At 37.7% G+C, this 252,172-nt stretch overlaps 3 protein-coding genes across 9 annotated transcripts in view; 1 reads left to right on the top strand and 2 right to left on the bottom strand.

Moving 5' to 3' along the window:
- Positions 1-10,959: 10,959 nt before the first annotated feature.
- LOC122351927 (ephrin type-A receptor 3-like) lies at positions 10,960-113,908 on the bottom strand. The gene is given in 18 exon segments (XM_043249347.1): positions 10,960-11,152; positions 14,583-14,738; positions 18,846-19,039; positions 20,818-20,967; positions 24,278-24,487; positions 28,381-28,444; positions 32,419-32,608; positions 34,563-34,688; positions 36,733-36,797; positions 37,268-37,316; positions 37,319-37,369; positions 39,086-39,248; positions 46,416-46,540; positions 53,655-53,990; positions 59,647-59,802; positions 97,339-97,996; positions 105,436-105,500; positions 113,729-113,908. Coding segments are annotated over 18 exon segments (2,949 nt in total). The 5' UTR covers positions 113,814-113,908; the 3' UTR covers positions 10,960-11,046.
- A 101,526-nt stretch (positions 113,909-215,434) lies between these two features.
- Positions 215,435-219,470, bottom strand: c9h3orf38 (chromosome 9 C3orf38 homolog). Its single transcript, XM_043249342.1, has 3 exons — positions 219,235-219,470; positions 218,908-219,083; positions 215,435-217,725 (listed from the first exon to the last, which is right to left on the bottom strand). Exons 1-3 carry the CDS (start codon positions 219,359-219,361, stop codon positions 217,171-217,173), a joined length of 858 nt encoding a protein of 285 aa, XP_043105277.1. The 5' UTR covers positions 219,362-219,470; the 3' UTR covers positions 215,435-217,170.
- A 2,273-nt stretch (positions 219,471-221,743) lies between these two features.
- myo1b (myosin IB) overlaps positions 221,744-252,172 on the top strand; it is a 57,973-nt gene continuing 27,544 nt past the window's right edge. For 2 of the 7 annotated variants that reach the window (XM_043249316.1, XM_043249317.1), the window contains exons 1-6: positions 221,745-221,974; positions 229,357-229,497; positions 233,640-233,755; positions 247,833-247,927; positions 249,898-250,002; positions 251,420-251,466. In XM_043249316.1, coding sequence (XP_043105251.1) covers positions 229,372-229,497; positions 233,640-233,755; positions 247,833-247,927; positions 249,898-250,002; positions 251,420-251,466 — 489 coding nt within the window. In that variant the 5' untranslated portion in view covers positions 221,745-221,974; positions 229,357-229,371. Of the gene's footprint in view, positions 221,975-229,356; positions 229,498-233,639; positions 233,756-247,832; positions 247,928-249,897; positions 250,003-251,419; positions 251,467-252,172 lie in introns of all 7 variants that reach the window. The other 5 variants (XM_043249319.1, XM_043249320.1, XM_043249315.1 and 2 more) reach the window with 4 other exon arrangements.

Here is a 252,172-nt window from a genome sequence, read left to right as displayed (position 1 = left end):
CTACCTAAATTATTTTTATGCTTAATCTTAACCTAGCTTAATGTTCTTTCACAAGTGATGCTAGTCATGGTTTGGCCTTACCTGCAAAACATTAAGCATCCCAGACAATTCATCAACATTTTTTAGAGCTGGCCTGTTAATCATTCTCGGGTCAGCCAACAGCGAGAGTTTGGGTGGGCGTGGCTACTGTAGCAGGCCTGAGGCTCTTGTAGACAGACAAAGGTGCTGGCGGCTTTAATAATAATAGATGAAGAAGTTTTGATGGATTTCCAATTGCTGGAGCTTTTTATTAATGCGTTTTGATTCCAGTTTTTACTACATTAGTTCTTATAAGACATTGTAAGGTATGAATAATTGTGAGAACATTAGTAATTGCAAAGGTTTTTGAAAATCTGGTTTATTTTTGTAATCTACTTTCGTTACACTATATAAATTGCACTACAGAAACTGCTTATTATCTTTAATAGAGACTTTCCTGAGCTCTTAACCCCAATACTACATTCAAAATTAACATCGGCACTACATTACTGGAGCTTTATCATTTTTCAGACTAAAACCATATTAATATCTGATCAGTAATGTCTCATTAATGAGTGAATACGTTTTAATACATTTCTAAGTGTTATTATCATGTTATTACTATATCTTCCAATTTCTACATTCTTTGAAATAAAAAAAAGCAAATAATTAAATAATAATAATAATAATAGGTAATCTTGAGAATGAACAAATTGACTCTTCTGAAGTGAAAGGATTTGAACTCAAAATCAAAACAGCATACAATTATTACACAGGTGTATTATGCAAACGATGTTAACATATAATATATATATATATATATATATATATATATATATATATATATATATATATATATATATACAAACATATTTGTCATGTATTTAGCTTATTTATCTATTACTTGGCTTCACATTGGCTACTTTTAGGTAGACATCAATTGAGAGAGAAATCAAACGATGTATTTGGTTAGCAGTTACCGACACAGAGGCTAACTGGGCCATGATAACCAGCCAAACAGCATATAATATTCTGCATTCTGATCCTTTGATTTCATCTCCTGATTCTAATTTTTGCTGTGTACTGAAAAAATAAGCCATCAGAGTGATTAATATGTTTCCCAAAGATGCAATATTAATTATGCAGAATGTCACAGGCTAATATTTAATGCCTTGAGATTTGTATGAAATAGAGATGGAGAGAAAAGATTCTTTCTCGGCTGTAAGTGGAAAACCCTCATTGTGGAGCATTTGTGATGATAATTTCCCCAAGATCTGACAGATCATTTGTTACAGACAAGAACAGAGAAGCGTGTTTAATCCCCGACCTGTTTCCTACTTGGAGTGACATTGACTTTTCCCTTGGTTCCGGTGAGATTGACGAGCCCGTCCAGTCTCGGTACTACAGAGACCCCTCCTCAATGTATGTCTCAGCCGCTATCCTTTCTGGCACACACAGCACACATCTCCTCAGCTCATGCCGTGTGTGTGATAAAACACAGTTAGGCTGGTGAACTCCGCCCCGAGGCCCTGCTTTCCAGTCAATCACACCACCAACCGACTCTTTTAATTGTTTTTTTTTTTTTCAGTCACTATTTGCATGTTGCTGTAGGAATTTTTGAACGGCTATTTAATAATCAGTGTTTTTGTCTTCTGTAGATTTTTTTTTCTCCGTTATAGAAAGCTCCTCCTTCCGTGAGCCTGCTCTGCTCTGATTGGTCAGACGGCCCGCTTGTTGTGATTGGTCTGCTGTGTACGGCAGTGAAATGCCGTGTTTGTGGGCGGGTCAGAGTTGTTGGCGGCCTGCAACTGAACGTGTAGGCGTAAAAGAAATGGGATTCAAATTAGCAACGACTCGTTTAGGCTGTATAGAGTTGATTCTTTTTACTTTGGAAAGAACAATAACTTTATTCAATGAGCACTTTTGTATTGGATCAATAACATTCACAAACAGCCATGTTATACACTGCATGAAATATTTAATAATAAAAACATTGCAAGTGAGGTCTCAAAATATTTGTCCATTTGCTTCGCAGTTAACATTGGATATCGCGAACAATACTTTTTTCAGCGTTGTCTAAACAGAAACCGAGGTTGTGGCGCCGATCCATTTCTACATTTTTCTTCTGAATCCGAAAGTGTCTTTGAGGACAGAAAAACAAGTAAATGATAAACACATGACATGCCAGCTTTATCGGTGACCCAGGACTCTTCCAGGAAGTGACCTGGGCAAGGACGACGTCATTTCAGCCCTGAGACTGCCAAAAGAAAGGCTGCTTATGGCTTTGCAAGGTGCTGTTCTGCTTTATGCTACAGCTGCAAACAGCTGGAGGCTTTTGAAAGCGCTGGAGTTTTTTCAAGAAAACTCAGCTGTCTTGTTTGTCATTCTGGTCATCTGATCCGCTGCACATGAGTGGAAGTTCAGGGGTTGTTTGACTTCAAAGTCTTGCCACCTACTTTGTCTCGGAGGAACTGCCCTAATCTCTCTGCTTGTAGCCACACCGTTGAGGACGGTGGACTTTTTAGCGATTTCTTTCTGAAATTCGTGACAAAGACTACACGAAAGCTTCTAAAATTTCAGCACTTTGAACCGTGAACTTACCATAGCATGAGATTACTATGACCTACTCCACACAACCCCGCTGGAATGAAGCCAGCTATGAAATCAGACTGGAATCATTACACTTGAACTCTGCGACATGTCCAAACTGCTCTGAGGCCGTGCTGGAAATCTACTTTTATAATGCATTTTATAAAGGATTTAAATATATTTATATATACATCCTTTATATATAAAGGGATGTATTGTACATAAACGATTTGAGTAAAGTGTTAATATTCATATTGCATAGTACATCACATATTTAGATATTAGTAAGCAGTTTTATTAAAATGTTTGTTTTGAATATACCAATAATGTTAAGTTTGAAATACTAATAAAATGACTAATTAAATATTTTTCCAAAACTACTTCAACCCTGATTAGGCTTTTTTTCTTCATTATGATATCAGAATATTTTTTATTTTAATTTTATTTTAATAGTGTTATCGAGTTACTGTAGGCTTCATTAATGCGTTAATTAGTTTTTTGATATTTGATATCAGGCTAGATACTGTTAATATACTTTTTAAGGGAATCTTTGATAAATGAAAAGTTAAAAAGAAGATCCTTTATTCAAAATAAACAAAATTACACAACACTAACATTCAAAGTGTGGGTCAGTACATGTTTATTCTTTCTTTTTGAAAGGATGTGCAAATTGGTAAGAAGTGATATGATATTGTTAAAATATTTCAATTGTCATAATAATAATATTTTCACTAAATGCTGTTCTTTTTAGCTCTTAATCTGTCATAGAATCCTGAAAAAAGTATAGCAGTTTTCTAAAAAAACAAAACAAAACATTGTTTCCAACATTGATAATTCTAATAATAAATCAGCATATTACAACGATTTCTGAGGGATCGTTTGACACTTTAGATGGTGGTAATAACTGATGGAAATTCTACACACACACACACACACACATATATATATATACAACATATATATACACACACACACACACACACACACACACACACACCTGTAAATAGAATCATGATCATTTATTCAGATCCTTATGTATTGTGTCCCTCGGATCCTTATTTTGCAATATTGCATCTTATAATACATCAATTAATGTATCATCTGGACAAAAGGGAACGTCATAATAAATGCAATTCATTTTCACTCAAAGTTAAACTAAATGATAAAAAAAACTAAAATGTTTCCTAGACACCCCCCCAGCATCTCAGATGCCTGCACTAGGTGTTTGCTAACAGTCCTCATAAGAAATCCCAGCTCGGGTGCCCGAAGAGCACATAAAAGCGGCCATCTCACATGACTAATGTAGAGCACCCCGTCGGACCGCATTATCACACACAGCACTCCTGTGGCCTTGTTACACTTATGTGGGAAAGATACAGCGAGTCAAAGGCGTTGACTCTACGCTTATACCTGCCTGTCTGCTTTACGTTTCATTTCATTATCCCCAGCCCACACGAGTCCTCCTGGAGCGGAGCGGCAGTAGATCACCCGCTGAACAAATTGAGCAGCATCCCACATACTGAACTCATTGCCTCCGGCGAGGAGCAGCGGCTCTTCCCGCGAACATCAGGCACATCTGCAGCGGCACATCTGCTCCTTCTCAAGCTTCTCAGGTAGAGCCGAGCGGCATCATTCATCCTGCTGGGATCAGCTATGTTTGACTGCCTCGGCATTCTAAAGATAGTGCGCGCTCAGATCTCGCAATAAATTACGCGCCTAACTATATCTGTAAGGCTATGAAAAGTTTTATCGATAGCATGGCCTTCTCAGACGATCCATAATGTTCTGTGAACAGAAGCCTGCAAGCTAGTGGAGCTGCTAGCCACACGTGCAGTGCTAAACCTGAAGCCACTGCCAGAAAAGCCTTGTCGCTTTTTCCCAAACACTCATTTTCATTGTTAGATTTAGCGTGGCAATATTCGACCTCCTTTTTATGTTCCTTACTGCACGTTTCTGCACGTCACTTACTGCGCTAAAACACACAATACGTGAACCCTGGCACGTTTTTTATTACGCTGATATAGGCGCCTAAAGGGGTGTTTTACGGCCTCTGCCGTTCAATTCAATTGTTATTTAGAGTGCACTAAGGCACGTTTCTTCCATGAGACCAGGTAGTCCAAAAATGCCACTCTCATGCTGCCTAAACAATGCCTGTTTTGTTCAAACGGGCCTCCGCTCCAACAAATAGCCAATGAGTGGAAGACTGTGATGTTAATGGAAAGGGAAGGAAAATATATAGGGTTTTTTTTCAATTGCGCACCAAAACTACAGGAGTCTTAGACTTACCGCTGATGGATGGCAAAATTACATCCTCTAATTAAAACCTTTCTTTGTGGCTGTCGATGGGTACGGTGCGTGCAAATATCTCGGTGATTTGCAGGTTATTTTAGTTTGTTTGGAGTGGAACAGCGGTAAGACAGAAAACTTACAGAGCAGTTAAACTCCCACTAATTAGATAGTGCCTACGCCTGCTGAACGTTAATAATCATCCCGCGCCTGGAAATAAAGATTTATTAAAAAAATAGACTAAAATAGAGGCGGAGAACGTATGAACGGAAAATTAAATGTAATAGATATGGGCCAGTGACAAATAAGGATAGAAAAAGTAGAAACCTTACAAAATCTATTTTAAAATGCACGTGGCGAAGTTATTAATTCAGTCTTATAAATGGATTCGTGTTTCATATGTAATCATTCAAAAGTTGAACTGGCTGAAACGCTTGAACACGATCCTTCACAAATTACTTATTATTATGTGTTAAAAAGCTGCTTAATATTTTGTTTTTCAGAATTCTTTAAGCAATTTATTTGAAGTAAAGATTATTTAATTTTCTGGAATGGAACATTTTGGAAAATTTATATATATATATATATATATATATATATATATATATATATATATATATATATTCAAAAAAAAATATTCCATTCCAGAAAGTTAAATAATCTTTAATTAAATAATATATTAACTTAATTTTATATATATATATATATATATATATATATATATATATATATATATATATATATATATATATTAACTCACTCATCAATGCATACAGAATTTTAATAAATGTAGAACACAGAGTTGCCAGATATGTAAGATATAAACACAGACTTGTGAGATATGTAGTTTATCTATGTTATTGACGTTACACCATTTGACATTTTAAACGTAAACATTTTTTTGTGCATGTGCATGCATGTGTGTGAGAAACCAACATTAATATAAAGATCACATCACATCATAAACTAGATTTTTTTCACTCTTATTCATCATCTGAGGGATCCTTTTTTATCATCGGACCTTTAATAGTTGTTTATCCAGGGTGGGTGGTGCATCAGCAGGTGTTCATTTACAGTCCATGCACCACAGAGATGACCTTAATAAATCTATTAGCCACCCACTGTATAGAGCATGTGTCCAGAGCGGCGTCTAAAGAGCAGCCGTGTGGGGCTCCCTGAGGCCTAAACATAATAGTGTGTTTCAGTCTTATCTGAGTCTGGCAGAATCTGTGACCCAGATCAGACTGCCTCGGAGCGTCCTCCTTCACACCTTCTGAGAGCCCTGATATTCACACCCAAGAGGTGCTGATCAAGAGCTTGCACTAATTCATCTGTTTATTCTGATACGCTTAGAAGAACTAGGAAGTACTGGATACTGTGTGACTATGACTTGCCAGTGTTATTTCTATACTAAGTCATTAAAACTATTATAAATATAATGATTAATACAGACAAGAATTATGGGGAAGAAAACATATTTTTAGCAAAATTAGAAAAATATATATATATATATATATATATATATATATATATATATATATATATATATATATATATATAAATGTATATATATATATATATTATGTGAAACTTTATTTGTGATTAATCACATCCAAAATAAACGTTTCTGTTTACATTATAAATGTAAGTGTTCTGTGTATAATTATTCTATATGAATATAAAAACACAATATATTTGCAACTAAATATTTATATATTCATATTATTATATCTTATATATAAATGTATTTAAATATATAAATAATATTTAAACTAAACGCTTTCTGAAATAAATACACGCATGTGTTTGTATTTATATTCATAATTACAATATACACAACACACATAAATATTTATCGGTATATATAAATATCGCAATTTTAAGGACATTCATTTTAAGGACTTTTTACTTATTTATTAATTATTTCATTTATTTATATATTCATTTTTAATCACAAGTTAAGCAATAACTAATAATTGATATTCTGTAAGGAACAAGCAGTGTGTTTTATATATACAAAACAGAAAATTATTATATAATTGTCTATTATTATATCATTGAATTATACATAAATACTTTACTAGCTTGACATTTTATAGTCATTAAACTTTTACAATATATAACAATTTGTATTTATTACGATCTCCAGACAGTTACAGCTGCATTTTTTGTCATTCATTCTTTCATTCATTTTCAAAATTTATTTCAATTAAATCAATTACCAATCTTAATAATAAAAAGTGAGGCTTCGGTAACCTACAAGAATATTGTTACTTTATTGACTATAATGTATGTTTTACTAGAAACGTTGTGTGTGTGTGTGTGTGTGTAAAAACATCAAAGCGACACTTTTTTCTTAGCATTCATTCTTTAGAAAATATTTTGAGAATGTTTATTATAAAAATATAAATGTTTCCACTACAAATCATTTTACATTAGTAGACAAGGCCATCTACACACGCGCACACACACGCGCACACACACACACACACACACACACACACACACACACACACACACACACTCACATTAATCTAAAGAAGGGGAACAGGACGCAAAACAGTATTGCTCTTCAAAACATCATCTTAAACAAAGTAAAATATAAAAACACTGATAGGGTTGAAACGTGAACCATGTCATAACTTACTGAATGCTACTTAAAAAAAACAAAAAAAACAACGGCACTGTGTATTGTGGTTTGTTGTTAAGAAATAAATAATAAGTCATTATAATTGTTTTTATGTAAAGAAAAATATAATACAAAATAACATAAAATATCATACAAATGAGTTTTGTAAAGGTTGCACAGATATTTTGTTCATTCTTTTATACATACATACAGAGACATTTGTACAAAGCGATGGCCCGGGTAAATACCTCTACAGTCACCACTGCTATCATCACAGGTCCGCTTCACGTATGTACATACTAACAGCAGGAGAAAGCAACATTTACAGGCAGAATGGGGGAAATAATGGACTGTTCCTTCACAAGGTAGTGCAGTACGTGATCAGACTCTTTTTGGATTTCATGATCAGGCTGTCTTAAGAAAATATTCGGATAATGCTACTAAGCCCATATTCAGTCTCAAAATAATAAATGACGAAGAACCTTGTATTTTGAAAACTGCTGATACTTCAGAACACGGCTGTCCTTTCTGAATAAACCCTCCACATGAAAGTGAAGATTTCATATTCTTCATCGCAAAGTGAGCCATACTACTCTGAAGTGATATATAATATACTTTATATTAGTGTAGTCAAACGATTAATCGCGATTAATTCAATTTCCAAAATAAAGTATTTAATATTATATATATATATATATATATATATATATATATATATATATATATATATTATAAACAAACACATTTTTTTAAATACATGTATATACATTTATATATTTATATTATTATATTATATTATATATATTTAATATATAAGCAACATATATTTTTCTTAAATATATCCATACATGTTTGTATTTAAATATACATAGTAAATATACGCAACAGCATACTTATATAATGTAAACTAAAACTTTTTGGGGTGTGATTAAACGCGATTAATCGCTTGACAGGACTAGCTTTTATATTGCACACATTATGCAAATATTCTGAATATAATCTCCAGGCAAAATGTGCAGTATTCAACAGAGCCAAACAGAACATTGTATCCCACAATGCAACATGTTTGATTTGATCTTCCATTTCCAGCATAACTAAATACAGTAAATAGCTGTAATAGTTGAGTTATTTTTTTCACAAAGCAGTTCAGAGCAAACCCCGCCCTGCGGATTTCATTGGTCCAATGACTCCAAACCTCTTTTGACAGGTGATCGACAAATTGAGTCGAAACCAATGAAATCGACTGTGAGGCGGGGTTGCGCTTAAAGGAATAGTTCACCCAAAAAAGTTCCAACACTGGATGAATTTCTCTTGCTTGTGGAAGACAAAAGATATTTGAATAACAGTTTTGGTGCACATTGAATTCTTTTGCTCATTGCACAATAATAATAATAATAAAAAAAAAACTTATGTTCTGCATAAGAAATAAAGCCAGGTCTAGATTGAAGTGACTGAGTAAATGAAGACCAAATGTTCATTTCTGGGGTGAACTAGTTTTTTAAAAAAGATCAAAATTCAGAAGTGATGCTTAATTTTTTTTGTTGACTCAGTATTTGATTTGTTGCCAAATGTTAAACTCAACACGGCGACATTCACAATTTATATTCTTTCCGTAATCTGATTTCCAGGACATTCAACAAGAAAAAGGCGAGGGTGGGACTTTGTTATTTAATCATTTGGGAACTGATCTGGATTGAGAAAAGTTGGTGTTGCCAGAAATGTAATCAGGTGATTGGAATGGAGAGCATCTGTAGGGACAAACGAAAAGTGAAGCCATATCTGAGGTTGATCAAGTCAAATTGAAATCAAGTCAGTATGATTTTTACACATTTGGATTAAAAATGCAAAGGAACCCGATTTATTTTAAATTTGATAATTGGATGTCATTGACTTAACTAAGATGAGGTTTCATGACATTTCATGACTTCTGAAGGATGACATATATTTGCAGGTCAAAACAATTCACATTTTAACACTTCTGCTTCCATCACAATGGATTTTGTCAACCTGGTCTCATAAAAATGCATACCTCTGTGCACTTTTAGTGCAACATCATTTTATGTACCTTACTGCACGTTTTCGAGAAATATCCACTGAGTGGCGCTAAAACACAGGTTCAATATGTAAACCCCTGGCACATTTTATTACGTTATTTTAGATATGCATTGTTGTGTTTTATTACGTTAAATATCAGGGACTGTTGCTAAAAGTTAACGCTCTCTATGTTGAAAATATGCCCTACACCAAATCCAACCCCTAAACCTGCAGCTAGTCATCTCTACCAAATAAACCTACCATCTATGAAAATACATAGATATGAAGCTGGATATGTGTGATGCTAGCATTTAATCCTGGGATATTACTATTGTTTTGAAGTCATAACAACGATATTCATCAAGTAATTGTGGAAAAATTACACTTTATTAATCGAAACTCAATTTGTGTGAAAAAGAATAAAGTTAGTGTCATTTCTTTTGGAAAACTGTAGTGATATGTATTTAGTATTCTCAATAAAATACTAAATACATAAATAAATACATACTAAATGTAGTCTCGCTAAAACGTGCACCAAGGCACGCTTATGGCATGAGACCAGATAGGAATTTTGTAAATGGACTTTTGCTCAAATGCGAAAATAAGCTCTAGAAGTCTAAGAGACTATTTTCTGCAATAATCCAAAAAACCAACGGCAAAATCCTATGGGAGATACTAACTTTGGTTTGACCTGCAGCAACGCATCAGGACTCTATTCTGTTTTTCTTATGTGATTTATTTTGACTGCTGCTGATTCTAGTAAACAGTTTATTTTCTTTATATTTTACTGTTTTTATTTGATAATGAATTCATATATCATCCAAACACAGCGGTGCAAACAAACACGTGTCCTGGGTGATTTATAACAAATAAACCTTTAAAATGGCATGTTTACTTCCAAGGTCTCCGCTTCTCCATCCCTGATTCTGTAGAATGGCTCTCTGCACTTGCAGATTAATGCTTAATTATCAAATATATAGCCAAAGGTGCCAGATCCTAAGAAGCTTCACCAGATTGCTCAAACAGTAACCAGCTGTATTTCTCCTGCCGCCATTTCTTCAGAAGAATTAAAGGGCTTTTCTACAAGAAACCACCAAAAACTCTGGGGTGCAAGTTATTGCCTCTCTGAAGTGCTACCTTCCAAAAGGAAGAGACGGATGCTTATGCAAAAGTTTTTTCCTGAAGGCTTTTAATGCTCCCTGCCACATGTGAAGAGCTCTTCATTAAATCCGCTCGGACCGGCTTCCTTCCTCTATGACCGTAGACTCTCAAACAACGCAGATAATCGCTGGGAGACGCTCATCGTCTTTGCACCTCGCGCCCGGAAGACGTGATCTTTCTCGAGGAAGGTTGTTCTGCTTCGCACATGTGTTCAAGAATTGTAGTTCCACTTCCTCTTTCGTTGAATATCTATTTCCTGTCTGTTAAAGCCAAAGCAGCATCAATCTGGTTCAGGTGTCTTTCATTTCCGTCGCTCGATTTTTTAAATTTTACACAGGAACTGGACCGTTCTTTGAGTGTGTTTCAAGCGTTGTTAGGCTGCTCACGATCTTCTTCTGAGGTCCAACGATCGTCACACCGACTTTCTTGAAGTCCCTGCGTGCCAGAGAGGAGAAGGAGACAGTGAAGACGGGTAATATAGTGCTCATATTTTGACATACGGTGACATTAATGATACAAGCCGGCAGGGCGCTCAGCCTCAGACCGCTCGTGGTCAGTCATGTAGGCCGGGTATTCCAGGAGGACGCCATGCTGCCATACGCATACAATAAGCCGAGAAGCTGGACTCGTGACAGACTTTGTGTTATAACTTAAACACTGGGCTGATTTACAGCTTCCTGTGATGAGAAATCGGAGTAGCTGCTTCATTTTCTTAGTCGGTTATTTCTACTGTAATTTGAAAGGAATGGCACTGTCAGTATAGCCCGGAGGGAAAAAGAACGACATTTTTCATTTAATGAGATCCATGCAACAGCTGACAGACAGGAGCTTGCATTATTTACAGTCGTGGATAGACTCTCCAGACTTACCATATGGATGAGTTCATCCCGTGTGCACATATCCGACTTGGTCTCATAGGAAAAACGTGATTCTACATGCGTTTTTGCACGCGAAAATGTGCGCTGCAGGTACTGTCGCAGTAAGTTTGCAGGTGAAACAAACAGTGAAACGGCGGTGAACACTTTCACTGTCACACGGTTTTTAACCTATTAGTTGCTTCTTAACATGCATATTACTATAATATTAGCCATTTTTTTTGCACCCACTCTCAGAAGCAAATGCTATGTTGTATATCTATTTCAAGTCCTACTGATAGAGGCTGTGTTTTGGGTTTGACTCTGCTCTCTGGAAATTTAATGAGGTTAAAAATATTATTCCTGTATGTGGTATGTAAGTCACTATACTATTATTTGGTGACATGTTTGGCTTGTTTAGCCTTGTTAAGGCCTTCAATTCAACTCAATGGACAATTCTAGTGGAAACTGCAGCAATTTGCAGGTTTTACAAAAACTTAATTCACGTTTTTCCCATTAGATCCGTTGCAAAAATGTGGCCAACCAATCACTTTAACGTACACCTCAAATACAGAAGCATTTGCAAAAACAAAAACAAGACATTTTTTCTTGGCATTGTCATATCAACGGATGCAAAAGCTGTGCAGTGAAGATCATTATAGCATATTAGTGCAAGCAGGTTTAAGTTTCAATCTAAGTTACAGTCTAAGCACACCTCAGGTACGAATTTTGTTAGAAACACTTCTAATTAGTGAAGCAGCGATTTAGTCCTGATCTGGACATGAGCGCAAGCAAGAGCTTGAGGAGCAGCCGGTAACAGAAAAGCCCACGATCAGAACCCACCATCCAGTCTATAAGCCTTAAAGTGTAGTAATTCCCATGGACGGCTCCCACTCAGGGGCGCGTGGCTGCTGGTCTGACTTCAGTCAGACAGATTCTATGGGCAGAATACAGCTTTAGATCCACTGACACAGGCTGCTTATCGCCAATGCACCGCTAACGCACTGACATCAGCCAAACAAACGCTCACAACGTCAATCAAGACAGGCCTGCAACATTTCTGTGTGACAAAACCTGTTTGATCTACTACAGAGTCGAATTCAAGCTTCACAAAGTGGATTTAACCAATTCAGGGGCATGCTGTATGTAATGCTAATGAAAAAATGTTTATGAAATGTTGGTATATTAGGTATGTTTTAAAGGATGGTAGCTGGTTTGAGCTGGTCCCTGTGTTGGTCATGAGCTGGTTTAAGCTGGTCTCGACTCAACTAGCTCCTTCTCAAGACCAGCTTCCATGCTTCAAAATATACCTTACCAGCGTATGCAGTTATTTTTAACAGGCTAGGCAGAAAAGTTGAGTTCAGTTAGTGTAGAACACAATATATAATGTAGATCTCTGTCTTTTCAGCAGCTAAAACATATAAATCAATATATTTGCCACAAAACTAATTGTTTCCAACTCTGTGGTGGCGCCCACTCACTACCAAGGGCCAAACGCTGAGAAACGAAATGCATGTTAAATAACTCAATCTGGGTCATGGATGAGGGCCGCTTATTTGCATGTGATTATTTAGGCTGACATCTGAATAAAATACAACCACAAGCAGCCTTAATTACAGAGCGCTGAGTGTTTAGATGTTTAGTCCGGAGGGTAACATGCAGCTCAGCACTGCCACTGTTCCCAGACCGGCCTTTTGATCATTCCCAACTTATGAATGTCAAATTATTTACATTGTCAAATACCTCGTCATTGGAATTGTAAAGCGGCTTCAGGAGATGCTAACCAGGCAAGGCATGGTTCCTAATCAACATCTACAAAGCATTTCCCATAAATGCAGATCCATACTGTGAAGCGGAATAGAGTCTTTATTATTAGAAATTTGACTCAGGGAATGTGCCCAACTCCAGCCGTTAGATCGCCTTCAAGACTGGGGATTATGGGAGGACAGCACTTTTATTTTTGCAAAAGGTTTTGTTTTTTTTTTCTTTCTTCCATTTATTGGATTACAATAGAAGAAAACATTACTAGAGCACTGTCACTGGAGATTAATAACAAATGTAATGGCCACCTTTAAAGGATTTACTAAAGCTGGGCTTCATTTACTGAAAAATGATCTGTAAATAAATTTGTCATCGTCTTCTGCATCGGTTTTAAACTTTTATGCCAACAAACTTAAATTATATCGCTTGTCTTTGCCTTGGACTGAAAAGTACAGAATCCTAACCCTAAGCACGGGGACAATTATAATAGAAGAATGACCGAATAAGGGGAAAAACTATCCCTTTTTGTTTCACTGAAGAAAGAATATCATTTGTGTCTAAATAACAAGCAAGTGGGAAAAAATGACAGAATTTTCATGTTTGACTATTCATTCATTATATGCACTGTATGCAAACGTATGTTTGCAATTATGATTATTAAGACAAATACACTACCATTAAAAAAGGAACAATCAAGATGTTTTAATGTTTTTGAAAGAGTGCTTACTAAGGCTGCATATAACTACAAATGGTACTATCATGAAATATTGTTACAATTTAAAATGACTGCTTTCTAATATATTTAAAAATGTAATTCATTTAAAATAAATTGTTTTATTCAGCAAGGATGCACTAATGCGATCAAATAAAGACATGTATAATGTAAATGTATAACATAACTTTTTTTATTTTATTTTATTTTTTAATATCTAAGCAACAAATCATCATATTTTAATTATTTCCGAAGGATCATGTGACATTGAATGCTGGAGTAATGATGCTGAAAATTCAGCTTTGCATCACAGAAATATTATTTTTTATAATATCATTTTAATGCATATTAATATAGAAAATTGTTTTTTTTTTCAACTGTAACTATAACTGTAAATAACTGTATTTTATTCAAATAAATGCAGCATTAGTGGACATATACTTGGATATATACAAAAAAAATTATTTTGTCCGGTAGTGTAGATTTTTAGTTTTATAATACAAAAAAGAAGAAAAGCCGTCCAGTAAAATGCTCTTACTCTGCTGAGGTTTTGGCCAGTGTATCACAGGAGCTGTAGCTGACTCCACTGAATGCATCTTTACAGGGCAACGTCCTCGCACTCTCCAGCCAATCACCCATCGTGTGAAAGGAAGTGATGTCAGTGCTGGTCCTGTCCAGAAGCAGATTCACCGGTCTGAGAAGAGATGAAAATCGTAGAAAGCACTTTTAGCACTGTCAATAGCAAATTATTTGTTTGTGCAAAAAACGAAACAAGTAACTTTCATTCGCATAGTACTTCGGTAAAACCAATACGCAACAGCTTTTTAAGAGAAACACAACTGCGCTGGCTGACGCTGAAAAAAATACGACACTGAAGTTGTGGCGTCCTGCGATTCCCATCACGTTCGACAAATGTCATTTACGGAGAAAACAAGCTTATGAAAGTGCAGGCATAGGCTAAACACAAAGGCCTTCAAACCCGATGTGCAAGCTTGCATCCAAGGTCTCCGTACGGAAATACCTGCAGAGAAGTGGGACTGATTCTCTCCATCTGTGTTATGGCAAGCATTCCGTAGGAAGAAAGCAATACATTTAGGAATGTTTATTTGAATACACAGACATCTCTGTTTCTGATGACTTCCCATTGTTCGCATTCCAATGCTAGTTTCCGTTGTTTATTGCGTGGGTAAAAGGCTAACATGTTAACCAAAGCCTTCGCACAAAAAATACAGTATATTTAAGATATGGATACAGCGTGGAGATGTTTATATGTCATCCTTTATGGGCAAGTATAGTAAAATGACATTCAGTTGCCCTCTAAAAACAGCATCACGAAATTCAACATCTATTCCAGATTGTGAAAGTGTAAAACAAAACACTGTAATAATGCATCTAAAATATAATAAGTAATAATAAAAAAATACATTAAACAAAACTAAAAAACTGAATTTAAAAATAGCATAAAAAAATATTTTAAATGTACCAGTTTAAAATCATCCTTATACTTCATCAAATGAGAACTTATTCCCTTGTTTCACAGACAAGGCATAAGCCTAGTCCTAGACTAAAATGTAAATTTGAGCTTTTTCAACTGGAAGAAACTTGCACTGACTGATCTTAAAACATGTCAGTGCCTTTATTCTGTCTTAAGATTCACAACAGTAAAGCACTTTTCTAATGCAAGCTTCTAAAATTACTTAAAAGTCCTAAATGAACTACGGCCTAATTCTGACTTAGCCCTGTCTATGAAACCGGGCCAATATTATACAGATATTTAGGTAGCTACTGATAATCGGAGGTCTTCCTTTTTGCGTTTCGGACAATGTACGGACATGCTAGATAAAAGAGTTATGTTCTAAATATAAGTGATCCTGTCACAGCATCTGAAATCCACAGTTCAGGTCCAATAACACCTGATTGGAACCAGGGCAACAGACGGAAATCAGATTACAATTCCTTTGGGGACTGCTATTTATATTCATGTAAATAAACAAATTAAGATAGCAGGAAGTCCACTCAGATCCACATGTTCCCAGTGTTCCATTACTGTGTGATGAAAATAAAAGAATAATGTACGCTGAGTTGACTGGAAAAGAATGCTGAATGGATCCAAGTTGCTTGGCAAAGAGGATCGGTAAGTGCTGACACAGCTCATTGAATAGAGCTGTCTGCAAGTACTGCACCAATGCACTCAGGATCTTTAGAAATCCTTTCCTAGTGTCAGGAGAGAGTGGTTGAACTTTATTTTTAACAATGTCTTTGATCGGTTTAGCATAACCTTCACAGTTTGAGCAGCCATTTATGTGCCGGTTGTTTTGTGAACCTTTCTAAATGTGATGCAGAGTTGTTAAAAGACTTATATATTCATATTATAGTTATATTTAAGGGAGGGACAGCAAAGATCGCATTGGACTTAACTTCAAACCTGCAGCTTGTAACTACGTGCATCATAGCTGTATCTAATTCCATGCACGCTTACGTTTGGCCTTAAAGGTACAGCGAGCACATTCAAATCGTACACCCCAATATTTAGTAGTGGGCCTATTTTTTTGTATTATTTCAGCTTTTATTCAATGGGACTGACACATTTATTATCGTGTTAAATGCTGAAAAAGTTAACTGACCTACTCAGCTACTTAAATTATGTGAGTCTACACTGTGGCAATATGCAAATAATTTGTATTTGTAATTATAACGGTCTAAATAGGAAAAAAAAGCAGAGAGGAAAACCAAGAGATGTCCAGTCCTCTTTTGTTTGTTGTGATGTGCAGCTGCATCCTTATCAAAAACTCACAATGTGAAAAAGAAATTCTTTGTTGTTGAGTATAGAAGCGATAGCTTAAACTCTGGTGTATACACCCTGCCTTTGACTGCATCAGCTGCTGGCGTCAGAGATCTGAGGCATCAGTCGACAGGAGCACACCAGGCCAGAGGGAGAGGAAGAAGAGAGGTAAACACTCGGCCTCTCTGCTGGTTCCCTCTCTTTTCTTTTGCTTTCCTCTCTCCCCTCTGGTGTAGTGACCTCTAAATAACCGAGGCTGCTTAGTATCATGTTTTTAAAGTTCTCTAGGGATGGGAAAGGAGGGAGGACGTTCCTCACGGAGAAACATCTGGGTAGCTTCACACGGACAAGAATGCATCTCTTGCTGCGAGGAGACTCTGGGATCATGCACCTACTTTCGTCCCCGAGAGTGCCGACATTTTACTTCCGAGCATCTGCACGCCATCTCTCCGGGTCTGGCCTTTAGGCCCAGGGTCCATCCATGAGAATGGCTGGGATGCCGCCCATTAGCATGCGGGGTATGTAGATAAATGAGGTGCAAGGGCTTGGACGCAGCTGTGACTGCAGACCGGCGGCAGTGGAACCTCAGAGTGTGTCTCGCCCGGAGAGCCATAAATCACCTGGGCTCAGCGCTGGACCCCGATCGGCCATGTTAAAAGCCAATCAGGAAAATTACATGCTAACTCCCTGGGACCCATTTTCACTTTCTTAAGAAGCCATTAGTCACTGTTACATACTTCATAATAATAGAGCTACTGGTTATACCATTTTCATCCACACCACCCGGGCAACCAGTAACGGACAAAACCCTAGTGAATTGAGTCTTATTGCAGCTGAGGAAAGTAAAGTAGGAATTTATTTTGGGAAAAATTATTTTGAGATTAAATATATATTGATATATAATGAATTCCCACATGCTCACCACTGAACACCAGCAGAACCTGATTTTACTAAGTGCGACATGTTTCATGTTTTTGGAAGAACATCACATTCGCAAACCTAGTTTATAGTTTTTGTGACATTTAGTTTCGCAATCAATGTTTGGTGCTTGTGTATCAGTGTTATCCATCTATCCTTTCCTCTGATTTCAGGGATTGCTCATGGGGTTAGGTTTAAGTTTAGAGATATGGTTGACTACATTTCTGTTAAAATGTCATTCCAGGGTCAACAAAATATATATATAACTCAGCAAAATCAGGACATGCTAGAACACCCTGTTCTCACTCTAAGTTGGGAGAAAGATTGTGCGGTCTGGTAAAATCAGGATGCATATAATCCTTGCAACACAAATAAACAATATGGTCAAAAGTGCATAAAGTGAGGTCACTGGGTGATACTGTTGGCTCACAATCATCAATCCAATTCATCGAAAAGGTGTTCAGTGGAACTTTGTGCAGGATTGTGCGAGTTTATTACACACCACAAAGTGTCAACTCATTTCAAAACAGACCTTGCACAAGGGTACTGTCATGCTGTAACAAGAACAGAACTTTCCCAAACTGTTACCACAAAGTACACAAAACTAGAATGTCATGAGTAAGACTTCGCTGGAATCAAGGGTAAATCTTGGCAACTCCGTTAACCAGAAGGGTGTTAACTTTTGACCACGTTGTGTATAATGCCTTGAATAACATTAGTACTACATCCTGTATACTGGAGAAACAGGATGTCAGCAAATGTTTATCACAAATACTGCCTGTCTGACTGAGGACTGTTTCTGCAAACTGGCTCCGAAAATAAACCGATTTTGTCTAGAAAAATAATCTGCAGAAAACAACGCGGCCTCAAGAACAACTCAGTCATAACTGTATGTGACCAGCTGTAGGAGCGTGTGATTAATCTAGACCTGAGGGGAAGATAGAATTAGAGTTCGGGAGGAAGACAGAGCATTTCCTCTCATTAGGGAGCATGAGAAGATGATCTGAACGTGACATGAATTAAAGAAACAGAAGAAGGCAATTTGGGATCAGAACAGGCATCTAGGGCTCGGTCCAGAGCCAGTCCTTCTGGGTGACGTACCTGGACGTGGTGCTGGCCGTGATTTTGAGACTGCTGGGGTTGCGGATGAGCTTGTCCAGGATGCTGACAATCTGCTCAAATTTCGGCCGGTTGTTTCGGTCCTTCTGCCAGCAGTCCAGCATCAGCTGGTAAAGCGTGGCAGGGCACTCCATGGGTGGCGGAAGACGATAGCCCTCATCCACCGCTTTTATCACCTGAGGCACACAGGAAATTATGGTTAAGCTGAAGTTCTGTCATTCTGTCTAAAAGTGAGATCAAATTAGCAAAGCTTTCCAGGCAAAAATGATTCATTGTTCATTGCCCAATGCTGCAACGATGTATGAAGCACAACTCACACAGAAGTCACTTCCAAACCAAGCAGCTTTCAATATGAATCTGTTGCGAATTTCTTTTGTGTTGGGAAATTTTTCACCCTCACTCATTAATTCCTATTTAAATGACTGCATTTTGCCTGTGAAAACTGGCAAACAACCATTAATGTGATCGCACCTTCTGATCTCTTTTGTGTTTCTCAGAAAATATAAAAAAGAGTAAATTCTGTCAAAACTTCCAACATTTCCTGCTCCTCTGGATGTATTTTTTCCACGCATGCCAACTGTCACCATCCAATAGGATGAAACAAAAATAAAGCACTTCCGTTCATGCAACAACATAAAATCAATTGCCTCATAAGTGCTCCAGATTTGTAACTCCCTTTTGCTTTTCATCACTCGATCATCAGCTCTGCCATAAACCAGTTCAAATAAACTTTCAGGGCCTTATTTGCTCAGGGTGAAGTTACTGAACTGCAGCAACGAGGCCACTGCTCAGGTCAGTGCTAAAGAACTAATAACACTATCAACACAAGAAGATCTCATAACAAACCACTACACATTTACCACAATCCCAAACATTGGCTCTTATTCTTATCTTTCTATAAGGTTTATAGCATAATAGTTTCTTTTGGCCTGTGAATTGAAAAAGCAAATTTTCGCAATTGGGTGCTCATTGTGTGTCTTCCCTGTTGAAACAACCAGCATAAGCTGGTTTGGTAGGTTTAGGATGCTGGTTTAAGCTGGTTTATAATGGTCCTTTGCTGGTTTAAACTGGTCCTGTTGTTGGTTTATGCTGGTCACATGCTGGTAAAACACCAGCATAAAACAGCAAATGGACCAGCTTAAACCTGCATAAACCAGCAAAAAGAACCAGCAAAGGAACAGCATCCCAGTTTCAAAATATACCTAACCAGCGTTTTTTCAGCAGGGTTTGTAAAAGCTAGCCTTAGCTAACTAACTTTTTTATTAATTAAAAGCAGCTTGAATACAAGCTTGGTAGCTTGGTTGATCATGGAAAATCTTGCTAATTTAATTATTGTTTGCCAAGAAAGCACGATTTTCCCATGTTGTTTACACAGAATGTGTTTTTCCATTCTGCTGTGCTACTTTTCCATTGTTTTTTGTGTGAACACATGCTGTTTTGCTTTGAAAACTTGTGTCTCTCAGTTTTAAATGCAAAAATGTTTGGAATTGCCTCCACATATTATCAATGGTTTAGTTTACCTTTTTTGGTGTATTGATTACCATTCATATACATTTGTGTATATACTTGTGTAACAAACCCATGGTTAATTTGTAGTTACCATGGTTTAACCTTGTTTTTGTTTAATTTGTAGTGAAACCGTGGTTAACTGAAAATTGTGAGATGCTTTTAAAAGTTGAATGTTTACATTTTTAATTCTGCGGTTTTAGAATGCTGCGTAATGAGTTAGACACCAGGGCTACGCTCAAACTCATTCATCTAGCACATTTACATTAAAAATACTATAGAAAAATAGTGCAGTAGAATGGGAAAAACAGGTTCTGTGTAAACGGCCCTTAAGATGTAATTTGTCTTGTGGAATACAAAAGACTCTTCAAATCAAATCAAACATATGTCACACTGATCTATTTTGGCAGGAAAGACGTTGGATTATTCTGACAGCCGCTCTACTCACGTCCTGATTGGACATCTCCCAATAAGGTCTTTCTCCGTAAGACATGACCTCCCATAGGACAATCCCGTAGCTCCATACGTCACTGGCCGAGGTGAACTTGCGGTAGGCGATGGCCTCCGGCGCAGTCCATCGGATTGGAATCTTGCCACCCTGCGAAAACACAAAATCCATCTGTCAAGGAAACATTTTGCCATCTGTGACAATATCCACTAACATATTTCTACTATTAGTTGAATAACAAACATGTATTCTAACTTCCATGTGCCAAATCATGTCATTTGTATGCATTGGCGTCTAAAACAGGCCATATGTAAGGTGTCAGAGCGGGTGAATGGTGGGTGGGGAGGTGGATTCTGAGAAGACCATGTATCCAGTGAATGAAATTCAAAGTTTGAAACAAGCTCTGAGATGCCATTAGGATTTGTTTGTTAGTGGAAGTGACTGTACAGCACCAGTATTAATGTGATTTAGACACAGCCTCTAGCTGAAGTGCAAGGGACCCTGGCTCTATACAGGTCCTCTATACGGGTCCCACACAGCATTATGAGCAAATTATGGTTAGATTTGCCAATCTGGTATGCTCTTTGCACTGCCAAGAAAAGACAGCATGTGAAGTATGGTTGAGTTTTCATTTAAAATATTTGATGGACCCTACACTTATAAGAATAAAAGTTGTTTGGCCTTTAACAACAACTGAACCTTTCTGTTTCTGTTTCAGCTATTTACGGTGAAACAAAGGTATTTTAAATTTTTTAAATGTTCTGCATATTAACTTAAAAAAGGTTCCTTTGAAGTGCTACTCTTATGGATAATGAAAGGTTCATGTTTCATATGTTTCCAAACTCCTCCTTTTCGTGACTCTAATATACTGTAATTGGTCTCATTTTCATCTCATGTCTGTAATGTCTGATAAAGCAGTGTTTGTGAGTGCAGTGCTGCTTCGTGTACAGCGATACCCGGGAAACAAAAGCAAAAAGCAGCACCTAGCGGTAAGGAATGAATTGAAAAAGCTTGGGAATCGCTTTAAAATGATTTTCTTTTGAGAATTTTTTTTATACATGGTGCACTTTCAGTTTTAAAACTTTGCAGCTCATTTTTATTCATGTAGAGCTGTGTTAAAGATCATTTTTAAAATTCTAATTTTGAAAAATCTTTGGGGAAACAAAAATGGTTCTTCTATGCAATAACCCGACACTACATAACCCCCGTTCGGAGAGTATGTATATGCATTAATCAGTGTTTAAATGTGAAGAAGCACCTACATTCAATGTGTTCATCATATAAAGTGATGTATTTCTTCAGAAGACACGGATTGAACCACTTAGATTACTTTCATGGTGTCTTTACAAACTTTTGAAGCTTCAACGTTCTGGTTACTCAGACTTGAGGGAGGGACCGAAATTTCTCAGGATTAATTAAACCACAATGGGAGAGTAACAGGGGACAGAGTTTAAATTTTTGGTTGAACTATCCCTTAAAAACAACTGAAAGAGTTATTTGGCGTCTTTAACTCAAAGACAGGACTTCCTAAAACCACCATTGATTTTTAATTCATTTTTTCTACAAGTGGTCCGATCCTTCCAGCTATCCTATCTTAGCTCTTGGTTTGTGGTATGCCACCGCATTCATCGATCCGTCCTCATGTCTGAAATCTGGCTGGGCTTGTTTCATAGGCTCAGGTCCTGTCTCTTTCTCTCTCTGAGGATCAGTGTTGTATTTACCCAGCTCGGCTGCTGGGGTAACTCTACACTCAACCGTCATGAAGGAGGTAGACTGAGAGAGAACAGGGTAGAGCCAAAGCCAACCAGCAACCTGGCCAAGTCACACAATTCCTACCCCACATTCTCCAAACACAAGACCTTTAAAAAATAAACCCACTTGTGCGCGGGCCTCCCCATTGAGCGAGTACAAACAGTCCCTGCGAGATCACTGCTAATGAATGTAAAATGTGACACAATGTATCCTTTTGGTTTAATAAAGGAAGGCGAAAGTTGCCAGCATTCTTGTGGGTTCGAGGCTCTCGAGCTGCCCAATGATGCGGTGGGGGTCTAGTTGTAACGGTAAAAACATACATTACGTTGGCTGTCAGACACAAGTAAAACCCAACAAATTTAGGTTTATCTAACTAATAACATGCCAAAGCACCCTCCCAGCATATGCCATATATCAGTGTAACACTTATGTTAGGTGACACTTGTATTGGTAATTTAAGCAGCAATATCTCTTATAGCCTCGCATGTTGTGGATTTATGCCCGACTCTAAGTGTATTTAGGCATTAGTTATCTCTCCCGATAATGGATGTTGCTTTTAAGAATGGGATTGAAGAATATGGTTATTAATGCCAGGGAATGAAGATCAGACATCGTGGCTGAGGGGAGACAGTGAGCTTGTCAATCATGCTTTGGCCCATATGGAATTAGCTCTGTAGGTTTCTGCCGAAGTGGGAAGCTGGTCATTCGCACAGCCTGACCCCACTGTGTCGATTCTGATGTTTTTGGCTGCTTCAAGAGTCTAGGCCTCTCAATTCTGTTTAATACATTTTACCATGTTTCGAATCATTCCACAGATTCAGCAGAGATTGCGTCTGGGTCTAATCATGGCATGGGAGAAAACCTTCAGTTTGAGGCTTGCTAATAAAGCAATAAAACATGTTCTAAGTGAAGACAGTTACTCATTCCACAAATCTAAACCTTGTGAAGCAATTTTGTTTGCTATGCAAACACAGAAACGTCTGTCTGTCTATCTATCCATCTATCTGTCACCATTCAAAGATTTGTGTGTCAGTAAGTTTTTTTTACTTGCTTTTTGTAACACTTACAGTGTTGCAAAAGATTCCTGCCTGAAATAAACGCTCAAACAATCCCGAAAAAAGGTCCCACTTAGGAGTCTTTAACTACTACTACTTACGTGAAAAGCAAACATGAATTAAATACAATTAAATAAAATGTAATTATAGTAAGTACACATAATGTATTTAGTATTATTTAATTTAATGTTAAAGACATGCAGTATAAAGTGGGTCCAAATATATAAAGCTATTTATTTTTTCAAGTATGAAACTGAAATACATATCAAATCTATTAATAGAAAATTAAATATAATATTTTAATTCTACATTATTATTATAAATTCAAAATTAATATATAACTGCTTTTATTTAAATTGTTTTAATATTTCACAATGTTACTGTTCTTAAAAATTATATAAATACTGACATGTATTTATAGTCATATAATTTATATTATATAAACACAACATATTTTTCTTAAATACATACATGCATATAGTATACACACATATATTATGTACACAACAACTTTTATTTTTGAGGTTATTCATCATAATTAATCGTTTCCCGGCATTAGAAAAATTACTTTTGATAGCGCTTTCTTTCAAGTTCCTCTGACCTAATCAAGCTCATGACAAGTCAGCACAGACTTATATACTCAATATGCTTACTCTTGTGGTGTAGGCTGCTTCGGGGTCGTCCTCCAGCACTCTGGACAAGCCGAAGTCTGACACTTTACACACCAGGTTGCTGTTGACCAGGATGTTCCTAGCAGCCAAATCTCTGTGCACGTAACCCATATCCGACAGATACTTCATACCAGATGCGATGCCACGTAGCATGCCGACCAGCTGGATCACTGTGAACTGGGCGTCGTGTTTCTGACAGAGACGGGAAGAAGGGAAAAGTCAAATACGCTGTTTTATATCTGCAGGAGTATAAACATAAGTCACGCAACGGGTTATAAAACACAATGGAACATCGGTGACTCATATCTCAAAACACTGCCTGACATTTCCAAAGTCATCTGTCACGAGCTAACTCAAAACCACTCATGAAATGGCTTTGCTGAGAGCAGCAGATCTTTGATTTAATAAATAGGAGCGCTTGACTGGTTTTTTTTTTTTTCTGGTTCAATCCACGGTGTGAGGCAACTTGTTGAAGAATATAAATAGGATGTACGCAAGAACACATCTGAAGCGGAGCCCACTGGCAGACTCACAGTGTTTACACTGGTGCGCGTGAATGGGCCTTTTATACCAAGAATGATATGCTCAGGACTTGGAGATAAACGCCAGGGGAGGAAGCGCTTCGGGAGAAGAGGGAGAGACTGGCCGGATGAGTGAGATAGCATTGATTTGTCAGGAGCTCTGGAGAAATGGCTTTCTATACCGAAAACAGGCAAACTGCAGTCCTAAAGCAAAAAAAAAGCTTTGAGTCGTCTTCATGCATAACGGCTCCAAATTGGTTTGACTTTATTTCTTCCGTAAAAACATAAAAGATGAAGTTGTGAAGAATGTGCTGGTTACCCTGTCCCTGCTGTTTCACTGATTCACTGAAATGATAGTTGGCAATATGTTTTGAGGCTATTATTTTTGTAATTTAATACAATATTTAGTAGGTTAGCTATGCTTTTATCTAAGGTCTATATGAGTTTTTATTCGTTTTATAATTAGTTATTTTAGTACACACAAATTTGAGAGAACAGAACAAATTTGAGTTTTTGAACAGTACGATTTTTATTTTTTTCTCTTCTGCTCACCAAACATGCATTTATTTAATCAAAAATACATTGAAAGCAGTAATATTGTGAAATATTTGTACTATTTAAAATAACTGCTTTCTAAATTAATAGAAATTCACACGATTCACATGAAGTGTCACACGATCCTTCAGAAATCATTCTAATATACTGATTTACTGCACAAACAACATTTTTATTATTATTATTACAACAGTTTGAGTTTTTTTTCTCCCCAGGAATTTTTGATGAATAAAAAGATTCAAAGATCAACATTTATCTGAAATAAAAAGTAATTTTTATACACTATACCAATTGGTGATTTTATAATATTTTGTTTTCAACAATTTTACTATTTTCAGCTGTGTACTTTGCTCTGATCAGAATGATTTATATTTTACATGAAAAAAGCATTTTAAATGTTCAATTTTAATTTTGTTTTTGATCAGATGAAAACATGAAAAATCTTACTGTTAAAAAAGTTTTGATATTTTTTTTTCTATTTTTAATGAAATGTAATGTTTTATATCAGTTTGTTTTAGTTAAAGTTAATAACTAGCATAATAAATAATGCAAACTGGATCATTCGTATTTTTAAAAAGGATGTTATAAAATATTATGTAAGATTTTCCTTCTTTCCTTTTCTTTTTTTCCTTTTCTATTTTTTTGAAATGAATCGTTTGATCCACTTTTAGAAATCTGGTCTGAATGCCTCATTCAAGAAATCCACTTCTCTCATAAACTTTCCCGAACCCACCGAGAAAAGCTCGGGCAGATGTCAAGACGCTTCCAGCGAATCACGTGTTTCAGTCTGTTTCTCACAAAATACCATCTTATCATCTCAAAAGACTTGGCATGGTTTATTTGCACAACTTTCACGATGCTCGGTTGTTCCGAACTTGACACCTCCGGTTCCCATTCAGTCCAATCCAGTGCGTCCTCCAAAACCGTCTGCTTCCACGGAACAAAGAAAATCAAACAGGTCTGGAGCGACGTGAGACGTAAACAACGCCAAGATGCTTATTATCGTTTGAACTCTTCTTCTAGATGTTCAACGCGAGCGTCCCCTCTCGTCCCGTGCCTCTGTCCACCCTATTTTCACTTTCTTTCTACGCGACTGTTTATGTACTGCATACAAACTAAGTTTGGATGAAAATAAACCCTGGACCACCTGGAAGAGAAAGGAGCTCGGAGAGGTTCAAAGGCTTGCTAATAATAGTGACATGAGCAGCGGCGAGGAAACGTGTCGGAGGGAGGATGACAGATCTCTTTGATAGAGAGCAGGCCGGGCTGCAGGGCGCAGGAAATTGCTGCAGAACACTGCAACTTTTCTCTGGTTTGGGAGTGAGATCCTGTGCAGAACCACGCACAGGTCCTGTTCACTCGTGCCCTGTTTGCTCAGGCTGTTTTAATAATCTGCCTCTGCATGCTCATTTCAATAGAGCTGTTAGTATTCACTTTTTTGTTGGCCTTGATTCTGATTTTTTTTTTTTTTTTCACTGAATGGGCATAAATGTACACTGAAAAAAATGCTACTACTTTTTTTAGACTTATTTATTTTAGCTACATTTAAATAAACCAAAAATGTTGTTTATTTAAATATGGCTCAAATAAACTGATTGTAGTCACTTACCTTATTTTTTTGTAAATTCAATGAATATTTTTTGAATGCATTCAAAATCTAGAAATTATATGTTGCTAAATTATTAGCAATTATAAGACTTTCGAATATAATATGCATTTAAAGTTTACCATAAAATATTATTTATATACTAACAATCAGAACCTTTTTGATTCAGCAAGGATGCGTTAAATTGATCACAAAATGACAGTATAATTTTAAATATCGCAAAGCATGTCTATTTCAAATAAATGTTGCTCTTTTGAACTTTCTATTCATTAAAGAAAAAAATATTAAGCAGTTTATACAAACACTATGCTATTTTCTCTGGTAACACTGACTTCTCTGATTGGTGGATTTCTATTTAGGATTACAGATTATTTTATTTTACATTTTTTTTAAACACATCAACTTGTAGCTTAAGGTCAGAGGCCTATATTAAAAAATATAAATGAATTACTCGATTGAGAATATAACACCCAAAAGTTGCAGACTCCAATTGCTGTATATTTATCAGTCTAAAGATACCGCCCGTATCTAAATCACTGGACGTTTAGAAACCCTACGTCGGACAAAAAAATCACTACAGTGCGAAAATGAATTTGTTCCAATTTTTCAGATATGTTTACGAGCGCGAGGTCCATCCAACGCACCAAAGCCTGTTGTGTTCGTTTCTGTTCTCCAAATAGCAGATTGCCTGGCAAGCGCCGGGGTTGGTAAACTGTTGAAAAATGAAACGAGGCTGATAAATTCATATGTCAGGTGTATCAGAGCCAAGGCAGGATGGCCGCAGCCAAAGGTTAAGCTGACCCATTTAATGAGCTCATTAGCGCATTTATCAGCACTTTTCAGATGGGCCGTCCCACAGCCTGTTGTTTGCTTGTTTATTTTCGCACTGTGAGCGGCGGGCAAAGAGGAAGTCATCTGAAGGACAGAGCATGCCCAGTCTGTTTCACTGGCACGGCCGGGCTGGCAGACAGCGCTCTCTCTTCTGAAGACAAGCCTGGTCTGTTCTGCCTGAGAGAACGAGGCCATTGTGGATATAAGCTCAAGCGAAATCCTGACACTACAAAGCGTTTGAAACACAGGTAGCGTCGGCGTCTATTAAAAGAGGCCTCGGATATGAATCTGGGCGTCGCGAACACAAAGGCGCCGTTTTAAAAAAATCGAATCTTACCGCAGCAAAGAGAGACACCGGTGAGAGCAATTTGTGTCTATTTGTATAAACGAGAATGAAACGTTCAGAGAGCTCGGGAGAATGTCAGGCATGCCGTGATAAGCAGGTACCGTGAGAGGAAGCAAGAGGAGCTAAGACGCAGATGGGTTTTTAAATGATTTTAAGATGAGCCCTCTGCGCTTTTCCTCTGATCATACATAATGGAGTCTCATTAAATGCGCTCAGTGTGTCACACTCACTGCAGGAAGCCGTCCAAAGAGCCGTTCTCCATGTACTCGGTCACTATCATCACGGTTTACCTGAGGAGAGAAAATGCAGACGTGTCTCAGTCTAATCCAGAAATGATGTGCCAAAATTGAGCCGTGCTTTGCTGCAGCGGTGTCATTTCTGCTGGAAGGTTGAATTACCCAATTTGCAAACTAATGAGCTTACGTTGGACAAAAATAAACATCTTCAAAGAAATATATAATACATTCAAAGGCATGGATAAGTTTGACCCGGGAGTTTATGTGCTCAGCATGACCACTTCAAAGTTATTTCAATGACGAGGCCGAGTCTGTCAGGAAGAGTTTTATGAGCTGAACGGGTCACGAAACCTGTCAAAAATTATTTTCTTAAGTTTCTTAAATAATTTGTTTTAGTAACTTTTTTTTTAGTAAGGTTTTTTTTTGTGTTTGTTTTTGAAATGCAAAGAGTGCATTTATTTAATAAATATTCAGTAAAGTATTGTGAAAAATTAAAGTATTTGAATCTATTCAGATTTTTCAGTGACACTGGGTCCTTTAGATTTTAGATTTTTAATTTATATATAAATATATTTACATTTTAAATATAAGTCTTTTTAACATTATAAATGTATTGAAATGTCTTAAAGTGTCCTTTTTGATCGATTAAAAAGGGTAAAATTGGTTGAATGAGTGTGTGTGTGTGTGTGTGTCCATAACCCTACATAATGTGTACAGTTCTAATCCCAAACTTTTGAGCGGCAAATAATAAAATAAAATAAAATAAAATAATACTAAATATTAATAAAATAAGATAGGTTAAGTGTAACTGGTAATGGTTCATTTTTTATGTGTATATTCTTTTATTATTTCATTACCCAAATCGACTTTCTTAACATGCTTAATGTGGCTGGTAATATCTGGTGTGCTGCCTTTAATTTGGGCTGATTAATAAAACATAATGTATCACAGTATTTTTATTACAGGAATGAAAATTGAATGAGCATCAGTATTGATAATGAGAATTACAAAAGGGAAAGGGAATATGCTTAATTGCCATGAAACAGTCACGAGGCGTCATTACTTCAAGCAGAATATAATTTAAAACACAATTTGTTTCCAGGCTGAAATGTGATCTGAGTTCCTGACAGGTTTGGTGGGATTCACTCTCATAGTGCTCAGCGTTGCCACATGTGTGTTATAAAAGGCTCTGGGTTAAGCAGCTGATTTGATTTTTTTTTTTTATAGAGTTTGAGAAGGTGAAGAGATCAGGTTGATGGCTACACACCAGGTTTTCAGCACATCACAGACATTATCTGAAGCCTATAACAAGAGCAGAGGTGCAGCTCTTCACATGACACCTCTGACACAGCGCCTCAGAAATCATAACCATGACTTACTGAGACTTCACCTAAATGAGAGTTCCCTGCAGGATGAAAAGAGTCTCGGCCTGAACTTGGACGGTCCACAAGGTCAACTGTCACTGTCTGACAGCTTTATTTTCTCCATCCTGCCGCTCATAAATCACCGGTTTTATCATCTGCGCTTTTTCTGTGCCTTATTTCAAAACCTGTACGTAAAACGACTTTATATCAATAATAGCCCGATGACCGGTCCGTGCTGTCACGATATGTATGTGCAGTAGCCATAATTTAGTATTTTCTTTCTATTTTTTCTTCCTGACGGCACGGCACTGTGATGAATGAGGTTTATGAAACATGTGCAATTAAAATAAGTGGAGAAGAGCAGCAGCGTACAACTCAAGAATGTGCTGTAACAACAGTTTATTGTAAATTCTGCAAAATATATTTTTGGTCAGTATTTGCATCTTAAAAAGAGACCAGAGAAGCAAAATTGCATACAATAATGAGAATAAACTAAAACAAATACATTAAGTGCTGTTCAGAGATGTATATGTAATGAATAAATAAATATCTGTTTTAATGATTCCTGAATATTTTTACTGGGATGCAAGCCAGAGATGCGGGTTTTTGTAGTTGAGCAACTACAATGTTTTACTCTGCCCAGTTAAATCATTACCCAGACTGTAATGGACCGGCCTTTAGATTTCAGTTGAGTTGTTTTATGGTTTCTGATAGCAAAAAAATCCCTCCTCCTCAAACCACACAAACTTTTGATCCTGAAATCCTGCTCGTAATCAGTATCCTGGCCCCTTCATCTCTGTGAAGCAGCAATCGCCGCTCCACAAATATTTTGCCTAACGCAGGGCCAAAAGCAGTAGGTTAAATGGGGTGTGAAAGTCTCTGGATTATTAAGAATTAACAGGGCAGAGTTAATAAATCATGTCGCGTCAGAGGCTACAGGAGACACATGCCAACCTCCCCTGGCCCCACGGCCCAAACTCTGCACCCCACACTTACTTTCAATCACACGCAAAGTGCAGCACCTCTCCACACACACACACACACACACACACACACACACACACACACACACACACACACACACACACACACACACACACACACACACACACACACACACACACACACACACACACACACTAAACCGAGCTGTTCTTTCCCAGCAACAGCCTCAAATGATAGCCATTTATAATGAAGTTTTCCCATTATTTACAGTCAGGAACTCTGAAGCGTGAGCAGAGTAAGATTTACTCAGCCAACGTAATCCTCATTTTATGAGGAATTATGGACATGAAAGGAAACTGTTACATTCCTTTCCGAATTCTACTTAAAGCAAAATGAAGCAAAACTTGGCCAGCAACACAGTTTTTCACTACTGAAGCCTCAAGGAATCACAAAATGTAGGTAAAATTATAATATTAAAAAAAAAAAAAATTAAAAGCTGCACTATCGCAATTTGCAAAAATATAAAAAAATGTATTCATGGCACATTTTGATGTTACAGTTTTTTTTCAGCTGCTTACACTGTTTTTTTCCTTAAAGCTATTCACACAAGTGTTATGTTTAATCATAAAATCAAAAGCCCAACATATTATTATTATTATTACATTTTTATTGTATAATAGTATGCTATGTTATTGTTTACTTAAACATACTGTATGTGTTTGAACAATACACTACCAGTCACAAGTTTGGAATAATTTCTTGAATGTTTTTGAAGCATTAAGTCTTCTAAGCTCACCAAGGTTGCATTTATTTATCGATTTTGAGCATACTAGAATGAGCATACTAGAATGACACATGAAGTTTTGATGCTGAATATTACATTGTATTCCATCCATTGCATTGTATCCCCTGAATACATTGCAAATGAAAACGCATTATAATAATAAATTATAATAATATCATATTTTTTAATTTTTACTTAAAAAAATAAAATAAAAATAAAATAAAATGAATAATTATTCCAAATTGTTGGCTGGTACTGTATGCATTGTAAAATGTGACATGCACACAAAAATCATCAAAAGCCAGATGCGAGCGGTTGAACATTCAAATATCAACTCGATTGTGTTCACTTGGTAATGTGCACACACTGAACATGTCCATCTGTGCTGTGTGCTGTGCTTTCAAGGCAAAATTAAATACACCTAATACTAGCAGTCTGTTCAAAGTCAGATAAGGTAAAGTGTGAACATTTTTTACATTTTCGCCTATATCATTAAGAAAACCCAGCCCCACAAAGCCCTCGAGGAGAATTGTGGAACGGATTAAAGAATCTCGCTTTGATCATGCCACATAATAGAGACTTATCTAGGGAGATTTACAAGCATACGTGATTTACAGCCCTATGTGAATTGTCTCTCATGCTGGACATTGGCCCAACTTTACAAGAAAGAGGTCAATAAAACAGTGGCTTTTTGTGCTTCATGACATCCACTAATATTCCGTAACTGGAAACAGCTAATGCTTTATATGAGATACTCCCAAAAGGACAGGCTCTGAACTAACAAATCTAAACATGATAAATGAATCTTGTGAGCAGACTCAACTCACCGTATGCTTTTCAAACACATGCAGCAAAACCCCACATCATTCATCTTTCTACTTTTAACGTGGGATAATAAAATGGTATCAGAAGTAAATTGTGAACAGGTGTGTAACTTACTGCGAGTGACCACGCCCTCCAGCCTGATGATGTTGGGGTGGTCGAACTGTCCCATGATGCTCGCTTCGCTGAGGAAGTCCCGCCTTTGCTTCTCTGTGTATCCGGCTTTGAGTGTCTTGATGGCCACGCAGATCTCCTTCTTAGACGGCAGCTTCAGTCGGCCGCTGCACACCTCTCCAAACTCCCCTGATGAGAGAAAGTGTTTTAATGAAACTGTATCCATGTTAATTAGCTCTCCTCGCAGGAGTTGTTGGATTTAAGAATTACATCTAGCTTTGTCTAAGAAACACAACATAATCCGACAGGAATCAGATTTATGTGAACATTTTTGGTAAAATGTGATTATAGAGTAGCAAAAATATATTAAAAGTCATTCTTTGTGTGGTATGGAATGAAATTTGACACTGTTATGCATTTTGCCATGCATCGTTATGCATCTTCTGCCATTTTTCTTTTCAGTTATTAAATAATGCAGTAACGCGATTATAAACTGTAAAGACTGCAACTCAGACTGGAGGCAAATGCTTCTCATATTTGAAAATGACAGTATATTAGCATCTGCTCGTCTGATAAAATGATAAAAAATGGACAGGTAGTATGGGTCAGTAACATTTCGAGGTGGAACTTAATGAAAGGTCAATCGCAACATAATGGTGAATGGTTACTCCACCCCAAAATTAAAATTTTGTCATTCATCTCCTTCCTCCATGTCGTTCCAAACCAGTAAAAGCTTTGTTTGTCTTCGGAACACAATTTTCGGAAAAGGCTTGTAACTGTCCCATTGACTGCCAAGTAATAAACACTGTCAAGGTCCAGAAAAGTATGAAAGACGTTGTCAAATTAGTCCATCTGCCATCAACCGTAATGTTATAAAGCTACAAGAAGGAGTGAATTGTTGAATGAATACAAAAAGCATTCTCGTCGCTTCATAACATTATGGTTGAAAAACTGAAGACAGATGGAGCTTTCAGATGATTTCTTTCATACTTTTCTGGAACTTGACAGTGTTTATTATTTGGCAGTCAATAGGACAGTCGCAAGCCTCCCGGTTTTCATCTAAAATATCTTAAATTGTGTACTAAAGACGACCAAAGCTTTTTCGGGTTTGGAATGAAATGGAGGAAAGTGATCAATGACAACATTTTCATTTTGGGATGGAGTAACCCTTCAAACTGATTTCTAGGGCTTGCACGCAGGTGTAAGAGCACATATCAAACGGCTCAGCAGGAGATCGGATCTCCACAACGGACGATGCTGACAGAGACTTGGATGGACATTTGGGTAAAGATGATGTCACCACCCAGACATCCAAGCCAGGGCCGTGTCCTGTTTGCGTAATTCGACGTGCAATTACTTTATTTCCCATGCAAGTTTAGAGGGATGGGTGAAATCCAGGCTTGCTGTCTGGAAAAGTTAGCGGAATAATTGCAAGCTGTCTAAACAGCCGCCATGCTGGACTTGGCCAGCGTTCAGATGATGTTGAGCATCTTAAATATCAACCTGGCCTAATCCTCAGCAGTGATCGCTCTGATAAGCTATGCAGACAAATGAAGGTCTACCGAACCCGTGCTAATAGATCATTTTCCAAGCTGTATAAAAAACAACCCCCTTTTTGCACTTTTGCATCGCTTGCCAAAGCATAAGAAAGCCGTAAAATGCAGATTTACAAAAGAAGTGACATCCGAAGCAGGGAATGTGCTTATTTGCAGTGCGTGAGCTCTGATGTTTGTATGCCGACCTTACGGTGGTACATCAAAAGTGAGCGGTTCCTTTATTTGCTGCATTGTCTACAGAGCCATGAATCACAAGGCATTATCTTGATATGTGCTTGGCTGTTTAAGACATCAGGGATGCGGGGAGAGAGAGAGCTGTGGGGGGTGAAATATAATATCCCAGCCGGAGGTGTGCTCTGCTTACCCATGCTCCTCTGCTCCGGCAGCAGGCAGTCTATTAAAGGCATTGAGGCAGTGAGGATGAGCACTGGGAGGGACCATTTCCCCATCTCAAAGCCACACACCTCCAGCTGAGGTGCTAAATGATTCTCATTTACACCACCTGCCATGTTTGTTACAAGTGTATTTTGGTCCCGGGCAGGTAACTTTGTTTCATTGCACCTGAGAGAGCGAATGTTGCCGCATACCTGCCCCAACCACTTTGTCGATGGCGATACAGGACGCTTCCAGTTCCTTGGCGAATTCATGCACGGCTTGACTCGGGTCTTCGTAAGTGTGCGGGTCCACGTAGGTCTTGATTCCAGGCAGTCGCACTGAGAAAAAACAACAAAATAAACTAGTTTGAAGGAAACACCAATGCTTGCGAAGCAGGGAATTTTGCAGAATATGTACCTCTGTGCACTTTTTGTGCAACACCCTTTTTACGTTCCTTACTGCACGTTTCACAGTTTCAAAGAGAAATGTCCACTGAGTGGTGCTATAACACAGATTCAATATGTGAACCCTGGCACATTTTAATATGTTGATATTAATGTTTTATTGCATTAAATATCCATGGACTATTGCTAAACAGTAATGCTCTATCATGCTGGAAATATGTCCTGCAACAAACCCAACCCTAAACCTACAAAATAGTGTTATATAAAAATGCATTTGTTGAAGCAACCATGTCATTTCAATTTCCTTTTATGAGGATTTGAACAGTTTTGAACTGCTTCTCATCTCTCAAGTACAACCTACCGTCTATGAAAACACATAGATATGAAGCTGGATATGTGCTCAAAAGCATCAGTTTTCAAATATCCCAACATAATAATATTGTTTTGAAGCCATAACATGATAAACTTCAAGTAATTGTGTAAAAATCTAAACTCTGTAAATACGTAGTGAAATGTAATGCTTGCTAAAAGTGCGCCCAGTATGCGCCTTGAGACCAATAGGTCAGTCACAAGCCTTCCTGTTTCATCTAAAATATCTTAAATTGTGTTTTATAGACGATCAAAGCTTTTTGGGGTTTGGAATGACATGGAGGAAAACGATCAATGACAACATTTTCATTTTGGGATAGAGTTTGCGTGCTCATTTGGTGCATGCTGTAATTTCTTTTGTAATTGCATCTCTGGTGTTTTTTATAGCATGGGTAATGTGTTTAACAGTGGAATCCCTGGTGGAAAACTACAACTGATATAATGCAAACTGATGGCTTCATTAAAAGCGTGATCGATTAACAACCTTTCTTAAAAATTACGCTTATCATTAAAAATCAACTTCCCTATGGAGAATATGAAAGGCATTTTTATTTCTCGAACCCAACTGTTTCGCTCTGTATGGTTGACTAGGTGCCAAAAACAAACAACTAATCAAGTAGAGTTTAGTATTTGAATTGATTCAGAAGAGAAGATCATTGATGTTGAGCATTCTGTTCATTTAAAGGGAGATTTTTGGCTTGGTTTTTAAGTTATGAATCTCTTCCCACGCAGTAGTGTCTAAAATTTCTTTTTCTACCGGATGTCAATCAGGCTGATTATTGATTTTTTTTAACAAAATTTGACAGAACAAAGCTAAATTGTGATCGCACAATCAACATGAAAAGGAATCGTGACATAATTTACTATAATTTATCATTTGTACATTAATTAAAGCAATTATGGATGTTTTTTATATTTTATTTCATTACTTAAATTGCAAATAAATTTTTTCGTGTTGCATTTCACCCTCTATTGTGTAATTCCTATGTATGTCTGCACGTATCATGTATTCTGGGGTGACATATTAGAAAAAAAACTGTAATTAGAATGTGAGGACTATTAATAGGGTGCTATCTCACAAAAAAAGCCTTGCACTGTAAAAATACTGATGCTTGTGAGCAGCATTTGCTGTGCTTGGGAGGTCCAGTGGAAAAAAAAAAACATATTCCATCGTTGAGGTTGTTGATTTGAATCTTAACGATAGGAAGCTAAGGGTGTCAAGAAATGCAATTTGCTGGGTTTGAAGATGGATAGGTCTATTATGGATGACCTAATCAGTTAGCTAAGCTATAGTCCTACAGGGCACCTCATGCAGGTTAATCTAAGAAAAATTGTGTGGGCCTCCATTAAATTTCCTTCCTGATACCTCTGCCAGTGTGAAAAATGGCAGCATACGGACAATTGGCTTGCTGTAACTCTGGAGCAAAGGGATATTATAAAAACCTCCGCCGTTCCCGGGTTCTTGTGGGGCTGTATGACATTAAAAAATAAATACTAGAGCAAAACTTTGTTTTGATTCTTACTACTTGTGAGGAATGAGAATGAAACTCCTGGAAAGAACCTGAACACTCATAAGACTGAAGAATTATTGAGGTATTCATATACTCACAGTGGCCGTTGCCAAAGGGCAGCCTCTTCTCATCTGGATGTTTGGACTTGCTATATCTACAGAGCCTGTCAAATAAAGTGACGAAAAGCGTTAATTATTCTTAACGGCTTTAATTGGAACTTTTTTTTTCTTCTCTAAACGATGTACAAAGTGACTAAAACCTGAACAGACAAAACTCAGAGCCAGGAACAACTCGACTGTTTTGCTTCTCTATGAGGCATGACAGCTTTCTGGGGTCTTATAATAAGCCATAGATTCATGCACTCTTTTCGATGGTGCCGTCTGCCAAAATCAGCCCCTCTGCATGACACGACACTCCGGTGCCCGTTACATTCGGCAGGAAAAATAACACAGCTTCTGCCAAAGGGAATCGTCTACGACTATATATAGGCGGCAGACATGAAGGGCACACGTTTTCATACTTCATATCTGAAGGGTGGGAGATCAAGGGTCCTGGGGAGGAACTTGAGACAGCGAAGTGACAGCTTCAAGATGGGCACACTTAAACCTCTGTGTGTGTGACTGACAGACAGACCTGCTTATCACAATGTAGAGCACTACAGTGAGGAGGATGATGGCCACCATGAGGAGACAGCGATCAGCACCACCTGACTGTTCTCACTGGAGATGGAAAAGGCTGTAGAGAGAGACAGAATAAGAGACGTGTTAAAAACACATTGGACAGATATGTAGCTGTTGAAGGTTAATTAACGAAAATGTACAGTTTTCTAAAAGTAAAGGAATTGAACTTATGTTAATGTAAAAATATGGCATGCGGTTGCTTCCAACGATGGTATAAACATCTTTCAGTGTAAGTCGTCCAATTCTTACTTAATAAATGCAATTGCATTTTCAAGGGAATCATCGTCGTAATGGTGCAGCCCTAGTGTATATGTGTGTGTGTATTGCAGATAAAGTACACTTTTGTAACTATTAGGTTTAAATATGTACACTTTAAGCACTAATATGTAGCAATAATAATAAGTAAGACAGTACTAAGGTACCAAAATGGACCCTTTAGGTACAAACATAAGCATTTGCAGTAATTAGTAATTAGGAAATTACATATAAATATGCACAAAAAAGCACTCCAGTCACTTCAGCATTTAATTTAAAGTGCAGTTCTTTTTAACAAGAGTCCTGATGTCTTTTAGTCGTTTTATATTCACCCACTAAGAGTTTGATAAGGTCACAAAGACTGATGTGAATTTAAGTGTAAATTCTAAGTAATTGTACGCATATTTTCTGTCACAACAATGCGTCAACTCAAAAACAGCATTTGTAATTTTTGGATAATATCCCACATTCAAAGCATTTGCCATTTGTAGTCAAAAAGCCAGAAAAATAAAATCGCAGCTGCTTTTAAATACACGTGTGATGTGAAAAGTTCACTTTGTCACTCCATCAACACGTCTGTTTTTCTTCAGTAGATGGAGCTGACAGTAAGTTTGAAACAATCTTGAATTCTCAATCCATTCTTAATCAAAGCTGAATGCTAGTTTTTAAATATTTAACGTGAATATGCGACATGACAGCGCAGGGTCCTTTTTCTATCAGATGGCGTTGACACATATTGAGTGATGGCAAAGAAAACATATTCTGTGAAGAAATGGAAGCAGCAGGAGACTGGGCGCCGCTGTAAATTAATACAGCAGATTATACTGATGAGATTTGTTCTTTCTTGGATCTGTAGCTTTTCATCCCAGTACTCAATAATCAAGCCATTAGATGAATTAATACAAGAAAAAATCAATGTTGAGAAATAAACCTTTAACAATAACGTAGATTACCATTATTTCCCACAGATTAATACACAGTTCTTACGCTATCCTACATATATCCATAACACATTTTCTTTCATTATAGAATATCTGAAACATAACTCCATTTTATGCATAAATTATGCGCCTTGGTGTACATTTCACACCAGATATACACTCAGAGGCGCCTATGGATCACCGATCGTGCTCAGAAACCAGCGGAGAGCCACTCGCGGTATCTTTTCATTACATGAGTGTGCATTGATTTCCTATAAATGTTTCATTAGATAAAAAGGCCTTCAGCAATGCTGCGACACAATACAGGGTTTACGAAATACTCGATCTAAGTGCTTAACGGCGCTGCAGACAACAGCTGCCAGCGTGGGACAAAAGATGCGGCACGTATCGTTTTAACCAAGTGGTTTATACTGTGTGAATGACTTGTGCGACAGTGTATCGGATCAGAAAGCAGGGGAATTGTGAGCCTTTGTCTGTATTGTTCATTGGGCTACACAGCTGCGAATGGGTTGCGACTGCAAGGGAATGTGACTGTAAATAGAGAACAGAATGAAAGGAAGTACGCTGATGCTTACAGTCTGGACTGGTCTCGAACTCAAACTTGCGACTGCTGCCGCCGTATCCGGCCGCGGTGCGCGCTCTGATCTGTAACAGGTAGGTCGTGTCGGGTTTTAGCCCGTTTAGTGTAACGTTTGTGCCCTTTGACCTCAGGATGGTGTAGCTCGTCTCTTGCTCCTGCTGTAAGATAGAAAGCAATAAGAGGAAAACAAGAGGTAAGTTAGTTTTAGCATAACATAAACATCTTTCGCCAGTTTAAAAATCTGATCGATGTCGAGTCAAATACACCTTTTATAGATAGAAATAAATACTGTTGAATGAATAATTGTCATGAATCAGATCCAAAATAAAAGTTTGTGTTTACATATGAGTTCGTACTGCGTATACTTTATATAAATACAAACACATGCATGTATATTTAAGAAAAATGTGATGTTTACATACAATAAATAAACACAGCACAAATATGTATTGTATGTAAACAAAAACTTTTATTTTGGATGTGATCAATCGTTTTTAATTGTTTGAAAACGCGAATAGAATATAGAACAACAAAGATAAAAGTCAACATGAAGAGCTTTTCACCACATAATGTAATTAATAATCTCAAGTACAAACAACATCAAATATTTAAATTATTCACACATTTTACTGAAATAATTAATATTCCAAAATATCCTGCAGAAATAATTCATATGCTGATTTCATATTATAATCAGTGCTCAAAATGGTTGAGCAGCTTAATATAGCTTTATAAATATATGTATATATATATATATATATATATATATATATATATATATATATATATATATATATATATATATATATATAAGATTGTCTGATTAATACAAATGTTAAGAGAACAGCGTTTATTTGAAAAATAAACATTTTGACATTACAGATGTCTGCATAAATTTTCATCAATTTAATTTTTACACTATTAAAACTGACCCCAAGCTTGCTAGTACATTTCTGAGCAGAGCAGGATTTTCAACAAGAAAATGTGCCATAAATGTGAGGCTTGTTTTATTCTTTTTTTTTTTTTTATAAAAAGTGGGTGTAATTTAAAAAGTCCTGCTCCAGCAGATGTGTGTTTGCCACCTACATAGAAAACATCTTCCCGGGACTCTAATATGCACTGAACCGCCTTAAAGAGACTTCAGAGCAACCTAAGGCCACTTACGCAGAGCCTTGTCTCAAAGAGGAATAACGAGCATTTGAAGTGAATCATATCTCATTAGAGGCACACAGAGACATCCGTCTGTCTGACATGTGAGCGTCAGAGCGGACAGGAGAGGGATGTCTCACCGGATGTGAAATTGCGTGCTCGTCAGGAGCATACAAGGATGCCTGGGACAGTGCAAGCTCATCTTAATATACTGCCACCTTCTCCTCACATGTTTATGGCTTTCCTAAAGATTTCTGTGGTACGTTGATCCTCTCTACAAGCGAAAAAACCGAACTGATTTATGGGGCGTCTTTGCTTTCAAACCATTGTTTCAGATGTTTCTCTGACTGGAAAAAGAGAGGCAGGGGTGGAAGAAGAGAGAACCGAGGTTTCTGTTGTTTATTGTAGGAGTCCAGAAACGAGGGAAAACATCCCACAAACAGAGGGATCACTCATTTGCCGGTATTATCCAGCACATTCATCCATGTAACGTATCAGTCTTCGGCCAGGGCTAGTGTTATGGCAAACCTTCAAAAGTTCATTTGCATTTTGCTCCATCGTTGACCTCTAAGAATAGCTCACTTGTCCACACTGTAGATATCGAATTTCCCCACTCTGAAGTAATTAATGGCAAATGAGATTTGAGAGTATCTTTCGAGGGTCGGCAAACACGTAACAGATTAAAGCTCTATTGGGTTTCATGTCTAGACTACAAATGCTAATAGGATTTTTGATGCGCGCTGGTATGGACCGCAATTGTCAGACGCCACTGGATGAGAGAAGAGGGTACAGTTACATACGCTGGATTTCTTTGAATATCCTTTGCTTATCCACTAATCAGAAACAAATAAAACAGCAATGTTAGCGCAGCCACATTTAGAACAATGCTGCGCGAGGCGACTGCAAGTACACAAGAAACAAAGCTTTTAAAACGCTAAAACGCTGCTTTTGTTTTTTGGATTTTCAGAAAAAGCTTGAAAGTTTGGCACACGGAACTATGGAAAAACAGATTCAACGTCAAAAGTTAAAGCTTTGGGTGAGAAAAAGAGGAAAAGAAGAAAATGTTTTAAATTGAGTCTTTGGACCGTTCTATTCATCACCAAATGTAGGACAGTTTTCACCGAAAATATTAAACGCCACAAGTATGACAACTTTTTATTTATTTCCACAAAACCAGCACGATGTTTGTGGCACTGAAGAGTGCAGTAATGGAGCTGAAATTCTGTTTTGCCATTATTTGAAAAAAAAAAAAAAAAAAAAATATATATATATATATATATATATATATATATATATATATATATATATATATATATATATAGAAAACAAAAACATTATCAAAATGGCAGTAATATTTTACTATATATTTTTACTGTATCAAATTAATGGAGCCTTAATGAGCAGAAAGAGATTCTTACTGATTCCAAACTTTAGAAATGTAGAGTATATGCTTTATTTGAGTGTTTCTTGTTTAAGTGATAATTGTAGCATATTTTACTCACCCCCAAGCCATCCTTGGTGTATATTAATTTCTTCTTTCAGACAAACTTTCAGAGAGTAAAATATGCAGTAGTTTAAATTTTTGGGTGAACTATTACTTTAATGGAATGTTGGTATATTAGAATTTATAGAATTCTGATTGAATAACATAGCAATAATAGCAAAAACTATATGATGCATAGTGTTTTTTGTTTCAGTTGTAAGTGTATCCAAATGTTGAATAAATGACCTCACATGGATTTGCTAAATCCTGTGGAAGACGTGGAATACAAGCAAAAAATAAAAGCAACAAACATGCACAGGCAATATGCGTCTTCACTGCTTAAATACACATTTCACCACATAAGTAATAATATTTGACATTGACCAGACTTATACAATCAAAAGCAGACCGCTGGTTTAGACCGAACGCGTTACTTAAAGCATTCAAAATAAATGAAAAGCCATATTTTATCAGCATTGCATGGTTTTTATTCACAAAGAGCCAGTACGTACTGCGATGATGGCAAAACAAGGCTTTCTGTTAGATGGTCTTTTGGGCCTTACATCTGTTAATGCATCTGAGCTTTGGAAGTTTTGTTAAAATGTCCAAGATGTATTAGAGAAACTTTTGAATCAACTCTGAATCTGATCTATTGAGTAACCGAGGCCATTTCAACCTTTAAAGATCTTGCGTCGAGAAATCAGATCGAAAGTTTCTGTAATACATCCCCAGAAGCCTAAATTGGAAGCGATATTTTGGAAACACTGTGTTCCTGCTCCTCTCACAGCACTTTTCAAATGAAAAACTAATCCAGAACAGCTTTTTCCGGGGTGCCCAAAGAGCCTGTAAGTGTCACCAGCGAGCCTCTGTTCGCAAAAATCTGTAGATCTGTATATCTAGCAGTTTTATAAATGCGGTAGGACGTCGACTGACAAAACCCATCACGGAAAGAAACGAACACATGACTCCAGTGGAAACCCAGTGACTAATGCAAACATCACATTTGATCTGGATCTGACGACAATCATTTCTACTCCTTTCCCAAACGCAGCACACAAACCATTTCAAACCTCCAGACTTGAATGTAAAGCCACAAATGGAGCGCATCAGGTTTTATGGTTCGAGGAGGCCCCGAATATAAAAATTCGCTCTTCCACGGAAGACGAAACCAATACCTCGCGTCGTATTGTACGCGTCTCCGTTCGAGTCATAAATCTTTTCACAGGTTGTCACCGTTCACCGCTCACGACATCATGTGATCAGCTGGAAATCACATACAGGTGTGTGGAAATTTTCGCTGCAAAAAACTATATCCTTACCATATGTCCTAGGTCCGCATCAGCCACCTCCCAGCTCCGGGGTTTGACAAGGCGTGCAATTGTTACTTTTCGACAAGTGCGCTATTGGTGGAATTTAATATGCTTGTCATGTTCTACTTTGACAGTCTAAATATTGCAATCTGGGCTTACAGCCTTCCACTCCGCTAAAGAAGAAATTCTGTAAATACGAAATGGCTTTTCCAAAGCATTCCAAGCTGGAGGAGAAGTAAACATACCCGAATACGCTCCGAGATCAATACGATAAACGGACAAAATCAGCAACGTTTCCAGAACGCTAAAAAGCTTAATTTTAGAGCGTTTCCAAAAAGACGAGCGCGTTCGGGGTGCTGTAACGTCAGGGAAACATGAACCAGAGCGCTCAAGTATTTAGAGATGCTTGAATTGTAAGGCCCTTTTCCTCTTTCGTAGCATTGTTAATTTGATATATACACACAAAGAGCAGAGCATTCCCCCTGGCGTATAATCAAAAAGAGATTTACATTAAGCGAAGCAACATGGATCTCTTGGACCTCTGGGATTGGACGGCGCTTTCTCACAGGAGCCGCATCACTCGGGTTACCGTGCATCTCGATGCCCTTTTGGGAATCCATTAAGAGCAGTTTGTTTGATTTTGCGCTCTACAACATTATGCAGTGTAAACATCATGGTGTTTTTGAACTCGGCCTGTTGATGCCACAGAGTCACTTAGCGGATCTGGCTCTCTTTTATGAGGTTTATATGTTCGAGTCTGCGGCCTGTGCGTCAGTGAATCCGGTAAGAAGATTTGGGGCCCCCTTTCCTTCCCTGTGTGTGTTTTGTGAGGGTGAAGGTGGCTTGTTATCCTCTGCCAGCCTAGATCAAGGGGCACCGAGGGTCTTACCGAGGGTGTCCCTGGCTTTTCCACATGGCAGCACCGCTTGTGTGGGATTTGGGCGACTCCAGCTATGCCTGATGAGGCAGTGCCTCGCAAGGTTGTGTAATTAACAGGAATCAATGGAGAGACGGACTAGATTTCATTGTGAAGGGGGAACACTGTGCCACCCAGGGTCAAATGAGACATGGGGGATTTCAGGAGCCCCCGAGTGTACCTGTGCCAGACGGTGAAAATAGCCCGCGATGAGCTGCCTTTTGCTTGCAAATAAGGGGATTACGGCCGAGCAAAAGCATTTCCACTGGCTGAGATTTGGGCCTCACTGATCTCACAGAAAGACGCTTCACAAAGGTCCTCTGTAGGAAGCAGATGGAAAAGCGCTATCAGCATATTTGGACTGAATGTAAATGTTGAAGGCATTCTGAGCGTAACTCGGCTCGAGAGAGTTGAGCTGCTATCCTCAAAAGGTCAACTAATAAAGTTTGCTCGTTCAAGAACGATTCAGAAGAAACATTTAGGCTTAACTTTTTACAGCGATTCTATGGTTAACTTATTAGCTCATTCTGCAGAAGCTTAGGTTATATAATGGCTGTTTTTGTGTTCAGTGCGGTAAAAATGAAGCACAATTATGATGGTATTAAACCATGTTTGGAAATAAATCTGTTAACTCCAAAAGCAACGTCAAAGTTACTTAACAGATAATGCTTACTTTAAGATAACTCATTACAGATTAATTGTGTGATAAATATTCGCCAAATAGTACTATCTATCTATCTATCCATCTTTTTAAGCTGCATCACTCAGCCTTAGCATTTGGAGAATGAAAAGTACAGGATAAAATAAGCTGCCGGTCTAAAGCATTGGCACAAGCTTTCGATTTTGAACTTAAGACCTTTTTGTCATGATGAAGATGAACCATGTCTCAGAGGCAACCGAATCCTGTCTACAATTTCAATATGCCTGTCTCTGTGTGGTCATACAGTCAAGAAATTTAGCCACTAAAGCAAAGGAATGTTTTTGCTGCGGGAAGAATTCTGGACGGTTGCCACTGGAGACTGTTCTTGGGCTTTCTTTCACACCCTCAGATCCCCTGCCAGTTCGGGAGAGGAGACTCCCACAATGTCAGGGCCCAGTTAAGTTCCAAACCGAGAGACGTGCTTGCTTCGGCGAGGAGGGAGACGTTACCCACTTCACCTAGAGCAGAAGACATCACAGGATCTGACAGCATGAAAGAGCCCTCTGAAAACTGACCCTAAAAGAGCAGCGCCGATGTAGCACAACAATACTGACCCTCAATCAAGACCCAGTCCCTGCACGGCTCATTAATCATACGGCATCTGTAGGAAAGCAGCCGAGGGGCGACCGACTGGGTCCAGACTACAGAGATTGTGAGGTTGTTTTAGATGGGCGAGCATGGGCTTGTGAGGCCGCAAGCTTTAATGGGCAGGTGGTGTTTAGATCAGTGCCTCTGAGTTCATCTGGCACTTTCACAGATTGTTAAGAAGGCTTAAAACGAACAGACCTGGTCAGTGAGCACTAAGCAATGTTTCCTCTAAGCTGCCTGATGCACTTCCTACACACAGGGACAGAAATCTGTGCAGTAGGCAGTCTCAGAAGTGACAGAGAGCTCTCCAAACAAAACTAGATGATTAGACACAATACTGAAACCCAAGTCCATTTCATGCATTGCGTGTCCATTGATTCTGAATGGACCGGATCCATGATGGAACTGGATCTGTGAGAAATCGTGCATAAATATGCTAATTTGTTTTCTTTCTTTACTTTGCTTTCTGTTTACGCATTTTTTGTGTACTGTTTTAATGTACTGGCTTTTATATGAAATGCCACTATATATAAACTAGAAATGGTCAGTTTGTAATAAATAAAGTCAATAATTAGCCAATCGAATCAAAGTAGGTGAGTTTTACTGTTCACAGCAGCGGAGAATGATTTTCTGCACAAATCATCTATTTAATGTTGAAAGAGAATGATGCAAGTTGCAGGGAAGTTGCAGATAATTTAATATTAGTCAACTGTTTAATGATATGAATGTTTAATGGCCGACAGCTATCCAATGATGCAAACTACTTGACTTTTTATCTCAAATGCGGCTGGTTTTTATATAGTTCTAAAGCATTTAACTGTTAAAAAATAGGAGGATATCAGACACAGTGAAGACTGGAATGATTCTGTTCAGGAGTCTAAAGGGTCTGTCCAACAGAAATAGGTTTTGCTGAATGAAAGCTAAATTGAAGGAAACATTGAAACCGGGTTAAAATTTTCATTTGAGGCAAACATCCTTCGGCAGAGCAGACAGAATCAGTTTCACCCCCTATAGTCAAATTAAGCCAACATCGACTAATAACTTGAAATGCTCCCAGGTACATAGATGTGCACTCTGGACCACGATTCCTAACGATGCCAAATAAAAGGACAAAGTGATTCAAATGGAAATGTTAATGCAGTGAATGCCCACAGCGAATCAAAATTAAACTGCCCCCACCTTCTCATAATATTTGACCTCGTAGTCCAAAATGATCCCATTGGGTCTCTCAGGCTCCATCCATGACAGTGAGATGCTGTTTCTGGATGTTCGGTCCTTCCTGATGACAGCCACTGCAGATGGAGCTGCGTAGAGAAAGAGAGAAACACATAAATGGAAAAAAAGCGGATTAGCTGTTTCCACTCTGGCTGTGACGGTATTACAAGCACATAAAGCCTAAGGTCACAGGAAGTTCAGCTGACATTTTCATTCAACAATTTGCATCCTGTGAACTGGTTCCTGTTGACCTAATCGAGTTTGCTCTCCACTGGGGGCCAGTTTCAAAGTTGGGAAAGTTGGGACTGAAAGACAAATTGATGCAATCAGGCAACGGCTGGTTCCTGCAAACAGTGGCCACTTTCATGTCAAGTCAATACCTCTACATTTAGAGCACGGCTCATTAATTCAGGGCTTTTTTGATGCTAAGGACCCCCAATTATGAAGTAATCCATTCATGAGTAACCCAGTTTCTAGGTAATGAAAACACCTTTCAAAACAACTGAGGTTGCTAAGATTTTTAAAAAATCTATCTAAAAAGTCTGCCTTTATTTGACGAAAATACAGTAACCGAAAACACAACTTAGTCATGTGATGTAAATATCATGATAAATATATCTTCTAATCATTATTAACTGTTATAATAAATAATTACGTATTAATAAAAATACAAACTATATAATAATAAATATATTATTATAAATATTTTGAATCGTTATAAATGTCTGTACTCTCCTTTTGCATGTGTCCTCATACTAATTATACATATTAAATTCATGTATTTATATACATCTGTTCTATTCTATTGTGTTCTGTTCTATTCCTTCTTAAGCTCTCATGATTTAATTCTATTCTATTCTATTCTATTCTATTATTCATCTTTAAATTTTTGCGATTTGATCCAATTTAATTCCTTCCTCTCCTAAGATTCTATTCTATTCTATTCTATTCTATTCTATTCTATTCTATTCTATTCTATTCTATTCTATTCTATCCTTTCTCCTTAAGGTCCTACGATTCTAGTGTGCCAAAATGCTGATTTAATCTTTGCTTTCTTTCTTTACAGCCTACAAGATAACTGTAAATTTTACACATGTGTCTCAAAACCTTTCCATCAGTGATCAAGGTCTGGTGACCCAGATTATTCCAGGTATCCTAGAGATTTACAATCTAGTCATTTACATAACCCTCCAACTAGTTAACTATTTAAAAAAGTGTATGCAGTTTTGTATATGCACATCTCTAAGTGTGCTACAGGCAGCTCAAAGTCTCGCTCCGCTCTGGCACTTCACATGGTCACAATCTGTGAGTGTAATTCAAGTCAGAGCCAGTCTCGCTCTCATTCTGCTTGGCGCTCGTGTTCTTTTTCAACTTTACAGCTCTGTAATTGCAAGGCAGCAATGAGGCCATGGATGCATCTGACTTGCCTGTGTTTTAATTTTATTAGACCACAGGAAAAAACATGTTGTTCTTTCAAATGTTCAAGCTTTTCTTGATTGTGATTATACAGCCTTGAAATGCTTCTTTTCCCCTGGAACCCTTTGGGTTTTTTCTTCGTCTATTTCTCTTTGTTAATGAATCCAGATGGGCTCAGTCTGTTTGAGTTTGCAGCCCCGCTGCACAGGCTCCTTCCCTACGGCACTCTGATAGGGAGGAATTATTGAAGTTTTATAGTGGCCGCAGTTTATGGAAGCTATGATTTATAATGTCTGGACAGCAGGCTCATTTGACACTGTGTATCTTTCTCAGTGTTCACAGCGTGAATAGATCAACTTTGTCTTAAAATCAAATAAAAAAGCACTGGTTTATACAAACCTAAAGGAATGTGCAGCAAAGAGCAAAGTGAGAGATTATGATTATGTGTCTGAAACCAACTGAACAGCCTTATTAGGAGCATTTAATGTCATATAGCTACACTACTGGATTTTGAAAATAAATAAATAAACAAATAATTTTTACATTTTATATTTACTTTTTGTTTCACTTCTCTTTTTTTGCCATTTTTATCTTTTATTTTCATTTATTCAATTAATCTTTACAATTGCATTTAATTTTATTGATTCATATTAGCATTTAGTTATTTTAGCACTTCGACTTAATCTAAATGAGAAATATCGTCTTGGCAGCTAGCTGAAATTCAATAATTTTAATTAACCAAATGAGTAAAAAAAATAATCAAAAGTGACAAAAATGTTATTTATAGTATAATATTTAGCATATAATTTATTACAACAGCCCCCAAATTGCCCCTGTACCCTTATTTAGTGCACTATTTCAGGAGACAAATGTGAAGTGATGTCCGCAGCCGTAGTAGATATTGTCAAGTGCACTCATTCCCATAATGCATCTCAATTAGTAGGTTACAACCAATGAATTAATTCCACAGTCTTGCCAGAAAATGGTGCACGCAGCACTTCTTGTGTCCTTGACGTCTGAATTTTCTCACTTATTGTCACTCACTCGTTCAGTGGACTGTATTAGTGGGGAATAGTGAGTGAGAGTAAGCAGGAGTAAGAGCGATTTCAGATACAGCCTCAATGTTAAGGATCCAAAAGGACTAAGATACTGTATGTACCCTTCAGTGAGGAGCAAATCAAAGAATTAGCGCCAATTAGCAACAAGCTGAGGTAAAAAACTGGCAAACAATTGGTGAATAAAGTAAAAGAAATGTGACTTATTATATGATTATGTTTTCGAAACTAAGTGAGCATTTTATGGCAACATAGGTTCACTATTGGGATGCATCCAAATAGTTCTTGATGATATTTAGATTTAATTTCATGCTTTTTTCTTCTAACATAGTATCCTTCACAGAGTATCAAATCACAGAATTAGTGACAGGTAAAACAAACAAACAAATAGAGTTACAAGAGTTTGGTTGACAGTTTTACTTGCTATTTCGATGAATTTTGAATTGTTGGCTTAGCAACACGCTAATGCCAAACTCTACCAGAAACAATCGTGAGTCAAGGCTTTCATAATTGTGTGGCGGCGCATCTTTCAACAGGATGTTCTCTCGGTTTTGGAGCTGCGTACATTTCTCAGCTTTCTCCCTGTGAACAGATCACCTCTGTTACAAAGCCAAGAGAAATCCCACAAACCTCCTAGAAGAAAGCACCGGCAAAGAGAACCGCATGATTGTATGTGGGATGCTGCAAGAATATTCGGTTACGGAAAGCGCAGAAGGGAGGGAACTCGCTGTTCTTGAGCCGCAAGCTCAGAAGAGGAGTGAAATCGGAGCGCTGTGTTTACAGGTGTGCCTGACAATTATTATACTTGCTAGTGCGCTGCAGTGTGGACGTTAGCGTTCGGGATTATGACATTCTGCAGAACATGGTCTCAAAATGTCCTCCACATGGCTCTGCGGATGTGGGACAGAGACGTGGCATTAATGTGGGTGCAGACCTTTCTCCCCCAAAAAACTCCAGACGCCAAACAGAAGAGGCAAACCGCAACAACGTATTTCAGGAATGCATGGGTGAGTCATGGAAAACCTTCTGTAATGCCGTGATCCAGCTAAACACTTCCACGCAGATCGGGGGCCAAAATTAACACTCGCCGAGTGCCAAACGCAAGTCAGAATTGGCTCCGGCTGTTGACTGGTAACATTATAAGGAACTGCAACATTTCATGGTTTGAATCCAACTGAAAGAATGTTATCTGACCTTAACTGATGTAATGTGAGCGATTCTACAAAGCATTTTTTTTATACTACTTGATATTGCAACATACACTACTCTGTCTTATTTTGCAGCTTTTATAAAATATAGTAAAATTGTTAAATATGTTAAATATTTAAAATAGCTGTTCTCTATTTGAATACACACCAAAATGTAATTTTTTTCAGCATCATTACTCCAGTCTTCAGCGTCAGAAATCATCCTAATGATGATTTGCTGTTTTTAAATAAATAGAAAAAAAATATAACAACAACAATAAATAAATAAAAAAAACAGCAGTCGACCAATATTTTTGTAGAAAACTATTATACTTTTTTTAAAGATTCTGGTTTAAATAAAGTGTATTTAAAATTTAAATAAATGCTGTTATTCAGAAATGGCATTCAATTCTTCAGTCACTTTTGAAGACTTTTGAAATGTGACCGGCTCCAATAGGTCACAAAACTGCAATTCACAGCTTATCAACTATCATTTAAAGAGGATGATACAGAACAAACGCAGTGAAAGTGATAGAAATATTTCAAACACGGTACTTTTTTTTCAATTCGCTCCTCATTCCCAGTTGTGCCAAAACATTCCCAGCACAGCAGTATGAGACTTGGAATTACTGAAAGCTAGGCCACACGCTTTTCCGGCTTTGCCGGGCTCTCTGCCCTGCCCCGAATCAGCCGGTTATAACGGCAGAAGCGTCGGGTCTCAACGCAAACGTTTTACAGCTCCGACGAGGTCGAGAGCCGAGCAGAGACCGAGGGCAGCTTGAGTGTGTTGTCTCCCTTGGGCTGCGGAGCACATGCTGGCTCTGTTTAGATGGATGACAGCCCTCGGAGCCCCTCGTAAATGTGCTCTCTGCAGGCCCGACTCACTAGATCCATCTCCTTGTTCTGGCTGTGTTTTATAGGACAGTAAAGGAAGCCGGATTATTTGTCTAAGAGCGAAAAGTAGAAAAGAACAGAGAGAGAGGTCAGGATCTTCCTGGTTTCGCTTTCTGAAACAGCCTGTACTGAAAAACTCGATCGAAAAGACAGAGAATGAGGGTGTAGCGCTGTCTCTGTGCGAGGAAATGAATACCAGCGCGGCGCAATAAACCGGAGAGCTTTAGCCAAAGCATGCTTCTTTGTACTGTGTGCTTTGAAAGCAAGTAAGAATTGCGAGTGGGAGTGTGCATGTCTAAAGGGATTAATAAATTGTTTAGAGGGTAATAAGGCTATGGAAATCAACAGCCAATGATTAAAAACAAATGGCCTTCATATTCTAGAAAAAAATAAATGCATTGAAAGGACTAGAGAAGAGAAGCGTTAAATCCATATTTACTGCCCATCGGTCTGAGGGGCCACAAATCTGTCCCCTCAAGGTATCCTCCTCTGACAAAAACACCTTCAACAGCGAAGCTGTGACCCATCAACACTAAAAAACCTTAAACCCGCAACAAACTCTGGTGCTTGTAGCCAGGGTCACTCTATGTCATACAGTACGCTTTTATGACCCCATCTATATGTTGTAGTATATTGGAAAACTCGGAAATCTAAATGAACGTTCATTCAGGCACCATTAAATTCAGAATAATAATAAGAAGAAGAATAAGAAAGCTCAATTACAAATAAAATTCTGTTTAAATTTTAATGAATTAATATTATTACTTTAGTAATTATTGTTTACCCTCTCTAATTAAATATGGAATATTCTAGCTAAATATTGTGTTTATTTAATACTGTGTTTATTTAATATAATTTCATACTTTTTTCTCGTTTCCTCAATATCACTTGTTGTTAAATCATTTTAATCTAAGATGATATTACCCAAGAATAATGAAAATATTGTTGAAAACATGAATGTTGAGTGACTCAGACAGGGAAGACAACATAGAGCCCGAAGCACCCTGAAAGAAGATGCCTTCTTCACAGATAAATCAGCATCTGTTCTACGACAGAAGATGAAAGATCTGCTGAGTGAAAATGCAGTCCTCTTGCAATGACAGTAAGGATTTTATGAGGTCCCAGGCAAAGTCAACTGCTCCCTGTGGTAAAAGGGTGCAAAACTATCAATCCCTAGCCTTTGAACCTCTAGTAGTCCAAGTAGTCTTTGCCTACTATTTCATGACACCAGACCCCAAAGCCTGTAATCTGCGGACCAAAGCCTACTCTAAATCATCTGACAGGACCTGTACCTATCACTCCACAGCCGGCACTGAACCGACAGAGGCCTGAGCCCCACAGGGCCGGAGAACAGAAACACGAGTCTTCACAAAGGAAGCCCACATGGAATGAGAGGCAGATGGCCTGCCGTTCAGCATCCCTCAGCTTTAGTAACCCGAGGAGTCGTGACCTTCAGGCAGCCAAACTAGAGGCCAGCACCTGCAGGAGGATACGTCCACAGACAGCTGTGATGAGCAATAAGCTTTTGCATTAAACGGTTCCTTTCTTCCTTCCGACTGGAATGCTGAGCTTTGTCGCACATCGCCGAGTGGAAATTGAATCGTCTTCGTGAATACGTCTCAATCTATCTCGGGGGGACCATTAAAACCTTTCACTCAATCAATGGAAATCCGTGATGACAATTTTCCTGTTAAGACGTGGCTTTGAATGAAGTGTCATTTTTGGGAATATTGTGTTAATGTCCCATTAGAAGACCCGGGAGAATTAAATAGAGAGTTCACACATTGTTCTGAACCTCTGTGATGTAACACAAAAGGTGAATGTCTGAAGATAATCCTAGCTGATCTATTCCTTAATGAATGGGCCTGCCATGCCGCAAAATTGCAAAAAGAGCACAATGAAATGATCAGAAATGTTAAGACGTGTGCTTTATTACAATATTCCATGCTATATTCAACCCAGACTCTTCTGAAAAACGTGCCTGTGGCAACTAAATGTTATTCTTATTTACTTCTTATTCGTTTTTGCTTCTTATTCGTTAAATGAACGTAAACCTGCAAACGTTGTATTTTATTAGTTGTACATATTAATATCTGGTTTAATGGTGCTAAAAAATGTACCACCAACCCTAAACCAAGGTATTTTTAAATTGATAATAAATACATTGATCTGCCCCTGTAATACGTGTGAAAAGGAACAAAAGTAGTTTGTATTTACTGCCTCTAGAGGAATAAAATGCGCATATTGGTAGGTTTTCTACAAAAGTGTAGGCAGAGGCATTGCATTGAGGTTTATGCACGGAGCATAGGATGGCTATATAATGGCACTAAAGCCATTTGATAAACAGATTCAGATTTTTTTTTTTTTATTTCATTCATTTTCTCAGATAAAGCTTTGTATGGCTTTGAGTACATTGCTTGAATCATATTTACCTCTTCCATAATACATTTAGGGCTTTTTATCACGAATTTGGAGCTTGATAGTTTAATTTAAGAAAAAAAGATTCAAGATATTCTTCAAAAATTCACCTTTTTTTGTTTCATGGCTGAAAGAACAGCCATGACCTATATCTTTCCCCCCTGATTATTATTGTTTTTTTGGTTATTTTTGGAAAGGGTGGTGAAATCTTTCTTCTGAGGTGGGAGACTCACCTGCTTGGTTGGTGGTGATGGTGACCGCAGCATACTGTCGGATCGTGGGGGCCAGGGAGGACACTCCATTTTGGGCTTCGATCTCAAAGGTGTAGTTAGTGTGCGCCAGGAGGTCCACCACAGTCACTGTGGTGTTAGTGAGGCCGGTGGCACGGGGCAGGAAGCGCACGGCCCCTCGACAGGGTTCACACTGCCTGGGACCCGGCCAACAACGCTTACAGACCACGTTAAATATCACGTCCTTCCTCCCTCCGCTGTCAGCCGGCCAGGTCCAGTCCAGAATCACTGACGTCTCATTAATGGCAGAGATCACATTCCGTGGGGCAGATGGAGGCCCTGAGGAAAGAAGATATGTGATATAATATTTATTCATAATTTTTAAATCAAGCTATAAAAATACAGCATAACATGATGAAAATCAATTTCAGCTGTACCGAAATGCATATTCAACGCTGAAGAGGTGAACCAATACTGACCCAGGAAACCCATCATTTCTTCTACACTCTTTAAAATAAATGTTCTTTATTGAGATTCATGGTTCCAAGAAGAACCTTTAACATTCACAAAACCGCAAAAGGTTCTTTATAGTCACCTCAGTCCTTTAGATTATTAAAATATTGTTCACATGACGAACTGTTCACTAAAACGTTCTTTGAGGAACCCAAAACGTTTCTCCTGCCAAAACCCATTTTGGAACCTTATTTTCCGGCAATGAGATTAAATGGAGATACTTTTGGAACTCAAACATTTCTCATTGATTACACCAAGCTCAAACTATTTATTGATTTATTCATTCATTTTGCGAGAAACTCGTTTGTGTTTTTTTAAAGTCCGGTTCACAAAGGGATGACAGGAGAAACATCTGGGACAAAGTTTATACTTAAAAGAAACACAACTGAGAACTCCATTAAATCTCATGAGCTATGAAAGAGCAATAAAATGTCCCTCTGGGGAAGTACATTTACTTTAAAAAGTGTGGGTTTAATCGTTAAAGTCATCAGTTATGGATGGATACGGAATTTAGGCAGGCATGTCCTTCCCCTTGTTAAAATGTTGGCTAAGCCTCTAGAATTTCTCCAGAGTTCGCAAGTGTCCTCTCTGTATTGTTTTATTAACTTTAAAAGATTGTCCCGGTAAAAAAATAGGGAAAGAAGTGTGGCCAGGGTGCTCTATTGATTGGAAAAGCAGTCCTGCAAAGCAAGCTGTTATTTGAATAAGTGACAGACTTCTGCGTATATATGAACAAGAGTGAAATCTCAGTAAGATCAGAGTAAGGAGACGGACAGCAGTTCAAAGCCAGTAAATAATTTTGGAATATTTAATATCTGACCCCTGGGTATGATTATACTAAAACTACATTCCTGGCTTACAAATGGTGGTGAATGAAGAAATCAGGAGTGCGGTGTTGGGTTGGTTTGATTTGACCTGAGAACAGACATTGACAGACATTTCGTCTAAGAAAGAAAGCGGAGGAGACATAGGATTTGATCCTACATTAAGAAATAGAACATTACACAAAGGAATCTCCTCCACAAACTCACTCTGGAACATTCCAGAACACTCCCTGTTGCTTTCCCTTGATTCTGACACGACCATAAATCAGACGTTTAGCTTCAAGGTCAAATACAGAATTCACCACACTGGCCTTTTCAAAAGCACTTACAGAAAGAAGAGCAACAATCCTTGAGGAATAATTCACTCAAAATGTAATTTTATAATCACATTTACCAGCTCTTAAGGAGGGGCAGACTGAAAGTCTTAAATATTGGTCTGGTCCTCACATGACAATGGTACGACTTTAGAATAGATATAGAATACAGCACATAACCGTATATATATATTTTATACCAGACCTTCTCAAACTTTTATACCGTTTTATGCTATGACTTTTTTTCACATTTTTATCAACAGAAACTAGAAGAACTATTTTTTAAGTAATACTAATTAATAAAAATTAGTAGAAAACAAACAAAAAAATCTGCATAGTAGTGAATTGGAAACATTTCAATCATAATCATCATCATCATCATGTACCTGTAACAATATTACTAAAACCTAAGCTTAATAATATGAAACATGAAAATGAAAACTAAATAAATAACAACAAACTGCAGTGGACTTTCTTTTTAACATTTCATTTAGTGTATCATGAAAGAAAGAAAACATTACGCGTTTGAAATTACATGAAGGTGAGGATTTTAATATTTGACCGAACAACCTTCCTTATTATTTTAACGTATAGTGGATTTTCTGTTTTACAACACCTTAATCTTTCCTTTTTATAAAAAAAAAAGAGGATATCATAAAAAGGAGGCTGTCTGTGTCAGCGCAGATAAAAAATGCATTAATGTGGCTCAGTCTGCAGTGGCAACAGCATAAACCAAAGTCTCTTTTTATAGGATGGAGGAAAAAGTCATTATATGTCACAAGGTAACATCTTTGCCAGAGCATGGCGTCCTTTGATCCTGACATATAATAGAAATCACAGTGAGCAGGTAATGTTAACAGACTCGCTGGCCTGTTAGCGGGAGGATGTGGGGTGTGTCAGGGTGAGCCATCCATTATTCGGACAGGCAGTCCACAAAAGTGTGACTACAGCCTTTGTTATTACCGCAGTCCTGAACGATGATGAACCCATAAAATTATCCCTGTGACATATGGAAGATCTGGTATTGATAAAAGATATGATCAGGACAGTGTAGACGTACAGACATGATGAAAACTGTAGAAAATAACACAATCTAAGTTACCCATTTTAGGTAATGCTATCTGACTGCTTTTTAGATCACTTTTAGATTTTTTTTTTTAATCAAACTAGTTTTAAGCTTTATATCCAATGCACTGGATGAAGACACAAACTTCACAGCTTTACATCAATAATCTGCATAATTTGCTTCATACTCGACCTGATTGCTTGAGAGGTAGTTGTTAAGTTTAGGTTGTTGGTAGGATAAGGTCGTGTAGAATGAGGCATTAATATGTGCTAATTAGCAATAATAAATGGCTAATATTCTAGTAATATGCATGCTAATAGGTGTAACCGTAAAATAGTTACATAAATTATTTATAGGATTTTTAGAAATGAAATAAATATGTTAAATGGATGAATTTATTCTACTTAGTGTCTAAGTAGAATAAATTCATTATTATTATAAATAATTTTAGACCAATCTACACTATTTTCATGTTTCTGTGTGACACATCATTTAATATATTACTGTAAATATAAACTCTGAGCATAGCTTCACTATAATATTTTCAATAGCATTATAATATGATATCGTATAGAGTTAGTAGTAAAATATTCAATTATTCAAATATACAATTTAAGATATTTTGGCAATTGAAAGATACGCTGTTTGTACAAATCGGAGCGTAAATACACATACAAGACATATCTTTCCATTGCTAACTGCGTACGATAATTCTGTGTACCAGATGATCTCCAAAATGGCGCTACGGTGACTTTTTACGTTGCCGAATTGCTAAATAAACTCTTTACTTTGGTTTTCTTCCTGTGCAAAGAGTATTCTCATAGCTTCATAATATTATGGCTGAACCCCTGATGGTAGGTTGGAGATGCAAGCCTCATGGTTTACATACAAAATACCTTAAACTGTGAAGCTTGTACGTGGTTAATGGCAAAAATTTTCATTTTGGGGTGGAGTACCCCTTTAAAACAATAGAGGACCCTGCACATCAAAAATAATTGCAAAACAGGACCCTGTGCATCAAAAAGGGACACCAAAGGGTCCAAGAGTTGGGAGTTAGAACAGGCGAATTGTGTGAATAATATGTAATCATGTAATCCGTAATCTGATTATGAACAAGTTCAAATGTAGCATGCTCCAATTACATGCACTTAGCTTTGAAATCTGCTTGCCTAATCCAGATGTACATTACATGTAATCAGTTACCCAGCATTGGGTCCAATTATATACCGTGTCTGCCGTTGACATTTTCCTCACGTCATAGATTCACGCAGCAGAACATCGCCTTTATGAGCTCATAAAAAGGAGGCCGCCAGAAATAAACAGGTCCATTTATACGTACTAAAAACAGGCATAAATATGTATCCCTTTGAAACATTCGCCGGTGATTAAATGCCGACCTCCGCTGACACAACGCAGCTCGCAACATAAACTGTAAGTTTTACAAAGCTGTAACTCACGGAGCAACTGCCCGTATAATACAGCCATGGCCTGAATTATATTCACATGCAAAAAAAAAAAAAACACATTTCCAAAGAACTCCGAATGACCTTCCACAATTATTGCAGATAATATCGTACGTCGTCTTCTTTTAATTGCAGTTCCGCTCTCAGAGCTGCACTTAAAGCGTATCCGTTCCGCTGCCTGCATCCGAGCAGATTCTATCAAGATAAATGTACGAACTCGAGGGCTATGACAGTATGAAGTGGAGAAATTAAAGTCGTACACTCCGTTCAAGCGCTTTTCCGCTCACTGTACCCATCAAAGTCTTAAGCTAACATTGGCAATGAGCGCTTAAGTGGAAACGAAGACTCGCTATTGCTTCCGACAGCCAAAATAAAAAAAAAAGCGAGTCGCATGTGCGTGGCGTGATCCGACGCGCTGACTACTTCGGATGTCACGTAAGATACACCCTATTAAACTTGGCCGCAGAATTCAATAAGGCTCTTGGTGGTTTTATGTGATATGAATCAGCACTGATAGCAATGCGGTGATTTATGGATAACGTGTTTTGGAATGCTTGGCAGTCGCTGCATGCATCTGTCTACCATCTGCGTGCTTCTCCATAAAAGAGAATGGGTTAGCTCGCTCCGCCGGGCGAAGCCGAGGAGGCCCGTCGGGCTGAAACGGTTAAAAATAAGCAAACACGGGCTATTCTCGATGGGACGGCTTGAAGGCCGCTGAGGGGGTATCGGAAGCTTTGTCAGAATGAGCTAACACAAATTCATCAATCCTTGAACAAACACCATCCTTCAAAAAGCTCTGGCGCTTCTGAGGGCTGCGCGGCGAAGAGGAACGCTGCGTTTCAAGTAACATAAATAATTATCCGTACTACAACATCACTTCTGAACGCTTGTGGAGATTTCGCCGTACTGCACTGTTGTGTTGAACATCTGCGTACGCTTTTGAGTTGCGGGTCACACAGACACTAACTGGTTTCTATGCAGATCGACAAAAAGAAGAAAAAAAAATCATAAAAAACAAAAAAACACTACTTTTGTGTGACTACGATACCACGATAATTTTATTAATATTTTGATATTGTTTTTATGCTCGTTTTTTCAATTTTCATTAAAATTTTATTTACATTTTTATTTTATTTCATTTTATTTAGTTTTCTTGTGTTTTTGGTAAATACCATTATATTGTTATTTTCCGTTTTTAGTTATTTTTGAAACTGAGAAATTATGTGTTGGCGACTAGCTGAATTTAAAAACATATTTATTTTTAAATAATTTATATTATTTTAAAACAAACAGTTTGGCCTTTTTCTGTTAGGGGTCGATTTGAGCCAAATATTTGTAGGTTCAAAATTAGCTTTACATTTCCTTTATTTTCACTTCTTTGCACGCTAAGGTGCATTTAACTACAACTAAAATAAAATAAAATAAAATATATATTTGTCTGCAACAGATTAGTTAGTGATACGCAAAAAACATAATTTCCCAGTTTTGTACTTTTTTGACTATGAAACCTAAATGCATGAGAAAATGGTAAATTATGATTGGATGATTAAGAAGACAACTCTTCGATTTCAAGTTAACGTACGGTCTTCAATTTTTTAAATTGTCAATTTTTTTTTATTTTTAGAGTTTTTACGACCTTTCCAAAACACACCTACAGCATCCGCTGAAACTTTGACGGCCCTAAATGAGAAAAGCTCATGCATTTTGAAGCAGATATCAGCAGTTTAACCAGCGTTTCAAGCAGTTAAAAAATCAAGAGTGGGTCAAACCGAGTCCTAAACCTGAAGAATGTGAATAAAATGCGGTTCTACATACGTGAGCAGGCCATGGAGACGGGGTCCTCCTCTGCACGGAAGTAGTTTTTCTCGCAGCTGCAGTGTACGGCTCCCTCCTGGTGTGTGTAGCTGTGCGGAGGACACTTGGAGCACTTGACGTTCCCCGAAGAGGCCTTATAGAAGCCGGGCCGGCAGGCTGAGGAGACAACAAAAAGAGGAAAGACAAATTAGGATGCTGGGAGTCTCTAGCCAACAGGGCCATTCATTACCCCATTACTATGCTGCCACTTTTAATGGAGCGAATCATTTCACATGACCATATGCATCGGCAGACACAATGGAAAGACATTTAATCATCCGCACGCACTTAAACAAACTAATAGCTGTACCCACAGCGCTGAGATGTGCGTACGGCCGGCCACACGCACATCCGAGCGGATCTTATGACCTCATAGCGAAGAAATATACTTTCTAGACAGCAGAGTTTCTGAAAAGACTTCAACAGTGTCTTCAGCTGTCAAGTCAACCGCCAAAATATCAAAGTTTGAAGCGTCAGTACGAACTCGTCGAATGCCAGAAGTTAGCCAGAGTTTATATTCAAAAACGTTGACGTGGAAAGGGTGACGGAAACGAAGAATTTGCACGGAGAAAAGGCCATTAAAAAAGCTTAAAAATACCTAGATAAGAAAAACAGGAAATGCTATCATAGAAAGAAACTCTGTAGAACAGTATTACTGAACACTACAGTAATATAAAAAAAATTAAATAATCTGCTCACCAATGGTGCATTTATTTATTTAAAATGTCAATAAAAATATGTGTTAAGTGTTGTTACAATTTGAAATAACTGTGTTCCATATGAATACATTTTAGTAAAATGCGTGCATGCTGGGACACAAAGATGAACTGAACAATGCCGAAAACAAACTTTTCAATATATTTTCACATATAGTTTGATTTTTTTCCACTTTGGATCAATTTAGTAAATCATTCTACATAAACAATAATTAAGTCCTCTACCAAATGTTTATCTGTTATAAAACATACCTTTGTAATGACAGCAAAATTTGTAAAAAAGTAGTAAAAATTGTATTTGGTGTGTAAGCAAAAAAGTTGCACCACAATAAATTTTAAGCATTATTTTTTTAAATTAGCAGAAACTTTTTTTGAAACCGTGTGAAAACAACACGACTACAAAGCGTGGCTCTTACCTGAGGAATTTTAGGAGAAACATCTGAAAAAAGTTTGTTTGGCTGAAACATAATTGAGTCTCTTGAGCTATGGGAGCGCAAACCTGCGCTATGAGCGATAATTTTTCCTCCGGGAAATGAAAATTTGGGAAGCCGAAGTCAGAGCTATGTGATGAAGTGTGTTTAAAAATACTCTTAAAGTCTCCTTTAATGTCATATTCAGTGGCGGCTGCATGAATTATGCAAATACACCTCTTAAAATGGAAAAAAAATATATATCTCTGCTATTAAAGTGTACTCATCAGCTCATCCTTCCCTATTCATGAGAATCCCATTCCATTACCCGTAATGAAGAGGGAAAATCATGATGAGCTAATTACTGTGCCTCACACACATCTGTATTCCACTCCCTTCTTGTTGAAGGTTCAATACCTGATACAGTTGGTGAACCAAAGCTTCAAGTCAGCGCCATCCTCCTACAATCAATTGAAGTCTGCTTCATGGCAAGAAAACCGAAGGGGCTTTATTATTATAAATGCAGTGAGGTCAGGTTCCTCTTTCCTGGGAATCCAGCAGAAGACCTTCATTCGCTTTAATAAAGGTATTTTGGGGCAACCGCTTCCAACATATCATTAATGTTTATCACCTATCTCACAATCTGCATGACATTCCCACCAGTGCACTCGCACCTACGTGCCTGATGTTACTCCTGAGAGCTGTTCTTAAGCGTAGAAGACGGCGTTGAGAGTTGCTGTGATGCATGGGAATGCAGGTTTACATTAACCCGTTTCTCCTCCGAGGCTCTCCGTGGGGGACTTGCACAAATTGAGGATGAAGAAAAAAATGCAGGTGCTCTTAATAGCATTTGTTACAGGAAATCTAATCTGACTGTTACCTTTGCGAATCAGAGTCCCAAATGTGATAAACACACACCTATGTGGCCAGAGTGTGTTTCGAAGAGCCCAGAGGAGCATTTGAAAGCTCAGAGGTGGAGACGCGCTGAAGGTCTTAGTTACATGTGCTCTTTTGTGTTTGTTTATCTTGAAAATGCTCGGGGGGTTGTCTCAGCGTTGTTAAAGGAATAGTTCATCCAAAAATTAAAAGGTTGTCATTATTTACTTTTCTGAGTGAGCATATTTTTTCCAGAATAATGACAGAAAAGCTTAACAATGTGTAAAAGTAAAATTATATAAAAACATTTAATTGCCATTTTAAATAAATAAAGCTGAATAATATAATATATAATATTATAAATAAATGATAAATGGATTTAATGAAAATAATACTCATGGGGGTATTTGAATTAAAATAAAATAATATTAATCGGTAAGGATAGGAGGAAAAGAAAATATAAGAAATTAATTATTTAAAAGTTAAAAACAAAGAACAAACCTTACATTTAAATGAAAAATGTTGCCTTTCAAAATAACTGAAATAAACAAAAGTTAGTTAAAAATTGCTAAAAATAAAACTTGAAAAGCCCTAATAGAAATATATAATGTAATACAAAAGCAAATAACATAACTGCTAAACCTTTCAAATCCAAAAGAAAACAATTAAAACAAGAAAACATTTGCTCTATAGAAGAACCGAGACCTCATTTGAATGTGCTGAAAAATCAGATTTCCTTGATCATCCTTGATTTCACGACGCCCTTGACACGCGATGACCGATATTATAAATAGAAATAAATTACGAAAGGCCAAAAATAAACAAAGGAGACGCGAGAAGAAGAGCGGCGCGGGTCAGTGAAGCGGGCGATGACGGAGAGAAAGGTGTCCCAGTTTCCGTCACGCGAGCGCTCGGTCTTGACAGCTCTTTAATAGAAGCCTGAGAAGTCAAGGGCCGTGGACGGCGTCTCTCCGAACCCTCTGACTGCAGCGAAGGGCTATGAATGACATTACCCAAAGCTGCGCCTGCTCTTCCTCCGCCGGCCCCCGACGCCTCAGATCTTCACGAAGCGCTGAGTGCGGCATGATGTATACGTTTGTGTGTCTAACGCGACGTGCTGAGGTGTGCGTGCGTGCGGTGGGCTGTTATTGATTACACGTGCGCTGCGAGGAGACGCTGGGGCTCAGTCCCGGGCTAACAGGCGCAGGAAGGGAGCGAGAGCGCTGCAGAGGGGCGCTGAGGTGATTTCTCATCCAGGCCTCCAGCACTCGCTCTTAACAAGAACACACACACGCGCTCTCCCGGGAGCCACCCTTAATAAGGATATGAGAGATGATCTTATTACTTTGTCGATCTTTTCTTCGCTGTACTGACGACGTTCGATGGAGGGGAGGTCGAGGAACAACGCGGAGCCGTGAAAGGAATCTTCCCGTAGGAATGAAAAATCTGTCGCTTCTGGACAGCAACGAGGTGAAGAGCAAATGGGGCAAAAGTTTGGGAAGAAATCTCAGGAGCGTCTCAAAGTGCGCAAAACAAACAGCGCGAGAAAAATAAATCCCGTAAATGAATTGTTTCTTGACAATAACATAATGAAGATATATGAATGAAATTCATACCTAAATTGAATTACATATATAGTGCAAAATTGGTAACATTTTGCAATGAGGTGTCATTTATTAATGCATTAATTAACACGAGCAAATACATTGCATTATTTCTTAATCTTTCTTAATCTTAGTTAATAAAAATTCAATCGTTCAATGCATTAGTAAAGTCTTCAATAAATGCTTTAGAGGTATAGTTAATTTTTAGTTTGATGTTAACTAATGTAGTTAACTAATGTTGTTTTCCTGCGCAAATATCAATTCTTACTGAAGTTGAGTGTAAATAAATAAAATTTCCCTTATGTTTTAAGAAACGAATGAAGGAAAGACAGAAAGAAAGAAGAAAAAATGATTGAATGAATGAATGAACTGATCTCTGTATTAAATCATCTGAACATGAAAGAACCTCAGAGAAATAAAAATGTCCTATGGGAAGATGTAGCTACGTGATAAAATACGATTAAAAAAAAATAAAACGTTCCTCTGGGCTACAGAACGGAAAGCTAAAAGGAGTCTTGTGTGATCGGTAACTGCTGATATGATATGAGAGCAGACCTCCCTGCGATAAACAGGATCCTATCAATCAATAGGAGCATAATGTGACGACATGACGGTAAGTGCTGGCTAGATTCACTTACGGTACGCTCTTTATACAGTAGCTGGCAGAGAGGGAGAGGATACAAGGAACAAATGCATTCATTCAGCACCTCCTGTTCAAACTAATTGCCTGTGAAACTGTATCTGACTCGCTGGCTCTCCAAAGAAAAGCCCACAGTGGATGTCCTTCCTCAGGGGAGACGAGAGCAAAGTCCACAAAGGTCAGGCTCTCATTCCCATTATCAATCGTGCACTGTCTGATGTCGACGTCTGAAATTAAGGGTGTCTGAGATCATGAAAAAAGGGAGATATTTTATATTTTATTAAAACATGCCTTATTAAACCATTAATAATAATGATAATAATAATAATAATAAAATTTTCAAGGTAAAAAGGGAAAAAGCTACTTGCTGTTAGTTTTTCAAACAATAATAATAATATTTTGGGGGGATTTTTGCAGTAAAAATAACAATAGTAATTCTTCTTGTTGCCAAAATCCCACCCAAAAATATTCCATTCTATTCTATTCTATTCTATTCTATTCTATTCTATTCTATTCTATTCTATTCTATTCTATTCTGAAATATTTTTTCATTAAAGAGGTGTTTTAAATTCCTTGGTGTATTTGAGACCAATAGAATAGAATAGAATAGAATAGAATAGAATAGAATAGAATAGAATAGAAATAACAAGTTTGTAATTTCAGCTAAATGTAGTGACACATTCATGCACCTTATTTTATTTTAATGGTAATAAATGGATTCATTATATATAAGATTTAAATATAAAACTTAAGATTAAACAGATTTATTTATTAGATGGAATCAATTATGAATAATCAAGTAGCGCATTCATAACAATCATGTATAATTAAAGTGCAATCCAGATCAGGGGATGTTTTGTCTCGGATGTCTTGGATAGCAGAGACGGGTTGATTTTCAGAGGAGTTTGAAGCCCAAAGTTTAAAATGAAGGTTATCACTAGATGCTAAGTTGAGGACCACTAAGCGAGCATCATGGGAAAAAGCCCAAACCCAATTAAAGCGCATGCATGGGTTTCACTTCCACTGCTAATTCAATCACTGCCAACACTGACACCTCAAGAGCTCCCCGCTCGAATGACCTCTGACCTTGATCAATGACAGCCTGGCAGCGCTGCGCAGCCGGAGACCCGACAGAGCCTCTCCGAGCATATTCGCATCGCATGACAAATCCAGTTTGTGGTCTGAGAGTTTCAAGCCGCAGCGAACTAAATAAAGTTTCCGAGTTTATACATCTTCTAAACACGCTAACAAGCTGCATGTGATCATGTGTTGAGGATAAACAAACAGAGGAATACGCAAACAGATTCCTCGGCACTGATGCACAATTAAACACACATTGATGAATCGCGGATTCACATACGTGTCCGAACGGGGTCGGCGTAAGCAGGCTCTCCTCAGTCAGTGGTCCATTTGTAACCGTGGGCACTTAGGAGAGCTCAGCTGTAGCACTCAGAGAGGCCTGAAACGTGATCAGAGCTCCTCTGTTTGTCCTGGAACCTCCACAATGGCGCTCTCAGAGGAGAATGAGGCCACCTCTCCTTGAATCAATACACACTGCCTTGTAAACAACACCAATGACACCACCAAACAGCCCATTTATGGGGCCTTTTTATATGGAAGGCCTCGAGAACACAAATGTGGCCAAGGACATTAATGTCACATCATCGTCCGCATGTTTGTTGTTCAGCTTTTGCATTTAACTATGGTGGTTCTAGACTGATTTTGTTTTATAACCAAGATTTACATGCAAGGCCAATTTCAGCCAAAATCAGTCTCTGCATAAAGAAAATTAAAACAGTATTTGGGATAATTATGATTCTTTTGCACATTAAACACTCATTGCATTACATTGAACTTATTTCATTCCCATTTTTCTCTGTGGTGATTATCATTACTGTAATAGGGCAGGTTTTAAAGAATTTCTGTAAACAAAGACCTTTGTTTATTTTTTAATCAGCAGAAATGAAAGGCATTTGCACAAATATTACTGCACTGTGTTTACACTTTACTATTTAAGTAGTATATTTTCTCTCATTACAGTAATGAAAAAAGGATGTATTAAGATGCATTAAGTTACATAAAATAAAATTATGTAAATAATGTTATAATTAAAAATTGGTTTTGGAAGTTTAAATATAGCTGAAATTAGACTATATAATAATAATATTAAAATCTTAAAACTAAAAAAAAATTATTTAATATTTATTTTGTTCAATATTTAGCATTTGTCAATTGTTTATATATTATTTTGTATTTTTTTTATGAAAGTTTCTGTTTTAATTATAGTACTTCTTCAGCTTAAAAATATATTTATTTCCGTTAACTGTCAAGGAAACATTTCTAATTTTAATTTTTAGAAATGTTTCCTTGACAGTTAACTGAAATAAATATAATTTTAACAAAAACAGTTTTATTAAAAAATACCAAATAAAGAAACAATTATCAAAAGCTAATTAAAAATATTAAACAATACTTTAATATTCCTTTATTTATAATTTATACAAAATACAATTGTGTCAAAAGAGGTCAATAGTAAATTCTTTAGTCATTAGTATATAGAAAATAATAGCAAAATAACCCCAACCTAGACATTCTTAATGACTTTCACTCAAACAGATAAAGCTGACTGTTAAAATCTGAACAATGTACAATATTGTCTGAGCCATCATGGAACCTTAAGGGCAACTTCTACTTCCAAACACTTTTCATGCTTTTCCTGTTTACTAAAAACAACTTCAACAGCTCAGTCCTGGGAACGATCCGAGAACCAAACCCTAACATTCCCAGAACGTTCTGGCAACCAAAACCCGCTCTCTGGAAAGACCGTACGGTTCACAAAGCGGATAAATGTGTTGTGGAGAATGAGCCAGGCCCTCCATCAGCTCTCTCAGGCTGAAAGGAAAGGTCAGTGAAGGTTTCGCTCTACTTCGACGGTGCCAGCGGTAAACAGAGCGAGTAGTCCAGAGTGTTGCCTAAACAAATGATTTCCTGGTTCCACAGACCAGCTCCCACACAAGGTCAGAGGGACTCTCGCCCTCCTCCTCACCCTCCCGTCCCAGCGCCGAGTAAAATTTGATTTGATCAGGCATCCTGCGGGACAGCCATTCTTCTGCGTCCGCTGGATCCCTCCGCGCTGGAGATGGATATTAGCATCGTAATGCGTGCGGGGCTTCTGGGACTGTTTACAGTTCCAAACATGTGTTTCCGCCCCTCTATTGCAGCGCTGCTATAATGCCTCCAGTGTGCCCGCACCTTCCCGATCCGCTCATCAGCGGGCTTTCTAATTCAAATCAGCTCCAGATCAGACCGCTTAATTAGGCCGCACACAACGCGCAGCGCTAATTTCCCAAAGTGAAGCTCCAATGTGACGAGCCTCTTTAAGAGCCTTTTGAAACGAATGAGCCTCCACTCCAGAAACATTACCTTGTCGTTACTAGCGCAAACACCAGCAGAGGCCTGAGAAAGCTGATATGAATTAGCGTCGGCGAACGCGCCAGCTCGGCAGCTCCCTCATGCATCCGCTGGCAGGCTAACAGAGCGAGTTCGTAATTTGTTTTTTGGGGTTCGTTTTGATTAGTTTTGGCTGAGATGAATGCGCCGCATCAAGGGTAACAATAAACATTTTGCTCTAACATTACTGTGTCTTAGTGACAAGTTGCTTTGTCGTTCAGTACGTTCACATAGACAGCAATATTTAGATTTTAACCCAATTAAGACTGATTAAGAATCTAGCATGTCAACAGAGGTTTTTGATTACCTTAATCTTTAGTCAGACTAGTAGTAAACACACATAAAATTAAAGTGCTAGTTCACCCAAAAAATTAAAAAAACTGTTTTTAACTACGTCGTTCCAAACCCGTAAGCCCTTCAGGTAACACTTGTTAACTATTAACTATGATTTTTCCCTCAATAAATTCTTTATTTGCTTATTAATAGTTAGCAAGGTAGTTATTAAGTTGAGCTATTTGGTAGGATTAGCTAATATTCTAGTAATATACTTGCTAATAAGCCACTACTAGGTGAAACTGTAAAATAAAGTGTTGCCGACCTTCATTTATCTATTGGAAAACCAAATTTTTGATGGAATCTGAGAGTTCTCTGACCCTTACATAAACAGCAATGTAATTAACGGTAAAATAAAGTCTATGTGAAATCAGGGGTTCAACCGCAACTTTTTGAAGCTACAAGAATAAAACAATAATAGCATAGATAAGAATTGTTCAATAAATTGATATTTTCTTTGCGCACAAAAGGCACTCTCGTAGCAAGTAGAATTACGGTTGTCGAATGGATTATTCTGTCTCCTTGATACGTTTCTGGACGTTGATCATAGTAATATCTTTGCTGTCAGTGGAGGGTCAGAGAGCTCTCAAAATTCATCAAAAATGAATCATAAGGTGAGTAATTAATGACAGAATATAATTTTTTGGGTGAACTGTCCCTTTAAGACATCCCTTTAAGTCTATTTTAGTCACATTATAGACTTATACATACCTTAATCACGTCTTTTCATTGGATTTTGCAACACGACAGAAATAATCCACTAACACTAAAACACAGTTTCAATACGTGAACCCTGGAATGTTTTTATTCCGTTGATATAGGTATGTATTGCGGCGGTTCAGAATTGAAATATCTGTAGACCTGTTGCTACAAGTTAATGCTCTATCGTGTTGGAAATATGCCCTTCACCAAATCTATCCCAAAACCTACCTGATAGTGTTAACAAATGCAAAACTGAAGGCATTTGTCGACGCAACCGTGTCATTTCTACTTACTTTTACATTGTTTTGTCAAATCTCCTAGTCATAACATGATATTCTTTAAGTAATTGCGTGAAAATGATGCTTTAGTAAACAAAACTCTTTAAATCTGTGCGAAAAGGAATAAAAGGAGTCTGAGTTTAGCTGCCTCTAGAGTTTCTTTTGCAAACTGCAGTGATATGTATTTATTGGTAAGTATCTAGCGTCTTACTAAACACCGCACCAGGTAAGTTTCTGCACCTTAATCATAATATTGTCTTATTTAGAATAAGGTAAATAATTAGATTACTGATGTTCATGTAAACATAGTCATCATAGTCAGCGGCTAATGAATAGCTTTGCTAGCGCTCTGTTAGGAATGAGAAACAGCGACGCCATTTTAATACAATTATCATTGGGTAATGCTTTTGCCTTTAAAGATCCTTATAAATTAATTACAGACCTCTGTGGTTGATTCCTCTTTGTAAATCTGTCAAAGAGAATCATAATATTGCGGCCGCGCTAAATGCGAGCTAATTATGATTCAGTAATGACTCAGAGAAGAGCAGGTCGGTCATTGTGAGGGCCATCTAACTGGCATATTTCATAATTAGAGAGCCAGCAAACGCGTCTGGTCTGTGAAGCTGGATAGAGATGCAGCTCCACCTCATTAAAAGCAGCATTTCATTCCCGTTCAGCGGCATAATCCTGTCGCCACGGACCGCAGCGGTGTGGCTCACCGCTCTATTAGCGGAGAGATAGCTGCATTTTTTACCGGAGTGTCTCGCTGTCTTCGTCTTTTGACATCTTTGTTAGGCGACGGTTCTTATTTGTCCGCAGGATGGACACACAAACGCACACTGATACACAACCTCATCTGAATTAATGCGTGTCTCATGCCAGTCCTTCAGGCCGTCACTGTGAGGCCGACAGCGCTTCCCAAAATTAATCCGAATCCAGTCATCAAAGGCTAATTAGAATATATGCAGAAAAATGTAAAACTCTCGAGTGGGAGAAAACTCTCCTATTACTTGTGAAAAGTGTGTTACATATACAGTACTAATTTGGTAACTCTTTACAATAAGGTCTGCGTTTTTAATACTAGCTAATTCATTAACTAAAATGAACAAATACATACATATTTGGAAAAATAAGTTTGAGTAAGATTTTAAAAATAATAATATTTTTTAATAAGGTTTCATTTCAGTTATTTTATTTACTTCAGATTCACACAGACCTACACTACAGCAGATTACTGATACATAAATAATAATAACAATTACCATTTTTACCATAGCTGTTATTATTATATACAAAAACCATTTAAAATATATATTTTAATGTAGTAACAGTGAATTCTTTCAAGTTATAAAAGAACAAATTAAAATATGAGAATTGTTTAAAATAATATTAATAATAAACAAACATAGAAATAAAAAATGCAATCCTATTTTCTTACTCAAAACAACACCAAGACTTGCATGCTTGACAAAACTTCTCTTTCCCCTCAAAATCAGCCCTAAAAAAAAAAAGCCCAACGATTTGATCTGGGTCTCTTTATGTGGGACTGTTTCGGTGCACTGCTTGTGCAGTATGTTAGAGATGCTATAGGGGTACAGATTTATTGAACTCTTCGTGATGGAGCACCTTTGAACGGACTGTTGTTTCAAGGCTTAACTCTACACTGGTGTTCTTGTCTGTGGTTAAGGTCAGTGTGTGTGTGTGTGTGTGTGTGTGTGTGAAGGAAAGCTTAGCTCTGTGTTCACAGCTGGACGAATGTGTACAGACTATAAACTAAGGCAGGGAACAGCTGGTACCCTCATGACAACTGCGCATGGCAATATAGGGACCGCTAAACAGTTGACGAACAGCTATTCACAAACATAAACAAATACACAGGCATACCGAAACACTATGTTAAAAATAAAGACATGTATTCTTCATGTAAATATATTTTAACATATTATCTCATTATTACGAAAAACAAATCCCTTTAACATAGCATCTTGTCAATACGACAAAATATATTGTTTTTATGAAAAAAAATGACAGCATTATTACGAAAAATATATATTTTAAAGATGACATTAATACGAGGAAATATTTCATTTTTAACAGGATTTTTTGCAACATCTCATTATTATGAGAAAATACTGTTTTCTCAACATAGATGATTTGAAAAAATATATCATTTTAAAGTCATAACATCTCGTTATTACAACATAATTGAGTGGGAAAAAAATAATGTGCCACTGTGCCACTGCTGCATGTGCATGAAGTCTCTTACTCATGGTAGCCATTTTTGGCACGTTGATATCTTTTATCATATTACTGTCTCTGCTGTATGAAAAAGTAAGCCACAAGACATTACTGCTTTAATGTGTTACGTGAATATTGCTCTATGCACGCGCAAACGTATGCAATAATGTTCCTGCATCCCTTTTGCTTAGACGCTAGATGTGGCTGGGTCAGTCGGTAATTTTAGGACATAATTTGGGCGAAATCCCTTGACACGTCTCAATAAGCCACCATGATGCCTGTAGCAAATTGAGTGCAGCAGAAGAAGAAAGAAGCAAGAAAAAGAGAGAAAGTAGCTTTGAAACAACTAAGCCTATTAGCATAATTTTCAAAGCCTCTCAGAATGCGAGTCCTCCTGTCGGAGCCATCCCTCTTCCTTGGTGCCATTGTACTGAATGTACTGCTCTGCTACAGAAGCCGGCACAATGGGAGCCCGGCATCGGCCACCACCTAATCCCCTATTGTGGCAGGTTTATGGCCGCCTCTTTTTCGGGGGCCCCTCAGGACCCTCCATTCCTCCGGAGCTGCTGGACCACACGGAATCGCCTGCCACCGATAAATCTCCAGCGCAGACAAAGAGATCGCAGGTCAGCCAAGGGTTCAGGGATTGTGCTGGCCACTTTTAATGTACGCTGACTGTCAGCCGCAGGCATGACTGATAACAGAGGTATTATTTTCACAGAGGAGCAGTGCCCAACACCAGCTATAAAACCTCCTATTCTAATCCAAATGACCTCCCTCTGGCTATTGTGGAGAGGACGCGCTTCCGTGCAGAGCTCAAGTGCGATAACCGTGGCCAACACAGAGAGAGGAGGGATCCATCCGCCGAAGAATTACTGTCTATCTCTCCATTGTGTCCCTGTGTGGGAGGACTAGCTGCCAACAGCCGACAACAAGGAGGTGCTCCATATGCCCACCTCCGAGACGCTGACAGAACATAAAAATTCAGGTGGCAGAGATTCGCTATCTGCTCAGGTTAGGTCTCTTTCTTCCCCGTCGCGTTTCTCCATCTCTGGTGATAAAAAAAGGCTAGAAATCTAATGGGCCGAAGAAATTATTCAAACGCTTGTGCCGCTACTCCACCCACGTCGTCAATGAATACATGCATATGGGATGCGTGTGAGAGTGTGAAAGCTTTTTGGGTCTGTTCCAAAACTCATACTGTCTACATAGACGTTGGCAGAATCTTTACCTCCCAAGTGGCTGATTTGGAACACTCTACATCGGCAGGAACTAACACTCAATAGACACAATAGAACATAGAGAACGTAACAAATGTTTAAACTAAGAAATGCTGCACTTTTATCCAAGTGTTTTTTTTTGTTTTTGTTATTTTAATGAGCTGATTTTGCGCATAAAACTTCTCAGATTAAACATTTGCTATGTTATCTATGATGTGAATTTAAATTCTTTCAGTTTTCATTTCATTCAAATTTAAAAAATGTCCTAACATTTTTGGAATTCAGGTTGTATTAGCATGTTGCTAAGCTAACAATGAAAGGTTTCAACTTACAGCTCATTCCAATAGAGTTTCATATTTAGGATGCCGACAAACTACCAATGCAAGACTACAACTTACAAAATATTTCAACAGAGTTCCATGTTTAGCATGTTGCTAAGCTAACAATTCAAGACTTCTACTTACAACTCATCCCAATAGAGTTTGTTGGTTATGTTAGTTAGCAATGCAAGACTTCAACTTACAATATTACTTTGATGTTAGTTTCACAAACAGACTAGGCTTAGACTAAACTAGGATTAGGCCATAGTGTGGAGTTAGCCCATTTAGGACAAGTGTTTTTTGTAAACATCCCACACAACAAAACAAACAAACAAACAAACAAAAACATGTTAGCATGTTGCTAAGCTAACAAAGCAAGGTGTCATCTTACAACTGACTCCAACAGAATATGATGTTAGCATGCTGATAATCTAGCAATGTAAGATTACTACTTTGTTCCAAATGAAGAACTTTACACTATGCACCTACGTACTTATGTACCATGTACTGTTAAACTAAGTTTATTTTGTCATTAATAATCTGAGTATGAAATCCCCACCTCCTGTTCAAAATTATTAAAGCTGCAAAAGTTTAGTGTTTGACACTGATAAGTTTGATGTTAGCATGTTGCAAAGCTAACAATGCAAAACTACAATAAGCCTAAAAATGCAAACCATAAACAAATGCGAATGAAATATTGGTTTAAATAAATAAAATGAAACATTTCTCCCACTTCCTCCACCATATTGGATATACTTTTTTACAGAGCTTGAAAGCATTTATAGGACTGCCTTCCTCACAAAGGATCCCAGTGACGATACCTTAGAATTTGGCTAAAATTAGTTATAGTCAGAGGGAGTGTAATTAATGTAATTATTATAATTACCTTTTGGAACAAGTCTTCGCAAATGGGAACTGTTCCTACAACGCCCTAAAATGGTGCCTATGCAGGCAGTTCACTAGGTTTTGGAGCAGAGCGTTGAGTGTGTTTCTTGTGTGTGTGCTAAGTAATGGAGGAGAGAGCACTCTAAACAAAAGCCTGCGCGAATGACCAGCATGTGTGAAGAATAAGTGTCCTCCTTTCAAGAGTGCTGAAATAGGTCATCTCCAACACTTCATAAAAACAACACTGTGCTCCAAGTGAGGACAGCCCACTTCCTCTTTTACCAGCTCCTGACCAAGAATATATTTGCATTCCATGCACAAGAAACAAAATAGCAGGATTCTCTGGAACACTATAGTATACAGAACGATTCTAACTATAAACTAGTTGCTTATTAGCGTGCGTATTATTATAATCTTATATAATAAGCACATTGGGAGTTTATTGAGGAAGTTGATGGTTCGTTAATAGTGGAAAAACGTTGGACTATAAAATAAAGTGTGACCAGAAGATTGTTATTAAGGCACAGTTCACTTAAAAAAGTGACATTTTTTCACTATTTACACACCATCATGTTTTAAACACAAAAAGTGAATGTTTAAGTAATATCCTAGCTGCTCTTTTCCACACAGAAAGATGACTGGAATGACATGCCGTTTAACACAACATGAAACCACATAAACAATGACAGAATTTTCATTTTTGCATGAGCTATTCCTTTGAAAGCCAAAAATGTGTAAATGTGATTTCACAAATCCCAGTTTTACACATCGTAGCCTTGATTAATACCAATTCTTACGAAGAGTGACATGCAATTTTATTTTCGCAGTTTATTTACACAGCTGAAGTCTTGCTTGGCCAGTGTGTGTTCAGTAACTTTATCAAGGGAGCTAAAGTAATGCTCAGCAAGAGGATTTAAACCGCTGTGCTAGAATCTGTTGAATTTTCGAAAAAGCCATTGCCAAACCACAGCTTTTCATTGTAACCATATGGCCAGTCCCCGCAGTCACCTTCCCGCTTACTTCACACCTGCTGTTCCAGCGCAAACATGAAGCTATTCAAACAGAAGATGAGTGATCACTCATTTACTGGAGATCATTATCAAGAACCCATTTAGTTTCCAAATGACCCGGGAACCCTGGTAACCCACGCCCAATGTTCTGACCAAATCATTAATAAAACTATATTTGCATTGCCTGAAAGAAATACAAGTGCTTGCAAGGCGTCAACGGGGAAGTTTTTGGTAACTTTAGGTTTAAAGGGGTATTATTATGCCTTTTCACTTTCTGAATTTTAGCCAGTTTGTAGTGCGTATGTTTGGGTATAAAAAAGTCCGTTCCAAAGGGAGATGTTAAGTTTTTTGTCCCCTTTCAAGAACTACAAAAGACGGAAGTTCGGAACAAGAAAGTTAGCACTCTAATATGTCTTGCAATATACATTTGCGCAAAGGTTCTGCGCGATCCTCTTGTTCAATATTCTTGGGGTCTGAATCTAAATATATATATATGGCAATATCGATGCCATCCTTAACCATACCGGAGCAGACGGAACATGCTGTTTTGGTAAGAGGCGGGGCAGTACTGAAATACCGTCTAAGCTGTTCGCCAATCACAACACACTGGCACAGCCAACCAATCACAGCACATTTAGTTTTTGGAAGGGGGGTGGTAGTGCATCAGAGTTGCTTGTTACAATCAGTCCACAATTTGCAATTTTAAAATTCAATGCTTAAAATGCATAACAAGCTGTAATCGGATAGTTGCCGGGAGTGTATGAACCTCAAGTCTTGCCGAATTTCATAGTTCTTAGAGTGATGCAGATTCTGGCACTGAAGATTTGTCACTTTCCCATAATGAAGCTGTAAGCATGAGGGCCCCTTAGGAGGCCTCGGCTGCCTGAATATAAAATATCCAGAGAAAAGATCAGGTTATTCAGAGATCAGCAGCTCCTGCGAGGGTCAGGAAGGGGTTTGACGCCCACGCCGTTACGGGCAGCTAACAGAGCGAGGATGCTATTTAGATTCCACCGGCAGGTGCCCCGTTCCAGCCCGGGCAGAGGGGCCCACAAATCAATCTTATGTGTCGAGCAACTCCGCAGGGTGTCTGCACATTTGTTAAGGTTTGCCTGCCAGCCAGTCCCCATTCGTCTCTCTGAGGAGGCCACTCTAGGGGAAAGGCTGTCTCACCAGGGGCCGCGCCGTGCAGGCTGGGTACGGGGAGCTGCGTCGCCATAAATCAGAGGGCCCCTGCACGGAGCTGCGTGGCTAGGCTGTCAGGGTCGGAGGAGACACGCCACCGCAGGTGATCCACAGACACTGTGGCAGGACGGCCCCGAAACATCAAGAGTCTCTTTTTACGTGCCCTCAGACAGCTGTTGAGAACGTCCCTCTTTTTCTTCATAAATACCCACGTTCACACTGACAAGCCCTCACGCTAGGCTCTTCTGTTTGTTAACAGCGTGTTACATAAAATGCCCTCCTGCGGCTCGGTTCCTGAGCCACGGATATTTTCTGATGACACAGCAGAGCGGCAGAATTTATGAGACTAGAATAAACCTTTTCTGAAAAGCAAAAGTGCTTGCAAACAACCTCAGGCTTTGTCAGAGATTAAATGTGAATGCGGCGGGTTGTTTGATGCCTGCGCTTTGACAGTGAGAAAAGAGTGGGGGGAAACGAAGGGGTTTTGAAATGAGCCCAACGCCAAGGGACCGTCTCCGAGACGAGCGAGCTCCTCTGGGTACTCCTAAGATATCTTGAGCACACCAAGAAAGGGAATGCTTGAGGAGGGCTGACATTTTACACAAAACCCCCTCTTTATACAAGGAGAGGGGCAATTATCAGACTGTTTGCACCAGTCAGGGGGGCAATTACCTGAGAGAAAGGTCAGAAGCCGTGTTCTGCTCCAGGTCCTCTTCCACAGGATTGATTGCTCACCTGGGTTGATCGCCGGTGCTGACACGCTTGGTCTCACGTGATTTTGTCTCCTTGGACTTACTGAGATTTCCTGAAACAGTTCTCTGACAGACCTTTGTTTTTACCAATTGAGGTCTTTACATGAAGGGCGGTCAGCTGGATGAGTTGAACTTTGTTATGTTGTAAAAGTAATTAAAGTGATTTTATTCTTATAGTCATATTTATATTAGTGCTGTCAAACTACATTTACATTACACATACATTTACATACAGCATATATTTTGAAAATATTTATATATATATGTATATGTACTTATAAATAATATGCTGTCTTTGTTACACTTGTTTACGGTCACAAATGGACAAACATTGCTTACTATTTCTATATTATTACCAAATATTGGATACATTTTTTTACAACTTTCCTGTTGGAACAGACTGATTTAGTGGGCGTCGTGGCTTATGAATAAACTTTCCAAAATTATCTACACGTAATGAGACCTACAAGAAGTCAGTTACAAAACGATAAACAAATAATTAAATAACTGTGCTAATTTAAACAAAACAAGCTGGCAATTGTTTTCTTAAATTTTGTAATAATATAACATAATCTGAGATACAAGCGATTATTAAACCCAATGATTTTCAGACAAGAAAAGCCAACAAATAATTTATGTCATCATATATCACATATATATTAACATACCACTGCTACTACGACTAACTTTTCAATTTTTAATAAGTCTTAAAACAGAAAAAGGGAAACCCACTGTACAGCAGACAAAACCTGAGACTGTAGTGCCAAGTCCACTCTGGGTTTTTAATATAAAGGGGGACATAAGGCCATGCGTCCTATCACAAAAGCCAGTGTTCAGCTTGTTTCTGCTCACCCTTCAATCTAAGCAGAGTACAGTGCTGAGAGAAAACCTCACACCTCAAGACACAAGATACATTCCTCGCTAAATTACTGTTATAGACTCACACATCTCCCAGATTCAATCTCACAAACTGCGTAGACTCAAACTTTCTCTTTCTCTCTCTCTCTCTCTTTCTCTTGCACACTTTTTCTGTATCCTCAGAGTTCCCGCTCCTCGAAGAAATGCTCATACAGCAGAACACAACTTCAGATAAAGAATCATTTTGCGGGAAGTTTTGAGGCGTCGGCATAAATTTGGATCGAGTGGGAAACAATGGCTTAATCTTCGCTGTTACAATACATCATGGCTTTTTCTGTAACGTCTTAAAAGTTCGCTCAAAGCAAAACGAATGCATTGACGCTTTTCAGTTCTTCTCAGCACACTAACAACTGCTTCTATGTTTAATTGGCATCGAACAGCTTGTTAGGGAACAATATTGTGGTTACAATTGTTCTTGTGGAAGAAATAATCACAGAATTGTCCAAAGGTTTCAGCATACACATATTTCTTCACACACGCGTCCTTAGCTGTTTCTTTGATTATTTATAATTTTTTTCTCATTTGTTGATGTATTTTACTTTTTACCTCTCTCTCTCTCTCTCTCTCTCTCTCTCTCTCTATCTCTCTATATATATATATATATATATATATATATATATATATATATATATATGTGTGTGTGTGTGTGTGTGTGTGTGTGTGTGTATATATAGTTTCAAATCACTACTTTTTACATTGATATACAATAAGGAGAATTGCATTACACTGAAAAAAATGATCAATTACAGTAAAACATTTATAATTAAAAAATTTAGATGGATGGATGGATGGATAGATAGATAGATAGATAGATAGATAGATAGATAGATAGATAGATAGATAGATAGATAGATAGATAGACAGACAGATAGATAGATAGATAGATAGATAGATAGATAGATAGATAGATAGATAGATAGTTTTACATTGCAATAACATATTAGTAAAATTTTTACTGCATTTTTGATCAAATATATGCAGCTATAATTATCATTACAACAAACAACTTTGTTTCGATAACGTGTAATATAATATAATATAATTTCGTATAATTTCTTTGCCATATATACTTGTAAATGTAAATGTAGTAATCGGCATCCTGCCATAGATGCTGTCGATAGAGACTGAACGAAGCCCGAAACATTGCTTTACCTCGTCTGACAAGCAGCCATCTGGTGGGAGAGCATGGGGTTTGTAAAGTCGAGAAACGAGGGAGATTTTATAGATGGAGGCCTATCAAGGGAGCAGCCTTGGTCTCTGGCCTTTAGCAACTCACTATTAGTTACACTGATAGATCTCTTAAGACATCAGAGGGGAGATTAGAACACACTTTACTGTGAAAAACAATCCCTTCAGCGGGCCCCTCTACCACAGCCTGATCGATGCACACTCAAACAGGCCTTGTCAGGGCTGGGCCACTTTGATTGGCTGGCGCTGAGGAACAGACAGCAGACAAGCTGACAGCGACCCTCCCCATAAGCCTCCCATCGATCTTGTGAAGGCCCCGCTGCCGCACACACAGAGATGCTGTCTGTCCCCCGCTGCCGAGCGGACACTGAGGAGAGCACACAGCATGTCACCGTGCCGTGACACGGACATGCCAACACACGCTCGCTTACACACTCACACACGCTGTCTTTCCCACATGTGTGTGACGAGGGAAGAAGGGGAGCGAAAGTTTCTTTCATTAAGAAAATTCCTTTTATTTTCACACAGCTGTTTTTTGACTAAAAACAGGGTTAATATGGAAGCCTGTTTTCAAAACAATAAAAATAAAGATAATTGTGGCTTTTTATTTCACAGTTCAATCTCACAATTCTGAGTTTAAATTTCATAATTCTGCGCACATAAATTCAGAATTAAGAGATTTATAACGTTGCAGTTATAAAGAGATATAAACAGAATTGAAAATTGCTAAACCCTGGTTTCACAGACAAAGCTTAAGCTTAGTCCTAGACTAAAATGTAAATCTGAGCTGTTTTAACAGAAAAAAAAACATGCACCAGTAATGCATCTTAAGTGAAATATTCCATTTGCACAAGGACTCACTTGAAGAAGCAACAGATGAGAAACAAGGACACAATTGTCTTATAATTTATCCCAGTACCAGTGAATTATTAAAATAACTACCACATTTTGAATCATTATGAGGGACAGATGAGAAAATGAACGCTAAAAAGATTTTCCCATTATATTAGCTTATTACAACAAGTGTTTGGGAGTCCCAGCGGGATCGGTTTAATTACCTGAAAGTGGACTGCTGGGGCATATGATGGTGTATATCATGTGTAAAATGGGGCAGGCAATAAGAGTTTGCTGTAGGCTACTTTTTATACCACTGTACACACAAAGGTAAGAGTGGATAACGCTGCTTAATGCTATTTACACATGAAAGTGGAGATAAGAAAGTGGAGAAAAGTGTAAATATAGAGTGGGATGTGTCCTACACAAGTCACAAAGTACTGGCACAATATGCCAAATTAGTATTCGATTCATGTGAATTTGAACTCCACTGAAAGTTGAAAAAGTTAAACATATCCAGCCAAATCAATGATGGCAATTCACGATTTTGATGTTTTAGCACTTTTATGCTTACTTTCTTTCTTAATTGCAGTTCGTACAAAATCGCCACTTTGTAAAAATAGTTGCATTTTCCTGTGCCTTGTTTTTTCTTTCCAACTGGCATGAAAATTAAATCACAATAATATTTTTTAATCCGAAAAAATGCATGAATGTGATTGACAGAAAAGTCATCAGAGAAGAAGTTTTCGCTTATTGTGAAGATTACGAGGGCACATGAATAAAAAAAAAAATACACGTGCATAAATCAAACAATAAACACTGTAATATAAAAAAATAAGTTTGATTTTATGCTCTCTTTCTTCACTACATAACATGCTCTCTATCACTATCTGTGGCTTAAACATGCACATGCAAGTTATTTACATAGAAAAGGTTTTCAGTCAGTTCAATCAGTGTTCATGTATTATTCTTTAAGTAACATTAAACAGATATCTTTTGTAGTGCACCTTAAATATTCTGGCTAATTTAATGCTTCCATCTACCAATAAAAGCGTAATGTTTTCCACATTTTAACAATCCATTCTGCAGATTTCCCCCCTGCAGTTTCCATCTGGGTCTGCATATCAGTCATTCCAGAGGTGTTATGCGGAGAGAAATTGTTGATACAGTGATGAACCCACAACACTTCTGTTCTTTCACAATGTTAGACGGGGGCTGGAGTTGACATGCTGCTGATGAGGGGGTTTGTTAGGGGGCTAAAGCCCCGAACAATGCGATTACAGTGGGGCTTCCAGAGGACGAATGTGATGAGGAAATCATAGGATCGGAGGAATGTCCCCCTACTGGGCGCACACATGGTATTTCGCTCTGTTCCACCTCTCCTAGCTCACCACCGTGACTCGGACAATGAGCCCTGCAAAGCCCATGACCACTCTCGCTGGTGCAGGATTGCAAAAACTGTGTCAGAGAGCCAGTGGGCCCCATAACTCCGCCTGGAGAGCCTTTATGCCATGCAGCTATTTGGCGTCCACGCATTCCCTTCAATAGGACAAAGCAACATAGGCTCAGTCCGGATGGTTTTTCAGCCAACCCGAGCTTATATTTAACATGAATAATGAACATGCATGTAAATGGCTTTCACGGCATCATAAATAGACCCTGACGCAGATTCACTGACCCAACGGCTGGACTGGCGTGAGAGTGGGCAATGATGATAAATGGCATCTGTTTATTGGCACGGATGTCGCTCGGCGAAAATATTGGCTTTGGATGAACTCCTCTCCACTCCGTTAATGCATTTCGAGACCTCCTCTGGCATTGATTTATCCTAAATACAGCAGCAATCATAATTAGCCCAATTAAAGTGATGAGTAATAACCATGCCGATTCTTCATACACCTGGAGACAATTTTCTGATGCTCTACACTATGGTGCATTAATTACCATTGATCCACAGCATGCAATTTCCATTTGCACATTGTTCTATAAATCTTGGCTGTAATTTACACTGAGCAAACAATTATACAAGATTAGTATTCCTTTAGTGACGGTAGCACAGAGATAAAACACACTTGCAATGCCGGTGTAGGAAAACAGAAAACGCATCATATGTGTCACATTAAACAAAGTTTCCATAGAGATATTCAAACGTATGAGGCTGCATGTTTTATGTATGATACCGTGATTAACACCTAGCGTTCAACAATCATATGCAGCGTGATCAGATATCACTACTAGGCACTCATTTGCATAATAACTACATGCAAATGACACTTAACAAGCAGTCATATCTATTTAAATGTAAATCAATGTATTCATAAGTCTGTCCTCATTAAACATGGCAGGCTGAATGAAAAATCGATGAAATGCGATCTCATTAATATCTCAATTGTTTCTCCAAGATAGAAGTGAGATTAAAAGGACAGCAAATAGACAATGGCCAAAGTCTTACGATTTTTTTCCCTTTCTAACCCTAAACCCTTATGAAACATAATTTAAAAACCCCATTAAGTCTACCGAAAAACAAAACTTTAAGCAATGTAATTTTTCTCTGGGAAGGTCTGTAATCACAAAATAATATTGCTTTCTAAACTGTGACTGTGCAGGGGTGAAAAAACAGCTTAGTGTCTGAAAATTGTTAATAGTGCTCTGTTTCAGACATACACGACCTCATAATCTGTTTTCCATTTCTTATTAGAGTCATTGTGCACCGCTGTTGTGGTTTCCAGTCATCCATCTGACAGTGCTGTTAAGTCTTAATGCATGGCGAGTGTCAAAACACCGATATAATGTGCAATTAAACATGACTATTACTCGTTTCATAGACATGACTCTCCATAACGCGAGTCGGTTTCAGCTGTGTAAACGCTGCGAGTCTTTTTTAATGGGAAATGAAGAGGTTCTGATGTCATGGTTTTACTGCTCTGCTCTGGGAGTGAGTCTTTTCTTTGGCATCATAATCTCTAAGGAGCACAATAAATGAGCACAGACTTCATGCTTTAATTGTGTAACACCGTCTCAGTAAGTGGCCTTTGGCAACAGAGCTGACGTTCTATTGGCAAGCCCAGAGAATCAAGAGAAGTTAAAGATGGATAACAAATGCATCTCATCAATTCAACAGATTTCAGCTGTGATTAAAGATCCACCCTGTCAGTCAAGAGACTTTTTTTGAAGAAGGAGCCAGCATGAATGTTTTCATGTAAAATTGCTTTTCTGCATCAGAAGAAGAAAATACTGAGTAAAGTCACTGGCTTTGCTGCTAAATGAATCTGCGTTTTGAAAAAATATCAATGATTCACTTTTAAAGACTTGAATGAACTAGCACTTTGAATAAATCGGCACATTGAATAAGTCTATGTGTAATAATAATTTCAATGAATAATTTAGGGATTTGTGTATAAAGACAGTCACTACAATTCCTGAATTAATCAACTCCAATTCTTGAATCAGCATTTCTGAATGAAGGTGTTGAATAAGTGACACACAGTAACACACGCAGTCACTTCAGTAATTGAGTGGTTGAGTAAAGAAGCAACTCACTTCTAACATCACTTATATAATAAACCGGCATTTATGATCAAAATTCTTAAATAGATGATGCAAAGACTTGTTTTTTACTGAATGAATCAGTTGTCTTAAATAAATTGGTTGAGTGAATGATTCAAATTACTCTCTTATAAAGACAGTAACTTTTTTAATTTCTACATAAAAGAAGATTTTCTGAATGACTGTACTGAATAAATGATCTTATTGATTGAGTGAATAATTCAAATGATTCATTCATGATGACAGTCTCATGATAAGTGTTTAATGAATTAACCCTTTGATTAAATACAATGACTTGTTAGTAAAGACAGTCACTTGTTTTGTTCCTCAATGAATCAGCATTTTTAAACAAAACAGCGTGAATGATTCAAATGATTCACTGAGACTGCCACTGATTGCACTGATTGGTCATTTTATATATCCTACAGATCTTTCCTGTGGAAGTGGTCAAATAAGTTGCATTTGCACTGAACTTTACACTTGAGATGGCTAAAACTACCAAGAAGGCTTGGGAATTCAAGAGGTAGATCCTCAACCCTTAAAAACCAATTGGTTTCATTCCATTTGACAAATACCTCAACGGTGGAATCTTAGTGAAAATATGTCAGGAGATTAAAAGGAAAACTGAGGCTGCAAATGTCTGCCGGTCAATTTTCCATGATGAGTATATTAATCTTAGTGGACTGCTCTCTGTGGCATTTGAAGTCTCTCTCCACGGTCCCTAGCACTGGCCGTATGTGTTTAAAGACACGGCTCACAGACAGTGGCTTCCCGAAAGGTCACTGCACATCTCAAAGGCATCCCACAACCTTTAAAGGTCTTCTCTTTTGTCCCCTCTTTAAGTGGCAGATGCATTAAAGAGCGGTCCGCTCTGTTTGGAGCTTTTCCAAACAGATAGATTACAAGTTCAGATGTGCTGGATAAATTAAAGTGCAAAATGACGCCTCGGGGCTGTACTTTACAGCTTTAGCACCTGATAGCATCTCCACTGAACATCCTAAATGAAAAAAAAAGAAGTCTCTCTGTTGAGTCTCGGCTCAGATTCAAGCTCCTGGCTTTCATCATTGTAAGCCAGAGAGCGCAACGTTTTTTCCGGGTAGCTATTGTAGCCTCCATGCACTGCTGCTCTGGAATATCCACTGTTATGCTTGGCATTCAAGGTGGAGAGCAGACTCAAAGGTTGGAGAGCGGTACAAGTGCACTGGAGCTTGAAATGCTTTAATAAGCTGAGGGTGCAGAAATTGTGGTCTCTCCGGAATGATGCATGGACTCACCAGACTGATCCACACCGCTGTGTAAAAGGAAGTGTGTGTGTGTTTGTCTCTCTGATGTCGGCCTCTCTACTTCTCCAGCTGGTGGGGCCGGCGCAAAACCATCCTGTGTGAACTTTGGACCTGGTTTCCTCCTGTATTTCTCATCTTTGTCGTGTTTGTCCTGAAACGTGTGCTTTTCATGGCTGGTGGAGGGCTCTTTGGACAGCTTCACATCATCTGATAGTCTTGTGTCCTTGTGCATTAGAGGAAACTATAATCGGCATACCGAGGATTCAACTGTTATGACCTCTAGACAAGTTTAGAATGATGTGTGAACACCATCTGTGTACATTTCAGAGGGATTTGAAAAAAGCTCTTAACCTAACCTAGGTTTATTTTTTTCCGTCGCTGAGAAATTTTGGGAAAGGTGTTGTAATCTAAACATTTTATTATTATTTACCTATATTTAGGCTAAGTGCATTAAAGTTCCCCTATTATGGGTTTTTGAAAATGATCTGTGTAACACAGCTCTAAGTGAATGAAAATATCCCGCAAAGTTTTAAATCTCAAAGTGCACCGTGTATAAAGTTACTGTCTCTTAAAAGAAAGAGCCGACCCTGAAGACCGGAGTAATGATGCTGAAAAGAAGAATAAATGACATTTTAAAATATACTAAAATAGAAAACAGCTATTCTAAATGGTTAGAATATTTCACAGACTTTTTGATGATCCCAAATAAAATATTTAATAATTGATTTAGCACAAAATGCTATCATTGTCCCAAAAGTTTTACAGCTTTGCAGAGGAAGTATTTTAAGAAACTACGGTTGCCAGATATCTGCCTTCTTCATGCAGGAGAGAGGTGGAGCGCAGCATGCCCACTTCATCACATGGACACCTGAAGCTCTCCCAGGAGGCGGTGGTCTAGAGACCAATATAACTGGAAGGGGACGTGCCCCCCTTAGCTTTTAGGAGATAAATATTACAGTTCAAAGTTTTCATTTTGATTGGCAATTGTTGCAGCCATTGGCAGTCCTTTAAAAAACGTTACAATTAAAACCACTTCATCCAGAAATTTTACAGTTCTGCTAATAATCTATGAAATCCACACAGGCCTACAACACATCATTTATATTCATGCGCAATGCTGATGAGTTTAATACCGTGTCCCTCTGTTTTTCAGACGGTCTCAACGCCCTTGCCAGGATGCCTGAAAAAACAAAAGCGCGTGACCCATGGGACACCGGCGCACAACATGCTGCATGCGCTCATTTACAAAAGCAACAAACAAACATGTGCAGGACAATGCAGGTGTAGTATTAAGCACTTTTTAGTTCCTAAAGCATAAACAATGCATACGAAGTGATTACGGTGCAGGATAATTGCCAGAAACAATTGCGCTGAAAGAACCCTTCTGGGTCAGGATATAAAGAGTGTAATAGTACTGTAAATGTCTGCGGTGTAAATGGAAGTGCACTTTAAGGGCTAATGAGAGACAAAGGTTATGCTGTCATGTGCATTACATCTGGCCGCTTCTCTCTGGTTAACTATAACGATCTGACTGAATCGACAACGCTGCTGAGGCGCCACGCAAATGAATCCCCGGCAGACATGCTGAGGTCTCATTGCCGAGCGCTGTGATTAAGATGAAGCACTCAAACACAAACAAAGCAAACCCACATCTAACTTCAAAGAGAGCGGTCAAGGACTTTGCTGCTCTCGTCCCAGTGCTCCGCTAAGGGAGCTCAGGCGACATGAATGACCGAGCGCACACAAGGTCTGACTTACAAATACCAGCGTGGCTTCGCATTGTTGTAAAATAAACTGTAGCCTCTGGAAAAAGCGTCACAGGATGTGACGGTGTAAGAATTCGGAGAATGGCCTTCTTGTATTTTTGCCCTCAGTATGCGGCCTGTCTATCGCCTAACAAAATTTGAATCTGGTGTTAATTGTATTTCGCATTTAGTGACGTTTATTACATTGCAGTTCTGCTTTTCAAGTAAATGAGTTTTTTAGGGATGTTTATAAACTGCCATTAAAAAGTTTAATAGGATTTGTTCATTTTGCTAAAATTATTTGTTAAAAATGTATTTAAAAGACTCTTACAATTTTAAAGGCTGCATTTATTTGATCAACAATGGAGTAAAATAGTACTTCATATACATACATTTTTATTTTAAAATTATATTTTAATGTGTTTTAAATGTAATTTGTTTATGCGATACAATGCTGAAATATTTATTAAAGTAAATAAAAAAAACTATTCTATTATTATCAATTTTGAAGACTGCTATGCTGTTTAATACATACATAATAATAATTTTGTGGAAACAGATTTTTGTAGTATAAATGTATAATATAATATAATATAATATAATATAATATAATATAATTGGTGCTTTCAAATTATTAATCATGATTAATTGCATCCATTGTTTTGTTTTGTATAAATATATAAAGACACACACATACAGTATATATTTATTTTTTACATATCATTTGTTACATATAAATATAGTTGATATACATTACATTTTTTCTTAGATATATACATGCAAGTGTTTATAGTTATATAAATAATAAATATATACAGTGCACATATATTACGTGATCAAAAACTTTTATTTTGGATGCGATTAATTTCTTCACAGCACCGAATATAATATTAGATAAAATAACACCAAACAGAAGGATTTTTACAGAAAAAAATAAATAAATAATAAACGTTGTCTAAAACATGCGAGAGCAATAAAGGCGTGAGGATCTCGTTAATAACGGTGCTGTCAAATTTCAAGTATGATTTCAGGAAAAACAGACACACTCTCTGAGAGAGGCGTCCATTGTGTTTGCCCTTGTGTTTTGTGTGCTTCCCTGTGTGTGCAGCGAGAGAGACATAGAGAGAGAGAGAGAGAGAGAGAGAGAGAGAGAGAGAGACATAGAGAGAGAGAGAGACAGAGAGAGAGAGAGAGAGAGAGAGAGAGAGAGAGAGAGAGAGAGAGAGGGCGAGCGAGAGACATAGGGAGAGAGAGGCGTCTCAAAACGAAACAGGCCTGGAACAGTGCTTGTCAGAAAGGCCTTGTCCTGCTGTCAGGCCAGCACCACGCTCATCGATCACAGTCACACCCCCTTCCAGCCCCTGTCCCATCCACCATCGGGGGTCCATGCCGCATAAACAGCCCTCTCCGCCGCTCGCATCTGCCGCCCGGGGCCTGCATTCCAGGGCCTGCGGATACCATCTTTGAAGTCAAAGCACTGGGCTGGCTTCAGAAAGAGCACTCTATCCCTCCAGACCGCCTCTTACTCCGGCGCTTTGGAAGGTGAGGCCATAAAGGAACAGTTGGAAAAGCAAACAAGCTTTGACGCCCTGAAAAGACTCATGCGCACGTCTCGCGCATTGAGACGCCTGGCTTTCTCCGCTTTAATTAATTCTCGGGGTCAGGACTTCAGAATGGTGTCTTCAACAGAAGCGCAGCGTCTGTAAACCCACACAGGTTATTTAGACGGCCACTTTCCCACAAGATTCCCGGCGCAGCTGATGTTTTGTGGAAGCGGTATTATTGCTACAGAGATTTAATTAGTTTTTGTTACAGAAAGCGCAATGATGGGATTTTCAAAAGTCAAATATCTCCTTCGGGGGGAAACCGCGGCTGGAAGACTACACAAATAACTTGCCGTCGGATTGATTCGTTTGCAGGATTAATTGACTTTTTGCACTGTAGCAACATCCTTTTGCTTTCAGAAACGGATCGTGCGGACGGCGCTATTGACCCCCGGACAAATAAACAGCTTGTTTCACCGTCAGCAGAACTGCTCTTGACCGTTTGGACGAGTAACCTCTCGCGGTTGTTATGTTGCGAGCACATCCCGGAGTAATCTCGCGCCGTTTGGTTGTGGAAAATGTCAAGACCGAGACTTTATGGGGGGAAAAATGCTTTGGGGTCACATGTTCGTCGGGAAAAACAGCTAGAAAAATACTCAGGGAGCGAGTGTCCCCTCGCCCGAAATTGATAGAAAAACCAAATGCAATGAGTCAGAGGTACAATAATAGCTTCCATCTGGGACCTGACCTTAGTTTATGAAGGATAATTCCAGCATGAAAGGCCCGCAGCAAACCCGAACACGACAGAACAAAGCCTCAGAGAAGCCGCTCCGTCCTGAGAAGGTGTTAAACTATTACCAGACCAGATGAAATCACTACTAACCCAAGGACGAGTTTTATTATTTGTCTTATTTTAAGGGATAAAGCTCTCGGATTCGTTCGGTGATAATGAGCAAGCGCGCATTCCTCACCAATCAGCTCAACAGCCATTTTTTTCCTCAACTAGCTCGTTTAGTGGGTCTGACACTCTGTCGTCGTGAATTACTGCACAAACCACTGCCCTCCTGTTTCAAAAAGAGACAATATCAAGGTCACAATCCCATGAGCTGTGCCTGAAGTGAATACCTGTTACATAATGCACACTGGTACTGCGGGATATCATGAGTAAACATTTTGAATATTGCAAAGCTCTTTTTATTTGGTTTTTGTGATTTATGTATTACGTTTCTATTTATTTAGCAATATTCAGTCAGAAATATTTTAATACTGTCCTGGGAGCAAAATAGTTGCAATAAATTGAAGGGAATCATTCAAGCTATTTTAATTATCTTTTTATTATTATTATTTTATTATTATTATTATTTTGCATTGTTATTCCACTGGATTTTTACAGTATTTCACTTCTTGCATTAAATAATGATTTCTTTCATTATATATATATATATATATATATATATATATATATATATATATATATATATATATATATATATATATATATATATAGGCATTATATTATTACTTCAGAGCAAATATTTGAATACAGAGATATCTAGAGATATTTCAAGACAAATGTTTGAAAATTGTAGATGTAGCACACAAATAAATTAATAAATGATTAATAAAGTATATTATATATAATAAATAAAATGTGGTCTGGTGTTCCTAATCAATCTTATAATTTAGGCATGATAAATAAATAAAAATATATATATACTAATTATATTATTATTATTATTATTATTATTATTATTATTGTTTAAGAGAAATTCAAACATTTGAATTAATAAATGAACTGAAATAAATAACTACAGAGGAAATGTGTGTACATGTGTTGTCAGAGATTACAGTCAGATGTCCTCAAACCTTCTCTCTCTCTCCAATCTCTACATAAATGCGCTCTAACTAAACACATGTGACCCGGTCGATATGAGGCTGATTTCTGGAGCTTTATTATGTCGCAGCCCCAGTGATTTTGTGTAGTGTGCAGTGTATTTTCTGATGCCTGAGCCCTATTTTATCCACTCATTACAGCCAATAGCCCACGACAAAGCATGGACGGCAGACCTAAAAGCAGCGCGCCGAAAAGCAGCGCATTTTGTCAGCTGTGTGTCATTGCAGGTAGGAGAGATTCGGTCAGCGTGACCTACAGTAGCTAATGTGGATGACAAAGTGGTGACTGGAGATCTCAAAAGTACCTGTAACATGGGATAATTATAGGAGTCCTTCTACGATATCAGTCATCCTGAGCGCCGCGGATGGGATCGCCAACCAGTCTTTGATCCGGCAGCCAGAAAAAACAACGGCCTCCCGATACTACCGCGCACTAATTGTGCAGCGAAATGAGAAATGCGCACAGATGACGATCTATTAAAGTCCCATCATCTGCTTGAGCGAGAGAGCACGACCCTTGAAGGAGGCCTCGCCGCCGCATTAAGCTTTTTCAGGAGTGTTTTTAATTGTCCGTCGAGGTGAGCGCAAACTATCCGAACTGACTGAGCGCTCTTCGGGGACTTTCAGTCTCAGCAATCAGTGCATAAAATTAATGAGCTGTCCTGCTGCTGTGATTTGAAACAAAGCCGGGCAAGCGAACGCGTTCCCCATCCGAGCCTCATGCTTTGGGTATTGCAAAACTCAGCCTCATTATCACCACCGGCAACTCAAAGGAAACTCAAGACTCAGAACACACGAACAACACAACCCCTTTCTCAAATCCTGCGCGGAACCGAGCAAACAGTCTATAAATTCGTCTCCTTTAAAGCACCGCTGCTATAGTCATCAAAGACCGGCTTTTCTAACAAATCCACTGTCTTTAAGAGTGCATTTCAAAACGCTTTTGTTGGACTGTCTGCTAAGAGTCTGTCTATATATCCATCAACGATTAATGGGGATTAATCACATCCAAAATAAATGTTTTTGTGATATACATTTATTTGGATCAAAGGTGAAAAAGGGTTTAATCATGAAAACAATAAGCGTTTAAATTGTTGTCGTTTTTCCCCAAACATTTTTTTTTTCTCTTTAAATTGCAATTTTGTTTTAGCCTTTCTAAGAGTAAAATAAATATCATACATTTTTCCCTGATTTACAAAATGTACCCACTAAAATATAATATTCGTATATAAAATATAAGTTTAACAAATCCTGTCAGGCATATTTACAATAAAAATCTATTTATGATACATTAAAGGATATATATATATATATATATATATATATATATATATATATATATATATATATATATATATATATATTTTAAGGAAAAACTAATTCTACATTTTTAAAATTTTCCACTATCCTAGATTTTTTTTACTCATTTTAAACACAATGCAATTAAATATACTTTGATACATATTCTTTATTATTTTAATATGCACAAGTCTGAATAAGCATGCTGTTTAATTCAATTACATTTTTTTCGTAAACATTGCGTTACACTGAATGCCATTTCAACATTATTTCAATCGAATTTAGAAATTTTATCCTCCAAAAACTTTTTTAAAACCCTAAAAGCAGACACTCTACTCACTTTTAAAATGCTTTCTATGGACATAATATGAAATATACCCAGCACTTACGCATATATTATATATATATAAAAAAAAAATGAAGAAAAAAGAAAAGAAAAAAACTGCAGATTTGAACAATTATAAACAGAAGCTCGAAGGATTTTTTAATTTATTATTTATTTTTGTGTGTGTGAGGGACACCAGTAGAACTACACCAGAACAGATGTTGAGCCGCTTTTAGGTGGTGCATCACTAAAATCTGCCTTAAAAACCAAGAATAGCGTCCGTCGGGCTGTATTAAATCCAGCTTTTGGCTCGGAGGTTTCCATCTTGTTAAAATAACCCATTGCACTTTCTGCCGCCGCATTAATAAGATCTGATAACTAATCAGGGATAGCGAGCACAGGGATTGTATATCTTGGTAAATCCAGCCGGAATGTAAACCATTGGCACTCTCAAAGGAGCCCCGTGGCAGCTGCGAACATGGGAAGCTTCGCAAAACAGACAGACATCCGGCTCAAAATACTCCTTTTATTTGCTGTTTTAAGATCAAATTATGGTTAGAAGAATTTCACACAGATTTTGGGTCGTCGACTCGCTCCGTTTCATTACGATAATGGGACGCGATTTTCCAATTTAACCGAACCGCGCAGCCATACGGCAGAACTACACGGCGAAAAAAACAACACAGAGGTTACGATGCGGCGCGATATTTCCCCACTCGTGGAGCTGACAGAGTTACAGTGGAGTTAGCGATAATGAACATGCGAAAATCCACTTAAGGATCACCTCTCGGTCTGCGGCTCTACTGACGCTGATAATTAAAGTCACCTTCGTATCATCTGTGGGAAATATAGCACTTCTCGACACAAGTTCACACATATTAACACACAAGATGGCAGTCATTCCCGCACAGGCGCAGCCCCGCACACGCGTTTTCGTCTTCGCTTCATTTGCATTTAGAGAGCAATCCCTTTAAAAATAATACAGGCACATTAAGCTTCTCACGTTCTTTCAGGGCCAGCCGATATATGCCGTAGTAGTAACACTTCTCTTACATATTCATGAGTTTGATTATGTATTTACTTTAGAACATTTTAATCCGAGCAGCCATGGGAAAAAAAATACAATTAAAATCTAATCTTGTCACGTTTTCTGTGCCGCTTTTCATTAAATAAACACGATGACTTTCATTCATGTAAACCAAAATAGCAATTCATAATAATGTTTACTCACATTATTTTATTGCATTACTAACATGTTTTAATAAATGGAAAATACGGTACTTTAAACAATATATTTGCCCGTCAGTGTAAGTTGCCCCCGCTTTGTGCCTGCTATATTTTATATTATATATTTTTTGGACCAGTTCACGTAAACTGAAAATGTGATCTGAATCTGATACTAGTTTCATTTATTCCTCTTTATGCAAAAATGCACGACAAACTCTGTAGTAAGTTAAATAAATCAAATAAAAACTCAATGAAAATGTTTTTTAAAACCCATCAATTTTTTTTACTATGAATATAAATGCCAAAAAATAAAATAAAATAAAATAAAATAAAATAAAATTATTGCAACTGTTGTTGCGGTGATATATATTTAATTATATTTAATGAAACTGCATATATATATACTTAATTACTTTGTGATTTGATAACCGCACCAAATTGTATTTACTTCGATTTATTCGTATAACCCTAATTGTGCTGATACACATTTTCTTTTTTAATACAAAACCTTAAAACCATCCCGGTCTCATTCTAAATCCTTGTTTTCTTGTTCTTAGACGAACTGCTTCAGATATTGTAACCAAACGCCTAAAAGTGCGTCTCAAATGAAACTTCTCAATCCAAACATTTACAAAGGCATTATCCATGAACCGCATGCAGCAGTTGAACTCCGCAAAGACAAAAGGCCATTAATTATGGAAGAGGCGCTCCCTCAGTGAAGCATCAAAACCCGCTATATGACTCATCCACGCTTGAAGTGTTGAAATGGAGGTCTGCACACCTCAAAATATCTCTGTCAGAGTCACACTCGGGCTCCCTGCCGTAATCAATCCGTTAGCACAGCGGGCCTGCCGAGAGATTTGTGACTTAGACCCCTCTCCTGCACATGAGTGTGCGACGCAGCAGCTGTCACGCTCTGGTAATATAAGCCCTTATTAGTGTCCATTAGGCTGCACTGAAACTAATAAGAGATTGTCAAATACATCCAAACATTCACACAACTCTTCGGAAAACAGAACACGACGGACATGAGGAATCACGCTCTTAATGCAAAGCTCGTTGACGTGATCGGGAGAAGGAGCGATTGACGTGTATTCATGAGATACTAAAATAAAACTAAAACATACTCATTAAGTGAACAAAAATGATGCAGAGAATCATTTATTCATTCACTTTTTCATTTATTCACTCACTGACTCATCGATCAATCAATCTTCAATTAATCAGTCGAACCATCGATCAATTAATCACTAATTATAGCTTCTATTAATGTATTGCTTATTAAATTTGTTTTTTAAGATTATTTTAGTAGGCCATTATGTTATTTTAATATTATTATATTCATATCATATTTTTTTTAGATAATTTAAGTTTATTGTATTTAATTGTTTATATATTTTAATATTACTATTTATGTTTAATGTTTATTTCAGTTATAGTTTTAGGTATTATTTTCATTATTTAGGTTCATTTTAGTACATTTGTTATTTTAGTGCCAATATTTATGTTACTTTGCATTTTACACACACACACACACACACACACACACACACACACACACACACATGTATGTATATATATATATATATATATATATATATATATATATATATATATATATATTTTTTTTTTTTTTTTTTTTTTTTTTGAGTAGTAGTTTTGTTATATGCTTTTGCTATTTCTATTTTATTATATTACTGTTTATGTTTAATGATAGATTCAGTTATAATTTAAGTTATCTTTCAATCGCCATTTTATTTATAATTTTTTAGGTGCATTTTTGGTACTTTTCGTTTTGTGGTTATTTTAATGTTCCTACTGCATTTATGTTTAATATCTTTTCATGTCACATTTATCTCTAGTGTAGTCCAACTTTTTAATTATTTACAATTAGTAGTTTTAGTACTTTAACTTATTTTACTATTGTCCATGATATATTTTTTATTTTTTTATTTTAATTTAATTTAATTTTTTTATTTTATATAACCTTTATTTAAATGTTTTAATAAGTATACTTAACAATAACCCTGACTCACTTCTTCTTTCAGTCAGTAACTCATTCAATATCATTCAAATCCCACACTAATTCACTCATTACTCAGTCACTTATTTACTCGCTCTTTCATTACATCTCTCATCCACTCACTCAGTAACTCGTACATTCACTCACTCATTCACGTACTTATCAAGCCCTCCCGTTGCCCTGTCATTATCAGTTACATCCCAGAGACACACTGAATCACTTGACAGGCGTCTGGTTCTACACGCCACAAATGGGTGTTTGGATTGATAAATTGTATGGAGCAGTCACCTTCAGAGACATCAGTTCTACGCGACTCCTGCCAAACCACAGGCTAGAAAACTAGCCAGCAAAAATGCATGACCATGCACAACTATTTGAAATGTATGGTCAGGTCTCAGACATCAGCATTTGTATTCAGTTTCACCGTGTGTTTGGCTGATTCCACGTTTCATTCCACTCATGGGGTAAAAGGAGAAACGCCAAAATCACATGTGTTTCATATAAATCACATTTGATGCATGAGGAATTAGGAGAGAAACAGTGTCTGCTTTAGCATATTAATGAGCAACTTTAAAAAGAGGAATTTCCTAGAAAAGTTAGTTAAGTCATATAGTATATATATATATATATATATATATATATATATATATATATATATATATAATGTGTTTTACAACTACTAATAAGAGGCAATATTGTAGAAATATGAATGCTAGTTAATACTGAGAATTCGACTTAAGTATTAAATAAAGTATTTTATTATCATACATTTAAATATTACTTATCATTGAGTTAAAAGACTAACTGAACTACTGCACTTAGATAAGATGAGGGAATTTTAAACTATACTACAGTAAATGTTAAAATATACACTGTTGTGTTGGCAGGGATATTATTATGATTTCTGATACTTAATTGTTAAAATGTGGCGCTACATTAGATATATTGTGGAATTGAGGGCATCTGGTGGGCTAGCAGAAGATGTTTAGTCAGTTCTAAGTTTATATACTGTATTATTATTTACCTTTAACAGGTATTATCGAAAATAAATTAAGCAAAAGGTCAAAAAAGTGATAGACCCTCGATGATCGGATTACAAAGACTGCATCACGCAACATTAGAACAAGAGATAAAATCTCAGGAATAACGGCATACACTACTTTTTTAAGAGCTGCAAAAACTGTAGTGTGGTCTTGTTTTTCTCATCACTTTGCCGATGGCATGCAAGTTTCAGATGCATCTTGATGTAAACACCCTCATGACCCATTTTGCAGCTGTTCCACATATAGTGTTCCATAACAGTCACATAAATACACACACAAACACAGACATCCAACTGAACGCATCAAGACGAGTACAGCTGGACAGAAAGCATGGGGAAATTCTTAAACATCTCTGGGTAGTCGAGGATAGACACAGAGCATTTTATGAAGAGCAGAAGTGATTTCTCCAGGGAGACGGCTTAACTCGAATAATACCATGGGCAGGACTGAAGCGCTCAAACCAGCTGCCAGCCAATCTATTATCAGCTCCTCAACCTACAGTACACATTTACACACCAGACAAAATGTTCTCAGAGCGCTTTCACGCTAAAGCCTTTGTGCTTTTTGGGGTGAAAACAGATTTCCAAATTTGCCCTCAAGTCTGTTTGAAAAGGTGGCCTCAAGTGAATACATGAAGTACAGTAGAGTTCACAACTGTTGCAAAATGCAAAACAGTCTAACTTGTGGGACTAAACCGCTATTGATTGCATTCCCATTCCTAAACATGTTCCTGACAGATTCTCATGACTTCTTCCCTCTGAATGCATTTTCTTTGAGAGAAGCTCTGCATTCCTTCAATGAATCGGTGACAGACAAAATGCCAAAGTGGTTTTGTGCTTGTAAATTTGAACGGTGAAAGGGACAAACGCTTAACCCTAAAACTACGGCACTCACATCAGTGATGCAAAAGTTGTACAGTTTTGACCCAAATACGGCCTTATGGGACACTAAGGATGTATTCTTAAACTCAAAAATTAAAACAGAAGCCCAAATGGAGCCAAACGTAAGTTAAAAAATATATAAATTTTGAAGTTACCTTTGGACCATCTAAACAAGGTCTTCCAAACAGAGGCATTGCAGCAAGTTGAAGCAAACTCTGCAGGACCCGGGCAGTCAAGAGCTTTTTTAGAGGTACAACAACTGGTCATTGACCTTAAAAGACAACTTTGTGCCTTATCTACCACTAAAGTAGCATATTAGTACCTTAGAGTAGCACCCAAGGCACAGCTACTATGGGGCAAAAGGGTCCAAAGTGCATAGGACCCAACTAAGGGCCTTTCATCACTGAACGTGATTTTCAGGAGGCCCCAGTGTAAATTCTGCACAAGGGGCCAGAATCCCTAGCAACTACATGGGTATTACCTCAAGATATTCACTGAAGGAATGCACCATAGTACCTTAGCTTACTACTAAGAACTTTTAAAAGGTGTATAGTTAAACCTAAGTAAGAGTACTGACCCAAGGATAAGATGTTGTACATCTAACGGTACAATATTTCCACAGGTATTTTCCTTGCGATTTACACCCAAAACTCTAGCATCACAACTACAATATACTGAAAGCAATGCAAGACAAAGAAAAATTGCAGAAAGTTTCTCTTTTCATCCATTTAAAATGTTTAAATATGAGTCCATATGAGGAGGATCTGTGTTTTTAGACTAAAAATGCCCACAAAGCAGCAAAAGTCTCATATGCTTCACATCAAACACACACACAACGCACACACTTATCCCTCTTCAATGACTATCTTACATCTATTTGTGCGTCTGATGAGGTGATGCAGAGAAGTGTTTCACAAGCTTAACTGCTTCAAGCTGCCCTTTAAGGGGGTCTGCACCACAGATCTCCTCTGTCCTGGCTTACACAAGACTCTCATATTGCTTCCTCCAAAGCACGGCTGACAGATCAGAGGTGCGTCCGTATCTGGGAAGAATCCATTTGCGCTCTGATCGCGGGACAGATACTCAACTCACTATGGAGTTTAGAAACATTACAGACAATGAACAGCATAAACAAATGAACGGTATTCCAGGGACACACTCAGCTGTCCCATTTAGAGCCGCTGTCTGGTGCTAGTACATTACGCTGATGAAAGGAAGAAAATGGGCCGTGAAATGAAAAAGGCACTGTAAGGAGAAAAGTGTGCGTGTGAGAGAAAAGCTCTACCTTGGCAAGCGACTCCCCGTTCTTCGTATCCTATGTTGCAGAGACATTTCCCAATAGGCACCAGCCACTCTCCCTCGGTACTGCAGTACATTTTTGGCGGATCCTCCTCTCTGGAATTGTTGACGCATGAGCCTCTAACCTCCACGAGTGACTGAGAGTCCGTGGGAACCGTATCGGGAAACATAGCCAGGTTCCTCACCGTGAAAGGGCATTTTTTAAAGTAGACCCGCACAGAAACTAGGGCCACGCAGGCTCCCACGTCCTGGAAAGCCAGGTAAAAGCCCTTCTTAGTCATGGGCCCCACTTCACGGACCTCTGTGTTTAACTTCAAGATACGGTCGCCCAGGTCCATCTGAGTAAAGCTCTCATCGGCGGCGATGGTGTCTATTTTGGAGAACTGGTGCTCGCGAAACTTACTTCCCTGGTCTTCATCAGTCTCCAGGTAGTGCAAGTTGAACGTCTCTTTGCAGGTCAGGACCATGGGAATACTGTTGCAGTCTCTCAGGGTAAACTTGAGCTCCACATAGATCTTCTGCGCAGAGTTGCGAGGAATCCAGTTGGTCCTCAACCAGTTGTTCTGGCTGTATTCCATCACGTTGCACACCTGGAAGGTCCGGATGGGTGTGTAGTGTTCATCCACGCCGCTAATTTCCTCCCACTGCAAAAAGAGAAAGAAGTTAATCAAATCTATTCCGAGAGAAACCGACGGCTACTGTACCCTTGCATTTCATCGAAGCCGAGACGAATGTAAAACACCTGAGAGGCGAGGTTATTTATTTCTCAAACACATTTGGAATAATGAATCGTTTCGAATTAATATCTCCCCTGTTCGGATAATTAATGTGGGACATAATTAACGAGGCCCTCCACTCCGCGTTCTCTCTCTTGTAAAGGGAGCCTGACAAATCATTTCGTTTTGTCACTAAGGGTGTCCGAAGCCACAATGCGTCCAGAAGTCTTGAGGTTTAACGTATACAAAGCAAAATAAATGATGAACTGAGAGGCAGTGTTTTCTATTACAATAATGGAGTACTATATGGCTCTCCATCAAGCTGAAGTTTATAAAAGCCCTTGGCTGAGTGAGACAAGGCCTCTGGAGTGGCTGTGAGCTGTTCATTACCCGGCGGAACAAGTGTGCCCTCAGACTGAAGAATTGCCTATTTGTGTTTCAACTGCGAGGGTGCTTAATGAAACAGCCCAAAAGGAGCTTTTTTTCAGCACGTTGTTAAGATCTCAAGCATTTAATATATTGTTTTGCATCTTATTGTTTAGATATACATCCTTTTTGGAAGTAAAGCTAAATTGTTTAACTGACAGCTGGAGTTCCCTTCATATATTTTAACGAACATTTTGGGATATTGCATAATTACACTAGTAAAAAAGTAATTTGTTATTGTTCAAATCTATTAACATATCTGATTACTGATTTATCGCTTGAGACTCACTGATCAAAAAATTATAATCAAACTTTGTCTGAAGTACTACTTGTGTACATCTCACATTTCTTAACATTAAGTCTTAAATGTGTTTTAATGTCACTATTGATGAAGATTGCAATAGTTCCACTTTAGCACAGCCAAATATATTTCAGTCTATATTTGGTTGAGCTTCAGCACCGCTTCCACACAATTAAAGTGCAATAAGTACAACAAAAAGAGTTGTTCCAATTTAGCAGACTTCACATAAATGAGTTTAGTATAATAAAGTTACAATTGCAGGGTATTTTGCATACATTTTTTTGTAGAATACTTACCATGAAAATCAGAATGATTTGGGATCAGAATGATTTTTATTGTTTTTTAAGGTTATTGTTTTTATGTATGTATGTGAATATTGTACATGATTTAAAAAAAAAAAAAAATCAAAGAAGTCATGTGAATTTGTCATCTGGTTTGATATCTCACCCAGATATTTACATTTTTAAGATAAAGGCAGGGCTTTTTTTTAAGGAACTGTAACGTGCATGGATGGATTTTTAATAACATGAATTTATACAATATGTGAATTTTCTTTCAGGCCATTATTTTTATTTCAACACTTTTTCAGCTAGCTCAGTTAAGCAGTAGCTAGTCCAATTAATGTTTTTTTCACATTTAAGCTGATTAAGAGAAAGCCACTGAAATTCTGAAGAATGGATTTAAACGTGATAAAATGTGTTAAACAGACCTGAGGGCAATGGACTTAAACTGCTAGCAGAAAGCATTATTAAATTACCCAACTCGTTTAACAAACAAACAGGAAAAAAGCAGTACAGCATCATATGAATGACATGCTTCCCAAATCTGTATAAATCCGTGGATCTATGAGGTTTTATGATTACGGCACAATAAAATCTGCTTCTGATATTGCGCGTACGAACTCGCAAAGTGAACAAATATGATGCAAATTGGAATAAATCAGTGGAGTTTTCAGCCGGTCATTTGTCTCGGCTGCTTTTTGCGAGTTATTTACTCGGGTTCGCCAGCGTAGCTTCAAATGAAGTCCAGGTGCCTGGGCTGTCCCGCATTATCAAACTGGATCGAGAAAGACTGCACTGAAACCACGGCTGCCAAAGTAAATGAAACGTCATATACGATGTGTAAATCACACACACTTGAGAATAGCGCATTACATGGACCGTCTGCTGCCACGAATGACATCAACGCAGGCCGAGCCAATCTCTTTCAAATAACTTTGCTTTATAACACATACCACCCGGTTATAGAGAGGGAAAAACCGTAAAAGCCCTGTCTGGATATGTCTTTTATACGGACAGCAGCTTCTAAAGGCCGCGTCGATTTCTCCAAGAGCGATTGGACGTCGACCTGTATTTCCTTCTCCACAGCGGGAGACGTCAGCCCTGCGCTTTGCAACTTTACACTCGACGGGCAGACCGAAGATGACTTTAGGTTTCTCCCCGAATATCGCTTTACAATAGTAATCCCCCTCCAGCAAGGAAAGCAGCGGAGAAACCAGGAAATCAGCAGTTGGTACATTTGGCCCAACTCCCTCCTGTGTACACTCAGGCCAACTGCTACTTTAAACTAATAGATTCGCTGGCACTTGTGGACAAAGTGGAGCAGAGCTTACGTTTCAGACAGATATGTAATAAAATCATAATCCTCCTCTCGCTCGTATTACAATGGAATTGCATTAGTTAGCGAAGACTGACGTGTACCGCTGGCTTCGGCTGGCATCAAACGCACATTTCCTGAATCGGGGCACACGGTTTCTCGATCAAACCTCGCTCTTTTCATTATGACGGACGAAATTAGAGCGGATTCTTTTCGCCGGGGCTCCATTAGAGTCTGAACGCCGGGATGCCAGAGAGGGCGCGCATTTTTGTGTACACGGGAGATCTAGTAAGGAAATGGGTATCTGGAGGAGATGGCTGCTCGCTGTCAACTACACATTTGTACTAATTGACACAAACAAAGCTCTGACTGGGTTCAGACGATTGCGCTCCGAGGGCTGGATACCGCTGCGGATACACTTTGTTCGAAGCTCGAGTGGAATAAAAGTACAAGTGACACTTTTGGAAACCATTTAAATGAATTCAACGTTGATTTAACGGACTCGCTAACAGTGTTGGGGAGCCAGTGACTAAAATGGCATCCTAAATACTAAATTAGTATAACAGTAGCTTTCCAGTAGCAGTGGCCAAACACTAGATCGCTGGGTTTGGTGAAAGTGTATTACAAAATGATTTGATACTCAAAGGTACTGTCGATAAAAAATGAAGTTAAATTGAAATCACTTCATGTAAACAAATTTGTTAAGAAAAAAGGTAGCAAAATGCAAGTTAATAAGTACTTTTCTGAAGTACACTTCAGCATACTTTAAAAAAAAAAAAAAAAAAAAAAAAAAAGAGTATGAAAATAATATATTTTAACTTTAATTACTTAACCATAAATTGAATGCAACGTGTTCAGACACATAATTTCACCATTCGCGATTAAATGTAAGCATAATATAGTTTACATTTATATTGAATGTAATTCACCAAATTAAATAGGACTTAAAAGCATCTTAATATTTAATTTCTTAATTATTTATATTGACTTTTAAATATCGTTAAAGTTCACTGTTGACACTGAACAAGCTTTCATGGTAAATATAAAAATATTAATATATATATTTGTATTTATATATTTGTAATTACACATTTATAATGACTACATTGCAGTTTACTAAATGTAAAAATGTATTTTTTCTAAACTTTGTAAAAATGTAAACTTTAAACGCAATATTAAATAGCAAACAACCACAAAATGATAATTAAAAAAGTATAATTAACTAAAGTGGCCTGTTTCCTAAAGTTTACTTTAAAGTGATAAAGAACACTATAAATGCACATTGAGCACAGTCCTTTTTCACATGTGAAAGAAAGAAAGTTTTTTTGTGTATATAGCTCCTTGTTGATTGATTGTTGTGCTGCGAACTACTTAAGTGTAGCTTACTAAGTTAGTTTAATTTATGTGCAGCTTGTATTTTGAGAAGCTACAGTTTCAAATCAGCTTTAACAACACCGTTCAAGAAGCATAAACTCACCCATATTATATTACAAAGAAATACACCTCCCAAATTTAATTGAAGACACAAATCACTCCAAGAAGAGAACCGAAAAAGACTGTTTATACGTGAGCCCGCCCCATTCCCACAATTCGGCAGGAAACGCTAGAAATGACAAGTGCTTCACCATCTAAGATTTCTCGCACTAGGTCACGACGACAACTGTACCCTATCAGTCAATACCTTTTCATCACAGCTTTTACCACAGAAGAACCATAACACACTGTGTGCTGCCCGCTCACCCCGCTGAGGCCATATGACGTGCTAATCCACCTTTATAGAGGGGGTTTCTCTGCACTTTGTACAGCTGGAGACCTTTCACGGTTTCCTTTCAGGGGGGAGAAACTAAATGAGTTTTAGCATCATGTTGGAAATATTGTGTTTCGCTGCAGGCGCTGGCAGAGTGTGACTTCGGAAACGCATAATGAAAATTTTGTGTTTGCTGCCTGGTTTGTCTCAGCTGATTATGCCACGACGCAGCAGATCTTCTGGCTTCTGCTGCACGTTTTTAGAGGCCGAAATATGACAAGGAAGTAGGTTATTAAGAAATACTGATGAAGTCTGAGTCAAAACAGTCTGTTTAATCTATCTATCTATAGTTGAGTGTGTGTGTGTGTGTGTCTATATACTGTATTTATACACACACGCGCACACACAGACACACACAAAACACTATATACAGTTTGCTTAAAATATAGTGTCAGGAAAATTAAATATATACAATTTAAACATATAAAAATATAATATATGCATATTAAAAAAAAAAAAAAAATATATATATATATATATATATATATATATATATATATATTTTAATAAAGTGTCTTTTTTTTCACCAGCTGTTAGATAAGGCAAGATGTATAAACCAGAAGAGTATCATATCAAATTTATAAATTAAAAAATGTATATACATATTCATATTTATTTATTTGTGTTGCATTTCCAACACATTTTCACAGAAAACAAAGAAAACAAAACACTATTTTTAATTGAATATTTATGCAACAATAACTACATACGATGAATCCAAAAACCATGACGTAAGACTCATACCACAATACTTCATTCAAGTCAAACCAATCGATTCAGCATGAACAGACATTCCTACATACTTCAAAAACTAGTTTTGCTACCAAACCAAAGACAATCATTTCAAACCGATAAAAATACTTGCAGCCCAGAATATTTCTGTCCTGTGATCCGGTGCAGCCACAAATGCTCCCAGAGCAACAACTCAACCCGGCTATTCGTTCAACAATCCTAAACCGAAATAAAAACAACGGCAAGCCAATGTTCGACATCCATTAGCACAGTTCCCGAGAAACGAGCAGCAGCTTCAGAGAAACGAGGCCTTCCGACCCCCAAAAACGCCCTCCAATCGAGCTCCCATCGGCATCTCCTCAGCAAAGAGGCTCAGAAAACAACTGCGTGGAGATCGCGGCGGAGTAACCCGACTGCCTTGGGTAATGAATCCCAGGCCGAGGCCTGATGCAATTTGGAGAGGCCGTAATAAACAGCGCTGCGTGTTTAAAGAGCTGTCTGCGCAGGGCCGGTTTATATTTACTGCCCTTATCTGAGCGAGGCCGCACAGGGAGCGTCCGATGGGCTTTAGCTCTTAATTTGCTTTAACCGGGCCGATTTGTGCTTACACTGGCAGAAGGCGGGCGGCCCATCCGTCAGTGTCAGCGCTGCGCCGGCACGTTATTTGAAATCATTTTTGAGGGCATAGCTTTCAGGGCAAACTGCTTATCGCTCCAAACTAGGGAGAAGTCCTGAGTAATTAGAGTTAATTCACCTTCAGAACCCGATCTTCGCCGTAATCGCGACAACGGCTACACAATAAATCCCAGAGCATATCTGCGAGGGATTTCCTTTTTCGTTTTAAATCACCTTTACGGCTATTGTAAAGATTAACGACAGCTTTCTCCGTTGAACTTATGAACGTTTAGAAATTAATCTGGCAAATTAGCGCAATTACTCAGTTTTTTCCGCAAACGCGCTGTATATTAAAAAGCACTTAATGTAGGACGCGAACGGCCTTTTTTGGTTTTTTTCGCTTCGTGTTTTTTTCTTCTCCCTTGCTTCTGAGAAAGGAAAGCGTCGTGTTTTACTGTGCCAACAGTAAAAGAGAACGAGGGGAAACAAGGTTTGGCAGCTATATGGAACAAATTACTGGATTACCTTTAGCAACTGCCAGCAAGTCATTTTAACACATAATAAAGTTTAAAGAACGGTTTGGTCCGAGTAACCCTTGAGACCAATACCTGCGAAAACTCGACAAATAAACATGGTTTTTATCGGAAGTTGCGACCTTGAAGTTTTGACAACAAAAATAAAGCACCTTGACTTGTTCTGCACTGACATGAAAAACATACCTTCGGGCTTAGCATTCTTGTTCTTGTTATTTTTGTTTTTATGATCGTAATATACGTTGTCTGTATTTTTTTATAAAAACAGTTGAAATGCTTTTGGAATAACTAAGATTGTGAAAGAAATCCTTTATGCTTAGCAAGGCTGCAGTTATTTGATAACGTATTATAATAACTTTTTCTACACTGTCATATATTTTCAGTTGTAATTCATTCCTGTGATATAAAGTTGAATTTTCAGCATCATTACCCCGGTCTTCTGTGTCATATCATCCTTCAGAAATCATTCTGATATTCTAATATCTGTAAATGTGCAGTTATCAGCATCAGTTATTACTAGTGCTCAATTATGGTTATTATTATTATTATAAAAATTGCATCACAAGAGTAAATTATTTATATATATATATATATATATATATATATATATATATATATATATATATATATATATATATATATATATATATATATATATATATAATCAGATATTTATTTAAAACTGTAATAATATTACTGTTTTTACTGTTTCTTCTTATTATTATTATTATTATTAAATAACTGCAACTTTGGTGAGTAGAAGAGAGAATTTTACAAATGTATTATTTAAAAATTAAAATGCAATTCTAAGTTTATCCGTTAAACTCCATTAATGTTAATGTATATGCAGTTTTGTCAAACCCCTAAATATTCGTGCTATCAAACGATTAATCGCGATTAATTGCATCCAAAATAAACGTTTTTATCTACATAATACATGTATGTGTACTGTGTATATTTATTACGTGTATATAAATACACACACATACATTTTGAAAATACTGACATTTATTTACATGCACATATTTATATTCCTATCGTTTATTTTATGTATATATATATATATATATATATATATATATATATATATATATATATATATATATATATATATATATATATGTGTGTGTGTATTTATATATATATATATATAGCCTAATAAAAACACAGTACACTCATATATATGTTGTTTTGCATGCGATTCATCACGAAATGACAAAATCGCTGTGAACTCAAAACAAAAAATGCCCTAAATACGGCACACAACATTTCGGCTCCCCAGCAACATCCTCTCAGCACGAAATCTCTCTTCTCTTCTTTTCCGCAAAGAAATATGGATTAGGTCTGCAGCACTCACCCCGTGGGATGGGGATGATATCCAGCCCAGCTCCCCTTGGCTTGCTTTGGAGTCCAACAGGTTAACTGTAGAAAAGAGAGAGAAACAAATAAGCAGTTAGCCCTTTTATGTGGGGTTTCACTCACTGTCAGTGTGGAGCGTCCCCATCAACACAGTATTTACTCAGCTGCGCTGCTTTATGCCACAATCCAATTAAACAAACAATGGAGTCGACCAACTCATCCTTCAAAACCAGTATTTCTCAGTAAGCTTTAACGTCCAGAGGAAAGCAACCCTCGTAACCCCGCGCATGACGGGATCTTCAACGCCTGACCCGGCTCTGCTCTCATGCGTTTTCAAAGTATTATTTCACTGATAGACATCTTTAACGAGGAGAACAAATCACGGTGGTTTCTTTTATCTGACAAGCACCGTCTGAAAGGATTTGATATATTAAAGCGATGCGCTGATAAAAGATTACAGCCAGAACTTGATTGTTTTCTTAAACATTTAACCCCCATTTAAGGTGATGTTGTTACTGTGTAATTACAAAAAATAAACACAAGTTTACAGTTAGGGTTAGTTACTAATTATCGCGTTATTTACTGTTATATCTGTAAACATACACAGAAAATTAAGCGTTTTGTTTGTTTTGTATTTCTTTTGTTTACTATTGTTCTAAAATTACAATAAATATGTGAAACAATAACTATGTCAATATGAAAACTGAAGAATGAACTATATTTAAAAAAACAAATAACTAAAACTATACACACACACACATATATGTGTGTGTGTGTGTGTGTATATATATATATATATATATATATATATATATATATATATATATATATATATATATATATATAATAAAATGTGGTGAACAAAATATTTATAAATATAATATTTTTTCACCACATTTTTTAAAAATATATTTATTTATAAATAATATAAATTGAAAACAAATATATTTATAGGACACATTCTTTAATTCTCCTTCATTCTCCTTATTTTGCTTATTAATGTTTTTTCTAATTTATGCAATATAAATATTTGACCATCCTCAGATGTTATTGCTTTTTTAACTCTGCCTTTGTATTCAGTATTTATTTCTGTTCGTGTAGAAAGTTTCATTTTTATATTAAACGGAAACTCAAAGGCTCGTCCAATCCAACTAAATTCCAACCAAAATGAAGCAAACAACATGAAACCAACAGAAAGCGAAAAGTACAACAATGCGAGAGGACAGCGAGGAAATGCGAGTGCATTATTAAAGCTGGCTGGCTGCGTGGCGTGCTACGGCGGGGAAGGTCGTGACAAGCTCTTGACATCTCAGTGTCTCCTGCTCTCATAACAACGACTCCTGTTTGATTGAGCAAGGCTTCTACGGGCACAAAGAGAGGGAACAAAAGCCTCCGTAGGCGTACAGTAAACGCATAATCCCAGCTGACATGTGGGCCACTCAGCATGGCGTCTATGGCCCCTGCTAATAGCAGTGTCACTCATTCAGCCTACAGCTACGGCCAGAAAACATCCAGACCAACCGCAAACAGACATATGGGGCGTGGATGACATGAACCTTTCTTTTCTAGAAGAGTCTAGAAATGTATACTTTATTACCGGTATTTGTTTTCTTATCACAAGGAGAGACATGATGTCCGAGTCTGGGCCAACACACCTTCTAACTGTAAGAAATTTGTTTCTGGCACCAGTCAGAAATTTGGACACACTTACTGATTCTTCAACGTTCATTAATATTGACTCATTTATTTTTCTGCGGATTTTAGAGCAATTGTAAAGTCATTGAAATGTTAAAATAACACATTTTTAATAATAATAACAACAACAGCAACAACACTGGGCAAATGCAAATATTTTAGTTTTTAAAAAAAAAAAAATAAAAATAAAGAATAAAAAAAAAAATATATATATATATATATACACCCTATTCCCTATGTACATTGTTTAGTTGTATCATTTATCACTTATTCACAATATTTAGTACATTACATTTCAATTTAATTTAATCTAATTTAATCCAAACTATGATAACAAAGCAGATTTTAATGCGATTTTGATGTGAACTTTAAGCCAAAATAATCTATTTAATATTTATTTTATTTTCAATATTTAATTTGTACCTTTTTTTTAATTTGCTTAGCTGCTATGAATACAAAAACCGAAACGCTTAGATGAATGATTTTAGTTATAGCACGTACCAGACTGTATTTAACAAAAATAAATGTCGTTATAACATTTATACTAAATATCATACGATCGGGCACTTTTACTATTCGTTAAATTCGATTCAATTCAAATAAAATTTTCATTTAGTACAAAAAGCGGATTTATTTTCATTTTATTGATGCATTTCTTTCAGTATATGGAGAAGGGCGTTCCAGCAGAAACCGCCGGCTCACCTGAGCGCTAGCCAAACAGCTGGCCGTTCTCAAGCTGTAGATGCTCCCTATTAACTGTAATAAAGCTATCTGCTTATGTCAGATAATGGCAGCTCGCATCCAGCTTTCCAATTTAAATTTCCCAATGATCCGAGCCCGCGTCTCAAATTGAGCCGGCCGGGGGAAATTTGAGACCATAAAATTAGAAAGCTACATGGGTGAGGCCGGTTCTGCGGCTGTAAGAGAAGGAAATCACAGCCGACGTCATCCCGACGTGTAGCATCGAGCGCGAAACAGGGGTCTGATTATGAACAGCTGATCTAACGGCCGTCTCATTCAACCGGACCAAACAGGTAAATCAATAATCTAGGGTTCCAACCGCAGGCCGCTCTGATGTATCATCCCCGCTCTACCAGCCATTGTCTTCCTTTCATCGGCGCATGGCACGTGATCGCACGCATTAACAGCGGTTTCAAAGAGACGGTGGTCGTGTTTCATTCAACATCTCGACGTGGAATGTAAGGGTTAAGTGACTGACGACCAATTACTCGGCTGAAGCAACTTTCAGTATAAGGCAACTGTAATTAGTAACTCGCTAATTATTACAAATCTAGGGTGTAATCACGTACGAGCTCCAAGTGTAACAGCGTCACACGTCTATTTGCATTGAGATCGCGATACTGAACTGAACAAAGACAAGAAATCTGCGTTAAAACTGCCCCATTGCCTTTGTACTGTATCATACTTTCCCATTACATTATGAGCAACTGACATTAAATACCGTATGCATTTAATTTAAATACTATGTATTTTCATAGTATTTCATTTAAAATTAAAATCTTGTATCCAAAGCGACTTACAAATTCAATTCAAATGTATCAGTTTCATTTTTGCATCTTATTGTGAGTAATTAACATAAATACATATATATAAATTTAAACACTATCTATACTATATCAGTTATTCATAATATAACAGAAATGTGAAATTATGATGCCTTTGAATTTAAATGCATATCTCAACTTGATGCATGTATAGTATTTAGCGTCAAAGGCATCACAATTCCACTTTTACATTATATATTAATATAATATAATATAATATAATATAATATAATATAATAGCAGCTTATATTGCATTGCATTTACACAATCTACACTGAATACCACTGATGCTTTTAAAAGTTAATTAATCACAATGCAGGACTATATAAAATTTAAAATAAAGTGAAAACGCAAATAAAATAAAATCCTGTTTTTTTATTTACGATTTTCTTAAAAGAAAAGCAGATGCTGTGTAGCAACAACCCTCACGCTAAACAAATGCACACGAAAAAATGCAGCGTGTTTCAAATCTCCTTGTCACGTCATTCCCAGGCCCTCGCCGTGCTTCAGACGAACAGAAAACAGCCACCGACGTTACACATACCCGCGGTGGCGGCCGTCGATTAAGATCTGAATGAGATTTGCACGGGTTTAGGAGAAGCATATGGCCCGTGAACGGCACGCCGCCTGCTCTCCTCGCCGTCCCCTTCACCTCTCAGGTACTTAATTAAATCAGTCACTGAATTAAGATGAGAGTCAGGTGCCTGAACACCTCAGAACCGCCGGGCTCCTCGGAGAGCAGAGGAGAACCAGATTGAAATCTGACTGTGGCTGCACGAGACGCACTTAGGTCGATTATTTTCAAAGGATTTTCGAGTGAGAACAAGAGGCCGCGATATACACGCGTGTGTCCAAAACATCCCCTGATCCCTTTTCTCGGCCGCTCTAGATCCTCCCCTGCAGCTGGCCTACAGCTTCGCCGAGGGTCGCCCCCCAAAACCGAGAGGTCGGTGCCTGCGAGTTATGATTTATGGCTTCCTTGCGAGTCGAACCGCGTTTTGGGTTTTGGATTCAAGGGCTGTCAGGATTTTGGCGCTCGCCGTTTGCTAATTCCCCCGACCCAACTATACGAAAAACCAAAAAACAAACACGTTGGAATGGAAAAACAATAGCAGCCCGCGGCCCGATCGAAGCTTCCGCCCCGTAATGAAGTATTAACCTCTACGCCATGAATAATTCAGACGAGTCTAGGGGTGTCTGCCTCAGCCCCTCCGAACGCTGGCAGCTTTTCTGCCCACCATCTCCGTCCCAAACCCGTCCGTAAGCACCGCCGCCGATCTAAAAGCACCCTAAGAAGCACCCTTAAGCATCTAAAAAGCTCCCTCGGCCGTCCCGTCTGGAGACGAGAGCGCCGTGACGTCACACCTGACTAAAAGAGATCTACGGCGCCATCTTGGCCACAAGTTAGAAAACGGAAACCCGGTTTGCGTCGCGCGATTCGTTTAACGCCTGCGTTTATGTTTCTGGCAGATGCTGTGTTCTGGAGCCGGGGCCCGATGGGCTTCAGGAAGATTTCCTGAGATGTTTTTACACTGTTGTTTTAGTCGAAATCGGCGCGTAAGGATGTGGTCAAGCGTTCGTGAGAAGCCTATGCGGACGACAGGACAGGCCATACGCATTATATAGGCGGCTAAAAGTTCACCCACCACAAACGTGACTCACATAGGCCCGGGCTAAATGGCAGAGAAATTAATTTGCTTCTTTAAACAGAAGTATGTTTCACTAGGCAGCGCGCCCAGATCCAAAAAAAAGAGAAGATATCAATTACATGTTTTTTTTTTTTTCGCCGCGTGTTGTTTATTAAAAAAATAAAACCCGCTGCCACTGATTAAGAAAATGACCACTGTTTATTAAATAAACTTTTTTATCTGAGGTTTAATTTGTACGTTTTAAGTATGAATCAACCCTATTTGCAATCGGCAGTCTCGACAGAACATCATTTGTATTTCAAAAATGATAAAAGTAATAAATTACCCAAGAGAGAAAAAAACATAAACAAGATTTTTTTTTTTTGTGAGGGAAAAAAGTGATATTTCATGCTGCATACATCTACGGGACAGTGTAAGTAGGCCTTGAGTTACTTTGTTTCAAACACAGCCTATAGGAAAAATGCAGTAAAAATAGTCAAAAATATTTTTAGACTGCTGTGCTACTTGGATATTCAGAAAAGTTTATCTATTTCTTTATATATATATATATATATATATATATATATATATATATATATATATATATATATATATATATATATATATATATATATATATTAGAAGCAGGTGTTGTTTATATATATTGTAAGCTATAGTTAAGTAGAATAGAGTTTTTAGTAGGCTATACTTAAACTGTCCTTTAAAAGAATCCCGCCAGCTGTAGCCTTTGAAACGTATTTCAATAATTTCGGCCAATTAAATTAAAGTAACATATCAAGGGCTTACAGAGGTACACGTTATCATCATTAAACACGCATAATAAGACACGAATAAGGTCGCAAAGAGGTGCGCTGAACACGGATTTGGTTATTAAAATTAATTACATGCAGTAAAGGCTTTACTTTAAAGTTTTGATTATTATTACGACATTTTTACGACCTGATGTTAAGGGTTAAAAGGCATCGGCCCGTTTCAGCCCGAGCAGAAATTAAGAGCCTGGACAGAAAAGTCATTTCTTGCCAGGTCAAGGATGGGGTTTGGTAATATAGTGGAATATTATTACTAATAAATAAATATAAAAATAAAGTTGAATACGCTTCAAATGTCACTTGAGTTTATTGCCTGAAAAGCGGACGCTTCGCATCGATATGCAACTTTTCAGTCGCAAAAAAATCAGAATTAACGCTCGTTGTGTACACGCGTTAATAAAACTGGGTTAATACGAACACGAACTACTGCTTTTTAATCAAATCATGATCCAAACGAGGCAGGGCGCGGGTCTCGCGAGGTCTCCGCGCGGTCCTCCAGAGCTCGTCCGATACCAGCTCACAAAAGAGCGAACCTGCGCGTTTTTATTCATTCAGCTCAAGTCGGGATATCATACCCAGCACGGCCGAGCTGATTAGGAGACTCCAAGCTTCGCTCCGAATGAGATCAATAGCCGCGGCTCTATACTGACACTCTCTGGCGAGAAACACGTCCCGTTACAGACTTTTTCAGCAAAAAAAAGGTGATTCACGGCCCATAAATCACAGTCAGGAAGAAAAGCCGCTCTGAGCATCGGGAAACATCAGAAACATCGCCCACCTTTGTGTCGACGGCATACCTTTCAAAAAAAAGATACACACTTCGAAACTAAAATATCTACCCAATAATAGCAAACTTCATTTCCAACATAAATTCACCAAACGTGAATATATATTTATCGCTGCATAATAAATAGCAGGCCGAGTGATATTAACGAATGCAGGCTATCTTTCTCTTTTTTTTTCTCTAATCGGGTCAAATACAGCGCTTGAAGTTTTGGAAATGCTATATATATATATATATATATATATATATATATATATATATATATATATATATATATATATATATATATATCAATATTGCCAGAAACTTCAAGGGATGAAGCCGGAGAAAAAGTCTTCCCAAGCGACTGTAGAAAAACACTTTCTAGCTCTGAACGGATGCTGATCAATGTGAACAAAACAGGGGTGCTCATAATATGAATATGAAAAACGGAGTGAACGCGCATATATGATCAAATATAAAAATAAATAAAGCGCACGCTTATTCAGGCCTACGCGTTCATCTCGACCCCGCCGCTTTTTAAGTGCTTCACGAAGGACGTTTAGAAGTCAAAACGCGAACAGTGTCCTAGAAATAATAACCGTTTTGTTAAAAAAAATGTATGTAAATATATAAAGCGCATCCGTACCTAACTTTGCTGGCTTGCTAAGGTTGATAAGATTGATTTGAAGATCACTTTATTAGAAATGCCATCGGTTTGTAGGCCTTGTACAGTTTGAGCAGCCCGTACGTGATTGGAAATTAAAATAATAAGTGCATGTGTATTTCATTTAATAACTAAGCGTGCAATTAGCACTAGACCATTGAGATAACTGTAAAAACTTCGGCATCAGTAGGCTCTAATAACTTAATATATTTGGGAAACGTACATAAAATCGAAAGCAGCTGTAAGCAGCTTATTAGCAGTGAAACAAACACTTCTGTGTGTGTGTGTGTGTGTGTGTGTGTGTGTGTGTGTGTGTGTGTGTGTGTTGTGTGTTTAATATAAGTTATCAGCTTTTTAAGTTAAAATAAATAAATACATAAAAATGGCTAATAAATAAGAAGAATGACGGTTGGCCTGTTTGACACCAGATTGCAGGTAAATATCTGAAGGAAAGTTTATCCAATAAGCTTTTCACGCATTGCAACAAAAGCGCAGTGCAACTGAATAAACTCGGCACCCAAACTTGCAGCGCATGTTAGACTCCACACAAGATAACCACGAAGTAATTCAACAGCTTTCTTAATTAAAAACGCACAAACGCACAAAAAGCCTCGGCATATACAGCCCATTCTGCGAGCATGCGGCATGCCCGGCTGATTTTCGGAGCGGGTTCGGCGCTCGGCGGCTGCGCGTCGGCGCTTTCCCGTCCGATCGATCCCTTCGAAACGCGCTTTTATCGCGCAGCTCGAGCAGACGTGACAAACAATAATAAACAGCGCCAAAAGTTGAATCCGCAGCGGCACCTTTCCGTTTATTCCTCGCGCAGAGCAATTCGATGCGTCTCGCGCGGAACCGCGAGGTTATTGATTCGGTTCGTTTCGGAGCGGCGGCTCTGACATAAAGTGAACGAGCGAGCGAGCGTTCAGCCGGCGCCACCGAACTCTCCGCGGCTCCGCAGGTAACCGTTCACCTCGATGCCATTGCCCCTGTCAAAGCCGAGCAGGGTAATCAATTTTTTTATAAATAAATAAAAAAGCCCGTCCGGTCCGAGCCGGCGGTATGGTGAAGACAGGGTCTGTCACGCGCTAACGGTGGAAGCTGAGATGAGGCGCAATGTGTCTCGCGCTCCAGACGTTACCTTACCTTCGTTGGACGGATGGATAACGAATTCTGCGCTGGAAATGAACGCGAAGAGGAAAAGGAAAAGTATTAAGGTTTTGCAATCCATGATAGCAGTTGAGGGGGCAAAGCAATGCGCATAACTCCATGAAGCATGCCACTCATGTGAGGGCTTCTGTTCCGACACAAGTTACCATTCTCGGCTCAGAGGCTGATGTCAAGTTTGACACCGGAGACGAGGAGGAGTCTCTCTCTCTCTCTCTCTCTCTCTCTCTCTCTCCTCAGTCTCAGTTCTCACCGGGAGCTTCCCTTTTTCGCTGGGTCCTACACACCAGACAGCGCCGTTTATTAGACCGGCAGGTTCAACGGAGGTCGTGTCATCTCTCGGAAACTGAAGGGAAGACAAAAACACACGAGAGGCGGCTCGTCAAATCCCGGTTACTGCGTGTCACACGGCGAGATTTATGCGCTTTCCTTGCCTAAAAAACAGTGTTAAGCTCTACACATTCGTCACATCAGGACCGCATGAGCTACAGCTGGAAGAATAAACACATGGTTTAGTTTGGGCCAGTTAACGGTATGGTTACACTTACACCGAACTAAATAATACCAATATAGTATTATTAATACGCTAACTGCCAACAAAAACAAAATGCACACTAATATATAAAAATGCAGTCTGTTAGTCAAAATTATATATATATATATATATATATATATATATATATATATATATATATATATATATATATATATAGTTGGATGTTTTTATGCCACAACGATGAAAGCATTTATCACATTTCATAATAATTATGTATATGAAATATCGCCAACGTTCACTGGATTCCTATGCTTAGTAATTTAACTGTTAAAACTGCAGCGTCGTAGCTCTCAGACATGGACGGCACTCATTTCTCCGTCCGTAGGCTGCTCTCTGTCACATTAGGCCTTTGAAAGCTGTGCAAGCAGCTGCTGGGTGGAGAGCCGGCCTGCAGGGGCTGATCCACAGCGCTCAGAAACCGACTGGAACCACTTTCAAGAGACACTCAGAAAGGAAGTAAACATCACTTAAGCTTCGATAAAAACACTCGCAGGAGATGAATGAAGCGGATTAGAGGGACTTGTCATTTATCGAACCTGTAAAAGGGGGCTATAACCGTTGCAATATGTTTCTTAACATTATAGGTCAATACACGTAATAAAAATTGTATTATTATTATTATTACTTAACAATAAGTTTAAGCAAACTTTAAGTAGTTAATAGTAACAATTAAATAGCGAAGAAAGCGTGTTTATTTTCATAAAAAAAGCTAAAATAAATTATTATACAAATCAGAACAGCTCTATAGGTGCTAGTCCTTTTTACAAAGTCAGCTTTTTACGAAGAAAAAATAAATAAATAAAACAAAACTCCTCGTATGCCATTGCGCATTATGAGATATAAATATTAGACACGGAAGCATTGGTGCCTCTTAGCAAAATTTGTTATACGAAGCAGACACGATGAGCCTCAAAGTCCAAAACTGGCTTTAACATCACGATCAATGCCGAACGTTTTTTTTTTTTACAAGCCTACATTTATATTAAATGTTTTTTTTTCCCCCATCTGAAACACCCACGGAATATGTAATCCCTGTCTGCTCTTACTTGTGGTGAAAAATGTATTTATTACATTTATTTTTCAGAGCAATTTAATACTTTAAAAGGATCAGATTAGAAGACGGAATATTACAGGAACAGCTCTCTCCTTTTGTAAACGTTTATTTGATTATTCCCCCCCCCACTAGTCTCCTTTCCACACTGGATATGATATAAGCTGTCAGGTTTATGTAAACCTTTTTACGCTATAGGCCTCAGCCGCGCTTTTTGAATCTTTTTTGGACAACTCTCTGACGCCGCTATCAAGTCTGAGTATTGATTTAAAGTTCCAGTGCGACTTAAATACTTTCTTTTCTAACACATTCTCCACTTTTTGCGAAAACAGAGAAAGCAGATGTTGAAATAAATATATATGTCCCCGCAAAATACGAATACACGCCATCGTGTTTAATAGCAGTATCCCGTCTGTCGAGGATACACTTTTCATTTTGCTGTTGGTCTGCGTTCGATCATTTCACTCAGTGCTTTTCCCTAGAAGCTTTGTCAAATGACTTGCCAGGATTAAAACCCCCGCGATTTAAAGTCGTTTTCTGCTCGAACTCGACATCAAACCCGAGTTAAAGCTCGGGGAGCCTAAAGGGACCCGTCTCCGCAGCCGAATCATCCGGCGAGTTCAATCCCGTTCCTGCTCCAAAAGCGTCCCGATCCCGAAGCGGATCCCAGTGCGTTTAACGCGTAAACATGTCCGGAGAGTGATTTAGTGAAGAAACGCAAAACAAAGAGACAAATCAGCCGAAGTAGCAATTAAAAAAAAACAGGGAAACAACATTTGGTTTGTTTCCCAGAAGCATTGAGGTCTCGTCTGAGGCCATGTGTGGCCCTTATTATAGTGTGTGAAAGTTAAACGCTGATATCAGCACAGCCAGAAGAACTCAAACAGGAAAACCGACGACCGCTTCACACGATGATGTTCCCTCTACTTTTTTCAAACAAATTAACTCGTACAAATAGGCTGTCAAAACAAGCAGTTAATTCAGCGTTACTGGGTTCATTTAGGACTGAACAATAAATCGCATTTCTAATCGCAATTAGAGAGGCCACAAGTACGTGATCGTTCAAAGCGGCAATTAATCGTTTCAAGTCCACTTATATCATTTTGTGTGCTTAAGATGTTCTTTTCTTTCTGCGTGCTATCTTAAGGGTTTTCGCTCTGCGTTACGTTGTAAAAAATAAGTGTTATTTTAACTGTAAAATAATGTAAAAGCACTACGAGAACAGTCAGCTCCCATTAAAACTGAAAAACGGTAATCAGACATTTCAAGTAACTTTACAGTAAAATGCTTTACAGTTAATTGTATCGTTTTTAGAAGTAAATAGAAAAGTCAAAAACTGTAAACTTATATTACCAGAATTCCCTGCATGGCACTCCATATTTGAAAGTATTTTTTAAGTTATGACATTTTTTGATATGTAGTTTTTTATCAAAGGCTATGTACATTTGGCTTGTGGTGAAGCTTCTCGTGATGGGCTTCGATTCTTCACGTGACTTTCTCTTTTACCAGCTGCATAATTATGGCGGTCTTCAGTACGTTAAAGGTACAAAACAGATTTATTCTTATGCATTTATTCTTAGGCTTATATTCAAATTTTTTTTTTTACAGTTTTATACTGTAAAAACGAAATACATACGTGTTTACTGGTTTTTTTTTGTACGAAATTAATAAAAAATAATTTTGTAATAATTTTCGTTTGGCAACCACAGCTGCCAAATTATTTTTGTAAAAACTACAGAATATATTTTATTTATTTTTTATACAGTGTAGTTTTAGCATAGCATTATAACACTATGCATATTTTTACTTTTTTTTTAGAAGAAACCAATCCGATGCATAGTTCACATTTGAGGCAATCTAATATATTTTATACACAATAAAGCAGCCCGGTGTGTCTCAGCGTTGTGGAGTTTTCCGTGAAGCCTTTCTTTTGTCTTACACTTTAACGGACTTTGCTGTTTTTTGTCGAAGAGCCACGCTGTGTTCTGGGTGCCAGCTTTGGATGCCGTCCCTCCACCATCTGCTCCTGGATCATGCCAATCAGAGTTTGGAATGGCACCTCTGTCTCGTCAGCCAACATAACAGTTGCTTTGCAATTGGTCGGCTGTAGATTTTCCCTCAGGCCACACCTATCTCTCATTTCACAGAGGATGAGTTTCCCTATTATTTGGTCAGTTTGCAGATCATGAATCATCTGTGCCGCATACTTACACCGCTGCATTTAATGAGCAGGATAATGAATCTAAAATGCAAACGCGTGCCTAATATATGGTACCTGCATATGCGTTTATGGCGGCGCGAGGAACGAGGAATATCTGTACCGTTCGTGCTGAAATTGATTTATTATTCATGCGATATGATAGCCGGAGTAGTAACGCTTTGTTTAGCATTCTTTCCACAAATACTATTGGCAAGTCGCAGCCTGCAAATAGCTGAGTACACATTATTCATCAACATTGAACTGCAGGGATTTGGGTCATTGCATCGCTTCAGATGAGTGCACAAATAGTTCAAAAAGTACACGTGAAATGGGTCATCACTTATGAAACGTGCAGCTTCTTCAGCTTCACAAGAGGACACTTGAGTTGAAGGCACGGCGCTAAAAGGAAAAAACGTCGTTTTTTTACGCACTGGTCGATTTTGGCTTTTTATAACGTGTTGTTTCAGGCAAGTGGAAATATAACATCTAAAGTATGCTTTTTAAGGAGTAGCGAACATTTACATTTGATCATTTAGCGGACGCTGTTATCAAAATATACAAGTGGTTCAATGGGAAACCTCAGGCCATCAAAGATGTAAGTAAGTTTGTTTCTTCAATGTAAAATAATTTGATTGGTTTCTTACAAACACACATCTTTTCACTTCATAAGCGGTGTGCGTTAGTTGTGGATTACTGTTCTGTTTCATCAGCTGTTTGGACTCTTCTGACGGCACCCATTCACCGCAGAGGATCTACTGATGATGTAATGCTACATTTCTCCAAATCTGTGCTTAAATAATACATTTAAGTATGGAGTAATATTAAATTGCAAAACTACATGTACTTACTGTATAGCTAGGGTTAGGTTTTGGCTTAGGGTTGCTTGCATGTAATTACACGTAATTTCTTATTATTATAATAGTACAAAAGTACATGTAATGTGTAATAAAAATGTAATTAAAGTGTTAACCGGACTCAACCATTTGCATCTGGAGATTTTATTTACAATAAAGGCCATTTAATTTAATTTAATTTAATTTAATTTAATTTAATTTAATTTAATACTGAGCCACATCTCCAAAACCACCTACATTTTTCTTTACACTATATTCTTTAGCTTTTTAATCTATATTCTGAAAATACTTAATTAGGTTAATTTAAGGCAGAATTTAATTCGATTTGTTGGGAATAATTTGACTGATTTATTGTAAAAACTGACCGTCAACAAAATGCAAAAAAGAGAGTGCATATTTAATTAATTCCTTTAATTAATTTGCATATGTAAACAACATTTTAATAAAAAGTTTGCAATTCTTAATGCAATCAAGCAGCTTAATAAGTATGATGGTATCTGTACCTTATTCACCTGAGGCATCTTGCTGTGCTGTAAATGATCTTTTACTTCACATTTTATACCAAAAATGAATGTTTTATCATCATTTACTCATTTACTCATGTCAGTCTAAACCTCTATGACTTTCTTCTGTGAAACAAGTTATTTTGGCAAATACTGGGAACCAAAGTTTTGGCGACCGCTGGCTTCCGTTGCCCAGCGCAGGGGGAAAAAAGTATATATTCATCTCCAGTAACTGACCAACAATAATGTTTTTTAAAAGCATGGATATTTTCACGTCATACGTCTCAGGAAATCCGCTGACAAATTACCCATCGGGGCCTAATGCAAGCACGACACCGGGAATCATAATGCTGTATTGTGTTTGAAAAATGGCCAAAAATAAAACCCACTGCAGATTAATCACAGCGGGGTATGTGATATAGCGCAGGCCTCATGTGTGCAAACGATGTGTACGAGCACTTTGTCTAATAGCACGTTATTGGTCTCGGGCTTATTAGGGCTCTGTTCGGCGAGCACATTCGTGTCGTCTAGACTGTGTAGCGGGGGGCTCTACCGCAGACCTGGTGTTACCGTAGTGGACGGAGACAAGCCACCCACACGATCTGCCTCTGCTCAAAGTCAGAGAACTGGCCCTCGCGAGTTCATTAATCACGGCCTTTAATTGCGGCAGAACGAATCGCGGCCACGCAGCTGCAACGGAATAAAAAAAGAGATGGGAAAAAGCGATAGAAGCCAGTCTTCGCAGGCGACAGGCTTCAGCTATACTCTACAGCGTTACCGTGATTACTCTTCTGACAATTGCGTTTATTAGCTACAATCCAAACCCGTGGGGGCCGACGAGCAAATTTTGCGCGTGGGCCAATTCGCAAGGAAAAGTCAGTACTCATTGACGCCGTAATATGTATTTTCATTGGAAATAAAATAGGCTAACGCCGGACCACTTTGGAAGGACATTATTAGGAAAACAGAGACCTCTCGGAAGCAATTAGTTGTGTCTACTTCATTTAGAGCTAAGTGTAATGGCTCCCTTAATTAGGCTTACGGCCCCGGCACGGAGTCTAATCTGGCAGGATTCTGACTGGAGGTTACAAGGCTTTCTCAACCCAAATGGCGGGGATCTGCTCTTAAAGCTGGAAAGAAAGGGCGCACGCAAACAAATGCAGGCATGCGTGCACGGTCTCATTACATCACGTTACTGAGAGCACAGTAACATAGACTGCTTTACACAAGCACACTAATGGAAACCAAAAGTTAAACCACACACACACACACACACACACACACACACACACACACATATATATATATATATATATATATATATATATATATATATATATATATATATATATATATATATATATATATATATAAAAGACTAACTTTACAAAAAAAAAATATTTAACAGCCCTTAAATTATTTATTTACACATTCATTTACTTAAAAAGACTTACTTTATATATAAAAAATACTAAAATGCTAAATGCTATATATATATAAAATAACAGTTATATAATTAAATTATAAATGATTACAAATATATAAAATATAATGTATCTGAATCATTACAAATGCAGTTTACATATATATACAAATTAACAAATTAATTAAGCATGCACACACACACACACACACACACACACACACACACACACACATATATATATTAATGAAATAAATATAGCATAATAACAGAAATATAATACAATTAATTAATACAAATTATTATAATGCAAAATATGTCTATATATAATATAGTGCAAAAATAAAATTATCTATCTATCTATCTATCTATATATATATATATATATATATATATATATATATATATATATATATATATATATTTTTTTTTTTTTTTCAAATTGATTTATTGTTTGATTTTATTGTTTTATTCATCCATTAATTAATTTATTCTTTCGTTTGTTTGTTCATTCATTCATTTACAAAAATTGCACAACCAGATTTTACAAATAAAGAATTTATGTCACCCTAAATACTAAATTAAAGGCAATAATCTTTTTTTAATTAATTGGATTCACACTAAGTGTTCCAAAGATGCTTACAAGTGCATGAATTAAACACACACACAGCCTTTTTTTTATTTTTTATTTACTTTGTCATTCATTCATATCAGAGGTACCAGTGTCTAAATACCTTTAGGATGACAATACACACGAATAACTTAACTGAATCTCTCTCCTTATAAATATAGTACAGTATTATCAAAACACCGAACTAAATATACCTGCATTTAATTTTTTTTTTTTTTAAATGCTTTTTTTTCTCCCACTTACGCCAAAATGATTTTCCAAGCAAGCGATAATTTGAGCTGAATTGAAAGTAATCGTATCAACCAATAATGAGTGGCTGTCAGGTGTATGATTATAGGTTGCCAAACTGAAGCCATTTGCATTTATCAAGCTAGACGTGTGGGTGAGAGCAGCACAACACACATTCACTAGACACCTTAAACTTACGCTGATGACAGCAAAACTGAGAGAGAGAGAGAGAGAAAGAGAGAAAGAAACATTCGCGTTCTCTCTAAATATAGCAGAATATGCTCCGCTCGATCAAAGGCCGAGGAAAGAGGAGCCCTTGAAAACCTACAAAGCAGAGTTAATTACAACAGAACGGCATCTGCATATTCAAGGAGACCTCTGCTAAAGATGTGGGTTTCGGGGGGTAATTAACTGAATACAGCATAATTACAGCTGTCTTGCTCTGCTCTTTTGGCTGGGCTTGACTGCACGGGGGGCGTCTTACAGTGGCAGGCCGTTCTCCAGACCCCAACGCCAGTGACAGGGCACTTTAATGAGGCCAACTATGCCAACTATGGGGCTGCCCCAGTCTGAGAAAGCCACTAAAGACATCACCAGTTAGCAGAAGAGACGTCCTGGAGACCCCAGCATTCCTCCAGGGCTCTTCAAGGCTCCTCTGATGGGAAATAAGCGGGCTGAAGCAAACCGGTCGTGTATATATATATATATATATATATATATATATATATATATATATATATATATATATATATATATTTGAGCACTGATGCCTATGAAAGAGGCATGTAACAGGCCACAAGGATCTTTAGCTGTAATATCCAGGGTGACCTAATTTATGGACAGACAGGAAAATCGACGGCATCGAAAAGATACATTTATCACGTATAGTATGTATAATTGTACTTTATAGATGCTGCACTGAACTCAAACGGCAGGTGGTAAGTAAATAAAAAATATTTTAAAAAGTGTTTGAAGTGTTATTGACCCTGCCGTTTATTTAAAGTTCTTTGAACTTTGACTTTTGTTTGAATATCTTCATAAAAGTAAGGTAAACCTAATTTTTTTTTCAGTTTTCAATACCAAAGAAAATGTTCATTTAACTTAATTTGCCTTGTTTCCTATTTGCCTTAATTATAATAGATTATGATAAATAATTAACTGTATGCACATAAGATTCTTAATTTTCAAGTAAGGCAGAAAATGTAAATAAAATGAAAATGAAAATGACGAAGTGTGAAATGATGTTATATTTCAGCGCTGGGAGCATTTCGTTGATGATGTTAATCTCATTTTTTATAAATACAATAAAATTTACGAATAAATTCAATATTCACTGAACCTCAAAAGAATATATATATTTTTTTAATTTGTTAAAAATTAAATTAAAATGTAGTTAAAATTGTTAATTAAGCATGACTAACTGCATCCAAAATAGTTTTTTATGTGTGTCATGTATAGTTATTAAGTATATATAAATACACACATATGCATGTATAAATTTAAGAAAAACGTCATGTTTATATGTTAAATATATTTGCATATAATATAATATAATAATATTCTACTATTTCTAATTCTAACAATTCTAATATTTTCTAAATGTATTCTGTATGTGTGTGTGTGTGTGTCTTTATATATACACATAATAAATATGCATTGCACACACACATATATTACGTAAACAAAAACTTTTATTTTGGAATGCGAATAATCATCCAGCACTATTAACGTGTACGATTTTTGTTAATAATGTTAGCATTAAAGAGGTCGCATATCATTATATCGAACAAACAAACCAAATAATATCATATTGCGTGTCCAAGTTTCTACATCTTCATGAGTTTTGGAGACTGTGGAGAAGCGCAGCTGCTAATAAGCAGACGTGATTGTGTGCTAAATCAGGGTCTCCAGGCGTTGTGGATTTGCTTCCCTGCAGAAGGCCGTTGAGCAAACATTAGAGCACCCTGGCCAGTCAACAGCAATGCATTTCGACAGGGAGGAGATTACTAGTATTTATCTTCACTAGCACATTAGAATACTGGCCCTCGCCTCTGCTCGTGGGAGGCTGAAGTAATCGCCCGGATGACCTGCACAAACAACACAACAAAGATCCAGCAAGTTCTGGAGTCCCAGGGCTTCACCTTGACATTTCTTCTCTTGCAGAGGTGAAGTACTGACATGACTAAAGGCCAGCTGCGAGACCTAGAATTAATTAGTTTCACAGCTGTGAACCACCAATCGTGGTTATGATTACATTTGAGAGTCAAGAGCTGAGACTTGTTATTTCATTGAAATGTTTAATGTTCGTGAGAACTTGAACGTACGCATTTAAAGAAGCAGTGCATAAATGGCAGCTCCACGGTGGCTGATCGCGTTTGTGCCTAATTTGGGCGACAAACTGATTCATTCAATTGATTCTGATATAAAATAATATAATTTTAAATAGGCTGTAAATGGAAAAATAATATTACATTATAATGCATATGAACTTTGAATGGCTGTCAGCCATTAGCTGGAATTAAACTGTGTAGTTACAGCAGCTACCATCTGAACAAATCAGAATAGAATACAATAGAATATTGAATGACTGACAACGAAGATCCAAATATTTCTGTTATAATACAATATAATATAATATAATTTTGAATGTAGTTGCTGTAGAATGTAAGTTGAAGCAGTTACAGCATCTATCATCATGGGCAAGTTGCGTAAAAGATTTAGACTAGCCTTACAAGTTAGTCAGTCTTTTTTTGTTTTCTTTATGGTTATAAATTTTGTAATACAGTTACATAAAAACATAGATATGTCTATATTCCAAAAAATACCCCTTGGATAACTACTAGCTGGCCAGACTACTTTTTTGGATATAGTCTTAACACCCAGGCCAAGTTTAACTGGCCCCAGGACCATCGAACCTCAGCAGAGTGCTGCTGACACCTTTTCTATTTAGATAATGATTTATGAATGTATAGAGAGACCAACACAAATAAAATCTCCAGCTTCCAAGTTCCCGTTTTCTCTAGCCTTAGGGTGGCAGCCTGAATGAGGGTGCGTTATTTTAAGGTGTGTCTGATCAAGCTTGGAGTCTTATCCTGGCTTACAGTATTAAATAGAACAGTCTGGGATGGGACGGTTTAATGATCCATCTCGGTTCTTTTATTCAGAGGAGTCTGGAGCGATTGCACGCGAGCTCTGAAGCACGCCCCTCATGCCCTGTTAGCCTCTAGCACTATCCTCCTCACGCTAAAGACATCTCACGGCGCAAAATGCAGCGCTTGCCAACGACACATAATTAAAAGTGGCCGCGACGCAGGATCTGTTGTATGATTTCCACTCTCTTGTCCCGAGGACGTACGGGATGTGCAGGGGGCAAATGATGCGTGCGTAATGCTAGCTGGCTAGTCAGAATGGATGAAGTGAGAACCTGGGTGTGCCGCCAGTGGCAGACCACCTCTTCCTGCCAAACCGCTTTGCCCAGAATCTGCCGCGGCAGCTCACGCGAGAGTCCAGCGTATATTAGAGCGTATACCTCGGGAAGTTCAAAGCGTCTGCAGCCGTCATGTCCCGTTTCAGCTCTCACACAGTTTTCCCTTCGTCTATTTCAGGACACCTCAGATGCCAGTGACAAGTCTGGCGGCAGCAGTCGCCAAGAGAGTTTGGAAATTAAATTACAGCTAAAATCATGCACGTCGCTCTATGGTGAACTCAGACTGAAGAAAGGCTAAAACAGGAGTTATTTCCTTGATAGTGAAGTTATTAGAACATTAAAAACATTTTGGCCTTTCACAGCAGTGTTACTTTAGTATCGTTGAGATACTTTAGTTTTTATAATATAATATAATATAATATAATAAATTTCAGGCTAATAGTACTTTCATAGCAGTGTTTTATTGTAGTATCTTTGATATACTTTTATAGTTGTTATTAATATTTTAAACCAACTTTTTGTTACGCTTATTTTTAGTTAAAGTTTTAGTCGTTTTATGATTTGCTAATTTTTTGTAATTTTTAATTTTTACATGCATTTTTAATGCTATATATATTCAATTATTACATTTTATTTATATATATATATATATATATATATATATATATATCATATTCAGTTTTACTTATTTCTTATAGCTAAAAAACAGTTTAATAGCAATATTTAATAAATTTTTTAATTAATATAAAAATAGTATTACTAACTAATTTATTAATTGTTTTACATTATATTAAATTTATTACCCGTTTTTTTTATGTTTTATTAAAACATACTTTGGAAATACTGAAATATGATTACAATTTAAAAAACGCTTTAATATGATTATTAATATTTGATAATATTCTCAAATGTGTAGCATAGCTGCACAGCAATGTTTAATATATCCAAAGAAAAAACAAAACACACACACATAAATGTAGTACAAAGTAAACAAATCATATTTGGCCGTTTTTATTTATACATGCTGCCCAGAGAATATTGCTAAGCCTGATCACACGCATGGGGCTTTCCATTAGCGTCTGTCTACGATGGCACTCATCCACCGCTCCTCAACAGCGACGAGAAGCGCACGGGTCCTGTGCCAGAGCCACACACTCCACACACCTCTCACACAGCTGCTGGAGATGAGCAGGAATCAGATTCCTCCGAACAACGGCAGGTCAGAGTTCATCATTATCACTTCAGTGTGTTTGGAGCCTGTGAGACTCCGTGCCGCGTGAAAAGAGCCTCAGAAAGGTACGGTCTGAGTTTACAGTAAAACAAACACAGCCCTTTAGCATTAATCATAATTGGCAGCTCCGCATAACGTGTTTCTCATATACAGATGGAACATGTTAAACAATACAACGCATGTATTTACATTTCAGGCTTGTTTAGTTGTGTGTAGTGCCGCTCGTTCTGAGTGCAGTTATGAATGTAAACCAAACGCGCCGCATAAACCCGAACGAACGAATACAAAGCTGCATTTAGTTGGAGACAGTGACGATCGATTGTTTATTTTATCGTCTCGTTGTGCGATAAAACAAGCTGGATAATATTTCATTCCATCTGTAATGAATTGTTGCTTTAAACCAGTGATGATAGTTGTGCATTGGCTCGAAACACTGTAGTCTCGTTCATACAGCACAAGCCTGGGCCGCTCGCAGTCCATTCGCTGGCTGTCTGAAGCATACGGTGCCAATCTGAATATTGGCAGTTAGAAATCTGTGGTGCATTTCCCAAAAGCAACTACGGTCGCAAGTTTTACCAATAGAGTTCAATGGATCCTACATAGATGGCTAACTATGCACAAAATGACTATAAAAATTTTACGGTAAAAAGCTGGAAAATGGTTAACAGTAATTTTTTATACTATAGACGGTTTCATCGGTCGTGCACGCACCTGGCATGAAGTTAACAAAGTAACAAAGTATTGAACATTTTACGGTAGTACACCGTTTTTTTAAAAGAATGTGTTATTTATAGTGAATAACCATGACATTGACATTTATTTTAAGGTGTTATAATACAGAGTAATTACCTAGTTAGGTACTAGCCGTTGTGCTTGCATGAAATAAAACGTACTTATTGATGTACTTATCATAACTGTAATTATGTAGATGTAACGGTAAGCTACTGTTACACGTAAGTAACAGACCGAGTCTGTAACAGAGCTACTTACACTTAAGTACTAACTTGATACACTTTATTTTAAGCAGCTTACATCTGCGTACTTGAATTTATAATTATGTTGTATGAAGTCTGCAACACATATCTAACAATGTTTTGGTTACATAAGTAGCCGTGTAACTCAGTCTGTTACATATGTGCACCAGTAGCTGCCTGTTATCTATGTAAGTACAAACAGTTTCATAACTTAGCTACATGATAAGTACATTTTGTTTTATGTAACTACAATTATTACTACTAAGTACTAAGTTAAAGCAATATTTATTTCACTTTAAATTTAATAGTGTTTGTGTGAATGACACTGTGCACCTTCTATTATTTAAAAGCTGCTTGTGATGAATTTCAATCAGTGCTTCCCAAAGGTAAAAAATAATTATATTAACATTATATCAGTTAATGAAATTATTGAATATAACTGTAAATTTAAGTTAAAACTAACTAAAAGGTTTTTTTTATGTAAAAAAAATTCGGCAACCACAGCTGCCATTTTTTTTTACTATGAATTTTACAGAAATTCTTTATTTACTTTACTTTTAATTTCAAATCATACAAAAATATTTTTTGCTGAAATATGTTTAACATATTTTTTATGCAAATATATTATGTATTTGATACTTTTCTAAAAAATGAATTTAAAAATATAATTGTAATTAAAATGCATTTAAAAACTTTTTAAATTAAGGAAGAAGTAAAAATAAAAAAAATTAAAAACTCAAAGCCCTTAAATAGTATTATAAACCAATCAAAACTTGAAGATCGCTTGGCACTTCCCTACAGTCACAGAAATGTTATATGCTGAATTCAGCAAATGAGTGGGAAAAAAAATGTAGGGAAAAAGTGTACTTTCTACGGGTTGCACGGCTTTGTAATTGACATGAATTCTTATCACACAAATTTCTGTTAATTTCATGGTGGTCTACTATTGCAGTTTCAACTGCATAGAATAAACACATCACAAAACAGCACACATGTGATTGGTCATTCAGACAGTGGGCGGTTCTTCAGATCTCTGCTATGCTGCATCGCTTCTGTCATGAACGGAGAGGAAAGGCTCGCCTATTCGTTTCAGCATGTAATAACCCTTTTATTGCACTCTAAGCTTAAAGGTTACACAGGGGAGGAGTGACCGCGGAGAGGTCAGAGAAAAGCCTCTTTTTCAACGGGCTGTACCCGGTCAAGAAACAAGTGGAGGTGCCAAGGGCATTTTATCACAAGCCTCCCGTTATAAGGCTTTGACGTCCCGCAGAGCAAATCTCCATCATAACTCAAAGCAAAGGCGCGTGAGCATGCTCCGGACATCTGTGACAGATGCATACAGGGCCTCGAGTGACTGTCACAAAACCCTGCAGCTCTAACCACGTCTCTGTGGCCTTATTAGCCACTCCAAAGTCCAGTCGCCGCAGCACGGCTGTTTACTTATTACAAGGCTCGCAGGAAATTAAGTCTCTCGCTGTGTAAGTGTTGGCTTTTGTGTGACAACATGTTGATCTATGAATTTTTGTAGCAGAGACTTATTTCGTAGCAGGAAGCAGGCATCAGAATTATTTTAGTATCAATGAGACACTATTGTTGTTTTTTTTTATTATTGTGTTTTTGTATTCCTTTTTTATCATTAGCTACCATTTTTTTCGTTTTTGCATTTTAATTATTTTTAATAATTGTTTTTTTTATTTTAATTTTATATGCATACTTTTTTTTTTCAGTTCCAGTTATTTTAGTACATCAAGTTGAGCTAAATGAAAACGATAAATGTTGCTTTGACATCTAGCTTATTGTTTATTACTTTATTTCAGGTAGCATTTATATTGTTTTAACAAAAACAGTATTGAATACAATTATTGGATTCTTTCATTTTTTATGGTTTTAGTTTTAGAAAAGAAAAATAACTCTTGCAGGCATATATTATAAGGTAAATATGATGGAATTTGGTACAAAATATCTAAAATTTTCCAAGTTACAATTTAAGAATTGCAAGATATAAACTTTCAATTGTGATAAAAATGTCAGAATTCACAATTCACAATAATTACCTTTATTATTATTACAATTATTGACTGATTTGTTTTTTAGCATTTAGTTTTATTTAATAGAGGCAAAAAATAAAATTGAATTGTGAGACATACAATAAAATAGCGAGAAATACACTCTTATATAACTGTGAGATAAAAAGTCACAGCTGTCTTTTTTTATTTTTTATTCTGTTGAGGAAGTAAACTCAAATTTCGGATAGAAAATAAAGTCAGAATTGCAACTGCATGAGCAATAATAGTTTATATCTTGCAATTCTGACTTCAAAACTAATCAATAAAAAGTCATAACTTTTTTTTTTCATCCATTGATGGAAACAAGATTTCATAGACACTACAGAACAAAGTATGTCTTAATAGATTTTCCGGGTAAGTGGGGAAAAAAAAAAAACTCTCTATTTTGTTTGATTACAGTCCCGGATTACATCTGATAAATCTGGTTTCCTACCCTGCTAACAACATAATAGCTAGCACATGTCAGCGTTAATTAACTGAGCGCCATACCGAACATATCTGCATGTAATAATACATCATACGGCCCAAATGCTGTGACCTTGCACCTCATTCCTTTTGAAAAATGCATTGCATCATTACAAGAATCATCACCGATCTTGTACAACGTATGAAACCGCAACCACTTTCCAATTAGCCATCGACATCCTAATACCTTAACAAGCGAAAACACGCAAGCCAAGTGTCAGTCATATTGAACTGGGTTAGAATGTAAATTGCAGCAGAGGTAAGAGCAGGGGATTGGGGGGGGGTTAGAGTCGTTAGCCTCCGTCGTTAGTGTGTCGCTCTACATGTTTTCCTTCGGCCGTGAACTGCAGGAGTTCAACTGCCGCCAAATTACTCGCCAATGTTGGGAAAACACTGAACAGATAATTAGTTCAGTCTCTCAGTCCATGCGATTAACCGTGGTCGAAGAGACTTGCAAATGACTAGGCGACCAATATTGCAATTAGTCCAATGTGTGCAGTGAATGGATGATGTCTTTAAGGCAATCTTAGGCCACACCGGTGCACTCAATTGGCTCCAGGCAGACAAACAGCTTTCTCTATTAAATCTGCTGTCAAGCTCACTTAACGGGTGTTAGAAATGGGATATTCTTAAGTTAATTCAGATGGCGTGAACGGGGGGGACGGAGGGACAGAGTTAGGGGGAGTCTAAACAGACGGAAAGGCTTGAACTTAAAGGGATAGTTCACCCAAAAAAGTGATTAAATGCTCACCCTCACGCCGTTCCAAACCTGTGAGGCCTTCATTCATTTTCAGAACAAACATTAAGGTAATGACGAAATCAAACATTTTCTTACCCTATATAGATAGCAATGCAACCGACACATTCGAGACCCAGAAGGGTAAGGACATCATTCAAATAGTCCACGCGACATCAGTGGTTCAGTCGTAACGTACAAAAAGAAAACCAAAATACACTTTATTTAATCATTTCTTCTCTTTTATTTCATCTCAAGCCCCTGTCCCATTAATCACAGTCTCATTTGAACTTAAGCGATGCATAAAAAACACATAAGAGCTAACAGCATTTCATATAATAAGTGACGTGCCACTTCTCCGTGCGGCAATTTTTAATGCATGTAAGATTTGGCCATTACAGTGAATGAAGGCAGAAATTAATTATGGATCTGTTCCTCACACAAATCAGTCTTTGACCTCTGAAAATTCAAATAATTGTAATTTTTGAATCAATTATTGTGTCCCTGGACCCGGACCACAAAACCTTAAGTTGCACGGATATTTGTGGCAATAGCCAAAAATACATTATAGGGTCAAAATTGTAGATTTATTTAGGCCAAAAATCATTAGGGTATTAAGTACAGATGTTCCTTGAAGACATTTTATAAATTTCCTACCATAAATATCTAAAAACTTTATTTTTGATTAGTAATATGCAATGCTAAGGACTTTTTGGACAGCCAACACATACGCCAATTAAAATCCTATTTATTCAAATCCAGGGTCACAAATGGTTAGGTTTAAGGGTAGGAGTTGGATAACTGGAAATCATACATCGATATATATGCTTTGTTAAATTTTAATACATTAATTTATGAATTCCTACTCATTTGTATTGCTCTAAATGTTTCTCGTTACAAGCAAGTTCTTTGTTTGTCCACATAGCAACAGCAGGGCTACATGTACAGCCAGATTTAATAATCTCACGCAGTAAATGCACTGATGGGAATGTAAAATTCTGCTGATGATCTACTGACGATGTGCAAATTAAAGCACACAGACACAGCCAGATCATCAGTGACCAACACAATCCACCGGGAGCGCAAAAAATGGGTTAAGATGTGCTTTATTTGTGTGTTAAAATATGGAACAAATACCGGTAACACTTTATTTCACTTCATGCTTTATTTATTAAGCCTGCTCTAGACACTAACAGTAAGTAACTTTGCAACTATATGTCAACTAGCAGTCATTAGATTATTAGTAGACTCTTAATATCTTCCAACACTTTATTTTGATGGGTCCACGGCATACCACTGCAAAGATATATGATTTATTTAAATGCTCTCCTTGTATAAGTTTTGTCCCTGAAAGGGAATCTCCTACAAATGCATAAGATCAGCCACAAAATTAACCGTTCATGCATTTTCATATCTTTAGTAAATAGTCTTTAGTTAATCCTGACAGTCTTTTTTTCATTCCTGTGACTTTCAAGGAGCCTGACCATGTTTCAGTTTTTAACACCTTGGGAGGAGAACTAGTTGAAAGACGTCACATAAAAGTTGTTCCATGTTTTTATGGAAAAGAGTCATTTCTTATGTTTTACATGGTGCCGTCTTGCAGCTGTAAACAAGAAACATGGATTCTAACAACTCTGAGTCATAATTCATATATTTTGACTGCTAGCAACCAGAGACAAACCATCTGGTGATTTTTAGTAAGCCACCATCAACATTGGCAGCGTGTTGCTGAAGTTGTTCACGCAACATACATTCTGTGCTAATAAGCTCAAAAGCACGCTAAACACATGGCCTAAAAGCAACTAGCTTCAGTGCATCGGTGGCTGTTACGTTATTCTGGCTCTGCATGCAGATTAAATTCGCATGCCTTCATATCCATACATGTTTACAGAATTAATATTCTGAATGGTCAATGTAGATGTCCATGTGTGCATATGATTCCGGGGCATACCAGTTCCAGGTTTTCTTATTTTGGGTTCATTATCCATTATTCATGTAACTTGACTGAAGATAATTGACTTCAGCGTTTCGGCAAAGGACACACTGCCCCTGACACTGCAGAAACTTCACCCTGCTCTCAGGGGAACCGTGTTTGCTCGCTCTATCCCTATAGGAACAAATGGACATTTGTTTCTCATTAGAGTCGCAATGTGCATTTAGAACTAGCATGCCATCATTTCAATACAATTTCAATGAATCAAGTTCAGACGCGCATAATGCAGGGAACCGCATGATAGCTCCAAGCAGACACGGCTATTGTTTATGGAGACTGTGACTTGTGCTACATGGTCTTGTGAACTTTAATGCAATCCGTAAGGACTTTAAGGTTATCCTGCTGAACTCGCATTGGCTTATGCATGCATCTGAAAATTCTGGCATGTCTGAAAGCATTCTTTATGTCATTTGCAGCTTTCTCTGTACTTATCCTTGTTAGAGGAGACGGTGCTAGAGCTTAGGCTGATGAGATTAGCGAATGACAAATATCGTATATGATGCGATCTACAATAACTTAGGATTTCGAAAATACTTTACAATGGGCTCCATTTGCTAACATTAACGGACGATGAAAAACATCTATGTTATATGGTTAGGTTTAACAGTTAGTTATGGTTTAGGTGTAATTATAGCAGTAACTACAGCAATTAATTACATATGTAATTATACTGGAAGGTATTTTTAAATATAAGCTTGAGCTTACTAACTATTAAGAAACAGCAAAAGTTAGTTAATAGGTAATGGTGAAAATCATATTAGTCAATGATCATTTTTGATAATAATATTGTTTATTGTTAATGTTAGTTAATGTGCATTAAATATGAGACCTATTCTAAAGTGTTTCAGTTAATTAAACAATATTCAAAATACTTAAATATTAATTACTGTACTCTTAAGTATGCTTTAAAAATAACTTTATTTAAATTATTTCAAATTATTATTGTTCCCATGTGTCATTAAAGATGTGGGTTTCGCTATTCCTACAGAATTAGTTTTTTTAATTAAATTAAATTATTGCAAAATGAACTTTTTTTGGCATCTCTCATAAAATCACGACTTTACGTCCTTGGCTTGCTTTTATGTAAAGCCTGATAGCTAATTTTGGATCATCACAGATTGTTGGACATATAAGAAGGTAGTCATATAAATTAAACTGATAAAGAGGCATTAGGATTTTAACGTTAAAAAACAAAGAAAGGAGTTGAAATTGATAAGTGAGGATGAGAAGAGACAAGCATTAAATATATGTCAGCTGGGGTCAAGGCACTTGTCACAAAACATTACCAGCACTCCTGTGTTTAACCCTACTGTCATATTCATTCCAGTTTAAAACTGATCATTTAATTCAGGGGCCAGAGTTCAACACTCCACAAGGATTATTTAACTCTTTTCGTGACCTTGATAGATGTGATTTGTTAATGACTGGCAGGAGAAACACAAATGAAAACCGGCATCACAACTTCATAGTGAAGCTAAAGCTAAAATGCGTTAGATTTAGAGAAGGGAACAGAGAAAAGAAAGACACGATGAAGACGATCTGCGTTTGTAAACTAGAAACATCGTAGAGGTTGTCTTCTGTCCTCATAGTAACATTTCTAATACAGGAGCAGAATATTAAGCAAATCAGAATCTGTAGTGACTGGACTTGCTGGTATGTTCAGTCTTCAATTATTTGTTTTGTTCAAAGACATGGCTTCCACTAACTGAAAGTCAGAATTGTGAAATATAAAGTTCTGAGAACACATCAGTCTTTTTTCCACTCGAAATGGGACTTCGTAACTCGCAACTATGAGTTTATATTGAAAAAAGAAGTCATAAAGTCAAAATTCAGAGATATCGTAATTATGAATTTTTTTCTAGTAATTGCAAATTTATATCTCGCAATTCTGACTTGCAATTGCGAGTTCATATATCACAATTCTGAGAAAAAAAGGCAGAATTGTGAGATAATTTTTTGTTCAGTGGCGGAAACAGGTTTCCGTACATTTGTTCTTTATATTGTTATGGTTTTATTTTCAAATTTTCTTGATAAAAAAGCATCAAAATAATTATAATAGTTATAATAACAGTTTAATAGTTTCATCAATTTAATATTTTCATTAGGATTTTTTTTTTCTACCTTTTTTTGGCCGTTTTACCGCTGCAGTCCGGAACTGATGTGGCAGGATCGCTGTCGGTGAACTAAACTCAATCATCTGGTTACAGCGGTTCTTGAGTTTCATATTTTCCATTTGTTTTACAGAAAAAAAAAGAGAACAGCATGCATGCTTGGACAGGGATTTTTTTCTGTGTGAACGATTCCCATCGTACGGTCATTTACTTCTCAGTTTAACGCGAATTTCAAACCCGGTTCACGTTCGTTGTGAACAAAAGAATATTAAACTGACTTCATATGTACACTGTGAACATAACATTCTTTTTTTAGCGTTTTTCTTGCAATAACTGAGCGTGCATTAAAAAGGCTATTGCAATCGATCACTGACCGCGAGATACACATCTTATGGTCATTCGCCTAAATTAGCTCTGCATTATCGACGGATATCTTCTGCACCAATGAACACATAGGATCATGTGTGTCAGCCGCCACGTCTTATCTTCTCCTCCTTTCTTTTTCTAGCTCATCATTCCCTGCATCTGTCGTCCTCTCACCTCTTATTCACACACTTTCGTCTCCGTCGCTCTGCATATTTTTCGCTTTACTTACTAATTTACTCTCTGTCTGTCAGTGCCGTGCCTCTCCTCACCTCACCCTCTTTTTCTCTGTTTATCTCTTTCTCTCTAACACCTCACCAGCACCAACACTTTCTATTAATTAAGTCCTGAGGGGAGGGAAACACTTCCTGTCAGACACTTTGTACATCTGTTTGCCCTACCGAAACCGTCTATGCTTTCACCGCTGAAAATAACCCGAATGCGAAAATATCCAAAGGTGACAAAATAAAGCGCAGCTTCCCCCCAAAAAGCAAAAAAAATATTCTTGTTGGGGAAAGCCTTTATTTTAGGCTTCGCAGAAACACCAACAGTGCGTGCAACATTACGGCGACTGCATCTTAGAATATAGCAGAATATCGAAGAGGGACCAATGAATAATTCAGGCACAGCAAGTACTGGTAAAATAAGAGCTGAAGTATAGCTCTGTAAGTTAATTCGCAGCACCAGTGAACACTTCACAATACAGTCAAGTGCTTTTGGAGAGTCTATTCTAACGTATAAAGCTATATAGCCGTAAAAAGCGTTAACGTCATTGTTGCGTTACTGTTTAACAGCAACTGTTTTGTACTATGGAAAAAAAAAATGTTTTTATTGCATTTCATTATGTTAGTTAGTTAAACTTTCTTAACATAATCAAAATAACCTACCTTCAGTTTGATTGAGATTAACTGGAATGTGTGGGGAAAAAACTTTATATTTATTAACAAAACTACTAAATTGGATCAAAGTGTTAGATCCTGTATTTGTTCACTGATCAAGCATTCGTCATAAAATGTGTACTCAATCATTTTACAGTATGACCGAACGATTTAATAGATCTAGGCAAAAAATGTATATATTTGGACTGCTCCCAGAATGTATTATGCAAATCTCATTGTCCAAACCTGAGACGGGACAAACAGACTTATCTATTGCAGGCGTCTCTTGCTGAAGGCAAAAAGCAAACGGTAAATGATGAACATTTGGGGTGACCATGAACAGGCACCTGCTCAGGACCGGCCGGTGCAGACAATCTCCATCTCCAGACTTCCTCTGACCCCCGAGGAGGGAAAGAAATGCCCTTATCACAGGGCCTGACCCCGGTCCCGGTCACACTCAGATAGGAGCTCCCCAGAGAAAAGCCTCCGTGCTCCTGAGGAAACAAACATGCTGCCTATCACAACAGTGGGGCCAGATGATGGCCCCGGGTCCCCTGATCTCATTTGGCCCGCTGCTGGTGTGACTCTACCCTATATTAGGCTAATAACCTCAAGATGACCTTGCAGTAGGATGCCCCTTAAGGTTCACGCACACATCTTCCCTGCGTGCACCCAGCTGGTCTTGATCTTGCTGACCCACACTCACCTCAGTCAAAACCACTGGCTCATTTACATTCTTCAGTAGAGAGAGAGAGAGAGAGAGAGAGAGAGAGAGAGACGAGGAGCACGGCACAAAGACTACTGCACAAAATCTACTGCCTTTACCTACACAAGCTCATATGTGGCCGTTTCGTCTTTTGACAACTGGTGACTAATTCGGTAACACGTTATTTTAAGGATGAATTTTCCTCACAAACTACTTTATAAAAACAAACAAAACAGATAAATAAACATCAATACTGGAAAAAGTATTATGCATACCTTTTATACATAGTTAACTGATAAGCAAAAGTTTTCACTACGTGCAGATAATTAAAGATAAACAATGTTACATAAACATAAACATATACAATGCATTTTATTAAATATACATACATGATTCAAAACTAACGTAAAATAAAACACACTCCAGCTATTACTTCTATATTTAAACAGTATATTCACAATTATTGATACTGAGTCATATAATTATTTAACACCTTATTTTTATAATTTCTTAAATTTGTAAAGGGAGTTTTAATTTTAATTCCTTATTACATGTTTTAAATAAATTTGACTGTTGAACACCTACTTTATATATATATATATATATATATATATATATATATATTTTTTTTTTTTTTTTTTTTTGTTTGCTATGAATACTATTTAATATTGCAATGGATTTGGACATTTTTAGTTTTTACATAATTAATATGCGGTTTCCAGCACAATTAATGATTAATTCTAACACCAAAAATGTATTTTCGTGCATTTCTATTTCCTCGTTGTTAATCCTTATTTAAATTTATTGTTACTTTGTTGGCTACTAAATGTTATAAACCTTTTACTTAAATTCAGCGAAAGTCTTATCATCAAACAATTTTTAAAAAAAAGCATCAGTTCATATACATTTGCAACGTCATCAAACGAAACCATTTTACAACACTTTAAGTGTTTTACAATTAAAACAAATTTTGTACAGTACAAACATTTTAGGTCCTAGCACCGAACCTTGCAGAACAACACATGTAACCTTCGTTACATTTGATTCAACATTGTTTATTTGTCCAAACTGATATCTGTCGTCGAGAAAGGGCTTTACCTTTTATACCATTTCTTTCCAGTTTCTTCATTAATATCTCCTAAAAACAAGAATAACACCGCAGCTTTTTTTAGCTAAAGTAAAGTCTGCTTTCGGAATGCGCGTCATAGCATTCAGCGTAGTTGTCCACCTAAATAATATCCTTGAGAACCCTTCTGCCAAGTTAATGAATAATTAATTGACAGATAGATAAAAAGTGTCCTGCTGCGCACATGTATGTAGGTGACATTGGCTCTCACTTCGCCCAGTTGTTTAAGCGCTCTGACATTGGGCTGGCTCTGCTGATGTGCAGAGGCTGTGTGGCCGATCTGTTGTTGTTTTTGAGGCCGATGTGGATTGGGAGGGCCGGCTGTCAAGGGAGACGACCCGGCCACACCAAGGGAGCACCTGCTCTGTTGCCGGGGAAACAGCAGGTGCGGGCTGGAAGGCGGTGGGGGTGGTTGAGAGGGGAGGTGCGGTGGAGATCAGAGTCTCCGGAGAGCCTCTCGGAATGTGGAAGTGAGGGACGTGACAAAACTACAAAAGTCCTGACGGCGTTAGTGGCCGGCGGGCCTCCACGTCAGGGCCAGCGGACAGACACTGCTCGAGCACTGCGCCGCTAACGATCAGGCTCGGGCTTACACGCAGTTACAACCATCGAAACTTCAAATGTCCCGCGGATTTACTACAGTATCCAACCTGAATGGTTTCTTTTGGGAAAATTAAACACTTATTTACTTAGTAGACACTTTTATCCGAAGCTAATAAGAAAAGCATACAGGATTACCAACAAATTTTAAAAGAATACTGAAATATCATGTTAAAGTGTGAGTACAAACCAGTAAAAAAGCACACTTTAGTTTAGGGATCAATTCTCACTATTAATTTGTTGCTTATTAGCATGACTATTATTAACATATTGGCTATTTATTATTACTTATAAATTGCATGACTATATTCTACACCCCTAAATTTATTTATTAATATTTTGTTAAAAAATAAAAATGTTTTATGCTGCACTTATGTTTATTTGATAGAATATGATATATATATATATATATATATATATATATATATATATATATATATATAAAAAGTGTATTAATGTTTTGTTGGAAATTCAATCATCATTCCGCAGTTAATTCATAAAAATGATAATTAAAATCAGTTTGCATTCAGCCATTTGAGCGATTTTAAATCCATTTAAAACACACAAATTATGCTGGTAAATATTAGCCGAGTCGCAGAATCATTTTACCACAAGATAACAGATTATATTTCCCTCTTTTTTGTGCGAAAGTCTCTGCTCTGAATCACCGCGTAGACCTTCTTAGCTGCATTTGGACGATTCTCAGTGTGGTTAAATATACCTGACACATACATAAAAGAATCACCTCCGAGTAAAGCAGGGAGAAAATGAATCTATTACACAGCTATATTTAGCACCGATAACACACAGAATAATGGAATCGGGGAGAAGATTCATTACGAAACACATTATGATTTAATCAAACTGCACAAAATTCTATTCATTACTCTCTGACAAAAGGCTCATTTATTCCTACTGTCTCGTTCGCTGGCAGGCACACGGCGTAAGTGCTTCCGCAAGAGAGGTGATCTGACTGAACACCAACTTCCTCCGTGGAGCCGTGAAGGAGAAATTCACCGCTGCATATGATAATGACTTCTGACCAAGACTGTTCATCTTTGACATTATGCAAAAAGGCTCTTTCTTTTTACCTCTGCCGAGTCTAAGCGCTATATCGACCGTTTCTACGATATTCCGGTTTGTGTATTTCGAATAAGCGTTGAGCATTTCGTTGTTCTCATACTGTATATAAATGCAGAATTTCTACCTTCTCGAGTCGTCGGTCTTCACTTGGAGAGAGGATTTCGTTTGAGAAGAAGCACAAATCAGGTGCTAATACTGACAAAGAAAGGAAAGACTCAGTTAAGGGGGTTTAATGTGCTACCTTCGGGCCACGGTTTGGACTCGATCCTGCCCGTCTGCCACAGGTTGTCCAGGAGAGGGCACTGACTGGCACAGTGAGGATCCTGCTCTCATTCCAGTTCTTCTTTCTTACTGGCAGCTTCACACACACCTCACCGAGAGCATAAAAAAAAAACATAAGTAAAACTCTACACTGGTGAGTCAATACGTATCGCACTGAGTAATCTGCCAGAAGTCTTCCAGAGCGTGTCTGTGAAAGAATACCACGGCATGTTACCTCTAGTAGGAACAAATATTGAATAAATAAATAAACACTCACTTGAAATCAAACTGTTTCTCCCTGAAATGATTTTATTGGCTATACTTAATGCTATTGTGTCCTTATTACACTGTAATTACACATTTAACCCTAGTGTTGTGTTTGTCTTGCGTTCATTTTCACATACAAAGGATTTTCAGGATTTGTCCTTGTTATGCATAATTACATGAAAGTAACCCTAAGCCAACTCCTAACCCTAACCATAAATACATAATTAATATGAATCATAAATGTATAATTACACTGTAACAAGGACTTAAAATAAAACAGGATTTTCTTTTAGGTGAAAATGCTTACTTTTACCTTAATACTTAATACTAGTTTTTTGACAATTTTTGTATTTTTTGGGGATTTTTTTGTTAAACTTGTGATGTTCTCAGTCAAAATCTAAATCAGTCAAAAATGCCTCAATGTTACCAAATATCGGACTTGTTGTATTTCATTTAGCACGGGTTTGTACTGATTTTAAGCTTCACTGAGTTTATGCATATCACTTTTTGGATGAACATTGCCACAACCGGTTCATTATTTATTTATTAACTCGTTCATTCATTCAGGTTGCATTCATCCAATATTTGATGATAATAGTGTAAAGGGAAAAGTATTTTTTGTTGTTGTTTGGCCAGGAATACCAAATTAGGGAAAGGAATTCAGAACAGCAAAATGGTCAAGTAGAGGTAATATTAATAAAAATGTACTTACTACAGCGTTATGATTAAGGTTAATTGTAATTATGCATAATTGACCGATGTAATATGTAAAAGGGACACTGCGAAGTACCTAGCTCTCTTCTCTATAGTGACCACATCATTCTCTAGAAATATATTAATATAGTTAGCTTATAGAATATAGTAATGCATGATAGCTTTGGTCAAGATGTACTGTTGCTGTTGATTTGTAAATTTTGGATAAAAATGTTTGCTTTTGTGTTCAAATGGAAAAAAAATAACAGGATATGGACCTAAAAAGACTAAATAAGTAATGGCGAGGTTTTCTTTCCAGAGCAAACCGTTCCTGTAAACTATGAATAAAACTAACCTGGATAATGTTTTCCCATTATCCCGCAATCCGCTGGAAGACACAGTGTAAATGTTCCCATGCATGTTCACTAATAAACTTCTGCAACATCCATTAATTCGCAACTTGAGCTTTAGCCAAAGCAAACTCGCTTTCGCTTCAATATCACGTGCGGGGGAACTTGCGGGAAAGAGTTAAACCAGACAAGCATAAAAGTGATCGTGCCTAACTAGGTTTTAGTTCTGGGCCCCTGCAGTGTGCGCCCAGAACTGCTTCACCTGCTTCCTGCGGTACTCGTACATGGATGGTTATGTCAGGAACCGGACCATTAGGTCGTCAAACTGTGGTAAGCTCCTGTGGGAGCGGTTTTAAGAAAACGGGGGAGGGGATCTTCTAAACTGAAGGTTAACGGGACCCTCGGTGCGATTACCAGACACCCGGGAGCTGCTTCGTTCTGATGCACTCTACGGAAAATAAATAAGATTTAAATAATAATAAATTAGATCATTTAGGAGACTGCCTTCTCCCGTCAACCTGAGAGGCTTGAGGCTAAATAAGAGAACAGTCGTACCTTCTCTTTTATGTTAATGCGGTCTCTGCCTGGCTCAACAGGCCTGGAGAATGGGAAACACATGTCTGGTCCTGAACAGATGGCACAAATTGCTCTTTCATTCGGTGGACATCGGCTCCCTGAGAAACTGCAGCCAGAGCTAGTCCTTACAATAATAGTTTGAGGGGCTTGTCTGCCCCTTAGACACTTAGCAGTAAGGAGCCCAACTCACCTTGGGCCTCTGGATGTAGTGCAGTCAAAGGGGCTGCATTGGTAATCATTCAAATGCTCCGCTGTGAGGGTCTCTGAGACTCAAGGGGCTCGCAGGAACACGGCACAAGTGTCCTTCCTCTACGCCTCAGTCATCGTGAGCCTGGTTTTGCCGTTAATGTCATTTTTCTGTTCCACTTGAGCGTTTGATCAATGCAAACACCCTCGTGGGGTGCAGCGCTTTCTGGGAGTTGCGTGCATGTGTCCACGAACTTCTGAAGTCTGTATCTTTGAATCTGTGAATCTGTCATTTTACAGTGCACTGACTTTTCAAGGAAAATTGTATAAAATAAATAAATATCCCTATACCCCTAACCAAAATGATATAACGATAATCTAGGACTAAATATTTCACATATACATGATATGTAAGGGTAATGCAAGCAAAGTGGGACACTTTTTACATTTTTAAACCTAAATATGCATCTAAAACACAATAGTGTATGGAGTTGAGCAGTTTCACTGAAAATTGTAATATTAGAAGGCACTGTATAGATGTAAAAACTTTATCATGTCAAAATGTGATGAATAATTTAATAATAATTAAAAAAGTACTGTTCTGCTTTAGATGGTTATTGATATTTACAATTCCTTATAAAAGATTTCTCAATGTGTAAATCTGTTTCTACTAATTTTTTTTTACACATTGTTATTTTATTTGATTATTTTATTTTGTATCAGTGCTAGCATTGTCACATCGTGTACAACTGTCTACAAAATGATTGAAAATGCTTAGTTGCTTTAGTGACTTCTTTTACGTCACCAGTCTAATATAAATAAGAGCAGGGATAAAATAAAGCTAATTTGAGAAGAGTTCTACTTTTGTACTAAATCATGAGAACATTTTGGTGCAGTGTGCATCCAAACTCATAAATACTCACGAGAAAGAGCCTGCATGTGAATGCACTGAATAAAAGTGCTTTCACCTAGTGAAGTAATGTGTTTAAATCAGACCCACAAGACTGTCCCATTTGTCTATTGGAATGCTTTATGAGCAGGCTTTTGGAAGTGATTGTGTTAGACACTTCGATTTGCGAGGTACTTGTCTATTACTAACAATCATTCCCAGATGTGTTATTTTAATTAAATATATAGATTAGTTTAATTGTTTCATATACTGCCTGAGCTGCCTGTTATTTATCTTGCCCACCCAGCACAGTTCAATTCACTCACTGTAATTAAAAGATTCCCTGGAAAATATCCAGACGTAAACGGTTGGGTTTGCGGGAGAATGGCAGCTGTGTGGCACTTTCTTAATTCCCGCAATACTTGGGTAATCCATTTTGAGACAATAATTCTTAATTAAAACACTCTTAATGTCTGGAATATTTTGTTTTGTTAAGGTCAAAGTTAATTTATTTGAATCTGCTGACGTTCAAACGGAATTCTAAAATGAATTGGTCTTAAATGCTGATGCGTTGCTGTGCAGTATCTACAAAGACCGACTAACCTTAGATTACATGTCAGTATAGTCCATATCGTCCAGTGGAAATATCACATTCGTTGTATTGAGTTGAATCGCTGAAATATAACTAAGTGCATTACTACACAAATAACACATGGTTTGCCAACAGAGTCTCATGACCAGTTCATACGTATTTTTCGTGGTGGAAATGTACAAATGAGCCACCTTGTAAAATGTTGTATGCTTTGTCTAAAACCCCAGGCGGAGGTCATTCGTACAAATTCATATGAATTGGAAACTAGTAAAATAGTTACGATTTAGCAAAACTTTATGAATTTGTGATGTCGTACGAACTTCGTAAAATATGTATTAACTACCATGAGATCGGGTTGGGTTTGCTAAGGTGTTTAATGTGCATCCAGTTAATCATTAACTACAAATTTATTTATTGCAGATCCTTCAAAATTTCAATACATTGTAAATAGCTAATATGCCCTTATATGTTAATTATTAATTACTAGTGTGTTTATACTTAACTAATGCGTAATTATGTATCCTTAAATACTGATTTTATTATTATTATTTTCATTAATTTATAGTGAAAATGTTTGCCCTTAATATTTTATTGTAGAACAACTATTCAACTACTATAACAACTATAAGTTATGTAAGGGTGTCATTATTTTCATTGTAAATATAGTCATAGCTGAAGAGGTTGAACTATATTAACATTTTCTTCAACCATAGTGTAATAAAATAGGTTTCAGAACAATTTTTGATGTATATATTACTTTTTCCCACCAAGGTGTTTTAAACAGGTAAGACTGCCTATTAACAGTCACCTCAATAGTAATTGATGGGATGATGTAGGACACACTGAAAGCATTTGATTTGAAAATCATTTGAAAAGCTCATGGGTACTCATAGGGGTTTTTGAACCAATCACCTGAAACCTCAGAGTCAACCATTGTGATACCAACTAGTGGTGGCCAATAGAATAACACCAACCAGTGCATCCTTGGTTTCCTCTTTCTGGATTGCAAAGTCAGAGTGGAAGTCAGTACTAAATGACAACTGCAAGGCAGTCACTGAGTATTGTTTACTTAACGCCTGACAGATCTTGAGCTCAGCCTGATCTTTCCTCCAGAGGCTGAAATCATATCTAATTGTGAGAACTGCAGTGGGATACACTATTTAGCTACTACATATGTAACCCATTTCCACCTTAACAAACCCACGATATGGGAAATGCATATCTTATTCTTGGCTCATATTTCCTTTCTAAGCGAAATCATAACAGAATAGCCGAACATGCTAATTGGGTAGTATTTCACCCAGAATACCACCCAGAGCTATTAGATGTTTTGGTTCACAGAAGCAAATCAAGTAAGACGTTTCTCCTGACTTAGTACTCTTCAGAGAATGAAATGTGTACGATGAAGAGTTTGGCCAAAGGCTGAACGGGACAGGGCTTTCGAGAGGTTTAAGGCTCGATTGTATGTCTCATATTCATTTCCTTTCTCTCTTCGAGCCTATGTGTCACACAGGGTATTTTCGGGGAGCCTTGTTAGCAGTAATTAACAGCAGTGGGTTCTATTGTACGCCCAAGTAATTTCCCCTACTAAATACCACTGCGGCTGCCTTGAGCTTTTCATTCCAGCCCATGCCTTCCAAAATCTCCCTTAAGTTGGTGAATTTTCCCATGATAGCTCTGTGGGTTGTGGCAGGATGAGGCTGGGGCAATACACAGCGTGTCAACGTGGGGCCGAACCACAGGGTCAGGCCCAACCAAAGGCTTTCACAAACAGGGGCCTGAACTCTATTACAAATGCAAATCCAAGCTGTAAGTAAGGATTGTTTCAAGGATTCAATAGAGCTAGAGGACTTACCAAGCCCTTATCCAAAGTTCACTCCTCTCTTTCGCTCTTGCTCTCTCTTTCTCACACCTTAGGTTTCCCTCCTTCGCCAACTCATAGGTCTCTTTTTCTAAAAATTCTGCAGCCTGTTTAAACTTCCCCCATTGTTCCGGCACTTTCGCTGATTTCATTCCCTGCCAGCATCCGACAATAGCCTTATATGAACAACTTTGTTACAGCCTTTGTCTGTATATCAGAATAATGTTGCACCATTTTGGTCCTGGTTGGAAGAATTAAACCCTTACGGCACACATTGCCAAATGAATTGTGGGATTTACATCTCATTTTGCTATTTTTTTTTTAAACTTGTGATGCTGAATGCCTTGTGTCACAAAAGCCGCTGTGAAGAATAGGAGCCAATTTAGATGCACAGTAACAGCTTAATATAGCACACCGGATACAGCCATTTCATCCTCAAAAATGGAAGCATTTAGTCCGATGCTCACAGCTTTAATTAGAGGTGGTTCCCTTAGTTATTTAGCATGCACACAAAAGCCCTGCTAGCTGACCTACAAAATGGTGGTCAAGGCATGCTATTATTTGTCTAATGAAAGAAGTGAATGTCCTCTAAAGGAGTGGGTGAAGAGTTCAACAGGCTTGGTAGTCAAGGGCTAAGATAGTTGTGGTTGGACATGTCTCTATTGAACTGCATGGTACGCCTCAGTGCCTATGAATTGGACAGATGCCCATAGATCTCTAGTCTAAACAGGTCACCACCAATGCACCTCCACAAGAGCCTGTTAATTCAATCTCTAGTGCATTTAAAGGCATAAAAGCCAAGCTTTCCAAAAGGTCACCCTCAAGCAATTTTAGAGGAGCTACAAGTGAAGTTCGAGAACATAATGCAGTTCATCGTTATAACCTCTCGATGTGACATCACTAAAGAAAATGTGGAAGCAATTTCATGCCACATAGTTGCGCAATGTCGAAGGGGGCATTACAGCCTCTGGGTTAGATCCTGCTCTCCACACTTTCAGGATTCAATGAATGTGCTCTACAGCTCTCTTTTTTAAGGACTACAAAGCACAGGGGTATCAATGAGCCTGAGCTTTGGGGAGGGCAGGTTTGTTGAGACCCTTACAGGCAGAGCAGGATCAGCCGTGTCTTTTTAATGATCGCGCTTGAGCACACACAAGCCGACCCACTGTCTACTCACTACTGAACTGTCACCTCATGACCTCCATCTTAATTTAACTAACGAACAAGCACCTCAAAACTTAGCACCTCCTTTTCTAGCACACCCCTTTCTACTGCAATCTTCACAAACCTCAAGATCAAGACTCATGGCATCGTTTGTTTTTGTCAAACGCAAATTGGTTTGGGATTCTCTGGGGTCCAGTTTGTGCCACATGCAGCTTTGTTTTTTTCTCTTCTCTTTCCTCACATTGAAAATAGGGCCAGTCTCAAGAGACTGTAGATGGGCTGGGCTGGACTAACTATTGTGCTTAGTCATACCGAGGGTCAGGTTATGGGTCTTAGCGCTTGCTGTTTCTCAAGGAGAATGGTGGCTTCATGAAGCAGGATTTACATAGATTGTGAGTCATTCTCAGCAGTTCTGCTTGTTTTCCGAGACACAGCTGTTTGGCTGCCTAGTGTGCTTCGACAAGAATGATTATTTGCTGCAGAAGCCCTCAGACTCAGACCTTATAAAAACCTCAGAATTTAAGAAGAAAGAGTTGTAGAGTCAACGTTAATTACAATGATTCTTAAGCCCAAAGTACACATACATTTGAATGGTAAAACAGCTGAGATGTAAAAGAAACTATTTGAGATTTGTTTTGTTTTCTGTGGGATTCTTCCTTTTAAAAGGATATATTTTCAGTGAATTAAACACTGGAGAAATGGGAGATATTTTCCAATTATTTTGCACTTACTGTGTTGCACCAGTGACCCTTGATTATGCAAATTGTATGGAGTCGTAAATGTTGGGCAGTTTGTTTAGGCCGTGCACATTCCAGCGTTTAACCCCCATTTAATGGTCTATTATGACTACAGAACTCCACACTAAGAGTCCAGGGTCTTTTTCTGCACGACCAACCCTGTATCCTGATATAAATCTGTTTGTAATTTGGGTCGCCCCAAGCAGCAGAAGTGATTTTGCGTTTTGTGGCCTTTCATTCTATTGAGCAAGAGCTGTAACTAATGGATGACTGCCTCTGTGATTAACACAGTCAAATGTGTGTGGCTTGGATTCTAAACATGTTCAACAGCATTCCTTTAGTTCTGACAAGACTCTTTTGTTAACATAAGTATGAATTAACAGTAAGTGTTAAGATGGTGCCAACAACTTTCTTTTAGAGTTGTGATTTCTTTGCATTGTCGGTAGCTCAATTTGATTAATAACATCTAGATATGGGTGAGCTTCTATCACAGAAAAGAACTGTATTGTTACTTCTTTATAATGATAGTTCATAATAACGTCAAATTTTTGTTCTATAAAGAACAAATACAAATCTGATAGATCGATATCTTATAGATTGCCCGTAAAGTCCTCTTTGGGGTCTAGGTTTTGGGTTTTCAGCCTACTTAATAAAGTAGGAAAGATATTTCCTTCCAGATTAATATTAAATATGCACAGGTTGTATCTTGCACTTCTTATTGACCATCTTGTGCTATTTTTTTAAGATTCTTTTCTTTTAATCTGTATGGTTTGGGGGCATGTATGTTTTTGTCATAAAAAAGGGTCACGTATAATGAGGCCAAGTTAGAGTGTGTCCCTGCAACAATAATATAATGCAGTCATAATATTTGTTTGGGCACATAGGCCTGTAATAGAAGATTTGACTGACAGTTGGAGACCTTAATTTCCTGACAGAAGTCAGTATCTCACGGTTTTTAACAGCTTTTTGAAAAACCTGGATTCTTACAGAGAAGTGAATCCCACAACTCTCAGGACAAAAATTAACAACCAAGATGACTGTGTTGATAAGAGTGCTTGTTTTTGGTCCAATTCAAGGAATCACAAATTAAAACGATATATTATGTCTAAAAAAGAACATTTAAAATGAAAACGTTTTACCCAGTGTTTATATATGTGCTATGTATTTTATGTGCATTCAACAATCATATTATTAGCTTAGTAACATGCCAATGCCAAATCCATTCTCCCTTGCACTTCACGTGAGGAACAGAATTAGTCTACTAAATCAGCACAAACCATATTTTGCACTTTCAGTTAGCACTGAAAAAACGTGGACAGTTGAACTTATTACCTTTTTAGACAAAAATTGTGGGAGGAGAGTTTTAAAATGAACCGCGCAACACAATTTACTAACATTTGTGCTCGTCAAAATGACTGCTATTTGTGCCATTATTTAACACCTCCAAAAACAGTGTTTCTGTGCATTTTCAGTAAATCACCTGCAGAATTCTACCCACCCCTCAGTGCTTTTATGCACTTGCTCTCTAATGCTAATTGGCCTTGTTTAGTAAATCTGGCCCTAAATTGTACGCACAATGACTTGCTGCCATAGAGCATCTAAATCAGTTCCCTTTCTGTTAGGAAGTAGTCTATGTAGACAGCAAAACATTACAGTCTGTTATGGTTTCATTTAATAAAATCATGCTGTTTTGTTTAGTTGAAATTTTTTCACTTCTAAACATATAGTTTTTATGCTTTACTGGGTGAAACTCGACAGAGAAGTTCAGTGCAGTTTCTATGAACTTGCTTGCCCGCTCACTTTGGCTCAACATACGGCTCTTTATGTGTGAAACACTGTCTGCTATTGTTAGCCTCCAGTTCCCACTGTGGTCTCGCCAGATTGGAGCTCCAAGCTCTGCCTGACAACATGGTGTAAAATCCTATTTGCATTGTATTTGTCCGTGGAATCGTCAAGCCTGTGAGCTGTAGAATCACCCACTACTCCCCTGCCAAGCCCTTCATCTTCATCACCTCTCTCTCTCTCCTTCACACACACACACACACACTCTTTCTCACTCTTCCTCTCAGTGAGTGTGTCTGCACCCTCACAGACCACCACCCACAGTCCTTAATCAACACTCTGATACTCTCTTCACAAGTGCTCAAATAAGTAATAAAGAAGGCCAGACATCGCATGTTGACTGCATCACTCAACTTAGTGTGTCAGAAGAGTGCTTCAGTTTGGCTTAGAAGATTTCAGCAGTCTTAATTATATGATAAACTACTAAATAAAAACCTGTAGGATAATATGGCATAGTAGTTGTCAGCTTATTTTACCTAGATTTTATATACAGCAGGACATCAAATGGCGAAAAAGGAACATATAGATTGAGCAGTAGAACACTTTCCATTCTCCAACTCCGCCAGATTTAATAAGTTACTTTTAGCATAGCTTAGCATAGATCATTGAATCCAATTAGACCAGCAGAGTCACGTTCAAAAAAATGACCAAAGAAAAATTGCAACTTTTCATTTCCCGCCAGTACACAATATAAGAAGAGTCAAGTTTTAAATAGGAAACATATCCAACTCTTTGGTCATTTTTGAACACGGTTCTGCTGGTCTAATTGGATTCAATGATTTATGCTAACCTATGCTAGAAGTGCTGTTGCAGACCCAGTGAATAGATACAAAAACGGCAAAACACAGTTTATTAACTCTGGGGGAGTTGGAGAATGAGCCTATTTCCAAAAAAGTGGAGTGTTCTTTTAAACTCTATTTGAAATGTATTAATATAGACACAGAGGGACTGGGATGTTGTTGATTGTTGACTAGATTCAAGAAGAAATTGCTCACCCACAACTCACTAAAGATGTTCATGTCTTTCTTTCTTCAGTTAAAAAGAAATTAAGATTTTTTTGAGGGAAACACTGCAGTTTTTTTCACAATATAGTGGACTTCAACAGGGACCAACAGGTTGAAGATCTAAGTTGCATTTTCAATGCAGCTTCAAAAGGGCGCTGCACATTCCCAGCTGAGGAGGGTCTTATCTAGTGTGTGACGTAGTGTGTGACGTAAGTGTTTAAAAAGCAAACGTGCAAAGAAAGTCAAATGCCCTTTACAAAAAAAGGTAAAACGACAATGTTGGATGATTCTGAAGTTGGAGGACCTGGACGTGGTCCAACGTTTTCTTCTCCTTCTAAAAAACTGTTATACAGTATGGTGAGCTGATTCTATTATTTGCATTTTGCATTGTCTTTAACTCTCAAAGTTGTGTGGCCAACCAGATCTCATCTTTTTTAAAAGGTGCCTATTTCATTTGAAGGGCAGGTTGTACAAAAATGTATAAATGCAAATTTCCCAGCATCCAATTTGCAGAAACGTAAAATAGTTATGAATTGCCATGTGGGTTTGTTGTGTCCACATTGAGAACCACTGACCTCGCAACCAACTCCAATCCCAACAGAAAAGTTACCCTTGAACTCTTGTCTGCTAGCCTGCTGGATTCAAGAAAACTATACCGGAGAAACTGAAACACCCTCTTTGAGGTATCTGACACAGAGGCCAACCTGACGTGATCTTCTTTTATAGTCTCTTGCCTGGGGAAAAGGCTGCATCACAGACAACTCTACAGGGAACCGCGGGCAATCAAGCATCAGCCCTTCCCCTTCACAGCATCCAACGTGCTTTACTGAAGCCGAGCCATCACAAATCACGTTTCCCTTCAAGTTTGTGCCCATCAGTCTCACTTCCGAGTTAAACTTTTCAAATTATTCAGTTTTTAATAATAGCAAACAAGTGGATTAATTGCACAAGGCATGCATTAATATTCATACGCTGGGATACTGGGGAAATAAAAGCTTATTTATTGAGCACTCGGAATCAAAAAACAACCAAGTGGCACCATTTTTTAACTGTCCCTCTAAAGCTCTGACAGCTGTGTGTGCAAGTGTGCTCCATCTCATGTCTTCATCGGAGTCTCTCTGGAGAAAGAGCAGTTGCCCCCCACCCTGGGTTGCCAGTGAAAACAAATCGTCACGGTGATCAGGCTTGCCAGTTCCCCACTGTGGGTGGGGATTGGGATATAATAGGGGTGAGTAATGAAAGGCGACAGAGAATTCGAGTGCTGGGGCCGAGGTGCTCCAGAAACGCCCCGGAGAGCAGGTGCTTGAGGATAATGCTGCTAAAACCCGTGTCCGCAACGCCACGCAAGGCATGGGGAACTAATGAGGGGTCGGGCAGATAATTGAGTTGCCGCATTAGTCGTTGAATATCAACTCGGACGTCAAGGCTGTACGGCGAGCTCAGGTCCCTCATATCCAGATGCGTCTCTGTCAGGAAGAGCCATTTTTCACCCATCTCATTACTCTACGTTTACAGCTCCCCGCTCCGTGTTTTACAGCGTACAGTAAACCTAGGCATAAACGCACGCCAGCCTTTCTATTAGGCTTTATAGAGGGAGGATCACTCCGACAAGAGTCTTTTATTTACTGCTTTACTTCACCACGTCAAGCTCGGGCTCTGGAGATTCGGAGGACTTTGTTTGGGATTGTCGTCAACACACCTCTTTTGTTCCTTCTGCCACCCGATTGTTTTTTCCCTGTTGAATTATGCTTTAATGTTCAGATTACCATCCTCAGATTCATGTTCCCTGTTTGTCTACCAATGACTCATCGTGAGAAGCTGAATCAGGGATAAGGTGTTTAGCTACTAATGGACTGAGACACAAAATCTATACACAATAACAACGGACAAATGGGGCATGCCTTAAAGGAAAAGTGCACCCAAATATATAAAAAAGAGGCGCTTTGGCATACTTTTAAAAATGAAAGGAATTAGCTAAGCTTTAAAGTGACTTTTTGACCTATTAAATACTCACGTAATTGCAATTAATCGCATTAAAAATCTAAGTTTTCGTTTACACAATATATGTGTGCATACTGTGTATATTTATTACCCATATCTAAATACATACATGCGTGTATATGTTTAATACAAATATGTTATGGTTATATATTAAATATTTATAAGTAATATCAATTATATGAATATATACATGTCAATACAATATTTTCAAAATATATACTTGCGTGTGTGTACATTTATAAATGCTTAATAAATATACATAGTGCGCACACATATATTATGTAAACGAAAACTTTTTGGATGCATACATTTTGATAATGTGTAATTACATATATAGTAAGACACTACAGTTAAAATTATGTTATATTTTAGGTGTTCTTGTTACAGTGTAATTATTATTTTAAGTACTGTGTGATGTTAAATTAACATGTACTGACTATGAGCTTAGAGTTACTTGCATGCAATTATGCATATGTTTTGTTATTATAATAGTGAGTATGCATTTGTAACAAGGACACGTTAAAATAAAGTGTCACAAAATTACAATAACGTACTTTGCTTTCATGTGCTTTAGTATATTAGGAAAGCCATCAAATGAGTGTACTTACATTATATCATTACACAATATTATTACAACATAATGATTTAAAATAAAATTCAATGCAACTTTTAATCTGACGCGATTACAAAGTTCTGTTATTTGTTCAACTTCATGTCATTCCAACACCTGTAGAAAAAGAATAAATCTTCTTCACTCCAATCACAGCAGTTAAAAATAAAGATCCCTTTGGGCTTAACTCGCCTCTTTGTCTGCGCCTTATTAGAAAACCACTATAATGGCTTAAGTGGACTTGAAATATAATGCATAAATCAGGTGGACTACTTTTATGACTGTTTTATTATGTTTTTTTTTAGCTTTACAGCACCTGTTCTCATTTTATTATTTGGAAATAAGTGGCCAGGAGAGAGAAACCACAGATCTAAATGGTGCCTAAATGATGCAATATAGTTTTAAAATAATAAGAAAAGTGTTTGAATCTTAAAAAAACGGAATAATGCAATGTTTACTGTGGGATTTAACGCATCCCTCATAAACCTCAGCAAAGATAAGGAGAGACTAAGAAGCAGACACCTGAATCTCAGCAGATCACAGAAGGAACAGATGGATTGCAGCGATGCTGTGAAAGATGAAGAGTGTGTGCCAGATCCTAGCTGAGCACTTTATCAAACTGTAATCCACAGCTTGTAAAAGGAGAACTCACCGATTTTCCCACCTTAGTCAGTACATTTTACACTATATAAGACTAAATGACTGATACACTATATAGACCGATGTATTAAGAGCAGATCCTGGCAGACTTGATCGTCGGAGGTAAGTCCTAAACTGAGAAAGAAACATTTGTTTTTCCAGCTTGATCTCACAGCAGTTCGTACAGATTTTATGAGGTGGCAATTCGTACAAATTCGTATAACCTCACTCATACAAATTCGTAAAATGTTTGCTAATTCGGATATATTTTACCATAAAGTTGCCAATTTGCATGAATTCGTACAAATGACCTACATCTATCTCCCTATAAACCTACCTGCCAGCAGGGTGTAGACAAATTATACTAAATTATTAATTGGTCGTAAGACTGTGTTGGTTTCTTCCAAATGAATGAATGAATGTACTGTAAATTTAAATCTCGCTCATTTAAATGCAACAAAAAATTGACTAGAATTACTAAAAAGATGCACCACCTGACAGTCAAATGTCACATTCCTCACAATTCCTCAACAATTCGAATTTGAAACCTTTATCACGAAGATTACTAATACTCAACTGCATATCAACAAAATGAAAAAGCACCATACCGAAGTGCTCAGTGTGATAAAGCACCGCCATTTATCCAAATTAAGCCATTCTGAACTGCACTGACGACCCCATTAGTGAAGCAGCTAAAAAATTCAACGCTTGAATGATTTTCGTTCCCGCCGAGAAGGTACAACACAAAACAGTGCCACAGGCATTTCCCCCCGAGGTGTTCACCTGAATCGCAAAATGTCAGTTGCTAAGATTCCATTTACCTCCATTCAATGAAAAAGACACATTTAAATGACAATAGATACCGAAATGATACATACATCACCTAAATGCCTCGATGGAATCAGGAATGTTCTCTGCAATAATGCGATTTTCATACTGAAGCGGGGTGACCAGGTTTTGAAAAATATATAAAAACTAATAATAATATTAATAATAATAAAAGGAACAGCCAACGTTAGCAGATTTTTTTAGTATGTAGCCATTACGTTTTAATTAATGAACGCATTTCTTCCATTGACATAAAAGGTGAATTTTTAGGTAAATATCTAAATGAATATTATTAGGTTTTTCATATAATGGAAATGAATGATTTTGGGAGCTTGCAAGCTTAAAATTGACAAAAAGCAGCACCATAAATTCACCATTAAATTGCCCCACTTTCTTATATTCAAGACTGTTAGGATGCCCAACATATTGTACAAACACATTTTTATATTAATAAAAAGGATAACACTTTATTTTCTCTTAACTAGTTGCTTATTAGCATGCATATCACTAGAATATTAGCCAGTTATTTAGTAGCAATTAAGTACCTACTAATGCCTTATTCCACATGACCTTATCCTACATCCCTAATAGATGTTCTTTGAAACCTCTGAAATCTAAAAAATTAAGATGTTCTAGAGTGTTCAAGCTTGAGCTAATACACGTTTTGATCTCCTCATTCTTTCTAAGATTCCATTTTTATACTGAATTTCTATAAAAACACTTTGCAATTTAGAGAAGGTGCAGAATAAGCATAGAATTTAGGTAAACCGTCTTGGATACTAAACATATTCATCTATTTAATATATATTGTTGAACTCTTTAAATATGAAATCATCTTCCAATATTTGCTTAGGCTTTACAGACTTTATAGTGCACAAGCTTTCTTACCTAAACATATTGGCACTATTTTCAGATCTCCTTCCTATTGTATAAATAGTTGATCTCTATGCAAATAATGCAGAATAATCTGCTCTTGAACACATCTATACAACTTCTGAAATATCAGTTTATATTCATTGACTGTTATGTAATGCTTACTTCATTCAGTTACTCGTCTTTCAGTTACTCGTCTTGTCTGGTCCTTCAAGAGCTGTTCAGTCATTTACAGTAAAATTTTAATTAGTTTCAGAGAGCGATTACACTCTTGTCGGCATTCAAGCACGAACCCTGTCTACTGTTAACCATCCACACTAACACTCCCGAGTGCACTCATCTGTATTGCCCTATATTCTCTTGCTAATGCTTATGACACGATTTAGACTTGCGAATGATCCCTAAATATTACTTCAGGTTTCACGTCAGTGGTTTATTTCAGACCAACAGCATGCACGCAAGCGGAGGTCAGCAGCATCAGATGCGAAACGCATCCTTTGTTGACTTTTTCAAAGCGAGTCGCGTTGGACGCGTTCACGCACGAACAAGCGCAATGCCGCCTGAATGAGGACAATGTCTGTCAGAGCCCTGCTCGAGCACGATTGTGTCCTTTTCGTTAAAAGACACACCAATAAAAATGTCTGGTGAGAAAGCCCAACGATCCATCAGCCCATTGGCCAACGCTCCCTCAGGATTCGCAGGCTGCCGGTCTCTCGGCTTCATCAATGAGGGGGTGGTCTGAACAAGCCCAACAATTAGTTCACTTGCTTTCTGAATCCGGCGGGAAGACAATGAGAAAGTGGGTGGTTTTAGGGTCATTCTTGGGGTTTTGTAAAAATAATTGCAAGTACTTATTGACATCTGCTCACATGGAGCACCAATTAGCAACCATGGGAAGAATTTCTCCATAAAAGGAAACTTTAAAAAAAGGAATATTTATTGATTGTTCATATTTTCGGGATGGTTTTGTACGTAAATTTCATGAAAATGTAAAATTTCTTAAGTGTTAATTGATTCATAATACTTATTATTTTAGTGATTCACAAATGTGAGATCCATTAGAGTTACTAAGTTTTATTAATTTTTTGATGAACATTTTATTAACTTTTTTGTTAAGTGTTATTCGTCAGTTAACTTAAAATTAGATTTTTTCTTTTATTTTCATATGAATGTTGCATCATCATCATAAAAAAAAGAATCTTGCAAAATCTATGTGGCATTTTTATTCCTTTAAAATTTATAAAGGTACAAATAAAATTATAAACTAAAATAATTATTCATTTTGTTAATGTAGTAGAAAACTGTGCATTATTTTAACTGGCAAACAACAATGCATATTTAGTGGAAAAAAATATTTAACTGATTTTTATTACATTATGGGCCAATAACTATGAAAATTACATCCCCACAGCCAAGGTACAAGTTTACGAATGTATTGAATATTGCCAAAGGGTTAAAAATATATTATAATAATATAAAAAGATATAATGATAAAATAATATTGCCAAAATATATTGCCAATTTTTAGCTTGACCTTCCTTTCCTGCTTTGTAGTTATTAAGTATTTACAAATCTAAAACAGTTTGCTATTATCACCAAGATGACCAAATCCATTTTAAGAATTATACATAAATTAACATTTTTAAACTAAATGGTCTGTTTCACCTCTGCATAGGTCGTGGTTCTCATTTGAACAGTGTGTTCTTCGCACCTTCATGCCTCCAAATTTATGCAGAACTGCTTCCTCCATTTGTAGACAAGGTCAACATGGTTTGGCGCTGATTAAAACAGGGCAATCACATAGCAAAGACTAATCAAACTTTAAAAGCGCAAAATGATAAATTGAAGAAAATAGGTACACCTTCATAAATAACGCCAAACAATCTGTCTGGTAATGAAAGAGTTCCTCAGAGATCATTAGGATAAAAAAATAAGCCTTTGATAATGTTTGCTAGAGGAGCCCCTCTGCACACACACACACACACACACACACACACACACAATTTTCAGGTCCTTGTCTTTAAGCATCATCTGGGTGGTATAATTTCCCCTGTGCCCTGCATGCTGATAGACTTGCATCTCATCAACAGGACTTGACACCGCCTGAGCCAGGAAGATGAAGAGATAATGGTCTTTCAGTGGCTTTCTGGGATTGGCTCAACCAGGAGGAGGCCCGCTGCAGCTTCTGCCTTTGTTTGTGCTCTTGCTTACAGCAACATCAATTGCGCACCATCGGTGAACCATTGCTAACAGTCCAGGGGCTGGATCTTTAAGTAGGCAAGACTCTTTCAGCTCCTGCTGAGGGAGAGCGAGGTTAGATTGAAAGGTAATGAGCCTATTAATTAAAGTCCTTTCAAAGGGGACGGCCTGGCATCGTGTCCTAACACCAGTCCTGGCCTTCTTACAAGGCTTTGGGAGGGTAACAGAAATGACTTTCTGTCCGCCTAAAACACATACTCGCACGCCATTCTTCTCTTTTTGGCAGATGTTACTTAAATGCTGTATTAATTTCAACTCATCTTAAATGTGCATGAAATCAGAGGACCATCTATAATCACTGATTATTCAAATGCATGCTTATCAGCATTCCCTCAGAGGAGTGTAAAAATTAGACTGACCACCAAAGAAAGAACAGCTCTGATTCTCTCACTGCTTATTTTGAGGTTACATTGTTACAAAAATCCTTAGGAATACTGGATGTTGATAAGATTTGATGACTTTCAAAGCACAAAAATAGGCAGTGTGCTATTAGAACCATATAGTAATCTACTAGGGGTGATTAATTCCACCATAAATCAATGTGCTATCTGCATCTGTTACTGAAAATTTCCTACCTCCTGTTTATAAATTTGTAATTACACATTTGTAATAGTCAAGTGCGTTGCTTTCAGAAAGATGTAAAATGTATAAAAATTATGTAAAAATATAAATGGATAAAATATTTAGCCAATACTCAAATGTACAGTAGTGATCTCTGCAACCATAAAAACATCACTCGCATTACTGTATGCGTTCATAGCTCTATAGACAGATCATGTGACATTATGCTTTTTAGTCAGTGACTATTTTCTGGCGTAGCTGGACACTCATTTTTTACAGTAAACTTTAATTGCAAAATAAGTTTCAAAATGACTCTACAGTGAAAATAACAAGTGTTTTGCATTTATAAAAAAACCCACTGCCAGTTTGAGCATCTAATATGGTTTGATTTCTAGACTAAATGTCAGTGCGACTAGTCAAAACGATTAGTTGTGCAATGATCTAAAGAAGCTTTTGACACAAAAGATGACTTTAGAAGGCACGAAAAAAACCGTGTCATTTTTAAATTAACCTTGAATGCAGTAAATTTGATTTCTGAAGTCAGAATCAGACCCACCTCTTTAAAATTCGCATTGGTCAATAAATCTGCATCATAGTTTTACAACTTTAGGTTTTAGCATTTTCCATGGCTTTCACAACCATTTTACCTCCACCGCATGTCCTTGCCACATACTGAAATCTATGGATATACAGTACTCTCTGATGCAACATGAATTCTACAGCGTGCAGGCGCCCTGAGGCTTTTGCTTGGGATGCTTCAATTTGGATCAAACAGGAAGGCAGTGAAGATCCAGAACATGAGGTAATAAAGGTTAGACAGCCAGGCTCTTGAATCATTGATCAGACAAGGCAACTTGACTTCAGCCAAGTATACAAAAGTGGCTCCATCAATGCCAATCTTCAAGCCGCACACATCATTGATTTTTATTGAACAGCATCGCCGTGTATTTAAAACAGGAGACGCCATGCTACAAATAATCTTTAATGGAGCTTTGACATAGATGGCATCTTATTCGATGCATTGCCAGGAAAACAAAAATGTATTTGAGTTAAAGGTTAATAGTTGGTTTAAAGAGTATTTATGTGAGACCAGCCTTTTTAAAACCCTTACTCTCTATGCAAAAGGCAAGGTAAATTCAAAGTAGATTCAACAGCTTTTGTGCATTGTAGGCTCAAGTACTCATTTTTTTCACTTCTCCGCCCAATATTTTTTACTTGAGCTAAAATGACATGGTTGCTTCAGAATTTATTTTATTTTTTTACACATTTGCCTCAATTAAGCTGTTGGCTAGGTTTAGGGTAGGGTGACCCAGAAGTGCACAACACAACTAAATCTCCACAACACAATGGTAACAAGCTGTAACACATCAAAATTAGCATAACACAAAAAAAACAAGACACAACACAACGGAAGCTGGTCACAACACGACCAAAATAACGCAACACAATGGAGGCAAGCCACAACACAATAAAACGGAAAAACAAGTACAACACAATGAAAATAGCACAATACAATGGAAACAAGGCACAATACAATGGAATAAAGTCACAATACAATGGAAACAAGTCACAATACAATGGAAACAAGTCACAATGGAAACAAGCCACCACACAATGAAATTAGCATAACACACGAAAACAAGTTTGAGATTTCGTTGTGTTGTGCACAACTGGGTTTAGGGTACTTATATTATTCACTGTAGGGTTTAGTGTACTTATATTATTTTCAAAAGCATTAACCTTTTAATGTCTGAGATATGTTTAACAACCAATTTAACACAATGTTGACGGATTTATATTCATCTGCTTCAGATAAAACTGAAGGTACTTTTATACATCGGGCATTTCATTTTGAAAATGTTCCGAAACGCGCAAGAAGCAATGTTATCATTTGCAGAAATGTCGCCACAGGCACTTTTCTCCAATGGGCCTGGGTTGGTTTTGCGTGCTAATGAAATAAATAAATGGGAGCACCTTGTTTTGTTCCTGCAGATGAGTTGTCAGAGAAAACACATATTTTACTGTTTAGTGTCCACCTCTTCTCCCTCCAGCAGAGTGCTGACAGCTGTTCCTAAACTTTGATTTGCCTTTCAGTGTCAGTCAGGAAACAATGTGGTGGAAATTCTAGACATACCCTGGAGTGCCGCCTGAACTTCACTTCCGTTTATTGGTCGCCTTACTTGCTTGACTGGCCAGGCCATCTCCCATAAGGCAACAAGCCATTTTCCTGCCCTACTAAATGTTTCCCAGGTTTGTCATCGAGCCACAGTGTCTGCCCTTTTTGATTTCATATCACTGTGGCTCATTTAAATAAATCTGTGCTGTTCCAGTAGTTTTATTTGCTCGTTTCAGAATGCCACCTCAATGCCAGCCTGCTCAGCAGTGGAATCAATACTTCCTCTCGCACCGCAAAGGCCAGGTTTTGCAAGAGTGATGAATATTAGATAGGACACTAGCTGCCAGCGAGACAGCCCAGAAAAGCTGTTGGCCTCACTTAGCCCGGGCTGCTAAGGTTACGGCAGAGCCGTGTGTCAACATGGGGTGTTTTGAGTGATCCCCTTCAACCCAACTTGATACTGCAATGTCATTTCAGTGCAAGGCCATTTTCATATCATAGCATACTGAAACACATCAGATCCAACTTGTCAGCATCCCACAATGGGGCTTCATCCAAGCTAAAACGGGTTTTGTTATTAAGAGGTCAAAGTGCATCTCACTGTCTTGTCAGAGTGGTTCTCATAGTGTGTGAGAGAGGGCATGAGCCCATATCATATGTCACACATGTACACAAACACATAAATCAGGACCAGGTTGAGGAATTAGATGATTTTACCTTCTATTTACAACTGATGAGTCCTGGGACCATGACAAATAAGTTGAGACCAATAATACTGGGTCCAGATCTTAGCTTTGACCTCATAACATTAAACACAGATGCACATGAGAAGACAGAACAGCAATTACCACCAAAAAACACCAATATTATTCAGGCTTTACAACAGCCTTTGAACAGAAACACACAAATCTTATAGCATCTTCAAACATGTATACAAAAAAAACTAAATGAAAAAAAACGAAATATGATGGCCTACATATCAAACTGATAATTCATTGCATCATGATTTTGGAAATATCACACATGACCTGTGATCACCTTTTAATAGTTAACGGACAAAAAGAAAACCAAAAAATGAAAACACAACAATGCATTTCCATTACAATAAATACTTCCTTGAATTCAAAGTCAAAGTCATATCACTTTAGAAAGAATATGTGTGTAATGGAGCCGACGAGACGTGAGGTGTATGTATCCATGTGTAAGGGTCAAACATCAATAATCAGATCTGTTGAGGACAATACACAAGAGTATTCCGAGAGCATGCGTGGGTCTTAATTCAGAGGGATAGACAAAAGGGTTAATCCAGACACACGAGCAATTATTACAAAAATGAGGCGTAAACAGAGTATCAGGAACCACAAAATATAACTAGACTGGACTAAGACTAGAACAAGAAACTCAAACAAGGAAACAGCTCCACAGAGTGCTATCACTAGGACAGCGATACATGCAGACAACACTCTGACGTGATCGATAGAAAGTCCATGGCTTAAGTATTCTGAGACTGATTGGAAGCAGTGGTATAATCAGGTGAGTGAGTGATTAGTGGAATCAGGAGTGTGTGTGTGGTCAGTGCAATGGTTGATGGGAATTGAAGTCCGGAGTGAAATACAATTGTGGTGTGGTGCAAGAGTCAATGTGCAAAGGAGGTGACAAATGTGCAAATGGCTCAATATTAACAGAAACACCACTGTCGGTACCTACTGGTATAACAATGTAACCTGTAACTAGATTTGTTCACTTGAATCATTGATTTGTTTATTGAATGACTGATTGATTGATACATTCATTCAGTCTATTCTATGATTGTCACTAGGGAGCATCAACTGCTCAGAATATTTTCTTTTATGTTAAAAATGCCAGAATTTTACATTTTTGTTGAAAAAAAAAAATCCTTTGCTGTTAACACAAAATGTGAAAATTTGTCACTGTATAAAAAACAAACCCACCCAAACATGTATTCTGAAATAGTGCTAAATAAAGATGCATTCTTTAAATATTTCATGCATTTATAGCAAATCTTTTTCTACCAATTTCCACACTTATCAGCTTCTTGAGGGTGAAATCTGTTGGGAGGGGGAGGGGATGATTTTCTTTCTATCTCTCTTTCTAAGCTATTTAATATGCTGTTTCAATATTCCGGAGGGTGTTAAATGCAAATTCCGAGGTCACACATAAGTCAATGTAAAAATATAAATTTGAGGACAGAGAGATGTATAGGAAACTGTCAGAGTCTCTTAAATGAAACCGTTTCCCACTTTCAAATTCTGCTGGGTAAGAGAGAGAGAGAGAGAGAGAGAGAGAGAGAGCATTTGAAAGGATCCAGAACATCTGAAGGACATAAGCCCTCCTGATCATACAGTAGTCCATCGAGTAGATTGCGGTGAAGAACTTATCTCTTTCCATCTGCTGTAGAAGCAACAATTTTCTCATTGCGATAAAATCGGAGGATATGACAAACTAATTCTTTGATGACACACAAGGAAACAGCAAAGTGCTGATATAATGCGGATATATTTCCCCTGGAGAAACTTAGGAAGTCATTCAGAGGGGTTCATTAACTGCATGGAGTGAAATTAAAACGAAAAGTCCAATATGAGAGGAAATCTCCAGCGAGAATAATGTCATGGTCCATCTCATTTCTATTATGCTGCAAAATGTTTCTTGTTTTCATTGATATTTTAATTACCACAAAATCAGTTTTGTTTGAGTAGTTTGTGTTGATGCATTTATCGCTCAATCTTTGTCAAGGGGCAAAAAGGCTTCGGAAGCTGCTGGAAAATGATGCGAGTTCTTTTGCGGGGCAAATTCCTCAGACGGACTCGCTGGAGCGATTAGTCCTCTGTAATGATCTTCCTGATTCTTGTCTTAATAGCTGGAAAAGCTTTCGGAAGTTAGATCTACAGGGTTTTAGAGGGAGAGAGACTAAACGGCTTTTCTCCTTGAAGACCGCAGTGGAACTTGAACACTCTGGTTATGACTTTGAGTACTTTTCACCTCAAATTAATTGTCTCCAGATAATTAATTAAAAGTTGCCTCAAAGTTATTAATTAATCTCTCAAAAACTAGGTAATCTTGGTCAGCTAATGTGGTCAGAGAAGTCAACCTCACAACTTGATTAAAGTCGACTGTAAAGTAAACTTATGGCAGCTAATATTTACAGTATATACTGTTTTTGCTGAACCTCATAAGGAACCATACCACCAAACCAAATAGTGTGTGTAATCATATTCTGTTCACATCTAAATATGGAGAAAATCTCATTTAAAGTTGTCCAAATGAAGTCCATGCATTAAGCATGAAGCAATGCATATTAATAATCAATCAATAATAATAATAATAATTCAACCAAAAATCAAAAGGCTTCAGGCCCTCCAAGATATAGATGAGTTTGTTTCTTCATCTGAACAGATTTGGAGAAATGTAGCATTGTTGCACAAATATTCACATCACTACATTAGGCATAAAAAAAACTGCATGTTTGTAATAATACAAGTCAAGAGCAAAAACAAGTATAATCATATTAAAAATATTCAAGTTATAATATTACCAATATTCTACAGTGAAAAAGTCCTCTCATATGAATCATGAGAGAAATAGGCACAGTCCAAGCATTGTTTACAAGTCTTTAAATAGATTGGATAAATGGAGGTATTGTGTATTATGGACTTATTTTATGGAATATGGAATATTTTAGTAAAAAAAACGATGGATTTCAACACACAACACACACTTAAACCAGAGGATGATGTTCTGAAGTGTACTACTTGTGGATTATTGTGATGTTTTTGTCGGTTGTTTTTCTGACGGCACCCATCCACTGCAGAGCATCCCTTAATAAGCAAATAATGAAATGCTGAATTCCTTCAAATCTTTACGGATGAAGAAACAAACTCATCTAAATCTGAAATGGCCCAAGGGTGAATTGTCATTTTTGGGTAAACATTTCCAAGAGCTCAATTTAACGGCATTGTTTTAGGAACCTATCACATCGAGATTTACAGAGTGTTCGTTGAGACTGACTCATTTGATTCCTTTGGCCACAAACAAATTGTTTGCAGATGAAACTGTTCCCATCAAACGAAAAGTGCCAAGGACAGACGAAGACAGCAGAGGAGTGTGAAATCAAAATTATGTGTCTGGGGCAAGTGATGCAAACATTACGCAATTGAAGCGTGGTTCAGTGACAGTGCAACTGTATTTTATGGTCTGCAGTGGAAGGTTTTCAACATTATATTGTCTTCGTATGTCTCAACTCCAGACAGCGGGAAGAGCAAGATGCGACGCAACAGTCAAAAACACAAAACTACTCATTCTTTCTCTATATATGTGATAGCAAGAGCGAGTACTCACGAAAATGAACTCTGTGAACTCCCGAGAACATAAAAGCGGCCAGAAATCACTGGAAAATCCTGGCTTGTTATTATTCATACCCAATAAAGATGTCACTTTTAATCATAACATGCAAATACACACGTGATGTACATGGTGCTGTGATAAGCTCGGGAGGCAGTGCCGTGCTAATTTGGGTTGGTAACGGCAGATTTGCTGTTTGTTGGCAGTGTTTCGCAGCGCAGAGGGATCAGACTGCAGGCGGAGATGGCGACGACTTTGTTTGATCTCTCGCAGGGCTTTAGAACTCAGAGAGAAAGAAAAAAATACCCTGAAACACTGCAACCAACAGGCATTATGGGTAAGTGAAGTGGGACGTCAACATCTCACAGCTAGGTCTTTTTATGAAACGGCCAGCTTTTCCAGTTCAATAAGGGGATTTAAAGTACAATTTTAAACATTCTATTAGACAAATGCCACGTTTATGTGGTAATACGTCGCATTAAACCATGTCTAGCTGAATTAACAAACATTTGATGATGTTAGGATTTAATATATAGGATGCGAGTCTTGTGTTAAAGGTTATGAAACCACAAAGTGCTTAATATCCACTTCAATTATAGTTTTTTTTACTACACAGAATCATTTGACCTCGCAAGGTCATTCCCTTGAAAAAGGAACAGATAGGTGTTTGCTTTCATTTCCATACATTTTTCCCAGACATGAAAATATCCAAAGTAACCCATATAAGTAACCCTTTGAAGTAATCAATCTTTAATTTTTACTCTTTTTTTTTTTTTTGGAAAAGTGTATGAAAAATTGTGTTCCCATTTGTGACGGGTGGGATAAGGTGAGTAATGAAATCACATATTTCTACAGTCATAAAAATTGTTATATAGGCAACTAGCAACTAAAAAAAGTTCACCGTTTGATCACTCTATGACCACACATGACCATATTAATACTAGAGACCCTAAAGATAATGTGTAACAAATCTTTGTCATATATTTATGTTAACATACTTTATTTTCTGTTATAATTTTTTTGGGGTTTTATATTATCCTTTACATTATAATCTTGAGTTAAAGCTTTAGCACTTTTGTTGTTTTTTTTATAATTTTTAATTTTTCAGTTTTAATTGAATGCATTTAATTTTAGCTTATTTATTCATTTGTCTATTATAGTTTTAATTTATATTTGAATTCAGTTTTATTTTTTATAATATTTTAATTTTAAATTAAAGCCAACTTTTTCATTTATTTTAGTATTAGTACACCAAGTTAAACTTTTTAAAGTTTATTTATTAATTTACTTACTTTAAATATTATTTAATGTCAGAAAAAAAAAAAATTTCAATATATAAAAGTTTTATATGGTGTTAATTCCAAACTAACCCTGCTAAACATAATGAATAAGTAACACAGCAAATGTGGCATCAGCTATTCAGTGTTTTGTAGAATGACCCTGCTGTTATTCTTACAATTATGAATCACAAAGAGATGACAATATTATGATCATTTGCTGACTATATAGTGACAAACAGAGGAAAGCCAAACGAGAAATTATTCCAAATATATTCTCGTTAAAAGCCCTTCTGCTCATCAGTCACCTCATTACCTCTTTAAAGAGCATAAACAATCCCGGCTCGCTGGACACGGATCTTCATTAAGTCGTTATATCGGCTCTGCTTTTCTTGAGGTCAGTGTCTCGGGGGAAGAGGCATGAAGTTCATGCCTGAGGAATGTCAGACCCCCCTGATGGAGACCATCGCTCCACCGTCCTTCGTATTAGGTGGCCTGAGAAGGGAAGCACGCAGGATTCATCATGATACGATCCCCTGAGATCTTCCAGGCCCATCTCATCAGCATTCCCTCCGTGTACCAGCAGTCGCTCGCTTAACTGCCCTGATGCTTAGCTGCACATCCTTAGAAATCATTTCAACAGAACAATAATCACAAATCAGAAATGTAAAAAAAAAAAAAAAAAACGTATTAACTAAATACCCGTTCACACGCTTGTTTCTTAAATCCATATCTGGTATTCAGTCAGGCATGCTACATTTGTTAAATATAAAACGTAAATTGTGCATTTGAACATTTTTAAACATAAGAAGCGATGAACATCTTTGAGAAACTAACTAACTGACCATTGTTATTTACGTCATTAAAACCGCTGAATATTTTTTCTAAATAAAAACCAATTCTGAGTAAAAAGAATTTACATACAGTATAATACTTATGTCATACCATTATATTAAAAGTGATAAATTTTAAAAATGGTTTCTGAAAATACCACGTAGGCTTTATATTGATGTATAAATTTTAAATATATGTCAAAATAAAAGTAAAGGTTTAAACGGAAAACCAGTTAATCAGTTAAGAAACTGCTAGATGCATAACAGTTTAATATATCACACAATAGTTAAGTCAAGACACAAATGGCATTGCTCCGGAGGATCACGTTCCAACTGCCAACTGATTGTTGATCCAGGTATTATAAACCCTCTTAAAGTGAATAAGAAAAACAATCTCTATTCTACTATGCCGTAATGAGTAAAGCCAAGTTACTGCAAATACAAAGTCCAGAACTTGGTAAACGCCCAGTGGTCTTTGGCTTCTCGAGTTATTTGAGCCATCATTACAACCATCATAACCTTCCAGCACGGCCTAGCCAAGAGTGTCAGGCCTGAAAATGCAGTTATAATTTCCGATCTGCCGCACTGAGTGCGTACAAATAAGCAGTCTCGGGGTTGAGAGCACACGCTGCAGCACAGCGCATAATGTAGCTCAACTGAACAAATACGGGCTGTGTTGATCCAGTGAGTCAGAGAGAGGAGACGGGGACAGGCAGTGCTTGTACGTAATTGAGGAAATTAGAAACTGCCATGGGACCGGCACGCAGTTAGCAGAGTCAACATGGCCGTGTCTCTCCGTGCTCTGATTGGGGTGTTTATTGGTAACAGGGTGAAATGACTATTGACATTTGTAATGTGATTGAGATGGATGAGGAGCACAGGGGTCTCGGTCCGGAGAATTAAACCCCGCTAATGAAAAATGACCATCTGATGATGAAAGAGCAATGGCCCCTGTAATTTTTGTTCTTAGGGAGCAAAAAGGATTTCTATTTGGTGGACCTCGCAGCCACCTGAGCCGAAAGACCCCACGTACCGACACCGCAGTGCCGTTCATTACAAAGAAAACGGTTACTTTTTATTTAATGGTATTTCAGAAAACTTTGGTAATTTTCTTTTAAGTTTTGTTTGCTTGTCTTATGTATATATTGGAATAAATAACAATAACAATATATGTAAATATATGTGAATCCGATTTTTTTTTTTTAAATGTTAAACAAAATAAAATATTAAAATAAAATCAATATTCCAGTACAAACACCAAGACCATACATTTATTCGAGGGGCTAAATGTATTAAGATATCAAATGAATTACATCCAAAATAAATGTACATAATATACGTGTATTCACACGCATACAGTAAATAGGTTAAAAATGTAATTATATAATACATTCTTTAGAAAACAAGACTTCTGAAGTTAACTGATCTTGATTTAAGAATGTGGGATTTGTAATGGAACACAACACAAAAACATGAAGTGTTTCATTATTTTAATACAATATAGTTGAAATGTATCGCAGCTTTTATTTTCGGCTCATAACTCTCAAGCAGTTTTGATATTTGGCCCTTATTTCGCTTTCGTCACCTACATTAACGCAGACACGAACGCATGAATCTCAAATATGCAATAATATATGTGCGCAACATACCAAATACACGTAAGATGCAACGTGCTCTTGCATTATGTTATAAATTGCATGTTTGACACATTTTGGAACACAAAGATGCATGAAATCATCACTTGCGTAACTAGCAGCAGTTCATGTGTTCTTAATTAGCGCTGTGTATTTCCACACAGAGATTCCTCACATAGTCAATGCCTCGCTGAAAATCATTCGACATGCACATGAATTTAAATTGCTCATTCGCTCTCACACAGTTCGCAGTCTGCCTTCTCTCCTGATACTTCACGAGACTTCACGGACGAACAAGAGGAAGCATCTAGAGCAACGAGGAAACCGATGCAGATTTGATGTTAAACGTGGTCTGACTGTGCCGGAAGCGCTTCTTCTCCTCCCGAACTGAACCGATGGCGAGAGAGGAACAGCTTTTATTCATCAGTTTGTATTTTCCTCTACACTTTCACCGCTAAGCCTCACCACTAAGGCTCGCCGGTACCTTTGAAAATGTTAATCTCAAATAAATTCATTCATTTTGAACCAAAAGCCAAAATCCACAATATCACATTCTTCTTTCCCGAAGCGCTCTTTAATGCTTCCTCTGTGAGATGTTCAAACGCTCCCTTGAAAGGCTCTTCAAACCCACTTCACAACTATGTAACATTCAAAAGGCAGAGCTTCATCAGGCCTGCGAGCACAAAGGGAGTCGAATATGAGAGGGTCTGAGAGCACCTTCAACTGCAAATAAACCCTGGAGGTTATAACACAGCTCCCGCCATCTCAAAGGAATGCAAAGTTACCCGGAGACGCAGCGTTAGATGTGGACGAAGCCGAATGCAAATGATATGCAAGGTGAAAGGAATTAATCACGCTCCGGGCGCATCTCTGCCAGCGGCCTGTGCTTAGCGCTGCAGTTAATTGGTACAAAACGCCGCCTTGTATCTTCATTGCAGGTAATTGAAAGGAAAGCACTTTTACAACGCCGGTGCCTGGAGTCTCGCCGCTTTTCCGATGACAGAACGCATCCTGCTGTGACACATTAGCCGGGTTCTGTCTGCTCTACCTGATTACAGGAGCGCTGTGAAGTCTCTCGTACGTCGTTCCTACTGTAATACAGTGCGGAAACACTCTGAAGACCTATTTGTCTCTTAATCACAGTTAATTGTCACGGGGCCCTGTGAGAGCCGGTGTGAGAAATGCATCGTGTGATTCTAAAACACTGTTCAGATTATAATTGAGACATCTGCAAAATATCATTATGTTGCTGTATGGTTATCGATAATGTAGACAGTTCAGTGCAAGCCTGTATTCATATATATCAAACAACAGTACACAGGCAACACACTAAAAAAGAAAGTATAATTATTACTTCAAAGTCACTTGACAGCCATATTGTATTGCCTAAGCCTCCGGTCAGCTATTTAAGTCATGAAAGACCAACTCCTATGTACTTAAATGTACATAAATGGCTTGCCACTCGGAATTTTCTAACATATTTCAATTCAGAAATAAAATCTGATATTAACAGTCATTACTACTACTACTACTACTACTACTACTACTACTACTACTACTATAATAATAATAATAATAATAATAATAATAATAATAATAATGCACCTTTCTTACATTTAGAGTGTTACAACATGTAAAAAAGACAAATAAATATGAATAACTATAAATAAATAAAGGTTTATTTTTACTGTCAAAAAAATTACAATAAAAATCCAGCGAGTGTCTTATTTTTTACCAAAGAGCTGATTGGCTCTTTTATTTAGATTTTTACTTTTATTAGCATATATCACAACCTGCAAATGGTGAAATGATAGAAACCACCCGAACAAGTATTACACCGCACAACATCACGCAGACCTCCATGCAGATGTCAAAAGGCTGCATTTCTCATCAATAATTAATATGTATAAAACGAGCGCTGGCATTATATTCTATTCTCGCCCTGCGTATTAGTTTGCAGTTTGACCTATTGAACTTTGATGCTTTCAACACTTTCTCCATCGTGCTGTTAATTGCTCCAGACGCCCTTTAAATGAAATGACATAATCCTATTACAACTTCAAATACGATTAATTTCGCATTGCGCCGCTATGAGTGGAGCAATGTGATGTCGCAGAAAATTCGGCGTCTACTTGCTAACCATGTTTTACGGGAGATAGCGGTGTCTGACCAATGGCATGTCTGGGTCAGAAGCCCCTCGGAGAGCTCGTGTTAAGAACTCGGTTACGCTGGTTTCAGCATAGTTTGGGATCCAATGCCATCCAACTGCATGACATGCACAAGTCTCTTAGCGCCAGTGAGATAAAAATAGTTATGACTTCATCCAACTCCCAGCGTGGCAGCTAGAGACTCAAAAGAACTTCCTCTCATGGTATGGTTGACTAAAAAGAAATAGACTCGGATGATTTATTCCAGGGACGATTGAGAAAAAGCTGACAGGGAAAACAGGCATCCTGCTTTGGCCCTCAAAACAGTCTAGTCACGATAACAAATAATTCCCTTTGATGCTCTGCTATCATTAACTAGAAGGAGAGGCACTCGTTCAGAATGTGGCAATGACATATTTTCTCAGTGATAAGCTCTGGTTTGCATTCTTGGTGGCGGTCCTTGACTGGAGCCAGATGATTCAGGGGCTGTCAGTCAGAAGCAGATAGAGTCTGGCCTTGTGGTCAGAGTTCAGAGGGCCTGTCTAATACGTCTCCTTTTCGCCAGGCAGTGAACATACAAGCTGCTGACTCACCAGCTTCTCTCACTTTTAAACAATGACCTTTACATTAACGTCAGCCTGAGAAAGGATAGTGATCGTTTCGGGCCAGTTCTTCTGAAGCGCTAAGTGGAACTAAGTTAAATGCCAAATGCAAAAATAAAATTTTCAAAGACGTTTCCTAAAGACTTTCGCGTCTGTCACAGATTGGTCAAACAAATAGTCCCACTCCAGAATCGGTCGAGTCTGTTTTGCTACATCAGCTTGGTTGGGATGCTTAAGAAAATGCCAAATGACTGGAGCACTGCATGATGGATAAATAAAACATTTATTTAATGCAAACAGCTCAACTTATCGACAAAGACTATGGACACTAGCGCTGCATGGATGAGCCAGACAGAAATAGGCAAGAAACCAAAATAAGAACCAAGGATTTCGCTTTTGACGTGTACAACCATCTGAAAAATGGAAGTAATGTGTGTTTAATAGATCTATAATTGAAACTGAATTTGCTGATCAGGCAGACTGGCGCATTCACAGTCATTCTAGTCAAGAATGGTGTTCAGGCTATACCAACTAAAGGCCTTTCCACACTGAGCGTGAACCGAATGTATGCCTTATGCTAGTTCACGTCTGCATGCAAGGTGTTGCTGACCAGCAAAGTATTTTTCCTCAGATCTAAATATCTAAATTATGATAAACAAAGTTTGGTTTTACATCAAAAAATACAATAGTGCTCACAAGAATAGGCTACATTCTAAAATATATTAGAAGTACAATTAGCATCAAGCTACACTTGAAAATGTATGTAATTATTAATGCATTTGCCCACCTACTGAAAACCACCATGAAGTGCTTGTAATAACTTCCGATTGTGATTTATTGTCGATTTTGAAGTTTTAGGCACATAACATCAGTTAATGGAAAAAATTGCGCAAATCTGAACAATTCCAAGCAGGCTACTTACCTATTTACCATGAAAACGAATTAAGTACATAAATAATTACATCCTAAAGTGAGTTGCAGAGCTCCTTTTTATTAATTATGTCGCTGAGCATTAACATCTGAACTTAAGTCATAATTACTAATTTTAATTATTGTAAAAAAATTACTTTTTACAAAATGTTTGGGAGTATTTTTGTTTTGGGAACCCACTGAGACAGGGCACTTAAGTTTTACTTACCATAAAGTTGAGTGATGATGTCTTGATTATTTCCTGAACCTGAAGTTACATTTTCCCACAGAACAAGTCTCATACTTTTCAGGTTTAACAGAACTCTTGGCCTCGGTCAAAACTCAGGACTATTCTAAATCTTTTATCCATTTGGTTTCTAGAACTGATCCGATTTTAATTACCTTCCCTCAGTAGTGTCCCCACAGAGTCTAAGAGAATGTCTGAGAGTGTGTGCGCTGACAGTCTGAAGTGCAGCGTACAGTACACTTATTAATCTGCCATCCACAGAGGAATCAACAGCAAGAGGATTACACACCAGTTCAGCATCAACAGCAGCTCAGAGGAAGCATGACTCCCAGCGCTATTTTAAAGACACACTTTCCTGTGAGTCATCTGAGACAAAAGTATATTAAACTCAGACGAAAATTACCACCGCAAAGAAAACAAGATGCATTCTTTTTTTTTTGTTTTGAGGGGGATTTTTTGCTGTTAATCAGACAAGAGAGTTGAGAAACAACAGGAAATGAGGAGGTGTTGTCAGAAAACGACCCGTGTCAAAATCAAACTCTTAAATGGGTTTCCAACACATATAAGTGTCATCGTGTAACATGTCAGAGCATGTCCGCTACACCCACTGATTTCTGAGGCTCTGTCCCACATGACATCCTCAGCTGTGGCAGTTCTCTTAGGAATCGATACTTTGTCACATGGACATGTGGGTAATAGTTAGCTGTGAAGGCTCACCAGCCAAACAGAGTTGCTTGTGAGCACCTTTCTGAAACCTAAAATGACAAATGGGACACCCTATGGTCTTGTGGGCTCCGTGGACATAAGCGAGTAAAGGCCATGAGACTGCAGGGCCACTTCAAGATGATTAAGAGGTGTATCACCAAAACACATCTTCTTACGTCCGGAATAGGGAATTCAGTTCAATTCAGTCCAGCTCAATGTCCAGTTTGTGTTTATTAATGGAAAAAATCATTCATATACCTCTTATTTGAAAGAGAAATAATAATAAAAAAGTATTTATTTTAAGGATCAATTGTAGCTGTTAACTATTAACGACGTTTGACCCAATAAACTACACACACACAAAAGCATTCTCATAGATTCGCAAAAATGAATTTGGCGTCACATAGACTGTTTTACTGATGATTTAACGTGTTGTGAAGGATACTGTTTCATAAAGGATTAAATAACTCTCAGATTTCTTTAAAAATATCTTCATTTGTGTTCTGAAGATGAATGAAGGTCTTACGGGTTTGGAACAGCATGAGGGAGACTAAATAATGACAGAGTTTTCATTTTGGGGCAAGCTAACCCTTTAATAGTGTACCATATATTCCACAAAAATATTAAGCAACAATAGTTTTCAATACTGACTATAATTAATTAAAAAAGTAATTAAAGTAATTAATAAAATAATTATAACAAAATCCTTTAATGGGGTGTTGTCAGCAATGCTATTGCTCTCCTTACAACAAAGAAACACTGAATGAACTCAAAACAGTGTTTAATAGTACAAATCACTGGACCACTGATACGTAAAAGACATTTGACAACCAATGAAGGTCACTAGGAACACAGGGTTTAAGAAGGGCAAACAGTGAGGACTTAACGAGATAATTAACACACACACCAGGAACTCAATAAAACACTAATGACAAAACGAGAAAGGGAAAACCAAATATGGTCATACGTGTGGGGAGCAGAACAGGGCAAGGGAACACAAGTCTGACATGTGTAAAGCATGCAAAAATGAAATAAAATAAAGTTGTTGAATAAAAGCATATTAGAATGCATATTACAATAAATTCTGAATGATCATGTGACACTGAAGACTGGATTAATGCCTGTTAAAATTTCCTCTTTGCAATCAGAGGAATAAATTACTAGAAAACTAAAAAACAGTTCTAAACTATTTAACTATGTCACTATGTCACAATACTGTATTGTAACGTTTTTACTCCAATTTTACTATAAAAATGTAGTCTTGGTGATTATAATACACCTCTTTCAAAAACATAAAAACAAAATTGACTTTTAATTGTAGCGTATATTAATTGTTCTGTTAAAACTTGGGTATTATTTAATTACAGAAAGTTTTATTTCTCTCTCTCTCCTTTCTATATATATATATTCATATTGTGGTTATCAACATTAAGCTAGAATTAATGTTTTTGGGCCTACCATGCATTGAACGTTGAATTTAAGTCCAAGCTGGGTTTTACATTTCGATCTAAGAAGTTCTAAATGAATCCTAACTGAAATCACCACGACAACTAAACAGATTCATAGTTGTCATCCCCTGTTCACATTCACGCTTTATTTGAGATCAGCCCTGTCTTTATTCGTAATTATTTCCACCTTTGCGTATTTGTATAGCTCCTTCCCATGAATCCTCCTCACTGCCCCTGATTTCACCTCTGGTTTGTTGTTCTCTCATCCTCGCAGGCTACCTTTAATCCAAGAGACTGTCAGATTTAAGCGATCCTTTCAGCGCGAGGCATTCAACAGTGCCAGGCAGAGTGGGAACTGGCAAGATAACAAGCCACACAGCACCGAGAAACTGCCCGGGTTTGCTCCGCGGATTACAAACACTGTATCTTCATCCTGCTTTAATTAACACGCCGCTTTATCGGGCCGATCGCAAAAGTTTTCCTCTGATAAACAGAGCACGCGGCTGGCAAAGAATGCAGAGCGGCTCTAAACAAGTCACGTTAATTGCCCGAATAACGTTTTCCTGTGTCTTCAGATCATCCCTTCATCAATTTTATGTCTCCGTTTCAGTGGAAACGCTTTTTGACAGGTAGCGGTAGACGGCCGCTCTCATTCTGCCAGGTTTGTTAAAGATGGGCGACAGGGGAACGTGCCACTTCCTCTAAGTAGCTCTTACACTGTTTTATGCACAGCTTGTGATGTCAATCCAATGAGTGTGTTATTATATTTTAATATTGCGGCTGTATGACATTATTGCTCGGCTGTGGAAATGAATAAAAAAGTGATTTGTTGACAGACCCTCCTAAAGGAGACTGCAAATGTGTAATCTGGTTCGCTTTCTTCGTGGCTATTTTAATCTTTCTTATGACTTCGAATTTGTCTAACGGCAGCCCCGCGACACTCGGAATATTAAAATCCGTCACGGTTCTGGCAGATTGAACGTCAGATTGTTGCTAAAACAATCAGGATCATCAATCCGGAGTATTTTGTTCTTTGTTGATTCCAGTTTCTACAGACTCTGTCTGGCCAAACCATCAGCAATACCAATATGCCAAGAGAAAGAACAGATATTGATTATCCAGCGGAGGAATGTTGGCAGAGCCGAATGTGGTGGAGAGCAGGCTCCAGCCTCAGAATTTCAGGGTTTGTTTCCTGAATCCCGTCCAAATCCGTCCTGGATTTTAATTCCGGCGAGAAGCTGCAGCCGCCAAAGTCCAAAAACAGAGTCCAAGTTCTTTTAGTGGGGAAATCTCAAGGAGCATTACGCTGACTTCTGGAGAGGCCAGACATCATCGTTTGGTCTACGTACGTGAAAAGTCGTCAGTCGACCCTTGCCAGGATATTCTGTCTGAGTAATCGAGGCTGTCAGCTCTCAGGGTGGACCGCCGTTGGTAATGAAACCGAGGAGAGCCGAGTATTTGCTGGATTTCGCATCTCTCGCACAGATGCCAGGATACCAGCTGCCTGTTCCGAGAGAATAGTCACACTGAGAAATAAGGAGATGACAGCCAGCTCTGATTTCTCCCGGTAATACACGGCGGCTGATGTGCCGCCCCTCTCCAGAGCTGCCAGATGGGTGCAGTGGAAGTGAGAAAAGGTTGTGGTAGACAGACACTACATTTAGAGACTCTGATGATTACATACTGCCATCTCACACGGAGCCTCGCGAACACATCGACTAGAAACAAAAAAACATCATATTGTGACTCCTCCTTTAGTGCCGAACACCCACAACAACATGACACGCATACTGGGAAGAAACTTAATAGCCTAAAAGATGCAGGATGAATGGGTTTCTTTCTTCAGCTAGGTGAAGAGAATATAATGCAATCTGTTATGTATCTGAGTTCATTTGTTTAAACGTTTTCCAAATCTGTTCAGTATGGCCCAATATTTCTGCTTTCAGAGTTGTCTTTATTTATAGTAAGTAAACGGTTTATAAATATCTAAACCTTATTTGACCTTAATAAATAAATACCTGTTATTTATATATTTATATAACCTATTATTTTCCCTTTCCCCCCCCTGGCAAATAAGAACGTGATAAGTACTTGAAAATGACTTGAAATGTTGATCATTTCTGGAATTAAACACTTCTGAAGTTGCAATGCCCCCCTAACAAGTGCATGACACATAGTTATCCGAATCTATGAGACTGGATTGCCACGTATTTATATATTTGTTATCAACAAATCTAAAATATGAAAATTAATTTTGATAAAACACCACTACAACGGCAATGCACAATACTTGCTGCATTTCAGTGAAACACGTTTACTATTTAAGTGTTTGTTTTTTTGGAATTATTATTATTATTGCATTTAATTTCACCTACCTAGCACTCAAAAAAAAGTATTACATTTTCGCTAGATTCACTACATTTCACAAATAATTACAAACGGCAAGTCGTTCGAGTAGAAAGACTGAAATAGCATTTCCTCGTAGTAGTCTTTGTTTTATTTGCAACTTCATAAAATGCTTTTTTCGTTGCGTGGGAAGGCCTCTGCTCTGAGCTGTTTGAATAGCAATAGAGCCGTCTCAGATCTATCTCTGATACCTTTGCGGGGTGACTTTCTATGAACTATTTATAGCAATTATGATGCAGCGGAATTGCTCAGAAAGGCACTTCAGCACTGGCAGACATCACGCCGAAGCCTTTGATCTGCTGTATACAAAGCCCATTGAAATTCGTATTCGGTCAAACAGTCTCCGCAGCCCCCAGTTCTGGCTGGAGAAAAAGAGACAGGAAAAAGATAAAAGTATACAATGCCTCTAGCTGAAAGCAGCATCTGGAGCCTGTATATGAACCTAAGCACCTCACTGAAAGCTGGCGACTTTCATACGACTCGCCCTGTCAAACAAAACACAACACTAATGCTGCACTGACCTCATCTGGCAGGCGTCACTGCTTAATATTCAGCCAGCGCTATCAAGATTCAAGATGGCACGCTTTACAACAATGTAATTACATAAGTAATTACTGAAGGATACAAAAGAACAACATGTGGTATTACCTTTGTCATAAGGGGAAATGTGGAATCAGCCGGTGGTTATCACGTATTAAACTCTGGAAGGAAGCGTAAGGGTTTTATATCAACCTGAAGCGGTTTGTTTTGTGAAAACGACAGCCTGGCTGTATGTTAACCTTCTTATTACATGACTACTTACCAAATAAATAAACACAACGGACGTGAAATATTTTTGTTATGCTCTGAAGAAAGTGAAACAATTGTGTCATTTCTTGCAAAATGACGGTTTCTGGTTTTGTTCAGCTTTCCGCTTGACAGCAGAGTGTTGATGTGCAAAAAGCACACGGGCTGGCTTTACTGACCGCACAAGCTATTGTGGGTTTTGCTCATTTTCTGCCTCTTTTTGCGCATGGTTCATATTACAAACATGGTGCATATTAAAATAATAATAATAATAATAGTAATAATAACAATTAATTAAATTAAAATAAATTAAAATAAAATAAAATAAAATAAAATAAATAAAAATTATGGTAAGTTCTTTCAAAATGTTATTTTTACAGCAAAAATAAAATGTTGACTAACAAAATGTTTTTGTTTTTTTATCTAAAGTGAAAATTATACCTCCATATTATAGTTAATTTAGCTTTTATTTATGGTGAAATTAAGTTAAATATCATATTAGAAAGAAAAAATGTTTTTGAATACCAAAAATTCTATCAAAAAATTATATCTATCTATCTATCTATCTATCTATCTATCTATCTATATATATATATATATATATATATATATATATATATATATATATATATATATACACATTTGTATATAATTAAAAGAGCTAGCAAGAAGGACAGAAAGGCTGTAACAAATGTGTTTTTATGTTGTGATTTGTGATTTAAGACACATAAATCTAGCTCAGCTCAGTTCAGCTATGCATAATTATACTGCAATTATAAACATATTTGACCCTATACTGTACGTGCTATGATTGACCCAATAAGAATAAAGTGCTGTGTACGTACGCAGAGTCAGGTAATAAGCTTTGTTAGCATTACAATTATTGGATTCAAACGTGCTTGCATATAACGAAACTTGAAAACCATAGTAAAAAAAAGTGCGCATAAATGGCTTAATTCTCTTTGAGCAAAAGTACAGGTACAACGAGGGAGATAAATAGCTTGAGGTCTTGCAGAGTGAAGCACTCCACTTCATGCAGCTGCAATATAATATACAACACACCGTAGACAGCCACATTTATCAATATTACAAAGCAGCATAGTGGTTATACGAGGCAATAACAATAAACAAACGGTGTACATTTGGAAATGAGCTCCTATATGTGACAGATGTGTAGCTGCTTGGCATCATATAATAAGAGGTAAAAGGCAGATAGGTGATATTAGACAGCCTCGGTCTAGCTGCTCATAATATGAATAGCTTGCGGGTGGAAATTGTTTTTGAATCTTGCGGCTCACATGTCGACATTGTGGTTTGTCTCGCTAACCCCCGAGTGGGAAAAGAGTCTGTGGTTTGTGTGGTTTGGGCACGGACTTTAACGATGCAGATCTGCTCCGTGACGCTCGGTCAGGAATGAAACGCCGCTCTCGCCGCTTGGTATCTCAATGGCAAGATCGCAGGTTCCCCCGAAGGGAGCGTAACTGCTCGATGATCAAGACGGTTTCTCGGTGCTGAAAACTTTTAAACCACAAACGTATCGAATATGCAATATGGTAAGGCTGTGCGACGAGATGCACAGAGCGCAAAAAGTTTCGTCGTGAACTTATGAATAAACGGTGACATTATTTTCATTTTGACTGAACTTTTTCTTTAAACAGTCATTTGGTTTGCGATCAATTTAGGGGGAAGGTTTCCCCTTGCGGTGCCTTTTATGATTTCGGGTGGATTTATCAGCAGGTTTCAAAGCTGAAAACACAAATCAGAGTGTTTTATTCAAAGTCACTTCCTTTGTTGTACGTGATAATGCTCCGGCGTCATGGCTTGTGAAGTCGTCCTCACCTGCTGTGAGTAATTGGAATAAAGCATTCCTTTATTATCCGTCTCAAACACCTCTCATTATCATACAGATATAGTGCTGCTTTATTTTGTGCGTCCGCCAATAAATCCAGGAATTCAGTCTTCATTTCTGCAAAGTTTAATGCACAACTTGCAATCGCTACTGTTGCTGTTATTATCGTTTGAACTGGATTAGTCTGAAAAATGTCACCTTGAAATGTACAGAGAGAGAACATAAGAAGCACTAAAAAATAAAGACGCTTCTTCCATAGAAATGTCTGAATGGTTTCATGAAGAACTTTTAATATCTGATGAAACCTTCTGTTTCACAAGAGGTTCTTTGTGGTGAATGAAGGTTCTTCAGAAGATAAGAAAGAGATGGTTCTTTAGAAAAAAAACTTTGACTGAATGGTTCTTTGTGGAACCAATAACGGTTCTTCTATGGTATTGTCTGTTTGTTTGTTTATTGTATTTTTTGTAAAGAAATTCTTTGGGACTTCTCATGAATCTGAGCTGATTGATTCAGCTGACATGTAGTGAAGGGCAGGTTTGTCAGGATTAGAATGATATCTGACGCCTCGGTTTTGTATCTCATCATGTTGGCACATATTGAGTGATAGGAAAGGACACACACACACACACACACACACACACACATTATATACATTTAACATTACTCGATTCCTCTCAGTTCTAGCTACCAAGCTACACAGCATCTCTTTAGTGGAAATTCCTACTGCAAACCTCTGCCGACGTCTATAGAGGAGATCATACTGAAAAACCATTATTGGATGGTATGTTATTCCACAATAATATGCCACGGATAACGACCTGATTTACAGAACAACGTATTCTTGTAGCTCACAAGCAGTTTATCAGCCAGAAAAACAATATTTAACATATACAGACGTGGACAAAATTGTTGGTACCCTTTGGTCAATGAAAGAAAAAGTCACAATGGTCACAGAAATAACTGTTATCTGACAAAAGTAATAATAAATAAAAATTCTATAAATGTTAACCAATGAAAGTCAGACATTGTTTTTCAACCATGCTTCAACAGAATTATTTAAAAAAATAAACTCACGAAACAGGCATGGACATGATGGTACCCCTAGAAAACTGAAAATAATGTGACCAAAGGACATGTTAATTCAAGGTGTGTCCACTAATTAGCATCACAGGTGTCTACAACCTTGTAATCAGCCATTGGGCCTATATATATGGCTCAGGTAATCACTGTGTTGTTTGGTGATATGGTGTGTACCACACTCGACATGGACCAGAGGAAGCAAAGGAAAGAGTTGTCTCAAGAGATCAGAAAATTATAGACAAGCATGTTAAAGGTAAAGGCTATAAGACCATCTCCAAGCAACTAGATGTTCCTGTGACTACAGTTGCACATATTATTCAGAAGTTTAAGATCCATGGGACTGTAGCCAACCTCCTGGACGTGGCCGCAGGAGGAAAATTGATGACAAATCTAAGATTAATCCGAATGGTAACAAAAGAGCCTAGAAAGACTTCTAAAGAGATTCAAGGTGAACTTCATGCTCAAGGAACATCAGTGTCAGATCGCACCATCCGTCGTTGTTTGAGCCAAAGTGGACTACATGGGAGACGACCAAGGAGGACACCATTGTTGAAAACACTACTGGAATATGCCAAACTACATGTTGACATTCTTCTGGGAGAATGTCCTGTGGACAGATGAGACAAAAATCGAAGTTTTTGCCAAGGCACATCAGCTGTATGTTCACAGATTCGAAAAAATGAAGCATATCAAGAAAAGAACACTGTCCCTACTGTGAAACATGGAGGAGGCTTCTGTTATGTTCTGGGGCTGCTTTGCTGACAGGGTGTCTTGAATCTGTGCATACAATGAAATCTCAAGACTATCAAGGAATTCTAGATGTACTAGCCAGTGTCAAAAAGCTTGGTCTCAGTCGCCATGGGTCTTGCAACAGGACAATGACCCAAAACACACCGCTAAAAACACCCAAGAATGGCTAAGAGGAAAAAAATTGGACTATTGTAAAGTGGCCTTCTATGAGCTGACCTCAATCCTATTGAGCATCTTTGGAAGGAGCTGAAACATCAGTCTGGAAAAGGCACCCTTCAAACCGGACACAACTGGAGCAGTTTGCTCACCAAAATACCTGCTGAGAGGTTCAGTTACAGGAAGCGTTTGATTGCAGTGATTGCCTCAAAGGTTGCGCAACAAAATATTAAGTTAGGGTACCATCATTTTTGTCCAGGTCTGTTTCATGAGTTTATTTTTTTAATAATTCTGTTGAAGCATGGTTGAAAAACAATGTCTGACTTTCATTGGTTAACATTTATAGAATTTTATTTATTATTACTTTTGTCAGATTAAAGTTATTTCTGTGACCATTGTGAGTTTTCTCTTTCATTGACCAAAGGGTACCAACAATTTTGTCCACGTCTGTAAATCTGATTCGGCATGCTGCGTATGAATTCGAAATGCAACTAAACGCACACCGGAGGCATATATGCTACATTAATACACAAGGTTTCACCGAAGTTCACCAACTGTTACACTGATCTGACAACATCTAAAGAGATTTTTCACGATTAATGTATTCTGAACGCGACTGAACTGATTTTATAGCACCAATTGAATAACTTAAAGTGCGCAATCATATTTCAAAAGCAATAAAGAGCTACTTAAAGCGGCCTAAAGTTAACTACAATGTGAATTAAACTATACACATATTTGTTTCATTGCAATCGACACACAATTAAACATTCAGTTCACATTGCTATGACATAGCATATTCTGCGATTATTATTATTTTTATTAGTACTCTTTTTAATATGCTGAAGCGTAGCTCTTTTTCACAAGCTAATATCGCTGTGCCACACGGCTTCCAGTGGCTTACTGCTTTAAAAAGCCGTTTTTTTATTTTATTTTTTTGCTTCGCGCGGATTTGGTGTAGACCATAGGAAACGCATTTAAAAGTTTACATATTGCCGGTGCTCGGCGGGCTCACAGGAGAGGTTGTTTAAAGGTAAAGTAAGGGATCAAAGCACTTCAAAGCAGCTGTGATTCATAAGCTGTTTAGAGCAGAATCCCCGCTCCGTTCACTCTGGGCTGTCTCTGATGGAGCAGCTGGGACCGGCCTCTGCCCGGACCGCCCCGTCTCACGCGGGCCTGTAAATCAGGAGCGGAGCGGGGGCCGCCCGGGGTGATGGATGCCCGGGCCATGCCCACAGACTCGCTCTCCTCTCATCTGTCACGGGCTAGCAGTGAGCGAGCGTGACTTTATAGCACCAGGGTCACATTCTGCCATGATGGACTGAAGAAGACCACAATAGTGGAGTGGATTTATTGCCTAGAAGTTGTTCCTGCGTTTCTAAATAAGCACAACCTGTTGATCCCGTGTGGCACTCTGATGAAATTCATGGGAAAACGGGTCGCTGTGTAAACCTCGAGCAGAATAAATGCACTGCTAATCCTTGTATCGGAGGAAAGAATCAGTCCGGCGCTGCCATTCAAAACACAGACATGTGCTCCGTCTCATTAAGGCAGGAATGTAAAGAGTTCATGGGAGGAAAGAGACAATTAATATTTCGGTGAGAGGAGCTAAAATATTTATACAGGGCTGGGGACTAAAATGTGATAGTTTATTCATTGTAGTGGACTGAACATCACAAACAGAGAAAGGAACATAGATCTCAGTATTCAGATGTTAGTCCGTCTAAATTATTTGCTTACTTTAATAGCTGGAACGCATCTATCTGCTATATTGTTTAATATACATATAGCTTGATTTTCTTCTCTGTATTTATTTGTAATAATAAGACTAATTATTATTATTATTATTATTATTATTATTATTATTATTATTATTATTATATATAAGCAACAAAAATTTAACTAAATTAAAAAAATCATGTTTATAATTCTATTCAAAGGTTTGGGAATAATTCATATTTTTAGCATTTTTGTAAGAAGTCTAATCAAAGCTGCGTTTATTTGAACAAAATACAGTAATATTATTTCTAAAATATCTAAAATAGTTAATACAGAATTTATTTTGTAACGTTTAAAATGCCATTACTGTCACTTAAAAGAAACATAACATGTTATCGAAATATTTATTCATGTCTGTTATTTATTTTTATTTATCATTATTTTTATTTACTTCTAACCTGTGGAAAGCATAATTTCCACAAAAAGCTACGAAAACCAATCTCCAACACTTACAATAAGAAATATTTATAAATCATAATTGTATTTTTTAAATTATTATTTATTGTATTTTTTATTAAGGGAAAGCACAAGCATCTCAAGTTCAAAACTGTTACGGAACAACAAGAAAGAAAAGAAAAAAAATACTAATAAACATATTGTTAAATAGCAATAAGAATTAAATAATTATACATCTAACATCTAAATCTTTTCAAACTATTTAATATTTGAATTATATCTGAAGGATCGTGTGACACTGAAGCCTGGAATGAATTGCATTTAAAATGATATTAAACAGAAAATATTTATTTGAATTACAGATATTTCACATTAATATTGTTTTTACTGTACGTTTAAAATGCATATATCGTTAAAACTCTAGGCTTGTTTTAAAGCCATCCAGAGCTGACAAACAATGATCAATAATTGGCATTATTCTATATTCTATGGGTCTGATTTATCTTTTTCGGTTTTTGTTTTGAATTTTTTCTCTGGATGACAAGTAATAGCACTATACTGTGTGACATTGCTTGGAATGAAATGAAAATAAAAACTGGTTCATTTTCATTAAATAAACTGCAATTTAACTAAATGTTGACAAACCGCTGCGGTTTAGAAATGAATTTGATGTCTTTGCTACAGAACGTGTTTATGCGTGCTGCATTTCATTTTAAAACATTAACCACAATCGGTATTTTGGGTTTATACGTTAAATACCGCTTGTCCTCTACAAAACTGCTAATATTTGTAGTGGACAAACACAGCCTATCTCAGACTCTTCTTGTCACCGTGTCTGCGTCGAGTTTTTTCCAATTGTATTTTCTTGGAATTAGAAGGAATTAGAAGTCGCTTTCCCTTCCCGTCGATTCAGTCCGGATTCACGCACGCGAACCCCAACCCATCCGGGTCCCGACTCTCTCGATTTTATGCGCACGCCGCCACTGTCCGCTCGCGCTAAACGCAAAAACAGCGTTCTGGAGCACGAGAAGGAAAAGAAACGGGGGAAAAGAAAAGTTGCAGTTTATCTTAACACTGCAATTAAACTGGCAGCTGTGCTTCAAGCAGAGCCAAGCCACGGATGGCTGGGTGCAGGCAGGCGCCCAGTGGCCTTACAGACAGGGCTAATCTAGTTTCTCTTTCCTCCTCTTCTTTGCTTCGCTCTCCTTGGCACTGCCCACATTGTGAGCCGGTGGCAGGCATTCAGCGATGACCGCGGGAGGGAGAAGTGACCGAGGAGAGGAGGCTCTGGAATAACAAACAGGAGGGTCTTTCAGCGCCGAGAGACAGGGGTCCTGGCACGGGCCGTCTGCTTCCAGAAATTGGAGGAACCATTAGAGGAACGTCTTCACATATCCCTACTTGACATCTCAGCACGGACAGGGATTCGGAGGACATGAAAGTGAAACGTAAGCTCGACGAGATAGCTTTTCTCTCACACTGTTAACCCCATCACCGGGCTGTGACAGATCAGACAAAGAGGAAAAAAAGTCAAGTCTGGAAATATCTAATAGGATGACCCAACGGAGCTGAAGAACAAGAACAAGACTCCTTTTATTTTAAGAAAAGAGCCATTCTTAAAACGTATTTTAAGAAGTCGGATAATTGTATTTATTCACCTTACTGAAAAAACTGAACAAAACATACGAGTAAAAATATTATATAGCAGGAGTTTTTGGAATTAATTTGATTTAATTACTTTTTTAGTTTTGCTTCTTTTTCTAACCATATAAAGGATTTCAGAGAACTATTATTTTTTTATTTTAATCAACCTTTACGGTCATGACCTATAAATTATATATATATATATATATATATATATATATATATATATATATATATATATATATATATATATATATATAATAAAATGTTTTTGTCTTGACACTTGAGTTATAACAGGACAAAAATTTATTTTGAGCTATGAAATATTTGTTAATATCAAATTAATAATATTAAGTTTATAGTTTTATTCATGATCATAATAATGGGGGTTAGATAAAATATATCTTTCAATCTTTCTCTTTCTATCTAGCAATCTTGTCATCCTTTTCATCATATTAAAAAAAATATTATGATGATGGAAGGCGACTCCATCAGCCGATGAATTTAAGTTTATAAAGTTTATTATATTTTGAATATTTTTTCTTAATTTTTAATATCCAAAATTTCGCAAAAATGCGTGACAATGATATAACATTTTGTGGTATTTATAAATTTGATTACATTTTATCATTTTGTGCCCATAACAATTATCTGTAGAAAGATTTTCCATCACAGATTTTAACACGATACTTTCTGTGCAAAAAATGACACTGTGTTATAAATGTTTACAATTAAAAAATAATAACTTAAAAAATAATAATAATTAAAAAATGAAAAAGGTCCTGCCCGCACTATTAACTCACAATTACCTATGCCTTTTATTAATTGAATTAATTGATTAATTACTATTTATTAATAGATAAGGCAGTAATTTAGGTATTAGATTAAGAATGTATAATAAATATAAATACTAATAAACATGTTAATAATAGGCATGCTAGTAAGCAACTGGCAAATGGTCCCTAAACTAAATTTTTAATACATTTACATGAATTTAATAGAGCCAGAAAAAATTATTAAAAACACCCTAAAAAACTGTCTATAATTGTTTCTTTTTTATTTTAACAAGAAAATGCTTGCAGGCGTTCTGCTGCAGAGGACTATTAAAAAAAACACAAGAAATCGGTCAATGCCCTGCGTCCGGGGCACATGAAGTGAAGACTGAGGCGGGTGCTTTCTGCTCGAGTGCACTGATCAGGTTTGACTGCCGGGGTCAGAGGGCAATTCGAAGTCCAGTCTTGTTGTGCAATAAAAACAGCATGACCCCTTAGCAGTGCTTTAATTCCCTGAAAACAAGCACTTATGAACTATTAAACACAGTGACAACTGAAACGTCCAACGACAATCATATAAATAAGCAGCTCGCTCCTTATGTTTCCTTAAAAAAACATAATATTACGTCCGGTATGATGTTTGATGTATGCGTGCACTTTTTTTTAAACACTTTACTACTACTTCTTCCTCCTTAAGCCCTAATTTGCTGCTTAATAACAGTTAGTGAGATAGTTTTAGGGATTAGGGATGTAGAATAAGACATGGACTTAATAAATGGCTAATATTCTGGAAATATACATGCTAGTAAAAACTAGTTAAGAGACCTTAAACTAAAGTGTAAACGCTTTCGGTGAACTCTTAATTTGAAGTTTATTAATATTATATTAGTTATTACAGTAGTTATATTCAGATATGATTCATGTTAATATGGTCATGCAGAATAAGACTTATTACTAATTAGTGCTACTAAACAGTTTATATGGAGCAACTAGTTAATAGTGAACAGTGTTCCAAGTGATACTAATGTTTGTTAACTTTAGGTAATAAAAAAAACAACTGCTCATTGTTAGTCCACATTAGCTAATATCAACAAATACATATTTTAATATTAATAGCATATTAGTTTTTACATTTTTAAATTAACTCATAAATTATTGTTTGATCATTACTTCGACAAATCAAATCTTATTTAAAAGTGTGACAGATTAATAATTCGCGTAATGCCTTCAAATAAAGAGTAAAAAAAAGGGTACTGTACACATTTTGAATGGCTTATATGGAAATAAAGAGATTTCAAATTTTAGTGAAATGTAATGAATTGAAACCGCTCTTTATTCGCTGGGGTATACTTGTAGTAATAGCCAAAAATACATTGCATGGGTCAAAAGTATCAGTAAAAATTATTAGGGTATTATGTCATTATGATATTGAGCAAAGATCATGTTCCATGAAGATATTTTGTAGATAATTTCCTACTGTAATTGAAAGGTAATACGCATGGCTAAGAACTACATTTGGACAACTTTGATTTTCAGCCAAATCTTAACAAACCATCCATCGAGGGAAAGCTTATTTATTCAGCTTTCAGATGATATATAAATCTCAAATTGACACTTATGACTGGTTTTGTGGTCACAAATGCGGGAATGAATGAATCAGTGTTGCTGGCAAGATTCAGACACAACTTAGATAAAATTAGACTTGAAATATAGCATTTTTTCAGAGCCCAGAGTCCCCGGTCCTCTATTTGAAGCAGCTGTTGTGGCCTTATGAAAGTCTAATTTTAAGAGCGGGACGTTGTGTGTTTCTGTGTTCGTATGAGGGTGGGATAGAGATTATCGGGGGGGGTCCGATGACTTCTTATGCCCCTCTGAACTCACTCTGACCCCATTAACACAGACCCCGGTGCTCCTGAATGGACTCACAAATCTCGCCGTCCATTTACATAATAATTGCGATTCGCAGGAGTGTCGAAGGTGAAATTAAAACAAATTTTCAAAACGCGATTCTCGAGGTAAAATCGCGCTCGTCTCTCACGCAACCACATAGTAACTTCAGCCCGAACGCGCCAACAATGCTGGTTTGCAGTTCAGAGATGTATAACGGTCTATAAATGAGATTCATCGAGAGACCCAGGTGCATTTTCCAGATGATCTTTCTCTCGTGTGTATTCCGTGATTGCGTTTCACGCTTTGCAGGCTTACGCGATTATTCTTGACAGTAAAGAGCGTCGTAATGAGCAGGGCTCGGACCGGCCAGCGGTTGTCATTCGGGGCGACCCGGCCCCGGAGGCGCAGCGGCGGGCCCCTCGGCCGTGATTAAGACGTGATCGGGTGTGATCGGTTAAGAAGCGGCGTGATGAGGTCAGCGGCAGACTGCCTGCTTCGGCTCTCATCTCACCCACCGACATGACACTAATGTCCCTCAAGTAGTTCGCGCACCCCGGAGCGCTCCCATTTGCCGCGGCTAGAAATGAGAATTAGGGGGTTTTGAGTCTTTGAGGGGGATGCAGGGGCCAGGAGCGAAGCGCGGTACGGGTCAACGGAGTGGCCTTCAGTTCACTTCACAAATGAGTGAAATCTGCACTTCAAATGAAGTTAAAAACAAATAAATACGATTTTTATTTCTAGTTATGGCACTAAGCAAGTCACACTAGTTAGGGAGCGATAATTGTAAATGAGTGTTATGGGTTTTTTTCTTTCTGTAGCTTATATTTACACTACTGGGCGAAAGCTCGGAATAATACGATTTTTCAATATTTAGTCATTTTTTTTGCTTACATGCAAGGCTGTATTTATTTTACTAGAAGAACTGTGAAATAATGCTACAGTTTGACTGTTTTCCGTTTCAGTATATTTTAAAATGCGATTTATTCCAGTGATAGCAAAGCTGAATTTAAGAGATCTAAATATAATACGCTGAAATATAATTTTAAGACTTTTCTCTCTTTCTTTTCAAGAGCCTCGCAGAGAACATATGTACGTGTGTGTCTTACGCATGTTTGCGTATTTCTTTAATCCCTTTCAAAGCCTATGCGCAGTTCTTAGAAACAATTCATTTCTATTACAAAAACGTTCCTTTGATTAGCTTTCACGAAAAAAAAATGATCGATCTAATGACGAGGTAAAGTGAAAATGAAATATCCTTATATATGAAAACACATTACATCATATAAAACAAAAATGTACTTATACCAGAATTACTGTTAATTCATAAAAAAAAAACTATTAATTACAGAAGACCTGCATCAAGTAATTTCTGCATGATAGATAGATAGATAAATAGATAGATAGATAGATTTAAAAATATTTAGATGATTTATATTCATGTTCGTCCTAACCAAAATGTAAAAGCATAGGCAATATATTTTGTAAATTGAAGGGTTTTTCATTCCCTGAAGTAATTTCTCTCAGAAGTAAAATAGCTTGAAATAGAGATGAATTTATCAGCTCTCTTCCAGCACTGTGATGCCTGCAAGGTCCTCTCAAAAACCCATCTCTCAAACACATCTCCAAATCTGTGAGACAGCAATATTATAAATATATATATATATATATATATATATATATATATATATATATATATATATATATATATATATATTTGTCTGTTATTATATATATATATATATATATATATATATATATATATATATATATATATATATATATATATATATATGCATATGCATGTATAATTTTCTTTATTGAACAAAACCAATTCATTTAAATGTTACACATTAGCATTTTCTCAGTGTAAGTCTAGCTACGAAACTATTAGCTCAACACAGCTGGTGCCAGCGCAACTGTATTTATGGGCAATATCGACCAGCACATTGTTTCCATCACGGCCTAATACTTCATCTCACTTAGCAGGTCTGATTGGAAAATCACAGCGTGACACATCTCACTCATTGATCTTAAATGTCACTCATGTGACTGTAAATCTTGTTAATGGGAGCAGCCGAGCCTCGACAGCTCAAGTCGTCCCTCCGCCGCCTGCATCGTCTTCCCCTCAATCTGTCCCAGAGACGGGGGCCGCGCATCTCCATGCAGTCCGATCCGGCGGTAATGAAGCCATACGGGCTGTCTGCTGGAATGCTTGCCGGCAGCGCTGGGAGCGTGAGCTGCATGCGTACGCCAAAGTCCGCTCTGGAAACAGGTTGTTTTTATGTTAGCGCTCGATGAAATGGTGTGAAACGCTGGTTTAACCGCTGCTGCCGAGTCTGTGAGTGGGTGAGGGGATTGCAGCTTGACCTAAATTCACATGTTGGGAGGGAATTTAAATGACAGCGCTGAGGGTGGAAATCAGCATTGCGTGGCTAGCAAGAGACAAGCTAAACGGCAAGAGGAGAGACGGCCATTGCGAAACTCAGCTGAACAACACGAGTCGGAAACCATCAGCTAGTAAGACCGCTACGGTGGGAAAACGTGCATTTTCAATAATAGGTCAAGACCTGTTTCCAAGGAAAGGAACAGAAGATTCTCTTATTGCAAACGGAAAAGTTAAGTTGTGTAGTTTAGGATTGTTTTTAACAGCTAGAAAAGACATTGCCTGTTAGTCAGTTGTGATAATACACATTCTAATATTATACTTAAAAATATTTATAAATTGAAATGATAAAATATATTATAAAATATAAATGTAACATTTAGTTCAGACTTTATAGTAATTTTTTTAAAGTTTGTAAACATTTAATGCAAGTAATATGCATTGCTTCAATGTACATATGAACTTCTTGATAAACAATAACATTTATAATATACAAAAATAATATTAATGATATTATTTCAATAATAATAAAACATCTCATGAAGATGACTAAATGATTTGGTCACTACACAATACACAGTTTTGATGACGTTTTGTCCTAAAATGTGAGAAATAATAATAATAATTTATTATTATTATTATTATAGGTGCAATAACATTTTGTAATGGTTGCTTTTTATAAAGAATGTTTTCAGATTTCTTTTATTTGCATTTGCTGTCTTTATGACACTTTTTGTTTTACATTTGTTTACATATTATGTTTAGACTTTCAAAAAGTGTAATTTTAAATGATAAAATAATAAGAAATAACAAAATAATATAAAAGAAAGAAAGATGCCAGTTATTTAAAAACAAAAAAACAGCTATCTAAAATAAGAAAAAATAACTAGGTAGTAGGATAATTTGTTATTATTATTATTATTATTATATTATTTCTATTATTCCATTGATATTAATTTTTTGCATTACAGTGCACAATTAATTTTCACGGTCCAGTCCTCAAACTGCTACAAATATTTCTGTGTAGCACATTCTCCATATAGAAATTACCGTACGAACTATAAATCAATCATCATTTATTATGCCATTTCTTAAAACGAGTAATATAAAAATGGCTTATTATTTTAAGCTATATTGCTCAGTTCGGAGGGAGTTTCTTTTTTTTCCTTTTAAAGAAAATCCCAAAAGGTGCAATTTAGGGAAAGTAAGGGATATTCGTAACGATCAGCATGATTTAAGAATAAAAGCCAAGGCGAGTCCCCGTCTAGTGGAGAGGAGATCAGTGCGCTCTGACAGAGAGTATGAGAGAGCGGCACCTTGCGTGATCAGAACAAAGCAAAGAGCATGACAGAAACTCCCTCAATGCCCGCCCTCTAAAAAATGCAGGAGCAGTGAGCGTGCAGAAGCAAGTTACGTAGTGAGGTGTATAAATTATACACCAAAAAAAGTCTACACCGCAAAGAAATACCCCACATGAGGTAACAAACTTTTTTGCAAGTAAAAGGAGAGGACGATCTGATGTCTAAAGAAATATATTCCACTCCGAGATAAAAAAGAATCGATAAAGACGTTACATTTTGCTTTAAGAAAATTGTGATGTAAAATGTTCTTTATTATGTAAAACTATTTCTTAAATAATAACCAAGATTAACAAAAGAAAATAAGTTATTTAGAACATATTTTTTAGATTATTATTAGCAGTCACACTGACATAAAACTAATATAAAACTATATAATTATCTTTATATAATTCCCTTTTTTATCATCGGTGTCATTGTTAGTTTATGATACCTAATGGATAACTAATATTAATACATATAACCGAGTTAGCAAGGTAATTAGATATACTACTATACTTATATGCTCCAGAATAAATCAGAATTTAATCATTTTATAATAATAATAATAATAATAATAAAAACAATGATTGTTATTATTATTTAACAATTTAAATAAAATCATACTTCATAACTATGTACAAAATATGTCACTGGAGTGGTACCCTTCCAAATAGTATTAATGTAAGGTTCATTTTAGGCACCAATATGCAACTTTCATGAATAAGTAAGTTGCAAAAATCTATCTTTTGAAAAGGTGCTGCCAAAGTGACAGCTTTTTTCCTTTTTTTCTGGGTATTATATCATTTCATAAAATGAAACGAGCCAAAAATGATAAAAAGACAATATATTTTGAAACCAAATTGAGTTATTAAGAAAGTAAATGGACTTCTTCGCTTGTAAACAGACGCGAAAAACCCCTAAAAGACCCGAGGAAGGTCTACAACAGTGAAACAGCGCCGCCATTCCTGTGCAGTCATCTGAAGAAAGTGCAGCCCGCTACATAATCTTCCTCAAGACCTCCTCAAAGCCAGCCAGTCACGGTCCGGCGTGAGAGCTGCTTTATCAGCCGTGACTTTGGTCCTCGTGATCTATAGATACGCTCTCGGTAATGTCATCTTAGCAGGGAGTGCGGTGTAGTGTACGGTAAGGGCCGTGTGAGACGTGTTCAGCACGGCCGAAGTGTCCTCCCGTCTCAGAGGGATACAAAGGCCGCACTAACTCGATCTGCTATGCCGAGCAGAGGGTTATTAGCCGTCATCTTCTATCCTGCAGCTCCTCTACAGGTCGATGTTTACCCCTCCCATTTGCTGGTGCATGTTGCAAAATATTTGTTTGATACGAAAGGCTCTAAATAATGCATGGATCATTCAATAATGCAGTGAAGCTGAGGTAGTTTGGAGTCAAATGCACGCTGTTTTAAAACCGATGTGCCTGCCTCAGCCAAGCCTGACCTTCAGCGTTTCAAAATGGTCATTTTTTGCCGTTTGAAACGAATACCTCGGAGGCTCAAGCGCTGCGGGACTTTAGAGGAAATATGAAGCCGTTTGCAACTTCGTAATTACAGTATAATTTAAAAAGCATTCATCTTCTCAGCTAACGATATATGTTGTAGAACATTTCGATTTCAGATTTTTCGTTTTTAATGAAATTTAAACAGTTAATATTGCTATTTGTTTTAAATGAAGAAAGTAAGGAAACATTGCTTTTGCTAAATTACGACTTTTGCATGTTCTGTAAAACATTTATAAAACGTTAGACTAAAGGCTGGAATGCACTACGTGACTTTTAATAATGACAAAGAAAAATGGCATCATTCGCTACGTGACGAGGTTCAAGAACTACCAGACTTTAAGGTTGTTCTGTTTATAACAAACTCACGCAGAACAGGCGCCTTGTTGCTAGGAGACGCATGACAAATGAAAACTAATCCTCCGACTGGATGGAATCAAAGTCTGAAGCTAAAAGATCCGGTCTGTGACCATCACGCACTACCAGATTTTCGTTGGAGTCAGTTTTAATCTGCAGACTGGCTCTGATTTTCCTCAACAGGCGTCAGCTCGTTCAGACTGTGAAATCGGGGCTGTGTATTCCAGCGTTTACATCCAGAAATAACATTCTTTGATCTCACAATGAGAATACTATTTAAAAAGCAATTATTTTCCCAGCTAATGAATAAAATAAATAATAAAATAATAACGATACTAAACATTCAAGCATAATTTTTTTAATTTTTTATTTTCTTATTGCTCATCCTAGTCTAATTTAATGTTACTTGCCAACTTTGTAATGTTTTTGTGGAATTTATTATTTCTGAGTGAAAAACGTTTCTGCCATTTTCCCAGTGTATAGGTACATTCCAATTTGCATACTTATATGTTGTTCAAAGTATGAATAAATAGTGTGATTTAGCTCAAAATTAGGCTTTTGAATGCTTGAAATGTCATACAACATTGACGAAATAACTTTTGACTAAATTTGCATACTAGACGGATGAGTGTGACTAGGATGAGCATAAAGTGTTTCATTTGGCACACAATTTAATAAAGACCGGATAATTCCCTGCGAAAGTTACTGGAAGAACATCTGCTCATAACTTTGAGATAACCTTCCCAGAACGTTCTGAGACCGTTCCTCATTAGCTGAGTTACCACTGCCTCTTTTTGAAACCCAAAAACCCGAAATCAAGTTAACAAGGCAAACAGTAAAGTGTCAAGCGTGTTACGCAGTCGTAAGAAGCTTAAACCCCCGCCTGAGGTTCTCAAAGAAAATGTATTTCATAACCAGGCACCACCAAGCAACAAAGCCAGTGTATTTATAACAAGCAAGGCGGATCACGTTGATGTATTTGTGACACTCTGAAATATCATCAGGGCACAGCCCGGATTGTCACATGAAGAGAGAGCTATGATGATATAACCCGGCCTGAAGAGTGACTCATCCACTGTTAAAGCAGCTGTAGGTGGATTTGGCACTCTCTCCAAAGGAAAAGCTTCTAAATCTCCGGAACGTATGGCATTGCGGATTCTAAACCGTTGCGCTGGAATGATAAAAAATGTGTCGCATCCATCATGGAGGAGGATGGGGTCAAAAAGAGGCCACCCGACTATGGATATTGGGGCTTTCAGGCAGCAACAAATGTTTCGAGCGATAAGATGTCGCTGTCTGGCGTCCATTACCCACGATTCTGAGCCAATCAGTCGCGTGGGTCAATTCTAGCAACTTTCCTGCAGCTAATCCCGATGCAGGGCGTGATAAACCGTGGTGTTTGGAAAGCCCACCTCTGTCGGTTGGAGATCTGAGTTGGGTTTAAGGAGCACTGACCTTGCGTTTCCCCAGCTGACTGCCAGCGCTGCAGATTTTATCCATCAGCCTCGGGCCACTCCACTGTGCAGGTAGACGTTTCTTCATGCTCGTATGAATTCAGTTCAGCTATTAATAACACTCAAGCTATTAAAACCCACTTTCTTTGAAGCAAATCTTTGAAGGTTCACCCAAACATGAGAATTCTGTCATTTCCTCTGCCTGCCTTTCTTCTGGGGAACGTGCGAGGGTTATTTATAACGGGACGTTCACGCTGATCTTTTCCATGATTTGAAGGTGAATGGTGAGCTGTCGAGCAAGATTTTACATTTCAGCGTGTTCCAAAGCTATCAAGCGGCTTCAGATGACTTTGAATAGCTTGTCATTGGACTGTGTTTGTGTTATTTGAATGGTGTTTTTGTCTCTTTTTTTAAAGCGTGACAGCACCAGTTCCTGTTCGCTTTCATTTTATGAAAACAACAACTCAGACAATCTCCTTCTGAGCTTTATGTGAGAGCGTAAGTCATACGGGATAGGAATAGCATCAAGGTAACATGATGATATGAGAATATTAAATTTTTCACTAATTATGCCTTAAGATTACAGACTGACTATTTTGCCGATACTATTATTCAGAATGTATAATGTAGGAACCTTAAATCATAGTATCATAGTTTTTTTGTTATTTTGAATTGAATGATATTTTTTTTATATTTATAGTTTTAATTACATTTATTTGATTTAACTTTAAATAAAAAACGCTTTAGCCACTAGCTGAATTTTTTTGTTTCTGCTAAGATTTGTAATAATTGATAAATGTTTTTTTTTTTTTTTCAGCTAATGTTAATTTTATGCAAAGCAATTTTTTATAGTTATAGTTTTAGCTGCTGATAATAACCCTGCTTTTCACTGTGTGTGCGTAGCACCTACGACTCTGAAGATCCCACTGTTAGACACACAACATAATAACTTAATATTACAAAAAAAATGTACATTCACATTTTATCTGACACTTTTCAACAAATATATATTTTTTAAATCTCTCATATTTAATTTACACTTTGCAAATAAGTATGGAGACTTCAGTAACAAAGTGGACCTCGGGGTTTCATAAATTAAACACCAAAATCAAACATGTATGAAAGAACTCCATTAATGTTTAAGATTAAATGTTTGCTATATTGTCACGTATCAGATATTATGATGTGAGCAAGCTATCATAATAAAATGAAATGTACACGGTATATTTACAGTTGACTTAAAAAAAATAATAATTATTCATTAAGGATGTATTAAATTGGGCAAAAATACTACCATACAATTAGTAGCAGTACTGTTTTCAAGATAATAATAATTATCCAATATAATAATAAGAAGAAAAAGAAATTTTTCTCAGCATATTAGAATGATTTCTGAATCATGTAGACTTGAACGATGCTGAAAATCAGCTTTGCATCACAGGAATAAATTACATTTTAAAATACATCACAATAGAAAATATAAAACGTAACAATATTTCATTATATTGCTGCTTTTTTACTGTATGCTTAATTAAATATATGCAGCCTCGGTGAGAATAAGAATATTTATTGCGATGCCCGGATTGGAGGATGCTGTACCATGTGCACGGTACTAGCCAGGCACAGACTCCCCAAGGACCCTATCATAGCTTGAAAAGACGAAAACACAGAACAGACATCAGTTAAGCTTCAAGACTGAAAACAGCAGCCTCATCACCGGTGCTTTCCCTGACAGCTTCTGATTAAGAAATTAGGTCAAGTCTGCTTGCTTGTATTTGTCAGCGCACTGCATTCGAAACCCAGCAAACATCTTCGTTCAGAATGCCGCAATGCAGTGTGCTAAAAGAGCAGTCTTTTCTCGTGTTAATGTATGTTTACCGCAGGTCTGGTGTCGCTTGAGTGATTGCGTGATGCCTAGATAGCAAGTGCCATATGGTCACCTGATCCTGCGCCGCCGCTATCGCACACGTCCCCTCCAGTGCATGCTGGGACATCACAACAGAGTCTGTCTGGCTGCTCCACTTCATGCACCTCTGCCTCACCAGGAGAAAGTCTGGCAGTGGGAGCTTCCATTTCCTCCAGCTAAGAGTGTGTGTGGGGGGGGGTTAACATGCAGTGCCGCCAAGCATGGCTAATGCAAAAGGACAGTTCCCGCTTATTATAGAACCATTGCGGATAATAAAATCTGAATCAAACTGCCAGCTGAAAGCCACTGGAGAGTTTCCTCCTATTTAATTTTTAAAGTTATGGAAGCACTTGACACTGAGGTGGATCAAATATCACTAGTTTGCGTGCAAATACTTACTTAGCAAGCTAGTGTAGGCAAATTTCCACAAAAAAAAAATAAAAAATCAGGTGAGTGGCCTTACAGTAACAGTTTTTTTCTGGAATGTCACGATTGGCCCTAAGTGGTTGCGGACGACAACTCATGATAGTTTTTACAGGAGCAAGTGTTAGGGCAAATGTATGTTTTGGCTGCCGGAAACCAGTACCATACACAAAACCATTACAACATTAAAACGGACGGTGGAGCTTCTGGGACGGCTGCTGTTTGTCCATCATTGTGGCCAATCGATCTCTATGTAAATACTACAATACTTAAACAACAGTCGAGTAGATAGACACATGCTAACAAAAAGCAGCTTACTACAATTAAGAAGACAACACATTTATAAATGTGTAACTATCCATCACAGTCTCATTCGAAAAACGTGTTTATGGCAATATTTCTGCAAAATGATGTTACATTGCTTCCTGCGCGTTTCTCAACCCATTCGAAGTGAAAAATTTGAGGTGTTACAATTGTTAGCTAACTATGCTCATTATTTCTATTGATCTCTGTTGGTACCGACAAAACTTGCGACCATAGTTGCTTTTGGGAAATGCAGCCCAAGGGTGGTTGAAACGGTCTTTGGAGCAACCGTGCGTTAAAAACGTATTCTAGTACACTCCAAAAACTCCTACACTACATAAGTTATATTGTTAACAAAAGTAAGCATGAGTTTTTATCATCAATCTCATTTCACTAAACTCGTACACAAGTGCTTCACATCGCGAGTTTAATGCTGTACCAATCAGAAGAGCCGTAACTACGGAGCCATTTATGCGATATAATAGTGAAAAGTATTCGTTTAACGTTTTGAGGTCAAAATATACAGGAGTACTGGGTAAAGTCTCACAATAATGCGTATAAATAGTGTGCCAAAACAAACACACACATGTTTGGCATGCATATAATACAGTTTTCGCGTGTATATGATATAAAATTTGTTGCCATGCATATGGTACGCAGTTTTCCCGTACATATGATACATATCTACCCCACTAACCTAAAGCCCAATTTATACTTCTGTGTCGAACCTACAGCATAGCATACACAGAGAACTATGCTGAATTAAGTCTTTAATAATTGAGAATCTGCCCCTGTAATCATAATTTGTGTGAAAACTAAGTTAAATGTATGTATAGTGCCTATGTAAGTAGAGGCTAATTTCTCAGTGAGCCTATGTTGGTCACACTACTGAAAAATGTAGTTTGTACTAGCAGCACTACTGCTGTTCCTCAACACTGGAAGGGAGAGAGAAAATGCTGATTGCTTCCTCTGCTCTCTGAATGCGCACACATGACTTCCTCACAGCTGTTCTTCTCCGACTACTTTGAGATCCCATCTCTCAAACGTGACCAGAATCTCTAATCGCGTTATCTATGCAGATTTTTCACAAGCATTCAAAGGATATCATGCCATTTCAATTGTTTATTTTCAAGCTGGCTATTTTGGTATAATACGTCGGAGGCTATCGTGCCCACAATAGTATATAAAAACAAACTGATTGGTCTTTTTACGTGTCAATCTGCAATCTGTCTGCAATGTGGACCAGACATTACGCCGTTAGTCCAAATAGTGACATTTAGGGAAAATACTATCTGCAAACTGCATCCATGCTATTTGTTTTGTAGAGTATCATGTAACAGTCGAATAAAATTGAACTGGGGCGTTTTCAACATCACGAGCAAACCACAAACATCAGATACGGTCTGAGTTCATCTGGAATGTTCTCAAAAAACACAAAATTCCTGTGAACTGCTCTGAGACCTCTGAAAATAACCGAATATCGGCTGTCAGAAACTCGAAGCATGTGGGACGTGTCTGTTTTTCACCGTTCATGACAACACAGGCGGCAAGAGCGGAGATTCTGGAGCTTCAGCTGCATGCACACACTCTCCAGCTGGCCGTCAGACTGCTGATGCTGCGCAGCATGTCATTTACATAAGGTAAACATTGACTCGCTGACTAGTCAACTACTTTTCTAAACAACTTGTCAACTAGAGTAGTCACGCGTGCCTTACCACCCACATCGTAAGACTAAAAACTGAATGAATATTTAAACTTAAGAAAAGTAGTCTCATATTCCCTTACTGGTTGGCAGCTAAGGTCTGTTCACAACTTACAGACACATTGCTTACTGGAGCTTTGCTTTTCTGTATTGTCAGTTTCAGTGGGTGTTCCTTGAGCTGGGTGAACGTTACTTGTGAGGCTCAAAATAAACCGTAACATTAAAAAAAATCGGGAACATCAAAGCTGAACACCCGCTTTGGCAGGTTCAATACTTCTAATAAACACTGCACATAAAGAATTGAATGCGAAAAAGTATAGATGAATAGTAGAATTGAGAAACTGAAGGTGTTTTGAAGCTGTGGTGTCAATAGAGGTCATGTAGCCACTCTGGAGAAACTGTGCAAAATGGGACAGACAACTAATCTAATGACATATGTCACAATATTCATGCTTCATGCTAGTCAGATGCTAAGTGGTCTATTTAGCGCAGCATGTCACACACTAAAATCTCACAGGAGATCAAATGAGCTACAGTGTGGTCCTATAGTCACCCATCGCATCACTGCTCATTTGCACAAAGCTACATTTTTTCCAACTCTGCTGGATCTGGATACGTCAACGCTACATTTCCGATGGTCACACGTGAACATGCTACAGCCGCAATTAGCATTATAGTCTGGTCTAGGAGCTTGCTGCTCATAAACATTTGTCTCATTCTCTCCAAACGCTCATTCCCTCCCTCCCTTCTGATCTCGTGCTCAGTTATGGGAAAAGTTATAAAGCAAAAATATGACGGTTAAGTGTGAATCACTGAGTGAGAGTCTTGCCAACGTACATGCCATTGAAAGCATATAATAAATATAAACCAAAACTGGGCTGCTACTCAAGTTGAACCCCGGTACAACCCTCCGGTACAACAAACAGGGCTGTCAACCATGTTTTGTGGAAACAGTAAGTCACACAAGTCATATTTTGAAAATGAAAGGCAATTATTTCATACACAATAGCGTTCTTTAGTAAATGTGCCCAAATGTTTTACTCTCAAATGCCACAACGTAGCCACATCATGGGGAAAATCAAGTAAATAAATGTGCAAGCTTGAAATGAAATAGAAATAGATACAGCAAGTACATGCAGTAAGTTAAGTAAATGTCATTTTATATATACATATATACACACACACACACACACACACACACACATATATATATATATATATATATAGAGAGAGAGAGAGAGAGAGAGAGAGATTTTTTATTTATACATGTGTGATTCTATAATTGCGGATATACACTTGGTGTCCGAAGACAATTTTTTTGTTATGCATTACAAGATGTTACAGTCCATAACAACATCATTTAAAGTGTCTTAAAAAGCTAGAAATCATGATTTCTTGTCCGAATTCAGTGTATTTTTACATCATGCATCAATGTACAATTAAAATATTTCATACTACTTTTGCCAACATTTTATTCATAATTTACATTTTTTTTTATTTTATTTTAATAAAAATTTGAAAATACAATTTTTCTTAAAATACTGTGTCCAAAAATTTTATAAAACTATATGTTACCATACCATATTTGCCTTTAAATTGGTGAAATAATTTGAATTATCTAAGAATTGTGCAGGAATATATTATATATATATATATATATATATATATATATATATATATATCACACATCAATTACATGCTGACTTACAGATTGTTACCTAGTTACCTATAAAATTTTCACTTTACATTATGCAAACATGCAAATGATGTCTAAATTGGTACTGCCAAAATACAGTATGTAAGACATATCTGTCAGCGACAGCAAACAAAGGGTTTTGACAGGGCTCAGAGAATCCGGCAGATTCTCACACCCCGCCGTGGCGATAATGAGTTTTGTTGGGTGGTGCGAGGAGCCATTTTCAGCAGACACTTAAAAGGATTTCTCCCATGTGCCTCCGCCACCTCTTACACAACAAGCAAGAGTCTGGGGTCACCTGCAGAAGTTCTGCACATGCTCCCAAGGCTGTAATTTAGGAAGGTATGAATGAAGCTCGATTGCGCAGCACGACAGCTTAATTAATGACTTGACATGCATGAGTGGCAGAAGAGTTTGGCTTGGGAATGCAAGCGTTGCGTTTGCCATGGTGAGATGAGAAAGGTACTTGTTAATTATAATAATATGGGATTTTGGTTCGCTCGATAAATTGTCCCACAGGTGGGAGAGACAATAGCAGATGATGCAGCTGCAGGCCATGATGGGGAAATGATGGCAGCGGGGAAAAAAGGGAAGACAAGCAACTCATCACACTAAAACACCCAACTGGAAGGTAATTGCACATCAAAGATAAAAACACGGTGCTGCGAGTGAGCTGAGGGATATGCGTTTTCAGACAGCTGCACGATAGTCAACAGAATATTTAGCTCTGATCGGATAGGAAGAGACTCGCTTTTTCAAAGAAACCTCAGCGCTGTCATGTCAAATTATTGTTTATTTTGTTTGAATAACAAAATTTGCGCTTTCTTGCAGTTGAAGATTCCATCCCTCGCAGGGTTGGGTGAAAATCAAGAGTTTATTTTTGATGTAGCTTCCTTTTAATTCACGAGTTTCTGAATCCGAATAGCGATGACCTCATTTCCTGAGCAGGTTTCAAAAGAACAGTCAGACAACAGAGGAATGTCATTAGTCCAACACAGATTTTGCAGTAAAACATAATTAGATGATTAAATATGACTAATTACTGATTAGACATGTTCTTCTAAACCACGTTCAGTGCTGTCGAAATAATTAATGGATCAAAAAAATAAAAAGATTTTAATTTTGCTACAGAGCACCAAAACCATAACCACCACAAAGTTACACAAACGCCATGTTCTGTCATGATGTCTCTGGATGACAGAGACTGGTGGGTCATTCAATAAAGCAGAGCGCAGTGTGCTCTTAGAGTTCCTCTGAAACCCTCTACCTCCCCAGCTCCACCTGTATTGATATGCCATGGGTTATAATGCTACTTTATGATTTATATGCTCTAGAACAGTGGTTCTCAACCCCGTTTCTGGCCGCCCTCCAACACTGCACATTTTGCATTTCTCCTGTGTCTGACGCACTCGTTTCAGGTCTTGGGAGTCTCTACTAATGAGCTGATGAACAGAATCAGGTGTGTTTGATTAAGGAGACATGGGAAACATGCAGTGTTGTGGGCCTGCAGAAATGTGGTTGTGAACCACTGCTTTAAACCAAAAGCAATAACCAAAAGCAGCAGCAATTAAGCAGCATAACAGATATATTCTGCCAAGACCAAACACATTAACAATGACATGCTATATATTTTTGTAGACAGTTGTCATGCTATCATTATAAAACACTGAATTACTGTGCTGCATACTATTGTATTTCTAACCACAAATGCTTAAATGTTTGATTACAATCTTCCTTTTATGTTTGCCGATTATTCAAATCTTGTACAGAAATGCACACAGGAACTCAAAAAAGAAGAGCTTTGGGTTATTATGAATATGTACTGTCAAGATTCAATAAATTTCAGTCTGCTTCTCTTTAAAAACAACATAAGACTCAAATATAGCTCTTAAGTCTACTTATATGATATCCTTATTAAGCTATATCTGTCATGTTGGAGCTTGCCAGTCCTAGTCTTCATTTGGATCTCAAAAGAAAAATGATGCGTTATAGATTTTAGACCTCATGACGAATTGAAAGCTTCACTGATGAATAAGTCAGTACTTCTCCACATCCCTCACTAGGCGGCTTGCATCCGGAGTTCACCCGTCGTATGGCGAGGGCCGAACAGGGACCTAAAATCCTTTCAACCCCGGTCTGTTTACTGAAATCTACCTCCGCAGCTTCAGCCCGAGCAAGATCAGAGCGCTGCTTTGATGTGTGTCATGAGCTGTGTACAGTCCCTCATCACAGGCAATCTGATAAGTGAATTATCTTCCCTCAGATCCAGACTCTGATAACTGTGCAGTTACCGCACTCCAGGATATCATTTAACAGAGCCGAACCGCAGCACGCACACGGACAGGCAACATTAACAATCTGACCCAGCCATCTCTTCTGCTAACCTCTAATAAGAGTGTTTAAACAGAACAAAACAGATCACTCAATGAGTCATTATATGGCAGATTGGCCGTTTGAAGGAACCCACACTCCAGGAGAGGAAGTCAATGTGGCAAAGCCCTGGAGCAGAGAGGAACACTGGTCTCAAAAGGCCACCGTGTAAAGGGATGGTCACGCAGAGATGAAAGCGAACTGGGTTTCTGTGAAGACTCGCAAGGTTTAAAATGACCCTGCTAAAAGCAGCCCTGCCTTCTAGAAGAAACGGTCTGTAACAGCGGGAAACCACACGGCTCAACCTCACCTAAAGCTAAAGACAGGGGTCACCACTGGCTTCGCAGCAAAACCCAATGAGGAGCCTTCCAAAGTAGCATCCTAACTCAAAATTAAACATCATAAATGCGCCATGTAAAGCGCTTTCGTTTCTCTAATTATTCTATATGAGTGTGAGCACACCTCACGTGAAGTGCAAGATCTGCCTCCTAATTGATAAAGATTGGCATAAGTATGTTAAGATAAGACGGCAATGCATTAGTAGACACTCACTAATATTCTGTAAAATAATTTTGTTAACACTTTATTTTATAGTCACACCTATTACTTGAATTTCAGCCATTTATAAGTGCTAATTAAGCACATATTAATGCCTTATTCTACATGCCTAATCCTGCCCAATACCTAAACTTAACAACTACCTTACTAAGTATTAAATTAAGAATTTATTGAGGGAAAAGTCATAGTTAATAAGTGTTATCGATTCTAAAGTGTTACCGTATTTTTTATAGTTTAATATAAGAATACAATGCAGTTGACTTAATTACAAGTACATTGCAAACAAGTTTAAATATAAATAATATATGTTAGTGCTTTATAATATATTCAGTATAGTATATATAATTATGAAATTGCCTGTAAACATTCACTGCAGTATTAACATACTGTACATTTTCACTTTTTACTTAATTTAAGGTAACATGTTGTCAAGTATCTAAAAACATAACATCCACTTTACACTTAAGCATATTCTTTTAAAGTGTCTTTTAAAGGAGCTTCTTTTTAAATGTATTCTTCTCACTTTGCTAAAGTGTCATCTTTTTTCCTTTTTCCAATTCATCCAGAACAATTCCTTGATCTCATAACATGACACGCAGGCTGGCTGCTATGAACACGGACAAATGGCTGTCAGACATGTATGACACAAATAACACAGGGGGATAAACAGACAGAGAGCGTTACAGCATGAGCGCAAGAGCACACCACAGCAAGCAATTTCATCATAGATTTACAAAGAACCCACCCAAGCACACCGGGTATGAACAGCAGTTACTGATAATAATAATAATAATAGAGAGAAGCCTCAAGCTCAAAGTTAAAAATGGACAACTAAAGCAAATGCACAGTAGTTGCTATAGTACTAAATCTGAACATGTTTTACAAGAATAATTATCTTGATAAATGATAGAACTAGTGAACCCACCTGTTATAGATATAACAGCATAACCATCTGTTCAGCCGGGGAGAGATAAATCTGAACAAAATCAGCACAGGAATAGGCATAACATATGGAGACTAATGGAGATGTTTAGCACAATGTCCAAGCAAAGTTACAAATTAAAGAAAAAAATAAATACATTTGTAAAATGGGACAGTTAAACACAGTCCAAATACATACATTTGCGAACTCTGCAAAAATCATCTGTGAATGATGACATGCTGAGTTGTTCTTCCTCGATGTATTGAAACATGACTGGATTGGACCATACTGACCAATAGGAAACAATTAGCCACGTTGTCTATGCACTGCTTCAGCAATTCTCTTAACAATAATTACACTGCAAAACTTAACAATTCAATTTAAAATTCTTGTAAGCGCACCAAAATCTGATAAAAAGAAAAATGCTATTTTTGGCGCTTGTGCCTAAACGTCCATATGTTCGTCCATCCCTGTGCGTACCGATGCAGTTTTGGACTGCCTTTTCTGCAAATGATACCAAAGGCAGTCGGCTCATCAGGTAACGGGGAACGTTCCCAAAACTATGGTTATGAACGAAAGTTAACAGAGCAGCTTTCAATCAAAGTTAAAGGCCTTTAAAAATGATCCCTAAACATTAGGCGCATTCCAAATTGCATTATATCGCACTATTATATGACGTTTTGCAATATAAATAGTTTAAGTTAAGTTTTCACACTAAAAATGTGAATCCTTTAAATAATCAAAAAACAAACTGAGGAACTTCATACACTAAATGATGTCACAATTTGAATTATGTTCGTGAAGGAGGAGGGGCTGTCAGATGACGATGATTAATGACAAAATAACCTTATAAACTTCCTGGTTGAGTGCATAGTGCACAAGTACGACAAGTGCATAATGAACAATATGTCATTTGGGATGTAGTTAGTTTACATGACATTAGTGGATTTGTTCTTGTTCTTGTTGAATGTTAGCCCTGCTTTTTTCCCTTTTCCCTTTTTTATATTACTTGTTTTAGATTGTTCATTTCAAAGCGAACAATGATAATGATAAAGAGAATATCCCATTATTATGCGGTACACATAACCAAAAACATTGGATGTTTTGAATGCTTATAGAACATTCAGAAATAGTAATTTAATTAGTTATTCGGAATATTAGCAAAACATTCTCAGAATAGATTGTTTTTTACTCATGCTACGGTTATGCCTGTCGCTCACACGCGTTTTTGAGGTCGAAGATGGAGACTTATGAAAATGCTGCAGACTTAGTTTAACCCTTCTGGAGATGCAGTGCAGTATAAACTGACTAAAAAGGAGACTTTTCTCGGAAATGATGGCGTGAACGCCCACATTCACAATAATATCATGCTCACGCCATCTAATTATTCTGGACTCTACCTAAAAATATCTATGGTTTTACCTGAATGAATGCTCGTTTTAGGTTGTGTTGTGTAGACGCAGATCGTTTCTGAACCGAGAAACACCAAAAAACAAACATTTTTTTAGTGTAAACGAGGCCTGAGTCACTTTTGTTTTAGAACAAGGCACTAAGTTAATCTCTGATTGTTGCTAAACCCACTAAAAAGGTTACATCCATCTTGATTGCTATCAGAAAAAAAATCAAAAAGATGTGATGTGAGAATATGGCATGAATAATTGAATCCACACAGATGAGCACCTCAGCTGAGACCTTGTGGAAAACAATCTTTTTATTTATTCCAGCCGGTTCATTTTCAGAACGAATGCGGAAAAAGCGAGCGAGGAGAGCGTACACCCGGAGGGTGAACTTGAAAGAGATTAGACTAATTTCAAGCAAACAGAGCGACGAGGGAGCGCGGGTGTTATCTGGCTCTGAAGAGAGAACTTAAAACAGTCTGCGATACGGGGCAGAATTAAAGCATTATTAATTGCATAGGCGTATTAAACAGACCCCAGCAAGTGACCTCTTCTAATATGAGGGAAGCATGAGAACAAAATATGTCTTAATCTGCTCAGCAGTGCTTAGATAAATGTCAAGAGTATCTATCACCTCAATTAACCAAGCAGAGAAAGTTGTCAGAGTCTAATTCTCCTCGTGACAAGAGCCTGGCGTTAAGAGGCTCCCACTTCACTGAGCTTCACCGTTCCTGCTGTAGATTAATGCCCCTTCAGACAGCACAGCCAATAGCGTTTAGCCTCTCTGCCCGAGTGTACAGCTCACTCACAAACACATATTCCACCTCCACCGTCCAATACCTGCTTCTCTCCGGCTGTCTCTTTCCCTTCATTTCCCACTGCAGAGGCAATATGCTTGTAATGATTGTTAGTTTTAACCAGTTACAGTAGCACCTGGAGAAAGCTGTCTGTTAGCGTCACATCTGCCGCGTTTAGCCCTGGAAGTGTGCAGTCTGTGCATGGGTAAATTATTGAGAAGAGTAATGATTTGGATGGAAAACTGTTTTGCAATCTGGTACGCGTTTTTGTTTTTATCGGAGATTATGCATTTTATTTTCATATTTCTAAAGCTTGGTAATGCGGCTGGATAGTGGCCGTTATTTTGAAGCTCCGTAAACAGGATATATCCGCCGTAAAACTGTGGAGTCAGAGGGCAGCCAAGAAGCCGCAAACACGCATACAGCCAGAAGTTAAGAGTTATCATTCACAGTTACAAGAGTTATATATTCAAATATATTTCAAAATAAAATGCTGAAGCCCCTTTTTTCCCCCCATATATCCTTATGAATATGTCATGCACAGCATCTAGAAGGTCGCAAAGGAATTCCTTCACCCATGAAGGCTTTCTCTCAGCTCTCTGCGGCCAGCATGTGCACCATATGCATTTCTATCCCCCCATTTAAGTACACACAAACAGATGGCAACCTTCCTTTACTGGAACCAGCATCACCATGTGTGGCCGACAGTCTAGACCGTGCAGAGTTTGATAATGCCACTCGCACGTTTGCCCTCAGCCAGGCAAAAAAAAAAAATGGCATAGTCAGGTCCAGATTTACTTCAAACACAGCTGCCAATCTCATGCCAGAGGGGCCAGACACTGTCACCGAGCCATCATTTTCCAGAATAGCGCAGCAAAACCCGAAAGAAGGTCAAAGCTGTTTTAAAAAAAACCCACTGTACTCACCGCCTCGCAAGAGCAGTCTCACGGGTAAAAAAAGAAAGTACTAATTCATTTCCCTCTCAAAATTGCAATTAAAACTCAATTTGGTCACTCTGTAATGAGCACAAAAGTGTGTGGGGGGGAGAACAGGAAGTGCAGTTAATACAATTTAGCTGCAGATAAAGAGGCCATACAAGTGGCCTAGTTTTTAAGAGAGATTAATAAATCATGCTTTGTAATGGATTTGACTCCCACAGCATTGTCATGACAACGCTGTTTTGCATCCGAGGAGCTGCCCGAGCTCCGTGCCCTCGACCGCCGACCCACCCGCGTGCAATTTCTGCCCCGGCTGACCGCGGCAAATTGAAGCGGCTGCGACATGACACTGCAAACAGTGACTGACACCAAGGCCGGCCTGATTTATCAGACTCTTGTAACAATACCAGATACAACCTTCGTTTCTCCGCCCGACGGCGTATGAAGATTTATAACCAGGGGAGGGAAACGTGGAAAAGTGTAGCTGAGAAAAAAAATAATAAAATTAAAAAAGTCAATATGATTCTTTGGGGGATGAATAACGATTTGTACAACACTGATCTGGCTGCAATGGATCAGTGTCTGGATACCGTTCTCCACCTTCAAGGAAGCATCACCTGAGGCGTATTGGAAAATTTCCCCGCCGTTTTGAACCGCTCGCCTCATTTGTATTCGTATTGCTAGCTCTCGGAGTGAAAACGTAGAGCGAGGCGCTTACAGAAAACCTCTTGTATCGCTTGCGTTCTTTAAAAGCACTTAGGAGACGTCAGGCGGCTGTCACGTCTTTAGTTTGTTGTCAAATTAAAACGTCTTTTTGCAGCGTCTTCGCTAAACGCCATCTCGTGCCCCGAAGGCCTGATTCGAGCGTAAAGCCGATATTGTATTTACTCTCACTTCGTTAATGTCTCCAGATTTATAGTCCCGCAAACAGTCGACTTTATATCACCATGATTTAAAGCAGCTACAAATAACATTGTCAAGCGAGGCAAGTAAATTTAAACGCTACGTCCGTAAATTTGAAAGGTAGGCTATCTATTTTAGTAACATCACCTGGATGAGTCCCAGATACATCCGGTGTCCACCTTGAAGCTCCTTGAAAGATCGTCCCACCGTTTGACAGCGCGTTTCGACTTGTTAGTATTTCCTGAAATAAAATCGATGCTATTTTTGAACCTCTTCCTAAACGAAGCCAATAGAACTCTGTCTGGAATTGACAGTAATGGTGTTTGAACACCCGGAAACCTCATAGATGATTGAGCGCGTGATTGATAGGCAGCATTTCGAGAATCGCTCAAGTTCACAAAGTTAACAAAATACTCCCAGCCATTTGAAATGGAATTACGGAAAAATGAAGATAAATTACCTTCATCTGAGGAAAGAAGTCCCGTAACAAAAAGGATCATTTAAATGACAGCTACGATTATGGTGTAATCCACCCTCACGGATGACGTTTCGCTCCTCAGATTGACTCGTACAGTAGCTAACGTCCAAATTCAGCGTTAATCGCTATCATCTGATTTGCTTAATGTAAACCGTGTCGCCTGTGAATTATCGTAAAAGGACCTATAACCATTGTGAAATCACTCTTGGGCGAGTCACTGTGTAAACCTTGAAAACATTCTTTTAATTATGATAAAGTATTATCAAAATTCCTTAATCGCCTTGCTCTTTAATCATTGTCTTTACCGAGCTTAATTTACTAGTTTCTCCATTAAAAGTGCATTGCCACACATTAAGTCTGGCAGCATGTGTTTCTTCATCTGGGTTCCCCTCTAAAGCGCTCGGTGTAATTCAGGAGTATAGCAGCTAAGTTGCAATTTCCTGTAATTTAAGAGAAATGGCCTTTTCATTTTATCAGATCTTTATTTCCTGAGCAGGCAGGTCTTTTCTCTAAAACTGAGACAGACATTTGGTGGCATTGGGAGAAGAAAAAAAGAGCTAAACTGAAAACAGCCCAGGAGCAGCTCACCTTACTTAGCAATGAAACCTTTTGACTTCTGCAGTCTCTATAATGATAAAAATAATACAAAACACCTTTAAATCTGATTAGTGGTATTCTAATATCATTTATGTATTCTTATAGTATTCTTACTTTTAAATTGGCTTTTTTGTTTGGGCTTTGATTTAAATATTTGATCTGATAGTTATGTTTGGGTTATTTGTCATTTTATTTGCTTTAGTTTTTAAATGCAATATGTGCTTAGTTTTATTTAGTTTATTTCAGTTGTAGTAATTTCAACTTCATCTTGAACTCATTTTATTTAAATATGTTTAGTTAGAGTTAGTTTTTTTTTAAGTTTCATCTAATGTTATATTTTAATTCAGGTTCATTTTAATGAACAAAAACCATTCTTTAATTAATCAATACTAAATTACTTTGAATTGTTTCAACAACGCAACACTGACTGATGCCAGATTTTAAATGCCTGGCTTTTGTTAAATACTGAATGCTGTATTGTCAGTTTTAATGTTTAAACGAAGCAATATCGCACTGAATATAATAAGAAAGGGCTATGATTCAGACACAGACATTCACAGCTGGTCTGACATTCAAACCAAAAGCATGATTGCAATATATAGTGTTTATAAAACAATTTGAATAAGAAGTTAATTTTGAGTAGATTACTCACGGAAACACTTTTGCCCACGCTTCACTCATCTACTTTGTTTTAATATTTTTGCTCATTTCTGATATTATGATACTTTTTTCTTTTGGTTTAGATAAAGCATAAAAACTGTAAGTAATGTATTAACTTTGTCTTATTAATAATTCAATTAATGATCAACATTAAGGAATTGTTCTTGTAATAGTATTGCTTTTAATCATGTTGTTGCTTCTCATCCCTTATTGCTTTATATTGCAAGAACATGTTTATGTATATGCTAATGCTTGCATATTAAATTTTCTTTTTTTTTAATTCCTATAATATTTTTCTATAATTTGGGGTTTAATCAATTTGGTTCCTTTTTAATTTTTAGTTGTTCGGGTTTTTTTTCTACACGAAATAATAATGCTATAGTCTTTTCAGGTAGTACACAAATGCTGTGTCAACAAATCCAAACAGGTATAATAACCCGATAACACAAAATAACCACGATATCCGAGGTGGGGAAAAAAAGGTTTACCCTTGAGTTATTTCTGTTTGTTTGGTACGTGGCATAACAGTATATGAAGGCTTTGGGGTGAACCCTAGACTGAATCAGGAGGAAAAAAAACAAACATGCTGACACTCACTTGCTGATCTGTGCTGTGTGCGCTGCCAACTGGCTCTCACCATGATGTATTGACAGATGCAGTTCTCTCCAGTGCTTCTCTGGGCCTGAGAATTTGGTTTACAGCAGCACCATGGGAAATAAAAAAAGGGGGATGCCCAAGGGCCTGGCTAGATGAGGATGAATGGAGACATTCCTGAATGTCAGCAACCAAACTATCGAGCCAAGCTGAGACACGCACCTTACAGCTGGAGCTAAACAAACCCAGCTCGGTCTCCATAACTTTCCTCTGCATTCCTTTCAATTGATCAAAGGCAGCGGAGCGCATTTTACTAACTAACCTAAGCATGAGAAAATGACTGCCTTCAAAAACACAAGGCAACCTTCAGCACTAAAGGATAAATGAAGTAAAACAAAACAAACTAAATGATGGCGTAACATCAAAAGCAAAAAAAAAGTGGCCAGACTATAAATACGTTGTCATATTACAGGAAGATTTTATACATACATACATACATACATACACACACACACATATATATACATACATACATATATATATATTATTATAGTTCTCCTATAAAATTTTATTAAATACATTTATTTTTAAGTAAAAATTTTATTTTTTTTGAAAGAAATTAATACATTTTATAAGTGAGAATGAATTAAACTAAAGTGACAGAAAAGACTTATATTATTACAAAAATTGTAATAATATATTTTTCTAGTTATTTTAACAAACATTGTATTCTATTCATTTGAACGGTTAAGATTTTAATATTACTATTATTATTACTATTATTATTATTAATTTATTATTATCATAATCATTATCATATTTAATACTTGTATTTGGCACGGAATACTTAAATTGATCAAAAGTGACAGTACAGACTTTTACATTATTAAATAATTCTATTTGATGTCCTACTGCTGTTCTTTTGAACGTTTATACATGAAATAATTCTGAAATAATTATTATATTATAGTTATTATTATAGTTATTTACACAGTTAAGTACAATATTCGATTCTAACAATGATAATAATAAGAAATGTTCTTGAGCACCAAAGCACAATGTTTTCTAAAGGATCGTGTGACATTGAAGACGCTTAAAAAAATTCAGCTTTGCGTCACCAAAATAAATTACGTTATTATAAAAAACTGTTATTTGAAAATGTAATAATACCTCACAATATAGCTTTTTTTGTCTTTTTGTTCAAATAATTGCTGCACTGGTGAGCATATTTACAATAATCTATTTTCAATCAACAAACAATTAAATACACCTTACCGACCTAGACTGGTATTGTATATATTGTTTGCGTAAGTGTTGGGATTGTTTTGTCATGGTGCCGTCAGCCAATCAGTGTTGTCATGATGTCATTTCCCGCCACTCCAGAGCGATTAGTCACACGGTGCGTACGGCTCAGGTGGATGTGTAAAGAAATGTGCTCGAAACTCCGCTTGCATAATTCTGGCGGGACGTGCCACCCGTGAAACTGCCATGGAGATGAATGGGAATGCCATCGGATCCTTTCTCCAGGAATTACAGACCTTCACGGGTAAATAAACTACCACAGGATATCGTAGCAAAACTTCCTTCTCTGAGAAAAAAGTGGCACCGCCGTAAAGCGGGCCTCTGTTGGCAAAAGTAACTTTTGCCATTTTCATTCCTCCGTAAAAAAATGCCGTTCTCTAATTGGATTAGGCCTTTGATCGGAAGAGGAGCTTCGGCGGGTGGGGGGTGTTTTTCTCTGCCGAGAGCCAAGAAAGCGCTGACCCCTGAAGTGTCACCCTCACGAGGCCGGTAACAGTACTGCTGTAAAATGAATCATTCCTTCGCACTCACTTTCCCAGGATGGCCACGGACCGAGGTGACAAACATGGAGCGGGAGACCGCCACAGCTGGGCCGCGTAAAGCCTGCAAGAAAAACACCAGCGAGAAATAAAACCACGTTTTATGAGCTCTGGCTCGATGATGACCACCTCAGAGAGCGCTATATGAGCCGACCTCCGCGGCCACACGTATATGCTGGATCGAGCCGCCGAAATCACCACGAACGATGCTGGATGAACGGGAAGCGTTTTATCCCTGGAGGAGAATGTGTCGAGATTTTTCAATCTTAAATTGGTAACACTTCACAATGACGGGGGCATTCGATTCCTCCTGGGACGTACGGTGCCAAATACACAGTAGCCTGGTATTTACAAATTAGGTACGTTAAAAAAAAAAAAATAGAAATTAAAAAAATCTACTTCTACACAATGACGCTTTCAGTTTATGAAGGTGCTGTAAATTATACCGTACTTTATATTCACAATTTAATATACTTGCAATTCGTACATTCAACTTAGCTTGATACTCAAATAGTTGTATTGTAAAAATAAAGACATTTTCTTTCATTCCCCTCAAAACAGCATGGACTGCATCTAACGCATCTCTCGACGACTTTTGAGCGCCATTTTTAAAACCCTTATAAGGTCACTAACGTTAGCGTATTAGCTAACATGAATTATACGAGAACAACTTCTATTAGCAAATGCGGCTTATATTAGCTAACCTGAATTCTTTATCCTTAAATGTGAATTCGCAGTTAAATAATCCTAAATTGTGAAGCTTTGAAATTAACGTTAGGTGAGGGTTTTTTTACCTACCTTGAAATATAATTTAAAAAAATACTTTGGCGAATTTTGTCTTCTTTTTGAAACTTCTTTTGTTTTGTGAGCGGAAAGGACGGATTGCTTTACGGCAACAACAAACCAGCGATCTACTTTAATCACGACATTCCACCCACTTAACAGTAGGGGGCTCCAAAGTCGCAAAAACAGCTACACGAAACGGCGCACGGTTGCCTGCAATTAACAAACGCCGTGGAAGAATGTCCAACAAATTTGAGGACATTATAACGTTATTGTTATGCCTTTATGAAAACCGTGTAGTGGACGCTGTCTCCATTAACAGCCTCTAACCTCGTCCAAATGCCTGTGAGCTGATGTCATGGAGAGACAGAGAGAGAGAGGGGGGGTTTATGGGGAATTGAAATTAATGAGAGTAATCAGTGGCAAACAGCGAAGGAGGCGAGGGCAATTAATATAAACAGGCTACCAGCAGGCCGGAGATCAGTACTGAGATGCAGCATGGCCGCTCCGCGCAGCAGATGTCCTGGAAGAGCCGGAGGACAGCAGCACAGACAGCCAGCCAAAGCCAACCTGACAGCGTGCTGGCACCCCCAGATAACACCATCATTTCCCCGTCAGCAGCCACGCTCTCCAGCCTCTTTACCGCCCGCTGCTCGCTCCCCGTCCAGAGCCGAGAGGTCACCGATGCTCTTCATGTCAACGTGCTCACTTCAACAGTTCTGAGCTCCTACGTTGTTTACGTGAAACACACAGTAAGCGAATGAAAGGAAGTGATCGTCTACGGCTCGCTCCCTGAATAGACTACACTGTGTTTAAGTGCTTTAGAGAAGAACGAAGGCACAAGTCCAATGTTCCCCATTTTTATGTATACTAATGGATACTTGTGTTTGTTAGGAAATTATGTTATGCAGTTTTAAAAAACAAATTTTATTAATAATAATACATAAAATGTTTTTATAACCACCCTTAACAACTAAGCAGTACAATTTTTTTATTTTTTGAATTTTACAATATCATCACAATCTGTTTTTAATTTTACTGTAAGGTCCATTAGTTAACTTGTGATGCGTTTACTAATATTAACTAACAACTGAGCGATAAATACAAAAAGCACAGCTTATTTTTAGTTTGTGTTAGCACCGGTCCATTAAATAATAAATAAATAGATGATTAATGTGGAAATCAATTAATTGAAATTAATAAAATGCTTTACAGAGATGTTTTAATTGTTCGATTACGTTAACTGATGTGATATTGTTTTTCCCACCAAATTATGTTTATCTGGGTTATAAATTTTTTTTACACAAAAAATTCATAATTTTACATAAAATATCAAACGTAAACATTTACAGCCATGGCACGTAAGAAAAATGAATGGTGTCCTTTCTACATCATATAGCAAGAAAACTAAATCTTATTCTATTTTCTACATTTTATAATAGTTATAGTGTTCAATACTTTAGATAAACGTAACCAATCTTGTTGGTAACTAAAGATTATAATAACATTTAGCATAATTTATGGAAAGATTACATAAAGTTCACGAGGAATTTTTACATGTAGCTTATTAATAAACTATGTTGTCAAAATAAAGTTTTGAAACTGATAATATATAATATCATATATTATAATTATAATTTTACCTTCTCAAATGAACCATTTCCTGAGAAAGTCTGAAGTCCTACATGGAAAAAAAAATAAATATAATAAATATATAAATTAATATGTGTATATATATATATATATATATATATATATATATATATATATATATATATATATATACATACACACACATATTATTCATATATATATATATATATATATATATATATATATATATATATATATATATATATATGGGGGGGGTTTTTTTCTCCAAAATTTAATTTAGACTTTTTTTTTTCTTTGAAATGAAAAGCAATCTTTGGAACTGAAAAATGATTGTTAAATGGTCAATGATGGCAAAAGCAAAATAAACTCATTGAGATTTGCTTCAATCAATGCCTGCACTTCACACGAGGGAGTTTGTTTTGATCACAGACAGCATTCCTCTGATGTTACAGGCCGAGCAGAGGTCAGATGAGAAATGGCGATCACGTCTTTAGGTTCTGTCCTTCCCACACGCACAAACACGGCCCAGCACACCGATGCACTACAGCGCTCCGTCTGTTTGCTTTGCAGCTCTAATTCTTATGGATGAGGGTCTTCAGACTTCAGACAATAACTCATTTAATTAAGCAATTGATTTGTCTGGGCTGTCAAAGGTTTAATAGACGGATTACTTGGTTCAAGGAGTTTTTTCCCCCCTTTCTCTGTGTTTTACTAAGGACATTGTCACGTCGCATCAATAAATAACACTCACTTTTAATACACTTTACCATACTTTCCAAAAGCAATAATTTAGGTATTTTCAATACACTCAGGAAGAGATTGATTTAAAGCCAAGCGATCAACAATAAAGTTAAAAATGTACACTTCGGTACACGAGCAGCTCTATAAAACATCGGGGTTGCGTGAAACGAATTGATTTTCTGAAATAATTGCTTTGCCTTTTGATTTCGACACAAATAATGGGTCAATCGTGCCCCCGTGTGGACAAATCATTGATTTTTATTTATTATTTTTTTTGACAAATGCTTATTACAGGCCAACAAAGTTCAGCAAGACTATAGACTGTGCGAAATGTCACAGCAATTAAAAAACCTGATGGTTTAGGATAAAACTGGTTTCAGTGCAGCAAAAGCCAGGCAAAAACAAGGGGACGCGTCAAAGACGCACGTGCTATTTTATAACATTTAAAGCAGCTATTCAAAAGTAGCAACCAAATAAAAAAAAAGACCAGCCAATTAAAGAAGTTCATTGTTCGCCCCTCCGAAACATATCTGAGAGATTTACAATCAAAACGCTAACATGGGCTTTATGAGAAACACACGTCGCCATTAAAGCCGACGCGAAGGCGCGATGATCCGCAGACGCCAGGGACCCGTATTTTTGAACCTGGTCGTCATAACCGCGAGCCCGGCCAAACCACTTATTAAAAAGAGAGAGGCCGCGGCTATAAAGACGCAAGGCGAGGAGCTTGTTATTTTTCTTTCGGGGAGGCGAACAGGGAAAAGATCAATGCTCGCGGTGGCGTCTTTTGCCACAACTATGGCACTGCGCGGCATTAAAAAAGCGCTCGAGAAAAGATATTATCGAAGCGTCGGCCTTTGAAGCGAGCGCCAAGAATAATTTCCCACATATAACATCCCCCGCTGAAACCACACGGCCCTCCCGTGCTCCTCCGGAGACCGATGAGTCAAACGACTCGCTTCTGGCCTCTCGAGGACGACGAAAGGTACTTTATTCCCGTAAGGCGTGAATACCGTAAAAACGCTCCTTCCGCCGTAATGGCGGGAACGAGGGAGTCTGACGCCCCGCTGCTGGACGAAAGAAGCCGTGTGGAAATAATCGAGTTCAATTCAGAAATAATAAATACTACTAATAAAAAAAGCTTAGAGGCTCTTCCCAATATCCTTAGGTAACCCTTTACAGTGAGGTTTCTGGTTAAAGCAAGGAGAATTACATTAGCTACAGTTTTGTTATTACTAGTTAATTGAAATAAAATCGACTGTTAGTTGTTAACCCAGGTTCTAATAACAAAAACGAGTTTTGATTTTAATAATTAGTAGGCCTAGATGAAATTACCGTTAACTAAGGTTATTAAAAGCCGTTTTTCGTTGCTGGTTCATTTGACTTAGTGTAGTTGTTAACAACAGGAACCTCACTGTAAAGTGTCACCAAGATCTCACTGCGCTTGAAGAAAATAAGCCTAAATAAAACAACAATAATAAATAAGTCCATAAGGGCAGAGAGATGTTCACAGATTTTTTTTTTTACTGTGAAAATGATTCAAGTTTCCAAGTATTATTGAAGAGGAATATAAATAACCAGAAAGGAAAAAAGATTTTAGGTAGGCCTATTTTAAGGCAAACTGCTAAATATTATAGAGCTAACGATGAATTCAATTTTTCTCTCATTTGTGAAGATGACTTTAAAAAAACAAAGGCAGAACTGCCACCTTAAAATAGAAATGAGGTTTTGTGTATTTCACATAAGAACTAAAATGACTAATTATCAATAAACATTCACTCAGATTTTCTATTTAAAAGAATAGCAAGTGATAATAAACATTTCACTGAAATATTTGCTAGGGGTTAAACTGACTGGAAATCTCCTTCAAGTCAACAAAATACAAACTAAGATCCTTGTACAGATGAATGTCTATCCCGCGATAAAGTTTCTTTGGCAGAATCACCCGTGTTCAGAGTTCATCTCTGACTCTCAGTCACAAAGGCTCAGCAGCTCTGTAGAGTCGTAGGTAATGACCGGCAACCGTCTGTCTGTCACGGCACTTTGAGCTTCCACTTTCATATTCACAAACTTTATTTTCCAGCGGTTATTGTCCATCGGTGAGCGAATGAGGCCAAAGACCATCTCGAAAATCCCAAGGCAGGCACTGTCCCGGTGGATGGTCCCGGCTATGGCCACCAACACCAGCCCATGAGCTGAAGATATGCACTTCAAGCCCTGACCCTCCAAGTTCGGGCAGAACAACAGGTTCTCTTGTCCTGCGAAAGCATGGAGCCGCTGGCTGACCAGCTCTGCTCCGTCGAACCCATCGACGCGCCGCTCTCCAGAACACAAGACAAGCCGAAGCCTCACGTCCTGCCAGAAGTGCTGAGGACCCCAGTCTTGAGCCGGATGGCCCTGAGTGGGGTTTTGAGAGTTCAGTAGGGTAAAGAACCACTGGCAAAACTGTTTTCCCAAAGCAGGAAGGTCTGACAGACCATCTCCGACCTCTTCTGAAACCACTGCGTTCTTCTCACGCTTCCAGATCTGCTAGATATATCAAACCGGTCAAAACACAACCCATAAACCTTAACTTCAGAAGTGATACTCAATGCAACGTTCATTTTAGTACGGGGTTAGCGCGTTTTTTTTTTCTTCTTAAGGAAATTATTAGTTTTATTTAGCAAAAATGATCAGAATGTTAGATATGAGCACAACAGAATGCTTCTTTAGGACCACGTGGCTTTTGAAACAGGAGCAATGGATGATGAAAATACAGCTTTGCCATCAGCAGTAAATTACATTTTACAACATATTAAAATAGAAAACAGTTATTTCCATCTGTAATAATTTTTCACATTTTTACTGTTTATATAGAATTTAAATGCAGCCTTGTTGAGCATGAGACATCTTTAATAAACATTAAAAAGGCTTACCGACACTAAACATTTGAAAACTGCTGTACTTATTAATACCTGTTTCCCTTTACGTGCATTTAAAACATTTTATTGGCCGTTCGTTGCAAAGTATAATGTAGTAAATCACAGATTCCGTAAAGAAGTAAAAGTGAAGTGTTTAAAGATCTTTACCCATTGAAATCAATAGTTTAGAGTAGCATATATGTGTGGGATGTTAAAAAAATGGATAAATGCAATTTAAAATAGAAATTCTACGATTAAAAAAACGATTTAATCTTTTAAAAAAAATTCCGAATAAAATTTTCTATTTAAATTTGAATGAATAAAGAATGATGCATTATTCTTGCAAAGGGACTTTAATTAAATATTTATAAAAAATAAATAAGACCGACTGGATATGTCTTAGGCCTCAAGGATATAATTTATAACCACAATGTATACCTTTAAAAAAAATAGATAGTCAGGAATTAGATTTCACCTTCTTGCATTCACCAGAATTCAATTCAATGAAATGTCCCTTCAGACCGACAAATATTTTAATATTAATAACTTGATTAATGTCAAGACAACACACTATTATTGTATAATAATATAATTATGCAATACTTTACATCCCACAAAGTAATATTTTTATTACAGTAATTTAAATCAAACTGTTGTGCATTAACATGATGTGAAACAGGTGAGAAATATAATGAACTGCCATGGGGAAAAAAGGAAAATAAATCCATAATGCTCTTCTGTTCTGACTGCAGTGCATAATAAAAGGTGTTTTGGACACCGTGTTTGTAGATGGACTCTGGATACCCACCTCACCAGATGACCAGTGCTCAGTGGTTCTCCTGATCAGCTGTTGTTTCTCACTATTAGGGGGCATGGCAACTCCTTCATGGGCAAGATACTTAAAAATAACATCCCGGTGCACCTTCTTTCTCTTGAGGAGCTCCTCGGCATCTTGCGAGTAAGTTATGATGGCCTCGATGGCCTCTGTTGATCAGGAAATAAGACTCTGTAGATCTCATAAAGTCATTTATTATAACCTGACATGATACAGAAAAGCAAAACTTGCTCAGTGTCGTTGCCATCACCAGACATGGGAAATGTTTACAGAAGCGTCTGTAAAAAAGGTTAGCTTTACCTTGCGTGCTCTCTACGGCGATCAGTCGATTCGTTACTGTATCTTTAAGGGCGAACAAGTCGTCCAGGGGTAACAACCGTAACAGTTTTCGACAGCCACTTTGCTCTTTCGTTGACAACTTTGACATAGTTACACAGCTTATGTCAGGCTGCACACATCCCACACACTTCCACTGTGAACCTAAGACATGAGAAAGTGAAACAAGCGGTCGCTTCCGTTGTCGAGACGCACCACAGCGCCCCCCGCAGTCCAGAGAGGGGCGGGGCACCAGGCCGCCCGTCAAAATAAAAGTTCACATAATTCACAAACGGGTCAGGATTCAGTACAACACCACGATCCAGTTACAGGACTGATGACTTCTAATAACCGCTATTTTATTGAATAATAATAATAAAAAAAAAACCATCTGTGCTACATTACCTATCCACATGAGTAACTGACATTTTTAATACTTTACTTAGAAAACTATTAAACACTGCTGAGAGGCACTGAGGGAAAAATTGTCATCTTTGACCACCACAATCATTTTAACAGACTTTTTTTCTCCTTTGGAGAGTCATAGAAACATCATCATCATCATCATCATCATCATTATTATTATTATTATTATTATTATTATTATTATTATTATTATTATTATTATTATATTACTTTTTCTTGATAATGGAGTAAATGGTAACACAATGTATGTGTGTGTGTGTGCATGCGTGTGTGTGTGTGTGTAAACATTTTGGTGGACAGGTGTTATTTATTTTTAGAAATATCTTATTTAACACCATACAGCTGTTCCTATCAAATAAAATCAGTATGAACAATACTGTCATGAGATTTGTTTTAAAACGAACATTTAATACTACAAATTGGGAAAATAATTACTACTACCTTATTTAATTTCTGCAGTAATTGCTGAATATCGTTAGACTGTGAAAAAATGAATAAATAAGCAAATAAAAAAAAATAATAAAACGTTTTGACTCTGAGTATACGTTAATATCATACTGTATTACTGCCAAAGTCATACTATATGATATAATAATATAATATATTAATTACTGATTTTGTTAAATTCAAATTGAAATCCACTTTGTGTTTTGGGTTTGAGGAAATAAAATCTCAGCATTCAGCGCAGAAGGAAGGGAGATACACCTGATTATTACTTTAAACCTCACATCTTCTTTTTTTCTTTCTTCTATTTTTGTTAAACCTCGACTTTTTGCTGAAAGGATCTCACCTTCTGAGAATCTGAGCTGTCTTGATTGACAAGGATTAGCAGAGCGACCTCCGGCGGACGGGACCTGCAATAACATCCTCTAAAAAGACAGCAGTGCTTAAACACACTGAACTTTTCATCCACAGCTACTTAACAATTAGAGCAATCAAAAACAGCAGAACAGCAGTGACATGCAAATACTATGACATGTCTCAGTTAGCTTAACACAGGATACGAATCAAGGTTTTTTTTGTGTGTGTTTTTAATTAATAAATAAAAAGAAAATAGAAAAAGAATAGAGCAAGCTAGTGCCTAACACTTTGCTTAATTGCATAATACATAAAGGATTGGAGAAGCTAGTGTTAGTTAGTTGTTGTTTTATTGTTGTTTTATATATATATATATATATATATATATATATATATATATATATATATATATATATATATATATATATATATATATATCATTTACATTTTTTATGTTCCTGTCATGGCTATTAAAGAGTCATTGTTTCGTGTGTGAAACCATAATATAAACAACAGCAATAATTCAACACATTGCACGTAAAAATGCAACATAAGAGAGAGAGAGAGAGAGAATAATAATAGAGCTAGAGTCAGAATTAAAGTATTTGAGTGATTAATTAGAAGTTTGCATCATTCCTTTATTTAATTTAAACATGAATGTAAACAATCGCTCTTCCTCAGATTGATGCTCTGCAAAAGCACCCTACTTTCTGTTCATATGTTTCGTTGCTCCTTTAAAGATTTTCTACTGTCTCTTAATTTAAAAGACAAAAAAATGACATTAAATACAGCGTATTTTATAAAGATAATGTGGTCCTCTACCCTTTTTGTCACACAAAAGTGCCCTTTCGGTGTGCTTTAGGTGCATCCACGCTGTGATTTCTACCGAGGTCGTGATTTCCCACTGATCCCAGAACACAACCCCAAACGAACCCTGCGTTATCCACTTTTTTCCATTGTTAAGAAACAGGGAGAATTTCCCCATAATGACTGAACGTACGCTCACTATACACCATAATTTGCACAGTTTCATTCGTATGACAATATGAATGTACGCTTTATGTCGACTTAACATGAACTTTTACCCTACAGTGGAGAAACGCTTAACCTGATAACTATCTAAAGCAGTTGACTATCTAAACCTGCTAAAGCCCCTGAATCAACAGAGCGGTGCAGTTTGATTAAGAGGACGCACGAGGGCGACACGCAGCAGTTAGTTGCATCCGTGCACTCGGGGCAGTTCAGTTCAACGGGTTGGAGAAGATGGGCGTTTTTCTGGGATAAGGTGATTATCACAGTGGGACTCCAGTCACCACTCCCCGTGTTCATGGAGCAGTAGTCTCAGGCTCAGTCAGTCTCTTCGTCCCTGCTCTGTTCACGGGACACACACAGACAAAAGCGCTGGGAAGGGGACACGAGAACCACCTCTTCCACTTCATCTAGAGCGGGACGTTTGCCTTCAAGAGTGGATTAAAAGGGAAATTTTTACTCAAGAACCGAGGCAAGTTGCTTTTTCATTCATTTAAAAAGTTGCTTTTTGTTCTTTCTGGGTGGAAGTCTTTCGGGTCGCCGGTAAGCTGCGAACTTCACGTTCATCCCTCCGTTCATTGATTTGATGAATTAACCCGAAAGAGACGCCGAGTGTAATGTTTTCGTGTTGATTTGAACGGGAGCGTCCGAACGGGTTTGTTTTAGTTGCCGTCGCGCAAAGGACGCTCTGAAGTTAAACAAACAAACAAACTGGCTCAAATGCATTAACTCTCAGTCGCATTGATGCACCGGGAAACCGAAGTGAAGTTTTATTTGGTGTGCAAACCGGCTAAATGAGCTGAAGTAGTTTATCCGAAGAAGGCAATGAAAGAAAAAATGACACGAGCCTCAAATAATAAAACGCTTCATGTTTGGTTCAATCGCTAAGCAAACGGAGACTACGATAAGAAGTATAAAGAGAGCAGCAGTGTTTGCGTGGATGAAGATGGAAACACACACACACACACACACACACACACGCGCGCGCGCACGCGGGGCGGTCAACGTCTTAATGGTCTTAAAGTTAAGTGGCAGAGACAAAGAAGCCTGAAGCCTGCCGAGTTTGAGCTAAATCTAACAAAACCCAGTGTCCTTGCTCCATTTTCTTGCTCGTTGTTCCTCACTTGTTAGCGTGTGCTAAGGCAAACATCACCTTTTCTCTTCTGAAGTTGAACTAAAGTATCGTTCGACTCCCAAACCTGTTAAACTTGGACTCCTCAGTTTTGGCTACAGACATGAGTGACACATGATACCTCAAATCGTCGAGAAAGGTGTCCTCTTACACTAAGTGATCAGATTTTATCGTGCTAAAATTGCCAATAAAATCCCATAGATGTACAGTTGTGGGTGAGTTGATGGATTAATAGGCGAGCAACCACAGCAAATGTGTAAGAACACGAGTTACTGGGACATATAGTAGAAACCACAGCAACACCTTCACCTGGGGAACGCTACTTTAATAAGAAATGCATTACAATATTGCATTACTCCATGAAAAAGTTGCTAATTGCATTACTTGGTTACTCTTTTCTTGAAAGTGATGCATTAATTTACTTTTGCCTTTAAGTTGCTGTGTTACTTATGCTTTATAACTGGGCTTTTAACACCAAAAGTGAAATTAATAAGCCAATTTATTTTGACGCAAGGAGGGGAGATTTGCTGTAAATATGGGTAACTTGTTACTTTGGAGAAAAAAAAACTTTACTGCAATTTTAAAAAGTAATGCATTATTGTATTAGTGACATGAAATGTAATGTAAATTGGAAATGTAACTCGTGTTATATCCAGCAACTACGAAGAACACCCTAGCAAGGGGTCGCCAAAATCACCTTCTGGAGTGCAGTTTAGCTTGTCCTACAGAGTTTAGCTCCAAGCTTGCCTCAACACACCTGAAAGTGAGTTTTTAAGCACACATTGTAAGATCTTGATTAGCTGGTTCAGGTGCGTTTGATTAGAGTCAAAGCTAAACTCTTCAGTACACTGTTCCTCCAGGAACATGCTAAAATTACTCTAAGAGCTTTAGAAACTGCATAGCAATCCCAGGACACTCAGAACTAGAAGTGCAAAGGGATGGAATATGAAAGTCTAGAAACTTTAAAAAATTCCTGAAAGATTGAATGGAATGCATCGGATAGATTTTACCCACTGCGTGTAGTTAACATCGCCCTGCTTTCTTCATTTTCTACTTTCGCTAAACTTGAAAATGTTTCCCAAAATGTTTAATGCCTACGGACTTAAAAAGGGTAATAGTCGCGATCGTGTTCCCTTTCATCTAACGTGATTTTCACTAGGACACTAAAAGCTTGATTTTATCGGTGTGATTGATTAATAAGTAGCCTAGTACCGTGGAAATTTCCTTTATTGGAACAATTGTTAGTGCTATTTTAAGGATTGATGGGATAGATAATCAAACGGAGGGCGTCAGTGATTTGTCTTCATGCAGGCAAAGCACACCAAAAGTAAAAAACGCATTCGTTAGTGCAGAATTAAATTGTCTCCTGTCATGTTAGAGCCTCATATTGCTGCCTGTGGAACGTACACTCTCAGTGAACCGAGTTTATGGTCTATGGAAACCACTCACGGCCAACAGTCGGTGCCAAAAAACAGCTCACATTGAGTTTGGTGTAATGTATTTAATCAGTGTAACTGGAAACCTCGGGCTTTATGTGCTGGCCGGCTGTAGTTTTCTATATTTCTGTATAATCGCCTTAACATTGAGTAGTGAACGTGCAGCAGGTATAAATAATAATAGTCATAAAACAAGGAGTTCACAAAGTCTCACTTTCTTTTTCTTTTTTTTTATAACTTTGCAGAAATGACAAGTACTGTATGTAGTGCACTTTCTTTGCACCTTTCTCACCTCACTTGGAGCTTATGTATTAGTCCACCCACCGAACGCCTACAAGTACAGCACTCTTCTCGGGAAAGGTGCTTTGCAAACCACAATCAACAGATGTGAGAGGCTGAAGAGAACTGTTGACTTTTCGAGGGGGGTTGGGTCTCGCAGGCTTCATGCAGTAGAGCCTCTTTCTCAAAAGCAGGGGGCTTTATCAAGGTCTCTGTTTAGTTTTACAGATAGGGATGATGAACGGTTGGTTGTTGAGCACTCTTTACAGCTAAGTAAAGTCCTCATGTCTTCTACTACTTGCCACAGTGTAAATAAAATAACGACCTTGCGCAATATCCAAATCTAATTACGGTTATAAGTCAGATTTCTGCGCTATCCATATTTTACAGTCAATTGTAAGACTTTTAATTAACACATTGTTACTTGGCTTCCTTTGTTTTGGATTTGACTGCATTATTAGCAGTGCTTTGTGAGATTAGTACCTCACTGAGTGCAAAACTGTACAAAAATATTAGTAAGTGTCCAGCAGCTTCTGATGCATCAGAAGGTAAGATAAGAGCCGCACACTTGAAGAGAATATTGGAAGTGTGTGTATGCAGGAGACTGTTGAATGTTTAGCCGTCATACGGAGCGACACGATCTCTCTCATCCTATCTTGACGGTCTTTGAAAGCACTTTATCTTCATAGGCTTATTTTGGACATATGCGAGCTTTTATGCTGGCTTAGCAGAAATTCATTGCATGTTAGTCGCTCGGAGTTATGAACCAGCAATGATCCTGTCACACAAATTTTAGTTTTATTACTGTTGTAATTATTTAAAATGATAAAGACGGGATGGGATTCAGAGATGCGTTCTAGTCTGCCAAGCCTGGCTCCCATGGGATTGTGGAAAGTCAATAGGAGGGTTTACCCTGGAAACGGTGCAGAATCGCACAGCGGTGTTTCAGGTCAGTGAGCAATGAGCATGCTTGCAAGTTCTCCCAAATAGCCACAATGGCTTTGCCCCATCGCTTCATTTGGAGCCCGTCTGTAGTTGCCATCACCATCCATGTGTCTGGCCCTTTATACAGCAGTCTGTACTCGATTAAACCCTATTATGTTGTTAACTTGTTCCACTGGCATCATGGACTGTGAGGTTAACGTTTTAGTTCTGCATTTGCAGATTCTTTTTTTTTTTTTTTTTTTTTTTTTTTTTTAGCTTGAGTCAGGGCATGGGTTTTGAAACGGAGCCTAAATATGTGTTATAAAATGTAAATGGAGGGTCTGTTTGATGTGAGTTGTTTTAGAGCGTGTCTGTCTGGGTGTTTCGGGAGGTAGGTTGAAAAGAGGGACTTTCTGCTCTACCTTGTCCGTGAGTGGAAAATCACACGTGGCTCGCATCCAGGAATTTTAAATTATATATTATTGGCATTGCGCTTAGAAATGTAGGGCAGATGCAGAGGTTTTGGGAGTGGGCCAGTTTCGAAAGGTGACAGCCGGTCAGGCCGGAGAAATACTAATGCTGATGCTGCGCACGGTGGCTTCATTTTTAGGGCAGTCGTGTAACTAAAAATACTACCCTGCTTAATCTGATGGATTTGTGTAGAGTTGTGGGGAGCGCGGTGCGGTGAATCTGAAATCTGGCTTCAACAAAGATGCCTTTATTTGCTAATGCACATCAAATGCATCCAATTATGAGCAGGAAAGCATGTCTGACCTGATGCACTGTATATGGAAACATTGCGTGACCTGTTTGTTTATTGCAAAGGAGTTGCTGCTTTTAGTGAAAATATGAAGCAGTTTGTAGCAGGGTGGGCCAGTATAGCTAAAAATTTATCACAATATTTTTCATAGCCATGATGATGTTCAATGCATATATATATATATAAATAAATAATATTATATAATATATATAATATAATATATATATATATATAAATATATAAATTATCAAGATGGAACCATCATTCAAACAGCCATTGTGGCCTAGACATTTTTCTTTTCTTTCTTGTAGTTAAATAATGAGACTTTACCTGTTGGGATGCTTACTGTACATGATTTTAAACAAAATCCTTTCTCTTTGGATAAAATCCCAATGCTTTGTGCGAAAATAGCTTTTCGATTAGTTTTTCAAAATGTGCCGACACTTAAAAAAAAATCCACATAATGTCCTGTCCTTGTTAGGAAACATAATCCTTCCTCTCTTTATCTGTAGATTGATACTAAAGGATTTACTATATGGTCCACGCGCTCCATTGCTGTTTCAGATGCGGTTATGTCAATGGTTGAATCTGGGCTACTAGGCTACCAGAAATCATTCACATGCAGTTACATTTTTCTGAAGATCACCCTGAGCTTTTTAAAATTCTAACAGAACACCAGTTTCCAAGTTTCCACTTTAGCTGGGAGCTGTTTTTTTCTGCTAGAAAATGTGTTATTGAAATAAATGTTATGTTCAGAGACATACAACCCCACCACTTGCAGATTTAATACCACATATTTGGTGGTGCCTGTTTATTACCTGGTTTCCTGGCCTGTATTCTGGTCTTCCTGTATAAAGTCCACAATATAAACTGTCCATTTGTGCCATGTGGCAAGCGTGCAGCATAAAATATCTAGATCGCCCTCAACTACTGTTCAGCATGCAGAGCACCATGCTTTAAGATAAATAAATAAAACCCCCATATATTTACACGTAGGTTTGATGAATTGAAGAAAACACAAACCTGATCAGATGTGCAAAACACTGTAGAATGTTTATTGGCTAATAATTTGTCCTACCAGAGCAGCTGGTATTCAGTTAGACTAGTACATTTTGCCAGGAGTTGCTATGCAGCGGGAGAACGGGCCCTGGAATTATTCTCTTATACTCGGGGAACCGCTGGATGCATGCAGGCTTTCTTCACGTCTGGTCTGACCTTTAGTCCGTGGTTTCTCCTTTGTCCTCTTTCACAGGTAACTGATCATATCCCCGGCTGCCAGGTTACTGCTGTTGCCAAGACGCAAATTAAACTAGACAAAGAGATAAGTGGTTTTTCCCCACTGTTACTCAAAAGCAAAGATAATGCAAAACAGAAAAAAGGAGGTTTATAAAGAACTTCATTGTTCTGCTCTTAGCAGTTGACTGGGATAACTGTGATTTATTAGCAGGAGGGATCGCAGAGGAAAATGTATCAAAGGCAAGACTAAATATTAAGTGAATGTGGCTTTTTGATGATGTATGTAAGTGTTTTGTGCAGAAATTAATCAAAAATGTGGTAGCAAAGTATGATCTGTAGTGTATTTATAAATTGTAGATTGACTATTTCATGTAATCATTACTTTTTGACCCCCCCTCCATTCTTAAGACAGTGCTCAGAGATTAATACAAAATCACGCACCTGCCAAAAATTAAAAAAATCATTAAATGAAAAGGTAAAAACTGCTGAAACGCATCTAGTGATCTTAAAATCCATTCATTAGCTAGTTATTTTATGTACAGTTCATTTAATTTTAGATACGGTTACTAAAGCAAATAGTCTTACCACCTTCTCACACCATGTGTTCCTGTGACCATGTGTTAGAACAGGATGTCCTGCCTTCAAATGGTGCTTGATAGTGACTTCCACACTATCCCACACCGTTTAAAATACACTATAAAAGCTACAAGTTTTAATTTTACTGTGCTCTTCAGTTTCTGACATCAAGGCTGCAGAGTCTTAAAGTTGATGACTAACCCTGCCCTAAATTGTCAGTAAGAAAGATTAGGCTTATCAAACTACACAGCAGCAATCTTAGGCACTTGTAGGAGACTTGAAGCAGACACGCATCCTGGCAACCTTATCAGTCCAAGATCCACTGTTAGCTTTCACCTCTTAATCCTTCATTTACATTGAGCTTTTTTTTTTTAGTTATGCCTCGGCTGGTACACGCAAATGACGCATGTTTGTGCTATCAACAAACCACATTATCTACCCCTTATTTAAGACTTGTTTCTTTGCCCATGTTTGTATTTTGACTACATCTGTCGATGCTGGGTGCTTTGTTTCTTTACACCGGGTGAGCTGGGAGCGAAAACATGGGCTGTTATTGGAGGAGCTTTTTGCTGAACACTACATTTCGCTATTGCCTGTTTGTTTGAACAGTGCATGGGGGGGTTAGGGCCTCAGTAGAGACTCATATGAAGGCCCTGAATGCAACTGGCACCTGGATTAGTGACCAGAGAAGGGAAAAATTGCCGCCCCTAACACTTTAACTGTTTAGCTGTCAACTGTGAAATCACAATTCAGTGATGGGCTTGCTTGAAGTAAACATTTGCATAGTTTATTTCTGCTGTCTACTTTGTTTAGTGAGAAAGTAGCTCCATTTTGATGACTCCACTCCATAAACATCTTGGGAGTATCTGTGGGTCATCTGCTGGGACAAGGGTCTTTCGTTGCATAATTCCCAGTGGAATAAGTTGTGTCCGTACTGTCCTCAACAGAACTGAACATGCCGGTCCAGTCAAGTGCTGCTTTGCAAATACTTTAGAATTTATTTGCATTATTTTAGTTAAGAAGTGCAAGAAGCTGATAAGGTTTCACATGAACAGACATCAGCGTTAATGCGCTGTAGAAGGACAGTGGACAGAATTCTGGCATAGATGGGTCAATGACCAAGAAGGGAGTACAAAAAAGTGGAGAAAGTCTTGTGCCAAATTCTCAGAAAAATCATGGTTTAATCAATGTTGTGTGATTTATTTATTACTTGTTTTTAAATGTGCTGTAACCAAGAATAAGCTTATGCCATTAGTAATATAATAACTTCAGACACAAACACATATGTAATTAGCTAAATATAAGTGTTTTGAATGAGTTAATAAATACACAGAGACCACCAATGTGATTTATAAAGTTCTTTGGGTGTACGTCAATACACAAAGCACTATATTAATGCATTTGTTCTGTTGTTCATTCGTTCAGTCATTTACACAGACATTAACCCCACTGACCTAGATGCATATCTAAGGAACTCTTGATCTGATATGTTTGTCTTGCTTTCTCTATAGGGGGTGTTGTCCAAAATGGAGGTGAAGACATCACTTCTCGACAATATGATAGGGGTGGGCGATATGGTCCTCATTGAGCCCCTGTCAGAAGACACCTTCATTGAGAATCTAAAGAAGCGATTCGATCACAACGAGATCTATGTAAGTAATGTTTAAACCAATACTGAGAACATCAGGCAACAGTTTCTGTTTCCTTATCTTGCTCGACCTCTCATTTTAGGCTTTCACTACTCCAGACAGTCACATCACAAGAGCGTCTAAGTTTAGTCTGAGTGTGTTCCCACTTCACAGATAAATAGGAGTGTAGAGATGAACACAGTGTAAATCATAGCCCTCTCATTGTTCTGTCCCTGCTTTCATGTCTTTCCTCATTCATTTTGAAAGCTGTTGCATACCAAACACCAAACCAGCATACAAAATAGGTTCATTTGATGTGTAAATATTTGTTTATGAATCATCCTACGCAAAAGTGAACGAATATCTAGGAGAATTGAAGATTTTCTTCTTTTCTTTGGGTATGAAAAAGCGCTGTAGCTCTGGTATATTAAAACATTGAAATTTTGCTAACAGACAGCACCTTTAGTATTATAAATTAGTACTTAATTTTTAATAATCAGGATTTATATACTGTATGTGTTGACCAGTAAATTGAACGAAACAAGTTTCAAATTCATTGCTTTGTTAGTTGTTAATGAGAATTTGCATTCAGTTTCAGGAAATATTAAAGTTTAATGACCCATTCGAATGGCTGTTTTACATTTTGTGTGGCACTGTAAAAACGGACCCTTAAAAATGTTTATTTATATTTTGCAGAGCTGTAATCTAACCAGTTATGAAAGACTAAAATCATGTAGTTGGTCACAAACAGGTTGTGCGTTTACTTTGTAATTAAGAGTTTAACTACCCACAGCCCTCAGTGTCCAGTAACTTCAAGTTTGTAATGCAACCTTTAGCCTTGTATTTAATGCAAATCCCCAAATTGTACAGAAGAGTGCTGACAAGAGCAAAATTATGTATACCACAGTATATTTATGTTCTTTGCGCTTTGTGCAGGCTGGTGACTTAATTTTCTTGTTATTAAATTACGATTGCTGCGACTATAGGTGAAGTCTGTCATTATTAACTCACTCTTATGTTTTCTGCCAAAGTAGACCTCTTCTTTTGTGTTTAGTGAAACAAAATACGTTTAGAATATGAAGATGGGAAAAACTGCTGAATTATCTCTTCACGCTTATATGGTAGCACTTTATTTTACTGTCCTGTTCCTCATTTACATACTATGTACTTATCATAGTAATGAGGCTTACGTCACAGTCTGTCATATCTCTTACATTTCATCAACTTTACAATGAATATCACAGAGAATTGTCTGCCTTATCTAATCGATGCCCTGTCAAAAAAACATTTATAATGGGCTTCATTTTCAGATACAGCAGGCAATAAGAGCTGTAGAATTATGAAACAAATGTCCTTGTATTTAGCATTATCTTTAAACTTTGCTCCGTGTTGTTGGCTGCAAGGAGAGTGTGTGAGTGCGTGTGTGTACGTGTGTGTATGTACATTTAGTAGTAAGGAACAGATGTGATTGTGTAGATCACTCTTTTAGTAATGCTTTTTTATTGATCCACAGTTGCTCGTTCTTCCAAAATGTATGTCCACCAGGTCTCATTTAAGGGCCAATTGAATTATTTGCACAGGACTGTTCTTGCTCTAATGCACCATCACATCTCTAGTGCCCCAGATGTCACCATTGTGAACAGCATTTAAATCCATCTGGGATTGGGAGAATTGTAATATATTCCTAAATAGAATGAAGAAATACCAATTTTCTGTCCTGTTTGTGTGAAATAAGAATTAAGCCACAGGTACAAAAAGCTTTTGTTAATGTGTCTAAACATTTGATTTGATCGGGGCATCTATCAGTATGTTTCTGTTCATTTAGATGTATTCTCTACATCTAAGGGATGCATTATGCCTCCTGTGAACACTTGACAATAGGTTGTGGGCTGTGTTGCCATGGCAGAGGCCCGATCCTCCTGCTGCAAGCCTTATGTAACACTCACAGTAATGAAAGGTAGAAGACCGTTGCAAGAATTAATCATTGTTCTAAGGTCCCAGAAACATTGAGATAGATTTGCTTTTAACGTAATAGGTTGAAAATTGGTTGCAGAAGAATTTGGGGGGAAAAAAAAAGAGAAGTTGGAAGAAATTGGTCAGGATGTTTGTTTGAGTCATTTGAAATGGACTACTTTAGACACTGCTGCCCTCTCCGGCCACTTTTGACCACCCTGTGTTGTTGATGCTTTCTGGGATTCCGAACATTTTTGTTTGTGTTCTCTTGTTCGGTTGCTTGCGGGCCCCCCGCCTGTCTGAACAATACCCAGGAATTCCCATCTGGATCATGCAGACGGAGGCATATTGTAGCTGTACTCCCCTACACTGCTGCCGCCACTGTTCCTATAACAGATTGAGGCAGAGAATGCGCTTGATGTCTGGGCCTCACAGCAGGGGAGTATGAATACAGTGCAGTGTCCTTTAGGGATGTCACGATATCAGTACAAGTGAAATTGCACAATTAAGTAATTTTCATTGTGACTGGCTTGATGATGCATATACAGTCTGCAGTGACAACACTTGCGTACCAAAATTAGCTTGTATGCTCCGTATCACCAATACTGTAGACTAGTTGTTCCCAATCTTGGTCCTGTTAGATGTTTCTCTTATCTGACACGCACATTTGTTGGTCTTGGAGTCTTCACTACTAAGTTGATGACAACTCTTAACAGGAGGTGGTCCAGATAAAGGCCAAAGGGTTGACACTTTCAAGTCACTGCAAGAGAAGCTGGCCATTCCAAATCTGATTTCTAGAATTTTGCAGTTTTACAATAACTGATTAATTCAAGTCCCCTCAAAAGGCTGGTCAACCACGCAAGACAATTGCACGAGAAGACAAGGAAATGAGGAGACTCTTAATGGGTTCAACACTGCAGCTGGAATTGCTTGCCAGTTCAGAGCTGAACAGGGTCTGTCTGAGCATGTTTAAGAGAAGTGCACTCTTCAGGGACCTCTCACCTCTAATCAGCAAAATAAGGGCCTTTCGCACTGCTTTAGTTCTAGAACTAAAAGTACAGTACTAAAGAATTGGGCCAATTTGGGCAAACTATTTTCCAGTACCATTTTGCCAGTTGCATTCGCACCAGCAGTGGGTACTAACTGACATAAAACATTTGACAGCGATGTGCACGTTGTTCAACAAGAAAAAAAGAATAATAACGTGATCAACAGAAGGATGTTGTGATTGAAGCTGTGTTTTCATTGTCTCACGGGTTTCACAATAATGGACATGGAATGCCAAAAATCAACTGGCAGTGCTATATGTCATTGAGGCTGATAGGAGCAGAGAATGCTGTAGACCAAGTCTTCTGGTAAATGCAGTTTATAAAGTAAACAAATGCATTGCTTTTCACAGTATTTTTAATCATGGCGGGTGACTGCAGTTTAGCCAGTCAGCTTACACTTACGTCATTGATAGTTCCTAGAACTATTTAAAACACTACTCTAAATTAGAATCTAATTTAGTTCTTCCAAATGGAGTTCCTGGAACTAAAACAGTTCATAGTTCCTGGGGTGCAAACACGTCAGAAAGTGGTCCCACAATTATAAGGTACTATGAAGTTCCTGCAGTGCGAAAGGCCCTGTAATCAAAAGGGTAGACTCACCTTTGCTGAGCAGCAGGTTGTGTGGAGCCCAGAGTTCACTTTAGTAGTGAGAGCAAGTTTAATTTATTTGGGTCAGATGGGAATAATTGTTTAGTGTGTAAATAAAGGAGTCAGTGAAAGGTAGAGAAGGTATATCTAAATGGCAGAAATGGAAATGTTTATCAGAACCCCCTTAAGCAGCATGCAGTTTCTTCCCTGCAAGCACCTTCCAGTAAGCCTGCAGGCAAAAGACTGAAAACATTGAAATAATGTCATAGTGGGCCAGAGTACTGATCTAAAACCAAAGGAAAATCTCTGGAAAATCTTTGGCGATAAAGCTATAGCTAAGAAGCCCACTACAGTTACCTAACTAGTGGAGGAGGTGCCATGGACCAAGATCACACCAGACTAGTGATGACATGTGGCTGCAGATGTGTTTAGTCATTTAAAGCTAGGGCCTCTATCTTTAGTATTTATAGATTCTCTAAATTCGATGTCCATTGTATGACTGGTTCTTTTATCTATGTTTTTACAGAGCTGTTCTATTGATTGGTTGTTCATTGCATCTTTCACTCTCCTCCACAGACATACATTGGCAGTGTGGTGATCTCCATGAACCCCTACAAGTCCCTGCCCATCTACACAGCAGAAAAGGTGGAGGAGTATCGCAACAGGAACTTCTATGAGCTCAGTCCACACATGTGAGTTTAAAAAGCTTGTTTGAAAGCGCTATACCACAAAGTCACTGTCTAGTTTATTCTGAGGCATTCTGGTCGGCAGAGCACATACTTAACTAAACTATTGCACACATGCATGCACAGGGTTGGAAAAGCTTTGCAGCTTTTTTTTTTAATCAATAGTAATGTGAAGGTCCCCCAGTGGTGTCATGTTTGCCCAAGTGAATTGGCGGAGTAGGTGTGCATAAACACAGTGTGCTTTATCCACTCGACCCTTGACACGTGATGGCCAGCCCTTTTGGGGGAGGGGCGGCTCACTGTCCTGTCCTGCTCCAGCTAATGACCATCTGTCTCTGTAGAGGGCTGCCAGCCGTCTTACCAGACTGCCAAATCAAAACAAAGCCAGTCTGCTTTGTTTGATCGGCAGACGCACACTTCTGGAAAAAAAAAAACATGGCCTGATCCTGAAATTTTTTGAGTTTTTTTTTTTTTTTTTTTTAAACAAACAGCTGTGTACAGCTGTATCCCCCCCAAAGGATCCTTTTGATACTTTCGCCTGTGGGTTCATAGTTTGTTCTCCTCATGTTTCTAAACTGATCTCTCCTTTGCTTCTGGGCCTATCCTGTTCATTTGATCTACTTTAAGTGAATATTTGCTCTGGTATGCAAGTTCTCCTTCAGTCTTGGACCCTTCCATATTCATATGTTTTAGTCTAAGCACTGTTACAGTGGTGTCAGGGTCGATGCTCCTTTGATCTGAAGCCAGGCTCTGAGCTCATTCCAGGGCAGCTGCTTTTCTTGTCATGCCTGGGAAGCAGACCTCTTTAGATGGCTCTGGGTGTACTGGCCTCTGGGGCTCATACATTTCGCCGTCCTGGGACGATGGGCCATAACTGGTCCTGTTAACAGCACAAACTGTTGAATAGTATTTATGATCATCACCTCATCACCTCAGTAAACACAGGAGTCACAGCAGAATGGCCCAGAGCATCTGTGCTCAAAATGCTGTAAAAGCTTTTGGGTAAGTTTTTGGGTCAAGTCTGTGCTTGTTTTATCATTTTTAGAAATATTGGAACAACCTAGTCTCATATAACCAGAATTGCGTCTTAAAGGTATTTAAAAAGCAATACTTGAAGAAAGCTGTGTGTTAGCATTCTCATTGATTTCATTTACCATCACTTACCTGATGCAGGACCTCCAGTGCAATTTGAAATCAGCCGTCTTTCCTCATGAGTGCTCAGTTAAGATGGAAATCTGAAGATTACCCTTTTGCAACAATGCTTGGAAAGCAATACTAGCTAGAAGATTATGTTTTGCAGCATATCTGGTGGACTCAAGGGTTGAATTTGTTCACTGGTTTTCATTTTGTGCAAAATATTAGCAGAGTAATGTAGGAATAGTAAATGAGGGTAAAGGCAATTTGAGATGCAGCTCTAGAAACATACAGGCAAGTATGCTGGCAAGTTGGAGCTAAGTTTAATATACGGCATTGGCCCTCCGAAACCAAGACTAGACACCCTTGTGTAGTCTTTGTTTAGGCATAAGACTTACTCTCATCTGTGATGAGAGGCTTGGATTAAGGTCTCTTTTAATTAGGTCCTCCTTAAAGACTGTGAGGTTCTTCTTTTAAGTGTGGTCTTTGTTAAAAAAAAAAAAAAAAAAACTCCATAATTTGATCTTAATCTCCAAGTCGGGCCATCTGCTTGAGCATTGTGTGGTAGATCTTTTGTAAAATGAGACTATGACAGGGTTTGGAAGTTGTCCTTTCCTAATCATCTTTTCCTATCTATGGCAAGGTCAGGCAACCCATATCGATTTTTTAACAGATGCTTGTGAACTTTGGGGTTTATAATGTCAGTATTGAGTATGCCTGCTCTATATTGAGACCACACTTGATATCATTGTTCTTCTCATCTAGGAGGTTAGGTAAATTTTCATCTAAACCTGAACAAAAAAGCCAACTGCACTAACAGTTTAGCAATGGCTATTCAAAGGGGTCAAAGGGAAATGGCCTTTTCCAAGGGCAAGTCCAGAATTAACAGAAATGCAAGATCAAGACATTCCTTGAAGATAAATTTCTTATAGGCACCAAAGATCTGATATTCAACATTAGTGGAGGAGAAAGTACACACTTGGTGTCATACTCTTACACAGAGTACAAATCTGTTTGGTGTTCCATTCTATTTTTGGTGATCCAAGCATACCAAATCATAAAAATTTGCATTATCAGTTTGGTTGCATTTGTATGGTGCTAAGATGGGTGCTTTAAGTGGAGCAGTGAAGTAGCCAAAGCCGCTTATTATGTTAAACGGTTATCTACGTTTCTGACTTAAGATTTTTAAGCTATCCATAAATTATACACCACCTCAACTGAGCCATGCAAGGACTCCTATTCATTAAGACTACATTATTATTCCTGTTTTTGTAATTCTACAGTGTGTTTTTAGTTTCCATTTAAAAACAGGAAGAGTCTAGAATGAGCAGATGTGCCTGAGGCATTGAAAGCTCATATACCCACCTGCTTTTAAGAGGCTTGTGTCCAGATGCAATAAACCTGTTAAGTTAAACAATCAATTGTAAAGGTGTTAGAACTGAGTTTGTTGCAACTGGCAGCTGAACTTCAGAGGTGGTCAAAGCCATGAAGACAATAAAGTGGCTGAGACCACCATGATCACTAATCACTGCAAATGGTGGTGTGTTTAAAGACACTCACCGGAGGTGACAAACATCTGCTGGTTGTAACTATATCCTAACGAGAGGGAAACGCCCTCACAAGAGATCTGTTATCAGGACAATCTGACAGCTCAGAGAGAAGAATGGAGCAGAACTTGGAATGATAAGATAATGGTTTGTTAATTCACTTCGGATTTCAGTATGGTAAATTTAAAAATTTGTGTGTATTTTGTTGGATACAAAATTCAAGCAACATTATGAATATATCATTAATATAGTAATTCAAAAGACTGGTTTTGGCTAGACTAGTCCTATTTTATTCATAACATGATTATTCGTTGTCATTCAAAAAACCTTTATTAATATAAAAGGTGCATGTGGAGATAAATAGTACATGTCATCAGGAGGCTGAAATTGTGTTAGATATAATGCTTGGATCTTTTCTGACCACAGGAATGTGAGCTTGAACTTTGGCGTTGAGTTTTTTTTAGTAAATGACCCAGGATAAGTGTGAAATGCCTCATTCTGGCAGCCGCACATGGTTCAAGAGTCCCGGTGTCACCTCTCTCTTCCAAACAGACAGAGTTTCACACTGCTCTGCTGTCTTTGGCTTAATGGCCATCTGTGTGTGGTAAGAGCACTTTAGTGGAGTCAGATTGTGAATGAGGTTGTCCTTGTGTGCATTTTGTTTTTGTTTTTGAGGCTAAACTGTCTCTTTAATGGTTCTTATGACATCCCTGTCTGAGGTTCTTGCGAGTACGTGATCCCATGTGTTTCTTTCTTTTTAGCTTTTCTAAACACAAATGCTCATAGTTCAGGCCTAAATGTGTTCTCAAAAGCACATACTTAACTATATGGTTTGCAGTGAGGCCAAGAAAAGCATCTTCAAGGTAACGGTTTACGATTAAGAATTAAAAGGGTTACCCCAAAATGAAAGTGTTGTATATGTAATCACTTACACCCATGTCGTTTCAAGCTAAAGAGCTTCTAAATGCTATAGAGTTTTATAGAGGAAAAAAATAATAATCTGTGAATGATATCACCTAAAGCTATTGCATGACTTCAGACTTGGAACATACTGCACAAAACTACTGGTTTATGCATTTATTTATTTATTTATATGTATTATAATTATTTATGCAATTACAATTTCTTTTTAATTTTGAAGATTGACAGCTTTGGTCCTTAATTGTTTCCCAGCTACGTCATATATAGGTTCATTCAATTTATTCTTTTAATAAGAACAAAACTCCGTTTAGATTTGGAATAACATAAAGGTCAGTAAACATTGACACAAATTTCAGGAATAACGAGCAGACGTTTAGACAAAAAAAAATCAGACAGCAGGCTTGTTGATTCATTACCTGAGGTTTAACCACAGCACACACGCCGCCTTAATTAAATGGATGATCTTTGCCAAACGCTTTAGACAACCATTGTCTATCCAGACATCTTTGAAACACTCTCATTGCACATATGTAGGGATTAGACAGCCCCTTTCTTTCCTCTGGGGGTCTTCTGTGTGCCGTGGGCCTGCACGCACCTGCTACCCGATACCACCCGTCCCAAAGAAGCTGTATTGAGAGTTTGCAGCTGTGTTCCCGTCTATTAGCACTAATTGTGTTTGATTAGAGAGGAACACAATCAGAAGCCATTACAGCGATATTTATGTGCTCCGTTCCAAATCGACAGTAGAATTTAGGATACTGAATAACTACTTCACCTAATATTTTTATGTTGTACAAAGGCAGCATGCTAACAATAGACTCTATTATAAATAATTGTGACATACTTTGTATGAGGAGTGCTGTTTGTGTTGTCGCCTGTGTAGTGTGTTCCAAATCACTCGCGTATAAGTTGAATCTGCACCTGCAGAACACATTTTAAAAACATTTAAATCCATTGCGCTGAGTTCTAGATAGAGTTTTCCCTGAAAATATTCATTGTAAAAACGGTAGGGTGTTCGCTTCAAATAGGCTGGATTTAGGACAGAGCCATAATGTCGCCCCGCCTTGGACCGTAGCCAGCATTCATCACATTAAACACTGACATTAAACATCATGTAAGCCAGTTAGTGTCCACGTGTGGCTTCGAAGGTCTTTTCAGTAATGTTGGTGGCAGGTGCTTATCCTCGTGACAGCCACGGAAGATGGGGGTCTTGGATGATGTTGCAGATGGGGACTTTGGTCAGTGTGTCATGTCCAGATTGAGCTTCTACGTCTCAAGGGGTGGATTGTATTACAATGCGTGTAGTGATGTAATGGGACCTCTCAGCACTCTGCTATTAAGCAGCACCAGGGTATTGTTTGTAGAGAGAATGTACCCTGCTGATAGTACAGCCCGGCCCACAAAATAGCAGCTCATAGGGATTCAGTTCTTTTTTTTTTTTTTTTTTTGGACTTGACAACTATTGCAATAGACTACTAATGCATCCAGGGTGTTTATGACCCCAATATGCTGCACTCTCAGGGGAACAAAGCTTTCGCTTGGGTAATACTATAAGGTACAAAAGAAAAAAAAAAGGTTTTAATAAGTAGTGCCTATTAGTCCTTTTTAAACAGTACCAGTCAAAGTTTTATACCTTTTTTTTGTGCATTCTTGTCAACATACTACTTAACAATGTGCTCAATTTTAAAGAATCCCACTATAATACTTTAATAAAGTGTTTTAACTTTAACGAGAAGCAGTTTTGCAGTCTGTTTTGAGTGATTTTTATGAAAATAACAGTAAACGTTAATGTCCCACGACCAATGGATTATGGATTTAGACTCAAAACAGGACCTGAGTGAAAGCATTTGAGCCCCGCTGAAGGATGCTGAGCAGACACTCAAAAGGCCTGGAGGTCAGCCAGCTATGTTCACCTTTCCCTGTCATGATTTTGTTTTGGTGAGCCATGGATATTTCTGTAGGCTTTAGCCTGATTTAAGCTCCAAACAACTGGGTTTTTTTTTTTTTTAGATCGGGATTTTCTCTATTCATCCATGCATGGCACTCAGCCATCAGTCTCATCATAGAAGCTTTTGTCTTTAAATTTCTGTAAGTGTTTATTAGAGGAAGCACCTGGTAATCGTGAGTTTTAGTAGATTATTGACTTTCAAGGATGTCACAGCTTACGGGTCCCAGATTTGCATTTGACCATTTTAGACATTCTACTAACAATAAGTAACTTTGCAAATACATGTCAATTAGCAGTCATTAGACTGTATGCTTAGTGTTTTCTAATGATTTATTTGGATGGGTCCATAACATATTAACAATCAGAAACTTATGTATCTTAAATTACTTTATTAAAATCAGTTTACTATTCGAACCATAAATGCATGAATGAAAATTGATCCCAAAAATATCATATAAAAAGTTTGCCTAAAATATTGTGTCTGAAGTACAGGATTAGAACACCATGGGAGTGAATAAATGGTGAAGCAGTGTTCGTCTTTGGGTGAACTGTCCAACCTTCTGATATTTTAAAGTCCATTTTAAAAGACTTTTTGTTTTCTTGAATGAATCATGTTTGGGTTGTACCATGTGTGGCGCCTTTTGGTTAAGGCGGTTTGGTCTTCATTGAGGTTGAAAACAGGCTTTCAGCTGATATTATCCAGGCACTTTAACTCCTACTTGTAGGCCGGTCTGGGTGTATATGTAATTTGTGTATTTTTATGTTGTGTTCACCTGTGTATTATAACATTAGCGTTTACTACTGTAGAGTAGGGTGTGTTTCTTTGCACGGCTCTCTTTACAGGCAGAGAAAGAGATGTACAGATTACAGGACTGATGTATCATCTTTCCCAATAGCAGATTATAATCATCACAACATCTCTTTGTAGAAAAGAGAATTTGTTGAGCGCTCTGTGTGTGGGAGGCTTTTCTTTATTTGACTTGGTCGGTCACTGCCACATCTCACACACATTTGGGAAGCAGGAGGCAGGTTTCATCCAGGGTGTGGGCCAGATGTCTGCTTCTCTCATCACTCCTATGCCTAAACTGCAGACTGGCACAAACTTGCTGAAACTGATGGTTAAAAGGAATTGAGTAGATTTAATGTGAGTTGCAAGTTTAGAAAGTTCACCAAGCCTTGTTGTTTTTGGCTTTGTGTGGCACCTACAACTCTGCAGATTCTTTTGAAGCGTCCCAGTGTTGTCCCAGTAGACGTGAGCAACTGAAGTTTATTTTCAACAAGATCTCTGATTATTTCAGCCTGACCTTAACAGTTTGAGCCCTGCATTACGGATGCATCTTTGCAAAAAAAGATGTAATTATGGGGCACTTGGAACATGAGTAAACTTTTTTTTTTTTTAATAAGTATACCTAAACCAGATTAAAGTCTGACACAACCTCCTGTAGTTTAACAAGAAAAAAAACTAGGTTTGTGTAGTATGGTGTATCAGAAAAAGTTAATTGCTGGTAACAGGGATGTGGTATCTGGTTTTTAGATCATATAACAGGCATTGATTGCATATGTACATTATTATACGCAAATAATTATAAGGTTCAAAGTGTTAGCTTCAACAGCATTAAAAGACAATGTGTTTTTTTTTTTATATATTTTGATTTTATCAGAATGGCTATATGACAACACGTGGCAAACTGTATCTGCAGCACCACATTTTGTCTGTTTAGCTGCTGCAATAAGGAAATGTTAAGTTACCTATGCTGTTTACAGAGCCACTACAGTTGTTTGCTTTCCCAGAATCAATTTACGATTCTGGGTTTTACAGGAAAAAATAAAAACTTTCTCCCTACTCTGTGAAATTTAATTATTGCTTGGGTTTGCGCGGTTCCATTTCAGTCTGTTGTGTCAGTGAGAATGTCAAAACATGACGACATTATTGATCGCCCAATCAATCACGGGCAAAGTCCTAAGGCTGTGCATAAGATGTCTTACAATCTTTTGCTTTTACCCAAGACCTCACTAAGGCCGCGTTTTACAATCTGATAAGCAGCATTTGTAGAGGACGTAAAAAGTCTTTATTTTTTTTTTTTTTTTTTTTTTTTTTTATATTTTTCAAATGATTCATTTACAGTCGATCCAGCACAGATTTATAAGCTGCAAGCGAGTCAAGTTCATCATGTTGTTCATCCCACACATGCTTACGGGTAATATTGTATAACAAGTGTCGGCAAATAGCTTTTAACATTCACTTGGACATTTGAGTGAGTGTGTCATCTTGGTTATTTGTTATCAGCGGTGGCTTTTAGCACAGAGAGAGATGAACTCTGGACTTTGCGTTGGTAGGCATCCTCTTTGGTAGAGAGTAATTGTGGCCACCCACCTTCCTTTGCCAGTGAAACACAAAGCATTCTGCCTCTGTTCCTACAGTATTTATGGTCTACAATTCAAAGCCCCCAAAAAATGTAGGAAGCGTTATGGGGCCATTGGGATATAGTAGGGGAAAATGCTCACTTCTCAACTGGAAAGTCCCTTCTATGGGATTGCATGAGAGTTGCATGAGTGCTGTAATATGTCCACACTGTTTGTTCTGGCTCAGGTTGTGTAATAACTAAATCACCTCCTCTCCATCATCGGTAGCTATGGCTCTGAATGCGCACACAAATATTTACACATCCTTTGTTTGTCCGTTAATATATTTAAACATCAGTCAATATTATATTTGCTATTGTCTTTTTTAATGTGGAAAACCTTTAGCTCTAAATATAATTGCAATGCATAAATGTTTAATTCATTTAAAGGTTGTTTCCTTTGGGAACCCTGTCCAGGATTTAAACTAAACACATAGAGATTTGACTGTGGGCTGTTTCCTTAGCAACAAAAATCTCTTTTGATGTGAATTCTGTGATTGACTAATCAGACTGAAGTATTCCAGACAGTCATGTAGCAGTTGTGTCTGTTTAATACAACATATCCATGAAAGCTGAATATGATTGCTTAACTGCTTTTCAAATATTAAAGTAGCATGCACCTGTGTGGATTTATGATCCGTAATAGGCCTCAGCCAGTGTTTGCTTTTCTCATTGTTTACATTCCTGCTTTGTCTTTCCTTGCTTTCTCAGGGTTTCAGCAGTGACTTCACAACTTACTTAAGCACTTGACCTTGATTTTTCACTAATGAAATCATACAAACTCTTGCATTTAAATAACTCTGTCTAGCCATATTTAATTTCTAACCGTTACAATTCGTCAATTAACCTTTCTCTAAAACATTATTGTTCAGCTTTACTAACTGTTGCCATCTGTCATGCCACAATGAAAAACATTTGCTATATTTACATATTGTTTGTGTAATAATGTAATTTCTTCATAAGAATAATGGCAGCTTTGAGAAAATTTCATTAAATCGTACTGTTTACATAAATATCAAATTTAGTCCTACAAGACGCTCTATGAAGTTTGTAGAAGCAAGGAGTCATCCGTGCTATACTGTGTTAAGTTATGACCATTATATAATTACCACATTGCACCCCATAATTGTATTTATTTAGGCTCTCCAAATGTGAAGGTGACCCCTCTCCCAGCATGTTCACAATCCCTCTCCCTCATTTCCTGTCATGGGGTTGGATAAACAAGCTCATGGCTCGTGTAGAACGGCCTCCCCTTGGCTATAGCTAAATTGTGCCACAATGGCATGGTTTGTTGTCTCGTGTAGACTGCTTGCCTCCCCGACAGCGCTTCATCCATTCAGGGTCACACTTGGGTCACATCCCCCCATTGAGACATGTCAAGTGATGTGTTTTTATGTGGCACGTTCATAAATTCTTTCTTTGTACCACCAGTCTATATGTGTGTGCGTGTGTGCTCTCTATATTGGCGAATGCCATTTCTAGTTTGGGTTGTGGTTAACTTTGAATATTGGAAAGCCGTATTGTCTCCCTGAGGAGTGAGGGTGAATGAATGAGAGAGGATGTGCTCTCTGCGGGGCATCAGGACACTAGAACACATGAAGGTTTGTGCTAAATCTCTAAAACGCTCTTGTTTTGAGTGGAATACACTTTCGCTCATCCGTTTTCCTGCGCATCGCCAAAAGGTATCATAATGGGCTATTCTAAAATATATCTAAAATAGCTTGCATTGACCAAAATCTAACGCAGGAGAATGCAGTAGGAAGTGAGCTCAAAAGAAAATGAACCGAACCAAAGTCTGCAGACAAACAAAATAAATATAAATTGCATTCGTTTACTTAATTTTTATAATGAATGAACTATTGTAAGTGTGTTGTAATCAGCATTTCTTTTCCTTCGTCTGCCATCTTAAATGGATTTTCTTTAGCAACATCTAAAATCAAAATTGTAGTAGAGTAAATAACTAAATATAATTACATTTGTCATATTGTTAAAGTAATGCGAGTTAAATATCAGATGCTCTGTTGCTGCAACTTCTCTTCCATGTCCTCATTGGATAGAAGTATCCATCACTTGCACAATGTCAGATTCACTGTGAAAGAATTATGTCTTCGGGGTACTTCTCACCTACCGTTTTATGAATACTTAATATTTCAGACATGCTGTTTTTACATGCTATTTCTTTTTCCTACCATCCAGTAGGAAAGTAGGCATATTTGGATGCAGTGTTTTATTTTCCACTCATCTTGTCACAATTCATTCTGGATTTTCCATCTACCCCAAGGATGCATGCAACACTGGCTACTCTTTTCCAAAAGAAGGGATATATGTTCTCTTAAAATGCTTCCCACAGACAGCTTCCTAGGCTTTGGAGTGGGGCCTGAATGTCAGTTTCTATAGGTCTTCTCTAAGGACAGATGTGGGACACGTGACAGAACATACAGAGCACAGACGTCAGGAAAGCTGAGTCAGTGCAGACAGAGGGAAGCAGTAAAGTCATCCGGTTCTGGGTGACTAAAAACAGACGGACTCACTCCCATGTTCTACTTCCTGAGGGTGTGAAGGGGCCAATGGAAGGGGGATCCCAACTATAGGCCTCTCACTCTCTATTGTTTTAAACAATTGTAAGAAACAGCATGTGCAAGTACTCTTGTGTTAAAACACTGAGCAAATGAAAGAGAAAAAGATGAGATGTTCCAGCAGAGTCGGAGGTGTCTTATAAAGTTTTATAGTAAATGGCCATATTTCTGACTGTTTTAAATTGAGGTTTGCTTGGAGAAGGTTTACACTTATACTGAACTTTTAAGAAACACATTGTCTTATTTCACAGCTCCCGTATGGAAAAGCATCACATCCGTTGGCTGTTTACTCCTGCTTCTCCGTGTGCATTTAAATCCAGACACACAAGTCTATAAAACAAGAGCATTGTGCAAGAAGCAGCTGAGGTGTTTGTGGCCACCTGTTTGAATGCACTTGCGTTTTTCAGGCTTCCTTCTCTGGAGCTTCCGTGGTCCATTGTTTGTTCCAGCAGAGTCCGTGATCACTCCACCACAAGCAGGAAACCATTACTTCCACCGTGGCTCATTCAGAAATGCATACGGATATCCTATCCCAGTGTAGCGAGCTGTCCAGCCTGCTGAGGCATGATTTATTATTTGGCTACTGTGTATTTTGTCCTGCCTCCAGCTCTGTACATTAACAGCATTTTTGCCGGTTATATTTGGGGTGTTCCTGCCCTTATGATTAGTTCTCCCTTTTAAGCAGGACTATCGGTGGTAGCAACATACTATTTTCTGCCATGTGCCTCATGTTGTGGCTTTGGGCCTTACCGCGGCCTTAAACAAGCTGAAATTACGGTTCAATCTTCTGTAGGCCATGTGCTAAAGGACATCGCCCCTCTATTCATCAAGAAGCTTCTGGTCATATGTGGCTCTTCAGGCCAGCAGCTCATGGACTCCCTACTTTGATGTTGCCATTGGTCCTTTGATTACGTCTCACCAAGTTTGCATACTGTAGAGTAGACTTGGCAAACTGACCTATCTGTCCTAACCTTGTGACGACTGCACAGAGCAGATGTTCTCACTTTACTCTTAATTTCCCCTCTCTCTGCACATGATGTGGCTCCAGGCGGGGCATGAAGACGAACATCTAATGATTCCCTGGCCTTTTAGTGAAAACCAAAGCTCAGTTTTAGCTCAAAGTTGGATTGGGACAAATACCACACACGCGTCTCCTCCCTTTTGTCATTGGGAGAGTTCTTGTCTTTTTTTTTGTTTTGTTTTTGTCGCTCTGCCTGTGGAGGCCTAAGGGTCCATTCATATTCAGATTTAAGCTATTCATTTTCATGTGGACCTTTTTTTTTTTTTTTTTTTGTTTAAAAAAAAAAAGGGTTTCGCAATGCATGGTGGGACTCCCTGAAGCATCACGATGGTCTAGATTTGCCACTTTGGCAGATTTCCTTCAATGGGACCCCTCCCATGGCCCTCTGTCAGGGTTTGGATAATTGTATTATGCCTCTCTTTTGTTCGGGTTCATGTCGAGCGGTGTTGCCACCTCACAAAGCTCAAACATCTGCTATCTAGGCCATGCACGTTTCTACATTGACGTAATGCCGCATGCCATCTCTGGCTCTCCTACTCTTCTCTTTTCCTCACAAGTCTCTCCCAGGTCTCTGCCCAGAGCCCACATCTCCATCAGATGGACTCTATCCCCCGGTTTCACAGACAAGGCAGACAAGCCTACTCCTAAACTAAAAGTAAATCTGAGCTGAACTTGCACTGCCTCATAAAACATGTCAATGCCTTCGTTCTCAGTATAATTTGTGTCACGTCAGTCTGTTACATTCAAGATTTTGTTTGGAGCATTAATAGTAATACTTATGGGTTCATATAGTATCTGCATAATATTAAAATAAAATAAAGGCTCTGTTGCAAACCTAGTGAGCTGTTTGACAGCAGTTTGCAGCTAGAGCGTTGACTGAAGTTATTCATTTTCAAAGAGAGTATATTTATTCAGAGTGAAAGGAGCTATTAAGAGCCCTGTACACAGTTTTTGCAAATTAGAAGTGACGCATGGCAGCTACCAATAGGATTTTGTCTGATTTTTGTTAATGATTTGAAACGCTCTACATAGGCAGCTTTGTTTGCCATACAAATATCCCTATTTATACAAACCTAAGAGGAAATTGACAGTATATTGGTTGTTTTTAGATCCAATTCAAGTTAAAATTCATTGCATTGACCAATGTAAAGCTGCTTAGTTTGGAAGTAGTGTTAAAGTAAACAATGTTTCATACATTACTATATTATTGATAATAGACAATGAACTTTTCTTCCCAGTTTTGCCAGTGTGACCACACCTTTAGGATTTAACCAAAAGGCAGCCTTTTAGAGTTCAACATAATAATTTGCACACTTTTGGAACATCCTACAATGCCTTAAAATGCTTTGTACGTAGGCAGCTTTCATGATTTTGGAGCCTTAGTGTCGAATATGGTCTTTCATTTGTGCTATATACTCATTTCTGTAAGCTGAAAAAGTCTTGGCGTTCCTTTTGACCCATTTTAGAGATTAAGTACCCAGATGTATGCATGCCACATCAGAGATGGTAGGTTTGTCATGGCCATTAAGAACATGCATATCAATAAAGTATTACAGCAATTCCATTCAACCTTGCATCTGCTTATCATTGTTCCGGAGCTTTTGTTTTGCAATACACATGTAAACCACTAGCTCGCCATGAACCTGATGAATCCAGACTTTTAATGCGTCTTAGAGGAAGGGAACTACATGCAACATTTCCCTCACAATCAGACCTATTATTAGTGGTGGTTTTGGAAAATTCCTCAGTAATGATTGTAGAAAAGTACAGACTGTGAGGAAACTGGGATGTTGAATAAAATGGGTTGAAATTAGCACTGTTGTTAGGCAGTCTGTAGTCCAATTTCTTTCGAGCTGATGGAAGAGTGTCAGTCAGTTCAGCAACATTTACTGACACAGCCTACAATCTGCCTTACAAACATGAACTCAGACGGCTGCTGTTTTTTTTTCCTCAAATGAATAATTTACAATTACACCATTGTTATAGTGCCCATTGGGTTATAGAATCATATGACCCACTTTTCTTTTGTTTACTCTCCTGGAATTTGTGGAGAATGAATTTAATTACTGACTCTTTTCATTCAGAAGATGCGTATATCCTGTTTGTTTTCATCAATAATGAAAACATAAATGTAATAGTTCCCAGCATAGATTGAGGAATTTTTCTGTAGACAACGGATGGCTCAATAAAAAACGAATTTGCTGCAAAGCAGAATGATTCAATTGACTGTGCTGGTGGGTTGTGATTTTGAAAAATGGATCATAGGTTTATGAAATTTCTGCACTGTAGGAAAACACTGGTACATTCAAATAATAAAATGCAACTTACTATATTCATGCGTAGTTGAATTCTACCTTTTTAAAAGTCTTAAGTTCTAATCTTGTGCATGTGATTTAGTAGTGAAAACAGTATTAATACACCTCAAAGTTTAATTGTAAGAAAACTTTTGTTCGCTTATGCAGATTTTGTAAAACAGTGTGCGTTATTGCAAGCGAAAGCTGTTAAAACCCTGAATATTCTCTCTCTCTTCTCAGTTATGCTCTGGCAGATGAGGCCTACCGGTCCCTGCGGGAACAAGATAAAGACCAGTGCATTCTCATCACTGGAGAGAGCGGGGCAGGAAAGACAGGTAAGACTTTTAAAAATAACCAAACACGAGGCAAGCTAATCAGTAACTAATTAACATTAGTGATGCTTCAAATATATGCATTTAATATAGTGCCACTGATTTCTTGATAATTTTACTTATTTCTCATTCCCTTTCTTATTAGTTTAATCAACTCATTCCTCCAATTAATATCTTTAACAATACCAGTAATGGATGCCTCACCTAACAGTAGTTTTGCTGTTTTACGGTATGGCAGTATGTCATCGACTCTGAATAGATTAACTTCGGTATGGTTATGCAAGTTGGATTAATCTGCAATCTAAAGTAATGATTTAGATTAAATTAGTTTTGCGGACTAACATACCTCTCTGAAGTGTGCTGTCCATCTGTGTTGGAGCTTTTTCAAAAATGCATTTAGATTCTTCATGTGTCAAACTGTTCATCTGCTGGAACCCAGATCAAAATCTACAAATGGGGAGCAGGTGCTGTGTTTCTGATAATTTATGAGCCAATCATTACTGTATTCAGTGTTTTCATTCGGCTCCCATCCAGTGTTTACATATGGATACTATTTAATATTTTTTCTTTTGAGACTCTTTCCTTTGTTTTAATAACAAATTGCTAATTGTTTAGTAACTCTGAGTAATAAAGTAGCACCTGCCTCAGTTTTTACAGGAGAAACATTTGCTTTAGACCAAGCAGAGATGATCAAACAATGAATGAAAAAAAAAAATAATAAATAAAAAAAAAAAAAAATATAAAATATATATATATATATATATATATATATATATATATTTTTTTTTTTTTTTTTTTTTTTAATTGTTCATCTAACAAGCAAGTGTAATACTGTGATTTATTTATTTTTTTTTTTATTTTTTTTTTTTTTGACTGAAAATTTGTTTCAGTTTGTTCACTTTAGCTCAAGCTCTGTGTTCTTATGGAAGCAGCTGTTTTATTACTTTGCTGAATGCTGAAGTTTAACCACAGCCATTTAGCAGTACAAAACTGGACTCTTCTTGGTTTAAAATGGCCATCTTACTGAGCCAACCATTCAAATCCAGGACATCCAACAGTCAATGCAATGAGATAAATAGGGATTGTGGTAATCCACACATTGCAGACTAAAGAGCAAGGGCTGATGAAAATCATTGACTGTTAGTCAAGGTCACTGTGTTAATTTCAAAATGCTCTTCTGCACTAATGAAAATCTACTCCAGCTCAGAAATAAATGAAATTGGGCTCTCTTATTCAGTGTTCAGTTCCTATGCTTAAAGCTATATGAAATGAGGGGTTATAGCATTATTTTCTATCTGCTTGATTATCGCTCTGCCATCCCTTCATGTATTAGGATTGATCAAAATGCTTCATACTTTAAGTCTTGCGAACTGAGCAGATTTCAAAAATAGCCGTAAATCTCTAAAACATAAGTGGGCCGTCCTTCCCTTCAGAAAACATTTCATATCTGCACTTCTGTGCACAAGTCACTGCTCTCATAGGTCCAGACATGGGAAAGTCATTAAGCGTCGAACAAGATAAATCTTACACAGCCGTTAGTGCCAAGTAGATTAAAATCATTCCATGTAAAAACTAAAACACAGTTTTAAAAATAATGATAATCACTGGTTTAACATTATTAGCTGGTGCTTTTACACTATTCCACTTTTATTTAATAAATGCACTAAAAGAAGAAAGTTGAAAGGGGGGGGCGTTCACTACAAGTTATATTTGTTATATAACTAGACATTGCTGCACAGGTTTTCCACCTATATTTGAATTGTTCTGTCATCTCTTCGTAATTAATAGTATCAGCTCTTTAAACAGCTGATTTCATAGTTGGCTTTGAAAGAATCAGGGAGTTGGGAAATGTGAGGTGGGAAAGGCGTTCGCTCCCTGGAGGATGGGTAGAGTTGATGTAAAGGGGATTTTTGGAGTGAGATCTCGTCTAGAACATGACCCCTGACCTCATTCTTCTGTGGTCTGTTTTTCAGAGGCTAGTAAGTTTGTGATGTCATACGTGGCGGCAGTGTGTGGGAAGGGCCAGGAGGTGAACAAAGTGAAGGAGCAGCTGCTTCAGTCCAATCCCGTGCTTGAGGGTGAGTCTTCCACATCTTCGGTTTCTCTACCAGTTACCTTATCTATATGTCATTTCACACCTGAAAGACATTCAGCTCCTTTGTCTTGCCTTAGAACCAATGTGACTGAAAATACCAGGAGGTCAATTAATAGAAAATAGGGTGCCAGGTCATTTCACATTCTTTAAGGCAAGTTTAAAAGCAGATTATTTGAGGTCTACATCATATGTGCGTTCTCGTGATCTTGCCCCACTTTCAACTGAAGAGTCGAAAGCTTCTTGGTCCCTGTTGGCAACCAAACAGCTGTGTTTTTATGTGGGGCCATGAACAGGAAATGCCCATAAGCGATGAGATGGAGATGGAGCAGGAATGCCCAGTGCTTCTTGGCAGCAGGACTCACAGCAGAGTGAAGTCCCACATCTGTGAGAGTTTAGCTGCTGGAAGTAATGAGCCCCACACCGGGGGTCCTGCACATTTCCTGCTGCATGTTTCTCTACCATAGACTATCTGTACATATGCAGCTTATATATGGGCAGATTGTGTTCGGAACGAAAATATAAAAATTTGTTACATTTAATGTTGTAATATGAATAATAAAGATTCTTTTTTGCGGTTTTTGGTGTCATGAAGAATCTTTAACAAACCTCTTACTACACAGAAGGTTCTTTTATAATGGAAAAAGGTTCTCTAATGGAAAAATTACTCCTCACTCTAAAGTGCACTGTGCTATAAAGATCATTAATAAACACAAAAAGAATACACTAATAGGAAGAATACACTTAATTAGAAGATATATAGGTGACTTTGGACTTTGTGATACTGGTAAATTTAACTAGTGAAAGATAACAGACATGGAGGAATGAGTAAAAAGTCTATTAAGACTTTTTCTTCTTCTGTTGTTATTTTCTGCATTACCAACATATTAGTGCACTGCTGCCTCTCACTCCTTTATTAATGTCATTGGTATCTTTGTGGCTGCTTGAATTTTTTTAGCCACAAAACAGTAAGTAAATTGTTTTATTTGTTTCAAAAGATGCTATAACTTAATAAAACCTAGTAAGTATAACAATTAAGTAAACTAACTAACTATATCTAAGTAAGGTGAACTATTGGATTTTACAGTGTAGCAATGCCAAGGTCATGGGATCAGCTGATGAAATGTAAACATTGAACGCAAATTAAAATGCTTAGGATAAATTTATCAGCCAAATCTATAAATGTAATTTCCATTCAGTGACCGTTAGAGTTAACAAAGATACTTAAGTATAAAATGGACACATTATTAAAGGAATTTTGCCGTCTAAGTATCTCATGCTCCATGAATACGATGAGAGAGGATTCAAGGATAATTTTTCCACCAGATGACATCAGTCAAAGTAGAAATGTAGCGCTGAATGAATCTGGCTTGACTAACTTACAACATGTTATTCCACTGCAGCTTTTGGGAACGCCAAAACCGTGAGGAATGACAACTCGTCTCGATTTGTGAGTATCTCTTTCTTTTTCCAGACAGAATGCTTTACGAGTGTTTTGATGCCGCTCCTCCCTCTGGAGTGTGTTTGCTTTAGATTAGATCAACATGGACTTTCGATCCGTAATGTGAACACAGGCAAATGCTTCTATTACTTTCTGTCAGCCCACCCCTAACGTGATGCAATGCTCTTCTTGGGAGTTTGATTTTGCAAAAATTATACCGCAACATTCCCGGTTTGCTTTGTGTTCTTTTGCTTATGGACCGGCCCTGAGCACATCTGGCCCTATTCTGACACAGCAACACTAGAGCGATTGCTGTTCATGCGTATAGCAAGATTCAAACAAAACTCTGTTTAACCTTTTCTTTTTTTTCCCCCGTCATCCATGAGCACAGACTCCCACGGTGCCATTCAGCACAGAGATTACCACAGTTTAATATCTCTCTTTATGCAGATGTGTTTAATGCCGCTGCTCTTTGACAGTTTGGCCCTTTTCCAGCTGTCTGTCACAGCCTGACCACACAGAGCAAACATATACTGAGCTATAGAGTGTACTTACAGAGGTCAGACCGCACGGTATCGTCCAGAACGTGCTTCAGAGGAGGTTCAGCAGAGGTGCTGTTCAGTTTACATAACAGGGAAAACAACAGCGTTGAGTCAATGTTGTTGTTGTTGACGTTTATCCTCAGGAAACTTACCAGATCTAAATTTTAGTAACT

The sequence above is a fragment of the Puntigrus tetrazona genome, chromosome 9 (genome assembly GCF_018831695.1).
Source record: "Puntigrus tetrazona isolate hp1 chromosome 9, ASM1883169v1, whole genome shotgun sequence".
NCBI classification, from domain to species: Eukaryota; Metazoa; Chordata; class Actinopteri; order Cypriniformes; family Cyprinidae; genus Puntigrus; species Puntigrus tetrazona.
This window is presented reverse-complemented; position numbering and strand designations above follow the sequence as displayed.

Coding starts and splice junctions, on each gene's coding strand:
- c9h3orf38 (XM_043249342.1), bottom strand. CDS start 219,361: ATGTCAAAGTTGTCAACGAAAGAGCAAAGTGGCTGTCGAAAACTGTTA. Junction 219,084..219,234: donor CGCCGTAGAGAGCACGCAAG/GTAAAGCTAACC, acceptor CCTGATCAACAG/AGGCCATCGAGGCCATCATA. Junction 217,726..218,907: donor AGCACTGGTCATCTGGTGAG/GTGGGTATCCAG, acceptor TATATCTAGCAG/ATCTGGAAGCGTGAGAAGAA.